We start from the raw sequence: 278,613 nt of genomic DNA, 5'->3' as shown, positions 1-278,613 counted from the left end.
ATAAACTGCAACTTCCCGAAAAGCACACTCTATTTTCCAGCCGTTTGGGGGGAGCTTCGGCAGCAGGGGAATAAACATTAAGTCCAAAACTTTCAACACGTTTTAAAACAACTACCTTGTGGCTGGAGCTGTGCCGGAGTTGGTGCCGTCCTTCCAAACAAATTGGGGGCTCGTTGGACTGAAGCAGAAAGGATTTCCCTTCCATCGCGCCGTACCGGCCAGATGCTGCACTTGCGCATCCCCGCACGGCTGCAGAAGCATCTTCATTTCAGCGCTTGACTTCATTTGGCCTGTTTACATTCATTCCTTAGAAATAAATCATCTCTTCCAGGTTAAGTGGGGACTAGAAGTTCCCGCTACATGGTGGCCCGCTGCCACCTGCCAGCAGCGCCTGCCCAGGGACCTGGGCAGAGCAGCCCTCTCGGTGCCCTCAGAAGGAACGTCACCCACTCCAACCGAGCCTTGTAGAGGGATAATTACTTCAGCTCTGCATGATAACGACTCCAGCACGCTTACGAAGAAAGCGTTTGCACAGGGAAAACTGTCCAAGACCCCTGGGTGAAAGGAACTGTGCCAGAGCTCGCTCAACAGCACGGTTTAACTTGACAAGTAACCCCTGCTAAAACTACATTACAAGAAGACAGCGTATACATAGAGCTCAGCCATGAATCACAGAAGGGATATCTGGTCTGGTTAAACAAAGCGTTATTTTAATTTCAAGATTTTATAAATACATATTTACAAAAGGAAGGTATCAATCCAAAGAGTTAAACAAATGTACAGCTCCCAAGTATTGCTACAGTACAGGGAGAGAGAGTTAATGCAATCCCACAATTTACAATACCCATTAATGCAAAAAGAAACCACATTCTTAATTTAAAATACCTCAGCCGAAGTTTACAATATCCACCGCTGCGAAAGCACAATCTGCCTTGAACAGAACAACGTGACAAGAAGGAACAGATCCCTTTCACAGACCTTTTCACACAAAACACACCACTTTCTGCCATCTAAGCGAACACTGCCAGCCGCCACGTTCACCATCCTACAAAAGGCTTTTTTCCAGCCCCCCCCACCCCGACTCCGTGGGGAGCAGCGCGGCTTGAGGACAGCACCCTGCATGGATTCAACAAACGTAAACCCCTGCCGGTTCCGTTCCCTGCGATCCTGCGCCGAGGGGCTGGTGAGGAAACCGCAGATCACACCACCCTATGCCCTCCTGGCCAGAGAAGACCCGCGGCACCAAGCACACGCTACTGTCCGGCCGACACGCCGCCGGGTGGCATCGCTTTAAGAGCTTCAGTCAGACAATGACTGCTCTCAGATTCACTCCGTCTCTGAAATTGTGCCTGCAACCTTCCTCGTAACCTGGTTTTACTCCTGCTACGCTCTCCATACACAGGCCTGCAGGTAGAAGGGGGACTTCCCATAAATCCAGGGGTTTAAGATGTTACTGAGACCTCCAAGAAAGCTTCAGATATAAAACCAAAAAGGACTGGAGCTGCTCAGAAGTCACTTTCTGCAGTTTCCACAAGACTTCAATAACCTTCCTACTAAGCCAACATTTTCTTTAGACGTCTTTCACCACAATCACCATCAAATCAGAGAATGAGAGAGACGTGGAGCCAAAAGAGCGCTACCTAAACTCCGTAACAGAAGCAGCAAGGACCTCTGAGAGCAAAACGCAGCAAAGTCCACAACTGAAACTATTTGAGGCACCGGCTGCTGGAGGAATTGGGGGAATTCTTGGATAACAGAAGGCTCGGCTTGTGCATGGTTTTTCTGAAGAAAGATGTCCGGCAATTTTCTCTTAATTCATCCAGTAGTTCTAAACCTGTACGAAAGCCACCTAGGATAACTTTTGATTTAAAGTTTAGGCAAATTAATTCTAATTAATCAAACTAAAGAAAGGACTGAAACACAAACCGCTAGTGGAAAATCGAATATAAGTCGCTAGGAGCGTTAACCTGAAGTCTTGCACAATTTATTTACTTCTTTTAATTCACACCTCACGTATGCAGCTCCCAAATCTCATGGTCAGAGCAACACTCTCTGTTGTCCACTACTGCGAATCCAGTCTGGCTTGAGGCTTCCGCCACATTCAGGATGCTGTTTGGTCCTCTTTAGCCACAGTCTGCAGAAGGCAAAAAAGGAAAAAAAAGAAAAAAAAAGACGACAATGAGTATGGGAGAATTGTGTGACTCACTGCCATGATTCTGGGGCAAGACAGACGTTTCTGCCAGAGATCGAGACTGGTCTGGGCCTTTGGTCAACCGCTGCAGCAGTAAAAGCATTCAGAAGCAAACCCAGCTAACAGAAGAGCACAATCCCGGCACAGACTGCCAAGAAGAACAGTTCAGCAATGGTTGAGTTTTCGATTGCACTAACGACAATAATTCCGGCAAATATTTGTGAACCTGTGGCAGCCAAACCACCTGTCCCCAGAGCCAGCTGCATAATCCAGCCAGCCACAGCCAGGAAACCCGGTAAAAGCAGAAGTGAAATGACAGCCTAGAAGCGGAACAGGGACGGTTGTGCCTACTGCTGCAGGAACCTATGGAAGGAAGGAAGAAAACCCAGCTCTGGGGCAGAAAAGGACTGGTTAAGAAGAGCTGTTTGGAAGTGAGAAAGAAATAAGGGGCAGCAGCAGCCCTTTCGGCTAAGAGCCACACGCTGCAGCTGCACGCTGGAGCACAGGGACCAACGCAACATCCCTCCAGATGCATGGCTTTGTGGCTAGCACAACCTGAAGAGGAAGCAGTGCAATGGAAGGAATAATTTAGCAACGCATTATCCAAGAGCAGTAGTTTATCAAAACCCCTTTCACGCTGTCAGCACGTTCACTGTGTTCCTTATTTCCAGTATAGCAGCCATATTCCAGGAACTTCTATGGCACCTGTCCATGGCACCAGCAAATAATATGAGCTCACGATGCCCTGCAAATGGAACTTGATGCCAGCAATTAGCAAGTTATTCTGTGACTTTACTAAGGGGGCTCAAATTCACAACACAGCAAGGTGCGAAGGTTCCCCCTGCAGAACTACTAATAATGTTTTCAGTCTTTCTTTTCACGGCCCGGGCAGTAAGGGAGCTGATGGAGAGAAACAAATATGGCTGGAGGGTTTCCGAACCCCCAGAAATCTTACCTGCCGCAAGAACTGCTTCCCAAGATAGTTGGTTGCCATGCTTGTCAAGTTCTTTCTGCTGCCGACTTTACATCTGATATAACCATAAAGGTTGGCTCCCTGAAGCACCACTCCCATCACAACCACTGCCTAAGACACAGGAAAACAGTCACTGATTTACACCGCCTTGCCTGTAACATACAGGCTCTCCTACTGAGTTGAGGGAGTCCACTCACCAGCCATTTCACTTTGAAAGAAAAGAGAGCGCTGAAAGCAAATATCACCCAGATCATAGGACAGGTAATTAGACCTAACCAGAAAATTCGGGACTCTGCTTCTGATGAGGTTTTACTCCCTTGTGTCGATACCTAGAAATGGAAAGGAAATGGAAATTACCAGGCTGCTCCATTGTATAGTTCACATTGCCATTACAAACAGCCCAGAATATAGAAGCCCCCTGTTTTTTGCCCCCACACACCAGAACTAGGTGCTTCCTAGATCAATTTCTACATCACGTAAAGATCTTTCTGCGCAGAAGATGTTTCCATTTAAGGGACCCTTTTGTCAGTTTTCTGTCAGAAACAGGGGAGGCAGCAGCATCAAATACTCTTGGAATGCTTGGGGCTAAAAGGCTAAGTCTGGGAAACATGATATTTACTGCATGGTTCAGTCACAATGCCTAGAAACAGCCAAACCGGTAATGTTTTCTACCTCCAAATCACTGCACAGACAACCAGAATTTCACTAATCTTAGCACTGGCAGAACTAAATACTGACACCTCTTAGGGATCAAAGTAGGGTAATTTTTTCTTTACACACAGAGGTCTGATTCACACTACACTACTGATTTTTATGAAGTCTTTACAGAGCAGGAGATCCCAAGCAAGTACTCACTTCTCACTTTAGTTAAAAAATCTGGACTGGGTTAACAACTTATGGGTAAATTTCCAGCACCAACAGCAGTTCAGCTACCTTTCCCCCCGTCCCCAGCATGTTCTAGTTTTTCTAAACTAGCAGAGTTTTGAGAAAGAATGTGCCTGTAGTGTGAGGGCACAAACTCAAACAGAGAAAGGTTCAGGTTCAAGCCCCTGCACCACTGCAGACTTCCGTCCTGACCGCAGGAAATGATCTTCACCTCAGTCCAGATCTGCATCCCATTAGCTCCACACAAACAGAGATACGAGACAGGGATCAAAAGGCTAAACACGGGACACCTTGTCAAGTGCCTGACAGATGGGATAGTAAAGAGGTAGCAGGAGCCATCATGAACACAAAGGCAAAGCAATAGCCATGACGAATGCTATTATGTCTCTTCCTACTTCCAATAAGTTTTCTATAGGAGATAAAAGCTATGTCACCTGTTCCAAGTTCACACCAGAAAACTTGCAGGTCACTGATGGTACATGGGAACATTTATTGCATTTTACGTGCAACTTTATTACTTACATTAAGCCAGATCAATACATCATGAGAATTTTTAAATAATTCAACAATCGCAAAGCTCATTCAGCAGCCTACGTGGAACAAGCCCGTGGTTACAGATCTGGAAGTGGCTAGAAGTAAACCAGCAATCTACCATCACAAGCATAACCACCGATTAATAGGGGTTTCATAAAACAGAAACAATTAAAAGAAGGAAAAAAAATACAAAGAAAGAAACTTACCTTCCTGGCTTCAAATACCCAGTGACTTCTGCCATCATCATCCACCTGGTTCCACCAGCGAAGGCCAACCATCAGTCGCCCGGTGACATTCTGAAATAGAAAAGCCATGAGCTTTATATCTTCTGCTAAAAGAAACCATTTGCCAAAGTCCAGCTCTTTGGGTTGCTATTTTAAATGCTTCACATTTGGGAAAACAAGATTACATGGCTCTTACATCCACAGCAATCTATTTTCTGGTATGTCCAGTGCAGTAAAAAATTACTGTAATAATATAAAGTAAGGCATATTTCTGGTGATTCGAGAGTGATCTAACTAAGCCTGCACTACTTTAAAAGAAAGGCTAATAATAGATGTCCTGTATTTGATTTTCAATAAGAAGTCAAGTAAACAGCGATTTAAGAGTTATTATTTCAATTATTGTATTATTGCAATACATCACAGTACTTGGGTATCATTTTGTTGGAAAGGCACAAAGAAGTTACTTTTTTTTTGTGACGTGAATTCTTCATTCAATTATTCTTATATAGTAAGACAAAAATAACAGAAAGCGGATTAGGAACTTACCTTTACAGCCCAAAAGTCACACGACAAGAGGAGGATAATTGTCACCATGCAGGCAATAAAGCTGCTAGTTAAGAGCTCACAGAGCAGATAGACAACTATCGCACTGACTCGGAAGAATAAGTGGAAAAATGACGCCACTGGATGCCTGGAATGAAGGACAGTGCAGTCACAGCTCTTTCAGACAAGACTGAAGCAATTTCAGAGAAACGACATTGCCAAGGCAATCTCCTGCCAACTTACAAGATGAGGGTCAGCATTGTAACATGAACCCAGCGTGCAACAACTACTGAAAATATGGGAAATAAACTGACTAGAAGCTCATCATAAGGAAGACACATTCTATGTGCAGCCACACCTGACGCGCAAACAGAATTTGGGGTGGAAGGGGAAAGGGAGTTTTACCCGCTGTCCAATGTAAGGCAATTTTAATGGTGTAAATTCAAAAAAAGTTCTGACAGAGGAAATACCTCTGATGGAAAGATCCCGTTTCTCAACACAGCAGACTCGCCCTTCTTTCTGATTTCTGCAGTTTCCAGGTCAGAAACATGCAGTACAGAGCCAGGGGCACCACAGCACCTGTGTGTGAATGCTGCTCTGTGGCAGGAGTTTGGGCAGAACGAGGAAGGAGGCGGCTGGACCAACTACGCCAGGACGTGGCAGACAGCAGGGCAGCACCAGACATACTGGAGAACAAAGACTGGGGAAGAGATAATGGACTAGCCCAGAACCAGCACTCGATGTGGTGAGAACCTCCAGTTACAGAGTGTCACTGTATCAGTGTAGATTCCTCACGCACAGAAAGACAAACATGTATTAAATGTGAGGGCACTCAGAGGCATGATGGCACAGATCTACAAATTCAAGCTGAGCTTCCGGAACTGCCTCTCTCAGTTATGTAAAAGTCACTTTCCATTACCTCTATCCAAATAGGGAAAGTATTTGCCATTACGTATTTCAATGTAATACGGCAGTCCTGCCTTCCTCAGGCTCCCGCACAGACCTCATCTGGAAACTCTCTCTACTGCCACTGACCTTATTTTTGACTTTTTTGATCTCCTGGATACATCATCATCTGCATCAAAGAGAGACACATCCTCAATGTCATCATTGCTGTCCTAAAGCGGGGAACAGGTGCAAAGAGTTATGTGAGAAAAAAGAATGAGTTTTCAAGTAGTGAGAATTTTGGTTACCCAGAAGTATTACAGTGTCACCTTAAGACCAAAATGACTTTGGGAAGCATCTGAAGATTTAACCATATACAAAAGAAAAAGAGCAGTATTAAACGTTTTGATTTGTGCTTTGTGAAATCGACATAATCTCACAATCTGAGTCCAAGAATCCTTTTTGCACCCAGGCAGTTGACTTCACAGCCTAGAGTAGGGTCTTTTATTCTTCATCCTTCTTAGAGAGCAAAAGCTATTTCTACATCAGGCAAAGGTTCACAACCTCCTGCGTTTTAGCAGACAGACTGGTGATGGAACCAGAATTGGTTATTTTTACAGACAGGGCGCATCTCCATCACAGCCCCTCCAGAAAGGTGATGCCAGCAGCGAGCGTTCTCATCCAGAAACCCTCTCCCTGAGCCCAGTCCTGCCTCAGCGGCTTCCAGCCTCGGGCAGCACCGCAGAATATCAGCCTGCCCCGTCCTCCCGCGCTCCCCCCGACTGTGAATCGCTGCACGATCGCTTCCCAGCGACCCCTGCCGCGTTCCGGGCCCCCAGCGCTGGCAGCGCAGCCCGCGGGGCTGCAGGCCTAGGACAGCAGAAAACGCCTATCCATGCACCCATCGATCCGTCTCACACTCCCGGGGCCCGGACGATGCCGCCCCGCTCCCGCCTGCCCGCCTCAGGCCTCGGCCCAGGCCCCGCCGTGGTCTCGGGCCCGGGCCCGGGCCCAGGCCTTAGGTCCGACCCAGGCCCCCACGGCCTCGGGCCCGGGCCCAGGCCTTAGGTCCGACCCAGGCCCCCACGGCCTCGGGCCCGGGCCCAGGCCTTAGGTCCGACCCAGGCCCCCACGGCCTCGGGCCTGGGCCCAGGCCTTAGGTCCGACCCAGGCCCCCACGGCCTCGGGCCTGGGCCCAGGCCTTAGGTCCGACCCAGGCCCCCACGGCCTCGGGCCTGGGCCCAGGCCTTAGGTCCGACCCAGGCCCCCACGGCCTCGGGCCTGGGCCCAGGCCTTAGGTCCGACCCAGGCCCCCACGGCCTCGGGCCCGGTCTCAACCCCGGGCCCAGGGCCCCACGGTCCCGGTCCCGGTCCCCCCTCACCTGCCGTAGCATGGTGGGAGCCCCCTCACTTCCGCCTGCCGCCGCCACGTCACCGCTGCCGGCCAATCCCGGCACGCCCCACCCCAGGCCACCTCCCACGCGTGCGCGCTGGCGGGACGGGGCGCGAGCCGCGGTGATGTCAGGGGGCGGTGCGAGGCCCGGCGCGGGGGAATCAGTCCCAACGGTCGCCGGGCCTGAGGGAGCGCGGCGGCACCCGCACCCCTAGAACCCGCACCGCGGGGCCCGGCCCTGCCCTGCCCGCAGCGCCTGCGGCGGGAAGGGAGCTCCTCCCAGGGAAGAGGCTCCCGCAGCGCCAGGGAGCCGGGCCGAGCCCCGCCGGTGTTCCGTCAGGAGGCACGGCTGCAGCTCCGTGAAGGGCGAACGCGTAGTACCCAGAGTCGATGTCAGGTGGAGATAGTGAGAGGGAGAGCTTGAAGAGGAAAAGTGGCTTTTCATAGGATCATAGGACGGTTCGGGTTGGAAGGGACCTTGAAGCCCACCCAGTGCCACCCCCTGCCCTGGGCAGGGACACCTCCCACCAGCCCAGGTTGCTCCAAGCCCCGTCCAACCTGGCCTTGAACCCCTCCAGGGATGGGGCAGCCACAGCTTCTCTGGGCAACCTGGGCCAGGGGCTCACCACCCTCACAGTGATAAATTTCTTTCCGATATCTCATCTAAATCTCCCCTCTTTCAGTTTAAAAACCTTCCCCCTCATCCCATGGCTCCCCTCCCTGCTCCAGAGTCCCTCCCCAGCTTTCCTGGAGCCCCTTTAGGGACTGGAAGGGGCTCTAAGGTCTCCCCGGAGCCTTCTCTTCTCCAGGCTGAACCCCCCCAGCTCTCTCAGCCTGTCCTCACAGCAGAGGGGCTCCAGCCCTCCCAGCATCTCCAGGGCCCTACCTTTTCTGAAGCCTCACCTTTCCTAATCTCTAACATATCTGAAAAACATCCACTGAGGAGTGTGCACCGTTACGAAGCCAGGTTTGGGGGTTTTAGCCACCCTCTTCGCTCCCGCAGGGCAACTGAGTGTCTGTGCCGACTGGCAGGGGCTGGTACCTCTGCAAGAGCTGCCCGTGCCCAGCACTCGCTTCACTGCGCCTCTTCCCAAGCAGCTTGATAAAAGTCTGCGCCAGGCACAGGTCAAAAAAATACCAAACAACTGGATGGGTAGATGTGGTGTGGATGTGGTAGAAAAAGCTCAAAATAGAATAACACCCTCAGATCACTATTTTTAGAACATAAGGAAAGGCCGAGCAGCCTAGCTAAAAAGAAAGGGGAAGCTTTAAGCTTCAGTTTTTACGCAGTCTACAGAAAGGCACCGAGCTTGCAGGAAAGAAAGCGCAAGGTGACAGGGATTTTAAAATTGCTCTTTGGAGCAACGGGTGTGAGCATAGGGCAGGCAGAAACCTGAGGATCCCTCAGCAGTTGCGAGTTCACTCACATTCTGTAAAAGCTCATCTGAAACACGCTGCCCAGCGTTTTTTGTACACTAACAATTTAGAAAGCATTCTTTAGGGAAGAAACAAGTACATTCCCGCTTCATTTATAAAGGAAGACGGGAGAGTTAACTATATGGTTATTCCTTCTGGTTGTTCTTCCATCTGTTTTTGGCGAGTGTAAAGGAACAAAGAGGTTGCCTTGCAACGAGGCACAACGTTGTTTTATTACTTGCTGCCTATTTGAAGGATCATGACGATCCTGTTTGAAGCAGAAAGGATCTCGCGCTCTCTGGGTCACTCTTACCAGAGCTGGTTCCAGCCATAACGGCTTACCAAGTGGATCTGGGAGCTGATATACTCTTGAAGGACTATGTGTTTAGTTCAGATTTTGTTATTTTTGGGGTCTAGCTCATCCTTTGCTGTGTTCATATGCTGTAAAAGAGATTTCAGACCTATAAGAACGTGACCTCTCTAGCAAGTCATAGATCGAAGCAAAGATGTAGAAATCCAGAGCTTCTTAAGGACAAAAAAAGTCTGTAATTGGGCTGACCCAGGGGAGAACAAGCAAGGGGGGCCCGTGTGACTAGCATACGTCGCTACCGATAGTCCCTAGTTTTTAGTTAAAAATACCATCTTCTAAAGCAATAATGTGGAAGCGTGTGAAGCGCTGGTACAAGCGATGCATTCTCGTTGGACAATCTTCCCTGCGGTGTCTCTGCAAAAACCTCAAACCTGCTTGCGGTGCGGCATAAGAGATATTACAGCAATTAATACTGTTATCGTTGAAGAAACAATATTAATTGCAACGCAATTAATCCTGTTATTGTTGAAGAAACAAAAATTTATTGGGACCTCTAAAGACACGCAGCACCGCTGCCTAACCTTTACATTAAACTACCAAAAAGTAAAATAAACTAAAAAAAGTAAACCAAAAATTCTACTGGAAAAACCTCTGAATGAAACAGACACTCGTTTGGGTATTTTTCCTTTTTTTTTTTTCTTCTCTTTTTTTTGCCCCTTTTTTAAAGCACATCTCCAAATATTTGCTTTGAGGACTAAGCAAAACAAATATTAATAGTACTTTAGGCTTTATTATTTTGTGATCAATACAGCCTTTTCACACACAGCAATCCCTCCCAGATGACCCCAAGGTGCTGTTTGGTACCGGGGCTGGGACACGCTCCGAGCTGGGGAGTGGGTGTCTGCGCTTTCCCCTTGTCCCGGCGTTGGGGGACGACAGAGTCCCCTTCATCCCTCTTTTCCACCCACCACACAACTGCCTGCTTGGGGGGCAGCGGAGCAGCAGTCTCTTGTGTACGATGTCCCCAAAACGCAGATGGGGACGCCACGGTTAGAGCCGTCCGGGAGGAAGAGCGAGGCGTGGAGCTGCGGATATAGGGAAAACCCCCGGCCACGCAGACTGTCACCCCGGAGCTCAGATTCCCCCATGCTCCAGGGGTAACGTCCCCGCTCGCTTATAAAGAGCTCTGGCATCCGTTAGTGCTGTAAGTGACACAGCCCTCCCTCGTATGACTTACTCAAAACCAGTACTGCATTCAAATTAACACTTTATTTCTACAAAACGCCTGAAAAACCACGACAGAGAAGCACTGTAGAAATAAGCGTACCATGCAGAAGACAAAACGTTCATCGTAAAAGACCTGGCTGTTTAATGGTCTTTCTCATATCTCTCTAGGTTTTTTTATTTTTTTTTTTTTTCCAATTTAGAAAGGGCAGATGTCATTATTAGCATCACCACGATTTTAAGCCTGATACGATCTAATCTCATGGTGCACGATCCAGCCGCAAACAAGCGAAACATCCTTTCGCTTCAGTACTGCCTGCACACAGTTTTGTTTTCATTTCGATGGAAGACAACATTAAAAAGTCCATTTTGCTTGCCTAACTAGCCAAGTGCGTTTTCTACGCTCGCTGAATTCAGTACGCCGCTTCACAGGCAATGCAAAGCTGTTACTGGTAAATACAATACTATATAAAAAACTTAATTTGCTTTTTATATCTTTGCTGTTGCCTCTTTTTATTACTCTTGTGCTCCTTCTCAGTTCACCGTGTGAAGCGTCGAGCACCATTCCTCTTCTAGCTGTAACCAACACTGGTGTAAAACTGTTTTGTTCGGAAGCACCCGTTGAGCTACACAGACGAAATGGCTGTGGCACCAATATCGTCGTCTCGGGATAACATTATCGACGCTTTGTGGATGACACAAGTACAACGCTAGTGGCACCTGGTTACAAAAAAACTCTTATCGAAACGGTCTTGCCACCGCTTTGCCTGGCTTTGGCTCTGCTGGCGGTGCCTCGTGTCCTGCACGACCCCAGTGCTACCCACAGCACCCCCGGGTTGTCACCCCTGCGCCCCCAAAGGCCAGGCGCACCGAGAGGTCGATTTAATTCCAAAGGGAATTGGCAAAGATAGTAAACCCGCCTCCTCAGAGTTACCTTCAGCTACCGTGTACGACGTTTTCCCATACGTTAATTCCCTTCTGATGCATCTCAGACGCCCAGCTCCTAAAGCCGATGGCAGGATGCGCTCCAGCTCTGCCTTTGTAGGTAATGTCCCACCATCTCCCTTGGCTGTAGCATCTTGCAAGCGCCTGAGCACCCACACCTGCAGGGAGATGCTGATTTATTAGCTCCAAAGAGGAAGGCAACACTCCAATCCTCCTCACTTCAGCGCGACTAAAAAGCCCTCGGCCTTTCCGGGTGGTTTTTCCATCAGCCTCCCTCTATGAGATGCTTTTTTCCAGGGGGGTTGTGCCAAAGGGCCTCTGGCTGCAGCTGTGCTGAGCTTACGCCTGATTTCTTGTGAGAAAGTGCCATCCCGTGGCTAAGCGTGAAATCCTTGCTGCTTCGGGTCTGAGAAAATTGCATCAGGCAAAGCTCCCCCAGACAGCTACAATCCCTGTCCCATAGCACAGACCTGCTGCAGCAAGGACAGTCACCAACCTCCCGCCCCCAACCCCATCCCCTTTCGGCAGCAAATCTCAGCTACGACAGCCCAGCTCCCACGGCCTCGTTATTTGCTGGCTTCCTCATAGTTTTACACGGGCACTTAGTTTTTATTACCTCTTCATTATCATTCTTTGGAGGACAACTATTGTTATTTTTCCACTGTTAGCAAGGTCTGGCTTAATCACAGGATTTGGAAGTTGAAGATGACGTTAAAATAAACCAAAACTAATCACCACCCTAGTGTATGGAGAGTTTCAGACTTTCATCTCAAACCAGAACTGCTGCTGAGAGGACCCTTGATGTGAGCGTGGGCAGGAAATGTCCTGCCTCAAGTCTCTAATGCAAGAAAATAACGGAGATGTATCTGCTACACTGGCCCAGCTACTCAAAGTTGGACAACTAGACAGGTTTTTGTCTTCCCAACTCAAGGCAATGTAGGTCCTGAGCGTTAATTTAGGCATTTTATCCACAAAAACAGGAATAGAAACCACTACCTTTATTTTTTATTTAATACAAATTAGATTTGAAGCTGCTTTCCAGCTGGGTGGCCCCCAGCATGTCCTGGTGCCTGGGGCTGCTCCACCCCAGGGGCAGCACTTCAGGAGGTCCCTCAGCCAAACTTCAGGAGGTCCCTCAGCCCATTTCTCCAGCCTGCCCAGGTCCCTCTGGGTGGCAGCACCACCCCCTGCTGCATCAGCCACCTCCTCCTGTTGTGGTGTCATCTGCCAACTTGCCAGGGGTAGGCCCTGCCCCATCGCTCACATCATTAATTAATGACAATGTTAAACAAGATCAGACCCAATGTTGACCCGTGGGCTACACCATTAGTTACTGGCCTCCAATTAACTCCGTGCAACTGAGCACCACCCTCTGGGCTCAGCCAGTTTTCAGTCCGCACTTCTTCCATTTATAAACTAATCAATCCACATGAACTCCCGTAAGATTTTTTTATTATTCTTCACACACAGTTGGGCCATATTAGTGTCAAACCGTGCTGTGTCTGTAGTAAACAGCAGGTCTAGAAAGATAGTCCTCTCCTGGAATTCAATCCATTCACTGCCTTGAGAAACAGCTGAAGATACCAATAGTATCACTTAGAAGAACTTACAGAGGAGACGTCTTGTGTACTTAGAAGCCACAAGGATCTTGACATGGCAGACTCAGCTGGACACCAGAATCCTCAGGTGCTGGTTGTTTGTTGGACTGAGGGATTACCTCAGATAAATGTGTTAAACCCAAGTTCAGGAGCCGCTATTTTCCCCTCCCCAGTAAAAGAGTCTACAGGGAGGCCTTTAACCTTCCTTAACCAGGCTTTCTTGCGTGCTCTTTGCTGATCTTCTGTGAGCTTTGTCTGCTGTTCCTCATCCTGAGCTACAGCCGCTGCCTCGTACGCTGCCTTCTGTTTTCCTGTCAGAAGCCTGAACCCGCTGCTGCTCGGGGAAGGGTCTGCAGCATATGGACAAAAAGGCTTTATTCTCCGGGAAGCCACATCCTTTTTCATCTGTGCAATCATCACATGCGTTGAATTGATCAGGTCAGAAGAAGCTGTAAAGGGATCGATAAGTGGAACCCCATCTTCAGGGAGAGGAATGACTTTACCATGACCACCGTGAGCTTTCTTTTCCCGTGAGAAACCACAAGTCTTGGGCCGCACGACAGAAGGAGCAGGGATGGAGGAATTCACAGTGGGTCCATGCAAAGAGTTTTTCAGCTTGAGCTGCAGCATTTTGGTTTCAAAGGGTGTAGAAATGCTTTTCATAGTCAGAGAATCGCTGTGCAGCCTCACACGTTGGAGCTGGACTGCCTGATCCTTTTTGTGTTGCAGAGGGGTTTTGTGGAGTTGTACCTTTTCAAGGCGGCGTTGCCGATGTTCCCGTGGAGGTTCCCATGCTTCCCTGACTTTCACAGTGTCCTTAACGCTGGAGCAGATGTGGGCTGCCTTCCAGGCTTTCTGCAGCATGCTGACCACTAAGAAGAACTTGTCAGGGGACATTGGAAAATTTAGGTCTCTTCCCTTTTCGTGCTGCAAAGCGGCTTCTGCCCCGTCAGGATGTGCAGGCGCATAGAGAGAAGGGCCATATTCACATTTGCCATCTGTTTCCAAAAAACAAAACACCACATTTGGAGTTGAGGATAGCTTTTGTGATCACTGTTGGCAGGGTAGTACCAGAGTAAGACCAGGGATGGGTGCTGGGTTGACAGGCATATAGACAGCCCAAGTTTATCTACAGAACAGGCGGCGTAGGAAGCTACAAACCAACGGTGCCCATTGCAGTTTGGCCACGTTAATGATGCTGCCAACATCAGAGCTAACGCTGTCTTCGTTAACCGAGAGGTGTTCCTTGCCGTAGCCTGTACGGATCAAACTGAAGTCAGGTTCTGTAACGCGCGTTGTATTTGTGGGTGGATAAGTCGGCACCCACCTTGTTTGACACCGTGGTTTCTAATAAGGAAGGAGGTTCCCCACCACCTCTTCCCATGCACCCCCTCCTTGTCCTACAGCATTGGGAAAAGGCTTCAAGACAAGGCAGTTCCTGGTAGAAATCTGTGAAGGACCCAACACCTGAGAACCAGTTTGAACCGTTACTACTCGGAGCCACACTGGGATTGGAAATCACAAGACGTGCTTCACAGCCTGGCTTTGCTGTCCCAAGGGATGGAGAGAGGGACCTGTGCTGTGTGACGGACATGGACTGGGTGATTACACCCTTGGCTAAGAACTGGATGGGGATTATGACACAGACGGCGTAAGATGCTCAGTCCCATGGCCTTGCCGTAGCGATTAATTTGTCACTTCGCTTTGCAACGCCACGCTGTTCGCGTATCATTGCTTTGCAATACGGTTCTGTTTTTCCAGGCTAGTTAACTGCAACTTCCACCCTCTGGAAACGTATTTCAGAGAACATCAAGTGACAGCGCAGAAAAGCGGAATACGGCAAAGCAAACTAATGAAAATTACTGCTTGTTCCCCATTCACGGGGTTTAGAACTGTTTAATCTACACATCTGCACATGATCCTGCATCTCGGTTACAAACACCAGGACTCTGGGGTTCAGGACTTTTGACTGGTACAGCTCTTCAGTAAGATTTCAAAGTGTGCCTCAACCTTTAAGGTACCAACAGATTCCGAATATAAAACCTGAGAAAAATTAACTCGAGACAAATGCCATATGGCCACAGACCGTATTTTTCTGATCTCGGTACTATCTCATTGTCAAGTTTCGGGTTGCCACGCTGTTGCTGGCTGAGAGGATCTACATATAATTTTTTTTTTTAAACAGTTTTTTGAGTTACTGCTGTTGATTAAACACCAACTACTTGAATACACTTTGCACACAGTTCTCCTACACCTGTTGAAGAAATCAAAAAATAGAATAAGGATACAGTAGATATTTCTCTATATCTATAGATAGATAGTTCTCTCTATCTATCTACAGATAGATACAGAGAACTAGGCTTTATAGCTAGAACTGATCGATTCTCCTATTTTTTGATAGGTCTAAAGCAGCTTCTGTAGCCATCACAGGCTCTTGCAAGTGCTCTGTTTTACCACTGCAAACCTTTCGTCTAGAATGGGGCTGTCTTCTAGAGACCCTCACCTTTTCTTTAAGCCATTCACTTATCTTAGGCGCACTTGGTTTGAAGAATTCCCATCCTACCTGGCTGTGAAGAGCCCTTACCGGTGGTATCTGCTCGGATTCTTGCAGACAGCGCTCTCGCTGGCTTTCCCAAGGCGAAGGCGTGGAGCTCTGGGCTGCCAGGGATGAAAAGCTTTTTCTGCTGCTCTGCCGGAAGACGAAAAGTCTTTTCCATCTCAAGAAAAAGCTGCTGGCAAGCTGCTGATTCCATCAGTTCATAGCAGAGTGCTAGAAAGCAGAACGTAAAGCCATCTCTCAACTTCACTGGTGTTAAACTTGATTTTTATTGAATGAAATCTTCGTAACTGATTGGATTTCAAGTCTTTGGTTACTGTTTTGCCTCCTATCACAGCTTCTAAAGGTCTAGGTATTAGAAATAATCCAAAGATTAGCAGAAAACCTCACAGAATTCAAACATGACAGCAAATGTTGATTTTTTTTTTTGAGTATTAAGCATGTATACACAACCTATGCCTTTTTTTTGCCATTAAAATTAAAATATAGCGCATTTCCTATTTGTTTCTCATTTCTACGAACTGTAGATCTGTTACCAAGTAGAGCTGCATCAAGGAGGTTAAGTTCACGCCTCAAAAGCACGAAAACTTTCTTAGCCCATGAGTTTACCTGCGACGTACAGTTTGATTGCAGAGCTGGAAGATCTGCGATACATACCGCGTTAAATAACTGCTGATTTAAAAAAAAAATGAATAACACCACAATGTTACAATTTAAAAGGTGGCTGCTTATGTGCCATTGCACTTCCTGGTGATGGCAGATCCTGAGTGCAGGTGTCCTGTGACTTTCCAGAGTCTTTTCTGATAAATAATTCAAGCACTGAATCAGCAGCGTGTTTCCGTGCGCGCCAGCTGTAAGAATATGAATAATACCACTGATTCCTCTATTACCCAGAAAGTGACAGCGCCTGTCTCGACAAACGTGTCGAATTTCTACCAACCCTTTCTAAAAAGGTACAAAGGTTTTACAAAAGCCTGGAAGTGACAGAACTATTGAAATGCAACAGCGCGTCTACCGAAAAGAAAAAAAAAAAAAAGCGGAGAGTCTGCATATTGATTGGGATGAAGGCAGCGGCTACGTGAAACTATTTCTAACTCATTTCCGAAAATGATGCCGGAGTGCGACAAGGGCTGTATGCGATACTTCGAGATGCTCCGGAGTTGGTGACCGGCGGCGGATCCAGCAAGATGGCATTGAACTGGTGGGTACCTGGTGTCTGCAGAGCAAGTGGGTGCATCTGGCCGAGGCTGGGGCGTTCGGGTGGCTGGAGGGGGAGCGGTGCTCTGGCTGAAGTCCCGTTGTGTTGGTTTTTCTTCCTCACCATCTCCCGGTCAGCGTCTAAGGTATAGTCCCACCTGACCTCCTCAAACTGGAACAGCAACAGACCGGTTGGTGAATTGATCACCAGCCTGGAGAAGGGAAGGAAAAGCCGTGAAAATTATCATTCACGCAGCAATTACTACCTAACAGGGCCATTTGCTTCTGTGCAATACAAAACCTGAGGGCACTTAAACAGCTCTGAGATAACCATCGCCTCTTTACGGAAGCGACAGCAATTAGTCTCATCAGTCAGACACTGTACATTTTAACTCATACTCTGTAGGAGCTCTCGGGGGCTCTTTTCATCCAGCTCTATGGCAAAAATAGTTTTAAAATAGTTAGGATGAAAATCGCCAACGGTGGACTGAGCTAGATCAGTGCAATGCCAGAAGAAACTGGAGATACCATATCACTAGGGACACTTAAACCCAAATTGGAGGGGTGTACTGGGTCTGGGTGGGACGGAGTTTTCTTCCTAACAGCCCATATTGTTGCGGTTTAGAGTTGTGACCAAAACAGCCCTGATAACACACCAGTGTTGTAGCTACTGCTTACACAGAAGCTGGGAACTACCTTCAGTTGAGAAGTGCAGATGTGAAGGAATCTGGAGGAATTTTCCTTGGGTGGCTGTTACAAAAGAGGCAGTAGGTCAGGGAAGGGGTGAAGGCTTTGTCAGGCCTTGGCTCGATTCCCCAGCCTCTTAAAAAAATTTGGGTTTTCAACTCAGCTTTACAGTTGCTTCATAGAATCGTTTAGGCTGGAAAAGACCTTCGAGATCTTCAATTCCAACTGTAAACCTAACACCACCAAGTCCACCACTAAACCATGTCCCCAAGTGCTACGTCTACCCATCTTTTAAATACCTCTGGGGATGGCGACTCCAGCACTTCCCTGGGCGACCTGCTCCAGTGCTGTATTTTAAGTTGTTTAGAAACCGGCTATTGTAGATTGCTGAGTGGACCAAGCAAATCTATTTTCAGCCATTGCTTACAAAACCGAGTGATTGAAGCAGTCAATAAGCAGTAGAGCCCTTTAAAGCTTACTTGTGAGAAGGACAGTAAAAAAATACCTAATCCCTTAAATCGCAATGTTATCTACCTAGTTTGGTTCAGAGACTATCTGCAGCCGTCGTCACCAACCTGTTTTCTGCAACACAGAAAGAAGATATGGGGTCCCCTCTGCTGTTGGCCATCAGCACTTTCAGGCAGGTCCCAGTCAGGAAATTAAATACCCGAATCTTGCCATCGGCACAGCCGCTGATGACTCGCAGATAGAGGAACTCCAGAGACAGAACTTCCCTGAAAACACAACGTGTCCGTGTTGGTACCTTCATCATGCTTTCCCAAGGAGACACAATCAACTACCTCTTGCGCCTTGGAGAAGATGCAAAGGTCCGTCTCCAGCAACAGGCTAAATAAAACAGCTCATTGAGATATTTAAGTAGTGAAGTCCTTCATAATCACTCCATGTCCAAACCACAGAATCACAGACTGGTGGGGCTCGGAAGGGACCTCTGGAAATCATCTAGTCCAACGCCCTACCAGAGCAGGGTCACCCAGAGCAGGTGGCACAGGAACGCGGCCAGGCGGGTTTGGAATGTCTCCAGAGACGGAGATCAACCAACCCAGCACATCCTCAGAGCAACCAGTGTGGTTATGGCCATCTGCTGCCTTTTAAATTCCATTTTTATGTCTAGGAAAGTAAATGAAAACAATATGCTACAGTTTTCACAGATCTAATAAGCTATTGAAGTATTAGAAAGTGACATAATATACGGTTGGTAGGGTTCAGCGTGTAACTCAGCCACCTCTGACAGAGACAGTACCTTCTCTTGACCAGGCAGCGCGTACCCTTTTGCATACGGGTTGGGATCCTTGAAATACTGGACTTTGCCCTGTCAGCCTTAAGTCATCCCTGTTTGTGAACAAGGGGTTGGGTGTTTGCGTTTCGGGTTGTTACAGGTCTTAACTGGGAAACACTGGTTGCGACCACATGGGACCTGACACTGTTTTAAAGAGGAAGATTGTTGAAAGTGAGGATATTTCAAAGCCTAAGACTGATAATGAAGGCATTTTCCGTTCCAACAAGGGAGACGTTTTCTGTACGGGTTCAGAGGACTGCTGAACACAACTGGAAACACATCTGGTTCCTACTTAGGGTGGCGGAAAGCTATCAGGCATCTCTTCAGGTTTCCCAACATGCTCCATCCCAGGGCGTATCCGTCGGTGCTTCCTGTGACGAGGTGCCACTGATCAAAGGACAAGCACTTCACCGGGCCTTGGTGCCCCTCCAAGGTCTGCAAAGTAAAAGAAAGAGGTGAAACACTGTCAGCAATCTGGGCGTCACCGCGCCGCGATATCTTACGGCGTTCACAATACCAGCCTCAGATCCTGCGCTGCGGTTTTACTGGGTGTTGTTATGACATACCAATACACCCTATATGGTGTGTATACCAATAATACCGTATAATACCACGTATTATACCAATAGACTCCTCTCAGATGTGGACTAATACCAATTTTGGGCGCCTGTTAAAGGTAATTCTCAGACTCCGGCCTCAATCTTTAACATTGCAGAGCAGTTATCCAGCTCCTTCAGCTTCATAAACTGGTTCTGGGAGCAAGTTTCTTAGTTTTGGGGCTTGCCCATGACACCTCCGACCCCGAGAGCTGTTAGTCAAGCCCTCTCGCCCTCTTCCCAGCTTCCGAATGTTTCCACAGGAGAGAAATTAATGTCTCTGCAGAGACCGTGTAATGATGGGCGTTAGGAAGGGAAATCAAACCCTGGGGTAAAACTGGCAATTGTTTGCAAATTGGTTTTTGCGCTGTTTGCTCACCAATAACTCTGCAGTTTCTTTTATCAGTTTAAACAGTGTTTGGGTTTGGTTTTTTGGATTATTTTTTTTTTTTTTAAATAAAGTCTTCGGCATAACCAAAAAGCTCCGAAATTAGCACGGGAGATTTTGGAAAATTTAGCACGAAATTCTCCACCTATGAAGAAACTCACTTTGATGAGAGTGCCGGTCTCGGCACACCAGACCTTCGCCAGCCCTCGGTCGCACCCGCTGACGACACGGGCACCGTCCGTTTTAACCACCCAAACACCCCCGCCGTGCTTCAGAGTCTTGAGGCATTTCCCACTCTCCAGGCTCCACACTGTCAGCGGCAAAAGGGAGAAATATTAACTATTTATGCCCCCACGACAGGTTGTTGGTTTTTTTTTTCTAACTTAGTTACAAGATACTATTGGAATTACAGTTGCACCTTGTACCTGGAGCTCTGCGTGGAGCCAGGTGTTGGCTTATAGAGTGTAATCGCATGGCAAAATTTTCAAGTGCGAAGTGCAGAAAATGGCACATCCTTTTCTATAAGCCAAAACCAAGGAAATCTCTGGGCAAGCTGAAAGCTGATACCGCTCTCCCGAGATTCGGTCTGGCCCTATGGCCACGAAGCCATTGAAACGGCGTAAAAGCAGAAATAATGAGAATTTATTCGGTGACGCAGGGCTCTTGTGTGTGCGTGCGTGTCAGCTGAGGCTCTTCTGGTAGCAAAAATATGAGACACTAAAATTCACCGTCCAATTCGTCACACATCTCCCAGGCACGTTGCCCATCGCTCACCACTGCTTGCCTTTGGCCGGGAAGCTGCCGGTCTTGGCTCTCACCTTTTACCATCCCGTCTCTGGCTCCTGACACAAACTGCTCCTCGTGGAAATCCAAGCAGGTGATCGTCCCGCAGTGCCCATTAAAGACTTTCATACAAGCACCACTGCGTATATTCCAGCACCTACAGAGGGCCGGCCAAAAAGGGAATACAGTGATTAACTCAATTGATGGCTTAGTCATTATTCCCTGCTTAACAGGCCCAGCTTTTCTCCCACACACACTGGGTTAAAATCAGGAGTCGTTCCACTAAGGTGTCGGAGGATTTGGAATGATCAAGTCAGGCTCAGCATTAAATTTTTACCAATATACGTTGTTCTTTTGCCTCCAAACTGCCTGGAAACGCGCGGCTAGATTTCACGCATTTCACCTTTGGCACGGTCACCTTCAGTTAACCTTAAAATGTAGAGCATTACAGATAAAGTTGTTTTGTTACCGGCCGGTGCCAAGAGGCTTTCTGTTGACTTTATCTAGACAACTCAAGCCTGCGCTTAAACAAACAGCCCTTTTGGAGTGGGAAGAGCAGGGAGGGCAGAGCCTGAGCTGGTATAAACTCCCTTTTTGTTAAATGCCGCCTTCGATGAAGTTGTGCAATCGCCACACCAGAGCCAGACAGCCGGCTGTTTAACTTTTCACCCTTCATCGTGATGTTTCTGAGATTTAGTGATAAAGAAGAGGTAAGAGCTGACCATCTCCACCCACCCCTTGTTTCAGGGGGCAGTGCCGGGAGAGGAGCAGCCGTACAACCGTGTTGAACCTGCTTAGCCAAAATGGCATGGGCAAACCCAGCCTCCCCGGACCTGATGCTGCGCTTGGCAAGGCCAGAATCTCACTGCAAGTCCCTAAAGCATCTTAAAACGCCAGATGTGTTTCCCATAGGAAAACCTGCACGTCACTTATCTTCCTACTTCATCATTCAGTACTGGGTGACACTGGGAAACAGCAGCTGTCCCGCGTGAGTGGGGAATGCGTTTCCGTATCTACTCTCCTTTAATGAAAAGGATAGGAAGGAGGATTCCTAAAGGTCGGGGTGGAAGGGTTAAAGTCTCGTTTTTCCCAGGTTTGCCGAGGGGCTGGTGTCCTGGGGCACAGTCCCCGTGCTGCTCACCTGATGCTGAGATCAAAGCTTGCGCTGAGAACGAACCCTTTCTTCTCATGGAGGAAGAGTGCTTTGATGCTCCCAGCATGGCCGGAAAGAAGAGGTGGCACTTCTTTCATTCCTGACATGTCCAGAAGCCTCACTTTTCGGTCTGCAGAGCCAACGGCTACCAAGTTTCCACCACTGTAATGGATTATTCTGCTTCGGTCTGGGCTGGATAAGAAATAGTGAGATGAGCTTTAGCGGGTTAACAACCTTGATATCTTTATACATAACTGGATGTGACACCGAGGATTTCTTTGCACTGATGCTGAGGGACCCTTCTCCAGCCATAGATTCCCACAGAAGGATTGCAAGGAACAGGAGGGGTTTTCAGAAGCCACCGTTTGGCCCTACAGCCAGGCAGTCTACTCACCGGTCTGTCAGGACACGAATATTGTAGGAGCCACAAAAGACATTTCTCTCTTCCAACTGAATCGTGTCGGTTTGCAGGTCACGATAGACGGCCTGCAGATTGTCTTCCTCCTCCCGATGGAAAGAGAAATAGGGAAATATAAGTCAGGGCGGGGGGACTGCAGCATTATTCTGTAGCATTAAATGTATCCGCTTGGTCCCCACTATAGCGATGAGACCAACAGAGTCAGAGAGTGCTGGTAAGGGACGCCCACAGTGAGAGAACGTCCTGGTTGTTCCCATGCCGTGTTCCGTGGCAAAAATGGAAGACCTGACAGCTGCAGCCTTTATTCTTTGGGAAAAAGGCCATGTGCTCCTGACGCCGCCTTCCCTTGCCAGCACCTCACAGCTATTCATGCAACTGGGATCCTGGAGGTGCTTAAAAGATGGGTAGGCGTAGTGCTTAGCGATATGGTTTAGTGGTGGAGTTGGCAGCGTTAGGTTGATGGTTGGACTCAATGATCTGCAAGGTCCCTTCCAACCTGGGCAATTCTATTATCCTACGATGAAGGCAGGAGTTCAGGGAGGCAGGCTCCCACGCAAGAAGGTCCTTACGAATTGCTCACGATGGTGCAAACCAGAAGCAGGAGGGGGAGAAGAGCACAGCAACCCTCAATTCAGTCCTGTCCGCCAAGACCACCATTCCCTCCTTCCTCCCCAAACACCGAGATGCGGGATCCAGCGAAAGCAAACAACTTCCAACGCACCTTCGTTATACTTTCCCGATCATGGCCTTGCTCTTTGATGACATCACCCTCTTCGTTTAACTGTGGAATTGTCACGTTGACTGTTTTAGCATAGTTTGAAACCGCTCCTCTTGGGGACGACCCCTGGAATGAACCAATAGAGGCAACACAGTCGCTGCAGAGCCCACGCACACAGGGGGTGCTGCTGCTTGTGTCTTGGTGCTTCGGCATCTCCGTGAGATGCTGAATTACGTGCAAAGCCGAGCTGCACACACTGGCTTGCTCTCACAGTTTAAGAGACCTGGCTTGCATTTACCAATTTGTTGGTATAAAATTTAACTTCTTGTAAAAAATAATTTCTTCCCCACCCCACCCTCCCCCCAAACTTTAGTCTTAAGCTTTTAATAAGCTGCAAAACTTTTCCATTTCACCAGGAAAAAGAGACTTCAAAGCGCACCTCATCTTTGGTGAGCGCTCAGTTGATTCAGAATCCAGACCCAGTGAGATGAGAGGCTCTCCAAACATCTTTATCAATATCAAAGATTCATTTTTAATGTGCAGAACCTTCCATTAAGCCTCCTTGGAATGCTAGCACCGAGCTGAGATTTCCATGCTCTCTTCACAACTCAAAGCGTGAAAAGACTTTGTCTCTCCAGGGATTTTCCTTTACACTTAGCTTGGTCTGTGGCAGGTCTGTACTAAAGGACAAGCCTTTCCTAGACGTACTGCTGTACTGCGTCCCGACCACCAGCTCTGACTCCTCACAGGGAACCCTAGCATTCCCGCCTTCCTTGCGGAGCAAATAAAGCTCATTTTTGAGGTGCCTCAGGGAGCTGTTGTAGCTCTGCCCCATTTCCACTAGCTCCTGGAAGTCCAGTATTGGCACTGGCCGAGGTTGCCCAGAGAAGCTGTGGCTGCCCCATCCCTGGAGGGGTTCAAGGCCAGGTTGGACGGGGCTTGGAGCAACCTGGGCTGGTGGGAGGTGTCCCTGCCCAGGGCAGGGGGTGCCACTGGGTGGGCTTTAAGGTCCCTTCCAACCCAAACCATTCTATGATTCTAAAATTTGTGACCAAACTCTGTTTTCTTGATTACAAGAATGTTTTGATCCATTTTTAGAGTCCCAGGCTCTGCAAAGGTCAGTAAAGGCTACTCTGCTGTGCTTACTTGTGACTGCGTCAACATCTAACCTGGCTTAGCTCTGTGGATGCAAGGAGGAGGAACAGGGGGAAGTTGGGAGGGAATCTCTAGTAAAAGCATCTCCGTCTAATGGCTTGGGCAGTAGCAGAAAAACAGACCCTTTTTGAAAGGCATAATAATTGCAGAAGCCCAGACATCATACCTGCAAATACAAGATCTTCTCCTGTGTCATCCTTTTACACACACGTTCCCTCTTGACTTCTTCAGCCATAAAAGCCCAGCATCTACTCACGGCAGCACATGCATGGAGGGATTTTTGATCCAAAAACCCTGCGGAATTAAAAGGACAGAATGACTGACCCCTGTCCACGTTAAACCCCATCCATGACCCTTAGGGGAAACCACCTTTGGAAAAATCAGAGCAGCTTTACCCAGGATGTACATGGACAGTTGAAGTGGCAGGCAGCGAATGAAGTCCTTGGATGGGCCGACATTAGAGGATGACTGGAGAGATGCAGGAACCACGGCATCACCTTGATGGGCTGAGGACATCATAGGTGAGTTGTCCTCTGCATCAGGACCCTCCTGGATGAGGCACTCGGTGTTTTGGGGCCAGAAGTGCATTGCTGGTGGCTGACCGCCTAGAAGACAGAAGAATTGACAGTCTTGTGAGCGCTTGAGCTTTGGTGGCTATTAATGGTATTAATGGTTAGTAACGGCCCTGCAAGAGTTGGTTGGAAAAGTCAGGAGACCCAAGGGGCCACAGGAGACCCTGGGTGAGCTTGATGGGGACGTGGTGTGACAGTTTTCCCTTTACAAACACAAGATACTTTACCTCTTCCACCTCTATCTACAGCAACCACCAGCGTGGGAGGGCGTCTGCCCCAGCCTCCAAGGGGGAATATCAAAACAACCTCATGCCAAGGACACAGCACTTCTTTCCTGAAAAGAGTGGAAAACCTTCTCTTCCTTTAGCCATTAGGTTTTCTTCAGTAAAAATTTGACTTGGGTTTATGACATTGCAGGAGGAAAGAACGGGGGACAGATTTCTCTGTTGTCCCCGAGATAACGGAAGGGTAAATGCAGCTAATGCCCTCCTCACATCGGGAGTTCCTGCAGATGAAGGTGTCTGGGCATCTTTGACAAACTGCAACGCTCCCATAGCGTAACTGGTCCTTCCTTCCAGGTGCAACAGCAGCCACAGTGCTACCTTTTGAAATTCAAGTTGTGCTGGTGGAAGCCCTTGAACCTGAGAGAAGATCTCAGTCCATGCCGTGAGCAACAAGGGAGACGCTCTCTTTTCCCTATTCTTTACGAGCGCACCGGCAGCACCTCAGCAAACTGGGGGAGCGACTCAGAGCAAAGACAAGCATCTGTTGAATGGCATCACCTCCTCTTGCATGGCACTTCCCAGCTAATTACTGCCATGGTGGTTCCCCCCCCCCCCCCCAAAGTGACCCAGAACAGAATTGTTCCTAAGCGGTGCCCGTTGTTAATATTCTGGTATGAAACACCATAGATTTTCTCCAGTATTAAACACTCAGGCAGCGGCACCCCATCTTACCAAGCCGGCCAGTTCTCGCAGATGAGGATTTATTTTTAAGGGCTGCAGAAGAAGTGCTGGCAGACCACAGCGGAAATCGAATCTGGGCACCGGGCTGAGGACAGCTGTCTTCCTTGGAGCTGCTTTGGGATTCAGCCGGCGATCCGTCCATCATCTTCCTCTGGAAGAATTCAGCAAAGGGTCAAACCTTACAATCCCAGTAGGCTTCTTAGAGCTGAATTCAGGGATTGCAGAAGTTAGAGTAGTATGGCCTCAAGTTGCACCAGGGAAGGTTCAGATTCATTATTAGGAATAGTTTCTTGACCGTAAGGGGTATCAAAGATTGGAGCAGGCTGCCCAGGGAAGTGGCTGAGTCACCACCCCTGGAGGTATTTAAAAGATGTGGCATTAGGGACATGGTTTAGCGATGGACTTGGCAGTGCTAAATTAACGGTTGGACTTGATGATCTTAAAGGTCTTTTCCAACCTAAACAATTCCATGATTCTATTAAGTATCTCATAAGGAAATCGTACTGTATTATTTAGTCTAGCTATGCAGGATTGGTCCCTTCAGCGCTTTCTTTCGCGTGGTTTTCATTACCTAAAACATTCCGTTCACAACCTGAGACACATTACCCAGAAGAATTCAGGAGAAAGTTCTTATTATGCTGTTGTCAACAATAATTCATTATAGGCTATATTTATCACCCCTTTAATGACGCCCTCATCTGCAGGGTTACTTGCACACATACAGCTGGCTCCGAGGTGGAGCCGGCTCCGGGAGGCTGATGCTGGGTCAGGACAAAGCTGCCAGGTCTGAGCCCCATCCGGCCCCGTCTCCTGCTGCCAAGAACACCCCGTTCCCCCCGCGACCTGTGCCCCCGGCTTTGCCCACTCATTTCCTGCAGCCGAAGGGATCGGAGACCTAAATGATCCCAGATTTGCGGTATTAACCAGGAGCTTAACAGCACAAGGCAAATCGAGCTACAATTAATGGTTATGCTGGTTGGGTCGCTTCTTTTCGGCACTTACCCTTTGTACTGCCCGCACAGGGAATTTTGACAAATGTGATAAAATGCTTGCTAGAGGAGGGGGAACAGCCAGAGCAGCAGCATTTGGAGGTGCCAAACTCCTGCAGATGTCAGAAGGGAACGTTACCTCCATCTTAGCACCTCTGCTGGTTTCAGCTGGGAAAGAGTTAATTTCCTATCTAGTGATTGCTGTGAAAGGAAGGTGAAGAATACCTGGTGGTTTTGGTTGTTGCTAAGTGATATTTACCCTGTTCAAGGACTTTTTTTTCAGCTTCCCCTAGAAAAATCGACAGAAGGATGGAATGGCCGATGAAGTACTCCGTACCATGGATGTCATGCTCGGTGTAGGAATGGGGGTTGGCTGGGAATCCGCAATCACTGCTCCAGACAGTGCCAATTCACTGGGTGGTGAGAGTCACCTGTGTCGTCATTGTTAATTTTTCCTTTTCTGTTATTATTTCTATTAAACTGTATTTATCTCAACGCATGAGGGGTTGTTTTTTTTTTTCCTCCCTTTCCCCTCTTTTTTTTTTTTTCTTCTTCCCCCACCCTTCTTGGGAGGAAAAAAGTGGGGGGTGAGGGAGCCGCTGCATGGTTCTAGTTGCCGACTTGGGGTTAAACCACAACAGTATCACCCCTGGACCACAGCGCTTGTCCCCCGGGGATGCACAGCCTGGGCATCTCCTCCGACTGCAGGCTGGCCCACAGCACGCCCCGAGAACGCCGAGAGGCAGATCTTCACCTCTGGGACAAACAGCTAAGGGTGGCTGCAGCACCCCGCGTTCCCCAGGGGACAGGAGATACGCTCACACGCAGCTCATAATCCCAGCCCCACCACTCTGCGAAGTGCAGCTCGTTCCCCAGCAAGGAGGAGCACCGGCACAGGCTGTGTGCTGTTTCTCTCCACCAAAACTGCGCTCAGTAGTTGCTGACCCTGCAGGGAAGGGTCTGCTAAAAGCCACCCGCGCTGTGAGACATCATCACAGAATGGTTTGGGTTGGAAGGGACCTTAAAAGATCACCTCGTTCCAACCCCCCTGCCCTGGGCAGGGACACCTCCCACCAGCCCAGGTTGCTCCAAGCCCCGTCCAACCTGGCCTTGAACCCCTCCAGGGATGGGGCAGCCACAGCTTCTCTGGGCAACCTGGGCCAGGGGCTCACCGCCCTCACAGCCAAGAATTTCTTCCTAATATCCAACCTAAATCTCCCCTACATCAGTTTGAGGCTGTTACCCTGTGTCCTATCATTACACTCCCCGATCCAGAGTCCCTCCCCACTTTTCCTGGAGCCCCTTTAGGGACTGGAAGGGGCTGGAAGGTCTCCCCGGAGCCTTCTCTTCTCCAGGCTGAACCCCCCCAGCTCTCTCAGCCTGTCCCCACAGCAGAGGGGCTCCAGCCCTCCCAGCATCTCCGGGGCCTCCTCCGGCCCCGCTCCAACAGCTCCGTGCCCTCCTTGTGCTCAGGGCTCCACAGCCGGACACCTCCCGACCTGCGCCCAGAGGAGTTCCTTCCAGTTCCTGCGAAGTTCAGGCTTTGCGAGCCTGAGCTGGGAGAAACCCAAGAGGAATTTCGCAGCCCGGGGGGACCCGGCACGGCCCCAGCAGGGCGGCATCTGCCTCGGCTCCACCGAGAACTTCTAAAAAGCACCAGAGGCGAAACCACCGCGGCGTCAGCACCCCCAAAAAAATCAAGCCCCGCGGGCCCGACCGCCTTCGGGACTGGTTGGTTGGGGTTTGGTTTTTCGGTCCACTCTTTTCTGCCCGATACGCAGCAAATGACGCGTCACCTGAAGCTCGGCGCCGGGTGTCCCGCTGTCCCCACGCCCGGGCGCAGACAGGCCCCGGCGATGCTGCCGGGGATCCCCGGCGGTTCGGTGCCCCCTTACCTGCCCTCGGGGGGGGGGGGGGGGGGGGGGGGGGAGGGGGGGGGGCGGCAGGACTCGTATGTGTCGCGTCGTGTCCCCCCCCCCCACCACGCCGCCCGTCCCCGTCGCGTCGCGGCTGCTAGGAGACACCCGCTACCGCAAACCTCCGCCCGCCGGGCCGTAGCGCTGCTAATAGCCGCCCCCACCGCAAAGAGCCGCTCAACGGCACCCGCTTTCGGGGTCCCGCCAGCAAGGATGGGAGCCCGCAGGTGGGACGGGGGCACTGCAGTTCCCCCCCCCTCCCCCCCACCCAAAGAGCAGAAATCAGCTGGAAAATAAAGGAAATAGGCATAAAACCAAAAAAAAGTCCTCGGGGAAGCAGGAGCACCGCCAGCCTTGGGACGCCCCAGCGTCTGGTTTTCAGGCACGGAAACCCAGGGGCAATAAGTGCCGATCCAGGGGGATGTTGGAAAGAGGTTGGGCAAAAATGCTTTAAATCAGGTTGTTTTGGTCGAATGCATGTTTGGTTTTGTTTTTTTTTTTTTTTTTACTTAGTTTCCTGAGTCCCAAGCTTCCCCAGCTTGAAAAAAAGATTCTATTTAGTCATCTAATGAGTCAAAAAACGCGCGTAGAATAAGAGTACAGGCTGGTTCATCCATCATTTAGGAGAAGGCAGGAGGATTAGGTAAGTCATTAAAAAAAACAAACCACACAACAAAACAACAACACGACTTTTTGACAAGAAGACGGAGCCTTGCAGAGCAGCCCAGAGGGGAAAGCCGCAATAAACTCATACCCCCTCATCCCTTGCGGAGATGGGCACAAACGCGTTCGGAGAGCGGGGCTGCGTACCTGTGCACGGCAGTTTCGGGGCTCTCACGTGCCCACTGGGCTCTCGCTTTGGCAGAGGCGGGAGTGGAAAAGGCAGCGTTGGATGAGAACATGACGCTCTCTCCATCCTCCGGAGATTCCGGCACCGCTGATGCTGTGCTTTCAAGTTTGGCGCTTGCAAAACAAACGCGCTGCACAAAGCTGGCAGGGCGACGGGCTCGGGCACCCAAGTCGTCATCCCACACACGTCCCCACGCAGGATTTTAAGGTAACTCCTAAGCAGAGAAGAGCAGGGCTCTGGCCTCAGCCATTCTTCTCCAGTGCAGGGTTGTTTTCCTGCCACTAAGAGCTACCTGACAGCAAATCCACCCCTTTTCACCGGCTCCAAACCCAGCTACAGGCTGCCTCAAATTAATCGATTAATCAAAGCCTGGAGCTCCCCCCCTGAAGAGACCACAAGCCCTCCCAGTGATGCATTTCACTCCCTACACACAGAAACGCCCCTCTCGCGGTGGTATCTAGGAAATAATCTTTACCAGCAAAATGGGCTATTTGGGATGGCAGCACCCACCATCGAGGAACCGCTGGCCCAGGGTGAGAGAAGTCCCCAACAGCCCCGGTCTCACCTACCTCCGGGAGGGCACAGGCACCTCTCCCCGAGGCACGCTCCCTGCTCTCCCCTTTCCGTGCTTGCAGGGAGGTGCAAGGCAACACCCACCAAAACCAGCCTGGAGACCCCCACAAAACCCCAACAGCCCCCCTGCCCTCCAGTCCCAGGCTTCATAGAGACCCCCAGCCCCACTGCAACAAGCCTAAGCCCCTGGGCAGGGAGAAGGGGACAGCTGGGAGCACATCCCACGCTGCCAGCTCCTCTCAAACAAGCCCCAGAGTGACTTCCCCAGCTGCACAGGAGCTCACGGAGCAGAGCCAGCACCCAAGAGTATTTGCTAGAGGTAAATATTGACATGAAGGACCTCAGAGAGGCACAGCCCCACAGCTGAGACAGCAAGCTGCATGTTGCTTTTATCCCTTCTCTCCCACAGCATTCTAGAATCACCGAATGCGTTGGGTTGGAAGGGACCTCTCAAGGCCATCTAGTCCAACCCCCTGCAGTCAGCAGGGACATCTTCAACTGGATCAGGTTGCTCAGAGCCTCATCCAGCCTGGCCTTGAATGTCTCCAGGGATGGGGCCTCCCCCACCTCTCTGGGCAACCTGGGCCAGGGTCTCACCACCCTCAGTGGAAAGAACTTCCTGATGTCTGATCTAAACCCGCCCTGCTCTAGTTTAAACCATTGCCCCTCGTCCTGTCGCTACATGCCCTTGCAAACAGCCCCTCCCCAGCTTTCCTGGAGCCCCTTTAGGGACTGGAAGGTCTCCCCGGAGCCTTCTCTTCTCCAGGCTGAACCCCCCCAACTCTCTCAGCCTATCCTCACAGCAGAGGGGCTCCAGCCCTCAGATCATCTTCGTGGCCTCCTCTGGACCCATTCCAACAGGTCCATGTCCTTCCTGTGCTGAGGGCTCCGGAGCTGGACACAGGACTCCAGGTGGGGTCTCACCAGAGCGGAGCAGAATCCCCTCTCTGGATCTGCTGGCCACGCTTCTTTTGATGTGGCCCAGGATGCAACTGGCCTTCTGGGCTACAAGCGCACATTGTTCGTTCACGTTGAGCTTCTCATCCACCAGCACCCCTAAGCCCTTTTCCACAACTTCTCCTGAGCTACAGCTCTTGTGTGCTGCAGCTCAGGCCTTTTATTGGAAACCTTCTCCAGCTGAAAGCATTTTGCTGCTGGAAGAGCTCAGGTGTCTCTGCCTGTCCCGGGGAGCCCTCCCTGCCTCAGAGCTACGGGGATTAGCGATACATTCCTGAGATGTGTAAGATTCATTTGAAGATTAAAAGCCGCGGAGGCAAATCAGCTAAAGCAAATCGAATGTTTCCCTGGCTCCGTCTGTCCTGGGACACACAAAAACCTGGGAAAGATGAAGACACCCTGGGAACAGACATGGAGCTGAAGTCCTGTATCTGGGAGAACTGGAAGCAATGGGAAACTTACTGGTTTTCCAAAGCCTGAAGACACATTCAGCTGGCAGAAGGAGGAGCCCAGGCCATCGCTGAGGCTGGGCAGAGTGCGTCTGGGTTATTTTGCCCTTGCACGAGTATTTAAAGAAAAAAACCCTTTTTCTTTAAAGTCCCAATGTTTTGGAATAAAGGCTGGAGCGTGCCTGGGGGCTGGCAAGTGCATCCCTCTTCCTGCAGGGGTGGTTCAGGCAGCGTGAGCACCCTGAGAGGGACGCGGTGACTTTGCTGGCAGAATACGTCTTGCTTGCCAAGCACGGCACCGCTGTCCTGTAGCACGTTTCCCCCTGTGCATCATTTTTTTAACATTTCGATGGCCTAAAAGGTGTTCACGAGGTGCGGGGACAGAAGTGATGGTGATTTGCAGCGTCACAGCCTCTGCGTAATGCACAGAGAGAGGGGACAAAGCAGGGAAGCAGAAGCGTTAGGTGCTTGTCACCTTGGTTTGTCCTGGCTGACGGACCGCCTGCGGAGGGCAGGGAAGCCTGAGCGTCATCGCCCTTACGTCGAGAGGCACCTCAAGCGTTCTTACAAACACCAGCATCCAGTTGCGACGGTTATTTTTATTGCAGAAGTGCCAAAACGAGGGAGCGCCCAGCCGAGCCGGGGAGCCACAAGCAGCCCTGCCCCAAGGAGCAAGAGGTTTGACCGGAGCCAATAGATACGGGGGGAGGAAAACCAGCGCTGTCTTCCTCGTGTTACAGGGACGTGGAGGGGAAGGGTTGGGAGCCAAGGATGCCCACGGAGCTGGTGGCAGAGATGCCTGGCAGATCTCCGAGGAGAAGCTCAAAGCCACCCTCCTTGGTGGCTGCTGCTGTAGCATTCATGGTGGCGTGGCTTGCTCTGATTGCAGAAGAAGTGAAGGCACCTGGAAGACATCTTCTTCCTCCCTGCTCCTCTCTGCTTAAGAGGACACCGGGCGCGGAATAGCGAAGAACATGCCTGGTATCGCCCTCCTCTCTATCTCGAGCCATAGGGAGAATAAATCGGTCTCCTTGTGCTCGATGGCGAGCTGGAAGGTGAAGTTCTGCAGCAGGGTGGTGAGGAAAAGGAAGAGCTCGATGCGGGCCAGCGCCTCTCCTGGGCACATCCTCTTCCCTGGGGACATGGGAAGCGGAGGGTGAGCACCGGGCTGAGGGCTTCACCCAGCGCTTGGGGAAAAAAGGGCGTAAAAGGATAGCGAGAAAGTTCATATCATGGGTATAACTTTGGCGCCAACTGATATTCACGCTGGCGGTGCTGGGAGTCGATGCAGGCAGGGTGACGGCCAAGGTGGCTGTGTGGGGGTTAAGCACTGACCTGCTGAGAAAGCCATGAAGGCTTCACGTTTCCTGAACTCGCCCTTCTCATCCAAGAAGTGCCCTGGGTCGACTTCCTTGGGGTTCTCCCACTGGGTTGGATCCGTATGCACGGAAGAAAATACCGGAATCACAACTGTGCCCTGTGGGAGAGGGACAGGGCAAGGAGGAACATCAGTACCGTGACGCAGGGCTCTGCCGAGGGGGATTATTAGCAAGTGAGGAGCATCTGGAGGGCATGGGGAGAGGCTGGGTGCACCCCCCGATGCCCACTCCGATGCCCGTAGGGATGCAGCCCAGAGTGATGGCTCTGTGCCAGGCAGGGACAACTGTTGTGGGGCTCCGCTGTCCCCAGGGTCCTGCCGGTCTCTGTGCACCTCATGAGACAGAAATTATTGAGTTATTCCCATTGTTTTACGTTAAAACCCCTCTCACTGCACAAGGTCCAAAGGAGGGAGGTGTTCCTTCAAGGTGGGTGCTGTACAAAACGCTTGCAGTCAAACCTGGGCCTGCGGCCATCTCCCTGGTGGAAAGAGGTGTTTTCCAGGACAGGCAAGGGACACGGGTGTGCCAGCCTTGTGGCCAAGAAGGCCAATGGTGTCCTGGGATATGTTAAAAAGAGCGTGGCCAGCAGGTGGAGGGAGGTCATCCTCCCCCTCTGCTCTGCCCTGGGGAGGGCACATCTGGAGTGCTGTGTCCAGTGCTGGGCTCCCCGGTTCAAGAGGGACAGGGAACTGCTGGAGAGGGGACAGCAAAGGGCTACCAAGAGGATGAGGGGACTGGAACACCTCTCTTGTGAAGAAAGGCTGAGGGATTTGGGGCTCTTCAGGCTGGAAAAAAGACGCCTGAGGGGGGACCTTATCAACGCTTATCAATACTGAAAGGGGGGGTGTCAGGAGGATGGGGCCAGGCTCTTTTCAGTGGTGCCCGGGGACAGGACAAGGGGTAACGGGCACAAACTTGACCATAGGGAGTTCCACCTAAACAGGAGGAGGAACTTCGTTGCTGTGAGGGTGGCAGAGCCCTGGCACAGGCTGCCCCGAGAGGTGGGGGAGTCTCCGTCTCTGGAGACATTCAAACCCGCCTGGAGGCGTTCCTGTGCCACCTGCTCTGGGTGACCCTGCTCTGGCAGGGGTTTGGACTGGGTGATCTCCAGAGGGCCCTGCCGACCCCCGCCAGTCTGTGGTTCTGTGATTCTGTGTGTGGGCAGAACTGGCAGCAGCATCAAGTTCCCTCTCTTCCTCCACTAAAAGGTTATCACTATCTCCCCCCACCAAGGACTGGGAAAGACCCAGGACCTCCAGGAGGGAGCAAACAGTCCAGGGGCCAAGGCGAATCTCATTCAAGCCCCCCTGCCACCCCTCCCCTCGGGGACACAGAGACTTCAGGGCCATGATGTCTACCTTGGGGATGGTGTGGCCCCTGAACACGATGTCCTGCGTTGTCATCCGCGGGAAGTTCTCGATACGGGTCTTGTGGAAGCGCTGCAGCTCGTGGATCACTGCGTTGGTGTACGGCATCCTCAGCTTGTCCTCCGTGCTGGGAGCACAGCCAGCACCCACCACTGCATCGATCTCCTCCTGGACCTTGGCTGGGGAAAAGGCAGACGTGGAGCTGCAGTGCTTGCTGTGCAAAACCCCCCGTAAATTCTTACTGGCCTCCCTGGACACCTATCCTAGAGTAAAAGGATGATCTAGCAGAGAGGAAGAAACCGGCATAAACCCTCGTAGAGACCAGAAATAGGGTCTCTGACCATGTACCTCCCCAGATCTGGAGGGTTCAAGGCATCTTTCATAGGCCAGTCTGGGGCCACCTGCACAAGCAGGGATGGCAAAAAGGGATCAGGTACCCGGATCCCCTGGCGTGTCTGTGGCTGTGATGGCTGTCATCCTTGGGTGACCCATGCAGGATGATTTTGGTCTCCCCCAAACAGGACCCACCAGGGCCGGGACTCTGTCTGTGTCTTTGCTGCACCGTGACCTCCTCAGGCACAGGGAGCAGATGCATTTTGCTGCCCTTACCTTGAATACGGGGATATTTTGCCAGTATTAAGAGGCAGAAGACCAGGGCGTTGCTAGTTGTCACTGTCCCGGCACCAAAGAGGTTGAATACTGACATGACCAAGTCTTCGTTGCTGTACATCCTCTCCGGGCTGCTCTTCTCCTGCAAGGACACGGTAGGGAGGGGATTCAGTGTCATCTGGGTGATTTTCCAGGCTGCAGCCAGGTCTGGAGGGCAGCCCTCGCCCCGCTTTGCACCACCTCTACCTTCTCCGCTTTCATAAGGAAACAGTCGATGTAGTCCCGGGGGCAGCTGGGGTCCAGCGTCAGCTTGTGAAGCTCGACTCTTTCTCGGATGTAGTCCTTCAGCTTCTCACATTCAGCCAGGACTTTCCTGTGTGGCCCCGGGAGGCGGTGCATGATGTTGGGGAAGGTGTTGTAGACCTGCAGATGGAGGAGGAACAGGAGGACTCAGGTGTCTGGATGGAGCCTCCCGTACCTTTCCTCAAAGCCATGCTGTCCCATCAAAGGCAAGGAGTGACCCAAAGCCAAGGAGCATCCCTCGACCACCCGAGAGCATTGGGCATGAGGGTGGATGCCTACCACGGCGATGGGGGAGAGGAAGAAGCTGATGTAGTTCCCAATCACGTTCAGTAGCTCCAGAAAGGCTGTGTCGCTGTAGCTGTAACGGCTCCCGAAGACAACGGAGCAGATCACGTTGGCGACTGCGTGTCTGAACATTGTCATCGGCTCAAAGGCATTTCCTGCAGCCACAGAAGTGGCAAGAAAGGCATCAGAAAGTCAACAGTTATTTGCTTCAACACAGAAAACACCCTTCCTCCCCCTTTGAGCCCCTGTCCTTTGAACTCTGAGCCCTGGTTGAATCTGCTGGGCCTAACAGCCAAAGCAAAGGGCCCTCCTGCGCTGTGGGCTCCTACATCGACCTCCTTGCTCCTAAACCCCTCCCCAGTGGTTGGGATTGAAGAAAGCAGAGGCATCTCCGGGTGCTTTGGGCTCCTGCTGACGTGCCCTGGGGACCTGGGGGGCTGCAGAACATCTCCCTGCCATGAGCGGCCCCTGGCCAGCACCGCACATCAGGGCAGAGGAGCCAGCTTATGACGGAGCCTCCATCTCCTCTTATATTCAGGAAGCCCCAGAAGAGGTGGTGGCACTGAGCAGTTCAGTTTTGTCAGAGAGGAGGACATCGCCCTGATAACCCCTGTGTTGCTGGAGCAATATGTTTTTCTTGCGTTCTCGATGCCATGCACTTTAATTTCCTATTTCTGTTCTTTGGGCACGAAATATTCCTCCATGGTCCCCCACCACGTGCACCCAGTTCTGGAGCAGGATCTCCCACCCCGACCCTTAAGCCATGACTGTATCACAGCCCTGCAGCTCTCTCTGGGTGGGATGCGGCCTAACCCCTCTCCCTTCAAGGGTCGTCCACGCCAGCCATTGCAAACAGCTCTGGGACCACACATGTCCCGTGAGGCTGTTGTATGTCCTCCACCTGCCACAGGAGCCAGGACGGATGGGGCTCACGTCACCTTTGAGTTCTGCCAGCAGCTCCACCAGGTGCTGGGCCTCCTGCTGCACCCGCTGCGACATGGAGCTCTTCCCCATCCCGAAGTCCCGCAGGGTGCTGAGCGTGAACCTCCGCAGCTCCCGCCACTTCTTCTCATTGTTGGAGATAAAACCTGGAGGGAGGCAGTGGAGACCACTCACCTGCCCGCCCCACCGCTCTTCCCCAGGAATGGGGGACCCTGCTCTGAGCCCAGCTGTGGAGCAATAGTAAGCCAAGGAACGACCCTGCTGCGTGCACAGCATCCCTGAAAGGCTGAGGATCTCTACAGAAACTCAGAACAAAGCTGGAACTGGTTACCTGGAATTAATACTGTCCTTGGACAAGAGGCTTAATAGTTAGAGGGACTGTCAGAGTGGGAAATGGGTGTTTGAGGTCTTGGGTGTTGAGACATGAGCATGGCCAGCTGCAGTCGGGGACTTTCTGCTCACCCAGACAGCAATCGCTTCTAGAAGAAATGCAGGCGCCTACCATAGTCTTTCGATAGCTGCACCAGAAGGGGTATTTCAGGTCTTCCTCCAAACTCCTCGGAGTGGCCCAGCAGAGCATCCTTCACCGCCTCGTACCCACAGAGCACCACCACCGGCTTCAGCCCCAGCCAGACGGTAAAGATGGGGCCGTACGTGCTGCTGAGCTGGGGGAGGACGGGAAAGCTGTGGTGAGTGAGGGTCCCAAACCCCAGCCGTTCATTTAATTTTAAATGAAGTCTCGTGGCCACAACACCGGCAAATGCACGGGCAGGGAGGGGAAGAACCTCCCTCAAAGCCGGCGTCCTCGACCCATTCCCACCCAGCCCTGGCCCGGGATGGGGGGGTTCTGATCCCGCTGCTGCTTTGGGATTTCAAAACATCATCTCTGGAAAGCGTGTCTGGATGGCAGCGGTGCCGCAGCACCACCTTAGAGGAGGAGAAAGACTTCAATAACAGTCTTGATTATGCTCCCGCTAGCAGGGATTTAGGCAACTCTGGCAGAGCAAGACAAGAGGGAGGGAAAAAGAGAAAAGAAAGGTGGGAAAAGAGTCACCTGCACAATTCCCATTTTATTTTGACACAGGACGTTCCCATTCCCATTCCCATTCCCTCCTGCTGCCCTGCTGGGGCTGGGAGTGAGTCCGGCACCACCAGCTCCTCTCTTACCTTCTCGTAGGTCTTGTAGAGGGGCAGGACATCCTTTTGCCATAGGTTGCCTAGAATGGGCCATGGGGCCGGTCCCGGAGGCAGCCGACTTCTCTTCCTGCTGGTTCTCCAGTCCAGGAACCAGAGGATGGAGAGGAGGAGGAGAATAATGAGCACCACGGCCAGTCCAGCATCCATCCTCGCCCCGTGCCGCTGAGCAGTGAAAAAAATCAAGAAATTCCCCCTCCAGGGAGAAAATCACAACCGAGCAGAGAGGAGAGAGGAGCTGAAACTTGCTGCCTCTGCCCTTCCTCACACTCTATATAGGCACAGCCCTACCCACATCCCCGAGGTGGTCTCTGGCGCGTCCCCCCGCCGCTCCCCAGGCGGTCAGTGACACGGAAATGCCGGCTTCTCCCGGTCAAGCGCATACCTGGCCCCACCGTGTTGTAACACCGATCTCAAAGAGCTGACACGGGGCGAGGGAAGCATTGCAAAACCCCACAGGCGTTTCGCCACTCCGCCCTTCCCCGCGCCGCTGACTCCTTTTTTGCTCGGATCTCCCTCTTGGTGGCATGCGACGGGAGAAGATGTCACCGTCCTGGAAAAATCTTGCGTGTTACTGCCAGGTCATTGCTTGTTTTGTCGCTGTCTTGCATACCAGTGCAGTGACCCAGGAGGGGACATTCTTGTAGACGTAAACTGGGGGAACCTGGGAGCAGGGCACAGGTGCTGGTCAGGTACTTGTTGGGTTTAGGGTAGGTCACGATTTTCCATCAAACTCCTTTCTGATGGAAAATGAGTCAGTCCCGGGAAAAACTAAAATTTTTTTTCTGAAATATTCTGCGGTTCCACTTGGGTTTGGGAGGAACGTCAGCCCAAGGTTGTTGTGGTTGTTGCAGGCGTGGGGTTAACTCTTCCTCCAACCTCCTCAGGGCTCTCTTGGTGCTTTTGAGCATCTCGCTCTAAACACCAGCACATCTGGCTGCACGCAAGCACATCTGGCACCGGCTGAGCCGCCACACCTCTGGTCGAAAGCCCTCGCAGCCCTTGATGGAGAGAGTTGTCATGAGCCACTACCCAGCAAAGGACGCGAGGAAAAGAGGGATGAGGTTTGATTTCATGCAAGCCTCTGCAGTGGAAGGAGGAAGCCCTCGACAGAGGGCATGGAGCGGTATTTCTTGAGGGGAGCCTGAATTATAACCCTCACCCAGAGAGGAGCGAGGCAGCATCCCCCGGTGTCCAGCCGCGGGATGAACGGCAGAGCCAGGACTGCGGTTGGGCAGGGCTGATGGAAACAGAGAGGATCTCTGCACTAGTAGCCTTTTTTGGCCACGTAGCAGGACGATGCGCAGGTGTCGGGCCACGGGTGCTCAGCGTCGCCAGCCGGGCTTATCCCAGACAGGCTCCAGGAGGATGCTCTCCAAAGCCACAGTGCAATTCCTTACACCAAATCTCTCTCAAATCACCAAAAAAACAACTGGGAATGACCCTTCCACAGCCCTGGGACTGCTCTGTTTCAGTATTTCAGTTCCCCCACACACACACCCCAAGCTGCCGGAGCTCGTTCTGGGCGTCATCTCAAGGCATGTGGAGCAGAAGAAAGCTATCAGAAGTACTCAACATGGATTCACCAAGGGGAAATCATGTCTGACTAATCTGATAGCCTTCTATGATGGCATGACTGGATGGACAGATGATGGGAGGGCAGTGGATGGTGTCTACCTTGACTTCAGCGAGGCTTTCGACACAGTCTCCCACAGCATCCTCATAGGGAAGCTTAGGAAGTGTGGGTTTGATGAATGGACAGTGGGGTGGACTGAAAACCGGTTGAAAGACAGAGCTCAGAGGGTGGTGATTAGGGGCACAGAGTCTAGTTGGAGGTCAGTGACGAGTGGTGTTCCCCAGGGGTCAGTACGGGGCCCAGTCCTCTTCAATATATTCATCAATGACCTGGATGAAGGGACACGGTGCACCCTCAGTGAGTTTGCTGATGACACAAAGCTGGGGGGGGTGGCTGACACAGCAGAAGGCTGTGCCACCATCCAGAGAGACCTGGACAGGCTGGAGAGCTGGGCGGAGAGAAACCTTATGAAATTCAACGAGGGCAAGCGTAGGGCGCTGCACCTGGGGAGGAATAACCCCCTGCACCAGGACAGGTTGGGGGTGACCTGCTGGAGAGCAGCTCGGTGGAAAGAGACCTGGGAGTCCTGGTGGACAACAGGGTGACCGTGAGCCAGCAATGGGCCCTTGTGGCCAAGAAGGCCAACGGCATCCTGGGGGGCATCAAGAAGAGTGTGGCCAGCAGGTGGAGGGAGGTCATCCTCCCCCTCTGCTCTGCCCTGGGGAGGCCACATCTGGAGTGCTGGGTCCAGTGCTGGGCTCCCCGGTTCCAGAAGGACAGGGAACTGCTGGAGAGGGGACAGCAAAGGGCTACCAAGAGGATGAGGGGACTGGAACACCTCTCTTGTGAAGAAAGGCTGAGGGATTTGGGTCTATTCAGGCTGGAAAAAAGACGCCTGAGGGGGGACCTTATCAACGCTTATCAATACTGAAAGGGGGGGTGTCAGGAGGATGGGGCCAGGCTCTTGTCAGTGGTGCCCGGGGACAGGACAAGGGGTAACGGGCACAAACTTGACCATAGGGAGTTCCATCTCAACACGAGGAGGAACTTCTTTGCTGTGAGGGTGGCAGAGCCCTGGCCCAGGCTGCCCCGAGAGGTGGTGGAGTCTCCGTCTGTGGAGACATCCCAAACCCGCCTGGAGGCGTTCCTGTGCCACCTGCTGTGGGTGACCCTGCTCTGGCAGGGGGTTGGACTGGGTGATCTCCAGAGGTCCCTTCCAGCCCCTACCACTCTGTGGTTCTGTGAGGGGGCTCCACCAGCACCCCAAACCTTTGGGGGCAGAGGGTCATGGTGGCTGGAGGGGCAGCCCCACAGTGATGCCAGGAGCCCCGTACCTGAGTCCCACTGGGACTGAGGCCAGGAGTTTACCATGACTCACTTGTTTACCCTGTCCCACCCTGTACCAGCTCTTCCCCAGGGATTGCTCTAAATTCTTGGCTTGGATGCCTGCAAGTGGGGAACTTTGCTCGGGGAGGTGATGTAGGGACTGGGAATTTTGGCAGGGGGGTGAACAGCCTCTCGGTGACTGACACCGTTTATTCCACGGCAGCCAAACAATACAGAGGAATCACCCGAACAACAGGAAAAGAAACAGCCGTGGGGATTAATTTGAGTTGCAAAGTGTAAATCCAATGGAAAATTCCCTCTTCTGCGGGCGAGCCCGTGGCCGCCTGCCTGGACACTGGTAGCATTTGAGTGAGACACTTGCTCATTGCTACAGCAGGTCTTTCGAAAGTTGAATGTCTCTAATGCAACAAAAAGACCCCATTATTGTATCACATTTTATTAATGAAATAGAGAACTCAAACAAATCACCCCGGGCATGAGGAGTGTGTGAGTCCAGGTAACCAGACAAGCAGTTTTATAAGAAAGAACTCCCAGGGGTGATGAAACTTCTCATTCATCTTCTTGAACTGCTTGATGAAACTCGGGTTTAAGTTTCTCTTCATAATCTGTAGAATAAATTAAACCAAAAGACATGGAATTTACTGCCCCTATGGTACCTCTTGTCAAGTGTGCAGAAAAAAAGGGGAAGGTAGAATTTGTTGACTCAACTTGTAGCAGCTGAACATCATTTTGCCTGAAGGAAGCTCAGGAGGGAAGAGCCCAGCTGGCCTTTGGCACAGCCACTTCAGCGCTTTGCGGGGCTGGGACATACAGTGAGCCCAAACCGCTTCATATGGAGCCAAAACCATTAGTACTTTGTCCGTCTTTCTACTGATTTTCTTATAAGGGCTCTTGGAGAACCCGGGGGGCAGTAGAGAAGCAGGCTGCTGCAGGGCTTTGGAATCCTTTTAGGATCAGTCAGTGAGACCTTTGTGCCTCAAAACCTCAAATAGTAGGGATGGTCCAGAAAAACCCCCACACGAACGGACCCATGTGAGGTGACCAAAAAAAAAAAAGGGAAAGAACATTTTGTCTACTAAAAAAATAAATAATCCATTTAGAGACTGCCAGGGCAATTTGGATTTTAATTCAAAGTCACGTTTTGGGTCAAAACTCGTGCAGAAATAACATGTAAAAGCACTGGAGGAGCAGAGCAGCCCACGCTGGCCCCGCATGGGCTGCATGCTCCTGGAGCAAAGGGGGATGTCTGATCCCAGCCGTGCCTGGTCCTGGAGCCGGGACGGAGCCTGGTTCCTGCCTGCCACGCTGCAGCTTCGCAAGGGGATGGGGGAAAGCGTCGCTCAATTAAATTGTCACGTGGCTGGGTCAGACCCAGAATGTATCTGAAGGATAGATTCAAGGAATTAGAAGAAATGATGCTCATGGGGTATTTTTCGGTGTAGACGTGTATTTGGAAAAGCCGCGAGGCAAACACGGCTGCGCGGAAGAGAGAGAAGATGACTCCAGTTAAATAAAGAAGTCAATAAACCGTCTGGGTTATTAGATCTAAGAAGATGTGCTGGAGGCAATTGTAATGGTTGTTCCTGTCTCTCAGCTAGTGCTTCTCTGCAGTCGGTGTCGAAACACTGGGAAGGAGTGGGACACATCTCACATCCCGGGGAAGAGGATGGGGAGCAGAGCCATGGCACGGCTCGGAGTAGGGTCTGGCTGGGGCTCACAGCTGCAGAAACACCAAGTCCCCGTGGCTGGAGGCACCTCTGGAGCTCATCTGCTCCAACGCCCAGCTCCAGCGGGAGGAGGCTGCTCCAGGCCAGGTCTAGTCGAGCTTTGAATATCTCCAAGGATGGAGACTCCACAACACCTCTGAGCAACCTCTTCTCGTGTCTGACCACCCTCACAATAAAAGAGCATTTTCTTACGTTTAAGGAGAACTTCCTATATTCCAATTTGTGCCCATTGCCTCTGGTCGCTTGGCATCTCAGAGAAGAGTCTGGCCCTGTCTCCTTTACCTCTCTCCATCAAACATTTGTCCACATGGATAAGATCTCCTTGAGCCATCTCCTCTCCAGGTTGAACCATCCCAGCTCGCTCAGCCTCTCCTCATCGCAGAGATGCTCCAGGCCCTTAGTCTTTTCCGAACTCGCTCCAGCATGTCTACACCTGTCTTCTACCGGGGAGCCCAATGTGGGACACAATACCCAGATATGTCTCACCAGTGCTGAGCAGAGGGGTGGGATCTGCATCCTGGACCCACTGGCGATGCTCTGCCCGATGCAGCTCAGGAGGCTGGTCCCCACATTTGCTGGGAGAGTGCACTGCTGGCCCATGGTCAGCTTGGTGTCTACCAGACTGCCCGGCACGGTGCCTGGAGCAGGTGGGTATTGAGGCTGATGTGGCTGGGAAAGCCCGGCGCCCCGAGGCTCGCGGGGCAATGGAAGCAGTTCCCAGAGAGTGTGAGAACAAGCCACGGTTTTCCCTCCTGGCACCTTGGCCATGGGAGCCATGCCCGGACGTTCAGGATTTTTGGCACCCAGCGCTGCAGCCAGGAAAGGGGGTGCATTTGAGGCTGCAGTCAGCAGGAAAGCCCGGCGCCCCAAGGCTTGTGGGGTGATGGAAGCAGTTCCCAGAGAGCGTAAGAACAAGCCAGGGCTTTCCCTCCTTGCACCTTTGCTCTGGGAGCAACCCCCGGACATTTGGGATTTTTTCTCACAGCGCTGTGGCCATCTCTGCAAAGCTGCTTTCCAGCTGGGTGGACCCAGCATGTCCTGGGGCTGCTCTTGGCCCTTCCCCTGGCTGAACTTCAGGAGGTCCCTCATCCCGTTTCTCCAGCCTGCCCAGGTCCCTCTGGGTGGCAGCACCACCTTCTGCTGCATCAGCCACCTCCTCCCGTTGTGGTGTCACCTGCCAACTTGCTGAGGGTGCGCCCTGCCCTATCAACCGGGTCGTTATCAGAGGTGTCAAACAACATTTCTGGAGGCTTCTGGTCCACAGGCTTTCAAACACAGCCTTTGTGGCAGCACTGCTGCATTGCCGTTACACCGTGCGTGGTTTCAGCCTGGGCTTTAGAATCATAGAATGGTTTGGGTTGGAAGGGACCTTAAAGATCATCTAGTTCCAACCCCCCTGCCCTGGGCAGGGACACCTCCCACTAGATCAGGTTGCTCAGAGCGCCGTCCAGCCTGGCCTTAAAAACTTCCAGGGATGGGGCTTCCACCACCTCTCTGGGCAACCTGTTCCAGTGTCTCACCACCCTCATGGTGAAGAACTTCTTCCTAAAGTCCAGTCTGAATCAACCCAGCTCTAGTTTTAATCCATTCCCTCTAGTCCTACCATTACCCGACATCCTGAAAAGTCCCTCCCCAGCTTTCTTGTAGGCCCCCTTAAGATACTGGTAGGCCACAATAAGGTCTCCTCGGAGCCTTCTTTTCTCCGGACTGAACAAACCCAACTCTCTCAGTCTGTCTCCATAGGAGAGGTGCTCCAGCCCTCTGATCACCCTCGGGGCCCTTCTCTGGACACGTTCCAGCACGTCCATACCTCTCTTGCAGTAGGAGCTCCAGAACTGGTCGCAGGGCTCCAGGTGGGGTCTCACAAGAGTGGAGTAGAGGGGGGGGAACAACCTCCCTCGACCTGCTGGAGCCTCCATAACCTCCTTCTCGCACCCTTCACGTTGAAGCCAATTTTCAAGGCTGACGCCCAGATCCCACCTTGGGCACAAAGCAAATCTACACCCGTGGGTTCCCCTGACCTCGTGCATTGCTTCAGCTCTGCTGGCTTAGACTAAGCTGTTGCACTACACTAAGGCAATTAATATTATCCTAATGCAGTTTTCCCCAGAGCCGGGGCATTCTGGAGATGCTCCACTCACCCCAGGGCCTCGGCCACGCAAAAGGAAGGATGCGTAAAAAGAGCTGCAAACCATTTTAATCTCCCCCCCACCTTTCAGCTCTGCAAACGCAGGGGTGAGACAGCCCCGGGGGCCGCTTGCTGCGTAACCCGGGCCGGCTAATGACTAATCTGGGAGTATTTTTGGTTGCTCTTAATAATGCAGCAGTACTCGCTGCATTGGAGTCTGGCTGTAATTATAGGGCAAGTGTCGTTTGTCATCGCCGTCATCTCCTCTCGCCGGGGTGTAGCTCCACGGCAGCGTGACGCTGGAGCCCCTTTCACACTCCGGGGGGTTTGTTTCTGGGGTTTGCTGTGGGATCCCTCAAGAAAATCCACTTTTACACCAGTGACCAACCCAGACCCGCTCTGGTGTGTAGGAGAGGCACGGTTTGATTTGTCTCGGTGATAAAAATGTGGTTTGTTTGGTGTGGAATTTGGATAATGAGGTGAAGTATGTGTGCTCAAAGAGCAATTAAGACTGGCTTTGCTCTCTCTTGTGCAACCCAGGGGGGCGAAGGCTTGTCTGGCCATCGCAGGGTACATAAATAACAGGGGAGCCTTGGGGAGCCGGGACAGCCCTGCTTTTCGTCAGCAGAGACAGTAAAATCAAGATAACAGAGACTTTGCGTAGCTCTTTGTTTCCTCGAGAGGCTGCCATGCCCGGTAATCCACCTTTGCCTCGTTACCTGTGACATGCATATTAAAGTTGACACCGCTGTGTACGCTAATGAAGATTTTAGAGATCATGCTAAACAGATATGACTATAGCACTCCGTCTCTCCACCCAAATCATACTACACGTCACCTAGGGGAAGGACACCTCGTAATTTTGGGGCTAAAAGGATGGAAAAAATGACTGTTAAATTGGGAGAGAAGAAACTCGATACCTGCCGGAGCAGCCGACGGGCCGCATTGTCTTCCTCCACCCCGGGCAGGGACGCTGTGCTGGGAATGTTACCCCGGGTTGTTGTACTATCGTTATTTTTTGCTAGCAACATCAACCTTAAGTAATTCGCGCTATCGTAGTTAGTGAACTTATCAACGGCAATCTCGACTCTGCGGCTGTCGCTCTCAATAAAATAACTGATTTCGATTATTTGTGAAGTTGGTTCAGCGAAAGTCCTTTGCTGGGACTCTGATAGTAAATCAGCGAAAGTCCTGGGACTCTGACAGGCAAATATGGAAACTACAGTCCTTTTAGCGCGACGTTTGGTCCCAGCGTGAGGCAGGCAAAGCCGCGGGGCCGGTCCCCCTCGCCCGCTCGCCATCCTCCTGCTGTCGGTCCTCGCCTGCGTATCTCAGCTGAGGTCCTGGTGGCTGCTCGTTGGAGACAGATGGCAGCAGCACATCGTGGTCTTAGCTCCTGGGGATAGCCCTGGCAGCGTGGGCACTGAGCAGGGCTTTGGGCTTGTAAAAGACCTACGGGCCAAACCCTGCGCCCTTTGAGGGTTCGGCACTGGAGGACCGCCGGGCTCTTCCTACATCCATCTACAACCATTTAACATCGCAGTTAAATCAAGCAGACGGCTTGGTCTGCTTTCCTCCCATGAGGAGGACGAGGCTTCCTCCGGTGCCAGCACATTTCTCCTGCTCCTAAAGTCCGTGAAACTTCTCCGAGGTCTCTGGGAACCCCATGGGACACTGGGGACAAGTGCGAGGGGCGGGCAGGGGCTCCTGTGTCCCATCTTGCCAAGTAGTAAGCCATAATTCAAGCAGAAAGATGAAGCAATTCCCATTTTCCTTCAATAAATACCATCGCCTTGCTTCTAGTCTACCGCGGTTTTGATTTTAATACGGCGGCGACAGCGGGCGATCGGCACAGCAGCGGCAAAGGAGAGCAGGGCACGGCGACAGCGTTGGGAAGAGCCGTGGAAAGGGTGCTGGTTAATCAGGGACTGCCAGCCTTCGTTTGGATTCCTTCAGTGGTCACAGCAAAAAGAGAGACAGGCGTTTTGCCCGTTAATCAGAGTTCGCACTGAAGGCAAGCGAAGGCAGCCTGTGTTTGAAGTGCCTGCAGGATCAATCCCGCTCCGAAGCGATGCACATCAAAGGCGAGCTTGCCCTGAAGGTCACTCGGCCCGGGAGAGCCGGGCGTGAAGACAGCCCAAATATCTATTAATATTTGGCCGGAGACACGCGCTGGTAGAGCGCGGTCCTGGTCCGCGGGTGCACGTACCCCGCCCCCCCCCGCCTGTAAATCAAAGTAGCTGGGTGAATCACCAACGGGGGGAGAACCGAAAGACGCGATTAAACTTTCCTATAATGTTTTAATTTTTAATCTTGACACTTCCCCGTGCCGCCTGTGCGGTGCGTGCCGGCCGCAGCCGGGCGCGAGGAGCGAGGGGCGGTTCGGGGGGATTCGCAGCCGCACCAGGCGCTTCCCGTACGGCCTCCGCTTGCTTAATTACACAGCGTTAATCTCTCCCTGCAGTTCCCTGGAGAGCAAGGCAGGCTGCGACGGGGAGGCTCAGTTTGCGCTGCTGGTAGTGGGTCTGGATTGGGGACAAAAGGTGCAACGCTGTGCTCCGAATCACGCCAGAAAAGCATCCCGCCGCTCTCCCTGCACCCTTGCTCCTAATGGGACCAGTTGCACTGGTCCCTCTCCCAGTTCTCGGCTCTATTTTTAAAGAAGAGGATGCAGCTTTCCAGGGGGAATTGCCTTGTGGGTTGCCAATGGGAACGTGCCAGGAGCCCAAGCACCATCCAAAACCGTCTGGAGAGAGCAAATCTTGCACCGTACGCGTGGAAAATGAGCTGAGCCTTGCCGTGCTCCCATTTTCCTGGTTAGGGAGACGGGCATCCCAGCGGGGACGTGAGCGAGCTGTTCTGAGAGTCATTTAAAGGCTGTAAAATACATGGGATTTCTTCGAACGGCTGTGGAGGTGCGGGCTGCGCTGCCCTGAAACCTCCCCGTCCTGCTCTTCACCGGTCTCGCAGTAATTACGGAGAGGAGAAAAAATCTGCCTCCCCCCACCCCGCTTCTCTCCTGCCACCTTGCAAACGCGCCGCGTCCTTATCCAGGGCACGCCGTGCCTTTGCTCCCCGCGCCTGTGTATTTACCGCATCTATGAACCTCATTAAAATACGGTAATGCCAAGAAAGGGGAGAAAATAGCACTTGCGCCAGAGGCGGCTGAGCGGGATGCTTGCACCCTCCCCGGCACGACCGGGAGAGAGCCGGGCTGGTGACCTGGCACCGGCACCGTGTCCCTGCAGATTGGGATGGCACGCTCCCTGGGGACAGGGAGCACCTCCGCCGGGAACTTTCTGCCTGGAAAAACCCTTCCTTTGCATTTCTGTAATAGATACCAGCTCCTGGGAATTGGGCTAAGGGTTCCCCGCCCTGTCCCTCCGGCTGGGGAGGGCAGAGCGATGCTCGGAGTGCCCTGCGCACCCCTACCTTGGGGCTTTGGCTTGGGGACAAGGGGCTTGTGTCAACCAGGTCCACTCTCCCAAGGGATTTAACCCCCGGCATGTGTGTCACTGCAGGTGAGGCAGGGGGGATCCCTGCAGAGCGGGAGCTGGAGGGAACCGGCAGCCGGACCCTCCGCGGGAGCCCCTCGGCGTGGCCCCCGCCAGCGGCATCACTTGTCACCCGTCCGAAAAGGGGCAGCTCCGGTGCCATACGGGACGCGGCGGGAGAGGGGCGGCAGAGCCAGGCGAGCAGATGGCAGGTGGAGCATGGCTCCCCTTCCCCGGGCCCTGGCTTGGAGGGCACGGCGGCGTGCCAGGCGGCGGCGTGCCAGGTGGCGGCGTGCCAGGCGTGCCAGGCCAGATCCCGGCGGGCACGGGGAGGAGAGGGCTGCGGCACCGTCGGCGTTGCAGCGGTGCCCGGCTGCTGGGAATTCGCTCCTTTGTTGCTTCTTAGTGCCCAGACGATTATTTACGCTTGCACGGGAATAAACCAGAGAGTCTGGTGGCTCCAGGTTTTTGGGGAACGGTGTCGCAGGGAGGATGAAGGCTTGGACACAGGGATTTGGTGGCATTTGTGGGATGGTGGGTGCCACCCAGACTGGGCTTGCCCGTGGCAGGGAGCTGCCTGCTCACCAAATGACAAGGATGGGACCTTACTGCGAGCTCTCCGGCGGCTTCCCCCGCTCCCCGCCTCCCTTTCCTCCTGTTTTCCTGCTGCGGGGATTGTACAGGCCCCACTTCCATCGCGCCCTTCGTTATCTCTGCCTCCTGGAACAGAAAAATAGGGAAATATGATTACAGCCCTTTCGCTGGGGAACTTATCAGCCTGCGGAAAGGACATGAGCTTCATCGCTGCTGGGGGAGAGCATCCTTGGTGCTCGCAGGGCTGTCGTCAACACAGTAGGGGCTGGTGCTCTTCCTACGTTCACACCATGGAGCCCACCAGAGCCCGCAAAGAGTCACAGTGGGATGTGACGTTTGCTGGCGCTGTGTTTTGGGAGCAGGTCGGGTGACGGAGGGACGGATGTGGGTCAGGAGGAGCCTGCGCTGCACCTGCGGGTAGGGGCAACTGGGCTGGCGCCTGGCTCGTCTCAGGGCTCTTCACTTATCATATGGTTTTCCACCGAAACGGGTTGCTTTGACGCTAATTTGCTTTGACCCATCTGGGCCGACGCTCTCTGGTCTTGGAGGTTCAACAGCGCCGAGAGGATGGGGTGGGGGGGATGGGAGGGACAGCTCGGTCACCACGTGTACAAGGCAAGAGGGTTAAAGCCAGAAGCAGGCTGGGGTGGTCAGATTGACCGTATTGGCACCACCGCGTTGCTGAAGAGAAGAAGAATCCACCCTGACACGGTGTTTTGCAGCTGCCTTTGGGCCAGGAGAAGGTGGACGCCATTACTGTGTCCTACAGGTGTTTTCCCAGGGTTGCGTCCACGAGTTTTACCCTCCCTGCTCCAGTGAAAGGCTGTAAGCCATCTCTCCAGCAATGGCTCAAAACATCACACGGTGGGAACCACAGCTCTGAACCGTGCAGCTCTCTGTACCTCTTCAAAGGAGCCAAAATTTCCTGTATCCACGCCATAAATTGTCCCTTTTTGCCATTCCGCGGTCACAGTGCAATTAAGAGTGGAAGAATAGAGAGAGGAAGCGCTGAGCCTGCACCAGCTGATGCCAGGGGAGATGCCAGGAGCTCCCTGAGAGCACGACATTCCTGGATCCGAAGGCAGGTTGTGCCCTGTGATGCACCAAAAGGAGGAAAGGCACCCCTGGGTGCAGCCCCCCTGCCCCGACCCAGGAGGGGACCCCACGATGGGGCGCCATCAGAGACGTTGGGTGGCTGCAGCGGGAGCCCCGGTCCCTCACCCCCATCCCGCAGGATGGAGAAGCTCCGGAGCGGCCGAGCGGAGCTGGAGCCGCCGCTGGGATTGCTCCCGGTGCGTCCCAGCCCGGCTGGGGAGCTCGGCCACCTTCCCCCGCCATCGCAGCGAGCCCGCGGTACCCGATGTCAGCCCTCGCGTGACGACGGTTAAATGAAGCGGCAGATCCCTCGCCAGCAGCCCACGAGCCCCGAAATGGGGATGTTCCCGCCTCGGTCCGTGCCCTGCTGCCCAGGCACAGGGGTTGAGAGACCCAAACCTCATCGCTGGGCTGCTGCCAGCTCCCCTGGAGTGGGAGACGCTGGGCTGGGGCTTCACCTCCTGGGGGCAGCCCGGGCAGCCCCCCAGGGACGCAGCGCAGCGCAGGGAGCTGGGTTGTGGGACCAGGGAAAGCATCGGCACGGCGTCAGGCTGGATTTGAGCTCAAGCCCAGGGCTACTGTGAGCACTGCTGTTCCCACCCTTGTCACTCCTGCTTTGTCACCTCCCGGCAGTCTTGGAGAGGGGCGGGGGGGTTCAGTCACTTAAGATGCCCATGATTGCTCCTCGGGGCTTAATATTAAGTGAGAGCGTCCTCGGGGAGGCGTGGTGCGAAGCTGCCTGCCGGCGCGGGGAGCAGGGACGGGTTTTGCAAGAAAATGGTCACAGGGAGGAAGGGCCATTGTTTTACAAATAACAGCAAGCCCCCAAAATCTTGGGAATGTCCTCAGATGGCACTGGGCAGAGGGGGAGGAGAGGGGCTGCCGCACGGCCCAGCACAACCTGGGGAGCAAACGAGCGCTCCCTCCAGCACCATCCACCCAGGGCAGCTTTTGCTCTCCATTAATGCAAAATTTCTTGGCTTTTTCCGTTAGATGAGCACGGATTTATTTTTTTCCCCTGGGTTTTCAGAGAGCTGGAAGGAGCACGGCTGAGGCTTGTTCATTTTTTTTAAGGAATTGTGCTGCTGTGCATCCCTCAATGCGCCCTGCCTGCACTGAGCATCATCCTGGAGCCGGCAGGGAAAACGCTGTTTTGGGGGTTGTTTGGACTGACGGAAACAGCAGCTGCAGCATCCCATCGTCTTATTTTGGGGGATGATTGACAGTACGCCTAGAAGCTCATAGGACTACCAAAAAATCCCATCGATCCTAAAAGAGGATGTAAAAATCCTGGGAGCACCTTTCTAGGCCCATTTCGCAGATGGGAAGACTGAGGCTGAGGGCTGCGGGGCTGCGGTGAAGCAGATCCTTTGCAGGGCCCAAGAGCGAGCGTGGGTTTCCTGAGCCCGTTTTAGCGGAGTGAGCCATGGACACATGGAAAAGGTCTGGGGATAACGGGGTTTCAAAGCGGAGCTCGCAGCCCGGTGCAGGGGCTGCCCGAGCCCGGCTGCTGTGGTGGGAGAGAACGGCCACTGGCACAGCCCTGCCGGTGCGGGGACGCGTCTGCGGGCAGCTCTACCCTCCCAGCACGTCTCCGACGGTCGGATCCAGACACAGGACGGGGAGACTGGGATGAGGAGGATGCGGGTGCCTTCAGAGAGCGTCACCGGGGCTTTTCCCAAGCAGGTTTCACGTCGTCACAGGGATCGGGGCGTTAGAGGTTTTTTATTCCACGTGAAGAAGCTACAGAGCAGTTAAATCAATCGAATGTCCTTCAAACCGGCAGCGTGGGCAGAGCAGCCCTGTCGGGGCTCAGCGCCGTGCAGGGCCTGGGCAGGCAGCCGGGGTGATGGTACGGGGGGAGCATCACCCCACCTTCTCCCCGGGGGCTGCAGAGCAGCCAGGCAGCGAGGTCCCGCGGCCGGTACCGGCTCCTGCCTCCCTGCCCCGAGGCTGCAGGCAGGACCCCGCTCCGGCTCCTCCGGCGCTGCCCGGGGATGCTGTTTAAACCTGCTGCCACCCCCAGCATCCCAAATCCCTGTGGCCCTGGAGAGCAGAGATGGGGGATCCTGTGGGCACGATGCTGGGGGGATGCTGGGGGATGGTAAGGAATGCCAGGGGGTGCCAGAGGGATGCTGGGGCCATGCCGAGGGATGCCGGGGGGATGTTGGGGGGATGTGGGGGGATGCTGGGGCCATGCCAAGGGATGCTGGAATGATGTCGGGGGATGCCAAGGGATGCTGGAGGGGTGCTGAGGCCATGTCAAGGGATGCTGAGGGATGCCAGGTGACGCTGGGCCATGCCAAGGGATGCTGGGGGGATGTTGGGGGGATGTGGGGGCATGCTGGGGCCATGCCAAGGGATGCCGAAATGATGTCGGGGGGATGCCAAGGGATGCCGGGGATGCTGAGGGATGCTGAGGCCATGTCAAGGGATGCTGAGGGATGCTAAAGGATGCCAGGTGATGCTGGGCCATGCCAAGGGATGGTGAGGGGGGAATGCCAGGAGGATGCCGGGGGGGGGGATGCTGAGGGATGCCAGATGATGCCGGCAGATGCCAGGGGGATGCTGGAAGGATGCCGGGGGACGCCGGGGCCACGTCAAAGGACGCCGGGGGGACGCTTGCTGGGGGCCAGGCCCGCTCCAAGGCCCCCGGACTACATTTCCCATCGCCGCCGCGGCCGGGGGCGGTGCGGGGCGGCGCGGGCGCGGAGCGGGGGGCGCGGAGCGGCGGCGGAGGCGCGGAGCCGCGCAGGGGCGGCGGGCCCGCTCGGCCCGGCTCGGTTCGGTTCGGCTCGGCTCGGCTCGGCTCGGCCCGGCCCGGCTGCGTGCCGGGCGAGGATGCGGGAGGGGCGGCCGGCGGCCCCCCGCTGCCCCCCGCCGCCCGCCTGAGGGGCGGCCGCCCCGCCGCCACCATGAAGAAGCAATTCAACCGCATGCGCCAGCTCGCCAACCAGACCGTGGGCAGGTAGGGAGCGATGGCCACGGGCCCTGCCTGCGCCCTGCCCGCCCCACTGCCTCCATCCCGCGCCCTGCCCGCCCCACTGCCTCCATCCCGCACCTTGCCTGCTCCCTGCCCGCTCCCTGCCCGCCCCACTGCCCCCATCCCGCACCCTGCCTGCGCCCTGCCCGCCCCACTGCCTCCATCCCGCACCTTGCCTGCTCCCTGCCCGCTCCCTGCCCGCCCCACTGCCTCCATCCCGCACCCTGCCTGCACCCTGCCTGCACCCTGCCCGCCCCACTGCCCCCATCCCGCGCCCTGCCCGCACCCTGCCCGCACCCTGCCCGCCCCACTGCCCCCATCCCGCGCCCTGCCCGCACCCTGCCTGCGGCTTGCCTGCCCCACTGCCCCCATCCCGCATCCTGCCTGCGCCCTGCCTGCACCCTGCCCGCCCCACTGCCCCCATCCCGCACCCTGCCTGCGCCCTGCCCACCCCACAACCCCCATCCCGCACCCTGCCTGTGTCCTGCCTGCTCCCCTGCCTACCCCCAGCCCCCATCGCACACTCCACCTGCTCCCTGCCTGCGCCCTGCCTGCCCCAGTCCCGCACCCTGCCTGCGGCCTGCCTGCCCCACTGCCCCTGCTCCCTAACTGCCCCACAGCCCTGATCCTGCACCCTCCTAGGGTCCTGCCTGCCCCGCTGCCCCTGCTTGCTCTCTGCCTGCCCCACTGCCCCGATCCTGCACCCCTGCCCATGTCCTGCCTGCCCCGCTGCCCCTGCATCCTGCCCCCTCCCTGCCTGCCCCGCTGCCCCTGCTCCCTGCCCGCTCTCTGCCTGCCCCGCTGCCCCGATCCTGCACCCCACCTGCATCTTGCCTGCCCCACTGCCACTCCGCAATGCCCACCCCGCCCCCAGCCCCTGCTCCCTGCCTGCTCCCTTGCCTGAGCCCTTCCTGCCCCACTGCCCCTAATCCCACACCTTGCCCGTGCCCCTGCCTGCTCCCTGCCTGCCCCACTGCCCCCCATCCCACACTCCGCCTGCATCCTGCCCACCCCACAGCCCCCATCCCACACCCTGCCTGTGTCCTGCCTGCTCCCTGCCCGCCCCACAGCCCCCATCCCACACCTTGCCTGCTCCCCTGCCTACTCCCTGCCCGTGCCTTGCCGCCCCACAGCCCCTGCCTGCTGCCTGCTCCCCTGCCTGCCCCACTGCCCCGATCCTGCACCTTGCCTGTGCCGTGCCTGCCCCACTGCCCCTGCCTGTCCCCTGCCTGCCTCCTTGGCTGCTTCCTGCCAGCCCCACTGCTCCAGCTCCCTTCCTCCTCCCTGCCCTCTTCCTGCCTGCCCCACTGCCCCTGCCCCCCAGCCTGCAGCCTGCCTGCCCCACTGCCTGCCCCAGTGCCCACACTCGCCTCCTCCCTGCCCATTCCCTGCCTCCTCCCCTGCCTGCAGCCCCTGCCTGCACCCTGCCTGCCTGTTAACCCCTGCTTGTCCCCCTGCACGCACCCAGCCCCGCTGCCCCCCTTCCCCCTGCCCCACACCTGCCCCCTTTACCCACTGCTTCCCTGCCAGCCCCTGCCCTCACCCTGCCTGCCCCACGGCCCCCGCCCGTCCCCTCTGTCCCCGGGCTGGGCTGCAGGGACGCAGCGCCGCGGGGTGCCCCGCTGGCTGCTCCCCCCAGCGCCCGCGGGTGTCCCCGGCTGGCTGTGGGGCAGGCAGGGCGCAGGGGGGCACATCGGGGTGCGGGTGGCCCTCGGGGGTGCCCGTGTGCCGATGCGCGGCCGGGCCTGGAGCTGGGTGCTGGCTGTTGTGTAATTCCTGTGTAATTCCTGGAGATTTTGCAGCTGGGGGGGGAGAGGGGGGGGGCAGGGAGGGGGATTTATTTCTTTTTCCCAGCGCAGCGCGTCGGGCTCAGCATCCCCTCCCGGAGCCGAGGGCTGGGAGCGTCACCTGCTCCTCCGTGTGTGTCCCCCCCCCGACACCCCGCCAGCTCTGGGTCCCCAGCCGGGATGGAGGGGGTCGGTGACGGCGGCTCCTGCCTCGGCCGCGGTGCTGCCACACGGCCCTGGCACACGGGCACGGGGCTGGGGCGGCCGCAGGGCACCCTCCCGGGGCTGCGACGGCGCCACGGGAATGCGGTGCGGGATCATGGTGCGGGAGCGCAGCGCAGGAAGGCGGTAGCAGGAGCACGGTTCAGGAATGCGGTACGGGAGCGCGGGTAGGGAGCGTGCCGCAGGAATCCGGTGCGGGCGCACGGTGCAGGAAAATAAATGGTGGGGGACAGTGGTTTGGGAGCGCGGCGCAGGAATGCGGTGCGGGAACACGGTGCGCGGATGTGGTTTCAGGAGCGCGGTGCAGGAAAACGGTGGGGGACGGTGGTTTGGGAGCGCGGTGCGCGAACGTGATTTCGGGAGCACGGTGCAGGAAAACGGTGTGGGATGCTGGTTTGGGAGCGCGGTGCAGGAATCCCGTGCGGGAACACGGTGCGCGAATGTGGTTTCAGGAGCGCGGTGCAGGGACACGGTGTGAGACGGCGGTTTGGGAACGCGGTGCAGGAACGTGGTAGCAGGAACGTGGCACAAGGATGCGATGTGGGAAGGCAGTTCGGGAGCGTGCTGCAGGAATCCGGTGTGGGAACATGGTACGTCAACACGATTTCAGGAGCACGGTGCAGGAACACGGTGTGAGATGGCGGTTTGGGAGCGCGGTGCAGGAACGTGGTAGCAGGAACGTGGCACAAGGATGCGGTGTGGGAACGCAGTTTGGGAATGTGCTGCAGGAATCCGGTGCGGGAGCACGGTGCGCGAATGTGATTTCGGGAGCACGGTGCAGGAAAACGGTGTGGGACCGTGGTTTGGGAGCGCGGTGCAGGAATCCCGTGCAGGAGCGCGGTGCGCGAACGTGATTTGGGAGCACGGTGCAGGAACACGGTGTGGGACCGTGGTTTGGGAACGCGGTGCGGGAACGTGGTAGCAAGAATAGGGTGCAAGGATGCAATGTGGGAACGTGGTTAGGGAGGGTGCTGCTGGAATTCGGTGCGGGAGTACGGCGCGGGAACATGGCGCAGGAACGCGGTAGCAGGAACACAGTGTAAAGATGTGATGTGGGAACATGGTTTGGGATCACGCAGCAGGAATCTGGTGTGGGAGCACGGTGCAGGAATGTGGTTTGGGAGGACGATGCAGGAACACGGCGTGGGAGCACGGTGTAGGGCCGCGGTAGCTGGGACGCGGTGCAAGGATGCGATGTGGGAATGCGGTTTGGGAGCGTGTTGCAGGAATCCGGTGCGGGAGGACGGTGTGGGACCGTGGTTTGGGAGCGCAGTGCAGGAATGCGGTGCAAGGATGTGATGTGGGAACGCAGTTTGGGATCATGCTGCAGGATTCTGGTGCAGGAGCACGGTGTGGGACCATGGTTTGGGAGCACGGTGCAGGAACGCGGTAGCAGGAATGCCGTGCAAGAATGGGATCTGGGAATGTGGTTTGGGAACATGCTGCAGGAATCCGGGGCGGGACGACGGGGCGGGGGTGAGCATCGTGTGGGAACACAGTGCAGGAAGAGCGTGGAGCAGCACGGTGCGGGAGCACGGTGGCAGGAACGCGGTGCAAGAATGCGGTGTGGGAACGCGGTTTGGGAGCGTGCTGCTGGAACACGGGGAGGGAATCCGGTACACGGGTATAGTGTGGGAATGCGGCGCGGGAATGCGGTGCAGGAGCACCTGCCAGAACGTAGTGCGGGAGCAGGGTGCAGAAACATGGCGCAGGAACGTGGTGCAGGAGCACAGCGTGGGAATGTGGTGCGGGAGCGTGGCACAGGAATATGGTACAGGAGTGTGGTGTGGGAATGCAGTACGGGAATGCGGTGCAAGGACATGGTGTGGGAGAGCGGTGTGGGAGTGCGGTACAGGAGCATGGTGCGGGAGTGCGGTGCCGGAGTGCGGTGTGGGAATGCGGTACAGGAGCATGGTGCAGGAGCGCGGTGCCGGAGTGCGGTGTGGGAATGCGGTGCCGGAGTGCGGTGTGGGAATGCGGTGCCCGAGCGTGGTGCAGGAGCGCGGTGCCGGAATGCGGTGTGGGAATGCGGTACCCGAGCGTGGTGTGGGAACGCGGTGCCGGAGTGCGGTGTGGGAATGCGGTGCCCGAGCGTGGTGCGGGAGCACGGTGCCGGAGTGCAGTGTGGGAATGCGGTGCCCGAGCGTGGTGCGGGAGTGCGGTGCCGGGGTGCGGTGTGGGAATGCGCTAGAGGAGCATGGTGCGGGAGTGCGGTGCCGGAGTGCGGTGTGGGAATGCAGTACCCGAGCGTGGTGTGGGAGCGCGGTGCCGGAGTGCAGTGTGGGAATGCGGTGCCCGAGCGTGGTGCGGGAGCGCGGTGCCGGAGTGCAGTGTGGGAATGCGGTACAGGAATGCGGTGCAAGGACATGGCGCGGGAGCGTGCTGTGGGAAAGTGGTGCAGGAGCAGGATGGGGGAACATGGTGTGGGAGCACGGGGAGATGGGCACTTGCCTCCCTCGGGGGACCGTCAGGAGGATGTTTTGAGGACGGGGCGTTTGATTTTCTGCTTGCGTCTGCGCCGGCCGGCTTTGCTCTCTGGATGCTCCGGGCAGGTTCGACACGTCTCTCACCCGGGGGAGCTGCAGGGGAGGGATGTCCCCAGGTCCCGCCACCGAGATGTGAGCTGGGCAGGGCGCACGCACACACCCCTGGCTTCAAAATGGTGCCGCCGACAGGGCGAGCATCCTCCTTCCCGCATCCCCCGGGAGCACGGGACCATGGCGGGCTCCGTGCCGATGGCGGCCGCGGGGCCCGGAGCTGCTAAACCCCTAATCCTCTTAGGGGCTCGCTGCCACGCCGGCTTGCGACGGGGCCCCGGCACGTCTGCTGCCCGCGCTGCCGGGCTCTGGGTTTAACAGGGGGGGACAGGTCCTGGCCCCCGCTCTGCTCAGCACCGGGATGGGGCAGCTGGAGCCTCGGCGGGAGCTCGGGGACCATCCTCTTCCTCGGCTCCGTTGGTCCCCGTCTGGAGCGCGGGCTGATGTTTTGTCCTTCTTCCCCACTGCAGAGCCCTGGGCAGCCCTCTCCGGCCGGCTGGAAATAGGGAATAATGGATGGAAATAGGGGATAATGAATGGAAATAGGGGATAATAAAAGCAAGTAGAGAAAAAGAAGTGGAAATGAGGAATAATTAATGGAAGTGAAGAATAATTAATGGAAGTGAGGAATAATAAATGGGAATCATAGAATCATAGGAAATGAGGAATAATATCTGGAAATAAGGAATAATAAATGGAAATAAGGAATAATAAGTGGAAATAAGGAATAACAATAGGAACCTGGTGTTTTGTCTCCCCCGGGAGAGGCTCATGGGGGTACGTGCGCCGTAACCCTCCAGGGTCTGCGGGGTGTCCCCTCCTGCTTGTCACCAAAGCCCAGCGGGCCACCATCACCCTGCAGAGCCAGCGCCCCCAAGTCCAGGGCTGGGGACACGAGGCTGGATGCTGCCCCAGGGCTGGGATCCGCTCTGCGCGTGGAGGTTGTTGTCCCCCGGGGGGAGACAGGGGCGTCGGGGGGACAGTTTGCATGTGGCGGTGGCAGTGGTGGTGGCATCCAGCTGGTGTCACTCCTCCCAGCAGCCCCTGGCCAGAAGGTCCCGCTGCTGCGGGGGTGGCTGCGGTCCCCCACCAACACGGTGGGCTGGGATGGGGCTGTGTCCTGTGGGACCGAGGGGACAACGGTGACATCTCCCCAGCCACCCTGCGGGGCGTGCGGGGAGAAGTGGGGGGGGGGGGGTTGTCCTAGCCCCCGGTGGCTTTTCCTGCTTCTGGTGGTGCGCTTTCCTTAAAAAAAAAAAAAAAAAAAAAAGGAAGAAAAAAGGCAGCCGAAGGGAAGAACCCTGTCCGTGGGGCTGCCAGCAGCTGTGTCCCGGCAGGGGACAGGCAGGAGCAGCCCTTTGTCCCCGCGAGGTGGCCGCAGCTGGCAATATGGTGGGGGGGGTGAGTGGCCGTTGCAGCTGAGGGACGGGGCTGACCTGCACCGGGAGCAGACGGGGATGGAGATGGGAATGGGGATAGGGATGGGGATAGGGATGGGGATGGGGATGGGGATGGGAATGGGGATGGGGATAGGAATGGGGATGGGAATGGGGATGGGGATGGGGATGGGAATGGGGATGGGAATGGGGATGGGAATGGGGATGGGGATGGGGATGGGTCAGGATCAGCGTCAGGGTCAGGACTAGGGTTAAGGTTAGTGTGAAGGTCAGGATAAGGGTTAGGGTCAAGGTTTGGGTCAGGATCAGCATCAGGGTTAGAGTTAGGGTTAAAGTAGTGTCAAGGTCAGGGTCAGGATTAGGGTTAAGGTCAAGACCAGGGTCAGGATTAGGGTTAGGGTCAGGATCAGGGTCAGGATCGGCGTTAGGGTCAGGATCAGCATCAGGGTTAGAGTTAGGGTTATAGTGTCAAGGTCAGGATCAGGGTTAAGGTCAAGGTCAGGGTCAGGATCGGCGTCAGGGTCAGGGTTAGAGTTAGGGTTAAGGTTAGTGTCACGGTCAGGATAAGGGGCAGGGTCAAGGTGAGGGTTAAGGTCAAGGTTAGGGTCACGATCAGGGTTAGGGTCAGGTCTGTGAGTGTGACAGGGCCACCCGGAGCAGACCACACTCTGCTGTGCCCTGAACACATCATTTGTTTTGAATTATGTATTTTAGTTACTTTATTTGTTTTACTTAGGTCATTTCAATAGATGCAAAGAACCGGGGATGCTCGTCCCAGCCCAGACCCGCACTTGGTACCCAACCTTCGGGAGAATTACTGCGCCCGGTCTGTAAGGGGCCACGATATTTATCTCCACGGGGTGGAAAAAGGGAAGAGAAATCACTGAGTGGCTGTAAAACGTTTTGAAGAGCTTCTCTGCAAAGCGCTTTCGGTTTTTATTTTTAGTGATGGACCCGTTTCACGGGCAGCCGAGCCAGCCTCGAGGCTGCGGGGCGATGGGCACACGCGTGCCACGGCGCTCGCTCCGGCGGCTCCGACAGCCCCCTGAATTTTCCAATATTGGCTCAATATGGGGATTTTTTTTTTTATTTTTTTTTTTTGGCCATCAGGAATAAAACAGGCGCTTGCAGCCGCACGCAGAATGGCACGGCTGGGTTCCCGAAGGGCACGGCAGGCGATGGGGGGACACCGGGGAGGACAGTGGCGGGTTAGGTTTTTCCTCCTGGTCCTTTCCGAGCATCCCGTGGTGTATCCCCCATCCCGGGGGACAGCGGTGGCATTTTGGGCTGGACATTGCTTTGGTGGCTCTCGGGGCAGATGCTTTTCCAAGCGCCAGGACGTCTGCGGGTAAACGTAAAGCCTTTAAACACCGAGGTTTTATTCTCTGAGCAGCAAGAGCGTTCCGCAAGAAATAAGGACGTTTTATTCTGCCCCTAGGAAATAAGGACAGAGGGAATAAAAGCATCGCCAGGGATTTTTCTGATGGGATTTGCAGGGGGGGAAAAAAAACACGCTTTAAATAGCTGGGTTCCACGTCCGCACTTCGGGGTGCCGGCGGCTCACCATCGGCAGACCCCCCCCCGCTGGGATTTTGGCTTTGCCGAGTGACGCCGCGCCCCTGGGCTGGTGCCGGCAGCATCCCCGCAACCCCGGGGATATTTTTATCCTCCTCGCAAGGCGGCAGCGCTGACGAACTGAAATATTCATGGAGCGGGCTGAAGGTTTCGTCCCCGCGGCCAGCAGCCTCGGGGCCCTGCGCTTGGCGGGGGCTTCACCATGATTACGAAATCAGGACCGCGGCGTGGTCAGGATGCGAGCCCGGCGTGGGTTGGCCTCTGCCGGGGAAGCGCCAGCAGCGAGGAGCAAAGGGCACCGGAGCATCCTGTGCCGAAGGGCTGCCAACGCAGAGAGCTCGCAGCCGGGAAAAAGGGCAGGAGATGAGGAAAAGAGGCTTTTTCTGCCCTTAAAACTCCGTCCCCCGTTTTTCTTTGCTCCCTTTGGTTTTCCCAGCGGCGGGCAGAAAGATGGAGGTACGCTGGACCAGCCTTCCCCACTAGTTTCGTCCCGCTTTTCCAGCTGGAAAAGCTGCCAGGGGCTGAGCCCTGGCACCCCTTGGTGGGCATCGCTGCCCTTAGCTGTAGGTTTGGGACATGGGGACTGTCACTCCGGGTTGCCCACCGGGGCAGGACGAGCCCGGGATGCGCTGGAGGAGGCGCCGGTGGGGCTGTGTCACCGCGTCTCGCTGGATGCTGCAGCTCGGAGTCGTCTCCCCGGGGGGATTTGAGCAGCAATTTGAGGATATAAATATTAGATGTTTCGTTTCTCGTCTGCTAAAAAGGCACCGGGAAAAATCCACGGCTGCGTTTGGCCTCGGACAGATCCTGGTTACGAGCTGCCGAGCTGCGTGTCCCCGGGGACAGCGGCAGAAGCTGGGGATGGCGCCATCCTTGCCCCAGCATCCAGCCCGGACCACGATGCCCGGCCCTTCCAGGGCTTGCCTGGATGAGACCCGAGGAACTTTTTCCTCCCTCCAGCACACGCCATGGATGCTCGGCGCCTTATCCGAGTTGCGCGGTTGAACCTCACCTTGCCAACCTCACCTCTGGGCTTTGGGGGCTCGAGGACCTAGAATTTTCCCACGGGTACCAGCCCCCCTAGGCTGGTGCGGCGGCACGGGACGGAGATGCGGGCAGGACCGGGATGGAGCCGGGCACCGTCTTCGAGCCCGCGCGGGGGTGGCAGAGCAGCCCTGTCCGTGGGAATTAATGCTCCCGGCATGGGATGGCCTTGGACAGGTTCTTTCCTCCCTCTGCCCGCAGAGGCTATTTTTAGGCAAAAGCAAACAGAAATCACGGGAACCGGCCGGAGTCAGCGATTAAATAGCAATTAAATATTTATGGATGCACTGTAGCGAGGGGGTGGCCAGGGGTGGGGGAGAACGGGGTGTTTGGTGGGCAAGGGAGTCCCTGGGGCATCGTGGACACACTGTCTCCGGAGACGCGTCCTCGCTCCTGCCCGTCCCCGTGCTGGGTGAAGAGCTCGCCCGCGAGCCGGGTGCGATGGATGTTCCCCTTCGGAGAGAATATCGCCGCAAAATCCCCATCGTGCTTTGAGTTTTGCTGGCTCAGGGTCAAATCCAAGACCGGGAGCTCCTTGTCGTGGGCGGTTTGGGCGGCAGAGGGGGACAGTGGTGGGGACACTGCGGGTGCGGGTGATGGATGGTCCAGCCCGAGGGAGACGTCTGGCATCGGGAGACGCTCCAGGGAAGCGCCGGCTTTGCTGTAGCTCCCTAGGTCAAGACGCTGGCAGCTCATGTAGTGTTTATTTGGAAATCAACTTAATTTGCTTGATTGGTGTTGATTTCTGCTGGCAGCAATTAGTTTTCGCAGAAGCGAACGCCCGACCAAATTGTAGCCGCGTCCCCTGCTCGTTGGTTTTGAACTCTCCGTATTAATTGTCCCTTTTCTCCCAGGGACACACACGAGTGTCTGGGTGCTGGCTGAGGTGAGGGATTGCCTGGATTTGTGCTGAGAAAACCTGGTCCAGGGTGGAAATCTGGAGGGGAAGGGGAAGGGGAAGAGCGGGCTTTTATTTGCCTAAAGGAAAGATGTTAGGAAGGGCTAAAGCCAGGGTTCCTGGCTGCCTCTCCAAGGGATGCTCCCGCAGGATGCATGGAACTTGTAAGGCATGAAGTTTTGGGGGATTAGGGACCAGCCATGGAAATTGGGGGGCCCTGCACCCTTCCTTTGGGTGCTCTTGGTTGCTGAAGCCACCTCACCTGAGCAAAAGCCCCCGTCTCCGCTTCCCCGGGGGGAGGTCGTGTCCCAGCGCGGGAGCCCTGGCTGCATCCACCACCTTGCGAGACACGGGGATGGAAATACCCGCGGCAGAATGAACGGGTGGAAAGACTTGCCCGAAGCTGATACTGGTTTAAACTGGCGCACGGAGGAGATGCTTCACTGGTGCCACCAGCCGCCTGCCTTGACGGCTGGGCCGTGGGATGCCCCGGCCGATGGAGAGCACCTTCCCGGGGCTCCGCTCCACGCGTCGGACCCTTGAGCGTCGCTTGTGGGTTCGGGGTTGTGGGGTAAGCACAGATGGGAGCTGAACCCCACAAGGAGAGGGGTCCGATGTAGCCCCCCAGCTGACCCAGGACGTGGGAGCCTGTGTGTGTCCGTCCACCCCCCACCGTAGGGGCTCTGGCACCCCCCAGGAATTCCTTCGGGTGCGATAATGGGAAGGAGGTGGGTTTGTGCAGGCAGGAGCTCTCGGCTGCCTCCCGCACGGGCAGGGAGTGGGTCCCGGGGTCCCCTGGGCTCGGGGCGGCCGTCACCGCTCCGGCGGAGCCTGAGGTCAGGGGTCCGGGCGACCCCCCTCGGCTCTGCCTGCTGGTACGGAGCTGGGGCAAGGAGCAGGGCTGGGGGGGCCAGGAGGGACTGGGGGGGGCTGGGGTGGACTGGGGGAGGGTGCTGGGGAGGAACTGGGATGTACCAGGAGGGGCTGGGGGATGCCAGAAGGGGCTGGAGGATGGTGGGGATGGACTGGGAGGGTTCTGGGGATGGACTGGGGTGTACCAGGAGGGACTGGAGATTCTGGGATGGACTGGGGTGTACCAGGAGGGGCTGGGCATGCTGGGATGGACTGGGACATGCCAGGAGGGGCTGGGGGATGCCAGAAGGGGCTGGAGGATGGTGGGGATGGACTGAGGGGTTGCTGGGGATGGACTGGGATGTACCAGGAGGGACTGGAGATTCTGGGATGGACTGGGGCATGGCAGGAGGGGCTGGGGGATGCCAGAAGGGGCTGGAGGATGGGGGGTTGCTGGGGATGGACTGGGGTGCACCAGGAGGGATTTGGGATGCTGGGAGGGACTGGGGCATGCCAGGAGGGGCTGGGGGATGCTGGGGATGGGCTGAGATGTGTCTGGAGGGACTGGGAAGACTGGGGTGGACTGGGGGGGGAAGGGGGGGGCTGGGTATGGACTGGGGCATGGCAGGAGGGTCTGGGGGATGCCAGAAGGGACTGGAGAATGGTGGGGATGGACTGGGGGATTGCTGGGGATGGAGTGGGGTGCATCAGGAGGGATTTGGGATGCTGGGATGGCCTGGAGCATGCCAGGAAGGTCTGGGGGGTGCTGGGGATGGGCTGAGGTGTGTCTGGAGGGACTGGGGAGACTGGGGTGGACTGGGGGGGCTGGGGAGGAACTGGGGGTACCAGAAGGGGCTGGGGGATGCTGGGAATGGACTGGGAAATGCTGGCAATGGACTGGTGATGTGCTGGGGAAGAACAGGGAGGTGCTGGGGATAGATAGACTGGGGCATGTCAGGAAGGGCTGGGAGATGCTGGGGATGGAGGAACTTGCGGGTGCTGGGGATGGGCAGGGGTGTACCTGGAGGGACTGGGGGTGCTGGAATGGACTGGGGATGCTGGGGAGGAACCGGAGGGTGCCGGGGATGGGCAGAGGTGTGCCTGGAGGGGCTGGGGGATGCCAGGAGGAGTTAGGGGATTTCTTGGACGGCGGGAAGATGCCAGGCTGGAACAGGGAGAGCGTCTGCTGGAGCCAGACACGTTTCCCAGCACTGGTCACATCCAAACTGGTTCCTCTTGACGCTGTTAATGGTTCTCCCTGGGGCTGGGAAGCCAAGGCAGGAGGCTCAGGTGAGACGCGGGGACCCACAGCCGTCCTCAAGGGGCTGCTGTTCGGAGCACGATATGGGGAAGGAGAAGCAAGCACCAAGGTGAAGAGGAGGGGCTCAGGGAGATGCTCCGGGCTGAGCCTGGTGACAGTGCTTTGCCAAAACCCTCGGAGAGGTGCTGCCATCCCGCCCCTAGAAAAGGCAGTGGGATAATACTTCTCCATCCCCACTGGAGGCCCTGGGGAAAGTCCTGGGTACTGGCGAGGTGGCACCGGGGTCTTCTTGAGCATCTCTGAGTGCCAGCCAGAGCTCAGCACCCAAAAAACACCCCCCAGGCAGGACGGCGCCCGGGGCACGCAGGAGAGTCTCTGTCTCCCCGGCTGCTGCCTGGCAGGACATTCCTTGCCGGCATTTTGCCGCCGAGCGTCACTTGTTGCAGGTTCTCAGGATGGCTCGTAAAACCGTATAAGCTCCTGTAAAACCGTATTAACTTTAGGCTGAGACTTTCGGAACATAATGGATATAATGGATTTTTCCCAGTGGCATTAGCAGCACGGAGCTGTAACACAATGTGATGTCAGCGGAGTCGGGTGATGTTTTTTAGTCTTTACGCATAAAATGGCCATGGGGAGCGGCTTGGGCTGGGCCTGCTGTGGGTTTGGAGCCGCCGCTCGGTTCTTGCACTCCTGCATATAATTTGCGGGTTCTGGAATGCTGCCGGCGGGAGCAAGTCCGGAGAGAAGGGGAATTATTTGTATTTTTTTTTGGTGCGTTCTGGAAAATTAATAAGCGGCTTTCGGTGGGATGGCGGGACCTCAGCAGAGCTGCGTTGTCAGCAAGACCGTGCGTATGTGCAGGAGCAGGATCTGTCCTGCTTGCAGCTCTACAGCGCCTTCCATGGAGCTGCATCCGGATCGCTGCCCCGGTACATCCGTGGGGCCGGGCTCTTTGTACCCGGCTGCCGGCGGCATCACCCCGAGGGTCCAGGTGCCCCAAGGCAGAGTTGTCCCTGGCTTTGGCTTTGGAAAAAAAAAAACCCCGTGGTGGCTTTTGGGGGTGGGTTTTACCCCGTTCTGCACAACAAGGGGCGGGAGCAGGGCGATGCCTGGGTCCAGATGCTGGCGCTGGGCGCTGGCAGGATGCGGTACCCGGAGAGCGATGCCGTTCCACCGCAGCCCTGCCCTGTGCCATCACCAGTGGCTGCAACCTGTCCCCAAGGCCACACAGAGACCCCCATCCCCGTCGCAAGCCGGAGGGGAGGAGAAAGCATCCCGGCTCCCGGAGATGCCGAAACCAGGCAGGGAAATCCATGCTCCTGCGGCGTGCCCATCGCTCTGCCACGTCGCCAGGCAGCTGTGTTGAGCGGCTCCGACAACCTCTTTGCTTATTCCTACCCATAAAATGCTTCAGCCTTTTTTTCCCCCACCCCCCCCAGCTTTTTAAAGCCAAAAGAATCGCTGGCAGGCTCCCCAACCTGCTTCAGCATCCCGGGATGTGGCGGGGCTGGGGCGGGTGGCTGTGCCGGGGCTGTGGTTGAGGGATGCTCTCCGTGAGAGCCGCGGAGGTTTCTCATGCTGAGGATGTGCTGGAAAGCAGAACAAGGCCAGATTTTTGTTATCCTGTTTGAAACGTTGTTTTCTGCTTCCCCAACGCGCCTCAGAGCGTAGCACGTGTTGGTTCGTGGCTGCTGGGACCATGGGGTGTGCAAAACCCATCCATCAGCCCGGCTGGAAGAGGGGAAAAAGCACTAAAACCATCACGTTTCAGGGACCATTTTCCCAACAGCGCAGGGACAGGAGGGATTTCTTTCTCTCCTGGCCTTTTTGAAGATCGGAAATGGTTTCCGGGGTGCAGAGCGAGCGGCAGGGACGTGCGCCGCCCGCGCGTGGGTGCGCGATGCTCGCCTGCATCCCTGCCACCTCCTTCTCCTTCGGGATGCTAAATATATCGCAAGGCGGGGCGGGGAAGGGGGGGACGGCCATTGTGTCTGTGCCGGTGGAGATTCGCTGCCGCCTTCCCCGTTCGTGCTAATCCTGCGGCATCGCCAGCCCTGTCCGTAAGCGATAGCGAAGGTGGTTTGCAGAAGAGGAGGAGAACCCGAGCAGCCCTTGCTCCCGGGTGGCCAGCGCATCGCTTGCGTTTCAGAGAGGCGCTATTATAACGCGTTCATTTAAATCCCTTTTTTTTTTTTTTTTTTTTAATTAAAATAAGTAAGGGTGGGGTTTTTTTTTTAAATTTTGAAACCCACTTAAATCAGACACTGGGACAACTTTCATAGGCGAGCCAGATTTAATGAAGTCAGTTTACACTTTTTAAAAGTCTTTGGACGTGGCGTGGTTGCGGATGAGCCCGTGGACCGAGCCCTGCCCTGGCTGACACAGAACCTTGCTCTGCTGGTGCTTATTCCTTATTTCCACTTTTCCGATAACTCCCTCGGTCTCTCAAAGCTGGCAAACCAGCTCGGAGAGCAGAAAGCAACCAGGGCTCGGGCAAGTAAGATATTTTTTTAAGAAGGATGAGAGCACCGAGCTTTCGTTGTTTGTCAAGAGCCTTTAGGGACTAATTGGCTAAATCACAGCTCTGCCCAAGCACATCTTGACAGAGGTGATTTTTCAAAGAGAGATGATGCCCTGAAGTTGTAAAAAAAAAAAAAAAGGAAAACCCCTAAGAAAATGAATAAATGATCCAGAGTGGGATGGTTTAACTAAGCCCGAGCAGATGTGGGGAGGAGCAGCCGCGGGGCCCCGGCCGGCAGGGATGCTGCGGGGCTGGGGAGGGTCTGCAGCGGGTTTGTGTCTCCTCCTGCATCCCTGGCGTGAAGGGGATGGCAAAGACAGAGGATGACCCGAGCTCTGGAGCGGTAAATCCGTCTCCGACGTGCAGCGGAGAGGGTTACGGAGAAGCCCCGGGCGGCAGCTGCCGCCGCAGATTCCGTGGGCCGCGTCGGACCGAAGAGGCTCAGTCGTGCGGAGGGGTTGTGTCCTTGAAATCCGCGGCGCTGAGGATGTGCCAGGGCCTGGCGTGGCCCATGGAGCTGCTCTCGTGCGTAGAGACGTCACCTCCCTCTGCAGCACTGCCCGCATCCTCCCGGGAATTTAGCATCCCTGTTTTGCTGAGGGCAATGGAAAAATAAGGGGGAGATGAGGGGAGGACCCTAAATTGGCGTGGGACGTGGCACGCTCGCAGTGGGCAGTGAAGATGCTCCATCCTTTGCTTATTTAGGAGACGAGGCGATGGCTGGTGGGACCGGAGCGCCTGAAATCACCGGCTGCATCCCGATGGAAAAGCGCGTTCAGCCGTGCCCGGTACCGCGTGTGCCGGACCCTTCGCCAGCGCTTCATGTTTTTTCTTCTCTTGCAGGGCTGAGAAGACGGAGGTTTTGAGCGAAGATCTCCTGCAGGTGAGGTCCTCTGCGGCTGGTCCAACCTGTGCCCAGGGTGCCCCGGCACCCAGCCAGGGGTGCTGGATGCTGCCACAGCTCCGTCCGGCCGGTGCCGCGGTGTCCTGCGGGGATGAGACAGGCTGGGAGGAGGAGGAGGAGCGGGTTGGGAGCGTGGGAGGCGGCATCTTCTCCCTCCCAGCCCTTTCCCAGCCTGGTTTTCAGGTCAGCTGGAATCGGATCCAGTCTCGCCTCCGCCAGGATGGCAACCTGATAGCGGCTGGATTGTGGTCTCCCCTCTCTGGGGACGTGTGACAGCAGGGGACGCTCCCCAGGGCTGATGGGTTGGGCGAATTCAGCAAAACAGCCGGAGCCAAAACCCTCCCGTGGTGCCTCGGAGCGTGGGCTGCGACGCTGGGGTGACGCTCCCTTGGGGACATCTCGTCTTGGGTGCTTTCTGCTGCAGGAGCGGGGCTTCCTGCGCTTGCCGGGGGAGGGAGGTGGTGGAGGAGATTTGGCTGAGGGATTTGGCTCCCCGGTTCCAGAAGGACAGGGATCTGCTGGAGAGGAGACAGCAAAGGGCTACCAAGAGGATGAGGGGACTGGAACACCTCTCTTGTGAAGAAAGGCTGAGGGATTTGGGTCTCTTTAGGCTGGAAAAAAGACGCCTGAGGGGGGACCTTATCAACGCTTATCAATACTGAAAGGGGGGGTGTCAGGAGGATGGGGCCAGGCTCTTTTCAGTGGTGCCCGGGGACAGGACAAGGGGTAACGGGCACAAACTTGACCATAGGGAGTTCCACCTAAACACGAGGAGGAACTTCTTTGCTGTGAGGGTGGCAGAGCCCTGGCACAGGCTGCCCCGAGAGGTGGTGGAGTCTCCGTCTCTGGAGACATCCCAAACCCGCCTGGAGGCGTTCCTGTGCCACCTGCTCTGGGTGACCCTGCTCTGGCAGGGGGTTGGACTGGGTGATCTCCAGAGGGCCCTTCCGACCCTGTGATCCTATGATTCCAAGTGCCAGCAAAGCGACATGAATTCACAAATCCATCGCTGAATTCATGAGGTTTCCAACTCCATCCCTGGTAACTCGGGTGCTGGTGGGCAAAGCCCAGCCATCGGTGAGGGGGCTCAGCCCCCCTCCTCCATCACGGCGTGGGCACCCCCGGAATCAGCCTGGCTGCTGGCGGAGCCGCTTTCAAAACCTCTTTTGGGGGTAAACTGACGTATTTTACACCTTCCAGCTTGGGAATGGGGTCTGTGCCGTCGCTGGCGGGTGGCAGGTTCTGCAGAAGCAGCCAGAGAACCTCTGGGCAAGGATTGCCGGTGGCGGGAGGCAGTGACCTGCAGGCGACAGGGTGACCTTCAGCTCTTGCGGGCCACCGTGTCCTGCCGAGGTGTTGCCCTTGCCGGGACCTAACGATGCTGCTCAGGCTTTAGCGAGAGCCATGTATTAGCCAAAAATGTGAGGAGGGCTGGAGGGAGCTGTCGCTACAGGGGTAAGGCGAAACTGTTTGCAAATGTCCCAGCTGGGCGCATCGCTTCATCCCTCCCACGGGATCCCTCTGCTGGGGATTTCGCAACCGTTTCCATCGTGGCTGGGACCAGCCCGACCCGTGCAGGGAGGGAGGGAGGTTTGTCTCTGGTTCCACCGGCACCAGATGAGAAATCACTGGTGGAAGCGGCCGGCTGGGCTCCCGGGGCGTTGGGGGCTTGGTTGGCTGTTGGGCAGCGCCGTCCTGATGGTACGCACCCCTGTCAGTCAGTCTCCAGCCTTCGGGATTTGGGTCTTTTTTTCCCCTTTCTTCGCCACCAGTGCTGGTGGCCGGGCTGGGCAGGGTGCGGCGATGCCGTGTCCCCTCTGTCCCCAGGGGTGGGCAGCCCCGGTAGGACGGCGCAGAGGGGAGCTGAGCGCTCCCCACCACCGGCAGCCGAAGGGGACATCAATAACGAACCTTTTTTATTTGTTCTATTTTAATTTTTGGCGTTTCTCCTTGCCGGCGCCGAGGTGTCCGTGGCTCCTTGGCACCCAGAGCCGGCACCCTGCTCTTACAGCTGTGCGGTGGCATCCCGGCGCTAGCTGGCATCTGCGCTGGCACCGGCGAGGCCGGGCTTGGCTTCGGCAACGCTGCACGGGAGATTTTTACGCCTTTTGGAGAGGCGGATGGTTTTGCAGGGGGGGTGGTGCCTTGTCTGGGTGTCGGGGGTGTCGGCAGGGGTTTGTCTCCGGGGATGGTGGGGAACCCGAACCCTTGGGGGTGTCATATCGAATTGCCTCCGGTTTGGCTCATCCGTACGGGGACGCGCCCATACACGTGCCCTTCTGACCGTCCTACTCCTTCCTTGCAACGTATACGCCGACATATATTATTAAAATAATATTTATATATAAAAATTATAGATCTCTGTGATGCCTGGCTGAGGCAGAGCATCCTCTGCCATCCCTACGGTGGCTCCCACGAGGTACCTCCTGCCTCGAGGACTCGCATGCTGGAGCAGCTCCGCTCTTCTCCTCCTTCCCCAGGGCAGGGAGCCGGTCTTTTTTTCCCCCAGATTGTTTCTTTTTTTTTCCAGATTATTTCCCGAGATTTTGAGCTTTAGGGAATATTTCTTTTTTTCCCAGATTGTTTCCCAAGATGTTGAGATTCCTGTGTTTTCCCCGAGCCTCTCAGCTCTGCTTTTCGGCAGATCGTGTTTGCTTACATTCAGTGACTCATCTCGCCGGGGTTTGGGATGAAAATTCTTCATTTAATCAATGCGGAGGCAAATAAGGCCATTTGCAGCCCTGGGTTGGAGCTGCGACCGGTTTGTGGCTGGGGACAGACACCTCCTGCCCTGGCCCTGGGATACAAGGGCTTTGGAGGCTGCTCTGGATGCGGCCCCCAGCCTTGCTCGGGGTGTGGGGGGGGTTGAGATGGGGCAGCATCAGCCTGGTGACACCTTCTCCTGCTGAAAGCATCCCTGCCCTGGGAAGGGGTCGGGCTCCGGGGCTGTTGCATCCGATACAGCAGCAATTAAAATGGCTTTGAGTGAAAAGTAAGAAGACCCTTACGTCCCTGGGCCGGGGAGGGGCGGGGGGATTGGGTGCGGGACCAGGCGGGGTGCCCCGGTGACGGCCGCCGCTGCATCGGCAGGTGGAGAAGCGCCTGGAGCTGGTGAAGCAGGTCTCCCACAGCACCCACAAGAAGCTGACGGCATGTCTGCAGGGCCAGCAAGGCGTGGACGCCGACAAGCGCTCGGTGAGGCTGTGGCGGGGCTCTGAGGATGCCGGAGAGTGGGGGGGGTGGCAGGGGGTGGGGGGCTGCCGGTGCTGGCGGGGTGGGAAACGCAGCCCTCTCTTTGCAGAAGAAGCTGCCGCTGACGACGCTGGCGCAGTGCTTGATGGAGGGATCGGCCGTGCTGGGTGACGACTCCCTGCTGGGGTAAGGGGTGTGTCATGTCCCCCCCCCCCACACTCCCCGGCATTGACACTGCCGGGATAATGCCGGGATGCTGCTGCCGGGAATTGCTGCAGTTCCTTATCGGGGATGCTGGATAACGGGGGGGGGGTTCACGGCGGCGTGGGAGGGGCTGGGATGCTGGGGTGATCTCGGCAGCCCGCGGTTTTCCTTTATTCTTCTCCTCCTTGTGATGAGCTGGGGTCCTTTAGTGATGCGGTATACAATGTGAAATGTATATATATCTATATAAAAAAATAAAGAAAGTCCATACAATTTCAGACTATAATTGGTACAGTAGTTAGGGAATGTGATTTTCCGGACACCCACGGTCCCCATGCTGCCACCCTCCCTCCAGCCCTCAGCCAAGGGAGGGCTGTCCCACGCCGCTGCCGAGACCCCCCCCCCAGGGGTTTTGGGTGCCCGTCTCCCACCCCAGTGGGCGCAGGGTGGCTGCCCGTGACCCCCCCCCGGCCCCCGCGGCGCCCAGCCCTGCCGCTGCCCTTGCAGGAAGATGCTGCGGCTGTGCGGGGAGGCGGAGGACAAGCTGGCTCAGGAGCTCATCCACTTCGAGCTGCAGGTGGAGAGGGACGTCATCGAGCCCCTCTTCGTGCTGGCCGAGGTGAGCGGCTGGTGGGGACGGCCTCGGGGCGGGGGGTCACCGCGCCAGGGACTGGCATCCCGAACGAGCCTGGGGTTCGCTGTTTCGGTGGCATATTATTTAGCTCCTGGCCCCTGTGAAGGACCTTCCCCCTGCGAGCTGTTTGCTAATTGCTTTAATTGGCAGGCGCTATCTGCACGTTCAGCGGGGCTGGCTGCTGGGGCAGGTCCCTGCTCTCGCTCTTCTCTGCCTCTCCTGAAGGCAGAGGCACTGACGCTCCTATTTCTGACCCACTTTTCCAAGCTCCAAACACATACCGTTGGCGTTTGAGCTATTTTTTTCCCCCCCTTCCTTTTCCCCCCTGCTGCCAACTTTCTTTTTCAATTTTACCCAATAATATTTTTTTTTTTATCCCCTTTTACAATCTTGCAAAGTGTCCCGGCCTTGGTTCTGGTTTTATCTTCCCCGGCAGAGCTTTACCACACTGCCGGTGTTACTGGGGTGGGCGAGCAGGGCTGCACCACGGCTTTATTTTGCCAAATCCCTCGGCAAACGCTGCCCGTGCGTGGGAAGCTTTGCGTTGCCATCCCTGAAAGCCCCTCTCCTGCCTTCAGCCAGGAGGCCGGGATCCCCCAGGGATGCTCCTCTCATGGGATGCGGGTTCTGCCCTCGGGGCTGGCGGGGGGCGGCGCGGCCCGGGGAGGGACACGGAGGAGGGACGAGCTGTGCCATCTCCCTAGTGATGTTTAAATAGGAAGCTGCATCCTTACCCGCCCGGCTTGCACCAGCCCGAAGTCCCAGCGTCGCAGTCCCGACGCCTCTCCGGGGATGTTTATCTCCTCCCGTCCCTGTGTGTTGCTGCAGGTGGAAATCCCGAACATCCAAAAACAGAGGAAGCACTTGGCGAAGCTCGTGCTGGACATGGACTCCTCCAGGACACGGTAGGAAGCGGCTTCGAAGCTGCTTTGTAAAAAAATAAAAATTCCCAAGCGACGGGTGGCACCGGGGAGGACACGTCCCAGAGCCCTGGTGCCGCAGCTCCCTTGGGACAATACGTCTGGGCCGTGTCACCATGTGTCATGAAGTCAAACTCTGCAACGAGCCAAGATTTCTGCCCTTATCTGCAGAATCCATAAATCCCTTTTCCTTGCCTGTCCTCTGCAGAAAAGAGGGTTTTTTTCTGGCGCAAACCTTTATTTTTTTCCTCTTTTCTCTACCTTGGTGAGTTGTTACATGATGGCAAAGAGCCGGGTGCTCCTGCCTCTATAGAGTGGCGCTGGGGTGGATGTGGGATGTCCTTTGGGATCATCCCGTGTCCCAGACGCTGCGGCGAGACCCAGCCTTGGGTTTTGCCTGGGGCCATTTGCAACCATTTAAAAAATAACCGGAGTTGGCCAAACCCCGCGCAACGTCACGGTGTGTCCCGGGGAGAGGTCTGGGAGGTGGCTGTATTCCCAACACCACGTCCAGGCTCTCCCATCTCCTTCCTCTCTCCTCCCACCTGGATGAAGCTCGTTCTCCTGCTGAAAGTAATTGCTTAATTAGAGCCGAGTGTGCACAGCCAGTTACGGGGACTGGGGATGGTTGGGGTTGGGAGTGGACGCTGCATCCCAGCCTGGGTTGGGACCGTCTCCGTGGTGCCCAGCCCTGGGGACCGCGGTGGCTTTGGCCGAGGGGGTGCCCTGGGCTGCCCTCCAAGTCCGCTGGGAACCGGCCCCCGCTCCCGTGTGGGTCCCCGTCCCCCCCCCCCAGGCCAGCTCTGCCCTCTCTCCGCAGGTGGCAGCAGTCGGTGAAGTCCTCGGGTTTGGCCAGCAACCTGCAGCCCTCGGGTGCCAAAGCCGACGCGCTCAGGGAGGAGATGGAGGAGGCGGCCAACAGAGTGGAGATTTGCAGGGTACCCGGGGGGGGGGGGTCGCTCCTTGCTGGGCTGGGGGGAGCTCGGCATCCCGGGTACCGCGGAAAACCTTCAGCCTCTCCTCTTACCCCTTTCTTCACCCTCTTCTTACCCCATTGCCTGGGATAAACCCTCCTGGGCTGGTCCCCATGCCCAAAGACAGCCTGGTGGCAGTGGGTGATGCTCAGCAGCCAAGCAGGACGTTGCCGGTTCCTCTGTCCCCATCCTCCGTATCCCACCGGAGCTGGGGAGCATCCCCTTTCCCAGGGGACCTGTCCCAGCAGGAGCCGGCGAGCTCAGCACCGAGTGCGCCCAGCCCCGGCACAGAGACCTACGGGAAACGCCGGCGTGTGCCGAGGCCACAGGTGCCACCCCGGCCACGTCACCCCCCGCCACCCCGCGGGAGCACGACCCACCCAGCTGGTCACGTTGGGTGGGAAAAGCATCCCAGCGAAGGGGGACACGGGTGCCGGCGCTTTCGGCACGGGCCGAGGGATTCAGCAATAAACCCCACAGGCAATTTTGTGCGGTTTTAAATTCCCCCGGGGCAGAAAACGCAAAGGGCCGGGCAAACCCGGTGCTCCAGGGCTCGGGGGGGGAGATGGGGCTGGGAGTGGGTCTCAAATCCCGGCTCTTTTCTCCTGGGGCACAACCAGCCTTTCAGATCCGATCCCAAACACGCTCTGTCTTACAGCGTCACAGCCCCACGCAATTCCCAGCAAACCAGCTGGGCCAGGAGCTGCCCCCCCAGCGCCTTCACCGTGCTGGCGGTGGGTGTTGCAACCCGGAGGTTCTCGCAGCGTTTTAAAGCCCCGATGGTTTTCCTCCAGTTGAGTTATCCAAGGGGATCCTCAGAAAGGAGCGACTGGGGAAGGGGCAAAGTCTATTTTGGGAGTGTGCGGGCAGAGGGATGCGTGTCCCGGTGCCGAGGGGCTCGTTCCCATTCGGAGCAAGAAGCAGCCGATGCTCCGGCGGTCTGGTCCGCGCCCCGCAGTTGGGATGTCCCTGCAGCGGGGTTGGGATATCCCTGCAGCGGGGTTGGGATGTCCCCGCAGCGGCTGAGCTTTGCTGCGCAGCAATTAGCCCCGTGGCTAATGAGCCGCTCGCAGTGCGGTGTGGGGCAGGGATGAGGAAATTTGGGGTTTAATTTGGGGCAGATTTGCGCCGTTCAGCCCGCCGGGATGCGCAGCCTTTGGCTGGCAGGTTGTTTCCAAGTAGCTCCTGCTCCCAGCGAGCGCGTTGCAAGGCACGGGCCAATTGTGGGCTCTGGAAGTGGGGGGGGGTGGCGAGGACGGAGCCGTTTGCACGGCAGCAGAAAGCAAACCCCCGCGGCGCTGCCGTACCGTCAGCAGCCCGAGCGCATCCCGAGCGGGTGTTGCAACGTGCCAGGCTGCGCGTTGGCTCCTGGTGTCACCGAGCCAGCCCCTCCCGGTGCTCTCCGAAAGGGCCGTCATGGTGGCATCAGGGCGGCAGGAGCGGGACGCCAACTAATTCTCTGCTCTCCGCAGGACCAGCTCTCAGCTGACATGTACAATTTTGTGGCCAAAGAAGTAGACTATGCAAACTATTTTCAAACCGTAAGTGCCACCCGTCCCCATGGGCCTCCTCCGCCCCCCGTCCCTGGCCGTGGGGGTGACAGGCGGTGCCGTCTCTCCCTCCCCCCCCCCGCCCCCCGCAGCTGATCGAGGTGCAGGCAGAGTACCATCGGAAATCCTTAGCGCTTTTGCAGAACGTCCTGCCTCAAATCAAAGCCCAGCAGGGTAAGTGCCCGTGGGGTCCGTCCCTCTCCTGCACGCGATGCTGGGGGCTCCGTGTCACGCCGGAGACGTTGGGGGGCTTCGCCGCGGCGATGAGCCGGCTCCGGCGTCACCCCGTGGCATGGCGTGATGCCGGGCTTGCGGCTGAGCATCCTCCTTGTGCTCGCCCCGGCTGCATCCCACCTGTCCTGGTGCTGGGGGGGCGGCATCCCGTCCCCATCCCACTTGCTGACGGAGTGGGGCAGGATCCGGCCACCTTCACAGAGGAGGGAGGGAAACCTGCCCGAATATCCCTATCGAGTGCAGCGCCGGCGGGGGGAACCCAGCGCCGAGCTGGGGATGGGGGGGTGTCTTGGGGCTTCGCACCCTCCTTAGGAGCTGGGCTGGGAGACGGAGGTCAGGGAAAGCCCCCCGGCATGGTCCCGAGAGCAGCGCCTTCCCCACGGCAGGGCTCGGGGTGCTGCCGGCGTCGCAGCGAGCGGGGCAGGGAGTGATTCGTATTTTATTTTTTTCTCTCGATCCCACGAAATATTCCTGCCTCAAACTGTGATGGAAGAAGGGGGAATATATTGCAAAGGTTTGCCCGTGATTGCTCTCCCCCGGAAAACGTTATCCAGCCCCTTTGAAATGTCCCGTGTGATGATTGGAAAACCTTTTGTTTGGATTTCATCTTTAAAAGCACTTCCCCAGCTGCCCGGGACAGACGTGCAGGGTCCTGTTGTTTTAGCAACACCCAAACGGAATATTTTGCTGCCGAAACGCTGCGATCCAAGGGCCTTTTGGGGAGGGGATGCCGGATCCGCCACCGTCCCGGCCATGTCCTCCCCCTCCTCTCACCCCCTCTGCCCATCACAGAGGCGTGGATGGAGAAGCCCTCCTTCGGGAAGCCCTTGGAGGAGCACCTGGCCGTCAGTGGGCGGGAGATTGCCTTCCCCGTGGAGGCGTGCGTGACCATGCTGCTGGAGTGCGGCATGCAGGAGGAGGTGGGTCCCGTGTCCTGCCACCCTTGGTTGGGCATGATGGAAGGGGACATGGGTGCCTCCAAGGTGGGGACGAGGAACCAGGGGGCTTTGGGGACATCGCCGGCCCCAAAGCTTGTCCCACACTCTCCTGTGTCCTCTGTGAAGGGTCTCTTCCGAGTGGCTCCATCGGCCTCCAAGCTGAAGAAGCTCAAAGCCGCCCTGGACTGCTGCGTGGTGGACGTGCAGGAGTACTCGGCCGACCCACACGCCATCGCAGGTAGAGGCTGCCCCGGGGCGGGGGGTTGGTGGTGTGCGGGATGGCCCATCTGACCCCCAAGTGCCAACCGTGGGCATCCAGAGGGTGGTCATCAGTGGCATAAAGTCTGGTTGGAGGCCAGTAACTAGGAGCGTACTCCAGGGATTGATACTGGGTCCGATCCTGATTAACATCTTCATTAATGACGTGGGTGATGGGGCAGGGCGCACCCTCAGCAAGTTGGCAGGTGACACCACAGCGGGAGGAGGTGGCTGATGCAGCAGAGGGTGGTGCTGCCACCCAGAGGGACCTGGGCAGGCTGGAGAAATGGGCTGAGGGACCTCCTGAAGTTCAGCTGAGAGACCTCCTGAAGTTCAGCGAGGGGAAGGGCCAAGTGCTGCCCCTGGGGACAAGCAGCCCCAGGACATGCTGGGGTCACCCAGCTGGAAAGCAGCTTGGCAGAGATGGCCCTGGAGGTCCTGGTGGACACCAAGCTGACCATGGGCCAGCAACGCGAAGGCGAATGGTGTCGTGGGCTGCACTACGAGGAGTGATGCCAGCAGGTCGAGGAAGGTGATCCTTTCCGTCTGCTCAGCACTGGTGAGGCCACACCTGGAGTGCTGGGCACTACAAGGGAGACATGGACGTACATGGAGAGAGTCCAGTGAAGGACCATGAAGATGATGAAGGGCCTGGAGCATCTCTCCTAGGAGCTGGGACTCTTCAGCCTGGAGCAGAGAAGGCTTAGGGGGATCTCATTGATGGATGTAAATACCTGTGGGGAGGGTGCAAAGAAGACAGAGCTCTTTCCCGTGGTGGATAGTGCCAGGACCAGAGGCAGTGGGCACCAGCTGGAACACGGGAGGTTCTCTCTGAACATCAGGAGACACTTAGTCACTATACACGTGGCCAAGCACTGGCAGAGGTTGCCCAGGGAGGTGGTGGCGTCTCCATCCATGGAGATACCCAAAAGCCATCAGGACACAGTCATGGGCAACCTGCTCTGGGTGGTCTTGCTGGAGCAGGTTGCACCAAATGACTTCCAGAGGTCCCTTCCCACCTCAACCCTTCTGTGATTTGTCCCAGCACCTTTGAACAGCAAAGACAGAATATACAGGGGGACAAATTCATGTGCAGAAATACGGCTCTTGGTGGAAGTGGAGGCGTTCAGGAGTTGCCATCCACTGAGGGGCACCAACCCCAACCTGCATGTCCCCTCCCTGGCCAAGGGCTTGAGCAACACTTTTGGTCGCAGGCAAGGAAGAAAACATGGATGCAATCGTAACCTGAGGTGGCATCGGTGACACTGATGAGGGTGATGCTGATCAGGAGGGACTCCGCAGGAGCAGTGGGTGTTGGGAAGATTCACGCGTGTTATTATCAAGCTTGCCATCTTCTCTGTACCTCTTCTGTGGCTAAGCCCCTCTCCAAGCACAGATCCAAGTGGTGGGGAGGTTGGGAAGGATGCAAGCCAAAATGCCATGGAGGGAAACCGCTTGGTGCCTGTTGGCCGGTGCCACACGCAGTGCCGAGCCCCGTGTTCCTTGTGTGCCGCAGGAGCCCTCAAGTCCTACCTGCGAGAGCTGCCGGAGCCCCTCATGACGTTCGAGCTGTACGAGGAGTGGATCCAGGCCTCCAAGTGAGTCTGGGGCCACTCCCCTGTTCCTCCATGACATGGGTGGTGGCATCTTGGGTCCCCATGCATGGTTTGGGGGCCATGAGTTATTTCTGACGTGGCTCACACCATTTGGGATGTTTCTTTTGGGGTCTGAGAGTCGGGAGGGTTCCTGTGATGCTCCTTGAGCATCATGGGTCCCGGCAGTGAGGGTGGCCCTGATGTCCTGTGCCCCTGATGTCCCCATCGTGGTCCAGGACACCCTGCCCAAGGTGGCTGAGCTCTCCCAACACCTTTCAGCAAGCGCTTGGGTGCCGGGCGCGGGTGCCATTTCTGGACGGGTGTGCAAACCCCGGGGGACAGCTGGCCACGGGAGCTCCCAGCGGCTTTGCTGGCGTGCTCTGCGCCGTGGAGCCCCCAAAGCCAGCAGGACGGGGCCAGCTGAGGTGGCACCAGCGTGCCCACTCCACCACGGGAGGGGGTCGGGGCTGAGGGGCAGGGGGAGCTGGGAGGAGGAGGAGCGTCTCCTTTTAGAGTGGGACCCACCTCACTGGTGCCTGAATAAAGGTCTGACCACATCCCCCCCCTGCCCTGGGAGCGCCGGAGCAGGGCAGGGATGCGGCAGCGGTGGCTCGATGGAGGGGACGGTCCCCAAGGGTGGCACATGGAGGAGCAGGCTGTTGTTCTGGGGGGCTGTTTGCAGTAATTTCCCCTTCCAAGGCAAACACATCCCCAAAAGGCAAACCCTGGGAGGGGGCGCTGCACAGAGGCGAGGAGAGGACCAGCATCCAACCTGCAGCCGAAAGGTTTCCTTCTCATTTTGGCCGGGATTTGGGGGTTCATTTACATATATAATGCTGACGGCAGCCCGAGGGTCTGGCAGGGTCCCCGAGGGCAGGGCAGGCAGAAAGCCCCAGGGTGGAGATGGGGGGTGATGAACCTCTCGCCCACCTCCCCGCAGCATCCCGGAGCAGGAGAAGCGGCTGCAGGCTCTCTGGAGCGCCTGCGAGAAGCTGCCCAAAGCCAACTACAACAACATCAGGTGAGCCTGGGGCCAGCGGGAGCCGGGGAGGGGCCGGAGAGGGTGAGATCCTGATGCCGCGACGCGGCTTGGCTCCGCTTTCCAGGTACCTGATTAAATTCCTAGCCAAGCTAACCGAGTACCAGGACACGAATAAAATGACGCCGAGCAACGTGGCCATCGTGCTGGGGCCCAACCTCCTCTGGCCGCAGGCGGACGGGTACGGTATCCCGGTGGAAAGCGAGCGTGCCAGAGGGATACTGGGAAGTGGGTGAAGGCGGGGAGGGGGGATCTGGGGCCAAAATCCCACCGGGAATAAGGCTGGGGTTGCTGAGCCGCTGCCCGCCGCCTTGCAGGAACATGACGGAGATGATGACGACCGTCTCGCTGCAGATTGTGGGCATCATCGAGCCCCTCATCCAGCACGCCGACTGGTTCTTCCCTGGAGGTAGGCTGTGCCCCGCGGCCATGGTGGGGTGGGATGGGTTTTGTGGGACCCCCCAGCCTTCCCTGGGGAGGGGGCGATGAGCTCCCATTTTTACCTGTGTCGGTTCCTTCTGCTTGCCTTGGCTCGGGGAGGGCTCAGGCAGAGATCTGGCAAGGGGTCGGTACTGGGACCGGAGCTGTTTAACATCTTTGTTGGAGACATGGACAGTGGGATGTAGTGCACCCTCAGCAAGTTTGCCGATGACACCAAGCTGTGTGGCGCGGTCGACACGCTGGAGGGAAGGGATGCCATCCAGAGGGACCTGGACAGGCTGGAGAGGTGGGCCCATGCGAACCTCAGGAAGTTCAACCAGGCCAAGTGCAAGGTCCTGCACCTGGGGCATGGCAATCCCAGGCACAAATAGAGGCTGGCCGGAGAATGGATGGAGAGCAGCCCTGAGGAGAAGGACTTGGGGGTGCTGGTGGACGAGAAGCTCAACACGAGCAGGCAATGCACGCTGGCAGCCCAGAAAGCCAACCGCATCCTGGGCTGCAGCAAAAGCAGCGTGGCCAGCAGGGCGAGGGAGGGGATTCTGCCCCTCTGCTCTGCTCTGGGGAGACCCCACCTGGAGCACTGTGTCCAGCTCTGGAGCCCTCAGCACAAGAAGGACATGGACCTGTTGGAGGGGGGCCAGAGGAGGCCACGAAGATGATCCGAGGGCTGGAGGACAGGCTGAGAGAGCTGGGGGGGTTCAGCCTGGAGAAGAGAAGGCTCCGGGGAGACCTTCCAGCCCCTTCCAGTCCCTGAAGGGGCTCCAGGAAAGCTGGGGAGGGACTCTGGATCAGGGAGGGGACCCATAGGACGAGGGGTCAGTTTCAAATGGAAAGAGGGGACATTTCGATGAAATATTGGTAAGAAATGTATCACTCTGAGGGTGGTGAGCCCCTGGCCCAGGTTGCCCAGAGAAGCTGTGGCTGCCCCATCCCTGGAGGGGTTCAAGGCCAGGCTGGCCGGGGCTTGGAGCAACCTGTTCTGGTGGGAGGTGTCCCTGCCCAGGGCAGGGGGGTGGAACTAGGCCTTTAAGACCCCTTCTAACCTGAACCATTCTATGCTTCTAAGACTCATCACAGCAGTGAGCTCAGCCCAGCTGCTCTGGGACCCCCCCGAGCGTTCCTGCAGCGCCGATCCCCCCCATCCCACTCCTCACTGAGGAGACAAAACCCAACGTCCCCCTCTGTTCTTTTTCCACCCCTTCCCCAGACATCGAGTTCAACGTGACGGGCAACTACGGCAGCCCTATGCACGTCAACCACAACGCCAACTACAGCTCCATGCCCTCCCCGGACATGGACCACACCGACCGCCGGCAGCACGAACAGGCACGGCGGCCCCTCAGCGTGGCCACGGACAACATGATGCTGGAGTTTTACAAGAAGGATGGGTAGGGTCTTTGCGGTGCCAGGATTTGGGGAGAGGGAGGTGGTGGTGTCCCCCTTGGGGGAGAGGTGGCGCTGAGCTTGTTTGGGGGGGGTGGTCCTGGGGTGGGAGGACCCCCTGCTCTCCATGCTGGGCTCTTGGGGATGCTCACGTGAGCCCGGGGCTTGAAGCCTGCCCCCAGTCTGCTGGAGATGGGAGCGGGGTGGCCTGTGGCGTGGCACCGGGGCTGTGCCGTGATGGGGTCGGGTGCCCTGGTGTCCCCAAGGTCTGTGGGCTCTGCTCCTGGGGAAACCTCCCCCTCCCAGCCTATATGTGCCCCCCCCATGCCACCTCACAGGGAGCACAGCCGGTCAGGTTGGCTCCAGAAAACACCTCCAGGGGTCTCCCCATCTCCAAAAAAATGTCCCCAGGGCTCTCCCCATCTCCAAAACCCATCCCCAGGACTCTCCTCATCTCCAAAACCCACCCCAAGGGCTCTCCCTGTCTCCAAAAATATGTCCCCAGGGCTCTCCCCATCTTGGAAGAACGTCCCCAGGGCTCTTCCCACCTCCAAAACATGTCCCCAGCTCTCCCCATCACCAGTGTTGCCCAGTCCCCACTGTGTCCCTCCTGCCCCCTCTCCCGAAGCCCCATGATGTCGCAGCTCCTTCTCCGAGCAGTGGGCTCCCACCCTGCGCACTGTCGACTTTTAGGGGTTTTTTTATACTAATAATGGTGTGTTTCTGCCCATGCAGCCTTAGGAAAATCCAAAGGTACCGTATCCTCTGCAGCGGTGCTGGGAGGATACTGGGAGGGCGCTGGGAGGGTGCTGGGTGGTTGCTGGGAACGTGTTGGGAGGATGCTGGGAGGATGCTGGTGCCTGGGGAAGGGAGAGGTGGCCGGTGGGTGACACAAGCGTGTCCCGCACTGCCACCCCTGCCCTATTGCCATGGAGGCTCATCCCCAGCAGCTTTCCACTGGAAGAGGCATTTTTAGGGACCAGGCACCCCAAAGGAGCTGGGATACGGTGCCGGCGGTCCCCTCCCGTGGGATGGGTGCTGATATCCTGTCCCTGTGTCCCCCAGCATGGGCGTCAGGGTGATGGACACCTCGTGGGTGGCTCGCCGAGGCACCTCGGGGGTGCGCAAGGCGTCCTCCACCCCGCCAGCCACGCAGCCCCCCGCGCCGCCCGCCGATCTCCCCACCACGCCCCACTCGCCCATTCCCGAGCAATCGCCGGATATTTCAGCTACCCCTTCCCCGCTTCTCACCAGCTTCGGCTTCCCCCCAGGAGCCGAGCGAACAAGGTAAGCCACCGGCATCCCCGTGTCCCCAACCCGGGCATCTTCCCCCTGTGTGAATCCAGCAGCAGAACAACCCCACGGGTGCGACAGAGACAGAGGGACTAGAGGATGCTCAGCATCCCTGGGAGAGGAGCAGCATCCCGAGGATAGCGGGACGAGAGGATGCTCAGCATCCCTGGGAGAGGAGCAGCATCCTGAGGATAGCGGGATGAGAGGATGCTCAGCATCCCTGGGAGAGGAGCAGCATCCCGAGGATAGCGGGATGAGAGGATGCTCAGCATCACTGGGACAGCGGGAGAGGATGCTCAGCATCCCCGGGAGAGGAGCAGCATTCCAGAGACGGCGGGAGGAGAGGATGCTCCGCATCCCTGCAGCCACTGCCATGTCCCCATCCCGCTGGCCCTGCAGGAACCGTGCTGCCTTCGGGGATCTCCTGCCGGTCCCGCGTCCGGCTGGCAGCAAGTGCAGGGAAATTTAGGCTGGAGGTGGAAGGCAAGTGCATGGAAAAGCCTAAAGGAGCCCAGCGTCCCTTGAGCCTAAATTGCACTTTTCTGCCCCAAAATGGGGAGCCGAACTTTGCAGCCGCCCGCGCTCTGCCCCGGGGTGCACCCCGGTGTGGGGGTGGCAGCCCCGGGTGGGTGGTGGTGTGGTGGGGTAGGGCGAGGTGGGGGGTGGTTTGGCACTGCGAGGGCTCCGCCGCTGCTCTCCCCTCTCCCTTCCCCCCCCCCCCCGCCCCCGCCCAACGCTTCTGCTCTTTTATTTATTTTTTTCTTTCATTTTATATTTTTCTTTTTGGCTTTTCTATGGTGGTTCTGGACATTTTGCAGCAGGGGTGACCTGGCGGCTGCCTGGCTGGATGGCGGCTCCAGCCCCCCCCGCCCCCGGGGGGAGCGGGTCCCCCTGTCCCCCGTCTCCTGGCCCCGTCCCCATCCCTGGGCGCAGCCCCTCTGGCCGGGCTGCAGCTGGAGCCTTCCTCCCCCCGCCTCCTCCTCCTTGCTGCTCGCCCCTCACCCTGGCGCCAAGCCTTGCTCTTTTCGCCGCTGCCTCCCCCCGTGGCACTGCCCCCCCTGTGTCCCCCCCGGTGTCCCCCTCCTCCCCGCAGCCCTGTCGCTCCCCCGGGGCAGCCGCCCGCCCGCAGGACCCGGCCCGGCGAGGTAACGGCGACGGGGGTGGGGGGGACACCCAAACGGGGCGGGGAGGGGGGGTGTCACTGTTGTCCCGCGGGGGGTGTCGTGGGTCCCTCAAGGGGGCTGGGGGCTGAGAAACACCTGCCCAGGGTGGACATAAACCCCCCGGGACCCCCAGCCCTGCCCGGGGGCTGCCTGCGCCTGCCTGGGTGTGCGGGGGGGGGGGCGGGCAGCGGGAGGAGCGGGGGGGTGCGGGAAGGACCTCACGGCTCTCCCTTCTTCTTCCTTCTCTTTTTTTTTTTTCGGTTTTATTTTCTTTTATACTTAATAATATTTTAAAATTTATTTTATTGTTATTTATTTTTCTTTAATTTTTAATTTTTGTTTCATTTTTAATTTTCTTTTTTGGTTTTAAAAAATGCTTTCCATTCTCATTTTATATTAATATAATTTTATTTTTTATTTACTTTCGAATTTAATTTTAATTTTTATTTAATTTCTATTTCAATTTTCCGTTCCTCTTTACTATTTCATTCTGTTCTGTTCGGGGGGGCTTTTGATTTTGTTTTTGCAAATTACTTTTATTTTCATTGTTTGCATTTTTAATTTTTATTTTACTTTTTTTTTTTTTGAATTTTAACTTTATTTCCTTTTTCATTTTTTTTTTTTTTCTTCCGGATTCCTTTTTTTTTTTTTTTTCCTCCCCTCTCATTTTCTTCTTCTTTCTTTTCTTTTTTATTTCGTTTCTTCTCCTATCTATCTCTCCCCTCCCACCTCCCCCCCCCCCGCCCCCGCTCCCCTCCCCAGCACTTTAAAACCCAAGGAGCCCCCCCTGGGGGCCGGGCAGCACCGCGGCAGCCCCGGGCCGCCCAGCGGGCAGCAGCCGCCCCCCGCGCCGGCCGAGCAGAGCCCGCACGCCCTGCGCAAAGGTAGGAGCGGGGCCGGGGATGGGGGGGGGGGTGGGGGGGGTGGGTGTCCCGTCTCTGTGTGACACCCCCCCCCCCCAGCACCCTGACCCCCCCCTTCCCCTTGTCTCTGTCCCGCAGTGGCCAAGAAGCTGGCGCCCATCCCGCCGCGGGGGGCCGCGGGGGAGCAAGGGGGGGGGCAGCCCTCCCCCGCCAGCCTCTCCCCCACCCCCCCCAGCACCCCCTCTCCCTACGGCCCCCCCCCCGCGCCCCCGGGGCCCTGCCTGTCCCCCAGACAGCCTTCTCCCCCGCCGCCGCCTCCTCCTCCTCCTCCTCCTCCTCCTCCTCCTCCGCCCCCCTCGCTCCTGGCCGCCCCCAAATCCCGGCCCACCCCTAAGCCGCGGCCTCGTCCCACGCTGCCTCCCCCGCCCCAGCCCCCCCCGGCCACCCCCGGGCCCCCCCCGCCCCCGGAGCTGCCCCGCATGGACGCTACGGGCCCCGGGGACGGCGCGCTGACAGGTAACCCCGGCGGTGGGGGCTCGGCGGGGGACAGTGACACAACGGGGGGGTGGGGGGGTGGGAGGGACAGGTGGTTGTGGCCCAGGGTTCGGTGCTGGTGGCCCTGGGAAGGTGGCAACATCCCTGGGAAGTGTCACTGGGAAGGTGGCAGCATCCTCAGGAAGCAGGTGGTGCCCCCAGGAAGGTGGCAATGTCCCTGGGAAGGTGGCAGTGTCCCTGGAAGGTGATGATGTACTTGGGAAGGTGGCAACATCCCTGGGAAGATAGTGATGTCCCCAGGAAGGTGACAGTGTCCCTGGCAAAGTGGAACCGTCCCCAGCAATGTGGTGGTGCCCCCCGGAAGGTGACAATGTCCCCGGGAAAGGTGACAATGTCCCTGGGAAAGTGATGGTGTCCCCAGGAAGGTGGTGATGTACTCAAGAAGGTGGCAATGTCCCTGGGAAGGTGGCAGCGTCCTTGGAAGGTGATGATGTACTTGGGAAGGTGGCAACATCCCTGGGAAGATAGTGATGTCCCCAGGAAGGTGACAATGTCCCTGGCAATGTGGAACTGTCCCTAGGAAGGTGTCAATGTCCCTGGGAAGCTGGTGGTGTCCCCAGGAAGGTGATGATGTACTCAAGAAGGTGGCAATGTCCCTGGGAAGGTGGCAGCATCACAGGGAAGGTGGTGGTGTCCCCAGGAAGGTGACAAAGTCCCTAGAAAGTTAGAAGTGTCACTGGGAAGGTGGCGGCATCCTCAGGAAGGTGGTGATGTCCCTGGAAATGTGGCAATGTACTCAAGAAGGTGGCAACATTATATGGAAGGTGGTGATGTACCCAGGAAGGTGGCAGAGTCCCCAGGAAGGTGACAATGTCCTCAGAAAAGTGTAACTGTCCCTGCGAAGGTCCCATCACGAGGAGGGTGGTGATGTCCCCGGGATGGTGTCAGTGTCCCCAGGAAGGTGGCAATGTTTCTGGCAAGGCAGAACTGTCCCCAGGAAGGTGGCATCATCCCTGGGAAGCACCACAAGCCTGTGCCACTGTTCCTGCTGTCCTGACCTCCCTGTCCCTGGGTCTTGTTGGTGTCCCCCCTGCCGTGTCCCTGCAGCAGTGGGGGCTGCGGTGATTGAGGGGGGCGCTCAGGGTGATGCTTTGGAAGTGCCAGGTGGCATCGGGGACACCAGGGGACACAGAGGCTGGGGGAGTGTGGGGCCGGGCACAGCTGGGAGCCCCCCCGGCTCTGGCCCATGGGGGCTCTGCTCCTACGTGTGCCCGTCCTGCCTGCGGGGAGGGTGGGACAGTGCGGGTGGCAGCGAGCCCCCGGGCACCTCGCAGAGCTGGGGCTAGCTGTTCCCCAGGAAGGCAGCCTGTCTTTGGTGCAGCACTGGCATTGATGCGGCCCTGCCATCGCCCCCTGGCATCGCCCCCAGGCACCAGTGCAGCCCCAGTATTGCTCCCCAGCATTGCTGTGGCCCTGGCACCGCACCCTGGTATCAGCGCAGCCCAGCACTGCACCCTGGCATCGCCCCCAGGCACCAGTGCCGCCCTGACATCACACCCAGCATGGCACCCTGGCGTGGGTGCAGCCCTGGCATTGCGCACTGGCATCGCACCTGGGCATGGGTGCAGCCCGGGGATCACACCCCGGCATCGCACCCAGGCACCAGTGCAGCCCCAGTATTGCACCCCAGCATTGCTGTGGCCCTGGCACTGCACCCTGGCATCGCCCCCAGGCACCAGTGCCGCCCTGACATCACACTCAGTATGGCACCCTGGCGTGGGTGCAGCCCTGGCATCGCACTCTGGCGTTGGTGCAGCCCTGGCATCACACCCAGCATTGCACACTGGCATCAGTGCAGCTCTGGCATCGCACCTGGGCATCGGTGCAGCCCCGGCATCACACCCTGGCATCAGTGCAGCCTTGGCATCACACCCTGGCATCGCCCCCAGGCACCAGTGCAGCCCCAGTATTGCACCCCAGCATTGCTGTGGCCCTGGCACTGCACCCTGGTATCAGTGCGGTCCAGCACTGCACCCTGGCATTGCACCCAGCACCGCACCCTGGCATTGGTGCAGCCCTGGCATTGCACACTGGCATCGCACCTGGGTATCAGTGCAGCCCTGGCATCACACCCGGCCCTCGCACCCTGGCACCAGTGCCACCCTGGCATTGCACACTGGCGTGTTGCACCCTGGCATTGCACCTGGGCATGGGTGCAGCCCTGGCATCGTACCCGGCATGGGTGCAGCCCAGCACTGCACCCTGGCATCACGCCCAGGCACCAGTGCTGCCCTGACATCACACCCAGCATGGCACCCTGGCATGGGTGCAGCCCTGGTATTACACACTGGCATCGCACCTGGGCATCGGTGCAGCCCCAGCATCACACCCGGCATGGCAGGGTGCACCCCTGGCATCGCACCGGTGGAGCTCTGGTGTTGCACGCAGGCATCGGTGCAGCCCTGGCATCACACCCTGGCATGGGTGCAGCCCAGCACTGCACCCTGGCATCGCACCCAGGCACCAGTGCTGCCCTGACATCACACCCAGCATGGCACCCTGCCATGGGTGCAGCCCTGGCATCGCACCCTGGCACCAGTGTCACCCTGGCATCGCGCACTGGCGTGTTGCACCCTGGCATCGCACCTGGCCACGGGGGGACTGCTGCCTGCTGCAGGGTGCCCGGGCTGGCAGCAGAGCCTGGCAGGCGCAGGCAGAAGAGCTTTTCCTACCTGGGGGTGGGTTGTTCCGCTTTCGGCAAGCGACAGCGGTGACACCACCTGCCGCGGGCTGTGGGTCACCTCTGTCACTTCGCACGTGCGGCCTCACCCCGTGAGTCCCTTGGGAGAAGGGACAGCAGTGTCACCCCCGCTGCGGTGTCACCCACGGAGCGGTGCCACCTGCTCGGTCAGCATCCTGGGGGACACGCAGCATGCAGGGACAGTGGGGACATCGGGGCTGGTGTCACAGGCTCCGGCTAGGGTGCGGTGGCACAGAGCAGGGACCCGTGGTGACATCCCTGGTAGCGGCACTAACATGGCACCAACCCCGGCAGGGTGTCCTGCCACCGCCGCGTCCCCCTGACCCTGCCTTCCCGCAGGTCTGCTCCGTTTTGAGGTCCCCTCCCTCCACGTCCCCCCGGATGCCACCCTGTGCCGGGACCCGCCGGAGGCACCGCAGAGACTCTCGGGGCCGGGCCCGGCCACCCGGCAGGAGGAGGAGGAGGAGTCGGAGAGCACAGCCCTATGACAGCGTCCCTGTCCCCAAGCTCATCCTTGCGGCACCCCGGGGGGCCAGCACCGGCCACCGGCACCGAGGGCCACCGGCACGCCAATTTTGGGTGGCAAAGCGCCCGGTTTGGGGGCAGTCGCTGTTCTTTATTTCATTTTTTTTTCGCCTTATCCAGACTTTGCCTTTCGACCGGGTGCCTGCGCCCCCCCCCCACCTCCGCCCCCGCCCTTCCTCCACCCCGCAGCACCCACGGTCCTGGGGCGATGCCACCATCTCCGTGGCCCGATGGCAGGTGCCACCGGGTACCGGCCAGGTGACAACGAGCTCGCCGGCGCTTTGCAGCGGGATTTCATTTCTTCGGCTTCTTCTTCCCCCTCTGCTTGTTCGCCGGAGCAGGACGGGACCTGACCAGCAATAACCTGGGGACGCAGGATGTGGCCCCCCCGGGCTCTCGGGGTGCCGGCGGGCGAGGGCGCACGTCCCTGGGCACCCGCTGTCCCCGTGGGTTGGTGGCTTTGGTCGTGCATGCGAAGACAAATTAACCTTTTATCCTTTCCAGAGAGATAAGACAGAGAGAGAGCTATATATATATATATCAGCAGAGATATATATATATTATATATTTGTATATATATATAGAAAAAAAATTATATAGAGATTTGTTTTATTTGGAGCCATTCCTGCCCACCCGGTGCACAGAGGGAGGATGGAAATGGCAGCGCTTCGCCCCCCCCCACCCCGGCCCCGCTTGCGCCGTGCCCCTCGCCCCCGGCGGGCACCCGGGGGCCCCCCGCACCCCGAAGCAATCAATAAATCCGTGTGCCACTCGCTGTGAACTGCCCGGCGGCGCTGGCGGCTGGTTAATGGGAGAATGGGGGGGTTGGATGAGGGTTGGGTGGGGGGAGTAAAATGGTGGTGGGGGGGGGGTCTGCGTGGGATGGTGGGGGCCTGGTCCAGTGGGATGGGGCAGAGCCAGGCATGGGGTGGGCCCAGCGTGGATTTGGGGTCATCCTGGCCCACATTTGGGGTGGGCCCGGTATGGATTTGGGGTCATCCTAGCCCAGATTTGGGATGGTCCCAGCTTGGGTTTGGAGCCTGAATTTGGGGTGATCTGAGCTCGAATTTGGGGAGGTCCCAGCCTGGATTTGGGGTCATCCTAGCCCAGATTTAGGGTGGTCCCAGAATGGATTTTGGGGTCATCCTAGCCCGGATTTGGGATGGTCCCAGCTTGAATTTGGGGTGATCTGAGCCCAGATTTGGGGAGGTCCCAGCCTGGATTTGGGGTGGTTCCAGGCTGCATTTGGGGTGGTCTGAGCCTGGATTTGGGATGGTCCCTGCCCGAATTTGGGGTGATCCCAGCCCAGATTTGTGCCCACTGATGGATTTAGGACACGGGCTCTGGGAAGGTGCTTTGCTGGAAGAAATGGGCCTTAATGAGGGTTTGGGTGATAAAATGATGGGGTTTGCTCTATATGGGCTGCCGTGGTCCCAAGGGATGGGGGAGCATCAAGCCTGGGGTGGGGTCAGCCTGGATTTGGGGGTCGTCCCAAAAAGGACTGCGTGGCTGGCAAGTGTCACGCATCCCAGGCAGCTGCCGGGCTCAGCACCACTCCCCCAGCACCCCAAAGGTGGTGTAATGCACCTGAGCTGAGGCTGGGTGCAGGGGGAGTACTCATGGGACACAGGGGGTTCATGGAGTGCAGGAGGTGCTGAGGCTCTGCGGCGTGTGACGTGCCACCAGGAGCCCCAGGGCCACCTCTGACAGCAGCTCTGGGACCTGCTCCAAGAGGGTGTCAGGGACACTTGGGTGCTCTGGATGTTGCAGGGAGCCAGAAGGTCTCAGATGTTCAGGTTGGGTCATAAAGGTGGTGTCAGCCCTCCCTGCCCAACAGCGTCTCTCAGAGCAGCAACCACCCTCCAAATCCAGCAGTCTTTGGCGATGGTGGCAAAGCACTGGGCAGCACGGCCATCCCTCCCAGCTGACCCCCATCCCCACGGCACGGCACCCCCTGGACACTGGCATCCATGGGACTGCATGGCTCGTGACATCCCATAGTCAGGGAGATCCCATGGCGGATCACACCCCATGACCAGTGGCATCCCATGGTCAGTGCCCTGGGGAACCTGTTGTGCCCAGGGGTGCTGCTTGCCTGGGGTGACACACGTGCGCCAGACCCACATTTGTCCCCTGCTGCAAAGCAGGGTCACAGCCATGGCATCAGCAGTGGCCTTAGCCTGGAGCAGCCCTCCAGCAAGGGATGGTCTTCTCCACCTTCATCTCCTCCTCGACCTCAACTCAATCCTAGTTCCTCCATCTCTACTTCCATCTCCACCTCCATCTCCTCCAGTTCTACCTCCGTTTCTGTCCCCATGTCCATCACGTCCACCTCTATCCCACCTCACCCAGCCTTACTTCCTCCACACCCACCTCCAGCTCCTCCACCCCAATCCTCCCTCCTCCACACCCACCTCCAGCTCCTCCACCCTGATGCCACCTTCATGTCCGCCTCCATCCCCCTCTTCCTCTCTTCCACCTCTGCCTCCATCCCCTCCATCTCCACGTTGATCCTACCGCCTCCACCGCTGCCTCCTGCTGTGGCTGCGCCCCTTTTCTCCAGACACCCCCTTCCTCAGCCCCATGGCGCCACGACTCTGGTGCTCCTCATGCTGCCACCACCCCCTAGACCTCCAACCAGGCACAGAGCCACCACTGACCCCAACACAGCACGCACCGGGCCCACCGCCGATGGGACATGAAACCCTTCCCGCCCCTGGATGCGTCCCCCTGGGATGGATGTTGTCCCCAGGCACCGCACCGGGCTCCTTTCACGTGTCTTTAATAGAAACGGCGGGCAGTGGGGCCGCAGCCCCCTGTCCCCCCGGCCGCGTACAAAAGCTGGCTGGAGGAATCGCGTATTGCATAGACCTTGGTGTGGGGGGGCCCGCCTGCCCCCCCCGGGCATAGTCGCTTTTTAGAAAACAAAAAGCGTCTCGGAATAAAAGTCTCCTGGTACAATAAATACTCTCGCGTCCCAGAGCTGGCCCAGCCAGGGAGCCCATGCCTGCCCACCCGCCTGCTTGCCCGCCCGCTCCCTGGGACGGGCCACGGGGAGGCGAGCGGGCGATGCCCCCAGTTCAGGATGCCCCTGGGTTGGGATGCCCCTGGTTTCAGAGCCACCGGTTCGGGATGAGCCCAGTTTGGAATGCCGCAGGGTTGGAACGGCCCCGGGTCGGGATGCCCTGATTTAGGAGCTTTTGGGTTGGGATGCTCCCAGGGAGCCCCTGGTTTGGGATGCCCCCGGTTTGGGATGCCCCTGGTTTGGGATCCCCTGGTTGGGGAGCCTCCAATTTGGGATGCCCCCAGTTTGGGATGCTCCTGGTTTAGGAAGTGCCCAGTTTGGGAGCCTCTGGTTTGGGATGCCCCCAGTTTAAGGATGCCCCTGGTTTGGGATGCCCTGGTTGGGGAGCCTCCAATTTGGGATGCCCCCAGTTTGGGATGCTCCTGGTTTGGGATGCCCCCGGGTTGGGATGCCCCTGGTTTAGGAAGTGCCCAGTTTTGAAGCCTCCGGTTTGGGATGCCCCAGTTTCGGGATACCTGAATACCTCCAGTTTGGGGATGCCCCAGTTTGGGAGCCCCGGGTTCAGGACCCCCCCAGCTTGGGACCCCCCCCCAGGTTGGGACGTTCCCAGTTCAGGCTGACCCTGCTTTGGGATGTCCTTGTTTGGGATCTCCTGGGTCAGGAGCCCTTGGGTTGAGACACCCCCAGTTTGGGACAGCCCCCGCTTTGGGAGCCCCCAGTTCAGTTCAGGAGCCCGGCAGGGGGGGCAGATGCCCACTGGCCGTGGCTCAGAAGCTGGACTCAGGCACGGCCGGGCGGCACAGGGACCCCAGGGGCTGCCGTCCCCGCTGCAGCGTGGCCCCGGGGGGACCCCGGGCGGCCATGGGGGTTCCCCCCGCGCCCCTGCCCAGCGAGGCCGAGCGTCGCAGACCCCCCTCGGGGCGCGGGGGGAGGCTGGCCGAGCTCTGCGAGCGCGCTATGGCCACCGAAGCGGGGGACAGCCGTGCCGGGGGGACACCCGCATCCCCCTCCGGCCGCGGCAGCCCGCTGCTCTGGCTTTTGGGGGGCAGGCGCAGGGTCCCCTCGGCGCCGGCGCTGGCGGCTCGCCGCAGCAGGGGCAGGCGGAGGGGCCGGCGGGGGGCTCGGGGGGTGCCTGCTTCTTCCTGCCCCTTGCTGGGCTGTTTCGGGGGGCCGGCTGGCGGGGGGCTGGTGGCCGGAGGGGTGTCGGGGTGGCTGTCCCCACCCGTGGCGAGCGGCAGGAGGGAACGGCGTGTGCAGCGTGGCCGGCGCCCCGACTCCAGATAGGCCACCAGCTCCCCCGGTGCTCCCCGCTCCTTGCCGGAGAAGGACCAGCGCGGGGGCACGGTCCTGGGGGGGCCACCGGCGGGTGACAGCTTGACGCTGAGGCTGCGGCCCTGGACACCCCGCACCAAGGGTCTGGCCTCGAAACCACCTGCAATTAAAAAAAAATAAATAAATGATGAGTTGGGAGGATGTGGGGGGCACCCCGGGGGCGCTGGGGTGGGGAGGGGGGGATGTTCGGCGTCACCTTTCTCCAGGGCGGTGGTGCCATCGGGCCGGGTGGCCGCGGTGTCCCGCGCGCTGCCCCCCAGGCGGGCCAGCCAGTGTCCCGAGGGCCAGGGGGCAGCAGGGCCTGCGGGCAGCGGGAGGGTGAGACGGGCGGCGGGGTCCCGCCGTGCCCCCCACCCCGACCCTGCACCTGCAGGTGCACGCGTGTCGTGCTGCGCGGGCGCGTGTGCCACCGCACGCCAGCGGTGCCCCGCTGCTGCTGCCCACCCCCCCGTCCTCCCGCACACACACGTATGCGCAGGCGTGTGCGCCCCGCTGGGCTGTGCGACTCTGCGCACGCGTGTCTGTGTGTGCAACGCTGCACGCCGGGGTGCATGGCATGCCTGTGCGCACCTGGCTGTGCTGTGTGTGTGTGTGTGTGTGTGTGTGCGCGGTACTGACCATGCACACATGTGCACGCGTGTCCGTGTGTGTGCAGCTGCCCTGTGTGCACGCACCATGCTGTCCGTGTACGTGCCGAATGCACGCACTACATATGTGTGTATCGTTCTGTGGGCACACGTGTGCACTCAGCGGTGCTGAGTGTGACTCGTGTGTCACGCATGGGACTGCACGCATGCACACATACACCTACCACACGTGGCTGCAGGCGTGCGCACTGGGCTGTGCTGTGTGTGCACATCACCGTGCGTCCCGGTGTGCATGGCACAGCTATGCTGTGTGTGCGCGTGTGTGTGTGTGCGCGTGCGCACGCCTGATGGGCTGTCCACGTGTGTGCATACATGCGTGTCCATGTGTGCATGCAGTTCTGCCCTGTGTGGGTACACGCCTGCTGTACTGTCCATGCACACGTGTGCGTGCGTGTCCCTTTATGCGTGCAGCTCTGCCCTCTGTGTGCATGTGCCTGCCATACGATCCATGCATGCGTGTGCATGCGTGTCCATGTGTGCACGCAGCTCTGCTCTGTGGGGGGGTGTGTACACATGCTTGCCATACTGTCCATGCACACGTGTGCATGCGTGTCTGTGTGTGCGTGCAGCTCTGCCCTCTGTGTGTGTGTACATGCCTGCTGTACTATCCATGCATGCGTGTGCATGTGTGTCCATGTGTGCGTGCAGCTCTGCCATGTGCATGTGTGTGCATGTGCCTCCCTGCCAGACTGTCCATACATGCATGTGCATGCGTGTCCGTGTGTGCATGCAGCTCTGCTCTGTGGGGGGGTGTGCACGTGCTTGCCATACTGTCCATGCACACATGTGCATGCATGTCCACGTGTGCATGCAGCTCTGCCCTGAGTCTGTGTGTACCTGACTGCCTGCCATACTGTCCATGCACACGTGTGCATGCGTGTCCCTTTATGCATGCAGCTCTGCCCTCTGTGTGCATGTGTCTGCCATACAATCCATGCATCCGTGTGCATGTGTGTCCACGTGTGCACGCAGCTCTGCTCTGTGGGGGTGTGTGTACATGCTTGCCATACTGTCCATGCACACGTGTGCATGCGTGTCTGTGTGTGCGTGCAGCTCTGCCCTGTGCATGCGCCTCCCTGCCAGACTGTCCATGCACGCATGTGCATGTGTGTCCGTGCGTGCACACGGCTCTGCCCTGAGTCTGCGTGTACCTGACTGCCTGCCATACTGTCCATGCACACGTGTGCATGCATGTCCATGTGTGCGTGCAGCTCTGCCCTCTGTATGTATGTGCCTGCCATACGATCCATACATGCATGTACATGCGTGTCCATGTGTGCGTGCAGCTCTGCCCTGGGTCTGTGTGTACCTGACTGCCTGCCGTACTGTCCATGCACACACGTGCATGCGTGTCCGTGTGCGCGTGCAGCTCTGCCCTGTGCACGTGTGTACATGCCTGCCCTACTGTCTATGCGCGGCTGTGCACGCCTGCCCATGTGCATGCACGTGCCTGCAGCCGTGCTGCGCGCACACCCCACGCTTGTGCACGTGCCTCTGTGCGTGCACCCCCCACCCCATGCACGCACACAGCTGCGCCCCCCCCTTTTCCACGCACACGCCTGGGGCCCTGCGGCACACGCGTGTTCCCCCCGCCTCTGTGTGCCCACGTGTGCCCTGGGCCGTGCCCCGCCGCGTGCCCGGGGGCGGTGGGCTGGGGGTGCCCGGGTGCCGTGGGGGTGCGGGGAGATGGGGGTGCTCACCCCTGCCGGAGCTGCCGGCCGCCCCCGCGGGCACGGCGTTGCGGCGCTGGTAGAAGAGGATGTAGGCGCTGCGGGTGCTCACCTCGGCCTCCTGCACCCCCTCCACCCTGCTGTCGTCGTAGCTGTACCACCGCCCGTCCAGGGCGTTGCAGCAGTAGGCTGGGGGGGCAAGGGGTGGGGGGGACACTTAGGGTGCCCCCAGGCCGCCCCCGGCCCCAGGGTGCTGACAGGGGACAGGTCCGTGTGTCACGCCTGCCCTGGCGAGGCTGCGACATCGTCCTGGGTGTCGCCTGCGCCCCGGCTCCCCTCTGCTGTGCCCCATAGCACCCATCCCTGAGGTGCCCCCCAACTCCACGCCGTGCCCCCACAGCAGATCCCCGAGGTCCGTCGCCCCCCCAACCCCACAGCATATCCCCCCGAGGTGCCCCCCTAGCCCCACGTTACGCCCCAAATTGCAACCCCTGCTGTGCCCCCTGAAGTGCCCCCTACTCTGCTGCCGTGCCCCACGGCACAACCCTGCAGTGCCCCCCCCCAAGCCCCATACCCTGCCCCATGGCACAACCCTGCAGTGCCCCCCCAAACCCCAAAAATTGCCCCACTGCACACCCCCTGCCACGGTCCCCAACCCCACACTGTGCCCCCCAGCACACCCCCGGCAGTGCCCCCAAGCTCCATGGCACACCCCCTCCAGTGCCCCCCCCAAATCCCATATCATGCCCCCCTGTGCACCCCTTGCACTGCCCCCCAACTCCACACCCTGCCCCATGGCACAACCCTGCAGTGCCCCCCCCAACCCCCATATTATGACCCCCCCCACACTCCCCTTGCAGTGCCCCCCAACTCCACACCCTGCCCCATGGCACAACCCTGCAGCGCCCCCCCCTAAACCCCATAACGTGCCACCCCTTGCAGTGCCCCCCAACCCCACACCCTACCCCACAGCACACCCCCTGCCATGGCCCCCAACCCCAACACTGTGCCCCTCCGTGCGCCTCTTGTAGTGCCTGCCCCCGCCACCCCCACCCCGTGACCCACGGCACAACCCTGCAGTACGCCCTAAACCCCACACCCTGCCCCACGGCACACCCCCTGCAGTGCCCCCCACCCTGCTCAACCACCCCCCAGGCACCCCCCGCGCTCACCGGTGTAGTGGCCGCCCTGCATGCTGCCGTGGTGGTTGCAGACGGCGTACAGGTCGTAGAGGTAGTCGCGGGGGCAGCTCGGGGGCAGGCAGAGGGGGGGCTGCCAGGGCGCCCAGCGCCCCAAGAGCTGCCCGCCGGCCTGGCCCCGCTGCGCCACGTGGGGGGCCATGTCGAGACCCCGCAGGGGGAACCTCACCAGCGTGGTGAGTTTGTGCCGGTGCTCAGCCACCTGGCGGAAGCGCTTGAGGTGGATGATGAGGATGTCGGGCAGCGTCCAGAGGCTCAGCTTCACCGTGCCCTGCTGGGGCACCTTGCAGTGCGGGCAGCGCCAGGCGTCGTCCGGGGCCAGCTGGGGACACCACATGCCGCGGCCACCTCCCACCCCAACACCCCCACTGCCACCACCCTCCAAACCACCCCCGGCACCGCAAACGCCGCCAGCCGCCGTGCCGCAGGCAGGGCTTGCCCTCGCCAGGGGCTCTGCTGGGTGCAGGCAGGGCACGGGCAGGGCGCGGGCAGGGCGGCCGGTACCTGCTCCTCCTTGGTGTAGAGCTGGAAGCACTCGTCCAGCGTGCAGCTGTGCTGCTGCCGGTGCGCTTGCTGCTGCAGCCGCACGCTCTCCGCGTCCTGCACCACCTCCTCCTGGATGTTCCCGAAAAGGCTGCGCGGGACAGGGCCGGGGGCGGGGGGACACGCCAGCGGGTGGGGGTCAGGGAGGGTGAGCTGGGTGCTGGGGTGTCTCCCCACCCTAGGTGCAAGGGCCTCACCGCTCTTTGGTGCTCACGTCCCACTCCACCGTCAGCTTCACGTGGGGAGGGCCGCCCGCCTCGCTCAGCTGCAGCGCTCTGGGGGCGAGGACGAGGTGAGATGCTCCCCAAAATCCCTGTCCCCATGGGGTCACCTCCTTGCCAGCTTCCGGTGGCAGGCAGGGACGGCCACCGCCTCCCCAAGCAGCACTCATGGTGGGGACATGGTGGGGACCCAGACTCTAGTGAGCAGGGGGGCCTGTGGCCACCCATGGTGACATCACTGGCCACCCACGGTGACGCTGCGGCCAGCCACAGGGATGCCTTTGGGCAACCACGGCACCAACACAACCACCCACAGGGACACTGTGGCCACCCATGGTGACACCACTGGCCACCCAGGCCAGCCACAGAGACGCCTTTGGGCAACCACAGCACCAACACAACCACCCACAGGGACACCACGGCCAGCCACGGGGACACTGTGGCCAGCCACGGTGACACCACCAGTCACCCCCAGGGAACGAGGGGACATGCTGGGGACAATCCCGTTCCCGCGGGCACCCTTACCTGTCGACGGCAGGGTGGCAGAGCGGGCGGGGGTCCTGCGGGGACAGGTAGGCACAGGGGGCCGAGCCCCCCGCCAGGCGGATGCGGAAGAGGGCTCCCGCGCCCTGCAAGGGGAGAGGGGGCTGTGGGGCTGGGGGGGGGCAGAGCCCCCCCTGCCCTCTGGCATCACCCGGGGGGAGCTGTGCTTTGTGACACGGGACAAAAAACCAGCCCAAAAATCAGGTTTCTTTGGTCCCTGTGGCCAGGCTGGCAGGAGACACCCGTGGGGATGGGGATGTGGGGCTGGGGGATGACCTGTCCTGCTGGCTGCGGTGTGGCTGGGGGACAACGGGGCGCCTTGGGGACACCAGTGCCCCTGGGATGGTGGCACCTGGGCGCTGGGGAGGGTGGTTGGGCCGGGAGCTGGGCGCCACCATTGGCCACCCATAGTGACAATGCAACTGCCCACGGGGACACCATGGCCACTCACAAGGACACCACTGGCCACCCATGGTGACACCACTGGCCAGTCACAGGACAACATGACCACCCACTGTCCACCTGCAGTGAAAACATGACTATCCACAGGGAGACCACTGCCACCCACGGTGACACTGTGGCCACCCACGGTGACACCACTGGTTGCCTGCAGTGCGAATATGACCACCCCCCAGGACAGCGTGGCCACCCACAGTGATCATCAGCTGCCAGCATCAACAACACAACCACCCCAGGGCCACCACAATCACCCACAGTGATACCGTTGGTCACCCATCGTGACCTTGCAACCAAGCACAGCTCCACCATGGTCACCCACAGTGACACCAGTCAGTGATGGTGCCACCGTGGCCACTCACGGCTGCACCGTGGCCAGCCATGCAGACACTATGGCAACGCACAGCTCCACCACAGCCACTCATGGAGACACCACAACCACCCATGGCTCCACCATGGTCACCCACTGAGACACCATGGCCGCCCACAGCTCCACCAGAGCCACTCCTGGAGACACCATGGCCACTCCTGGAGACACCATAGTCACCCACATCTCCACCAGAGCCACTCATGGAGACACCATGGCCACTCCTGGAGACACCATGGCCACCCACATCTTCACCAGAGCCACTCATGGAGACACCATGGCCACTCCTGGAGACACCATAGTCACCCACATCTCCACCAGAGCCACTCATGGAGACACCATGGCCGCCCCTGGTTCCACCATGGTCACCCACGGAGACACCATGGCCGCACATGCAGATACCACAGCCACCCTCGGAGACACCATGGCCACCCGTGGAGACACCATGGCCATCCATGAGGACACCATGGCCACCCACAGCTCCACCATGGCCACCCCTGGTTGCACCACGGTCACCCATGGAGACATCATGGCCACACATGGAGATACCACGGCCACCCACGGAGACACCATGGCCACCCACGGCTCCACCATGGCTACCCATGGAGACAACGCAGCTCCATCCTCCCCACAGCTGTGGTGCCAGCAGCCCTGGCCGAGTGTGTCCCCAGGAGGGGACAACGGTGTCCCCCCCTCCAGCTCACCTGCGCCCGCACCTCTCCCCGCAGCAGAGCCCGCAGCTGGGCCAGGATGCTCTGCTGGAGCTGCTCCCAGGAGATGCCCCGCTCCTCCCGCAGCACCAGCGGCGGCCCGAACCTGGGGACAGCGGGGGACAGCGGGCTGAGGGGGGCCCCCACGCCCCCTCCCTTGGGGGGCAGGCGGGGGGTGGGGGCGGGCGCAGGCCTGTACCTGGCGAGGCGAGGGCCGTCGCCCGCCGTGTTGCAGAGCAGCAGCAGGATGCGGCCGCCCGCCCCGGGGTGCAGGCAGTCGGAGGAGCGAGCGGCGGGCGGTGGGCGCTGGGCCGCCCCGGGGGAGGCGGGCAGGCTGCGGGGACACCCTGCGGCAGGGCAGGGGCAATTAAGGGGATCTCATTAACAGACGTTAATTAGAGCCGGGGGGGGGGGCCTGTGAGCCCCTGCCTGCAGCACGGCTGCCCTTTGCCCCCAGGCTCCCCACCAATCATAGCCCAGGGGGCAAGGCTGCCGCCAATGGCAGCAGAGCACACCTGCCTCCCGCCAATCACAGCCAAGTACACTTGCCTCCAACCAATCGCGGGGCGAGGGGAAGGGGAGAAAAAGGCTCCCACCAATCATAGCAGAGAGGACACAGCTCCCAGCAATCATAGCAAGGCACACCTGCCTCCAACCAATCACAGCAAGGCATGCCTGCCCCCTGCCAATCACGGGGCAGGGGGAGAGAGGGGAAAACAAGACTCCCACCAATCAGAGCGGAGCACACTTGCCTCCAACCAATCACAGCAGAGCACACCTGCCTCCCACCAACCACAGCATGAACGCCAATGCTCCCACCAATCACAGCAAGAGGACACAGTTCCCACCAATCACGGCAGAGCACACCTCCCTCCCACCAATCATGAGGCTGGAGGAAGGGGAGAAAAAGGCTCCCACCAACCACAGCAGAGCACACCTGCCTCCCACCAATCACAGGGCAGGGGGAGAGAGGGGAAAACAAGATTCCCACCAATCACAGCCGAGCACACCTGCCTGCAACCAATCATAGCAGAGCACACCTGCCTCCCACCAATCACAGGGCAGAGGGAGAGAGGGAAAACAAGACGCCAACCAATCAGAGCCGAGCCCGCCTGCCTTGCACCAATCACAGCTAAAGCCATCACCCTCCCCCCAATCCCAGTGGAGCGCAGCTGCCGCTGCCCAATCACAGCAGCCAGGACACCCCCCACCCCCCACCCCCCACCAATCACATCGCACCTCCCAGCCACCAATCGCAGCGAGGAGACCCACCACCTCCCACCAATCCTGGCGACGCTCCCGCCTCCCCCCCCCCCCCCCCGAGCTCCCAGCCAATCCGAGCGGGGCGGGCGGGCAGCCGCCAGCCAATGGCGGGGCGGGGGCGGGGCAGTACCTGCGCGGCGGGCGGGGGGCGGCTGGAAGGCGTAGAGGGGAGCCCCCTCCCCGGCAGCACCCAGCTCCTCCGCGTCGCCCAGGGAGCGCAGGAAGCCCCGCGGGGACACCTCGGCCAGGATCACCTGCGGGACGGCACCCCGCGCCCTCAGTGTCCCTCCTGGGGGTGTCCCCCGGCACGTCTCCTCCCCTCCGCCCCGTTACCTGCTCCGGGGGGATGCGTCCCTCCCGCGCCACCATCTCCCGCAGCTCGGCCACGGTGCCCAGCAGGGGCACGGCCAGCCCCACCCGCACGAACCGCCGGCGCTCGCACTGCAGCACCAAGGTGACGTTGAGAGCCCTGGGGACACCAAGGGACAGGACACACGCACAGGCGTCAGCGGGGAAGGCCGCGGCGCTGAGACCCAACAGCTGCTCGTGGCCACACAGGAGGTATCCGTGTCCTGGCTCCGACTCCAGAGCGACAAACACCCATCGGACACACAGGGCAAGAGCAGGGCAAACACCCTGCGGCGCTGGCCGTCACCCGTCCCAATGCTGCCACCACCTCCCGAATTAATAATTTACCCCAAAACATGCAAATTACTCTCATTGGAGCCAAAGCCCCGCTGGCCGGCAGCTGTGCCTCTCACCACGGAGGTGCGGGGCCGGGCTCACCTGGTCTGGCGCAGCGGGATGGGCAGGGAGATGCACAGGAAGGGGTCGAAGGTGTTGCTCTGCTTCAGGCAGTGAGGGCACGTCAGGGAGGACCTGCAAAACATGGCCGGGGCGCGTCACCGGCACGGGGACGGCACCCTCAGATTCCCCACCCTGGGGCTGGAGCACCCTGCCATGGGTACCGCATCCCAGGTAACCGCATCCCGGGTAACCACATCCTTGGTACCACACCCTGGGTACCACATCCCAGGTACCACACCCTGGGTACCATATCCCAGGTACTGCATCCTGGGAGCTGCATCCCAGCTAATCCGCATCCCAGTACCACACCCTGGGTACCATATCCCAGGTACTGCATCCCGGGAACTGCATCCCAGGTAACCTGCATCCCAGTACCACATCCTGGGTACCGCATCCTGGGTACCGCACCCTGGGCACCTCATTTGGGTACTGCATCCCAGGTAACCACATCCCAGTACCACACCCCGGGTACCACACCCTGGGTACCGCATCCTGGGTGCCGCATCCGGGATACTGCACCCTGGGCACCTCATTTGGGTACTGCATCCCAGGTAACCACATCCCGGTACCACACCCTGGGTACCACATCCGGGTACTGCATCTCAGGTAACTGCATCCTTGGTACCACATCTCGGGTACCACAGCCCAGGTACCGCACCCCGGGTACCACATCCCGGGTACCACATCCCACGGGGCTCAGATGGCCCCAGCATCACGCAGGATTTGCACAACCTCCTGCCAGGGTGACACACCACAGCCTGTACCCACCTGCCCAGCCCAACGGTCTGTTCACTCTGAAACCTAACAAGGGCACCCACGGTAACTGGTGCTACAGAAGGCAGAGTGAAATCCCAGGGTTGGGGGGTCTCTCATCCCATGCATGGCCTTGAACGCCCCCCCAAATCCTGCTCCCCCTCCCAGGGCTTGCAGAACCCAGGGCAGCTTCTGCCTCCTGGAGGCTTTGGGGTGACCCCAGCCCACCTGGGTGGGGGGTTAAGCGGGGACACCTGCACCCGCCAGGGTGGTATCTCCATCAGCATGGCAGGGACAGATCCTGCACCCGCCGGGGTTGCACTCCCAGCACGGGGCCGGGGGCAGTATCCAGTCCCACCACTCCCCACCACGGCACAGCCGCCAGCTGCTGGGGAGCCCCGGGGACAGTGAGGGGGGACCCGGCCACTCTGCCAGGGGACATGGAGCCATCGGGGAGGACCAGGTGCCCCCACAGCATCTCACAGGAGATGCTCCACCAAAGCCTGGTTTAACCGAACCTTTAAACGCCAACAACCACTTTACCCCCTGTTTCTTTTTAATTCTGTCTTTTTAATTCGGGTTTGTTTTTTTTTTTTTTACCCTCCTTTTTGTTCAACAAAAAGGGGAAAAATAAATTAAAAACCAAATCAAAATCCTGAGCCCTTGTTATCTGTCACCTTGAAGAGCCACTGAGCTCCCCGGGATGCAGCAGCACCAATTAATAAATTCTTTTGCACACAGACGGGCGCTGGCACGCGGAAGGGGGTGGATAATTAAAGCGCCTTTTTTCATACAGGACAAGGGATTAATTGAGCGAGGAAGAAGGACTTGTGGTGCCAGATGTGTCTCCTCCCGCCTGCAATGCCATGGCACGGGGACGGGGTGGCCAGACGCTGGCCCACCCGAGCATCCCGCGAGTCTCAGCTGGATGAACATGTGGGGTGTCCCGTCACCCACGTGGGGGGCACACATGTGGACGGATGGATGGATGGGATGGATAGGATGGATGGATGGCGGGGACGGACAGATGGATGGGATGGATGAATGTCTGGGACAGATGGACAGATGGATGGATGTCTGGGATGGATGGACGGATGGGATGGATGGGACGGATGGATGTCTGGGGTGGATGGATGGATGGGATGGATGGATGGATGGATGGATGGATGGATGGATGTCTGGATGGATGGATGTCTGGAATGGATGGATGGATGGGAGGGATGGATGGATGGATGGATGGATGGATGTCTGGGAGGGAGGGATGGATGTCTGGGTGGGATGGATAGGGGGGATGGATTGGGGGGATGGATGGATGTCTGGGATGGATGGGATGGATGGATGGGATGGATGGATGGATAGGATGGATGTCTGAAAGGGATGTCTGGGATGAATGGATGTCTGGGATGGATGGATGGATGGATGGATGGATGGATGGATGGATGGATGGATGTCTGGGAGGGAGGGAGGGAGGGAGGGAGGGATAGATGGATGGATGGGTGGGATGGATAGGGGGGATGGATTGGGGGGATGGATGGATGTCTGGGATGGATGTCTGGATGGATGGGATGGATTGATGTCTGGGATGGATGGATGTCTGGGAGGGATGGATGGATGGATGGATGTCTGGGAGGGATGGATGGATGGGATGGATGGATGGATGGATGGATGGATGGATGGGATGGATGGATGGGTGGGATGGATGGATGGATGTCTGAAAGGGATGTCTGGGATGGATGGATGGATGGATGGATGGGAGGGCTGAAGCCTCTCTGCAGGGCTGAGGGCTCCCCAGCTGATCCCTTCCTTGGGCTCGCAGAGTCCAGCCTCCCACCAGCAAAGCCCCCCCAGCGCTGCCCGGGGCTGGCAGGAGGACAAAGCCCCCGTCTGGGCAGGATTGGGTCCTCCCCGCTCACCTGTACTGCGCCTGGAAGTGGCTCTGCACGAAGCTCTGCCCGCGGGGGTGCTGGGCGGGCGGCGGGGAGCCACCAGTGCTGCCATTCCCGTCCTCGCCGGGCTGTGGGGACAAGAGACAAGGGCAGTGAGCGAGGCGCCGAGGTGACCCCCCACCTTTATAGAATCGCAGAGCCATTTAGGTTGGAAAAGACCTTTAAGGTCATCAAGTCCATTAACCCAACACCGCCAACTCCACCACTAAACCATGTCCCTAAAGGGGTTGGGGGCACATCCCAGTGAACCAAGCCCAGCTTCGGTGTCCCCATGGCATGAGGACAGGCTGAAGGTGACGCCGAGGTGACCCCTGTCAGGCACCCACCGGCCTGGCACTGCCATGCCCTCCAGGCTCCCCACGTGCCTTCGCCGGGGGAAATGTGGCGGTATGTTCCATCCGACCAACCACAGCCCCGGCGCCCGGAGCCTGGGGAGGGAAGCTGGTTCCCCAGCAATGTCCCCCCCCAGGGAGCCCCAGCGCCCACAGACACACACCTGCAGGGTCGGCAGCCCCGGCAGGGAGACGCCCGCGGCACGCGCTGTGCCGGCAAACGCACCCACGGGTGCTGGGAGCGGCCGCGCTGCGGGGCGCTGTGCCGTGGGCGGGCGAGACGGTGGGATGCTGCCACGAGCAGGTGTCCGTGTGCCTGCGCGTCCGTGTGCCTGCGCGTCCGTGTGCCTGCAGGACGAGCTCCTGGAGCGGGTGCGCAAATTCCTGTGCACGCGCCCGCCGGAGGCAAATGCGGCCGGGTGCGAATCAACCACGTGGAACTCCCCAGAACTAAAATGAGCCCCGGCTGGCGCCATGCCCTCTCAGGCAGGTGTGCCAGCGCCAGGCTGCCACCGCCACGTGTGTCCCCGGCGCGGCACCTCGCATGTCAAGCCCAGGCATGTCCCCCTGGCACGGCACCCTGATCCCCGGCACGTCCCCAGGCACAGCACCCAGCACACCAAGCCCAGGCACAGCACCCTGGCACGGGCACCCCGAGCCCAGGCATGGCACCAGGCATGCTGAACCCAGGCATGGCACACCAGCATGGCACCCTGATCCCAGGCACGGCACCCAGCACCCCGACCCACTGCCCCAGAGCTGGGCTTTCTGGGGCCGGGTGTCCGGGGCAGGCGGTGGGAGCAGTGCCATTCCACCAGCGCCCCTCCGGCTGGCAGGGCAGGCGGCCCTGTGAGCGCTTGCTCCACTCTTGAACCAGCCCTCGGCCACCTCCCCATGTCACCGTCCCCCTGGGCCCGCCCCGGACCCCTGACCTCTCTCCGGGTCTGATCCAGCAGCTCCCAGCACCCCGAGCCACTGCAGCCAGCCGTGCTCCCGGCTGGACGCCCGCACCCATTCCCTGTGGCAAAACCCACGGCACGTCCCTGAGCAACAGCAGGAGCAACGCTGGGCCCCCATCCCTGAGAGAAACCAGCTTTTCCATGGGCTGGATGCAGCAGCGGGTGGGGCGAGGAGCCCTGCAGGAGGAGCCCTCTCTCCATCCCCCCGCTTGGTGCATGGGGAAACTGAGGCATGGCAGGGACCGACACCGAGGACAGGGCTGGCAGGCTGCCTGCGCCCCTGCCGCTCGCTCCCAGAGCCAGCACAGGATCCATTCCTCCATCCCGAGGAAAGGCTGGATGCCCGGCCAGGGAAACAGCCCTCTTTGCCAAATTCGGGGGATGCCAGCACCGTCTGCGGGAGGTAAGATGTGCTCCGCACCCAGGACATCTCAGGTCCTCTGCTCCGCTCCGTAGGGAGCGGGGATGTTGGGATGTGACCATGTCACACAGCCAAACCCGCCTGGTTAGGGTGTCTCCTGCCCCCCCTGCCTGCCACCCCCCTGGGAACCGCAGGGACCCCCCCATCCCCGCACACACAGGACAGGAGCCACCGGCTTCACCCCTGCTACGGGCACGCAGAGCCCGATGGCAGAAGAGATGCTGCAGGAAGGAGCCTCAGTAGCTTGGGAAAGGACTGGGCTGTTTCGGGGTAAGAAAAGGAGGTTTCGGTGTCGTGATGAGCAAGACTGAAAATCAATGAGGTATTTGGCCGGGAGGCGGATTTTCCTCATGCCATCTGCTGGCACCGGCTCCCGCTGAGCCTGACGTGTCCTTACGGTCTGCCCGGGTCCATCTGCTGTGGCAGAGAGGGGACCTCCAGCCTTCCTGGCCACCAAAGCCTCGGTCCCCCCCCCGGGGTGGCCCCAGAGCCGCTGGGCACCCATCAAACAGCCGGGGGGGTATTTCCACCCCTCCAGCCCGCCTGGTTCTGTGCCCTGGACCACCGACCTCCTCCCCTTCTGCTTTCCAGCAGCTGAGCTCCCCGGTCCCCGAGCCTCGGCACAGGCCTGTCCCGGGCCAAACTGTCCCCCCGTCCCCACCTGCACAAGCCCTCCCGCCCCCAGCCCGTGTGACCCACAATGGGGACGGGCACGTGTGTGCCCAGCTCCATCCACACTTCAGAGCCGTTACTCAGGCTCACAACCCGCATGGAACACCCCCGCCCCAGGGACGCGGGCACAGGGGTGCCACTCGGGTGGCACCCCCCCAAAAGGGGCTGAGAGAACGGAGAGGGGCCGGGGGAGGCTGAGCCAAAGGGAGGATGCTGGGGGGACACAAAGGGTCCCGTCCCCAGATCCAGGTGGGTGCCCCGGGCATTGCCACGGCACTGCTTCCAGCGTGGGCAGCCGCAGGCACCGCCGGTGTCACACCACGGCCCGCGGCAGGCATTGGCACCTCGCATTTACCAGGCGAGCAAGGGGAGCTGCCTGATGCCAGGCTCTCCCAAACAGCCTGGGGGATCCATATGCCTCTGGGGAAAGGCGGGCAGGGCTGAGGACGGCTCAGCTCGGTGCAGGGATGGCTGGACAAGAAGGGCTGGAAGCCCCGAGGCTTTGGAGATGGGCACTGCAGCTGAACTCTCTCAGGTGGGACAGAGCTGTGCCCGTGCAAGGGGCTGCCCGAGGGCTCCCCGACCCCCAGCCCTCGGCCCCAAACTCCCCTGCCCCAGGCTGGGGACAGGGAGGAGGAAGCTGCTCCCAGGACCCCCGTGCCCAAGGCGGGCACCACCCCCGAAGCGGGGACAGCACAAACCCATCGGGCTGCAACGGGCAGCACCGCGGCAGGGCCAGGGCGATGCCACGAGCGCAGATGGATGGAAGGGACTTAATTACTCGTTTTGCCAGCAGCAAAGCCGCCGAGCGCTGTAATTACAGCGGGCTTAGCTGCAGGCGGGGCAGGGGGGGACGGGGGGGGCTGGATCTCCTCCTGACCGAGCAACCCCAAGAACCAGAGTGCTCAGCTGGACGGGCTCCTGCCGACACCCCCACGCTCTCCCAGCACCCCGACCACCCTGCCCAGCCCCACAGCACCCAGACCCCGCCATCCTCCCCGCCCCCCCCACCATCAACCGCACCACCCGCGTCCCCATCCCGTACTGGGGATGGGGGGAAAACTCCAGCCCACCCCCTGCCAGCACATCTCGGCTTCCCCGGTGCCAGACCTGGTGTGGACACCCCCCAAGCCTGAGCCAGGGTGTGCGGCCACCCCGGCGGGGGACACCCACCTCCTCCTCGGGGTGGCGGGTCTGCTGGGCGGGGGACGCGGCGCCCAGGTCCTCGTGCATGCGGTCCAGCAGCCAGAGCAGGAACTCGAGGGCGTCGTGCTGCGCGTTGCCCCGGAACTGGGCGCTGTGCTTGGAGACGATGTTCTGCAAGAGAAGGGCAGGGAGGGAGCTCAGCCTCCGGCCTCGGCCGCCCGGCACTAACGAACGGCCGGTTCGTTAGCACCCATCACAAACACCCAGCCCTGCTTCCCGCCACCAACCGCGTCTGCCCTCTTCCTGCCTCTGCAGGGACACCGCCGCCACCCCGGGGACAGCCGAGCCGTGGGGACGCCGGCACATGGGGCCAAGGCAGCAGCTCTGTGGCCCATCACCGTGGTGTCCTGGCTGTCAGGATAGGGTTGGGAGGGGACAGCCTGCCACAGGCGAAGGGACACAGCACACCACAACACAGCCCACAGGGGCGAGCCTGGCCCATGGGGGACCCACCGGTGTCCCCTGCCCTGCGCGCTCCGACGGCACCAACTCGGTGTAACAGCCAGGGGAAGGAATTCCCAGTGCTGGGAATAGCCAGCAGGCAGCAGCTCTCCCCCAGGCCCTGCCTGCCCCTGCCTGCCCCTGCCGCCCCATCACCAGCAGCCAGCCCAGTGCCTCCCCGTGCCTCAGTTTCCCCAGCCAGGCGACGCTGGCGGTGCCAGGCCCTAGAAGAGACGAGGGCTGTCATGGAGTCAAACCAACGTGTGGCCCATGGGCAGGGGGGCTGCCCCCGCCTTGCCCGCACAGGCAGGCGGCAAGCCCCCCCGCAAACCTCCTGCATCCCAAAACTGGCGACGCTCGGCCCATCGGAGCCCGGCACTCAGCACCCCCCAACAGAAGTGGGTGAGCGCAGGGAGGGGGCACCAGAGTTGTTCCTGGTGGAGCCACGTGCCAGGGGGTTCCCGCCAGCCCCCCCACGCCGGGACCAGTGCTGGGGAGGGGGTGCTGTCCGTCCCTCCCCCCAAAGCCCTGCCAGCTCCCTCCGCTCACCCCCTCTCCTCCTTCCCCCCGGCCCCGCAGTGGGTCCCCGAGAGGTGCTGATGGGGTTCCCCAGTGCTTTCCCCCCATCTCCCCCGCCCCTCGTCTCTCCCCCCGGGACAGGCAGCTCTGTGCATGGCACAGGGGTGATGAAACCACCGTGATGCTCCCTCTTGGGCGACCTGGTGGCAGGTCCTCGTGCCACCAACCGGAGCATCCCCCTGCCCGCGCCTGGATCAGGCCCGAATCTCTGCGCCTGCCCCCCACCAGCCATCGGCCACACCACAGTATTTTGGCTAATTAGCATTAATTTCACTGTGAGGCGAGCAGCGCCATGCCCTTAAGGGGGGGTTCCCCCTCCACGTGGGCTGTGGTGGGAAGAACGTGGCTGGGAACGCCGTGGGGCTGAGGCGAGGGGCTGTGAGCCAGGATGGGACCCGGGGACAGGCAGGGGACCTGTGGGGTGGCCGACGAGGCAGCGCTGCCGGCTCAGAGGGGCTCCCTCCTCCGAGACCCACCTGGGTGGCACCCGCGGGGGGCCCATCGCCAGCTCCCAGCCCAGCTGTCCCAGGCTGGGGTCACCTCTCTCAGCACAGGGAGCACCCCTAAGGGCAGAGCTGGGGGTCCCCAAGGACCCATCCCTGAGCCTGGGCTGGGGGTGGCTGCTCAGAGCTGAACAGAAAAAGGACAATTTGGGGATCTCCGCCCCAAAACCAGCACGGCGAGGGAGAAACCCTGACCATCCCTGTCTATTTTAACCAGCTGAGGCAGTTAAACCCCAACCATCCGCGGTGATTCTAACCAGCACGCCGGGACCTGCCGGGACAAGGATCAGACCTCGAGCATCAGCGGGAAACACCCTGCGCCAAGACCCCTCCAGCCCCCGGCCCCGCTCTCAGCGGTACCAGCATCCCGGTACAAGCAGAGGGAGCAAGGCCACCGCGGATGGGCTTCAAGCAAAACGAGTCGCAGACTCAGCTCTTATTTAAAAATCTTATTTAGGCAGATTTAAAAAAAAAAAAAAAAAAGTGGAAACGTATGGAAGATGCAGATAACCACCCGGAGGGAGGAAATTCAAAGCAAAGGCTGGAAGTTTGGGGTTTCGGTTTTTTTTTCGCTCTGTGCCCAAGGAAAGTGCGCGTTTGGGAGCAGAGGGCATGGAAATATTGTGCCCAGCGCTGCAAGAGCTGGTTACTTTGCTACAAGGAAATTAAAGGCAATGAGCACCCAGGAGCACCCCCTGCACCCCGGCAGTCCCTGCGGGGTGGGTGCTGCCACCCTCCAGGCAGGGAAGGGACGCAGCAGGGAAAGGGGGGGCAGAGCAGTGGGTACCCCAGCCCCTGCCCGTGCAGGATCAGCCTGGCCGATGCCGCAGGAGCCGGCAGCGCTGCTGGAAACCCTGACCTGGGATGGGGTGTCCGGCTTCCCAGCAGCTTCTCCCAGCAAAGTTCAAGTGCAGCACCGGGTCCCTGCTGAAATGTCACCCGCAGGCACGTGTGTCTGAGCGCGGGGAGGGGGGATGCGATGCGATGCCAGGCTAAAAGCATCGCCCAGCACCCAACACCCTGTCCCCATGCTGGGCACGGGCCTGCAGCACGCTGGCATGTGCCCAGCAGGGATGTGACACGCACTCAGTGAGGGGGCCTGAGGACACCGAGGTGGCACCATCCCGCCTTACCCCACCACCACGGCCAGCATCGTGCCCACCCTTACGGCTCCGTGGGGTGGCTGGGAGCTCAGCTGGCCAAGGGGGGGTCAGAGCTGGGGTGAAGAGGTTGGGGGGGGGCGGGGAAGAGGGACGGATGGACACCGTCGGGCTGGGGGGACAGTGGGGCTGGAGGGCGTCAGCAGGGAAGGGCAAGGTCCGTGGGGAGGATGAGGTGGGGGAGCGGGTGCTGAAGGCAAAGAGTGCGGGTGGGAACTGGGAGGGTGCCCGTGGGTGCTGGAGGGTGCTGACAGCTGGGAGGGGGCAATGGATGCTGGGGGCAGCGGATGCTGGGAGGTACTGGGAGGTACTGGTGGGTGTCGGGAGTGGGAGATGCTGGTGAGCGCTGGGAGCAGCAGGTGTCGGCAGCTGCTGGGGGCAGCGGGAGGTGGGGGGCGGGGGGCAGGGGCAGCAGGAGGGTGCCCATGGGTACTGGCAGTTGCCACTGGGTGCTGAGAACTGGACGGTGGGAGCAGCGGAAGCTGGTGGGTGCCGATAGTGGGGGGATGCTGGCAGGTACTGGGAGAGGCTGGTGGGTCCTGTGAGCCAGGGGGTGCTGGTGAGTGTTGGGAGTGGGAGATGCCGGCGGGTTCTTGAGAGCAGGAGGGTGCCCGTGGGTGCTGGAGGTTGCTGGTGGGTGCTGAGAGCTGGGAGGGGGCCAGTGGATGCTGGTGGCAGTGGATGCTGGGGGGTGCTGAGAGTGGGGAGGTGCTGGTGGGTCCTGTGAGCTCGCGGGTGCTGGTGAGTGTTGGGAGCAGGAGATGCCGGCGGGTGCTTGAGAGCAGGAGGGTGCCCGTGGGTGCCGGTGGGAGCTGAGAGCTGGGAGGGGGCAGCGGACGCTGGCAGGTGCCAAGAGTGGGGCGATGCTGGCACGTACTGGGAGATGCTGGGGGGGTCCTGTGAGCCGGGGGGTGCTGGTGAGTGTTGGGAGTGGGAGATGCCGGCGGGTGCTTGAGAGCAGGAGGGTGCCCGTGGGTGCCGGTGGGAGCTGAGAGCTGGGAGGGGGCCAGCGGATGCTGGGGGGTGCCGAGAGTGGGGCGATGCTGGCAGGTACTGGGAGATGCTGGGGGGGTCCTGTGAGCTGAGGAGTGCTGGTGAGTGTAGGGAGCAGGAGACGCCAGTGGGTGCTTGAGAGGAGGAGGGGGCAGCGGATGCTGGCAGGTACTGGGAGATGCTGGGGGGGTCCTGTGAGCCGAGAGGTGCTGGTGAGTGTTGAGAGATGCCGGCGGGTGCTTGAGAGCAGAAGGGTGCCTGTGGGTGCTGGGGATTGCTGGAGGGTGCTGAGAGCTGGGAGGGGGCAGCGGACGCTGGGGGGTGCCGAGAGCGGGGCGGTGCTGCCAGGTACTGGGAGATGCTGGGGGGGTCCTGTGAGCCGGGGGGTGCTGGTGAGTGTTGGGAGTGGGAGATGCCGGCGGGTGCTTGAGAGCAGGAGGGTGCCCGTGGGTGCCGGTGGGAGCTGAGAGCTGGGAGGGGGCAGCGGACGCTGGGGGGTGCCGAGAGCGGGGCGATGGCGGCAGGTACTGGGCGCCGGGGGATGCTGGCGGGTGCCGGGGGGCAGCGAGAGGTGCCGGGGGGGGCGGCGGGAGGTGCCGGTACCTTGAACTCGGCGGAGAGCTGCGGCGTGTAGTCGCGGGTCCAGAGGGCGCGGACCAGGGCCGCCAGCCGGTGGGTGACCTCGGCGCGGCCGCCGCGGGCGCGGTAACGGCCCAGGGCCAGGACCTCCGCCAGCGGGGCGGTGTTGCTCAGGCACTGCACCACCGCGTTCATGAAGCAGGTGTTCCCGTGGTTCCGCAGCCCCTGCGCGCCCGGCGGCCGCTCCCCCCCGCTCCCCGACGGGCACAACGCCGCCCCCCCGGGGAGCCGCCGCCGCCGCCGCTCCCCGCTGGGGCCGCCGCCGCCGCCGCCCCCGCCTCGGAACCCACCCTCGTCGTCCTCCGAGGCGGCCCGGCGTCGGCCGCGGCCCCCGGCCAGGCGCGCCCAGGTGCGGAGCAGCCGCCCGGCCAGGCTGCCCAGGGAGCGCAGGGCTCGCCGCCGCCGCCCGCCCGCCGCCCGCCGCCCCGACGGGCTCCCCCCGGCCCCCCCCGCCGCCGCCGCCGCGCTCATGGCCCCCGGCGGCCACCGCCCTCCCCCGGCCCCGCCGGCCCCGGCCCCGCCGCGGCGCGCATGGCCCCGGGCGGGCGCTGGGCACCCCCCGCCGCCGGTGCCGGTGCCGGTGCGGGGGCCGGAGGGGCCGGGCGGGCGGTTTTGTGCGCGGCCGGCTCCTCCCCCGGCCGGGCTGGCGCTGGGAGAAGGGAGCGGGAAGGGAGCCGGGAGGAGGAGGAGGAGGAGGAGGCGGGAGCGGGGAGATGCTGCTGCCGCCGCTGGCGGCGGGCGGCGGAGGCGGCCGGGCCCCCGGCTGAACCCGGCGTCCCCAGCATCACCCCGGGGTACCCCAGTTCCCCGTCCTCAGCATCACCCCGGGGTACCCCAACCCACTGCCCCCAGCATCACCCCGGGGTACCCCAGCTCCCTGTCCCCAGCATCACCCCGGGGTACCCCAACACACTGCCCCCAGCATCACCCCGGGGTACCCCAGACCACTGCTCCCCAGCATCACCCCGGGGTAACCCAGCTCCCTGTCCCCAGCATCACCCCGGGGTACCCCAGACCACTGCTCCCCAGCATCACCCCGGGGCCTTTCCCATGAGTCCCAGCCATGTCACCCACCACCCCCAGCATTACCCCCAGTATAACCACACAACGGGGTACTCCGGCCCCCTGTCCCCTCTGTGGCCCCAGGGCTTTCCCACAGGTCCTAGCCATGTTCCCCCGGCATCTGCCACGGCCCCCAACATCACTTCAGGGCTTTCCCGGGAGTCCCAGCTATATCTCCCCAGTGTCCCCCACCACCCCCAGCATCACCCCCAGCTACCCCAGACCACTGCTCCCCAGCATCACCCCAGGGGCTTTCCCACAAGTCCCAGCCATGTACCCCCGACATCCCCCACAGTCCCCAGCATCACCCCAGGGCTTTCCTGGGAGACCCAGCCATGTCCCCCACCACCCCAGCATCACCCCCAACATCACCCCAGGGTACCCCAAGGGGCCCCCTGCCCCCTCTGTGGCCCCAGGGTTTTACCAAGAGTCCCAGCCATGTGTTGTGTCATCCTGTTCCCGTGTCATCCCCCCCCGCCCCGGCATCCACCACCACACCCAGCATCACCCCGAGGGCTCTCCCAGGAGTCCCAGCCATGTCCCCCCGGTGCTGCCCCACTGCCCCCAGCATCACTCCGGGGTGATGCCCCACAGCATCACTGTGAGGTGCCCCAATCCTGCCACCTCTGGGTGCTCTTTGCTGGGACGGTGAGACAGTGGTCACCCCTGCGCCCACCACACTGAGATTTTGGGACCTGAAGGGGCTCTGTCCACACAGAGCCACAAAACCAGGGTCACCAGCCCAGCTCTGGCAGAGCCCCGAGGCTTTGGCTGCATCCTGCCCACCTCACACTGGCTCACACCACGTAGGGGTGCTCGTTTGGGGTCTGGCAGAGCATGGCTGGGGAGGGACGGTGCCACCCTTCACCCCTGAGCCCTCCCTGCACGGCCAGGTGGGGACACACAGGATGACCGAGGCCACCAGGTCAGCTCCCTGCTCGGCACCTGCAGCCAGCAGAGGAAACCCACTTGGTGGTTTTGACAGGCGGTTTTCAGCTGGATGAGTCCCCTGGTCCGGCTGGATCCATCCCACAGCACCAACCGGCACAAGGAGGGCGACTGCAGCGGGACCGGCTGTTTCCGCAACAACTCGCCCTCCGCTCGGCCGCAGCCCGGCGGCACCGCGTTGCTCTTCCCCCAGCTGCAGGAGACTCAAACCCCCCAGCCCCGTCTGGCCACGTGGGGCTGAGACCCTGAGATGAGCTGTGGCCCGGGACTGCTGTGGTGGCTCCCAAAGCGCCGGGATTACAGCCCCGAGCGCAGACGGGGCACGGCAAGGCTGCCCAGGTGCCGCCGAGCCCGGGCATGGCTCGGACAGCTGCTGCCCTTACCCAGGGCCGAGGGGCTGGGGAGGGAGGGAGAGGGAAGCAGGTCCCTCCGCCAGGCAGGGGTGCCACTAAGTGTCACCTTGCTGCAGGGTGGGGGGGTAGCAGTGGCCCTATTGTGGCCGCCTGGCTCTTCTCTCCTTGGGGAGCTGCGGAGGCTGATGCGGAGCCGGGGAGGGGGTCTCTGGGGGCCTGAGTGTGGCTGTGGGCGCTGCTGGCTCTCTTCCATCCCTGCGGGTCTCGGCAGCATCCAGCAGCATCTCCCCTTCCTACAGAGAAGGGTCTGCTGTGCCAGGCAGCCCCCCCGCTGCCTTCCCTGCCCCACGGGCACACCGGGCGTGGGGATGTGCCACAAGCCCTGCCCTGCGCGCAGCCGGAGGTGATGTGGGTTCAGAAGAGATGGGGCAAAATGATGGAGGAAGGGCCAGGAGGTGCTGTTGGATGTCGTGGTCCCTCCTCTCCGTGGGGCAGAGCAGCCCTGCGCCCTGGGGGTGAGTGGCAGGGAGAGGATGACCTTCCCAGGGGACACCAGACCGGCGGCCGTCAGCGTGGTGGGCATGGAGAGGGCAGAGAGGCAGCGGGAGGCGCGGGCAGAGGGCTGTGGCTGCCGCCGGGGCCAGACGTGATCTCAGACAAAATCCATCACAGCCCGGCAGTGCCGAGCAGACGGAGGGGGATCTGCTGCCCGCGGACCCTCCAGGGACGGCTCTACGGCCTCAGGGTGCCGGCAGGCTCAGGAGCTGCTTATCCACGGAGGGGAGAGGACTGAGCCCTGCTGAAGTTTTCCTCCCCGCTGCAGCCAGCCCTGATGGGTACGGGATGTTCCCCAAGAGCCTGGCATTCCCAAGGGAGCAGCCCCCTTCTAGGAGCCGTCCAGGTCTCCATCCCGGGGTGCTGCTGCCCTGGGGCCAGCCTGGGCACCGGCTCTTGTCTCTGCTCCCAGTGAGATGGGAATGAAGGCGGGAAGCAGCCCCGCCTGGTGGGATGGAGACGACCCTCCTGTGACCTGGGGGACCGGCTCCTGGCCTTGGCAGCGCTTGAATTCGGCAAGCTGGTGGCGTGCAGCACAGCAGCATCCATCATGATCTGGCCCCGGGAAACCCCCTTGCACCGCGTTGGCTCCGTGCTCCCAGCCTGGCTGAGGAAAGCCGCAGGAGGGTCTCGCTGGCCCCGGGCGGCTGGGGACCAGCAGAGCCAAAACTCCGGCTACAAACACCACCAAGCTCCGAGCTCTGACGCTCAATCTGGCTCTGCACCCGTGGTTGAAGTTCATTTCTCAGCATCCTCCTGGCCAGAGAGCTGCGAAATCCATCTTTCTAAACCAAGATATAACATGCTCGTTTTGGAAATGCATCCTTAAAATTCAGTTCCTTTTTCCTATACAAAGGTCGCAATCCAGAAAGCAAAGCCCCCAGCGCTCCCCGGGCAGCTTCACGGCACCGTCCTGCTCCAAAACCCTAGGAGATGGAGACGGGCATCCACCGGAGCGTTTGCATGAGGATTCGGGGATTTTTGCGACCTGAATTATTTAACAAAGGCGGGTTGTGCTTCACGCAGTGGGGGAAGAATGGAGTTTATCGAATCTAGAAAGCTCCTGGCTCGTTGGAAGTAACAGCAGTTGTTGTTACTCTCCAGTTGGTTTTGGCTGGACGCTCAAGCCCGGCAGCATCCCAAACCAGCAGCGGTGGGAACGAGAGAGGGAACCCGAGCAGAGCTTCACGCCGAACTACGTGGAACCAGAAATCCAGGGCAATTTGATAACGAAAGCAAGGAAAAGCCTAAAGAAAAAGCGAGAGGAGGCAGACAGGGAAAGAGCCAGACTGAGAGTCGGATCAGAAACCGGCGGTGGTTGGGAGGGGATGGGTAGAAAGCGAGACCTGATGAGCACGTGAAAGGGAAATAGTCTAAAATGCGACAGTGAAACAGAGTCAAGTAAAAAAAAAAAACAAACCCAAATCTGCCAGAATTAGAAAGTGATAGATAATAAAAGTGACTCCCCGGCAGCCTGTGACAAAGTGCAGCAGTGAAATAGCACTGAGAGTCTCTCTGGCTCCCACCTGCCCCGGCGATGCTAACGTGGGGAATATTAACAGCACACATCACTTAACGACTTAAAACTCTGCTGGGATTTTTCTTTAGCAGCATCTTTCCCAGCCCCGGAGCGGGCAGACGGCAGGCAGGAGGCGGCGGTACCTTTCCAGCAGGTAACGTCACTTTATCCCAACCCAAAGCCATCCAGGACCGCTCGCCATGCTCATCTTCCTCTCCCGAAGAGCCTATTTGCCATCTTCCCTCTTCTTCAAATCCTTCTGAACACGCCGCCTTCCGATTCAGGCGAAATCAAATATTTATCGGCGCTGCAGCACGCCGGCAGCGCCGGGTTGCGTCAGCGCTTTCTCGCTAAAAATGCCTTTTTTTTTTTTTTTTTCGGGAGCTCCTAGCTGTCTCCAGCTCCTGCCTTTCAAACTGACGTTTTCCACGTTCCAGGCTTAGACTTTGGAGGGAATTTGGGGTGGGGAAAAATCTAAATGTCAAATGCAGAGAGAGAGGAGAGGAGGGGGGGAATGCCTGCTTGTTATTATGGAAAATTCCGTGTTGTTAGAGCATGAACTGTCCCGGTGCCTCGGCCACTGGGCTGCTGGGCTGGATAAAACAACCCGGATGGCTGGGGTTTGAGCAGGGAGACGCGGGGACAGGACGGCGTTAGGAACGGCTCCTCCGGCTGGGCAAGAGTCTCTGCGCCAGGGAGGCACTTGGGTATTCGGATGAGCACAGGAAAAAGATCCCGAATAGACCTGAGCTGAGCTGATTCAGGCCCCGTGGAAACCCGTTTTCACGCTGCCAAATCACAATAATAATTAAAAAAAAAAAAAAAAAAGATAGATCTTTGTACAGGCTCACTGGGCTTTGCCATAGGACAATGTTTTCTTTATTTAAGCCTCTCCCGCTCTCTTGGCACGGGCTGGGAACATCTGTGCGGCGGAGTGGAAATGGGCTTTCAACACTCCCGTCCCGCTGCCGGGGCTCGTGCCCCACGGGCAGGGGAGCCTGGGCCGGGGAGACCAGGTGGGGCTGGGACAACCAGCACGGTCCAGCCGCTGCCGTCTCCCTGCCTGCACCCTGCCCTCACCCCTGCCTGCACCCTGCCTGCACCCTGCCCATCTCCCTGCCTGCACCACTGCCCATTTTCCTGCCTGCACCGCTGCCCATCTTGCTACCCGCACCCTGCCCATCTCCCTGCCTGTACCCTGCCTACACCCTGCCCACACCCTGCCCACCTCCCTGCCCGCACCCTCCCCATCTCCCTGCCTGCACCCCTGCCCGTCTTGCTACCTGCATCCTGCCTTCTCCCTGCCTGCACCCCTGCCTACACCTCGCCCATCTCCCTGCCTGCACCCTGCCCATGTTCCTGCCTGCACCCCTGCCCGTCTTGCTGCCCGCATCCTGCCTTCTCCCTGCCTGCACCCCTGCCTGCACCCTGCCCATCTCACTGCCCACACCCTGCCCATTTTCCTGCCTGCACCCTGCCCATGTTCCTGCCTGCACCCCTGCCCGTCTTGCTGCCCGCATCCTGCCTTCTCCCTGCCTGCACCCCTGCCTGCACCCTGCCCGTCTCACTGCCTGCACCCTGCCCATTTTCCTGCCTGCACCCTGCCTGTCTCGCTGCCTGCACCCCTGCCCGGGCAGCGGGCGATGTCGGCGCAGGGCCTGGCAGAGCTGGGTAACGGCAAGCCCTTTCCGGGTGCAAACCAGGGCGATGGAAGCCTGCGACGGTTTTCAAGAGATTCCTTCAGTCGCAGGGGAATTCGCAACGCTGCTCTGCTGGCAAAGCAGGGCTGGCCACCTGCTGGCATCGCTGTCGGGGTAGTGATTACAGAGCCACCAGCAACCCCCCACCTGACGGTGACATCTGCTCTTATGGCTCAAGGCAGAAGGAGAAAGCTTCCCCCTGCAGAAGACACCTCCTTATTCACCCTCGGCAACTATAACTCTATTATAGATAGCAAACTAAGTTATTTCGCACGCCTATTAAAGATGCATGGGTCCTGCCTTTTTTTGGAGGGTGTATGAGGAGGAACAGCACGAGGCAGGTAAATGCTGCTTTCCGGGGATCTCGCCTTGTGCTGATGGACCGCGATGAACATGCTCCGTCGGTTTTGAACACGGAAGAGCCGGCGGATCACCCTGAGCTGCAGGAACTGCTGCACTTTGTTTGCAGCGATTACACTTTGTTTTTAATGCATATGTCTGGTGCCTCCCGCTTCACTGAGCGGGTATCTCCAGGCTGTTTTCACCCATTATCCCCTCGGAACCGAGACGATGCGAAATCTGCAGCAGGAGCTGAAAGCGGGGGTGGGAAGGGGGGCCCAGCCCCGATCCAACAGCCACAAGCAGGGTTTGCGCTGCAGAAATCGCCTGAGGCTCTGTCGGGTGCCACGGCCAGGCTGGGGGAACGCAGGGGACACGGGTGGGAACCGGCCTCACACTGCAGGTATCTCCAGGGTGAACAAAACCAGCTCGCAGAGGACACTCACAGAATCATCACGGAATCATCACAGAACCACAGAATGGTGGGGGTTGGCAGGGCCCTCTGGAGATCACCCAGTCCAACCCCCTGCCAGAGCAGGTCACCCAGAGCAGGTGGCACAGGAACGCCTCCAGGCGGGTTTGGGATGTCTCCAGAGATGGAGACTCCACCACCTCTCGGGGCAGCCTGTGCCAGGGCTCTGCCACCCTCACAGCAAAGAAGTTCCTCCTCGTGTTTAGGTGGAACTCCCTATGGTCAAGTTTGTGCCCGTTACCCCTTGTCCTGTCCCCGGGCACCACTGACAAGAGCCTGGCCCCATCCTCCTGACACCCCCCCTTTCAGTATTGATAAGTGTTGATAAGATCCCCCCTCAGGCGTCTTTTTTCCAGCCTGAAGAGCCCCAAATCCCTCAGCCTTTCTTCACAAGAGAGGTGTTCCAGTCCCCCCATTCAACTCCATGTTTGCTCAAGTAGGAGCCTCAGGGGACTGGGAAAACAGCGGGTTGGTGCTGGGAGGCAGGACCCCCTGCTCATCTCGCCCCTCGAGCTGGCAGCACGGCCCCGGGGGAGCACCAGGGAAACCCAGCTTGATGGAAGGGGAGGTATGTTGGTGAGGAAGGACGGGGAGCTGGTTCAGGTCTGATGTTAAATGGGTCTCCAGGAGCTCCGCTAAGGGCCAGCGTCCAGAGATGGTACGTCCAAGTGGATGAGGAAGCCGAAGGTGCTGGAGGTTGTAACAGGCTGCGGCGGTTTGCCCCGTTCCCAGGGGAGCTCACACAACCTGAGACCCCACGGGGCAGGGCACGGACCCAGCGCCTGGCCAGGGTCTCCATAAAGCCATTGCCACTGGTATTCCCCACAGCCTGGACAGCTGGAGAGGCTGAGGTGTGCCAGAGAAGGAATGTCCTCTCTGGAGGTCTGGCAAACACCACTCTGTTCCAGGTTCTGCCAACCTTCAGCTCCTGAGCCAACTGCTCCGGGAGCTGCTGGAAATGGGAACCGAACCCGGGAACACCGCACTGCCCCACTGTCTGGCAGAGAGAAAAGCCTGGCTAACGTGGGGAAGCAGTCGAGATGCACACTAACAAGTCCTTAAAGGACCTGCAAAGTCCAGACTGATTGGAAATAGCACAGGGCAGCGGCCAAAGCCCCCAACGGTGAGCAGAGATGCCTTCTCATGGCCAACAGATCGAGGGGATGTCTCCCCTTAACCTTTGCCCAAAATCCCATTGTTCAGAGCTGTGGCACTACGCTGACCTTGCCCTGCAATCTCCAGCAAGGAGATTGTACTGTCACCTTTCTTGGCAAGGTCCGGGCAAGCTAATTACCCGGGGGGCTTGTTGCCCACGTTGAGCTTGGAGTTGGGCTCCCCTTCTCTCGGCGTGGCAGCCAGCCCAGCAGTGCACTCAGGGTATTCATTTCCACACAAGCAGATGCCCTGAAGTGCTGAGGGATTTGCAAATCAATCACCAAAAAATGTAACTTCAGACGCTAGCATGTTAAAAAACCTTACCACAAAGCTTTTGTGCTGGGACAGGAAAGCGAGAAGGGTGACGCAAGCCTTTCCGCAGGGCTGGACATCAGCAGGGCCCGTGGCCCAAGCCCAGGAGAAAGCAGCTCACAGAGGGGGGGATGCAGGCAGGGGGTTGGAAGCCAAAGTCTTGGTGGGAAGAGGCTCCGATCCCAGCATTGTCCTGTGAATTGATGGTACAGCTGGAAACCTGCGTCTCCCACCTCTCGGCCCTTTGCTGTAAAGCCGCTGATTGCTTTCACCACGAGGCAGACATCACTGAAGTCTGTTTAATATAACTTTCTTTTCTTTCCCCTAACAGGATTATAAAGCCATTTCCAAAACCCAGGACATGCCTGATTTTCCCTGGCATTCCCTTCGTGCCTCCTCCCCCCGGGACCAGAATTTAACTCCACTTTAACATCACTGGAGTCGATCAAGAGAGCATCAGGGAGCCTGGTGCCACCGGGGTGCCCGTGCCCCTGGCTGCTCCTCCTCCTGGCGAGAATTCAGCCAGATATAGGGGCAGAGACGGCGGGAGCAGACGCCAGGGGTATGCAAACCCGCCTCCTGCCAGCAGCACCGCTTTGCTTTTGCTGGTACGACTGGAGCAACGTCCGCTCCCTTTGCCTTGGTGAAGAGGGGGGCACTGACGCTCCCCAGCGCTTTATGGTAACAGCGCATTTGTTCGGGCTGATTCCCTGCACCAGTGTTCTAGATCTCCATTATTAAGTGTTCTTCATGACTAATGAGAGCATAATGAATACATTCACGCTGCAAAATACAATGTGCCTGCCGTCAGGCACATGCATAATGGGGAAATTTGTGACTGCAGTTCATGTTTCCCAAACACAACCTGACTTCTGGCGGAAGTGCAGCGCAGGTTGCTCGGCACGTCTGCTTCTCGGCGATGTTCATGTAGGTCACATCCATTTGTAAAGCTCCAGGGGCTCCCTGGGGACCCCGGCCGCGCTGGTGAGGAGCGTGTACGGCTGTGAGCGCTGGTGGGAGATGTGCCGGGAGGGGTAAGGCTGTGCTGGGGGAGTGAGCGCTGCCGAGCCACTGCGTAGGAGAGCAGCGCTTGGGAAGAACGTGAGCTTGTGAGCAGCCGGCTCTGCCACGGGACCCATCTTCTCCAAATACAGCAACGGCCGGAAAGGTCCCACAGCTGCTCGCAGTCACAGCCCATGTGGTTATCGCCTCTATTTCCTACAGAGTATGTGCGGCAGAGCCCCACATCCTCTACTGCTGCAGGACATGATGGCACAGCTCTGCGCGGGGACAGCGGGGGGGGGGGGGGTCTGACGGAGCGCAGTGGGCACCCTCTGCCACGGCAGGGGAGACGCCGTGCTGCTGCTACAGCGTACCAGCCACCACCACGGGCTGTCACCTACATCGGCTGGCTATGCTGGAGCAAGCCAGTTCAGCCAGTGCCCATGTTTTAAATTCAGGCTGGTTTTGATAAAGCGATGCCGCTTCGCACTGAAAAGAACGATGTGCAGGAGAGGACTTCTCCGAAGACTCTCTGCTCCCAGATTTCAAATCTGTAAGGTGACAGACACAGGGCCTGAGCCTCCTGGCTGGCTGTCACTGACCGACAGTGTGGGTTACCAGCCTTTACTCTTTACTCCTGGCCTCCACAGAGCCAGCGGGTGACCGTGGCCAGGTGAGTCAGGACAGCCTGGCTCGCTTCGCTGCCTCCGAGCCATGAAGAACCTGCTGGTGCAGGAGGAACACGCAGGCCTTTGGTCCTTATACCACACCGAAACAGGACTTCGGCTCCCCAATGGGTACGTGGATTCTCCTCCCATCTGTAATGACAGGTTTGGTGCCATCTGATGGGAATTGCTTTGCTGACGCGGGACTCTGACGGAGAGTTATCTGCATCTTAACATCCCACACCTCGGAGCGCACGGGGAGGTGGTGGTGAGACGGGTTGTCGGGATGGCCTGGTTCGCTCTCACAGGCTCCACTTCTGTTTTGGTTCCCCTAGCACAAGCACAAATGTTTTGCCTCTCCATCCCACATTCCAGCGGTTTGATCCTGCCTTCCAAACCACAGCGAGCATTGCTGCAGAGCTTGTAAAACCTGCTGGGGTGTTTATCGCTGCATAGCATCAAGTCTTGACTCCAGAGAAAAAGAGCAAGGAATGACTTAATTCCTTCGCTCAAGACTTCATTAGTAAGAGCAGAGATATTTCAACCAGAAGGAACAGGACTTGCACGGTGTTTGATGGACAACGTTACGTGCACAGATACCCTCCGAGCCAGTCCAAAAGGATCCACCCTTACTGCGCTAGGAGCAGTAAACATTTTAGTGGCATATAAAGCATAATAAGCAATCATACCTTTAAATTGCCATCCCCCATTGCCTACCAGAGCAGCTAATGCCATCAATACAGGTGTGACAGTATCTAGCCGAAAGGGCCTTTAAATCATCGTCTTAGTTAACTAAAACATCTGTAAGCCTTAACATTAAGGAATGTGACATTTTGCTACCGTTTTAATTTCATGACAGAATTCTCCCAGGCCTTCAATGCCTGCAAAAGAAATATTGACTTGCCTTGCATCACTTCACAAGCTGGCTGCCTACACTGATCTTTAAACAAACAGCATCTTGAGAGCTGTTGGTTTTAATAGCAGATATGATACTGGCTCCTCATTCTCAGACGAAATACATATTTCATGCAAATTTGGAGCCTGTTTGAAAAATTAGGCCAAGGACCGGGAATCTGAGTGTGTCTAGCTGGAAACATGCAGGCATTTTTAGAAATGACTGCACTCTCACTCTTGAAAACCAGGCCCCTGCAGAGAGTTTTAAATTGGACACCGCAAATGAAGAAGCCCTGACATCCTTGTATTCCTTTGAGAACAGTGATTTAAAAGCTTCACTCTGAAGAGCTTCCCAGTCAAACGCCCGAGTTGGAGCTGAGGGCTTTTTCCTTAATCAGGACCAGACAAATGAAAATGAACACAGAAGACTGAATTTACACAACAAGTTATTCATTAAAGGAAGGGACAGAAGGGGGTAGGGAAGAGAAAGAGAGACCACGTGAAAGCAAGAGAGAGCCCACAAATGAGCAGACAGACGAGTAAGACTACGCTAGGAGACTACCAGGAAAGGTGGCAGTAACAACACCCAAGTGTCATAACAACAGCTAAGATGATTTTCACAAGTGACGAATCCTTTCACACCAATCTAAAAGCAACAGAAAATTCTTAGCCCCCCTGAAAAAAAAAAATCAAACCTATTTATTCACTGGGAGAAAGGATATATCTGAAGGATGTGGTAAATGCATACCAGAGAGAATAAAAATAGTATCTCCTCTAATAGTACAAATGCTTTAAAACAACTTGAGTGGCAAGAGAAAAGGATGGCCGAGGAAGTAGCAGCTTAGCAGCTCCTGTGCCAGCTCTCAGCGCAAGTCCGGGTATTTCCAGAGCAGGATGGCACCGTCTGCACTCACGCTCACGATGTACTTCTTCTCAGGGCAGATCTTGAGACGGGTGATGTTGCCACTGTGGCCCACTCCAACATGAGTCACTGCGCCCTCATCGTAGTTCCACAGTTTCACCAGATGGTCATCACCACCTGCATTGGGCGCAAGGGAAGAGCAAATGATTACACAGAGTCCTGCTGCTTTGTGTTCCCAGAGCACGGGCAGGGGAATTCTTAGGCAGCTTTTTGATTCAGGATGAGTGGGATACACTGTCTTGGGCACTACGGCAAAAACGACTTCTTCTCAACCGAATTAGAGAGCCAGTGTCCAGCAGAGTGCTCAGGACCTGCACCAGCAGATCACCGTGCGCTACGGTGAGCAACTGGTACCAATAATATGGAGGGCCTTCAAAAGGCTCTTGACCAACATCCGTTTAAGAGGTTAATCTAAAAGAACTGGTGCTGGCATCAAACCCATGGGTTTTAACTCTAGTTGTTACACACGATACAGTGGCTCGTCTCTGTGAGCGCTAGGTTCCCAGAAGAGATGTCACGGTGGTGGGGAACATGAGAGCCCGAGGCTGGGTGGAGCCTGGAGTCACTCCCACGTGCAAACCAACAGAGCCTGCCAGGCTTCTGCAGTACGGCACCTCAACAAATTATTCAAGTGCACAGTGAACGCCACTGAACTACACGAGGAGCAGGGCAAGGTGAAACCCTGCACTCTTCCCTTGGAGACATTTGAACCTCGTCTTCACCTTTACATTACACTTCACAAGACTATCTTCCAAAGCTGAACCTCAGCCTTTTTCTAAGTATTTTTCCTCAGCGAATCATTTTATTTTCCCCTTTAACTGACCCCTCCTTTGTCCTTTTTTTTTTTCTTTCTTTACTGACATCCTTGGTTCATCGCCTTCCTTTTCCTGCTCTTAATGTGACCTCTTCTTCTCTAGTTTCATCCACCCACTCACCTGTGACAAAATGCACCCCATCTGATGTGATGTCCATCCCATTGATGGTACCCGAAACAGACCCTTCCACTTCTCTGATGGGAGAGCCATCAAACACTTCCCAGTAGGCAACCTGGAGAGCAGAGCAGAGAGGAGAGCTCAGTTACGCATGAACAGCACACGGTTTCAGCACTGCCCTGTAACACGCGCTTCTGTGGAGCTACAGGAGAGTTTCATCACGTCACAAGGCCCACATTTTGTGTTTTGGAATTACGGCAAACGGAATTCCTGCAGTTTTGCTTACCTTTCTGTCTGTTCCACTGGTGATTATCTGGTACTCTTCGGGGTGGTAACACACACATTTAAACAATGTGTTGGCTAGAAACATTTGCTTTCTTACAAAACGCCTGCAAAAGAGCATAGAGCAACAGGGTAAAAAACCAAACTGACTGCCTGAACTATCTCTGCCTGTGCTATCCATCAGATCTCTCTTTCTACTCGGTATTTTCAGGTATTGGTCTGAGTTCAGGGTTTCATGAAGCCTATTGGGGTCATCACTTCTCTTCCCCATCGCAGCTCCCTCATAAGACTTTTGATCTGCTGTCATAAGAAATGCAAATTTTTTAATCCAGAATGCTTTCTAGGTGCTATTCACTATGCAAACATTTCCTTATCCTTACCACAACGCAGAAAGTCTGCAGATATGCAACAGCTCGACAGGAAAATGAGCCAGTTGGAAACTTAGGAAACCAGCTGCTCCACCCCCTTGGCCAAGCAGGATCCAATACAAGAAAACAACTTGAGACAAATGTTTGTTGAAACCTTTCTGAAAAGTTTCCAGCATTGTAGGTTCTACATTCCCTGACTTGATTGTTCTTTCTAGTAATTTTTATTTCCTAATGCTCTTTTCCCCCTCTTCCTTGCTATGTCGTGTCCCAAATAGGGCACAGTGACCCAACAGAGACATTACTGGCACTTTTGAGTGCTTTGCAATACTTATCTGGCTCCTTACACAATATCCCAGATGATGCACGTTCTATCGAGGCTGGTTGTGACACACTCTTGGTCGTTCTTCTTAATCTTAATGCAGGACACAGCACACACGTGCTCCTTCAGAACTTCCACCAGCTTGTGAGTCCTCTCACCAATCTCCCAGATCCTCACCTGAAAATCAGCAACAAACATCTGCTCTAGTACCACCCCGGTGCTGCCTGAGCTCAGGAGGTTGCCTACGGCTTCCCTGAACTCTTCTTTTTTTTGATAACACAGACAGGAACTGAATGCCAACAGACATGTTTTCCCGTGGGTGATTCCTGCAGCTGACTCGTAAAACTGAACTGGGTTCTTGAGAGTGTAATCCCCTTGGTTCAGGAACTCATGACCATTAACCCAGACCTTGTTTTTGCCAAGTGCCCACCCTCCCATGCTTCAGTTCACTCATCTCTCAATCAGGAAAAAGCATCTAGTCCATGAGATATTTCCAGTGGTGCTTTAAAGATCAAAGAGCACGGCTCCTGCAGTGGAATATAAAAAAGCTACCTGCTATTTGTGTTACATATAGTGCCAGCAAGTAAATACAAAACAGATCTTTAACTCTTTGATGTGAAATATGTGCCTGAAAGCACCTCTTTTCCCAGTGGTGGTAACAGCAAAAATCTTTCTGTTTTGCGGACTTGATCCTTCACACCTTACATTTACCATCCCACTAGTGCCAAACATCACGGTATCTTTTCGCTTTTACATTCCACTAAGGTCAAAGTGAAGACTTAGAACTTCAGACACTGACATCAAAAGCAGAGCGAGTGACCACCTTCCACGTTTTCAAGCCTGACGCTGTTACCTGTGGGATCTGGATGTCCAATTCCCGCTTGCGAAATGATCAGAGCATCCAGGTCCCTGAAAGTCACAGCTTTCAGGTGACTGATTCTGACAGAACTATTAGCATTTCAGAACCCCTTTTTTGTGTTCCGAATGAATACAGCAAGTGCTCCCCTGCAGTTCTCGTTTCTACTTAACCAACCTTTAGCTTTAATTCTGTCTCAGCCGGCTTTTTCCATTCAGAGATCAACTAACCAGAGCCTGTGCTGTTCTGTGTGTGCTGACACAGAATGTAGGTCCTCCCTCTTCCGCATCCTCCAGCGCTAATCATCCAAGGCACTTCACTGTCCTTTTATTAGCGAAGGGTTGAAGTGGCTCATTGTCTCTAATGTCTCTGTGCAGGGAGACTGCCCTTACTGCTCTACAGGAGAGCTGAGGCGCGGAATGATGCGGAAAGATGGTTCAATGATTAGGGCATTAGCCTGAAATTTGGCATACCCAACTTCAATTCCTCACTCTTCAAGGCTTCCCGTGCAATCTCCCGCACGGCACACTGAGCACTTGAGATCAGGGTAACACAAACAAAGCACAGAGCCGTTAACTCACAGCCAGGAATCCACGCACAATTAAATGTCCGGTTCTGAGCGTTTACCAGACTGCAGAGAGAAAGCCCAAAGCAAGGCAAGAAGCTGAACGTGAGCCTTCCAAGCCTGATTATTTATTTTTAATATAGATAAGCCCCCTGTGTTTAAATTATTTAAACATTAGGAGAGGACTGTCACTTTTACAGATGGAAAAGTGCCCCAAAGTGTATGGAGTAGCCCAGGTACACAGTACTTGTTTTGTACTGCCAGAAAAAAAATGGTGAACTGCACAGGTATGATGCCTACAGCATATCTTGTGATTTTTCTTGTTATTTGTATTGGAATGTTTCCATAATTGTATTAGAAACCGAGTGATTATTAGAGTCTTTTATTGGCACGATCACCTCAACCAGATAGTACCGTCCCAGAAAATTAGGAAGTCACCCCATAGACACCACGGCGATATCAAGGGAACTTTGTGCTATTAAACGTATTCATACAGGTCAATTTGGACAGGACTAAGACTTCCAAAGCAATGACAGACAGAAAATCTGTGCTAGAGCACCGTTAGACGGAGGCTTGCAAACAACGACTAATGCAGAAAAGCCAAATATAAGGGAGAGACAAATGAACACAAAGGATTAAGAGCATATTCGGCATTAGAAGGATTTCCAAGACTGCCACGCCAGAAGAAATCGGGGCATTGTTTTACATTATGCCCCCCTGAGAGCAAGAGATTTGCATCTAGCAAAAGCTAATACTTTCAAACTCAGTCCTTTGCTCAAGTGAAAGCTAAGAATAGCTCACTTTCTGACTAAGCAGTTCCAGACAATCGCAGGGCCTGTGATGAGACCACAGAGCCGCTCCGGGTTTTTAAGCAAAAATTACCTGCCCTTCACCTCCTCCACTAATGATCCGTTTCGAGTCACTTGTAGCAGCAATTGCCGTCACTCCCAAGCTATGGGCATGGTTAATCATATACATTAGCCGGCCAGTCTCTGGTGTGAAGGCACGGATTTTACCGTCATTCCAAGCTGATGAATAAAAAGTAACAGATTACCCAGGCGCACAGACTTTCCTCCTGTTCGCGTGTCTCTTTCCTTTACAAACGAACCCGTTTTTTATTAAGTTCCTTTATAAGGCCCACCCTTTTGGATCCCCGGTATGTATGTCAAAACCACTGTACTGTAGATCAGTTCGCAGAGTTATAGCGCCAAAGAAACTACTGAAATTTAATTAAATATGGGCAAATTGGTTTGGTCACAATGGGGGGACTGCGTTGCTGCTCCAGGACTGGAAGAGTTCCTGTGTAAGCAATTTGCAGGTGGCGATGGGCAGCAGGGTTTATGCAAAAGGTGGTCTACACACACCACAGGTTAATCTGTCGCACACAACAAGCTTAATATTTTAGAATTAGGTCTTTGGAATAAGACTGAACTGAGTTCTGAATTGCTGCAATTCACAGCCCAAGTGAGGTCTCAAAACCTTGCCTTCCACAGGGAGGCACCAACCGTGGGTCCGGACCGATCCTTACCTGAAATGATGCTCCTGCCATCCCTCATAATCTCTATGGCATGGCAGGTCACGTTGGGGACGATGATGCGCAGGAGCTCCCTGTTTTCGGGGGTGTGCCACACTCGAATATCATTTTTGGAGCAGGTAGCGAACACTTTGGAAGATCCACTGGAGAATTCAGAGAGGAGGGATCATGAGGAGGGGCGTAGAGAAAAGGCTTCTTTCTTTGTCAGATCTTAAATTGTCCTTCAAAGCTCAGCTGTTCCTAACGTGCAACTGTCTTCTGCCCTACCCTCCCTTAATCAGGGATCACCGTGGTTAAGACAAAGGCCTTTTTCGTAGGATCACCATGCTCCCATAAAATGCCCCTGGTTTGCTTTCTATTCAGAGATTCATTTTAAGAAACGGTTAAATTACAGTGAAACTAGAAGAATTCTTTCTATTTCAGGTGAAGTTGTGGCATTTATTTCCCATATTCAATCTCTAAACAACTTCACGTGTTGTATATAATAGACACAAAAATGGGTGGAGAGGTGCTGACTGCCCGGATTTAACATCAGGGACTAACAGCAGCCTCACATTGTAAAGATGTCATTTTTTATCTTGCTTACTGGATGATTCCTATTCAACATCGCTGAAGGCAATAGAAACGATGGCAAAAGCCTGTTCGTAATATACTTGTTATACACGTTTGAATAAAGAAAGACCCGCAGCGTTTCAAAAGCTATGGGACTGAATGCTTTGAACTGAGCTCTAAACCATCCATCCTAGGGACGTGACAGAAAGGGAAATCTAGAAAGGTACCACAAGCTTTTGTTCAACATCACCATCAACGCCCGGAAAGATGAACCAGGACAGAAAAAAGTGTGGTCCCTTCAAGCCCAGCTTGCGCGGGTGCTTTATAAAGCAGGGTAACATCAGCAACTGAAGTATTCTGAAATGCGCCAGAACACTTAAATCACGCCTGTATTTCCCAATCAGTGATCCGCTCTGTTCAAAAGCAGTTAACAGATAAAAATTTTAAACATATATGCAAGGATGTAGTCCTGTAGTCCTTACAATCATCCCTAAATCCAAATACCTGTGACGCAGATGTGTCACTCAGGTATATTAGCAGCGGATTACCCTAAAGCTCCAAATGATTTTCTCCTTAAATTAGGAGGAGGTGGATTTTTCAGGCTGGCGACAAGCAGGGAGGAGGGCTTCTTGTATTGTGTGCTTTGCTGTACCTTGGGAAGATTTGATCCTTTGTGTCAGGAAGCGATGCAATAACAACATGCCAAAAATAAAAACTTTCATTGGTCAAACTTGCATGGATCAAACTCCTCTCGTCTAGTTGGAAACAACTGATCCATTGTGGGTTGGTTGGGTTTTTTTTTAAATAAAGTGTCACAATCCTACTACACAGGAAGAGGGAACGTTTGCTGTCTGTACCCAGCACCTCTCGTCACAAGCCTAGAATTTAATATAACATGCCATATTGTCAAACATGAAATCCTAAGTGAGGCCAAGACCCCCAAATCCCCTTTGAACAGCTCTGTTCATCAGGTTCCAGCGGCTGTTACAGGTGGGTAGAAAAGCAGACGCCTTCACGAGCTCTAGCTGCAAGAGGGTACCCAAAAGCAGCCTTTCAGGATCCACGCTGCTGGCAGACGAAGAGGCCCCAGACTCATAGCACCAACCCGAGAAGAAAAGGGGGAGGTGGCCATCGCTGCCATTACCCAAACATAAATAAGTCTAGTCTTTATATTTAGAATTCTTTCTGTAGAGCGATGATTTTTCCAGTTCTCAAACTGAACTGCTGCCTTCTGCTTTCAAGCAGCTGCTCAGCGTCACCCTGCCTTTCACTGGTAGTTGAAATCGTCCCATAAAAATGTTAATAGTCTTTGGGTTCCTGTACGTTAAAAGGTATTTACAGAGGTACCCTGACCTCACCTGCAGCTTCCTCACACTTCTTCACAGCCAAAAGCATGCCAGCCAGTTATACTCACAAAGGAAAAACAATGTCGTGGACGGCTTCGTTATGACAGGCAGCAATCAGCTCCTCTTTAAACTCAGTGTAGTTAATTCGATAGATCTGGCACTCATTTGTCCCTACGAAGACCTGGTGACCCTGACCTCTACGTGTCAGGGAAGTGACAGCACCATGAACTTGAATTTGCCTGTTAAGAGAAAGCAGACGTTGGGTCTGATGTTGACCTCGAGGTACTTATTCCCCTGACTTTATAAAGTCTTGACTTTTCCCACTTCCCCAGAAAGCTCCATACTGGGCTGTGATATCAATCCGCAAGAAGGCGGTCAGGACTAACATTTCATTCCCAGTCCCACGTTAATACTTCATACGATCTTGCCTGTCCCACCTGCTATTCTGCCGAGGGCTTGCAAAGGCAGCGCTTTGCAGACTTTGTTTTCTGGACCAGGGCCCAAGGTAACAGCATCTTTGTCGATGTTCTTGCTCCAGAGCACTTCAATATCCCCTACTCAAGAATTATTTCCCGACAGTTTAGATCTCCTGAGAATAGCTTCGATTGGACAAAGCTAAGCTTGCAGAACTGGACGCTTAAGTTGGCTACTCAAACAAGGTAAAATGAATAGCTGCAAGCCCAATTTTCTAATCGCATACGGGGAAATGATGCCTGCAGCTTTCTGGCTTGTAATGCAGAAAAAAGCACTTCCGGACACGCGCTTATAAAATTAGCGGTACTCTCCTTTACAATCCCATGTCCTCCAACAAACCCTTTTTTAGATGTCTAACACTATTCTTTCTCAGCTGGGGTAAATAAGCATAATTTTACTGACTTCAACAGACCTGTCTGACTTTGCATCAATTTAGGGTCTGACTCCTAACGCCTAAAAGGAGACAATGGCCATTTAAAATGAACGATGAGTAGGGCAAGTCACTTCTGTGCAAACGCATGCGGTAATCTCCAGTCTGCTTCAACTTTGTTACGCTGGAACCATACTGTCTATTTTGTCAGCAAGACTGAAAAACTGAGATTTATTTGGATTATGCCTTTCCATAGAAATGACAGGTTCTTATAATGTGACCCTTTGGGGGAAGTGTCACCCCTACCCTCCTGATTCTCCCATCTACAAACTCACTTCATTATTTTGTAGTTTGAGCCTTTACAGAGAGCTACAACCCCTCCTCCGGTGCCGACTATTAAATCTCCTGTCTTCAGCACAAGCAAAGCTGTGACTCCCTAAGAGAAAACAGGATTAGAACACAATTGGATGGGAGCAGAGTCTCTCTGTTGCTGCAGCCACGCTGAATAGCACCACGGAATCTCTCCCGTGCTCCTGACGGCGGTGCTTATGTCACTCAAATATGGCTTTACCCGTATTCTGTGACTGACCCAGGCTAAAGAGGGACACTCTAGAAGGAGAAAAGAGTTATTAATTACAGGTGTATAAGAACTACTACAGTAGGAGTCTTTAAGGAGCAAGCAAACAGCACCATCACAGATCCTTCAGAGCAGCTGGGATCACATAAGAGCCTACACGTCCTTACCTCATTCCAGCAAGCAACACACACACATTGCATTAATGCTTCCATTTTTCCATCCACCGATTCTTCATCTATCAGACATGAAAACAGCGGCAGAGAAAACTCAGCCTAAGCGTCCTTTCCTACAGCGCCTTCCAGGACAGATCCTCTGTGTCCCAGGCCTCCCTCCCTGCCTGGAAGATGCAATCCCACCTCCCACCTAGTAGTAATAAAAGACATTCATCGCAGAAATGCATTGGAAACTAGTCAGCCCATCATCAACGTAGGTTTCTGCTATCTACTCAGAGGAGCAGATCGACAGGAGGTCAGCCATTAGCAAAAAGGAGAAATGTTTTTTGGTGGATAAATATCAGACTGCAGTAAAAAAAACAAAACAAACAAACAACAAACTAAACCAACAAAGAAGCAAAACCAGTCCTTAGCCTTGGCACAAAATTTCAAGTATAAGAAAAGTCAGTCTCTGCTTCAGTTCTGCTCCCGGTGAAGTAATAGTACTCTCCTGTATGAGACATAACAGATTAATTCTTGAAAAACCTGAGACCCCAAAATGGGTTGCAAGAGGGGTGAAACTACTACTATAGGGTTAAATCTTTGTATTTTTACTCAAAAAAATATCCCTACTAGCTTGGGGGAAAGTACGCATGACTGAAATGGAAAGTAAAAAAAAAAAAAGGAAATAAAGGAGCTTTATGCCATGAAACCTTGGACTGAAAGCTGAGCTCTGCCATGCAGGGAGCGTGCAGGAGACGCGTTTCCACTCCCACCACGAGGGCAGAGACTCCTCGCCGTCCCTTCTTCCAAACCAGCCGGGAGCAGCTCCGGGCTCCCCGGGACTGGCGAGGAGTCTGCTGGGCTTGAGAGTTCTAGTATCGACTCCAGCAACATTTGCCACTACCGAGGCGTATAAGCAGTATTGTCAACCGCTGGGATAATACCATCGGTTTCACAACATTAAGATTTTTTTTTTTCCCTTAAGCCCAATCTCATAGAGCCCTTATATGAAAACAACAGTTTCTGCTTGGTGGAGTTCTTTCTGGAAACAAAAAAAAAAGCCTCACATCTAGCACTTAGTGCTGTGAAAGCATGAAGTGAATTCTCAAAGAATAACTAAGAGGCAAACCAGAATAATTCTGTATTTATTCTTTAGGAAGAAATCACTGTCATGTGCTTGCCTTGTGATTTTTGAACAAATACAGGTGTCAGCACTTTATGTTAAAGTTTGACATCTAAGCAGCACCACCCAGCATTCCTCTTCCTTTCAAGCATTAATCTGGCCTAACCCCAGTAAATTTTCAGGATTAAACACTTTCAGAGTGTTTAAAAGAATGCAAGCCAGAAAGTGGTGATTTTTTTCTGCGTGGAAAGGACTGAAGCCGTAAGGAAGGAGAGAGAGGAAATGAAGAAAGAAGAGAAAACCAAATGGACATTAGAGCTACCTGGACGGGGAAAGGGTGTTGCAAAAGCCACAGACAAGGTCTGATGAATTTGGAGAAATTATTTTGGTTCAGTTATCCAACCACATAGAAGCTACTGGTTGTTTTCGAAGTCTTGCTCATACTTTCTGAAGAAAAAAATAATAATCACCGTATACGTAACGACGTATTCCAGACAGCCTTGCACCTACCTACGCATCAGCTTAAGGACTATTTAACTTCAGGAGGAAACAAACATGGATTGCGGGGAAAAAAAAATTGAAAAAATTTTTCCTGATTCGTAATTTATTCGCACTGGATTTCTTCATTAGTCTGTCTCCACCAGCAGCATATCCACAACCCTCTGTAATATCAGGACTGATCACTGTGAAAAACACAACCTCCAGAGAGGATTTTACGCCACGCTATCACAACACCACCAGGCAGGAAGCCAGGGTTCATGCAAATATTCTTAGCAAAAGCACGAGAACAAAGGGATTCTTTTTAATTAGAAATATGATCCACAAGCAGAACTGTTTCTGAACAATGTTTTTAAAAATTTCCTATGAGGTGTTGGCAGCATTTCGTGAGTCCCCTGTTATCACAGGCCCATCAACCGTCTTTTGATCTGCTGTTTCGCAGTTTTTCCTGCAAAAGACTTCCACCTCAAATGCTCTTTGGGGTTAGCATTTTGGCAGGTGGCGGCATTAGAAATCAAACCCATGACTGTGTACTTTATCTGATTACAGCTCCCTGCTACTTGCTAATAAATTGAAGTTTTTGCAGCACTGCCAAGATTGCTTTGATTTTACCAAGGTATTCTCTTCGGTTCTTCAATTTGAGAGGGAAGGGGGTATTATTAAGACAGAAAAAGAACCACCTTAAAGTGGCCAGGATTCATTGCCAGGCTCTCGAAATCATCAGTTTGATTTCGACCTTAACCTGACAGTTGGGCTTCTTTCTTGTCCAGTCTGTTCTCTGAATCACCAGGAGTAAACAGAGAGCTTTATGAGTCGCAGTTGTTACTCGTGGAGTTGGGCAGTTCACGTTAACGATGAGATGAATACTCTGTTTTATATACTGCCAGTCCTCTTGTATATGAAATGCAGAATCTAATGTAGGAGGTTAAAAATAGCACCATTCATTGTTTACTTCTTCCAAAAAGAAACCACTGCTTTCAAGTATGATTATAAATAAAAATAGCAGCAAAAAACCAGCCTGCCCATGGCCTTCCCTGCAGGGATGCTTGCTCTTTGTCCCATTCTGATCTCTCACAAAGCTCTCGAGCGCTCTATGAACTCTTCCAGTGCACCTCCTTTAAATTTTATTTCTTTTTCCACAATGCAAATCACTCCCACTATTTCTGAAAATGCATTTGCAATAGTGCATCCTGCTTTACATCTGAACGGGCGCCTTACAGCTCCTCAAGCCTGCGATGGGGATAAAAATTAATTACGCTGTTTATTCCAGTATTTATAGACGTTACAGAAATGAACTTAAACTAAATTCCACGTAGATGGAAAACAAGTTGCTTCACCATAGCAGTGAGGTATTTGCCACTCCTCTTCAAAACAGAAACAAAGAAATCTTCAGATCTTGTCTATGTAATAAACACATTCTTATATATCTAAAGGCAAAGTTCCTTTAAGATTGACCAAACTTGTTTTCAATAAACATCGTCTCCTCACCCAAGCAGTATCTAAACTCTTTCTTTAAAGATATGCTCGTCGTGGGGTGGCTGTGGATTCCGGGTTTAGTTTCACAGTATGCCGCTGGCTCACAATTCCCGGGGTGACTGGTGAGCAAGGGTTTCAGAGACCCAGGATAACGTTCCTCCGCGAACATGCATCTTTTCCCAGCGAGCTGCAATGAAGTGATGAAAACGGTTCCACGGGGAGGGAGGCCGGGACGAACCCCTGGAGGCTGTACAGCCAACCTCCCTGCCCGGGAGTGTGGTAAACGCCTGGTGAGGAAAGGCAGTGCATGTCCCAAAAGCCACGCTTCGGAGCGGTCGTGCCTACCTTGAATCAGCACGGCTCACTTCTGAAACAAGCTACATGGCAGCTTTGCTTTGCAGGGCTAGAGAGGGGAGGTTTTGTTACAAGTACTGATGTATGGTACCTTTTCATGAAAGATACAAAGGATGCCTTGTGAAATACACAGAGCTCCGCAGAGGGAAAAGAAAATAAATCAACACTTCTCCTAGCATTAGCAATATGATGTACTAACTCGTGTAGAAACAAGGATGCAAATACTTCTGTTTTGATAAATGCTGTGGTTTTGACTTGAAAAAACATGTGCAAAATACCTCTTTTGGCATTGAAGCCGATGCTACAATCGGAAATTTCTGCCATAAAACATTAGATCCTATGTGCATTAAGCGAGGACTTGTTGACAGTCTAGTGACAAGGTATTATTTGTATGCAGAGATGTGCAACGGGTGGGTGGAAAGGGAATCACAGCACAGAGCTAGGAAGGGAGAACTGGAAAGTATGAAAGTGGATCTGACAGTAGAAAGTGGATCTGACGTGTGGACTAGAAGAGGGGACAGTGAGGTGGATTGAGAGCTGGCTGTGTGACAGGACTCAGAGGGTTGTGATTAATGGAGCAGGGTCGAGTTGGAGGCCTGTAACCAGTGGTGTCCCCCAGGGGTCAATCCTTGGACCAGTACTGTTTGACGTATTCATCAATGACCTGGACGAGGGGACAGAGTGTCTGCTCAGCAAGGTCGCTGATACCAAACTGGGAGGGGTGGCTGACACCCCAGAGGGCCGTGCTGCCATCCAGCGTGAGCTAGACAGGCTGGAGAGCTGGGCATCCTGCTAACTAACCTATTTGATCGCTTCTTTCTCTATGGCCTCAGAAGTATATTTTGTGTGAAGTTTTGATTCAAACGCATTTGGCACCCTCCCCTCACCCCTGAAGCCAAGGGAGTTCAGGACCTTGGGTGGCTTCAATCAGGTACTCCAGGCAAGGGACACAGACTGCTAGGTGTAGGAGGACTCAAAGCATGGAAGCATTTAAAAGGGGAGGTGACATTCAATCTTCAAGACCTTGGCATAAGAGACAGCAGAGATCAGCCAGGACATGGGTCCTGTGTGGATGCAAAACCCTGCCGGATGACTGTTGGAAGACTAGCTAACAAAATACGTACTTTCTTGTCACTTAATACGTACACATTCCTACAATGCAAGTGGGAAAAGTAAGTAATAACTTCTCCAATCTTCTGGAATAGATAAACATTGAAATATACTTCAAAGAATTCAGTGGCTCCAAGTTATCCCAGAAATATGGGCCTGCATTTGTCACGCAAGAAACACTACATTTTGAATGGGCATGTATATGGTCTGTTTGTACACGTGTTGGTACGAGCAAAGTTCAGGAGGTTTAGAGAAACAAGCCACGAGCAGCTTTTAATTTGGGGTTGACTGCTGAATTTTTCTTACAGTTCTAGTCAGGTGTTTGCTCTCAAACAAGATCTGCTTCTTTGTGGGACAGCTTCCCCATGGCATCCCTAACACTGCATTCGGTACTTCCATCTGCATTGCATCCCCTGCTGCTCGCTGATTTTCATGGTTCCTAACAGAATCACAAAATACATTCAACCTTATGCTGGCAAGTTTTTCAGGGAAGTGTTTAAATTCCTTAGGTATCACTCCCTCCACTGGCTATAAACCGAGAAGCCACACGAAGTCTTTTATAGCAACAAATAAAGAGAAATCAAGAACAAGAGTACTAAATTACAGCTCTCTGCACGCAGAATTCTTATACAATGGAAGGCCAGAAGCTCCCTATTCAGAAGATACTCAACAAGACCCACGAGTCCCAATTATAGACCAAAAAAAAGCTATGTTAAAAGAACTTTGGGGTTATGAAGTCAAGCACTCCGAAGTTAAAAAGCAATAGAATCAAGGTACCCTGTGCAACCTTGTTTTGTCCCAATTGTGCACGTGCATTATAATAAACTCTTTTGCATTATAATAAACTCTTTAATTATATTATCTAGCCTATCTTTTGTCAGTAAAACTGCTGCCTCATCAGTGGCAGAATCAGAATGTCAAAAAGATGACCTCCTGAAGGGAAGGGTGAGGAATGACACGGGGAACAATCACAACAATCTAGGGAGGTTGGGTATTTTTAAGAGCAATTGTAGTGTTTTGAAGTTTTTCCAAAATAGTCTTCCTGTGGCAAACAAATGGCTTGGAAAATTTCAGCCCAGGCAACTTAACAAATCTGTACAAACCAAATATAGGACCTCATAGCAAGTGTGGGAGAGCCTCTTAAATAAGTACTTCTACCAGTCTTCCCAGGACTGTCCTCTGCCTCAGTCCAGCTTGTATCTTCCTAAAAAAAAAAAGAACTCGGGAACCACTCCATTTTTACGATTGTTTTTCACTTTTTATGACTTTTCCCAGATTTATTATAAAAGAAAGTCTGTGGGATGATACATGAGATTCAGGTAAAGGCCAAATTCTGAGCCAACTGAAACTGAACAAAGCTGGGCTATAACGGTCTCAGACTTCGGGATCATGACCGAGAGACAGAGAAATAATAGCACAGCAAAAGGGTTAGTCTGCGAGTCAACTTTGTAACGGTTCTCCTGGAGGTTGCCCTACTTCCAGTTAGCAACAAAGAGGGAGGATAAGGAAAAAATTCAAGTCACAGAGCTGTTACTCACCGAGCTAAACTTCTTCTTCTGGGGCCCATATTCAGTCATCACCTTGTTGTGTGTATTCACTTGCAGGATATCACCACTTGATGTGCCAACATAAAAAACATTATCATCATCTGCCATCTATAGCAAAGCATAAAAAAAAGAGAGATCGTGGTCCAGATAGAGACATATGTGTCCTGAGCCTAGCACCGGGCAGCATAAATAGCTTTGTTTCAGTGCATTGCCAAGATTTCATCTGAGGGGGTACAGCCAACGTTTTCATCCTGTCACACTCAAAGACATTTGAGAGCAATGCAGGACGTTTTCTAACCAAAGCTAGGTAATATTTTGAAGCAAAAGTGAGATCTTCTGGGTGCTAGAGCCTGTGACTAAAATACATGCTGCTGCTCTTCAGGAGCGTTCAAAACACTCTTTCCCAGGATAAAGAAACTGTGGGAGACCATCTGCCACGAGCCAACACATAGTAACTTCACTGCCACCGTGCAGTTGTAATTGGCATTTCTAGCATTACTATACAAGCTCGTGGTTTTTCTCTAGTCTGTAGAGAGCTTCTCAGTCTAGCCAAATCATTTCAGCTGAAACTTACCCTAACGCACATCATCAGTCTTTTCACTTTCCCTATCTGGCATTCAGTTGGTCGGATTTTCCTATTTGCTAGATCCAGTTCCCATACTCGAATGGTTCCACTATAAGAAAAAATATAGTGGGATCAAATCCATGTATACAGAAACATCCAACTTCTTTCGCTACTAGGTGAATTAAAAAGCCCTTACAAGGCTACGGTATTCTGAAATTTTAATAAGGAGGAAAAAGAACAATATCAGAGAGGCCAGAAGTAAATCTCTGTCTTTGCTGCTGTCTCTTACAGTTAACTTTTTCCAGGTAAATCAAAAATCTTTTAAGGTTCAGCAAAAACATATACAAGGATTACAGAGGAGTATGTAACAACCTTGACACTTTATTTCCCAGAGAGACACGGTCTGTGGAAATCTTACTTCCTACACTAGGAAATGAGCGGTACAGGACACTTTCAACTGTTTTCTAACACAATCTAATTGCCAACGTAGGAGCCAATCCAAAAATCTTTACACAGTTGCCCTTACATTTAACAACGTACTAAAGTTGCCAAGATCAGCACTCCTAAGTGCAACTGCAGCCAAGAGCATCCAAAGCCTTCCCTGATTTAAAGGGAGGTGCAGGTCCTCCACACGTTTAAATGTCAGGCTAGATACATGGGGGCTGTCTCAAATCCATGCAAAATGTGACTTTTTGTACAAACTTTTGTAACAAGCCAGTGACCAATTGTACGTCACATCTGGTGAGGATAGGAGATGATCCAACCACCTGCAAGATATCATTGTTTCTACATTAATTAACCATTGTTCAGAGCCACTCATGGACTGCTTTTCTTGTGTAAACACTGGCAACTAAATATTTTAAACTCTGCATGGGGAATGCTGAGTACAAAATCCTGCTATCAGGAACAGAAGAGACGCATGCGGGTCCCTGCGTGCTGCTTTGAAAACATATTGTTATGTGTAGAACAAGCAGAAATGCCTTAAAGGGACACGCTCATGAATATTTCTTGGTTCATTCACAGCAAAAAGAAAAAACACGAGCACACGCAGTTACTTAAGTTTCCTTGTACTTAAACAAAGACCTTTTGTAAAGGGAAATGGGTCCATGGGTTCTTTCCCTCATTTCTATCACCTAAATAAAAACCTTACTTTCCAGCAGTAACAAACATCTCGTCTCTGCAGCTGGAGCACACCACGACGGTCGCATTCCCCGCGCTGCGTGGCGAGGCAGGGCTCCCGCAGACGCCCTCTCTCTTAGCAACGTCCCACACAACCACGCTGCAGGAGAAGGGGGGGACTTCAAATAGTTTTGGGTTTGACATTACTTAAAAAGAAACTACTAAAAAAACAAAAGCAAGACAAAAACCTATTTCTCTGCAGCTTGTTCCCGCCAGGATATGCAATAAAAGTAACTTTGCAGAGATTTTACCCAAGAAAAGCCTTATCACAAATGTGTGGAGCTGCAGTTTACATCCCCTGCTCCTGAAGCAAGGGTATGTGTATTTGTCAGATTACTTCTGCTGAGCATGACTCAAATAAAATCTTAGGCCACTTGTAAAATACAACTTAAAATAACTTTTTATTCCGCTCCTACTTGTCTGTGCGTCTAAGCAAGCCCCCAGTGAAATGTATACTTCTTCAGGGCAGGGCATTAAGCCAGCTAACTGAGCAGGCTTCATAAGGTTGCTGGGTGATGTCACCAGCTGAAGAATTTGTTGCTCCCCTCGTCTTCTCCCTCAGCTGGTTCCCCATGCCCTGCGCTCTGCCCACGGCGCCCGCCCAGCTTCCCATCGGACAGAGCTGGGTCAGGGAGCAGAGGCATCAAACAGCAGAGAGAGTCAGACTGCCAGGAGAGGGAGGAGCGGGTACTCCCTAAGGGCATTCTTCCATGCCCTACATCTTGTTGGAAATCTCGTGCCAAGAAACCGAAATCATTACCTGCCGTCGTCCTGGCCTCCCAGCGATATGAGGTAACGGCTGTTGGGAGAAAATGCTAGGTCTTCAACATTCCCCTTATGCAGCGACAGCCGAGCAAGTAACTCCTCCTTCTGGAAGTCCCAGAGAATGATGTCTGCCTGAGGCGCAAAGCAGAAGGGATCAAAGCCAGAGCATCAGATATAACACGCAGGGTTAGATAGAACAATTTTCTCTGGCAGGAAAGTTGTTAGAAGCAGCCCCGCTTAAGGTTAGCTTCCATCCAGCCCAGGGTTCCGCTGACGTGAATACATTTCACATTAGGTGCTGTAAGAAGCATTATTCCAGCTTACCGGTTGAGTAGCTGTACTCCATTTCAGAATCAAAATTTACCCTGAGACACTGGGTATTTGACTTAGATTTTAAAATACTGAAAACGCTAATACTTGATTCCTTCCAGGCATCTCAGGGTTTTTTCAAACAGGCAAAAATTAAGCCATGAAGAACTTCAGAGGTCTAAAAATGCAGGTAGGTGCCTGTCAAGAGCTTTTGAAAGTCCTAAGCAGCTCTGGAACTCAGGTCTCAGTTTAAATATAACACGATTTATTAATTAATGTCTAATGAGATTTAGGCTGCCACATGCCCACAACACTTTGGATAAAAAGGACCAGAACTAAGAAATCCCTCAATCTAGTTAACTCAATCCTAGGGAGACTGCTTAATACTTTACAAAAACATGAAGGCGCATCCAGATATGGACTAGAGACAATTTCCCATTCTCTGCAACGTCCTCCTGCTGTAGGCATTTGTTTTCCAATAAAAGAAAAAATAAACAAAAAGTGTTCCCATCACTGGCTAACAAATTCCAATTTCATTATCACACAGTTAAAATTACAGTATTATCCACCTTGAAGCCCATGAATGTGACTTGTCCAGAAGCAACGTACACCCCGTCCTTGGACACGACGATGCAGGAGACGTTATCGGTGTGGCCACGCAAGAAGGTCTGTTTCTTACTGTCCAGCTCTTGAATAACGACGGTACAGCCCAGGGGATAGAGAATGTGCTCCTTATCAGGGTGGCAGACGAGGCCACAGATTATATGCCCTGCGAGAGAAAGGAGTGAAAGAGCCGGCTGTTAAGGGTTCTGGGGACTGCAGGAAAATTCTCATCCCCCATCTGAAGCAGGCAGCCCCAAGAGCGGGCTGACCCGTCCCCAACACCTCTGCACCTCTGGCCTTGCTTATCGCGCTCCTGGAGGGAAAATCATTTGTTCCCCAAGGTTTATCTCACAAGGAGAGCAGACCCGCGAGCTTTCCAGTTCCCCCCAAAGCTGTTCAGCAAAACAACCCCATGTAAAACTCAACGGTCACCTTTACACATTTTGGATCGCGTGATGCTTCACACAGCTGCCAGGAGATTGAATTGCCCCAGGCGTCTGAGCCCTCTGGCACAGAGGGTTCTCCAGGAGCACCTGCTGATTTCCCGAGCCACATCCCCAGCCCACATTGCCATTAACTGCCTCCAAAGAGCTGCAAAGCCACCAATTTCCCGAGAAGGCAGTCGGCCGGAGAAGCCCCAGCACCTTGCCCCCATCCCCGGGTCACAGGAGTGTTTAAGGCAGTATTTTGTGCAACTGGAGTTGGTTTTATTTTGAAATGAAACTCTTCATGTTCTAGTAAGCTGGGTAATTAGGAAAAAAAAAATATACTAAAATCCTGCAATTCCATCAGACTTTTCCTGTCCTTAACTTTGCATCTGTCTCTTGGGATGCCAGGCACAAGGAGGCGACAAGGGGGGCAGAAGGGATCCCCTGCACCCCGCTGCTCCTGGCTCACCCCACAGCACCGCGGCCCCAGCCGAGACCCACAGCTGCCCCACACCCGCCCCCCGTAGTGTCCTGCCCTCCCCTCAACCTGTCCACTGGCTATCCCTGCCCCAGGGCTGCCCCCACCGGGCCCCATACCCCACTCTTTCCCCCCCACAGTGCCCCATACGTCTCCAGCTGCCCCTATGGTGCCCCACACCCCCTCAGTTGCCCCCTATGGTGCCCTAATGCTCCTCATTTGCCCCTATGGTGCCCCACACCCCCCCAGTTGCCCCCATGATGTCCCATACACGCCCTGTTGCCCCCTGCGGTGCCCCACACCCCCCAGTTGGCCCCTATGGTCCCCAGCCCCCCCCCAGTTGCCCACTATGGTGCCCCATACCACCTCAGTTGCCCCCTATGACGCCCCATACCCCCCATTTGCCCCCTATGATGCCCCATATACCCCTAGTTGTCCCCTATGGTGCCCCATACCCTCTCAGTTGGCCCCTATGGTGTCCCATACCCCCTCAGTTGCCCCCTATGACACCCCAAACCCCCCCAGTTGCCACCTATGGTGCCCGCACCCCCTCAGTTGCCCCCTATAATGCCCCATACCCCCTCAGATGCCCTCTATGGTGCCCCATACCCCCTCATTGCCCTCCCCAGTGACCCCCCAGCCGTGCCTCCCAGTGGCCGTGCCTCACGTTGCCCCCCCCCCGCACTACCGTTGAAGCCGATGGCCGCCCGCAGCTCCAGCTCGCCCACCGCCCCCGCCGCCGCCGCCGCCGCCGCCATCGCCCCCCCCCGCCTCCTCCCCCGCGCTGGGCACGCGCCGCCATGGCAACCGCGCCTGCGCCCCGGCCGTTCCGCGCGCCCCGGCCGACAGGGGGCGCTGTGGACGCGGGCGGGCTGAGGCGGTGAGGGACGAGAAGGGCCGAGCCCAGCGGCGTCATGGCGGCACCGTCCTGCAGCCCCCTCCCGGCCCCGCTCTCGCAGGGTTTGGTCTGTGCCGCCGCGCTGCCGTCGGGTGGCCCTTATGGCCAAGAAGGCCAGCGGCATCCTGGGGGGCATCAAGAAGAGTGTGGCCAGCAGGTGGAGGGAGGTCATCCTCCCCCTCTGCTCTGCCCTGGGGAGGGCACATCTGAAGCACTGGGTCCAGTTCTGGGCTCCCCGGTTCAAGAGGGACAGGGAACTGCTGGAGAGGGGACACCAAAGGGCTACCAAGATGCTGAGGGGACTGGAACACCTCTCTTGTGAAGAAAGGCTGAGGGATTTGGGTCTCTTCAGGCTGGAAGAAAGACGCCTGAGGGGGGACCTTCTCAACGCTTATCAATACTGAAAGGGGGGGTGTCAGGAGGATGGGGCCAGGCTCTTTTCAGTGGTGCCCGGGGACAGGACAAGGGGTAACGGGCACAAACTTGACCATAGGGAGTTCCACCTAAACAGGAGGAGGAACTTCTTTGCTGTGAGGGTGGCAGAGCCCTGGCACAGGCTGCCCCGAGAGGTGGGGGAGTCTCCGTCTCTGGAGACATCCCAAACCCGCCTGGAGGCGTTCCTGTGCCACCTGCTCTGGGTGACCCTGCTCTGGCAGGGGGTTGGACTTGGGTGATCTCCAGAGGTCCCTTCCAAGCCCTGCCAGTCTGGGGTTCTGTGGTTCTCAGGGCACAGCCTGCAGCTGGGAGCAGGCAGCCACTTGCTCACTGTCCCCCCAGTGGGGTAGGGAGGGTCGGAAGAGTGAGAGAAAACTCATGGGTTGAGGCAAAGGCAGTTTAATAAGTAGCGCAAAAGCCGCGCACGTAAGCAAAGCCAAACAAGGAATTCATTCCCTGCTCCCCATCGCAGACGGGTGTTCAGCCATCCCCAGGAAAGCCAGGCTCCATCACATGGAACAATGACTTGGGAAGACAAACGCCATCACTCCAAATGTCCCCTCATTCCTTCTTCTTCCCCAAGATTTATACGCTGACGCCATATGGCATGGAATATCCCTTTGGTCAGTTGGGGTCAGCTGTCCCAGCTGTGTCTTCTCCCAGCTCCTTGTGCCCCCCAGCCCATCGATGGTTGGGAGGGGGAGAGGAGCAGAGCAGCCCTTGAGAGCTTATCAACAACCCAAACCACCAGTGTGCCGGCAACACCATTCCCATCCCAAACCAAAACAGCCCCGCACCAACTGCCAGCAAGAAAGTCAGCCCCATCCCAGCCGAAACCGTGACAGGCACGGGTGAAAGATCTCTATATCCCATTACTCATCCCCTCAGCCTCCCGGCCCCTCTGCTCCCCCTGTGTGGTTTTGGGTTTCTTTTCATTCTCCAAGAGTTTTGAACTTTATGCAGTAATACAATAAAGCGTAAGAAGAAAGGACTGTAGCATCGCTTTCAGAAATGGCAGAGGCGCTCATCAGATTACAGGCAGCGAATGCAACGAGGGCACCGACATCCATATTGCGATTTACGGCTCTAATTGGCGGGCACACAGCACCTACAGCCTTGAAGGGACACCCAGGCTCTGCCACCGCATCGGAGACATCCCCGGCCTGCACGATACAGCCCCAGCGTCTGGGATTTCAACACGTTAGACGTGCCCTGCTTCCCCTTTACAAGGAAACACTCGGAAGGCTGCAGAGAGGAGGACAAGCTGGGTGCTAATGAAGGGCTTGGCATTTCCTGGCATCTCGTGCATCCTGTGCATCTCCGGGTGGGGAGAAACAGCCTCTTGGGAAGGGAGTGGGACCCCCATGGGACAGAGAGTCATCCGCACTCATCCATGTCTCCGGACAGAGAGTTCATCTGGACAGAGAGTCCAGTACATGGTCATGGAAAGAAAGAAGGACACCCTAGCAGAGCTTTTTAATTGCAGGGGAAGAGTAATTCTGCGGTGTTCTTTCATCTGAGCTCTGTGGTGAAGGCCAGGGTGCGCAGAGGGCTGTGCCTCACCTCATCTCCCCTGGCTACCCTCAGAAGACTACAAGTGATTCCTCGGTCTGCCGCATGACTGGCACGGTGTGAGCTTGCTGCCAAGCGTGCTCCTGCGTCCTCCTGCCATGGCTGGGAGCAGGTACCGAGGCTGCGATAGCTCCTGCTCTGAACAGCTCAAGAAGTGGAATAGATCAAAGAGAGAACTACAAGTGGAAAGTAGATTTGGACATAGGAGACATTCTCATCCTGCAGCCAGAATGGTATCTCTTCGGTCTGCAGCCCTCCTGTGAGGGTTGCCTTGTCTCACCGAGCTACACGTGCACGTTCACATTTCATGTTTTAAAATGGCACGTCTCCTGTTGTCCTGACCCCCGGGCGGTCGGGGCACGTTGGTTAAGGCTCATATGTATTCACTGCTGGCAGTCTCACACCAGCCCTTTGCGGCGAGTATCGATCTTCAGTTTAATACAAAAATGACAAGGCAGGTACGCAGCTGGGGGGGTTCTCGTTGGCTGCCGGTGTGTGAACACCAGGTAGGACTTTGCTAATCACCCATCAGCAGTTTCAACCACAGACAAAAAGAGTCTCTGGCACTGTGTTGGATGATGATCAGTGCGGGATCCCGGGGGAATCCTGGCAACCCACAGAAGCTACAACATTCTGCATATGGCTTGAAGGGTGATGCTGGGCTTGGGACCACAGGGAAGCGGGGTCTGAGAGCGTTCCTGGTGAGCTTTGTACCTCGGTGTTGGGTTTTGCCTGGGCTCCAAATTCCTATAAAATGTGCCTGTGCTGCGGTACCACTGGCTCGCTGTTGAGCCCCAAGCCACAAACAGGCCAGGGAGGTGTGACAACCGCCGGACTGGCTCACCTCCCCTCCAGCATCCTAAACTGGGACAGACTGGGTGAAGTGGGCTGGGTCTAAACTGCAGGAGAGGACCTCAAATGTCCCCAAATGCAGCGCCCACAGTTCCATTCCCGGCACCGCACTGTGCTCTCTGCACACCACCGCGACGGCTGGCCGTGGAGGGGAGGATGGTGAGTGGAGGTGCCCGTGGCGCTGCCGGCGGGGACTGCAGCAGCCAGGCCAGGGTGGCGGCCAGCGCGGCGAGGGGTCCCCGTCTCTGTGGGCGGCACGGTGTCCCCCACGGGATCTAAGCATTTTGAAAGCCCCACACTTCCAAGAGCTGCACCTTGAAGTTCTCCTGGCAGAGCGGAGGGTTGTCGAAGGTCTCGCAGTGCTCTGTGTGCCCCCAGAGCAGGTTGGCGTCGAGAGACAGAGCTTGGCCTCCCCCTCCACCTGCAAAAACAAGCAAGATGGTCGGGATCTGCTCTCCCCCCATCGCTGCCCGAGCCGGCGCACTGGCCCAGCCGATGAGGTCTCTCAGGACTGCACCCATCTCTCAGCTTTCTGTCCTTTGGCCACAGCGCAGAGCCGGGCTGGGGCTGCCCTGAGCTGCCTTCTCTGCTATGGGGATGTCAGCGTGGAGGCAGAGCTCCCGGAGAGCGATCTGCAGGGCAGCCAGTGCGAGAGGTTGCCCTGGCAGCACAAGCTGAATTATTAAACTGCTTGGAGAGCTGGAGACAAAGGAAAGCTCCTCGCATCCCTGCAGCCAGGTGCACCCTGGTCCCACTCCCGAGGGCTGGAAGGGAGGCACAGGCTGTGCTGCAGGTGTTTCTGACTCACTGCCATCCTGGGGCACAAAGATTCAACCCCTGTGCCCGAGCCTGACCCAGCAGACAGCAGCGCAGGCAGGCAGCTGGCGTGTCTGCTCCAGATGACCCTGCCTGCCCCTTCCTCAGGCTGATCCTCACCTTCATCTCCTCTCCATCCCACACAAAATGGAGGGAAGGGCTAGGAAGGGACACAGCAGCCCCACGGGTGCAAACCTCACCAGGAGGTGTGGGCTCTGGTGCTCCCCCTCAGCTGGCAGAGCCCCTCTGGGCCTCTCAGAAGGAGCATCCTTGCCCTTGTGCAGGTTTGCAGTCTCCAGCTAATTTGAGGAAGGGGGGGATGACTTCATCTCCCCTGACATTACATTCATATCCTAAACCGGGAGGTCTTTGCCTCTGCAGGCTGTTCAGATTTTGATCTGGAGTAGAGCCCTTTTCAGCCAAAGCAGCGGTGTTTTGGTGGGTGGGTGCCCACTGTTTGGTATTTACCGATAATGATCCCTTCCCGTGACCCGGACATGAACATGGAGGCTGTTTTGGAAGGCAGAAGGAAATGCCTGATGGCCAGAAACGGGGAGAGACGGCCTTTCCTCTGTGGTGTGGGCACGGTGAGACGGTTCGAGCTGGTGCCGCGGCCACCCGGGGAGGAGCTGAGGAGGGATGCGGGAGAGGGGGAAGGTGACCGCTGGCGTGAGCGTGGCACAGCTTTGGCCAGCTCTGGCTTCTTGATGAACACCCACTCGTACCTCTCCGTCTCGGGGCGCACCTGGAAAGGATGAGAAAGATGGTTAGCCCTATCCTTTGTAACATCTCTCCATTGCTGGGAGAAGATGGTGCTGCCTGGCCGGGTGGGTTGGGGGCCAAATACTGTGTGCCAGGTCTGGACCTGAGGCAGGGAAGGGACGGGGTGTCCTGGCGGTGCCAGGGCTGCTCTAGAGGCGTCTGTGACTGAGAAATTGGTTTTGTCTTCACCAGTCACTGCCCGAGATGGGCAAACCTGCGTGCCCACATTGCTGGGGGGATGCTGGATGGATGCCGGTGGGATATGGGATGGATGTTGGACTTTGCCCCCAGGATCTCTTGGACCACCTCAGCCTGGTCTCTCTGCAGGGACCCTGGGGCTGATTTGGGAGGGCTCCACCCAGGAGCTGCCCTGAGCAAACAGGGCAGGAACCCACCCTGCCATGCATGCTGCCCTGCTGTCATCCTGGGAGGATGCTCCAAGATCCACCCAGGGTTATTGTATGTTTCTTCCAGGGCTTGGGGCAAACTGGCTCAGCCACGGCAGGAGTTCGTTCTCCATTCGCTCTGATCCAGCACAGTAACTTCTGTGCTCCTGCCTCCTGCCACAGCTAAGGAGCAGCGGTGGGACCATGGCAGGGAAGCAGCTCAGTACCACCATGCCCTGAGTGAGGGGTAAAGGAAAAAGTAATCAACAAACAAACCCATAAGCATAAACCCAGAAATAAAATGTGACTTACAGTGAATACAAAGCACTCCCCTGTCCCAAAAAAGCCCGATGTTGCCCCGCTCTTTTTCCTTTCACTCCAGTCGGAGGAGAGAAACGCCCCGCACACCTGCGGGAGAGAGCACAGGGAGCCGTCAGTGGGCACAAACTTGAAGATAGGAAGTTCCATCTCAACATGAGGAGGAACTTCTTTCCTGTGGGGGTGGCAGAGCCCTGGCACAGGCTGCCCCGAGAGGTGGTGGAGTCTCCGTCTCTGGAGACATCCCAAACCCGCCTGGAGGCGTTCCTGTGCAACCTGCTTTGGCAGGGGGGTTGGACTGAGTGATCTCCAGAGGTGCTTCCAATCGCTATCATTCTGTGATTCTGTGATTGAGATGGCGGGGACGAGAGCAAGCCCCAGAAACACCAGCCATCGTGTGTGCGTTCAGGAAAGTGAGGGCTCTGCAATGTTCCCCGGGGAAATCAGAGACTGAAATGCTGCCATGGCAGCTAAATCCTGCACTGATGAATCACTGGTGCTCTGGACGTGAGTCCACTTAGCTTCACTGCCTACAGGGGGGCTCTGGGAGATTTGGGGGGGTTGCTCTTTTGGCAGCAGAGGTGATTGCAGTGAGCTGCGTGCTGGTAGATTTAGCAGTGATGGTTCAGCTCTGCTGGTGTGTTCCCTGGCCTGGGCTTGGGAGTAGGAGCTGTGCCTCCCACCCCCGAGCCCCATCCAGCTCCCGGCAACGGAGAGGAATAACTGGAGACATCAAAGGCTTGTATGAACATGGGAGTCTGGGAGTCCCTTGTCCTCAGCTGGCCCACATTTTTGTTACCTACGAGACTTTTAACCAGTCCCAGGGGTTCTTCCACCCACAGACAGGTTGACTCTGCTGTGGACGTGTTTGAGTTGACCACACCTGGAGGGGACCTACTGAGAGACAGGAAATTGTGCCTGTCCGTGGTATACTAGCGAAGGAATAAAACGAACTAAAACATGTAGGAAACAAGGTTTTATAAGTCATATTCTCTTGCCTGCACAAGGCCCTAGGGGGTGGCAGGGTGTTTATCTCCATGCCACGCTGAAGTGTCAGGCTTGGGAAATCAGGACTGGTAGGTCAATAAATCTTTGGGATACCTGAACAATTTACAGAACTTGCCTCTGCTGTTTGATGAAGAGTGGGGAGATAAAATACGGATTTGCAAGCCGCTCTCAGAGTCCTGGGAAGAGGGTTTTTTTGCAGTTATTTCCCGACTTTCAATTGTAAAAGCTGTCCTTATTTCTCCTCCATTTCCCTTGTGTGGCTGCTTTTGAAATCAGGGAGAGATCCTTGCATTTAATGCACTGAAAGCAAGTCCTGGCTCAGGCAAAGCATCTGCTGATTTCAGGAAAGTCTGCTTAGCAAGGACTTCATGATTTAGTCCGCAATAAAAGAGTATCACCCATGGCCTCTCTCCATCTCAGTGAGTCCCCCTGTGTTTCCCCCCAGCAGCACCCTTTAGGCCACCTTTGGTGGCTCTTGGTGCCGGAGGTGGAGTTTGTTCTCTCCTGGGAGCTGGGACAGACCTCGGGACAGGGCAGGGAGGGACCATGAAGCTCCGTGGCTGCTCCAAGAAGTGCTGATGGGGTCAACCCCCCTGTCCCCTTCCCCAACCACCCTGTCCCCTTCCCCACATCGGCACCAGCGCAGACCGCTGCTCTGCTTGGGCAATACTTACCTCCCCCTCTGTTGTTTTTATGAGCAGCACCGTCGGTTCATAGCCTTCACAGCACGCGTAAAACCTGCAGAGATGAAGAAGGAGGCTGGGTCGGTGGGGGACTGAGACCCAGGCGCAGCATGTCACGCAGAGAGCACGAGGCCGTAAGGGACAGTGGAGAGCAGTGGCGGCTCTCCTCAGCCTATTGCCGAGCTGGCCCCAGGGAGCTCGTGGCAGGACGGCAGCAGAAACTCATAATCATGTAGCTCAAGCAGCTTCAGCGCTTGTGCAGGAACAGGGGGAGTTGGCTTATGGGACTTCTCAAGTCATCATTTTTTCTTGGTGAAGCAGGTAATAGCTCACATAAATCCAAACACTAAATCCTCCCACCTTACCCTCAGGCACCAGGCTAGTGGGGGAGGCATCATGGACTGAGTTTACCAAACGAACTTGTTTTTAGTCTGGATGTGTTTCATAATCTGGGCTCTGCACCCCTTTGCTGCCTTGGAAAAGCACAGGGCTGTGCTTCCCAGGATGGGGCTGCACCACTCTGCTGCGGGGCATCCGCTCGCCTCTCATGGGCTGGGGGGACACGCTCGTGGTGCTAACGGAGGTACTACAGTCACAGACCCACCTTTAAACACCACCCTGAGAACTGGGGTGGCATGGGCAGCACCCAGTCCTGGGACAACCCGGCATCCCTTCCCGGTCGGCGGTGACCTGCGTCTCAGTAGAGAAATGCCCCGGCACTGAGCACTGCAGGGATGTCCCTGCTTCCCACCCACCCTTTGCTTCATGGCCAGGGGATATTACTGGGCCCCAGGTTGTCTCCAGTGCTCACACTGGTCTTTTAATAGCAATGTGGGGCATTGGCCATGACACTTGGGCTCTCTTAGCTTGCGTTTAGAGGATTTGATGTCCTCCCCATCGCAGGAGGTACCCACACCCTGTCTGCTCCTGCCCCGAGCTCTGCCTGCTCTGCCATTGCAACCTCTCAGCTCAATGTGCTCCTACAGAGGAGCAGGTTTGGGTTTCCTGCCTGAAAACACTCATGCAGAGACAGCCTCAGCCCACTGGAAGGTTTTTGCTGCTTCATGGCTTGGGAAGTCAATGGCAAACTCGTTTTCCAGCTCAATTTTGAGCTGCAGCGCTGACTGCAGCGCCCAGCAGCCGCCCTGTGCTCCGTGCCACTGGGAGGGAGCTGGAGCCCTGGGGTTGGCGTGCTGGCTGGACCTGGCCGATCGTAGCATGCCTGGCACAGCATGGCGCATGGGGACGTCCCCTGCACAGCACACCCACAGGGCTCAGTGTTCCCCGTGCAGTGCCGAGTTGCTGATTGCCATCTGACCGAGCCTCAGCCCTCTCCCCTACAGCCAGCGCTGGCCCAGACCACACTCAAGATCTTGAAGCGGGCCCTAAAGAGTCCCCAGGAGACCTCAGGTGTACCTCATGGACACTACCTGTTGCTCCTTTCTACACCACCAACCTCTACCCAGTTTTACGCCTGGCCCATCCGACCTGACCTGACCCGACGGGCAGATGACGCTTTACCTCTGCAGGCTGCACCCATCTTCTGAGGTGGAGAAGAGCAGCAGTGGGGGGAAGAGAGAGAAGCGCTCAGGGATCCAGGACCAGACGATGCGCATCTCCTGAGCCGTTACAATGCTGGAGCTGAAGTTCTGCATGTCCACGGCCAGGTGGAAGGACTGCCTGCATGAGGGAGGACACCCATTACTGCCCGTCTGCTTTTAGGGGTGCAGTCCCTGTGGATCAGGTTTTGTCATGCTTTTTGCATCGTGATCTTTCTGTGAACATCGCTAGCTCTAGCTGTACAGTCCGTCCTAACAGGGTCCCCCACGAGGGGCTGAGGCACCCAGCATAGCCAAAGCTACGGGAGGTACCTGAAGCTCCCCCCATGTTGTATCTCTGCTGTAACTCATATTTTGTCTGCTTAGCCCCAAGAGCTGGCAAAGAGAGGACTCCTTACCTGCTCTGCACCATGGTTATGCCCCTCTCCATTAACGCCTTCCTGTTGGCCATCTGGAGGAGCCAGATTTCCTTGCGGGAGAACAGCCGGATGCCAAAGGCTCTCTCTAGGAGTTTGTCCACAGTCACGTGCTCAGCAATGTTCTGCACGAAAGCCTGCAGGTCTGCTTTGATATCGGTCCCCTCCAGCTCGGTGGAGGTCACAGAGAGCCTGTACTGCTTCAGCAAGGCCAGGGCAATGCGGTAGAGGACCTTCTGCCCCTCCAGCAGGTAGACATCAAAGATGCGGATGGCGTAATTGAAGGGGAGGTCATGAAAGAGCCATGATAACCACTCGGAGTAGACCTCAAAGACATTCTCAGAGGTGCTGGCTATGAGTTTGTGAGCTGCTGGGCAGTGCTTGTTGGCCAGATCCCCAAAAGTCATGCAGGAGGCCTGGTGAGCCAGGAAGGACTGGTCAATGTAGCTGGTGTGGGGAGCGTTGCTGGCGATGAGGCGAGAGATGTTCTCGAAGCACTGAGCTTCGTCTTCGCTGTAGTGCAGCAGCAGAGCCACCAGAGAGGGGAGGATCGGGCTGTAGGTTATGTCGGGGAAGAGGTTGCCAACGCAGATGAGGATCTTCTTCAAGGCGGTGACCCCTTCCAGGTTGAGGCAATATGTGGGCATGGAGCATCCTTCCAGGAATTCGGGCAAAGGGTGGGAGCTCACACTCAGCTTCCCAAAGAGCCGACTTGCCACGTCCCTGTAGACGAGAGCGTCTGGGGTGACGAGCCGGCAGGCGACCTGCTGGATGAGCTGGTGGTAGACCTGAGCTCTCAGAGAGCGGCTCGCTGCCCAGTAACCTTCTCTTGCCAGCCTCTTCAGCTCCTTTGGGGGCTTGCTGAGGATGTCTCGGGGGATATGTGCCTGTTGCTCCGGGTCTGGCATCCTGTCCCAATCCACGAACTGTCCACAGCCCAGACAAGAGGAGGCGTCGATGTCCCAGGTGTCAGCCTCCGACGTGATCACGATGGTGACTGGAGATGAGCCAAACATCTCTGTAGGACAAAGACCTTTTATTCAACACGCTTCACTGCCCCAGCTGACAGCGTTTCACCCTGGCTGACGCTTTGAAGTCTTACAGCACCTTCTTGTATTTCAATAGTTATTCACCACCCTGCAAAGGGAAGGTTTTCAGGGGGGTTTGCCTGGTGGGAGCTGCGCACTTTGCCCTCTCCTGCTCTCCTTGGCTCAGTCCCCTGGAGAAACTGTTGTCCAGGGGCTCAGGGAAGCATGGGGCCAGTTACCGGCTGGGTGTCAGGGCTGCATCTCCACACCCTGAGGGGCTTTGCACCCCTCAAAAAGCTCCTGATTTCCCTTCCTAGCCTGTGAGCTGCCAAGAGGGGGGTGCAGAGGGGACACAGTCCGTGTCCTCTGGGGATGACTGTGTGGCAGCAGCGTTACACCACTGCAGATAACAAGCAGCTTGGTCCCAGCTCAGCGCTGCAGGGGCGAGGGAGGACCTGATGGGCAGTGGAGGGCCAAGTGATGCCGAGGTTTGTATCGTGTCCCCTCCCAAGGACAGAGCCGGGCAGGAGGCAACGTCCTGTCTGGGTCTGGCAGCCCAGGACAGAGTGGGCAAAGCCGACCTCAGGTGTTTGCTCACTCTCGTACTGCCTCGGGTGCCAGAGAGAAGGTGCAAGGAGAAGGTGCTGCAGCTAGAGGGGCTCACCAAGGGTGTCTGTGGGATGCAAAAGCGTCCCTGTATCCCGCATCCCCCCATGCACCTGGAGAAAACCCAGTGCAGGGGACCACACGCAGGGGCTGGTGAGCACCTGGGAGCCCCTTGGAGAGAGAAGGTCACCAGGGGACCCTTGGGGGAGGCTCCTGCACACAGGACCATGGCGGGGCTGTGGCAGCCGCCAGCCCTGTGCTGGGAAGAGCAGAGTTTGAGCTCCTCCTAGAGAGAAGTGAGCGGCATTTTCCTTGGAGTTGCAAGAGAGCTCAGCTCTGAACCCTGTAGGAGACGGGAGTTGTCTCTGCAGGGGTGACTTCTGCTGGGCAGTGATTAATTGTCAAGGATAAAGTCGATTAGCATGCACATTCATTCTCTGATCTATTGATCTTGGATGTGCTTGGGATGGGGAGTCTAGCATGGATTTGCGCCAAGCCAAACCTCTCTGCTCTGGCCCCAATGGGACAGGGAGGGGACAGCACGGTCCTGGCCCCGTGTGCTGCGTGCGTGGCAGCGCATGGTGGCACGGTGAGGGGGACCGGGAGCCCGGGCTGCTCCCAGGCCGGCTCCGACTCCTGCTCTCCGGTCCAGTTTGGCCCCTGCTCAAATTCAGCAAAACCAGCAGATGAGGTTCAGTTCTGGTTCAGGGCAAGCGCAGCCATTGTAACCGGTGGCTGCTCAGCCTGACTTCAAAGCCTGACTCCCCGCTTTGAAGACGGACAGCCCCTGAGTCCAGTCCCGCAGGCTTCTAGCCATAGGGACCAGGCTAATATGAACATGGAGGTTGAAGCGGGGCTGTTTGCACTGCTGTGGTCCCCAAATTCACCCTCTCCTCACAGAAGGTGCTGCCCTGCCCGAAGTACTGAGGAGCATCAACCTGAGCCCACCCGACCACCGGTGCCCCAGCACAGGGCTCTGGCTGGTGGCTCCGGCTCTGCCTGCTACGGGATGTGCCGGGGGTGTTGGGGAAGGAAATGTGGGTCTTCTCAGCCCCTCTCCTGTGCTGGATGCCACCCTGGCACAAGCAAGGGCCTGCTGCCATCTTCCCTGGGGCAAGATGTGCGTCTGTGCCTGGTTGCAGCTCACTCACCTTGCCCGTTGCCCGTGTTATCATCTGGCTTGGCCACGGGGAAGCCACCGGCCGCCCCCCCGGGGGAGCGGGGCAGGCTGAGCCCCACCTGCAGCATGTGTCCAGGCTCCGGTGCACGCTGCTGCCGGGTTCCCTCTGTCCCCGTCACCTGCCCTGACTTTTAAGGTGAGTGCCAGCCCGCCGGCAGAGGAGGTTTATTTGGTGTAAATAGGGCGAGGGGTGGAGCAGCTCCAGTGCCCGCGTTCTCCCTTCCTGCCCCAATTCTGTGCCGAGGCTGGTGCGGTGGGGATGTAAACACCCCGTGGGATGAGATAGCCATCAAACCAACAACACGACCATTAAACTTAATCATTTATTTTTCCCAAGGATAACCTTCATTATCCCACTCTGGGGTTCACTCCCTTCGCCAGCGTCACGGGGCAGGGAGGGTGCCGGGGGAAGGGGGGGTGGTGAGGGAACTGCCGCAGCAATCGCCCGTCCTTGAACGAAGGAAACATCAACACAGCCCGTGGGTTTGCAACCGCTTCTCGCTGGATGGTCCCGGGGAAGTCGGAAAGAGAAGCACGTGAGCAGCAAGTGCCAGGGACCGGGTGACAAGGGGCCACGAGGACTAAGTGACGCCCTCCTGCAACCGCCCTGTGCACCCTTAGGGATGCTTTTTGGGGACAGGAGCTCCGGGGCTGTGCCAACCGTGTTCGCGGCACTTGTTTAGCACCGGCCAGCAAAAGCAGCAGGGGAAATTTGGGGCGACGCAGACGCGCACCCCGCAGCACCCCGTGCCTCCTTTGTGCGCAGTTGCTCAGCGGGGAGCACAAAATGGGATTGTTGCAGGCACGGTTGTGGTGCTTCAGCGTTTCCAGTTTGTCCTGCTTTGAAATGGTGGTTCCTGATAGACTTTTAGCCTCAAAATGCCTTGCAGAATTACAAGCCGTATGTTGTATTCACAGACAGAAGAGCTGAGCTGAAGGAAGAGTGCCCTCCCAACAGCTGAGAGATGCTCCCAGCAGCATCGCACCGATCCGGCATTCCTGACTGGAGAACTCGCAGTTCAGGCTGTACTTAAAAGTGGGCATTATTTATAGGCATCTCAATATTTTTTTTGAGGTTTTTTTCCTTACAAAATCTGATTTTTTCCCCTGTGATGACAGTTCCTGCCTTGCCTCCCTGCCTGCAGGCTCTGCCTGCACCGGCAGTGCAACTCTAAGCATCCGCCGGCACCGGTGGGCTCAGGGCAGGCAGGAGCGGTCCCTCTGCAGACCCTCTCCTTTCTGCATGAAGTGTCTCCTCCGTGAGGTGCCACGCTCCGACGGGAATGGCACAACGGTCCTGTCACCCCTCTCCTCCCCTAGCTCCTGGCAAGCTGGGAGCCCGAGGAGCTCTCTCCAGCTCAAACCCCTTTGCCCAGGCCCTTACAGCAGCGGGTCCTGCTGCCTTTCCCCAGGACCTTGCTGGCTGCCTTCTCCTCCTTTGCTTTTCCTAGGACAGCGGATGGATGCCTCTCCCTGCCAGACCCGAGCAGCTCTGAACCCCCCCGCTGCCCCCCTGTCTGCTCCCCGGCAGACGCCCTGCTCCGAGACAGGAGATGGAAGTGAATTAGGGATGGTGCGAAATGGATCATGGCTTCATGCGTTTTTAATGGTGAAAAAATTAAATATGTAGGGGCCGCGCCAGCTCCAGATGAGCCGCGCCGCTGAAGGCCATGAATGTTTCATGCGAACTGCCCGCGAGAGGAGCCTGATTCGGGATGTGCAAAGGGGGCTGGTGAGACGAGCCGTCACACTGGGGACAGAGCCCGCATCGGGGGGCTGCCAGGGCCAGGGGCTCCCCGAGACACCCCACGCTGCCACACTCCGTGCCCAGGACGCTTCTGGTACAGGGTCCTCCTTGTCCACGGCTTCACAGGAAGGAAGGACAGGGAGGACATCACGGCACGGGAAGGACCTATTGGAGCGGGGCCAGAGGAGGCCCCGGAGATGCTGGGAGGGCTGGAGCCCCTCTGCTGTGAGGACAGGCTGAGAGAGCTGGGGGGGTTCAGCCTGGAGAAGAGAAGGCTCCAGGGAGACCTTCCAGCCCCTTCCAGTCCCTAAAGGGGCTCCAGGAAAGCTGGGGAGGGACTCTGGAGCAGGGAGGGGAGCCATGGGACAAGGGGGAAGGGTTTCAAACTGGAAGAGGGGAGATTTAGATGAGATCTGAGGAAGAAATTCTTTGCTGTGAGGGCGGTGAGCCCCTGGCCCAGGTTGCCCAGAGAAGCTGTGGCTGCCCCATCCCTGGAGGGGTTCAAGGCCAGGCTGGATGGGGCTTGGAGCAACCTGGGCTGGTGGGAGGTGTCCCTGCCCAGGGCAGGGGGGTTGGAATGAGATGATCTTTAAGGTCTCTTCCAACCCAAGCCATTCTGTGATTCTATGATTCATAGTCCTGAGTGCCTGTCTTGAGGGCATTGGCCTCAGCCCCTCCATCCTCTTGCTCCCCACTCTGTCACTGCCCCAGCCCCAGCCAAATGGGCTTTGCTGACGGGCCTGAGCACTCACCAAGAGCACCGCGGGTATTGCAGGCGCCCGTAAATACGCTGATGAGGATCTGCTCATTATCCTGGCAGTGCTGTATCAGTCCCATGTTATGAGGGCAATAAAACATTGCTATCAGTGCCTCGCCGCTGCTTTTCAGGCACCCCTACCTACCGATGTTCGTATCTGCGTTGATCTGCGTCATCAATCGCGCCCAAAAAAACCAGGAGAGGCCAAATCCTGGGTGTGGGAAAGACTCTTTGGGCTGGGATGGAGCAAAATGGGGTGCCCACGCCCGCTGGCTGGTTACTGCAGAGCCCTTCGCAGCCTCCACAGCCAAAATATTGACAGTGTCAACACCGTCCAGCGTCACACTGGCTTCCTGGCAGCCCAGCCCTGCCCGCTGCTGCTGGCAGGGGACAGGGACGAGGGCGACAGGGATACAGGGGAGGGCAGGGGGAAGCAGCAGCTGTCATTTGGGGATGGGCAGGGACTGGGGATGGGGCTGAGGATTTGGGAAGGGAAATGGCAGCTGCCTTAAGGAAGGGAAGGCAGGAGCCAGGGGGAAAAGGCCATGGGGAGCCCATGGGGCTGGAGCAGCCCTGCCCGAGGGGGACAGCCAGTGTGTCGGGATGCTGTGGGTGGCACCGCGGAGCAGGGTTAAAGCGACCCTTGAACATCAGGAGCTGCAGCCCAGGATGGGAAAGGGACAGGGTGGGCCACTGCTTGGTCCTGGGTTCATGTGGTGGAGGGGAGGAGAGGAGGAGGAAGGAGGGGTAAAAGGAAGGAAGGAGAGAGGAAAGAGGAAGGATGGAGGGAGGAACAAGGGAGGAAGGAGAAAGGAAGGATGAAGGAGGGAGGAAGGATGAAAGGAGGGAGGAAGAAGGAAGGAAAGGAGGAGGGAGGAAGGATGGAGAGAGGAAACAGTAAGGATGGAGGGAGGAACAAGGGAGGAAGGAGAGAGCAAGGACAGATGAAGAAGAAAGGAAGGATGAGGGAGGGAGGGAGGAAGGAGGAAGGATGGAAAGGAGAAGGAAAGAAGGAAAGGAGGAAAGAAGAGAGGAAGGGAGAGAGGAAGGGAGGGAGGGAGGGAGGGAGGGAGGGAGGAAGGAAGGAAGGAAGGAAGGAAGGAAGGAAGGAAGGAAGGAAGGAAGGGAGGAAGGAAGGAAGGAAGGAAGGAAGGAAGGAAGGAAGGAAGGAAGGAAGGAAGGAAGGAAGGAAGGAAGGAAGGAAGGAAGGAAGGAAGGAAGGAAGGAAGGAAGGTGGGAAGGAGAGAGAAAGAAGGGAGGAAGGAGGGTGGGTGTGAAGATGCAGCACCAGGACACATCCCACGCGGTGCTGGCTGGTGCCTCTCAGGGCTCGGTCCCAGCAGTGACCCCGCTGGGGCATCAGGCACGCCGGCTCCTTGTCCTCTTCTGTTGCGCTGGTATTTAACGCTGGTGCAAAAACCCTGAAAAAACAAAAAAGCAACTTTTTCCGTGAAAGACTCCACTCTCCGGGAAAGACTCCACTCCTTTCTCAACTTGTGAATCACTGTAGCGGATCCTGACGTGTGATAACACGGGGGTAGCGCTGTTGGGATGCAGGGTATTGATTCCCGCTTCCCAGCACTTGTCTGGTCCCTCCAGACTTCACCGCTCAGAAACAAACTGCTCTGACACTCAGCGCTGTTATTTCACAGAATTACAGAGGCCGGGAAAATCGCCTAAGCCCTGAGCTGCTGGCCCTTCCCTTGGTCTGGATCTTTGCATCTTCCAGTGTATTTTGTGCTTCTCTGGAAGATGAAAAAAGGCTCCGGGAAAATCCAGAAGAAGCAACAGGCTTGGATGCCGTTTTGCTCCTGACCCAAGCATCTTTCTGCCATTCCCGGTCCCTGAGGGCACGGGGATATCCAAGCCTAGGGACACCGGTTGTGTCCCCATGCTTTCTCTGCCTCCTGGTTTTCTCTGTCCCAGTTATTCTTCAACCCGCTATACCAAAGTTTGGGTCGAAGGTTCCCCCGCTGCTGTGCTTATAGCTGTATATTTTAATTCAGACCATACTATTACTACAGCGATAGCGATATACAGGGGCCCCGATGGCATCAAGGCACCCGAATCGGGTGCAAGCTGTGTGCAGGAGACCCTCGGTGCCCCGAGGAGCTGCCACCAAGTTCAAAGCTTGCCGGCGACACGCAAAATTGAAAATATAAAAGATTTCCTTCTTTCTTAGCAGCAAAGGCTGGAGGTGTGTGAGACCTCGGGCCAAGCCTGACGCACGAGCCTTCGTCCATGCAGCAGCAGCCCAGTGCACGCTGCGAAAATCCCCAATCCCCCTGGGCTTTAGGAACAGCATCGGATACTTTGGGGGTGCCAGTAGTGCCCCAAGAGATTCCAAAAGGTTTCCGAGGGGGCACTAGCTGCAAATGAAATGCCATGGCTGTGGACAGACAGCCGATGGAGGAGATGGCTGGGGAGGAGGGCAGTCAGTTGCTTGTGAGGGCTCTCCCCCCACTCCCTGGGCAGTGCTGCACACCCTGCACCTCTGCACCCTACACTTCTGCACCTTGCGTGGTACAACCAGCGCCTCTGCACCCATGGACCGTCGCAGTCTGCACCCTGCACCCTGCATCCTACACCGCTGTGTTGGGCACCTCTGCACCCATGCATCTCTGCGCCCTGTATCTCTGCACCTCTGCACCCATGGACCCTGAAACTCTGCCCCCACGCACCAGGCACCTCTGCCCCCATGCACTGCTGCACCATGCACTGTGCACCCTGCATCCAGTACTGCACAGCCTGCACCTCTGCACCCTACACTTCTCCACCTGGTACGGCACAACCAGCGCCTCTGCACCCATGGACGGCTGCACCCTGCATCCTGCACCCTGCACCTCTGCACCCTACACCGCTGTGTTGGGCACTTCACCCATGCATCTCTGCACCCTAGATCTCTGCACTGTGCACCTCTGCACCCATGCATCCTGCACCCCTTCATCTCTGCACCCCTGAACCCTGCACCTCTGCACCATGCCCCCCTGCCCGCTGCATCCCATGCACCTTGCATCTCTGCACCTCTGCAGCCTGCACCCCTGCACCCTGCAGACTATGCACCCCTGCATCCCTTGCAATCCTGCACCCCTTGCACCCCTGCATCCTGCACCCCTGCAGACCATGCACCCCTGCAGACCATGCACCCCTGCACCTCTGCATCCTGCACCCCTGCACCCTGCAGACTATGCACCCCTGCACCCCTTGCAACCCTGCACCCCTGCATCCTGCACCCCTGCATCCCATGCACCCCTGCACCTCTGCACCCTGCCCCGCTGCGCCCGCGCCTGCGCACGGCGGGGTTTGGCCCTCGGCGGCCGCCGTCGTCAGTTGACCCGAGCCGGAAGCGCGGGGCTCTTCCGGGCGGCGGCGGCGCGATGGCTCCGGACCCCTGGTGAGCACCGGGCAGGGACGGCTTCGCCCGCGGTGCCAGCGGCCCCCAACCCCGCCGCGGGGCTCCTGGGACCCGTTCACCAGCGCTGGGCCGCCCGCGGGCGCTGCCGGCTGGCCCCGAGCCCCCCCGTGGCCGGTAGCCCGCGGGCCCGCCGCTGACAGGGCCCGGGGCCGGGGCTGGGGCTGGGGCTGGGCCTGGGCCAGCCGCGCTCCGCGGTGGCCTGTGCAGGGCCAGGCCTGGCTGTGCGCGCTGCCGGCCCTTCCTCCGCCCCGCTTGGCTTGGGGGGGGTCCCCTTCTCTACACAGCGCTTTTTCCCCCCTAAAAAAAGCTAATTTTCGGTAAATGTCAAAAGCGCTGCTGGGTTTTGGGCGCGCTGTGATGAGACAGTGGGGGTGTCCCGGCAGAGCCAGGCCCCAGGGGCGGGAGGGCGATGCGGGGGGCTCAGCTGCACCCTCTCCTCCCCAGGCTCCCGCTCTACGACGCCGCTTGCCAGGTGGCCCAGGAGGTGGCTGAGAAGATCCAGGAGCGCAACCGGTACCAGAGGAACGGGGAGAGTTCAGCCAAGGTACGGCTCCGCCAGCGGCGCTGCGGGCTGTCAACGCGGGTATTTTTAGCCACATGTCGCTTTTAACCGACCTAAATGCTGGTTAGGCATTAAATTTGCAGGAGTCAGATGTGTCTCGGAAGCTCTAAGTCCTGAATTTCCTGCCTTTCTGGGAGCGCTCGCCAAGTGACACGGTCCAGAGCCCTGCGGGGAAGGGGGTGACGCTCCCGCGTCTGCCTGAGCCCGGGGACCCGGCCGTGCCACTGCATCGCAGCTGCCAGCCAGGAGCCTGCACGTTAAAAGCTACGTTTAATGGCAGGAACCTAATATTAGTAGTATATTCGTTAAGATTTCTGTGGAAAAAAACAAGAATACAATTTCTAAATTAACAGTAGCTTTTCAGTGTCACAAAAATAATCTTAAATTTAACTGTAATGAATCTTTCATGCATGCAATAACGCTGGCTTTACAAAAAGAGGAAAGGAGAAGCCGTGGGAGTGCTGGGTGCGCCCTGGTGACTGCTCAGGGCTGTCGCTGCCAGGAACGGAACTGCGTTGAGAGATCCTCGGTCTGAGAGATGTTGGGCGGCGCGTCAGGCTCTGTGTCCTCCACTCTGTGTAAATATTGAATAGATATTTTTTCCCCGCGAGACTGGCATGCTTCCTTTCTCTAGTGGCTGTAGATCAGATGAAATATGAATTTTGCGGCCTCTTTTAGCTACGTTTCTAACAAAATGTAAAACCAGACTTAAATATGGATGAGAAGCAGAAGTTAGAAGTTACCCAGGAATATTACGTTCTCTGCCTTTTCGCACTTCCTGGTTAAAAAATAAAATAAAATAAAAAGGTTCTCAGGAGGCTGCTTTCTTTAGAACTAAAAGCCTTGCCCTTTCCTTCAAGAAGCGGAGGAGCCTGTTTGATTGCACACCCTGGGGATCGCGCCATTAACGTCTTCCTTGACTGCGTTAAGATGAAAATGTGTGCAAGCCCTTGAGTTAGTCTTTTATAATAATTTGCATAATTAAAACCCCGCCGATTTATTTTGCAGACTCTGCCCCTCTTTTATAGCAGGGTTGTAAGGTGATGTGGGATCACAGAATCTTCTTTGCCGGTCCCTTTGCTGATAGCTTTTAAAATCCAATGTCATTTTTGAAATGTTTCCTTTGAAGAAGTGTCGAAGAAAACTGTGTAGGCTTTGTACAATAATCGGTGCTTTTTAATGAGTGACTCCGATTTGGCATGAATTGAAAAGAGGTTTCAGAAGGCCCAAGTAAGTGGGATTCGAGAGAAATCTGCTCTCTAGCTGGAGAATTGAGAGGAGTGTTCAGAAGTGGTGATTAAACTCCCTGTTTTCAAGACGATGAAGTATTAGAAACTGTGCAGATACATACTTAAGCAATAGAAGACTAATAAAAAGATTGCTGCTTAATCCATCTGTGTTTATAGAGGACAAAGGTCTCTATTGGCATCGTTGCGATCTGTGACGTGTTCCAAAAAACCCCAACAAAACGTTGTGTTGGGGTTGTTTGAAGCCTTTCTTGTACAGTAACTCTCCTAGGTTGTGTTTTGTGGAAACATTCCATGGTTGACTTATTTGTTCATAAAATCATTTGTTCCATGCCCTGAGTTTTCCAAGCGCAGTTTCCCTTTAATCCATTAACAGTTAAAGACGAATATTTGGCAGTATTTGATTCTACTATAAACAAGTTTCCAACAATGAGAGAGTTGTTTTCATAACAGAAACGCATGTTGAGAAATCCGCGGCTGAGCAGTCATACATTCTGTGACTCCTCAACGTTTTAACAGAGGAAAAGTCTTTGTACAATATTTGCCTGGTAGGGAGAATGTAAACAAGTTTTTGTTTTTATAGCGTTTTGCCATTAGTGTGGCTAAAAAAACTTACTGCTTATTGCTGAGCAAAAAATAGAGCATAACATTTAAAACGGGGGAAAAACCAAAACAACCCAACGCTGTAGGGAAAGATTTCAAGGCAGCACTTACCATCTGTGAGCTCTGCGCTATTGAGCTGATCTTCAGACTTCATGGGTTTCTTTTTTTCTTTAATAGAAGTGAAACCTTTTGTTAGAGCCTTGCAATTTGTGGCCAGAGTAGCAGAGGGGAAGGCTGTATGGTAGATGACTTTTTTGGACATGTGGACCTTTACGTTACTTCGCTGTTCTGGGCCGATTGAACAGAGCGTTCTCCACCTGGATATCAGCGCAGGAAATGTCCATGTGAAATGAAAAGACCTTTTATTGCCTAAGTGCAGATCTAGAGGGTATGCAGTGGGTTGACCTTTCCTAAAAACATTTATACCCCATCGTGGCTTTGGAAATACCGCCTTAGTTTTGGCAGCTTTGGGTCCGAAGGTGGATTTTGCAGCTCTCCACTCTGGCTGCATACCCTCAAGACTGCCTCAGCGTGGCTGCACCCGCTTTCTGTCCTCTTTGGTAGTGCTGGAGAACAAGTCTCGCTGAGTCAGAGAGATTTAAACTTCTGATGCTGTCAGGTGGTATTTTGGGGAGCTCCCGCTCCATCCCCGTGCAGATCCCAAGTGCAGTTGAGCTCCAGGCAGGATCCTTGCAGCACGGCGACCGTTCAGTGAGAATTCGGTGTCTGGCTGCTGCCTCTGTGCCTTCAGGAACGAGAGTCAAAGGAAATCCTTCTTCCCCGTTACCGGTTCATCACTCAGTCACATAAAGTCTTAATTAGGATGACTTGCATAGGTAATTGCAGTTACAGTGTTTTTTCCTGCCATGTTCTACGTAACTGGAATTAAAAGAAATAACATTTAAGGAGGAAAAACGCAGAGGATAATGTCAGCGGAACTTGGGAAGGGGTGGGGGAGAGTGGAAGAGGATTCCCGCAAACCTCGGGCTTGTGTGCAGCGGGGGAGGACGTGAGCGACTTAACTATGTTTTTAGTAAGAACAGACATGTCTGAACTTTGGGCAGGTCAGTTGTGAGAAAGGGTGGGGAGTCGTAGGTGCTGCTGAGAAGGGAAATGCAGGAAATCGGAGTTTCTTTGGGATCTTTAGTTTAAAGCCTGGAGGAGTTCAGTGGAGGCGATGTCTGAACCTGTAGCAAGCTTTCCTCTAATCCCGGGAGCTGGGAAAGGAACCCGGTGGCAGAAGAAGCTGAGGCCTCTGTTTGTATTAAAGATCAGAGGAAAGAACTGGAAAACTAACTGGAAAATCTTAAAATGTGCTGGAATATTTTGCCCATATAAAGGAGCGTGTTTATAGTGACTTGAAAGAAAGCTGTCCATATTAAACAGCGTTAATGCATTAAAATTGTGTTTGCGAAACTAGCACTATTTATCTCCTTATTTTGTAAGCAGTCCAGACCAGTTAACTGTATGGTTCCCGTGGTGGCTCTTGAGTCACGCTTTCTTGGTTTAGAATGGAGCCCTTCAAACCAGTCCAGCTGAAGTTAAGTATCTTGTCACCTGCATGTAATTGTGTTACATTTTTTGCAAATAGAACTCAGACTGAGGGGGGGTGTGTGGAAAAATAAAAAAAATATCTCTCTTCCCTTTCAGCTCAATGTGATTATCAGATCGTCGTTGCAGAATCTCAGCGAGAAGATCGATCAGCTGAGGGACTTACTGCTTCGGGCTGTATCAACACACCAGATGTATCTGTGTAAACATCAGCTCACCCACCTTTCTGTACTGGGGGAGAGAGTGGAAAAATACGCTATCATTGCAACGCTACGCATTAAGGTTTTTCCATCATTCTATTTTTAGAAGACTTTGTCGTTACAACTTTGTCTGTGCTGCTGTTTAATATTTTCATTGCAGCCAGAGTACAGGAAGAGTTGGGAGCCTTGGGTATAGTGGGCATGAGATTGGCTTTGGTTACGTTTGTGTCGCAGAAAAGCTTAATGAGATGGTCTGAATAATCTCAGAGCTGCCATCGTCTTGCCTGCGTGCTGTTTTGCGAGCTAAGATCATTCATTGAGCAGAAAAGTCGTTAATCTGCGATTTTCTCTCGGCTCAGTCGCTGGCTGCAGGAGTGCCGGTGCTTGCAGAAGGGAAGGGTGAAGGGTTCAGGATGTGGGCAGGGATGTGGCAGCCCTGACTTGGACTGACCTATGGAGCGCTGGAACTGCATCTTCAGAACGATGTCAAAACACTTGAAAATACGCCTTAGAAAGAAATCACAAGTTTTCTTCTGGGAGCATAACCCTGTGGTCTGGCTTGGATTTGCTGCTCTTTCCGTATGCTGGGATAGTCACGCTTAAGGAGTCAAGTGTGTCTGTCTCCTGAAGATATCCATCAGCAATTTAATGAATCAATGTTTAATTTCAAGCTTAGTATAGCAGAAGTCCCTTTTAAGCACGGGCCCCCTGAGTGCCGTGCGGATGGCCAGGGGTAAAACTTTCCTGTCCAGTGAGTGCTTGAGAGAGATGAATCCCATCCCTGGAGGGGTTCAAGGCCAGGCTGGACGGGGCTTGGAGCAACCTGGGCTGGTGGGAGGTGTCCCTGCCCAGGGCAGGGGGTGGCACTGGGTGGGCTTTAAGGTCCCTTCCAAGCCAAACCGCTCTATGATTCTATGAATGCTACTGCTGTGGCAGAAAACACACAAATAACTTCAGCTGTTGCATAACCTACTGAACAGTACTCGGGAGAGAGTTAGTAGTCCTTCAAATTGTCACTAAGATTAATTAAAAAAAGGCAAGCACATGTTCCCTGCCGAAGCCGCAGCACTTCGGGGCATCTTGTCTTTCAGAGATAACGATGGGAATTGTTGTCCTGCTGCATCGGTGGCTGTTGGGGTGTTCTGCTGATGAATTGCAAATGGAAACAGATGCTCCAAGTAAATTTTTGGTTGTTCGCTGACGCTTGTCTGGGAGTGACTCACCTTGTCGGTGTTACGAGCCTCCAGTGAAATAAGCTGTGAACGACCCTGCTGATTTCAAAAGCTTGATTCTGTTTGGGCCTGCCCCGTTTATATCATAACAGGATAAATTGGAGCTCTTTTAAGAAAAGTCATCCTTCCCTGAACTTAACCCCTGCAGTACTGTTAGGTATTGTCAGTGTCGCAGAAGAGATCAACTGCGTCGGACTTCTGAGCAATACATGAAAGAAGAATGACTTTGGAGGGGGAAATACTATTCTTAATAGTTATGCTAATTTGGCAGCAAATAGCCTTCCGGTTCTCTTATTACTTTGAGATGATGACCTGAAGATTGCCCTGTGGTCACTGTATGAAGCTTTTTCTTTGAGCTACGTAAACTTCAGAAGCGCATTTAGAATAACTGTAGATTTCATTCAGAAAAACGTGACCTATCCTTCTCTTAGATGTTACAGAGTGAAAACAGTTCCTCTAATTAATTTTGATGATCAGGAGGTCTGATTCGTTTTAAGAATGCATAGCAGGTATAATTTTATATAATAAAATTAAAGTTTTGCAGTGCTTTTAAGTTTGGTCCTTAACCAAGTATCATCAGCACACAGCTGGAGGGAGACAGGAGGCAGAATCTGGTGGACGACCTTCTCACACGGCAGAAACAACTTCAGGCGTCTTACAAGAATGAAGGCCCAGAACCAGACGTGATAAGGTACGGCATTGTCACCTCAAATGAACAGTGTGATTTGTGCTCTGAATGTGCCTGAAGATAACGTTGAATGCATCCATTGAACTCATTTACCTCTATGTGTAGCAAACTGTGGTTTCCTCTGCTTAGAAATCATGTGGGTTTTTTCGTGACAGTGTCATATACGCCTACAAAGCTGGGGGGGACGAGGGAAGGGGGAGCTGCTTGCAAGAAGTAATACCAAGTGATCTAGCAGGGTCAGCCACGACGTCGGGCTGATGGCTGCCACCGTGCGAGCTCTACGTGACTTGGTGGAAAGAGAGCTGTCAGGATGAGGCTTACGCTTCAAACAGTCCCCAGCGATCACGTTGTGCAGCAGTCAGCGGGGGGCCTTCACACGGAATACGTTTTCATTTCCATTTTGGGGTGTCCCTCACAGCTGGAAATACAATTATGGTTAATAGCCTTCAAGTTGCACTCTCCTTTTGCAGTACTCCTGCAGCCCCTTCCTAGTGGAAGGAGTTGTATTTGTCGTCTCGAACAGGTTCTTAGAATCCATCCCTGGTGGGCTCTGATCAGGAAGAGAGGCAGAGCCTTTTCCCGAAGTGTGGTGTCCCAGCCCATCGCCGGGGGGTGCAACTAGGTGATCTTTAAGGTCCCTTCCAACCCGAACCATTCTGTGAGTTAATGAATTATTAGCAGCGTATAAGCTGGGTTTGGTGGGAGTCACCCAGGGGCTGTGTCCGTAACATAGAAACCACCTTAGGCATGGACTTGGTATGTAATTATGTGAAAAGATAATTTTTACTGCGGGTGTTGCAGTCTTGCAAACTCAGTGTGCGGTGGAATAAGGGAGGATGGGTTATTTCTAGTGCTTTGTTAACGGCCGTTTGAATTTTATCCATTTCCAGTCAGGTCAGCTTTTGCCTATGGAATTCCACTCAGGAGTATTTGCTCCCCTTGGCTGCACTTCGGAGTTTTGGGTAGCTTCGGTTTCTGCGTGAGCACGTGTGCGTCTTGCTGAGGAGCTCCTTGCAGCTGCTTCACATCCAGGAGCTTTTATGTCTCGCCAAAACACCAAGTTAAAAATGCTTGCTGAGCAGCAGAATTGAGAGATGCCCCTGAATGTTACGCTTCTTTTTCCTTTCCAATTCAAGTAGCATAACCTGGTCTCTCTGTGCTCCTTGTTCCTTCTCTTTCCCCCTCTGTCTTCAGTGACGTCCCCGCTGCTCAAGAGGGAGTATCCTGGGTTCCGTCTGGAGCTCTACACGTGCTACAGATGGTCTAAAGGCTCTGCTAAGGGGGCTCTGTCTCTTCTGCCTCTTCATCTGGCTTGTAAAAGTTGATTATCTTCAAAACTCCTTTTTCTTTCAATGTGTTTAAAGCGCCCAATGAATTAATTGCTGGAGGGGAGAGAGGAGAAAAGGGGCAGCAAGAAATAAGCCTTGTTCCTAAGCTGGTAGCCAGGCTACAGGTAACCAAATGAAGCTGCCATTTCCTCCTCCCTCTGCAAGCAAGGGGGTAGTAGATCTACCACCTCGGCGCAGGTTTAGGGCTGTGGTAGGTCAGATGGAAGTGGCGTGTGTTGAGGGACAATGTCAGAAGCATCGTCGTGGTTCATTGGGTGATGCCCTTCCATCTCTGTTAGCCCTGAGCCAACATTCCTGCAAAAAGTGAACAAGGGTATGACTTACCTGTCTCCTGACCCCGTGCGGGTCACTGCTCTGTGTGAGAGGTACTGTTCTGGCTAAATTCCAGGTCAGGTAACTGCATTTGCTCTTCCTAATTTTTCTTTTGCAGGTTCGGGTAATCTTCTGTCCTGCAAAACGGTGCAGAAGAGAAGTGGAGCTGCGGTCTCTGAGTTTGCGGAGCTTGCTCTGTTTCCGTGGTCGGTGAAATGACTCTCGAGTGTAGGCTGTAATTGGTGAAACTTTGTTTTAAGGCCTCACGTTTTTTGAAAAAAGTGAACATACGGTCTCAGAAGTTTTACATAAATCCCAGCCGTTGGGCCCAGGAGCCTGGTTTGTTGATGTGGGGGAAGCTTTAATGCAGCAGGCACGGACGTGGTGGGCTGGCTGTGGGTCAGGCTGGGGCTGTGGGTCAGGCTGGGGCTGTGCGTCAGACGGGGGCTGTGCTCTGCCCCGTAACCCCACACAATGCTGCGTTCGTGGGGGGCACGAGCTTCCTCACCTCTGCCTACCCGTGGTGTGCTGAGATCTGCCTCTGAGGAGTACAGCTGTGCTCCTCCAATATGGACACGTGCTAGAAATACGTATTTTTTTAAAAGTTTTTAGCTTTTGCTTCTAAGTGGCAGGGGTTTTCTAATGCACTGTATTGACTGGACCTTTTCTGTAGCGAATGCACAGCGTTGTAGTTTATACGCGCGCATGTGAGGTTACCTGTGGGGAGGGAGAGCGTTAGAGCCCTCCTGAGAAAGCTTCTCGCCTTTTTGCAACGTGTCAGCCCTCAGTCTTAGAGCAGAACAAAACTTCATACGCTTTTAACTCCTCAGGCTTTTGGAGAAGGACGTGAGCCTTTTTGCCGATGTGCTTTGAGAACCAGCCCCTTTCCAGCGCTCTCGAAAAAGGCAGAGGCAGTTTTGAAGCTACCGTATAGTAAAAAAATTGGGTACCAATGTGAGCGTTGTGTCCTACCATAACTGTTGAAAATAAGATATTTTTTTTTTAATTCTTTTTTTTCTAGCTTGTTTACTTGGTGTATTTTGGAGCACGTCTAAGAGATGCTCAGAGCTGAACTGATCGTTCTCTGTATTCATGTGTGTATTTGTGTTTTGTGAGGCTCTGCTCAGTAACGCGGCGTAGAGGCTGGGTTCTGCTTGCTCTTGTTCCCCGGTGCGGTGTTTGGCCCGGCCAAAGCACACGTTTCACTTTGTGGTTTGTCGTCTTTGCGTAACTAGCCACTGTCAGTGCGACATCTGCTGCCGCCGGTAAAACTGTGGACTTTGATCTCATCCGTTAATTGTTCTAGGTTTGGCGTTCTCCAGAGCGCAGTGCAAATCCCGTTGATGCGTCGGTGCTGGCTTTTACATCTACGGCCGAGTCAACCCAAACATGTAAAATCGCAAGTAGCCCCTGGGGACTGATGGTGTGAGAAAGCTCTTGCGTGTCGCCTGCTCGGAGGAGCCCATGAACTGATCCGGCCTTTGAAGCGTGGCCGTCCCTGCTGTGTCAGGCCAGCGTTGGCGTGTTACTGCTGTGGAGCAGACCCAGGGCGAGGGTTCAGCCTAGAGCTGCCCTGGCGTGAAGGTGTCAAGGCAGATGGGAGGAAAATATCAAAATCCCATGACAATTTCAAGCTCTGTTAGAAATAATCAGGGAAACCAGTATTTTCCAGCACAAGATAGCATCAGAGACGGTATTTATTTGCTGGTGTTGCAAGGCTTGAAGTTTTATAGTTCTCTTTTAACTTCTTTAATTAAAAATGGTTAAAACTATGCCAGCTATTCCCTGCCTGGTGAATTCACACCCCTTCCATATTCTTCCTTGTAGGTCTTGTTTTCGGTGGTGCGGGCAGAGTCGTAGCCAGGGCCTGAATCTCGTGGCAGCGAGTCGGACCTTGCTCTCTTCCCGAGCCTGGCCCCGCGCGTAGGTCGGTGGGGAAGGAGCTTGTCTCCCCTGCCTGCCACCCTGCCGGTAGGGACAGAAGATGACAGTTTTTGGTAGGGTTAAGCCACTGCTTGCAGCACTGGCTTTCTCTACAATTGTTGCAGACTTCTGGACCAGCCTGTTTGGGATTTCAGTAGGTGGCAAAAGGCCACTCTTCAGCGCGTCTGAAGTCTGAAAGTCAGCTTTTCCCACTGCATTAGAAAAATCAGCACATGTTGTTTGATTAAGGTCTAGCGGTGACACTTTTCTCTGGTTTTGTATTGGTTTTCCGTATCTAATCCATCTCTGATGTGACAGCACACATTTTCAGAAGTCTTTTTCTTTCCAGCAGTCATTCCTTTCATTAACCTTCTTGCACCACTGATCACATATTTATTGTCCCCGTGGCCCGTAACTGTGAAGGTTTTACTAGAATTAATCTTCGTTTATATTTGGTCACCATTCAGTGAGTTTTACATCCTTTGAAAACTGCTGTAAAGCTATTTCTGATTGGGAAGTACAGTGGCCTTAATGCTCTTAGCATTTATCCTAACTGACAACTTGGGCCGGAGCACGGGGCAGGACGCTACATTACTTTGGTATAGCATTAGTTTACCTTCCGGCTTTGTCGGCCTTAATTAAGATGCGACTGGAATTTTCCAGGGGAAAGGTGGTGCTGTTTATGTGCAGGGTCAGTCAAATTTTCTTTAATTGGTTTTTCAATTGGCAATTTCAGGATCTTCTCCCCTCTTTCCTCCTCGGAAAGGGATCCGTGCAGGTTAGTCTAACAGGGACTTTAATGGAGTAGAAATCCCCCATGGTTGCGTGCTATTTGAAAGCGAGAAGTGGGAAAAAAAAACCAAAAAACAATGAGAAATGTTGACTTTCTGGAAGTCACCATGTGAAAATTTTGTGAGTGCTTAAACTTTTGTGGAGGCGAAGGAACCAAGAATATTCCTTCTCCTGCCTGGCCAGGTAGTCGGTGTGTAGGAGTATACATCGATCACCAGCGAAGCAATAAGTTGTGTGTACTTTAGCATGCCTTTCTTGGTTTCTCTTTGAATTTCTCAAAAATATGGAAAACGTTTGGTAGCTGTGGGACACAAACCATCTCGGTAATAGCTACCCTGGATAACTTCTATAAGAGTCCGTGTTCTTTTTTTTTTTTTTTCCTTGTTGTTTTAATGGGGGTTACTGTTTTTCTGCGTAAATACTTCTCTGCCAGATGTAGGGCATTTAGGTCTTATTCCAAACGGGCATTTTGCCTAATGCCAAATAGGCATCGAGTGCCTTTAATCAATAAGCCATTAGGTACGTACACGCTTTTGTGAATCTGGACGTTGTTAACGGAGGAGCAAATGCTCTTTGGAAAAATTAGATTAAAAGTAGCTGTTTAGGTGCCTTTAGAACTCCTTCCTGCTTTCCTTCCTCCCTACCAGTTACTGTTGGAAGCCCTCCCGGCTGCAGCGTTCTGACGGCGGATGCGATCAGCCGTGTGTCTAGGAGATGGATGGAAAGGGTGGAAGGAGAGGTGAATTGTCCATCCAGAAACCCATGCTTGAGAACATCTGGGGCAGGGTTTTTCCAGCATTAATATTCCTTTGGCCATGTGGTCATGAGCCAACAGGGTTGTAATTGTCTCAACCTCATCCACTAAACTGTGTCTCTGGACTTGGGTCCTCTCTCCCGACCTACCTTGGAGCACCTGGAAGCACTCTGGAGGTTACAAGCGTGTGCAGATGTGAGTGTGTCCTCATGGAAGCAGGAGGTTCGGTGCCTGTAAAAACCGAAGGGTTGGTGTGCCCCCTCCAAATTTAAGGAAGATTCCGGTAAGACAGTGAAGCCTCCTTGGTTTGGTCTGAGTTCAAGGTACAGTTTATATCTCTTTTCCTTCAGAGCATACCAGAGGTTCCTTAAGGACCTCGCTGAAGTCAGGAATGTGGATATGGGAAAACCACGTATATGTGCATTTATCAGGAGTAGCAAAGCAAGGATACTTAAACACAACAGAAAAGTAAGTCAAACACCATAATTTTAGGCGTTGTGCTTCAGGTTGAGCCTGCATGCCTGTTATTAATGTTTAACGCTCATTAGCCTCGGGAAGAAATGTCAGTAGGGCAGCTTTCAAGGCTGAGCTCCGTGCTTTACGTTATGCCTCCTAAATATGCTCAAAACTACCAGAAGTTTCCTGCCCAAGGTTGTTTCTGTACCAGCGGTGCCACTGGGTTGTTCTGGCTCTGTAGCGAGAACAGATGCCAAGCTGGGACCTGCTTGGAGGCTGATGTTCCTGTCGCTTGTGCTCGGACGGACTTCGGCTGCCGGTTCAGGTGTGAACTTCGTGCTGCGTCTTGTCCCGACAGGGACCGAGGGTGGAGAGGTGCGAGTTGCAGGTGATGGAGTCGTTGATCACTTTGTGAACAGGACAGATGATAGTCTCACAGGAGTAGGTTGGTCCCTATACCTTTTCTCTGGATGGAATTGCACAAGTTACAGCTTTTTTCTGGAAAGAATTCTCCTTTCTTATAATTCTCTCATTCCCAAAGACTGCATGTGGGCTGTAGAGGTGAGACTGTTTCGATGAGGACTATACAAGCTGGTTTAGAATATATTTAGTATTGTGCTGTGTGCAGTCTTGCGTAGACAGTGAGGGATGGTGGAGAAAGAAGATGATAATATTTGATAGCAAGATTAATCTCTGATGGTTTATCATGGTGTCTATTTTGAGGGTTCGTGTAGGAAGGTGAGGCTGCTATGAAATAAAGATCAAGGCCAGGTTGGACGGGGCTTTGAGCAACGTGCTCGAGTGGTTGGTGTCCCTGCCCAGGGCCGGGGGGTGGAACTAGATGAGCTTTAAGGTCGCTTCCAACCTGAACCATTCTATGAAAATGTGAGTGTAAATGTTGTAACAGAGGTAACCTTCCCTGGGGACGCTTCCCTGGTGGAAGGCGTATTTCCTCTGTGGGGTTTCTTGCCTGTTTCTGTGTTCTGCAAAGCGTGGGATGTCTGGCAGCCCGTGTGCAGCTGGCTCGTGCAGCTTCCACTCAGTGAAGCCAGTGGGACACCAGTTAACCAAACTGCAGGTAGGTCATGTCAAGAGCAACATGGCATTTCCTTGAACATGAGATATGCTGCTCTTGGCTCTTGCGCTGGTGGGGCTGGGGAGGTTCTGTGCCAGCTGCAGGGAATGCTGCCCCTTCTGTGGGCTTCCATCACGAGCGGTTCTGGTGGGGAAGTCTGCACTGGGAAGGGACCAGGAGGGGATTTGGAAGTGCTTGTGTGGCTTCTCCCAGGATTTTTGGAGAGGGAGAGAGCTTTTGTTTTATATGTTCCTCAAAAGAAGCATCAAAAGTGTAGCCAGCAGGTCAAGGGAGGTGATTCTCCCCCTCTACTCTGCTCTGGTGAGACCTCACCTGTGTCCAGCTCTGCAGTCCTCAGCACAAGGAGGACATGGGCCTGTTGGAGCAGGGCCAGAGGAGGCCATGAAGATGCTGGGAGGGCTGGAGCCCCTCTGCTGTGAGGACAGGCTGAGAGAGCTGGGGGGGTTCAGCCTGGAGAAGAGAAGGCTCCGGGGAGACCTTCCAGCCCCTCCCAGTCCCTAAAGGGGCTCCAGGAAAGCTGGGGAGGGACTCTGGATGAGGGAGGGGAGCCATGGGACGAGGGGGAAGGGTTTCAAACTGGAAGAGGGGAGATTTAGATGAGATCTGTGGAAGAAATTCTTGGCTGTGAGGGTGGTGAGCCCCTGGCCCAGGTTGCCCAGAGAAGCTGTGGCTGCCCCATCCCTGGAGGGGTTCAAGGCCAGGTTGGACGGGGCTTGGAGCAACCTGGGCTGGTGGGAGGTGTCCCTGCCCAGGGCAGGGGGTGGCACTGGGTGGGCTTTAAGGTCCCTTCCAACCCGAACCATTCTGTGATTCTATATTAAAATTATACTTGTCTTATTTACTAGCTTGGAGCTTCCTAAGATACGCTGCCTGCCAGTGTGAGCAATTAAATCGTAAGTGAGAGAATGCCCCCGCTCCTTCGCCAGCCCCTCCGAGAGTGACCTGTGCAGCCCAGCAGAGGTGCCCTGGGCACTTCAAAGAGCCCCACTGTACCACTGGGTCGTTAAGGGAATGTTCAAGTGATCATGCAACCAATTGTCATATGACCCAGGTTTTGTTTAAGATTCAGTCTTGCTGATCAGCCTTCTAAAGCCGTAAGCCTTGATGTGTGGCCTTGGTCTAAAGTAAGTGCTGGTTGACTAATCTAAGTAACTTGGGAAGTTTTATAAGAATTATCAGTGAAACAATGGCTTCTGGAAGATAAGCCCTCCCTTGTTAAGCAGTGACATAGCTCCCTGATTTTAAACCCCATCATCTTTTATACTTGGGCGCGTTGCTAAGCCTCGTAATTAGTTAAATCTGCTCCTATAATCAAAAGCTATCCGCACACTCCACTGCTCTGTGACGGTTTCAAAGATTTACGTGATTAACTTGGCGGAGGCAGTGGGTGGCTAATTGGATAAGCTTTAATCTTCACACCACCAAAGCGAAACATGGTAAGATCAGAGGAAGTAGGAAGTTATGCTGTGTTGTGTGGGAAGGTAGTTACCAAACATGTCAAAAAGATTATTGTAACGAGCAGACCCGTTGTCATGACCCAACCGACAAGAACAGGGCAGATTATTAGGGGGGAGGGAGAGAGCGAGCAGTGCAAATTATTTCAAATTTGCTTGCCTTGGCCTTTTTCTAACAGGCAGAAATAGTTGTGCTCTTTGCAGCAAGCGAAGAGCTTTATGTCCCGTTTGCTTTATTTAAGTAATTTTGCCTGATGGTGTTAACCCTGGATTTTGGGCGCTCGCTAATTGAACTGCTGAGCTGGGTGGACTGTCACGATCTTCGCGTCTTCAGAAATGCGCTGCTGCCGTGGTGTCCAGGTTTGTGAACCTGGTAGTTGTTGTTGTTGAGCTAGAAAATACCAGAGGGTGTTGTATTTTCTAGCACCGAAGCACCCAAAGCACCGATGAGGGCTAGGTAACGTGTGAAACTGTATTTCAGGGGTGCGTATCTTTGTCTAATCAAGCCCGATTCCCTGCCTTGATGAGCTGTAAGTTTTAATGTTGGTGCAAAGGACTGGAATACAGAAGAATCCCAGCTCCTCCGGTTCAGATGTCGCTCGTGTTGGCCAGCGGGTGGTTGGCACAGGATGGGGGGGGCGCCGTCTGGGTTCTGCTCTGCACCGGTTCTCCGGCATCAACGGGATGGTTAAGTGAGATGCTGTGATTTACAAGAAGCACTTCCTAGTCCTGTCGCAAAAAGAAAAAAAAAAATATATCTTTTTTATTTATTTTTTCATTCTGACAAATTCATTACCTTGAGATGAAGTCGAAAGAATACGTTAAAATCTTAAGGGAGAAGAAATCAAATGTTCTTGAATTCAGCTCGCTGGGATATGGAGTGTGTCGTGCGCTGCACACAGACGGGGGCGTATGTGCCTGCACTTTATGGATGCCCCAAAACTCAGGTGGTGATGAATTATTTTTTCAGCAGCGTTGATTCATCTCACGGCCAGGAGATGTCTCTAGCTCACCGTAATTCCTCAAAGAGCTCCTGGGCACCAGTTCTGGGTTTTGTTGAATACCCTTGCTGTAGGATCCAGCCGTCCCTCGGCAGGGTGCGTTAACTCCTCCGAGCTCCGCTGGTGCTTGTGCAGAGTTAACTTCTTTTGATGCAGGGTTTTGACCACAAAATTTGCTTTGATTTCAAGCATATGCCTGTATTTCAGTATATCTCAAAGAGAAGGTGCCTGGACTCAATTTAAAAAAAAAAAAAAAAATTAAAAAAAAAATCAGTCTTAGCGTAATTAAAAAATTCTAAAATTTGCAAGATCCTAAAAACGCGCTCTATTCTTGTTTTGTTTGTGGAAGCGCGTTGGGAAAGAACTGGGCAAAGGTAAAATGAGAATAAAATATGGAGTTTTAAAAAAGCGAAGCAGAAAGGAAAAGCTCTTACTTCTGTCCCGCTGCTGAGGACCCGATTTCGTAACGACTCTTACCCCAAATCCGAGTTGCAGTTCTGGGTTCGAGTCGCTCGCAGTCTGTCCTATAATGTTTTTCTTGTAGGAGAAACCGATGAAAAGCTGAAAGGCGGAAACCAGAAATCTGGTATTGAGAAAAATATTTAAGTGGCATTTCATTTTACTACTTGAATTTATGTGCCTTGGACACGAAAAGCTTGTTTTCCATTGTAACTGGGGAAGGGTCTGCAAAGCGAACAACCTCAAGTCATAATTCTCTTAAAAGAAAACCCGTAACTTGATTACTCTTTCGTTTAGGAGCGTGTGCGCCTGGCTTCTGGTTGGCGTTGATGCCGGACTAGGAAATGCAGGAGAGTAACTGTGTCACTTCCATCTACGCTTGTTGAAACGCAGAAGCGTTCCCTATTAGGTTTGGTCAGGATTGCAGAAAATTAGTAGTCTCAGCTGATTTGCATCTGTATTAACGTGTTGATCCTTTCGCTGTTGGAAGCTTTCAGGCTGTACCTCTCTGCTTCCGTACGTTTCTTTTGCTCACAATAGCAAATACATGAAAAAGATGTGTATTCCCAGGAACTCGGTTCTTTTTGTAGCAGTTTTGAATGCTGCGTGTCCTACGTGTGAACAATATTTAATAAGAATATATATAACAATGTATGGTACACGTTTCACTCTGTAGCTTAATCATTCACCCCAAAAATTATTTCCTGTTCTTGCCTTACTACTTCTAGGCAGCGTTACGGAGCCTGCGAGGTGTATTTGTTATTCGGGATCGTCGGATGCTTTTTGGCTAATGCCCTCTCCGGTTGCAGAGTGTCACACGGAGTGCGACAAATACGTACGCTTCCACCTCTGTCAGCCGGTCTTGCGAGCACAGATTATGCGATGAGTGGCTTTTGTCTTGAAAATTATTTACCCGAGTTATTTTCAGATCTAGCCTAATGACGGGAGGGGTCAAACGAGGCGTAACCAACCCGTGGCTCTTGGAAGAATCTGAGGAAACCAGAGGGCTTGGCTTTGGCGATCTCAGGCAGCAGCAGCGAAGGATCATAGAAGGTACGAGAGTCTTTCTCGTTTTTATGAGCATCGCTAGGACCCTTGAGGAGCCCTTACTACAACGTCAATACAATAACTCTGCTGAAGTTTTATTATCTGGAAGCTGTCAAACGTCATAGTTCCAGGTGGTTGTTTTCTGTACGTGCAGGAGCAGCATTGTGCTCGCAGTATTCTTAACTGGAAGTTTCTTAAATCAAATTTTCAAAGACCTTACAGGGCATCCCTGATTTTTTGACCATACTCGTGGGTTTGGTTTGCAGTGGAGATCTCATTGATTGCACCGAGTGTAGTGGCATTACTGCTGCGCTTCAGGCTGGGGAACGTTAGGTGTATTGTTGAATGAGAATGACGTAAGAATTAACTAACCTAAAACGGGTCTTTAGATTTTGGCCCTCAGCGTCTGACTTTGGAAGTGTTGGAAAACCTCAGCCTGAGGGCATCAGGTAATTAATGAGGTAACTTCTACGCCATTAAAGTATTGGAAGTGATCAAATAAAAATCAATCTCCAGCTAAAACCCACTTCAGTCTGCATGTGAAACAACAGTTATAGCTACAGTTCAGGAGAATGGCATGAACTCTGTTTCGGATGGTCCAGGAGAAACCTCAAGCTCCAGTTTGATTACTGGAAGAGGTACTGGGGGCCAGACCTTCGTCCTGGGGAAGGGGGTTCTGGCCACCCTGTACGATTTCTGGCTCCGGACTGCAGCCGGCCGCAGTTCCCACTCCGTGCACCGTCGCTGCTTTGAGGTTTGTCGGAGCACTGGCAGCCCAGCCTCCAGCATCTCCTCTTCTTCCCCTTCTTGAGGACTTTGGGCAAGGAGAACCCTGTGTTTTGGTGAAGGCGCTTAGCAAGGCCTGCGTGGTGCCCGCAGACTGGGATAGCAGCGGTGGTGTGGATGAAGGAGCGTCTGCAGAGCTGGTGGGAGCGCATCAAATCAGAGCTGCCCCCCCGTGTCCCCTCTGTCTCAGGCTCTCTTCCAGGCACTCCGTATCCTCTTGCAGCTCAAAATCTATTTGAATTCTTTGGTGTTTGCATCACCTGTTTGTCTTTTATTCATGTTAAAAGTTTCTTGGAAAATTTAAAAAGGCTAATCAGGGCTTTCTATGTCTGTGCCAGAAAATCTCCTGCATTTATGATTGAGTAACAGCTGAATGTTGAATTCTTGGATTTTTATTTTTTTTTTTTCGAGACCCTCAACTAAATGTCCCAGCCAGAGCAGACAAATTAATTACCCATCATTCACATTATTTTAAGAGTGCTGTTGCCCTAAGGATTCATTTTCATGTTCTGCTGATGTATTTTTCTTCATATGTTTTAACTCTTTAAGCACAGAGTAGGTCTTTTTCTTCACTTCTGCATCTTTCATGGTACACAGCCTGGCATATCAGCAATTTTTTTCATGTAATTTTATCTATGTTTTTTCTGGTGCAGAGCAAGATGCTGGACTCGATGCGCTTTCTTCAATCATATCCCGGCAGAAGCAAATGGGGCAGGAAATTGGGAATGAGCTGGATGAACAGAATGGTAAGAACAAGACTCGGAGACTCCTTTTGCCTCATTTTTATGTAAGATTGTGATTTATTCTTTTTTTTTCGCTCGTACAACCGCGCTGCTTTTAGCCCACAAAATAACAAGACAATACTGTAAAGGTTTACAAACAACCGCTGCCGATTCTATCCGTTCATGACCTGATTGTTTTCTCGTGTTTCACCGCATACCCCGTTGTGCGCGTACAATGTGTGACGCTTGGGATATTTTTAGCGAGCCTGCCTTTTGAAAGAAAAGATCGGCGATTACTTGTACGAAGTACAAAATTAATTTTGCGCTCGATCTTTTGCGTTTGTCAGTTTTATGGCAGCTTTTGTGTGTTGCTGGGTTTCGCTTGAGTACTCTTATTCTGCGTCTTTCCTTATTAACTAAACGGAAGTCTTGAGGCAGCGGTTAAAGGAGGAGCGTTGTGTTGTTTGCCATAAGCGCTTTGGATTTTGAAGGTTTCACGGCATGGAAAGTAGGATCACATTAAGTGTGATATTGAACTAGAAGGCTACCTATTTTCTTTTAAAATGAGCCAGTATCCAAATGGTGGAACTGCTCTCCCGTTAAATACGCTTTGTTACTCACTTGATTGTTGGCATGACATAAACCGTCCCTAGGAGAGCAGATCCTCCAGTCTTTCTGACTTTTTCATTTCTTACGATATGGTAATAGTTCAATTAGAGCCGTGGAACCCTGCCAGCTTTCTCCCTTGCACAAAGACTCGAGCCATATGCTTTATCCTTGGGTTGTGTTGTACTTAACCACTGAGAAGGTAAATGTCTTTTTACTTGCTAATAAATGATATGCTTAAATCGGCTTCTTCCTGGACCTGCCTTCCCCCCCCCTCCCTTGTCTTTCTCTGCATGTTTGCTCAGAGTGAGGGGGTTCCCTATTAACGATCCCGTAACGTGAAGCACTACTCGGGAGCTCTGTTCCAGCTGAGAGTGAAGTTAAGAGGACGCTTTTCTCGTGTTTGCCTTGCGTACACGGCTAAATCCAGGAGGGATATGAAATGTCTAGAATATGTCTTTGTTTATTAATTTTGAGGTTGTTAAGAAATGGTTTGCGCAGCTGGGGGAAACTGCGCTTAGTGGTCTTGTCATATTTTGATCCTCTGCCTCGTGTGAGTAAAGACATTTTCAATTAGAAATCTCGGTTTCATAAGTTTCTTCTATTAACCGTTGTTGAAAAAGTCATATTAATTGCTTTTTTTTTTTTGTGCTCTAAATAGAAAACAGGTGGGAAGCATGAGCGTGTTTACTAATTCTCCGTGAAACCTTGGTTTCTCATCAGGAAAATACACTGTCTGTGTCCCATTTCCCTCTGTTGGGGGTAGGGGAAGGTTCCTCAAATCCTTATGTTTTTGGGACCCTGAAGGTAATGTGTGTTTTACCATCGCGTTCCTGCGTGACCACGCCAGGCTTTTTCTAGCGGCGATGCCTTGAAACATCTGTGAAATTGGGAATACGTTTAACCCTCCTTTTTACAAATAATGCGAATAGTGCCAGGCTTTTTTGTTTGTCTTACAGACACTTACCAAGCCTAGAGCGGAATTCTTAACGTTTTCATGCGAGCTCTTTTTTTTTGAGCTACAGGCAACTTTCCCAAAAGATGGAAACTTTTGGGAATGCTGGGAGTAAAAAGCGGTGAGGATTGCCTCTCACCGACCGCAGGCCAGATCCTGGGGGAAGAGGAAACGCGGAGTTGCCTCTGCTCCTCACCGTCCTCGAACCTCGAGGATAAAGAATAGAGCCTAGAGCGTGTCGCTTGTCGATGTCGAAGCAGTCTGAAAAAGGTGGGGAATAATCTGACTCTTATGGACAGGGGACCAGATTACTCACCACTTGGCTTCAGCGCTGCCGAGCAAGCGGCTCCCGTGTTTTCCCTGACTTCATACAATCTCTTTTTTTTTTTTTTAAGTGTGGATACAGGGAAATTATATTATTTATTTATTTTTTTGTGGATACGGTGGGGGGGGGGGGGGGTATGGTTGGGTGTTTCATTGCCACTGGCACACTGGAAAAGCTGAAATCCCTAGCAATATTTTCCAGGGGCTACTTTCCTTTGACGCAGCTTATTTTATGCCCTGGGTTTAACTATCTGCAGCCTTCTCGGGCGCTCTGCCAACCTCCTGTCGCTGTTACCCGCTCAGGTTGATGAGGATAACTGCCCTGGAATTTCCCCTCGCTCAGAATCTCTTTCCTTCCTAGTGCTGAGTGATAATGGCATTGTCTGTGTTGGGGGGAGGCAGGGGAAGTTCATCTTCGTTAAGTGCTGCATCAGTGTTTCTTTTTATTCCAGTCAAATTTTCCAGCAAATTGCCCGTTTCTGCGAGAAGCTTCATTTCCACTTCCCGGATCTGCTTTGGACGTTCCCACCTTCTGCAACTAATTAGTGCCTTTAAGCTTGTGCTGGCGTTACGATAAAATATGGCTTAATTCAGAAGTAGCTGGTGATGTCTGATAGTTAATGAAACGGGCTTTAGGGAGAGCTGGGTAACGTTATTTTCCAGATAACCCGTTATTCAGGCCTGATTTTTCCTTCCCTGGCAGTTCAGGCTCTGTTCAGCGGAGATATTTGCTCTTCCCAGCTCTTGGAGGTGGCCCGAGGCGCTTTCCCGTGAGTGCCAGTTGGTGTAGCTGTGCGTTTGCAGATGCACAAGTATTGGAGGCATCCCCATTAATTATGCAAAGTTTACTTCTCCAGTAGAGTTGGTACGTGTAAATTCTTTTGTGTTTGTTAAATGACTGAAAAATGATTAAACTTTTGCTTTTCCTCGGCGGTATCTATTTTTAAGCCACTGGTGGGCTGCCAGGCGGCGCCGAGGAGTGATGTTTGAGGCTCGTAAGAGGGCATCCCGCAAACGAGCCCGGCTGCGGTGGTCGCGGGGCTCTCCAGAAGAGTGGGTCCCTCTCCTCGGGTGGGCTGGGGGTTGTCGCCCTCGTTGAGCTCCACTTCCCTGCGACGCCGCGTCTTCCAGCCCATCCCTCCCAGCCTCCTCGGTGTCACCAGGAGGGTTGCTCAGGTGCCACCCCTCCAGCCTGGCACCTCCACCTCGGGGCAGGGCACAGTGTGTCCCAGAAAAGCCCCTCTGTCCCCACTGAGACCGGGCTGGGCCGGAGGTGGCTGCTCGGCAGACATCTACCCTCAGCAGATGAGTCCCATCCTTTGATTTCCTTGCGCCGCCTCCAAGTTTTAATTGGAGTCTCATGTTGTTCTTTACTCTGATTTTCAGTATAGCTCTGTCCTTGAGATTTTACGGCTCTGCGCAAAGCCGAGGGTCCTTTCCAAACCTCCCGAGCGTAGGATTTTGCGTTGATGAGCAAAGTAGAAGCAGGGTACCAGGAGACATTGGTTTTTTCCAGCCTCGGGAGTCTGCTAGCAGTGGGAGAGATGGGGGATTAGCAAAAGAATTTTCCCATCATTAATTCCAAATTTGGCCCCAGAAAACTTTCTGTAATCCTTTCATCTGTTAAGTAAAAAAAAAAAAATAAATAAAAAAAAAAAGAAGAAGAAAGAAAATAGTGTAAATGGCCTCTGGCCCCGTTGGTGAGGCAATCTAATCTAGTGCAATAATTTTGGAAGAATGCTTGCAGAAATTCTGAATGCTGTTTGTTTTACCCTTATAGAGATGTTGTTTTCTCGTCGTGGCGTGTTTGCGTGAGACTGTAGTACTCTGGGACGGATGGTAAATAGTGGTAGCTCGCAAAATGTGTAGCGTTTGGCATTTTCACCGTGTTGCTCTCCGTTTGGTGTACGCTGTCGAGGATGGAATCTTTTGCTTCTGGCTCGTCTAAAATCTGTGTCAGAGCATAAATGTGTTCATAAACGGATAAGCCACAAAGCCAGACCGCTGTTTACGTCCTTGTACTGGTCAAGTGAATGCTGTATACAGAGGGAATATTCAGGATGTTCTTAACCAAAACCGGCTCATTTTAAGTGAACGATCTGTCATAATGATGCTTGAATTATGTGGTTATGTAACATTTTTTACATTTCTTGTCAAAGTCAAATTTCTAAAACCAACCAAAAATTGAAGCATTATCTATTTTTGTATATTTATTTCTTATTTTTTTTAATAGCTTTGCAAAATGAAGGTTGCTGTCTCAACTCCGGTCGTACTGGATGGCGCACAAGGCTCCGAGGTGGACTCAGCTCTTGGGTGCCCGGTTGGGTGGTCAAAGCCTGTGACTTGCCTGGGATAGAATTTTTGTTAACCTGACGTGTTTCCATCGAAACGCAGTTTAGAGACTCCACCTGAGGCCGGAGCCCTGGGTATAGACAGCAGCAGCTGGAACGCAGAGAATTATTCTTGTAAAACCAGAGAGAGGGGCTAAAAGTATTCTTGGTGATGCAGAGACTTGCTGAAAACAGCATCGGGCGTAGTGCAGGAGGGATGGGATTCATCTCTCCTAGGGCAGCGTTCGACCACAGGCTTCTGCTACAGATAGCCCCGGACAATCAATGCTTCTCCTAAAGATTATTTTACACGGCTATCGCATAATCAAAAAAGGAACCCTGAAGTCGTTTCACGTTTCTGTTTATTAAGACCATTTTTGCTATAAGACAAACTAATTAGCATTGTGTATGGAATATGTATGAGTTATGAGACAGAAACCAACGCGGCTGCGGATATGTTACCTCATTGTTAGGATCAGTTTGTAAATAAGAAATGATTAAAGATTAAATTTCAAATTTAAAAAAAACCCAAAAAACGCTCATCATCTTGTCTAAACAATATACGTTTTCATCGTATAGAGTTACAATCCTGCACTGCGTCGATCCCCTTCCGAGATGGCTGGAGTCCTCTGCTCGCTGGGATTTGAAGGTGCTCAGCATTCCCGGAGAAAGGCTGAGCACCAGCAGGTTCAGGTTTGCTAAAAACCCTACGGAGACGCATGTGTTTTCAATATGCAGATGTAAAATAACCATCCGTAGCCTGACTGACCTCATACTATGCAGATAGATTTTTTTTATTTTGCTCCTCGAGCTTATTTTACAGAATAGAAACGACTTCAGTTTTATTGGGGAAATGTTCTGTCTTTATTGCATGCTGTAGGGTTGGGGTTAACCCTTCTTAGGGGAAAAATTAACACCCGTGGTTAAAACATTGCTTTTTGTCGTGAGCGATCTAAATAGTGGAATACTTAGTCTCAATAGGAACCCTCAGAAGTTGGGGAATGCCAAAATTGAAGTTCGATGGCACTTCTTGCGTGGTATTTCTAGGCTTAAAACAATCGCACGCTGTTTTCAGCGGGTCCTGCTGCGTTTTGTGCATAGGACTCAATCTCTTCTGGGCTCGGGTTTAGCGTACGTGGTGACAAAAACTATTTGTAAGACGCCTGCCTCATTTCTTCCAGGTGTGGGGAAATGTTTAGTGAGTAAGGCAGGGGTTATAAGCGGTTTTTGTGGCAGGAGCAGCAGATAAATGTTGCCTTAGAGCATAAAACTCTCTCTGCTCTGGCCCAGGAGCTCTGTGTGATGGTGCTTAACCATCTTAACCGAGCTTTTTCAGGAGCGATTCCCTTCTGCGTCTCTGACCTGGCGTCGTGGGGTCTGGTTTGCAGAGGTTTTGAGCGTTGGCCCTTAACAGAAATGGGTGCGGGCTGCGCTCCGGGTGTAAGGAATCGTGGAACGGTTTGGCTTGGAAGGGACCTTTAAGGGTCATCCAGTCCATCCTCCATGAAGTACTGGGGAATGTAGAATCATTTGGGTTGGAAAAGACGTTTAAGATCGAGTCCGACCGTAAACCTAACACTGCCAAATCCACCACTAAACCATATACGTGAAAAAAAATACAAACTACCATTTGGAAGGATAAATAAGGTTTGGTTTATATGCGGCTTTTTAAACAGAGGTTCAAACCCTCTTTAGTGAACATCCAAAATACACCTTAATTGTTAATTTTCTTATTTTTCCTTCTGACTTGGGGATGATAGTGTTTCATCTGCCAAGGGAGCTGTCAAAAGACGCTCGTACTTACTGTCAGGAGGGGCATCGTTGGAAGGTCTGGGAGGAAGCTTTTAACGCTTCAGAGCGGAGTTGGAGTTGTATGCGGTCCGTAAGGAATGCTGCCCTGTGCTGGAAGATGAGGGTAAGTACTGGTCTCTGTTGGGGAAGTAAAGCCCTGCCCGCGCGGCCTGCTGGAGGAGCTGGGTAATGAAAACCAAGGTTGCACTGAGGTTGCATTGGATTGAAAAAAATGTATTTACGCAAAGTAGTATTATTTATAGCATTATTTCCTAACCTTTTAATTATGAGTTTGCTGCTATAGCATTTTCAGTGTTTATTTATCTATAAAATTTCCGGGTATTCTTAAAAAAAAAAAAAAAAGGCAAAAAAAAAACCAAAAAAAAAAAAAACCAAAAAAACCAAAAAACCTGAAGAAGCCAGGGAAGCCACTGCCATACAGATCTGTCTCCAAGCCTGGGTTGGCAGCCAGATGAGAACACCTACACAGGGACCCCTGCAGCGTACGCTGACAGGGTAATTTTACCGGTGTTGGATGATGTGGAGCAGCGTGAGAGAGGTGAGATGTCTGGCCTGCGGGCTTCGCGGATGGTTGCTGACAGCAGGGGTAAGAATAAGGCGTAAGCGTCTTTGTGCTCCCTCTCGGGCTCTGGTGGGATGGGTTTCTAGCAGTCAAACCCTGCTGGGAGAGCTCTGGGACAACAAAGCAAACTATTTGTAAGTATTGATGAGATGAGTTTCCAGTGGCTCTCACATAAGTCCTTGTTAAGAGTCAGTTGTGTCAAATGAGTTTGGCCTTACTCTGTGGAAGAGCCTTATGAGTAGGGGAAAAGAATTAGGTGTCATTTCGACTTGAGAATGGCTTGGATGCTGTCTTGTAAGTAGTCTATGGGAGCATGGGTTCAAATGAATAATCTTCAACAGATGCGGCATGGATTGGTTAATTATACTCAGAAATTAGTTGGAATGGAAGTATGTCTTGAGTTGGGCTGTGTGGGTCTGTCTGGTTCTGTTCAGCTTTGTTGTTAAGGAGATGGATGAGGAAGTACACAGTGTGCTTCCTCAACTCCTGTACGATACGCAGGTGGAAAGGCTGCAGCTGCGTTGGGAGCAATGCTAGAACTCCTCCAAACGCTCTTTAGAAACTAGAGTGAAATTCAGTCGGGCTACCAAAGGATGACTCCTCTGTGAGGTTCAATCAAATTAAAGATGAGTATAGTGTATAGGGCCAACTCTTAAACATACACAAATAGTATAATATTGTGGAAAAGGCTCTGTACAAGCCAGTGTTGTTTGGAGAATTATGTGATCCTTCATTACGCTTGGCTCCGAGGAGGGGACAGCATGCAGGTGGGGCCAGAACTCCTCCAAGGTAACGTGGACCTGGGGAGACGCCTGGAGGGCAGGCTAAAGGGTGGTTTGAAACGGTGAGGTGTGACCCACCTGGAAAGATGAACTGCTGGGGGAGCTGAGAAGGTTCTTGAAGAATGAAACAAGCTGGTTTGAGAGGGGAGAGAGAAGGCTTTGGGCAATGGGATTGAGTTGAGGTCAAAAGGAGCAGGAAAATCCTCCCAACAGCAGTGAAGGGGCCTGCGTCAGGAGGTTGGGAAGTCCCTCTCCTGGGCTGTCTTTGAGAACGTGTATTCTTCCTGGCAGCTTGAGCTGGGTTAGAGCAGGAGATGGACAACTCCTTGCTTTCTGTTGTGACCTTCTCTAGCTCTTTCTTTCCTATCTCTTCTACAACTTGGCTTCCCTCAGACTTCTCATTCTGCCGCTTTTATTATTGAGTTGATCTTTAATCTCTCCTTCTGGATGTCTCGTCCTCACTTTTGAAACCACCCGTCAGTATTCCAGAGTTCTTGCTCAACTAGTTCCCCTTCTGGGTCCTTTTCCATTTCCCTCTAACTTGTGTGTGTCTTCAGGCAAAAGCGTTGGGGTCCTGTAGCTCCTGGGGCCACTGGAGAGTCCTAACATGGCCAAACCCGCATTGTTCTGAAAAGGCTGAGGTATTTTGGCTGAAACTAGAATTCTCTTTTTTTTTTTTTTTTTTTTTTTTTAAATTCATCTGGAAGCAGACATCCAAGTTGGGGATCCTGAGCCTGAGTCGTTAAAGTTTTTCATCGTTTTAAGCGACTGAAAATAAGGCCTTCTCATGGGAAGCAACAAATGGCCTTAATAGCGGGTCATGCTACTGCGCCTGTGTGTGTAGTTTTGTTGTTCCGCTCTATGTACACATAATACCGGGAGATGATACTTGTTCTTTTGGTATTTTTTTTTTACAGCTTGACACAGCGCTTACAGAAAGCGATAAAGCAGCAAGGCCCAACCTGGATGAGGATAAAAGCCTTGCCCTTCTGAAATGTGCCTGGGCTCCTCCATGCTCGCACTTGTACACAATGAGCCTGTCTGGCCTCTTGGCACGGTTCGCGTTTTTCCTTGAATAGTTCAAGCCGTAAAATAACCGTTCAACATTTGTCTTCTCAATTATGTGGATTTTTCCACAGTTAGTCAATCCCTACCTCACCCACACCGCGCTGGGGAGGGGGGAAGCTGTCTTCCCTCATCTGTCTTCACGGGGAGCAGAAAGAAATGCTGGAGAAATTACTGCTGAGGAAAAAGGAGTTTCTAACTTCTTTTTTTTTTTTTTTTTAAGTCTTTCAGGATTTCTCGATAAGAATTATGACCTTAAACATCTTTTTTGCTAAGTCCTGTCTTTCGTTTTCTAGCAGGGCTTGCGGAGAGCTCTAGGAGGGATATAAGCCTCAACTTTCAGCAAAGGAGAGTTTCCCATCTGCTTCTTCAGGCATTTGATTTAAACTGTTTAAAAAGAAAACAAAACCTAGCTGTAATTGTAGATATTTCAACACTCTGATGATTTTTTTCCGAGTTAATTTAGCTTTTCCCCCCCTGTTCAAAAAAAAAAAAAAAAAAAAAAAAAAAAATCTCAAATTGAGACCATGGAGAAGGGATTTATTTTCCTAAGCCTGCTTTCCTACTTTCTTGGGGTGGCTGTCTGTCATGCGTCGTAAAGAAGCCGAGAGGCACAAACACGGTCTGTTCTCCTTTACAGCCCCTTTTTGGTAAAGCCCATACTCGTCTGTGAGCGGCTGAAATTATACATCCTGACCTTCCGGTCGCTGCTTGCAAAAAAGAAAGGCAGGAAATAAATTGTCCCGTGCAGAACAACCTTTGCTAGAAGATCTAGGAAACTGTTATGGGAGGTTCTGGATAATTTTATTTATTTTACCCTCCTAGATAATACCAAAGTATTTGGCTCCTTCTCCTTGAGTCCCGTCCCTCGGGTTTTTGGCTGGATCAGGGAAGGTTTTAATTGCGTGTTAGGGACAGGCTCCCAAAGGCTTTCTCGCCCGCTCCCCGGGAGCTGGGGTTCGGCGTGAAGGGGACTCGGCTGCTCCGGTGCTTTCAACCGCTGACACATCGCTGTCTCTGGGCAGCGCTTCGTTCTCGAATCGTTAAGCACCACTTGGGCTAAAAATAAAACATTATTTTTAAATGTTTGCTATTTGTGGCGATGAACATGCAGCTTGAGAGTTTATACTTCAGTTTATACTTTCAAGGACTCTAACTTTAGTGCTTCCTCTGTCCCTTCCCCTTCGCAGAGGATTTTTTGAGGATTTATGGGGGGGGGGGGGAAAGTAGGCGACTGCTCTGTCCCGCATCACTTGATAACTTGCTTGCCCAGGCGTTATTGGAAAGAAGGTGATGTTCAGGCTTAGGAGGAAGTCATGCTCGGTAGGAACCATATGCTCTTGCGTCATGGTGATTTCGGTGAGTGGGCTCTCGGCTGCTTAATAGGCTTTTAATAGATTTCCCAGAAAACGTGTAGGGTCAAAACCTGAACGGTTACAACACAAGAGAGAATAAGAAACCCGTGTTTCTGGGTATGGTGTTATCGTGAGGTATTGCTGGAATCCGAAGAGTGCTTTGAACTGGAGTTACTCACCGCGAGCGGGTTGGTGAGCACTCTCCAGCAGATTCTCCTGCTTTTCCCATTACCTCCGAGTGTGCTCCCAGCTCATCTCGCCTCCTGTCTTTGCACAGAGAAACCATCCTTTCTCTCCTGTTCTCCTAGACATGAAGTAGAATATATTGCTTCTCCGGTGCTTGTGTCGTAGAGTCCTCTGGTGATTATGGCTAATTGTGCCTGAAATCACTGGTGCTGACTTGTTGGACACCAGTCTGACATCGAACACAATGCAAAAAAAGACACTGAGGGGCTGGAGCGTGTCCAGAGAAGGGTGACGGAGCTGGTGAGGGCTCTGGAGCACAAGTCTGGTGAGGAGCAGCTGAGGGAGCTGGGGGTGTTCAGCCTGGAGAGAGGAGGCTGAGGGGAGACCTTCTCGCTCTCTGCAGCTCCCTGAAAGGAGGGTGTAGCTGTGGGGGGTCAGTCTCTTCTCCCAAGGAACAGGGGATGGGACAAGAGGAAATGGCCTTAAGTTGCGCCAGGGGAGGTTTAGGATGGAAATTAGGAGAAGTTTCTTCACTGAAAGGGTTATGAAGCATTGGAACAGGCTGCCCAGGGCAGTGGTGGAGTCGCCATCCCTGGAGGTATTGCAAAGCTGGGTAGATGTGGTGCTGAGGGATGTGGGTTGGTGGGGGTTTTGTCGGTGTCGGGTTGATGGTTGGACTTGATGATCTGAAAGGTCCCTTCCAACCTGGACAATTCTATGATTCTGCGAAATTATCCAGCAGCAGTCATTGCTCCCAAAGAAGTTGGGTTTGGAGTGAGACAACAATTCCTAGGTGCGGCTCTGTGGGTGGATTTGTCATGCAATTTTTAACTGATGGATATTGGGTTTTAAAGAAAATCTAAGTGCCAGAGTTTTGCCTGTAGGGATTGTGGGAGCTGTTGTGTTTGGTTTTTTTTAATGGGGGGATTTTAGCCTCTTCTGTGTTAGACCTTCTACTTTGGTGCCAGGTGGAGAAGAGTATCCCCTGTCTGGGGACAGGACAAGGGGTAACGGGCACAAACTTGACCATAGGGAGTTCCACCTAAACACGAGGAGGAACTTCTTTGCTGTGAGGGTGGCAGAGCCCTGGCACAGGCTGCCCCGAGAGGTGGTGGAGTCTCCGTCTCTGGAGACATCCCAAACCCGCCTGGAGGCGTTCCTGTGCCACCTGCTGTGGGTGACCCTGCTCTGGCAGGGGGTTGGACTGGGTGATCTCCAGAGGTCCCCACCAACCCTATGATTCTAAGAAAAGGAGTTTGGATGCGGTGGCATGGAGTTGAGGTGAGGTGGTAGAGTATGATACACTGTTAGTTATCAGAGCTCAGGTTTTGGGTTGAGATCAGGGCAACCCTTCCTGTAGCCTGGACAGTTGGCACTTGATGTGCGGTGAAACGTTCAAAATATGTGCGGCAGCCGGTGAGAGCCTGGATGGATGCAGTGATACCACCTTCTCCCAGCAGTGCTGGGGAAAATCCCTTCCAGACTGGTGCTGGGGCCGCTCCAGCACCGCTGTCTTACCGGGCAGCCTGAAACACGGATCCGCTTGTCGCGTCTCTATTGAAAATTGATAGCCCCTATCGCGTTTATCAGTCGCCAGGCGGTTTCAGTTCTTTGCTGATCTGTTCTGCAATAAATAAACGTAACATATGGAATCGCTTTGGTAATCAGCACCGCTCAGAACCAGGAAACGAAATGCGGTGTCTCGCAATGCTCTGACCGTAGGGAGAGCAGAAAGCAGGATAAAAGCTGGTTGCTGGGAGCGCTCGCGTGCAGACGGATCTCTGTTGTGCAGGATTCGAATGGGAGACGTGGCTTTCTTGCTTGTTTAAATACTGCTTAAATATTTTGTCAAACCTGGAAATGGCAGGTAATCCTTGGCTGCGCTCAGCCATTGAAATCGGCCCCACGGCTGCCCGTTTGTGGGACGCGTGTTCATCCCAACTAGATGGAAGCGGGAATGAGAGCGCTGGGAACAGTCGCTTGCTCAAAGCCACGTTTCAGTCATAAACGTAATTAATGTGACGTAAAGGTGAGATGCTTTTAAAATGGTGAGGTTGAGATCTTAAAGCATCCTGAGATCACTTAAAAATGGATAAAATAATTGTACTATTATTGTTATTGTTAATAAAACAATAAAGTAACTTTCTTGCAAGCTTGGATGGAATAAATACTATGAGCGTAACCTTTTTTTTTTTTTTTCACTTGCTGATGTATTTAACTGTGTTTTATCCCTATACAACCCAAAACAAATAAGATGATACAGGTATTATCCTGTTGGCGCCGTGCATTGCGAAAAATATTCTGCCTCCCTGCCCGAGCCTGTTGCCCCCCTGATCTCTAGGTACGGGTGCGATGGGCGTGTTGCCCCCCCGTGAGCTGCTTTTGTTGTCGGACGTCGAGGACTGGAATAATCCTCCAGTGTGACAGCAGTGCAGGTCTTGGGCATGGAAGCAGACAAGATTCCTCTTTACTCTCTCCCAAGAATTTTGTAAGAAACACTTTAGGATGAAGAGAGTAAATCATCTACGTGGAAAAAAATATACCATAATATGAACCGGCTGGCGTCGGAGCGCAGGGGCACTGTCGAATATGTCTTCTGGCTACGTAGATCCCGTTGCTCTGAAATAACTCCAGCGGTGTTTGATCTCAAAATTTTGTCGGGAATTTTCTCGTAGACCCAGGTTTTGCTGAAAAATGCTGGTTTGAGTCCAGAGTCTTTAGTCTGAAACATCTGGGCCTGACAGCTTTTTTTCCCCGCTCAGGGTAGGAATTCAAGGGATACCTTTGTCTGGGATAAAGTGATGAGTTTGGCCCTGGTGGGATGGGGAGGCCGCGGGACTCCCAGTTCCGAAGGAGGGCGCCCGATGGATTCACCTGGGGACCAGAGACTCCAGGGTTCCCCACGGCATCCCCTCGGTGCTCGCAGAACTGGAATATTGGTTTCGAGTACAGCCAGAGATTTCAGGAGGTTGTTTTTGGTCTGATTTGGGCAGGCCTCATGTAAAAATAAGATAACGCTTGGCATAAACTCTCTCAAAATGTTTTTTTTTTTTTTTCTGGATAACTCTGGCTTTTGTGTTTAGAGCGCCGTGTTGAAACTAGAGAGACCGTTGACACGAGACAACCAGCTACCGTTGACGAAGCCAAAGCCTTGTGTTAGTACCCGGCTGCGAACGCCCACGGCCGTGGCCCTGCAGCAGCGCTGGGGAGGTGATCCGTGTCCGCTTCCCGTCACAAAGGCTGCGGAGCAAAGCCTCACTTTTTGGGGGGGGAGAGAAGATTCTTGTTTCTTACTGGTTGGTTGTCGTGGGCTTATTTTTTTCACGCGAGAGAATTATAGTGGGGAAAAAGGTGACTTTTGGGGAGGAAACTTGGGAATGATTTATTTTTCTGTGTTGAAACTCTTCTAACTGCTTTTACGTTGCAGAGGTGTAGTATCTCTGCTGTAGCATAGATGTGGAATGCTGGAGGGGACCGATGGCCTCTGAGATGGTCCTTAGTCTAAGGAAAAATCCATCACGACTTGGCTGAGCTGTGAAATCTCCTTGAAGACGCTCTGATAGAGACCTGTTAATTTGTCCGCTTCGTTTTCTCCAGCTAACGTTTCCCTGGGCCAGATTTGCCTTGGGCTCGCGGGTGTAAGTAGAACTTTACCCTTTTCCTGTGCTCAGAGGCTGGAGTAGGGCTCACCAGGCGCAGAGAAAGCAGGAGATGCCCGTCAGCACGACGGCGTTTGGCAGGAATGAGCTGTGAGCCAGGACAGTGTCACAGGGAGGGATCATTCCAGGCTGGGGGAGTCTGGGACAGTGTCCCAAGGAAGGTGGGGGGACTGGGGGGGGAGACCTCTGCATTTTCATAGAATCATGGAATGTGTTGGGTAGGAAGGGACTTCTCAAGGCCATCTAGTCCAACCCCCTGCAGTCAGCAGGGACATCTTCAACTGGATCAGGTTGCTCAGAGCCTCATCCAGCCTGGCCTTGAATGTCTCCAGGGATGGGGCCTCCACCCCCTCTCTGGGCAACCTGGGCCAGTGTCTCACCACCCTCAGTGTAAAGAACTTCTTCCTGATGTCTCATCTAAACCCGCCCTGCTCTAGTTTAAACCATTGCCCCTTGTCCTGTCGCTACATGCCCTTGCAAACAGCCCCTGCCCAGCTTTCCTGTAGGCCCCCTTCAGGGACTGGAAGGGGCTCGAAGGTCTCCCCGGAGCCTTCTCCTCTCCAGGCTTCTCTTCTTTTGGCGTTCCTTGCCTCTTGAACTCCTGTATCCCACCTCAGCATCCTACTGATGTAGCCCTGCTTGCCGTTAGGACGGAGCAATGTTACCTGCTGTTATTTTGGAATATCAACATTTTCCGTATCCCCGTGTTATCCAGTTGCTATGCAACGGGGTGTGGGTATCGCATTACTGTAATTGGGTTTTCAACCAATGTTTGTAGATAACGTGGGTTTTTGCCAAAGAAAATTAGCAGTGTGAATTGAACTCTAAAGTGGCCTTCCGAAACATGATATTTTAAATGAATAGAAAATCAGATAAGCTGGGAGGAAAGCTTCCTCCTGGTTGAGCTTAGGACATAGACTGCTTTTTATGTAATAGTTCCCGTTATAAATAAGTGTTTTCACTTGGAAATTCTTATTGGGACCAAGCTGCCTGAGAGCACCAGCCTGTGGCTGGAGAGAGAAGGCTGTAGCGTGGTACGCGTCCGTGTGGTAATGATCAAAGAGCTTGCGAGAACTGGGGCTGGATGGTGCCTTTGCTGGTACTGGTGCATCTGCGTGGCAGCTGGGGTCAGAGTCGATCGTTGGGTTTTTCCCCACTGTTCTATGGTACTTCCCTGACCGTAGGTAATTGTAGTGGTGCTTAGACTTGAATTGAGCCTATTTAGCTTAAGTGTAGTACTTTCCAGTCTGCTGTGACTTCACTTCTTACCGAAAACCTCCAGTTGATGCTTTGTCACAATAGGAACTATCATAGTTTTGCTTATGGGTAATGTGGGCAGTGTGTTTTCAATGAACGGAAAATTACTTTCATAGTTGGAGACCACAAGACTTTTGTAAGGGAAGGTCTGAAGGTTTGGATGTAAAAATCAATGTATTCCTCCTTTTCGTTACACGGCTTTCACCCCCAGTGGTTGGTGCTTACTCTGGAAGCAGGGAGTTGGATATTCAGTGGTGTGGAGCATGGGGGAGGTAGAAGAGCACTGGCAGGAGAGGTTCTTCACATCTGGGTGTTGTGTTGACTGAAAATTACTTTTAGTGGATGACTCTTAGTAACCTCCTGTTCTTCCTGAGTTCATTCTGATCTAGTTAAAGATGTCCCTGCTGACTGGAAGGGGGTTGGACTAGATGGCCTTGAGAGGTCCCTTCCGACCCAACACATTCTGTGATTCTATTCTATGATTGTCATTCTGGAGACTTGTCTAATTCCTCCCTTCCAGTTCTGCTCTCCGCTTTCTGAAACTTGTTTTCAAAGTTTACTCGTGCTAGACCAGAACTAGAGACGACAGATAGAACCTGCTGGTAGGTTTGCCGTACTGAGCTCTGTATTCTTCCCTCTGGGGCAGGGTGGGGCCATCGGAAGGTCTTTGCTTGGCATCCATTTGTTGAGATCTCAGTCTGCCCCATGTGCAGAGGTGGCAGGTCGAAGGTGGGGTGGGCGGCTGTCAGGTGTGTGGTGATGTCTGTTAGGGAAGGGGCTGCTTGTTGAATCTCGGCTGGTGGCAAGGAGAAGCTTGCTGGGACTTCTCCTGGCGCAGCACTTAACCCCTTTGCTGTGCCGCTGGCGTGCTGCCCACGGGAAATCAGCTCATTTTCCTCACCTTGGAGCCCCTCGTGATGGGGCACGAAGAACCCGCAGGTAAGCGGAGCTGAAGGTCTGCGGGGGATGCTCTCGTTCGCAGGTGTGGTTTTGGTCCCCTCTTCTGGCGTCTCCAGCCTCCTCGGTTACAGGGGCTATTTGATGCTGTATCTTCCTTCTTTACATTTTCCAAAACGTACGATTAGGAATGCTGGGGGGAAAGGAGGGAGAGTGATGGCAGTTTGGGCTTCTCTTACCCTTTCTCATCTCGTTTTGTGAATGTTTTTACTTACCGGTTCTGTAATGGCTTTTTAGCAGTGGCAGCAATGGTGAACGCGCGAGAGTCGCAAGCGGGGGCGTTGCTGCGTCTGGCCCTGAGCAGCGGCTGAGCTCTGAATCCTGCGAACGACAGCTTTGCTGCTTGGCAGGACCACGGACAAACAGTCTCGGAGAGTTTGGGGGGCAGTTTTTATAATGCTGCATCACCTGGTCTGTTTTAAAAACCAGAAGGCAAATGAGAGACACTAACATCTGAGTCGGGGACTGATTCCATCTTCCCTTATTGCTTGAAACAGATTATTTGTTTTTTTTCTGTTCAAGCAAGGTGCCAGAGAAAGGAAACCAGCGTGTTTAGTTGACTTTAGCACTGACCCGTGTCAGCCGTCAGGATGGAATACCTTGTGGTCTGTCTCCCCACGCTGCAGTTAGATGTGGAAGAGGCGCGTTGCTGCTTCGCTTCCTTGGCATAAGGGAACTCCGTGAGATGGAAATGACCCCCAGACCCGCTCTACGCTTCCTACCCGGCTCTATATCAAACTGCGGTCCATGCTGGAAAAGAATGGCAAGAGATGTTCTGTTAAGTGATGGAAGGTTACACACACACACACACCCCCCCAGAAGCAAACATAAATTAAAAAGCGTAATAATCAAAGCCGATTTAAAAGAAATCGTATCGTTTTATTATGAGCATAAAGCAAATTTCTCACTCTGCTTTCTGCCGAGTACTCACAGGGCAACTCTGGTGGCAGTGCAAACAAAATTTTCAAAGCTGAGGGATCTCCTTACATCAGGCTGTCCTTGCAGGCCACGTGGCGTGCCAGCTCTCTAGAAACCCCAATTAACCAGTCTCGAATCCCGTGTGTTAATTCCCCGGGTTCGGTTGGACGTATGTCGTCGCCCGGCCTCAGCTGAGGGTATCTCGACTTCCCTGTCTGCTGTGGCTCTCAGCGCGACGGCCAACAGCTGTTCTGAATATCTGGCTCTCTGTGTTTTTATTCTGAAGGTTATAACTGTTCCTCCGCCCCTGCTGAAAAGAGGAGCTTTCAGGTTTTTCTGAAGAATGGAGAAAAAACATAAATACGGGGAGGGGGTGGGGGGGTGGTAAAACCTTCTAAAGATAGCATATGCCAGACTTGCTCTACTTCTCGCTGTTTTGAGCTTGATAACAAGCTGAATTCGATCGTTTAGGATGTGTGGTGGAGTTTTGCCTGTTTGATGTTGTGTTTGTTTTTTTTTTTTAAAGGTGGTTAATGTTTATTTTTGTCATAAAACTCTGGCTGTATTCGATGCGCAACTGAACTGAAGGGTGATCAATGTTGTGACTTACAAAGGCAAAAAAGGCAGGTGTGAGCCTGACCCGAACTGTCCGACGGCTACAGGCGTCATCTCTCGAGGAAGGGAAATCGCATTTCATGCACAGAATACCCAGGGAACCGTTTTCCCGTCTACTCTGCAAGTCCCGGTGGACCTTTGCTCACATCGGCTACCTGGTGAAGAGGACCTTGGTCCGTAGATGTGAGTTAGGAAGTGTTTTCTGGCTGGCTGTTGCGCTGGCGATGCTCGGCTGCTCCGCAGGGCTCGGGGACACTTGCTCTGTCAGAGTGTGTCAGGAGATCGTGTTTGAACACAGAGGGAGGGAGGTGGCGTGGCACCTCGGGGGTGTTGTGGCCTGGCTTCTCGTCCAACTCGTTACCGTCGCCCGGGCTGTTAAACTGTGACAGCTGTGAACAGTTTATCCTCTGAAGTTAGGAGGAAGATTAAGAAAAACTCTCTCCTTTCGGAGTTGCCAGGAGCCTTTGTAAGGAACATGTTTTAAACGAGTCTCCCAAAATAACGTTTAAAGAAATCTGAAGGGGGAAAACCATCTTAACAGGGATTAAATAGAGCAGCATTAAAAGCAGCAGATACTGCCTGCCTAAAGTCATACTGACGTCGCCGAAACAGAAATGCAGCAGAAAAGCCATTCTTCAGTTGTGGGATAAAAGCATTTCATAAACCGACTGGCGCTATTGACTTCAGCGAGAGATTTGGGTTGTTTTAGAGGGAGGAAGCTTTCCAATAGTTCTTGCTAACAGTTGTTATATGAAAATAAGCTGCAGACGCTGCACAGTTGTTTTCCTGCCCAGCCGTCCCCGTTAACTCGGCCTGTTGCTCGCTGCTCCGCTGGCGTTCCCGTCACATCCTCCGGTGTTTCCGCAGCAAAGGGGTGGTGGGAACCACTGAAACGTCCAAATTTAGCTTTGCTCAGGAGATATCCCAGGTAAATCGGGAAGGTCCCGGGTAAATCATTGCTGGCAGCGTCAGGTGCTGCTTCTTTTTCTGCCCGAAGCTGAAAACCGATCGGCTGCTGCTGCAGACAGCCGGACACCGTCGCAAGTGCTGTGGCGACCGCTCGTGTGTCGGTCTGGTTTTGTGTTTCTTCCCGCAGAGGATGCTCTTGTCCTTCTGCCTCCGAACTAAACCGTTTTTTAGTGCCAGCTGAAGCAGCTGGGAGTGGAGCTGGTGATTGCCGCTCTCGGGGTACGGTAACTTCCGTACGGTGAACAGGGGCTCAGAGAGGGGGATGAATTCATGCTCGTTGATGCTATTCACGTGCAGTCTGCTTTTTTGATCTGTTTTAGGGATTGGAAGACGCCTTTCTTCTGGAAAAAAGGAGGAGTGGAGTGGGGGGGGGGGGAAGAGAAATCCAACAATTTTAATATGTTTCAATGTTCCTGTGTGCTTTTCCCCACACCCTAAAACATGACAAATATCAGCTAAGTTTCCCTTTGGCCCTGGGGGAAGAAAAAAAGGAGTCTCCAGCTGGAATTCATGAAAATTTGTTGAACAAACGAGCGGTGTCATGGGTTTGCGGCGATCTCGCTGGAGTACGAGTGGTGTGCGGAGAGCGAACAGCCGTTTCATGCACACTTAAACTGTCCTGAACCACTACCCTCCCCGATAATCCTTCATCCTTTCCATGTGGGAGAGCAAGCACAGATTAAACGGTTTAAAGAGGAGAGTTAGAAATCAAAAGGGGTATTTTATCCCTTGTAAAAAGAAGGCTCCGCTTTTCTTCTTGCTCTTAATATCGCCTGGAATAATGCGTATATGTTATTTCTGAGGTGCTTTTTAAGCGTGAGGTCAGCAAAGTGGCTACAGGTTTGATGATCCTGCAGTCCTGTGCCTGGCAGTGATGCTGTTTCAGAGGAATGTGTTTTTCCCCTCCTAGGCTTCTCCTTAAAACAATTGCCCAACTGTTTAAAAAAAAAAAAAAAAGTGCTGTCTGGAGAGGAGGAGGAGGAGGAGGAGATGAATGTTGATCCCGCCCAACCGCAGTGCTGCCTGGCAGAGAAGCCTCAGCAGGTCGAGCACATCCAGCGACTCGGTAGTGAAGAGTTTGGCCCCTCCGGTCTGCTCCTGGGAGCAGGGTACCCGTCTCCTGGGTCCCGTTCTCCATCCCAGCGATGAGATGCACTTAGTGCACCTCCGGGGTGTCTTGCAAGGCCCAGAGCCAAAGTTTTGGCATCGTTATCACGCTCGCGTCTCTCCCTAACTCTGCGGCTCAGCTCCTCCAGGAGCGCGACTCTGCTCTTCTGATTCTCTTCCTCCTGAAAATGGCCCCAAGTGGTTTATTTTTCTTCCTTAAGTTGACTTCTGACTGTCACCGATGAATTCTTCTCCAATGAGAAAATGTAATGAAGTAAATAAGGGAAGGACTGATCCGTGTCTTCTCGTTTAAACCTCTCCCAGCTCGGTGTGACTCTACCGATGGGCAATGAGGGTTGTTGACCAAGAGGCGTGCAGTCGATTCCTGCCCCCCAGGCAGGGACATTGAGCACCGGGCGCTTGTGCCTGCCTTTTCCTGGAGTACCCGTCCTGAGACCGTGTCGGTGCTTAGCGTGGCCCTTCCGTGCGGAGGTTACCAAGGACAATGTCTGACCCCTGTTTGGCTCTGCTCCCTGTGCTTACTGCCCACTTTCTCTTGAATTTATCTAATTTATTTTAGCTATCTCCCCGCTTGTACTTCCTTTGCTCAGTAAGTGAGAGGGAAGCTGGTATCTCAGTTTGCACTGGAACTTGTTTCCCTTCTTGGCATTAATCTAGTTGGTGGTGTTAATAAAATACATGCGTATGATCTCCAGATTTGGAGAATGAGAGGAAAACGTCTTGTGCGGGTTTCTGCATTTAGTAACCTTCTTAGCAAACAGCTCTGGCTCTGGGGTTGCTGTTTGCAAGCTGTTGAACGCGATACAAGAATAGCGCAGACATTGCCTCTCTCTTCTCCGCAAAAGCACAAGCTCGGGGCCGGGAACCTGCTGGGGTCGCCGGGTGCCAGGTGTGGTACCAGCATAGAATGGCCCAGGTTGGAAGGGACCTTTAAGATTGTCGAGGCCAACCATCAACCTGACACTGATAAAAACCCCCACCAACCCATGTCCCTCAGCACCACGTCTGCCCGGCTTTTCAATACCTCCAGGGATGGTGCCTCAACCACTGCCCTGGGCAGCCTGTTCCAAGGCTTCATAACCCTTTCAGTGAAGAAACTTCTCCTAATTTCCATCGTAAACCTCCCCTGGTGCAACTTGAGGCCGTTTCCTCTTGTCCCATCGCCTGTTCCTTGGGAGAAGAGACCGACCCCCCCGGCTACCCCCTCCTTTCAGGGAGCTGCAGAGAGCGAGAAGGTCTCCCCTCAGCCTCCTCTTCTCCAGGCTGAACACCCCCAGCTCCCTCAGCCGCTCCTCACCAGACTTGTGCCCCAGACCCCTCACCAGCTCCATCGCCCTTCTCTGGACACGCTCCAGCCCCTCAGTGTCTTTCTTATAGTGATGGGCCCAAAACTGGACACAGCACTCGAGGTGGGGCCTCACCAGTGCCCAGTACAGGGGGACCATCACCGCGTCAAGTGGTCCATGATGCCTTCAGGTCAGGCAGCTTCTCCTGGGGACGCTGAGCCCTGGCAGGGTGTGGAAGAGCCGTGGAGGTGAATTCTTTCCCGAGTCCTCTCTGTACACGTAGCAAAGGGTCTGCGTGTGCCGAGCAGGCGGGAACCTGGAAGCAAGGCCAATGGATCCCGGCACACTGCATTCCTCCAGCAACTCCCTGCGGGCGCTGCGCGAGATGATGGATATTTCAGCATCTTTGTTCTTTGTTTTCCTTCTAACACTGGAGGAGTTTAAATCACGGGAAGAGAGGGCTTGACGTTTCTCCAGTTACACAAACAAGCGGAGCTGCACTAGCTAAAGCTGAACGGCATGTTTTCGGGAGAGGTGAGCGGAGACCTCAAATGCCGGTCTTTGGGAAAGGTCTTTCTCGAAGTCACGGCTGTGACATGGGCGTTAAGCTTGTAGGTATTGCAAAAATTGGGATGTTACTGCGGAGCCTGGGATTCTTTCCAGTAACAGCCTAACGAGGAGCTTATCGCCATACAGTGTTTGGGCCTAGATCCTGAATAAAATATACTGCGTGTTGTCAGACGCTTAACTAAAAGAAAATATAAGATGTTGGCTTACCTTTTAACTTCTACTGGTTCTTTCTCTTAAAATAATAATTCTCAGGGAAATATTAATTTGTTCCAGCTTCCATGGAGCAACCCCTCGTCCCCCAAACCTCAACGAGGAAAAATACGACTGCGTAGGTGCAGCTTCACCAAAGCAGGAGATATCAAGTTGCACATTAATTTCTGGTTCTCAGCAGTAGCATGTGGATTTAGAGAAATCCAAGCTGTGGTATCAAAGGTGCTCTCTCCATACACCTAGGAACAACCTGGCTTGTGGCTGCTGTTGCATAGTTGTTGCCTCGTGGTTGGAACTTGGGACTTTCGTTCTTGGCTTGCCCAAGGACTCATTGTGATGTCTTTAGGCAGGGCCTTCTACCTGTCTCTCTGTTTCTTGACCCCCCAAAAAAGGTATTTCCCCTGTTACAGTGCTTGCGCACCGTAGCCGCTCTTCTCTGATGGTTAGTTTGCGAAGATTCTTTGATATGACATGAGATACATGAGCCAGCAGGGTGCCCAGGTGGCCAAGAAGGCCAACAGCATCCTGGTCTGTGTCAGGAATAGTGTGGCCAGCACGACTGGGAGGTGATCATCCCCCTGTACCGGGCACTGGTGAGGCCCCACCGCAAATGCCATGTTCTGTTTTGGGCCCCACACAGCAAGACAGACATTGAGGGGCTGGAGCGTGTCCAGAGAAGGGCGATGGAGCTGGTGAGGGGTCTGGGGCACAAGTCTGGTGAGGAGCGGCTGAGGGAGCTGGGGGTGTTCAGCCTGGAGAAGAGGAGGCTGAGGGGAGACCTTCTCACTCTCTGCAGCTCCCTGAAAGGAGGGGGTAGCCGGGGGGGTCGGTCTCTTCTCCCAAGGAACAGGCGATGGGACAAGAGGAAATGGCCTCAAGTTGCACCAGGGGAGGTTTAGGTTGGAAATTAGGAGAAATTCCTTCACCAAAAGAGTTGTCAAGCATTGGAACAGGCTGCCCAGGGCAGTGGTGGAGTCGCCGTCCCTGGAGGTATTGAAAAGCCGGGCAGACGTGGAGCTGAGGGATGTGGGTTAGTGGTGGACTTGGTAGTGTCAGGTTGATGGTTGGACTTGATGATCTGAGAAGTCCCTTCCAACCTAGACCATTCTATGATACCTCTTGCCTGATTCTCCATATTTTCTTGAACGTGGTTCAAGATAATCGTCTGCTGATTGTGGAGCTCCTAAAATGCAGCTGTGAGGATGAAGCCCTGAGTTTCTTTGGCCCGGTGAGCTGCAGCACTTGACTGATTCTGGCCTGAACTTGTCCCACATCCGACTAAATATTTGCTGGTTTGATGGGGAGAGAATGGGTGTAACGTGGAACAGGTGACAAGCGTGCTTGGTGCTACCATGGCAGTTGGAGTCGCTGCACCTGCATGCGGCTTTGTGGAGAAAAAAATTCTCTTAATCTTCAGGTTCTTTTTCCAGAAGAATGAATTTGAGGAGAAATAGGCCCAGAGGAGACGTGGAGGCTGTGGAGGGCAACAGAATAGCACGGGAGAGGCTCTGCTCTTCGGCTGTGTACTCTGGCCAGACGTGGACGGGTAGGAGATAGGGTTTGCTTTCGGTTCGTGTTTTGGCAGTGAAATATCATGGAGGGAATAAAACTATTGAAGCTGAAGAAGAATATTGGTTCAAGAAAAAATGGCAATAAATTGACCATAAATAGTACAGACAAGAAAATTACTTCTTCTTCTTCTTTTTTTTTTTAAACCGAGAGATAGGAAATTCCAGAGTAGGTTCCAGGAGAAGAAATGGGCAAAAATTTATCTGTTTTTAAGGTGGAGTTCAGTTTGCTAAAGAGTTTGTGACTCGATAGGAAGGGAACTGGCCTGCATCTGCACATATTTTTTTAGGGTTTCTATCTGAGAAGATGTGCTGCTACTTCAGAGGAATAAAACCAGCTAGACCATGTTTAAAACTTAGGTTTTTTAAATCTATAATACAATACCGCTGAAAGGCCACCTGTATTTTGAGCCTGTTGAGTGGCAAAACCAAGTATCGGTTGTTTTAATTCTTTCATTCGATCAACAAATCTATATGTTTTACAAAGGCCGCTGGATTGTGTGGTGCGTAAAGATGCATCCGGGGAAAAAACCCTGCCGTCCAGGCAGCCTTGGGGAAATCTGTTCAGTCTCCTTACACGAGCGCTGGGGGGAGCGAAGGAGATCACCATTAATAATTTTTAACCTACGTGAGCACGCATTATGCTGCTAATTTTTTCCTGCTGCTGATTTCATGTCAATGTTGAAAGTATAAACAATTCCCCTAATAAAATTTTTGTTTGGTTTGCCTTGTCCCACAGATTAACGAATCTGATTACTGCATTTAAATTTAATACCCCAAAAATTCCCTAAATGAATGATTCACTGTGAGGCCATGAGCAGATGTAATTATCTATGAAAACTAATGAATCATGTCGTTAGGATATTTTTCCTTGCAGCTGTCTCCAATTAATACGTCCGTCAATTCCGAGAGTAACGACGGCGTAATCCCCGTGTATAGGTACCGCCGTATCGCTGGGCTCCATCCGTCTCTTCGGCGGTCGCGCTGAGTAATGAGGAATTCTCCGTCGCTTTTTAATTGCACTTTTGGGAAATGCAAAGCAATGAGGGCGCGTTTTGAAAATACTCAGGTGATGGAGCGGTGTTTGGGTTTGCCTGCATCCCTTTCACGCTTCCCTAAACTGGGACGCTTTTACAGAAATCGGTTTTGGTGAGGATTTAAAGCTTTTCCGTGCTAATTTTGTCTGTCAATATTCCTAGCTGGGACCGGGGTGTTCACGCGGGAGGCTTTTGCTGAGCAGCTATTTTCCCGTGTAAATCGAGTCCTAGTTTGCTCGGGGTGGTACTTCGGTACCTACAAGAGCAGGTAAAGGAGTTTTTCCACTCTCCGGTTAAGCGGCGGAAGATGCCGAGTCTTTAACAAACAGCTCAAATATCCTGTAAACGGCTGAATGGGGAGAGCTCAGTCAGTATTAAAGGAGAATTCCAAAAGCCTGGAGAGGAGGGACTTTCTCTTGCTCAGGTTTTGCTCATTCGGTACCCAAGTGGCCCTGCATCACCTGGCCCTCCTCGTCTCTCCGACGACTCAGTCTGCTCTAGAGTTATCTTCGTGTTAATTATTTTATTTGACGATAACTTAAGTTTTCCCAGGGTGGGGGAAGGTCACAAAAGGGCACCGTGGCAAACGTGGGCGCCTGAGAGATGCGGGAGGACGTCGGTCCCGGTTGGTTTTCTTGGATGCTGCCCTGGGGAAGCGTTGCCGTCGCTGCTGGAAATGTCTTTGAACTTAAGTGTGGTCCGTGGGGAACCGAGAGCTGCTGAAAATTGCGTGCCAATAAACTCCATGGGTAGTTTACCACGTGGCGGGATAATGAATTTAAAGCCAAGGTACCTGGAAGGCGGGATGCGGTTCGGATTTCCAGGCTGTGGGTTAATGTGGACAAAGACCACGGCTTCAAGACATCTTTTCCTGGGATGTGGTCCCTGAGCAGAGTTGAGCGATGCCTGCGGGACGTGAGAAGCTGGTTAAAGGTGTTTTGGTTGAAGACCAGCGCCGGAGGAGAGGAGTTGCGTGCGCCTCGCTCTCCTGAGCTGCGGGAAGGGAACGGCAGCCATCGCACGTGAGCTTTTTCTGGCTGACCGCATTCCGGCCGGGATATTTGTTGTCGCAGGGAGTCTGGCTCGTTTGAAGTGGTTACCCCTGCTAGAGAAGAACTCGCCGGTTCCTCGTACAAATTGATCTCCTGCTGGGAATCGAGTCGTTCCACCTCAGGCTCACAATAACATTGGCTCTCTCCCGCATTGTTTGGCTGCTAGGGACGCATTGATATGATCTCCTGCGAGGAGAGGCTTGCTTAAAACCAGGATTAAGAGGGAAACCGAGCAGATTGCAGGGTATTAACAACTTGTTCGCGTTCCTGGGGGCAGCAGGAAGGAGGAGGGGGGGGGGGGAGAAAAAAAGAGAAGTCAGGCTGCTCTGATTTCAGCAGAGCGATTGCTTTGTGAGCCCGAAGCCTGCTGGGGGGACACGGAGCACGGCGGAGCGCCGGGCTGCGGGGCCGGCATCTCAGGCGCGGGGGCATCCGTCAGGCTGTCGAGTTCTGAACACCTGTAATTGCAATTAGCAGCAATAAACCAAAAAGTCACCGGGCTGGGGGAAAGGGGGAGGAGGGAAAAGTTAGAGGGAACCTAAGCGATAGAGGGAGGAGGTGAATGCGTGCGACGCGGCCTCTCCCTGACCACGAGGGTCGCTGTGAAAACACCCGAGTTGATTTTCGGTCTGTCTCCATGATCAAAGCCAGGCAATACGGGATTTTCCTGTGGACTTGGTGGGACTTCCTATAAAAGGACTGCGTAACGTTTGTTTATGGCAAGTGCAAACCTAGAGAATTACAAAGAGCAGGAGTTTACAAAGGAGCAGCAATTTTTGCTTTTCCCAGGGAGAGTGCGATGGAAGAGACACGGACGATGTGACCTCAAAACCAACCGTAGTCACCGTGTACGGAGAGTGAGATGGTTTGTTGTACCACCTGTACAGCACTGTGTTCTCTTAGCTATTTTAATAGCTAATTAATCTTGATTTGCTTGGATTTAAGAGGGGGTTTTTCTCTTTTGGCGCGTATGTGCAACCTATTATATCATAAATCCCACACATTTCAGCAAATGTCATCCTGATTGTTCCCTACAGCACGGCGTACTACTAGTAAAACATGCGAGGTCAGGAACTTGGATTCTTTAACCACTGTATTCAAGGAAGCCAATTTATTGTTCTGTCGCGGCAGAAAAGGGTAATTTCTTTTGGACCTATATCATATTGGCAGCCAATCCAGAGAGGTCAAAATCGCCTTAACGCTGGAGGTTTTGTTGGGTGCATTAACCTGCCTTAATAAATTAACTGTTGCGCCCCGCTGATGCCAGCCCAGGGCACTTCTGAGTATTTACGCTTTTTTTTTTTATATTCCTCTAGAAGCGGGAATTATTTTCTGTGCGCTCACTCTTTGACCTGTGTCTTGTATCCTAAAATCGATAAAAGTATTCCTTCTGCTTTTTGCTTCTGGCCCTGAAAGGCTTTAAAGGAGTTTGCCCGGGGCTGGAGGAAATGACCTTCATATCGAATAATCCTGACTTGGCAAATCGGGGCTTTGGGTGGCTTTCTTGCGGCTATTTGTGCTGCGAAAGCTGAAGAAAAATTTGCGATTTAAAGTCTTAAAAAGTGAATTAGGTATGTGTCGACTCCAAAGAGCCGTCAGCGTGTCCTCGGCGGGGGATGTTTCTTGTTTTTCATTGCTGCTTAATGTATAGCTGTTACACGGTGTCTGACCTCTTCCCTGGGTTGTTTTGGTGGCCTGTGAATGAGATGTCGGAATGATAATGGGAATTAAAACATCTTGCACAAGAGAATGACTTTGCTGCTCTTTTCCAAAGGGGGGGGGGAAAAAGCTTTAAAAAAAAAAAAAAAAAAAAAAAAAAGAATTAAAAGAAGAGGAAGACTCCTCTCTTAATTTGCCAACTCCCTACTACTTTTATTACCTGTTTCCTCTTGCTTTATTCTTAATATCTGAATTTTTTTCAGGCCTGTCTCTCCTAGCGGGGCTGTGTTGTGTACGTGTGCTCCTCCGTGTCGCGGCCCGTCCCTGCTCTGGGCAGGGGGGGCTGGAGGGGCCGGGACCGGGACCGCTCCGCTAGCCCCACGGAAGAGTTGGCTTCTTTTTTTGTAAGGCACCTTTAGCCCACGGTAGCTAAACGTTCCCTACGGTGGTCGTCCCCTTCCTAGCGAAAAGAGGGCTCATTTAAAAGGTTTTGTTAAGATTATTAGGTGGTAAAACAAACTGTTTGTAGATATTCCAATTCTGAAACCTCTCCTAAGCGACGAGCTCGAAAGCTTTTTATTTCCTTTTTTTTGTTTGTTTTTTTTTTTTCCCCAGACCACTTTGGGGCGTTTTTTCTTCTTCGTAGTCTGTATCATTTTTTATTTTTTTTCAAGTACTGCTGAGAAACGGGCTGGGTTTTATAATGAAGCAGGGCTATTTCCAGCCCCCCTGCCAAGCGCTGCATCCCGGGCGGTTCGGAGTCGTGGAGCGCCGTGTGGCGGAGGCTTTTTTCCAGCCGGTCCCTTTCAGACCCCGGGCGGGCTCGTGCTTGTGTCGACAGCTTGACGCCGCCGTGGCAGTGATTCGTTCAAACTTCCTAACCCGCTCCTGTGAGCGCAGCAGACAAAAGGGAGGCATGGGCAGGACCTCCCGGAACTAATTGGGGATTTGAGAGGAGGCCGGGTTGATAAAGAAGGGCCAAACGTGGTCGGTGCGGATGCTAGAAACTAGAGAGACGTATTTGGCATCAAGATCGTGGTGCTTGCGTAATAGAGATGCTTGTATAATATTGCGAAATATACTTTGGTATACTTCTTCCATGTGGTGAACTATCAGGCAAGGCTGAGGAATCTTACTGAAAGAGAGGAGAAAATACCCGGACTGTAAGGAGGAGCCTTAAAAAAAGACGGGAGCTTGTAACAGTAGATCCTCAAGTGAAAAGAAACCTCTGAAGTGTTGAAGGTAGAGCAGTATTGGGTGCTGGTGGCGCGGAAGAGGGCAAGCGATGGCTCTGCCCAGCCTGGGCAAACTGGCAGAGCATCCCGGGCAAATCGGACACCATCCCCGTTTGCAGAGGGTGCTGGAGAGGCTGGTAAATGCCTTGAGTCCTCGGTGGCTGACAGAAGTGTAACCAACGGCCATTTCAGTCTTTAATTAAAAACAAAGAAAAGGTGGTGAGGCAGTGGAACAAGGAGGGCTATGAGCCCCTGGCCCAGGTTGCCCAGAGAAGCTGTGGCTGCCCCATCCCTGGGGGGGTTCAAGGCCAGGCTGGACGGGGCTGGGAGCAACCTGGGCTGGTGGGAGGTGTCCCTGCCCAGGGCAGGGGGTGGCACTGGGTGGGCTTTAAGATCCCTTCCAACCCGAACCATTCTGTGATTCAATGAAAACCCTTGTACTGTACAGATTGTTGGCATTCTACATAGAAGAAGTACCGATGAACCAGACTGGGAGATGGGCTTCTCTTTGTTGAGACTTGCAAGGGCTCTGGTAATAACGATAGCTGGGGAAGAACCTGGCGGTGTGATCTTGTTGTGAACTTAGTGTTGCTGAAAATACAAGATTAATGAATGGAACTGAAATGGCACGAGCATCGGCAGAGCGCTGGTTCTCTGCGGGGCCCTGGCAGGAGGTCTGCAACTGCTCTGGGAAACGTATTACATCATGGGTTTTATTAAAAGTGTGATAAGCATGCACAGTGTTCTGCAGAGATGTTGAAAGCCGACATGGATGCATCGGTTCTAAAAGTACGTGACCCAGTCTTACAGACCACCATCAGCGTCCTTGGCCTCAATAAGACGAGGAGTCAGAAGGTAATCCAGGCAAGGAAACCCCTTTAATCTGGAGTGGGTCTGCGCTGGGGTCAGCGGGTAAAGTGCTGTCGAGTGTTTTCCTGGGCTGGACGAGCGCTAAATCCTGTTAGTATCCTAAAATTCGTGGGGCCTGACTCCCACTAGTGCTGGGAGATCTGAGCCAAAGGAATATATAGTAGGTACAGGTGGATTGAAGGAGAAAGTATACCAAAGTACTCCATTTTTCAAAAATAAAAAAGAAAAAAAAAAAGGCTTTTGAAGAAAGGAAAAAAGATTTATCAGTTTGGAATGATGGGCTCAGTTTCACTCTGCTGAACCCCAGGATTGGCTGAGCCCCGGGGAATAGGCTCCCCAGTTCCAGAAGGACAGGGAACTGCTGGAGAGGGGACAGCAAAGGGCTGCCCAGAGGATGAGGGGACTGGAACACCTCTCTTGTGAAGAAAGGCTGAGGGATTTGGGTCCCTTCAGGCTGGAAAAAAGACGCCTGAGGGGGGACCTTCTCAACGCTTATCAATACTGAAAGGGGGGGTGTCAGGAGGATGGGGCCAGGAACTTTCCAGTGGTGCCCAGGGACAGGACAAGGGGTAACGGGCACAAACTTGACCATAGGGAGTTCCACCTAAACAGGAGGAGGAACTTCTTTGCTGTGAGGGTGGCAGAGCCCTGGCCCAGGCTGCCCCGAGAGGTGGTGGAGTCTCCGTCTCTGGAGACATCCCAAACCCGCCTGGAGGCGTTCCTGTGCCACCTGCTGTGGGTGACCCTGCTCTGGCAGGGGGTTGGACTGGGTGATCTCCAGAGGTCCCTGCCAACCCCCGCCAGTCTGGGATTCGGGTGGCAGACTGGCTGGGGCTGTGTCCCCGCAGTGCCAGGGCTGAGGTTGGTGCCTCCGGAGGCAGCAGGGAGGGACCCGAACCGGGGCGAAGCTGGGGCTGTGCCACGCTGCAGCACGCCCTGGCTCTGCTCTCCTGGGTTTCTTCTGCTCTCAAGGTCTTTTAAGCGGTTCTCCTATTTTTTTTATCATGCTCTAGACACCACCCTCTAAAAGCAAGGTGCTGTGCAGCATGTCTTGTATTTGGTAGGCGGTTACCATCAAGAAAAGACGGAAAGTGGGCTCTGCTCGCTTCCTCTGAACCTGTCTCAGGGGAGCTGTGGTGGGGTGGAAGCTGCCGGCTTTTGATGCCATCTCAGCGCGATGGAGCTCATCCCTGCGGCTCGTGGCTCCTTGCTGTCTTCCAGCCGCTGCCCAGAATTCCCTCTTAGCTGTAACTCCCCTGCTGTTGCGTACCTGGATACCAACGCTTTGCATTAGAACACTGTCAGCTTTGAAAATTCCCTCTTGTTTTGCCTTGCAGACGGGCGCCAGGGATGCGTCTTTGGAGGCAGAGCTCCTCTTTCCCCCCCCACCCTCCCGGGGCAGCTCTGGACGGTGGGGACCAGCCGCCTGGCCCCGAACAAGCTGCGGCTGCTGAACTCAGCACCTTGGTCTTCCTTCTGCGGGGGCCAGTTGGTGGGTAACCTCCCCCCCCGCCCCCGAGCTGAAGTCCGTTAATGCTGCTCTGACAGCGGGGGCCAGGCTCGCAGCGAGGGGCTCTTGAGAAACTATTTATCATCCTGGGGCTGGAGGTCCGGTCCCTGTGCTGTCCGAGCTGCGTGCTTTCCCCGGCATTCCTCTGACGGACCTCTGGAGTCAGCCCCGTCGCCAACGCTGGAAAGCATCGGTTGGATTTCGCCGTATCACGCCCGTGGGAGTTGGTGCTGTTGCCTGCTCTTCCCTGATTAATTAATCTAAATAACTAAGTCACTTCACCTGGCTGCTGTTTATCCGTGCTGTACTGGTGGAGAGGGGAGGGTAGCTGGTGGCTGGGATGCTGGGAATTGGTGCTTCTGGTCACGTAAGTCGGCACAACGGGCACGTGCGGACCAGACGCCTCGAGTGAATCGCTCGGTGTTGCTGTGGTGCTGTTTTAACACACTTTTTTTTGGTGTTTGAGTGCATAAATGACAAAACACAGCAGGAGGAGAACCGCGCAGAACGAATCGCGGCCAATGCCAGCTCTTCCCGAGCGGGGTGTTCCCCTGCCTTCCCTTCCCATGCCCTGCGGCGGGTACGCCTGGGGGGGACACGTCTCGTAAGCTTCTGGTCGCGCCCGTAGCTTGCTTAAGGATAGAACTTTCTTTAACAGCTTGCACGTGGTGAATATTGATTTATGTGAACACTCTGGATTTATTACTCATCGTCCTAAAAGTAAAGAATCTGGTAATGGAATTTGGGGGTGTTCCCTTAGCTTTTGATGTATAGGCAGAATATAAAGGTGCATTGCTGGTGGTCTCCAAATAATACTTTATCATATCGTGGCCAAGCAAATACCATCCCTGTGGTAACACCGTGTCTGCAAATGAGAGATTTTACGCTTATTTCTGTGCCCCAGTGAAGGGTTTCTCCAGAGAACGGCGGATTTGGGCTCAGAATTGATGCGACCAGGGCAGGCGCTGCCCGTCCTGCCCCTTCCTCTGGGCAACGCAGATTCTCCCAGAACCGGTGACCACAAAAATGAATTAGCCCCCGCTGGCGTTGTATTGTGATGGTTGCCAGCGACTCGTGTATATTTTTCTCCCAGTCCCGGGTCGGGGAAGCCGTTGTGGGCTCCGTTGGTGTCCCGTGCTCCGTGTGCTCTCCCTCGCTGGCCCAGCCGGGCCCTGCGTGTCCCCGGGATGCCCCGTCCCTTTGGGGACACAGCTAGAACAGCCTGCCTTCCCATGAGAAACTGTCCCCCCCCGCTCCCGCCACCCCGTGTTCTCCGCTGGTGACATCCGCAGCGAGCACACGAAGATCTCTCCTAGCCCTGTTTTCAATCAGGACGTGAGGCAGAGACCGGCTAAAGAATAAATACTACCTCAGATGGAACCTCATCTGTTTTTAAAGAACTCCCTCCCACTGAAATGAAGGGTTTTTTTTTCCTTTTTTTAACAGTCCTACCCTGAAAAGTCGCTCCTGGAGTGTGTCTCGTCCTCACTTAACTATGTTGAGTTGTTTTGGGGTTTTTTTTTATTCTGATTTTCTGGAAGTTCCATGGTTTTCCCCGTTACGTGTTTTTAATTCAAAATGCCCTAGCGAGCCTTTCCTTTTCCGAATCTCCAGAGTACTCCGTGGGGAGAAATTTAAAAAATAACATGTAAGCTTTAAATAATTTACTATGAGAGTAATTGGGTTTATACAGCAGTTCATAAACCTTTAGCTGGTAAAAATCAAAGTACCTTAATCTGAAAAGCAGATGGGAGGGGGTTGTCAGGGTGAAGGCTTATAGAGTTTTCAAAGACAAATTGTTTAATTCCATCACTGGCTAGGAAAATAAACACTTCTGCTGCTCGAATGAAAACAGAAACATCTTAGAAATGAGACTTCCTTAGCTTTCGAGCATCGTCCGTTCCGCAACAAAGCAGTCAAAAGAAACTTGGTGGAAAGACGTGGTGGAGTTCCAGTTTATGAGAAATGAAAGGCGAGAGCTTCGAAACCACGTTTTACTATCCTTGCTGAATTTTCAAGGGCTTTTCCTCCCCTCCTTTCAGGGGCTGCCGCTGTACAAGGCGCCCGTTTGGCGTGGAGCAGCGAGGCGTGTGATGGCTGGGGGTCCTTTCCTTCGACCCGGAGAGAGGTGGGAAGAGCGGCCGCGGGCTCTGCCTAAATGCCGTCGCGGCAAGTGGGAGACGCTACTCTCAAATCCCGCTTTCCAATGCGGCCCAAACTGTGGTGTTTGGGGCGGATTGAAAGCTGGGAGCCATGCCTTGCCTGTGGAATGAAGGCCGCGTTTGTGCCCCCAGATTGATGCTGCTCCCAGGCCAATCAGGAGCATCTGGCCGGCGCATCCCCTCCCAAGTGATGGGCTTGCTTTAGTTGGGCTAATGGACTGATGAGATCACCTCTAATTTGTGTATCGAGCTGGTTTGTATCGCATCCTTCAAAAAAAAAAAAAAAAAAAAAAAAAGAAAAGGCCGGGGCAGGCGGGGGGGAAACCTCACACGCAAACCAACAAAACCCTCTTTATTTTATTTTTAGTTTTTTCCTTCTTGCTGGACTTCAAAAGCGTGCATTATAAACGGGGTGCTCTGCCCTGTGAAAGCGACGTGGTTTGGGGTTTTTTGTTGGGTTTTTTTGTTGGTTCCCCCCCCCCCCCCCCCCCCCCGCTCGGAGCCATTACCTCAGCCAATGAACATCAGAAAATGAAGGCTCCTTTTGGCGTTTGGTTTTCATTTACTGCGGAATTATGACAGGGCGGGAGGAGCAGCGCTGTGGGTCCGGACAGGAGGAGATGCCCTGGGAGATGCCTCGTGGCCTGACCTACGTCCGTCGCTGATTCGGGGCTTCCGTCTGCTCTCTGCGCCCGCAGGTGTGCGCGTCGCTCTCCTTTGGCCGGCAGGATGAAGAGAACTTGAAACAAGAAGGGTGCTGAGAGCGTAGATGATATTTTGCAAATCGTTGAAACGCCTGCAGCTCCACACCTATAAGAATTAAGGTTTTGAAGACCTCTGAGGGCATATATCTGTTTTTTCAGGGCTGGATGGAGTGGAGGTGCCCGAGCTTGTGCTTCGTGAGCTTGAAACAGGGAAACTTGCTGCATCTGGCTTCATCAGCGCTGCCTGGGCTGGATGCAGCTGCGTGCGGGGATGTGATGGATGCTCCAGGGCTGAGCTCTGGGCGGTGGTGCCCAGCTGTTTTCAGTGATGGTGACCCTTCCGGTGGGGTGTGACAACGATTTGAGCTGCAGATCTCATCCTGCCGTAGCGCTAACCTGGGACCGGGCAGGTTTGGTTTGGCTCTAGGAGCTTCTGCGGGAGGAGCTCCAGGATTGTTACATGGCCTTGTGCTGCCTTCCTCTTCTGCAAGGATGTTAAGGACTAAGTTCCCCTGGGTTACATGAGATTATATGCGCTGTTCCTCCCAGCGTCTTAACGTTTCAGCTGCAGTAGAGGGTGAGGAACTTGCTGGAAATGAGAACAACCAACTTTAAAAGGCATTTAGAGTAGCTGAACCCCACATGTGACGGTGAAAATGGCATTTAAGAAGCCAGACTGGACTTCTTACTAGTGTGCTGAGGACAAGAAAAGAAATAAGCGAAATTCCTGTGCTTCTGTGAAGTTATTCTCAAAGAAGTCATCTCTTGGAGGCTGCTGAAGTACCCTGAGAAAAGCAGCATCTTCTGTCTGGCTTGGGCTGCGCTTTCTTGGGTTTTCGTGTTGCACATCATTACACTGTTTATATTATATACGTCAGCTCAGCAGATGGTGTGTTTTCTGTGTGTCTTCTCTTGAAAGCAGCATCTCCAGGACATTCAGACTTTAGAAATGATACCAAGTAGAAGGCAGTAGTAGGAGAAGAAAGGGAAACTGGGGAGCTGAAGGGTTTGTTCAGCCAAGATTTCAAAACGTGTTGGGTATTGCCTGGGAGGAACGCGTTTCAGGCTGGCCGTGTCTTCAGATGCTGGTAGGAGAAGAATGTCAGGCTTTGACAGGTGGGTTTTCAGTGCTCTGTTTGAGCCTCCTTGAGAAGGAACTGATGCCTGGTGATCACAGCTTGAGGTAGAACATCAAAACGTCTGAGCCAATCTGGGTGGTCAGGTTTGAGGTCAGGGAACATGCCAGCTTGCCAGGGCCGTCCCTGTGCTTTCTGCCGGCATGTTTGCTCTCCTCAACTCCCTCTTCTCTGGTTTTCCTCCATGTTTCTATTGATGTTTCCTGTCCCTTTCACAGGATCACAGACTGGCAGGGGTTGGCAGGGCCCTCTGGAGATCACCCAGTCCAACCCCCTGCCAGAGCAGGGTCACCCAGAGCAGGTGGCACAGGAACGCCTCCAGGCGGGTTTGGGATGTCTCCAGAGACGGAGACTCCCCCACCTCTCGGGGCAGCCTGGGCCAGGGCTCTGCCACCCTCACAGCAAAGAAGTTCCTCCTCGTGTTTAGGTGGAACTCCCTATGGTCAAGTTTGTGCCCGTTACCCCTTGTCCTGTCCCCAGGCACCACTGACAAGAGCCTGGCCCCATCCTCCTGACACCCCCCCTTTCAGTATTTATAAGCGTTGATAAGATCCCCCCTCAGGCGCCTTTTTTCCAGCCTGAAGAGACCCAAATCCCTCAGCCTTTCTTCACAAGAGAGGTGTTCCAGTCCCCTCAGCATCTTGGTAGCCCTTTGCTGTCCCCTCTCCAGCAGTTCCCTGTCCTTCTGGAACCGGGGAGCCCAGCACTGGACCCAGCACTCCAGATGTGCCCTCCCCAGGGCTGAGCAGAGGGGGAGGATGACCTCCCTCCACCTGCTGGCCACACTCTTCTCGATGCCCCCTCCGAGGATGCCATTGGCCTTCTTGGCCACAAGGGCACGTTGCTGGCTCAGTTGGCACTTTGCTGTCTGTCGTGTGACACGGTATATGCACCTACCAGGTGGCACCTGGGGGCTCACCTGTACAGTACAGTAAGTGTTAAACCTTGGGAATTATGTTTTTTGAAGCTGGGCTCTGAATAGCCCCATGAAGGTGGTCATTGCTGGTGTAAATGTCCTCCCCTGCCTGAAGCTCCTGTCCTGGAGGGCTCCCCTGAAGCTGCTGTGGCTCTGGGTTGCAGTAGTGCAGTGCTCTGTAGCGGATACGGGAACGGAACCCCGTGGTGATATTTGCACCGTTTGGTTAAATTCTTGTCTGTTGTTTATTGTCCTTTGCTTGTTGTAACGCTTTTTTGCCCCGTTTCAAGCTTGTTTGAACATTTGGATAGCTACTTCTGGGCTGTAGACTGAAGCGGACACTCTTCTAGTGGCTTATCCGGCTTTTTTTTTTTTTCCATTTTGAGACCCATGCCAGGAATAAGCCGCGGCTCCCCTGTGTCGTGAGTAGTGAATGGGGTATCCGTGCGCTGGATGGCAGAGGCGTTGCCTTAACCGGTTTAATTATGCCGAGCGCTTGATATTAAATGATGAAGGAGAAACGCGTTACTCTAAGGAAAATATCTGTCACGGAACGTGGCGGTGTGTCTTGTTTCAGCGTGACAAAAACCAGGTGAGCAGAAATAGTCGGCCGCAGCTGGAATAGCTATTAACAAACACGCCTGGCTGCCAGAGCCTGCTCTCTGAGCCGTGAAACCTGATAAGACTCCATCCACAGCCCTAATAAGAGGAATTTCCATGCACAATTACTTCAACTCGGTTTTAATCTTATAATAGTGTCTTTTGTTGAAAGCTCTGCAGATAGAAGGCGCTGGGTAATCCTCCAGCACCTCCCAGAGAAGGGATGCAGGCGGCCTTGTCGTGGCAGGAGCACCTCGGGGGGAGGCGAGGGTCAGGTGCGGCGTGGGGTGTCGCTTCCCCCGACCTCTCCCTTCTGATGCCCTCGGGAGCAATCGGACATGGATACGCATGTAGGGTTGGCCTGGAGCTCAGCGAGTCAATGCGCGGGAGGCGGAGAGTACTGGGGGGGGAGCGGAGTGGGACAAGGCAGTAGGTAATAGCGCAGAAATAGCAGGGGAAGCCATTCTGGTGGCCCGGGATGCTGGTAGCAGTAGTGTGGGTCGCTAACAACAGAATCACAGGATGGTTTGGGTTGGAAGGGATCTTCCAAGGCCATCTAGTCCAACCCCCTGCCATGAGCAGGGACATCTCCAACTGGACCAGGTTGCTCAAAGCCCCGTCCAACCTGAGCTGGAATATTTCCAGGGATGGGGCGTCTCCCACCTGTCTGGGCAACCTGGGCCAGGGTTTCACCACCCTCAGCTTAAAAAGTTTCTCCCTAAATGTGCTCCTACACAATGGTTTTCCTTCAGGTATCAAGGTACGGTATCATAGTACTTCTCTTAATTTGGAGGAAAACTGCCGTGTGTTTTCTTGTTCATTTAGGAACCAGGCAGGAAAGACTCAATGTGGTTCTAGTAACCATATACGTTAGCAGGCTGGCTTCGTTACAGTTATGGTCGTTATAGGATAAAGGTATTTTTTGGCAGACTTCATGTGGCAGCAGAGCGCTGTGGTAACGCTCTGAATTCAACAAGAGAACTGGTTTGAGCTGATCATGGAGAGCGTTTGTCCGGTTTTTGGAAAAAGTAAGAGGACTTGGCCGTGGTGTTCGGCAGGGAAGGTGGAGAGATGAACTCATCCTTGGTGGGGCTTAGATCAGCAGAGACACGGTCGGGAAACTAGAGCTGAAAGAATGAAATTAAGAGCCCGACACACAAAGCTCTGCGTTGTACGTTTGGTAGGAAGAGAGATTTAATAAAGTACTTTAGGAGAAAGTCTTAAGAAGTAATTGAGTTAGACTGTAGAGTGTTTTGTGAAACGAGCGCTGACAGAAGAGTTAACCAGCCGGACCACTGTTGCTTCGATGTCTTCCGTGCATCGGCCGATCCGTCCTTCCAACCTTCTCTAGAGTTGAATTAAGCTTGACGTTGATTTTTTCCAAAACTGCTTTCCCTCTAAAGGAAAAAAAAAAAAAAATTAATAGCAAAAATGGAATTCTTTTTAGCAGCTAACTTATAAATCTAAAAATCTGAATAAATAAATGGTGCAACGATCAAAAAATGTTACATTAACACTTTTTTTATTACATGAGCTGAGGCACTTCAGTAACATGCCGTTATCCTGGGGCGCTGGGGAGATTATGATTTTCCTATTTTTATCAGCTTTACCGTTCTACACCCTTTTGCCGCTGGGTCCACTGTGCCTCTGCATTGCTGGTGTTTGGATTTCCGTTGAAATCTGGCAGGAAGAATTTAATTCTCTGGATCTTAGTGCTTTCTATCTTAGTGCTTGGGTAGTTCCGAGCCAGAAGGGACCCATTAGAGGTTGCCGTCCAAAGGAATGAGGACCTCGGCTCTCTTGGAGGTCAGGGGGGTTGAACATTCAACTCTCACAAGGCGTATGTGAAAACTGCAGTCTTCTCCTCAAATTGGTGGTGGAAAACGATCTGTAAAATTCAGCTACGTAACTGGCGGTTGCTCACGGCGGGCTCTTATGCGACTCTTTCAGATTAAAGCTGGGTACCGAGATGCTGCTACAAGTCAGGGTTGGGTAGGTTAGGTGAACTTGCTCGCCATCAGAGAGAAGGATTCATTTGCAGAGTTGTCTTGGGGCTGCCCGCGTTGTTTGGGCTCTTCATGTCGGCGTTCTTGCTGAACTGGGCGCATAGTTAATGCTGAGTTGCGATTTCCATGACAAGTCCTCTTCTTGGAGATTTACAGCTCAGCTGCTTTAATTTGCCAGGCTAATGCTTTGGAATGCAGGTTGACAGTCCAGATGTGAAACCTTTCTCCTCAGAAAGAAAACAAAGGATTAAATGTGTTTTAAGAGGGTTTGAAAAAATAATTTAAAGCTGAGGCCCAGAACCTAACATCTGAAGTCTTGAAATACTGCTGTTAGCTGGCGATGGGAAACTTCAAAATCTGGAGACTTGAAAGCGTGTCATCTTTGGCCAGGCTGCAGGTACCGTTTGGCTTTCGGTGCACCTGTTACTGCCCGTATCGAATGCTTCGTGAGGTTTTACAAAATGTCAAATAATCAAGTTACGCATCTTCAGGCAATTAGTGCGGGTTGAAGAACGGTCGGGGGCGTTGCTTCCGCTCAGAGCTGTGGCGATGGGGGAATGACTGTGGGTGCTCGCTGGGAAATGAGAGTGTTTCCCCGATATTCATTGGCAAAGATGGTAGTTCGGGCTTTCTGATTTGACAAACTGACACCCCCACCCCCACCCCAAGTTTCATGAGGGGGCCTATAAATAGGATTGCCCTTGTTTTTAGGGTGCGTGGAGGACGGCCCCGGTGGTGTGGGTCAGCTGCAGCGGCTCTTCCCCATCATCCCCATTGCAGGGCGAAGGCTCTGACCAGAGTATGGGGATTCTCTAAAGCACGACTGAATTGGAAAGGGGTCTAGTAGTGGTGTTTAATGTCCAAAACATTTATTATTAGTTTTTAGGAAGAAACACAATGGCCTCGGCCAAGCCATGGAATCTGGTCCTTTGTGCTCGTGAAGATTCACACAATGCATCTATCAGTTAATACCCGTTTGGGTTTCAGCGTTGTTTGGGTTGGAAGTGACGCAGCCAGGAGTTCATTGTCCTCTCAAAGAAAAGACGAAAACGTCTACAACTTTCTCCCATATGGAAAGAGCAGACATCAGGAGCCTGGACCTGGACCAATTTCAAGGCCAGATGTCATAAAATTGAACTCCCAGGTTAAAAAGGGCAGGTCTTCCCCAAGGTACCTCGAGGAATATAACGGGGTAGAGATGGCAGAGCTTTTCCATTGTGATTCAGTAAAACCGGAGTGGTAAAGTAAAAACCTTGTGGTTTTTTATTTGGGACTAATAATCCGATTGGTGTTCTCTTCACATCAGATTTAGGAAGCCACCGTAGACCAGCGATTTTGCGAGCAGAAGAGGCACGTTTTGTATGTTCGGTTGATATTTGTTCCTGTCAGAAAGATCTCTGCCTTTTTACCACGTTGTAGAACAACAGATTAGTCCAAGTTGGGACTAAGTTAAACCCAAGAAATGGGTTTAACAAGTGACAAAAACGGCTTACATTGTTCCTGTATTAAAAATCAGGAAAAAAATAAAACCCATAGGCTAAAAGTGCCTTTTGTAGCATCGGTGTATTTTTTTTTTTAAATGCGATGTTTCAAGTTGAGTAATTAGAAATAACAGCCTTGAGAATGCCCACACCAAGCTGGGAGTTGATTTTTTTTTTTTGCCCCGTATGCGTTCACGTTCTTTCCCCCCAGCTTTTTTTTCGGTGGTGGGTTTTGATTTTGGTTTTGGGGGACTTTTTGGAATGTTGTTGGATGGAAGAACTCTTCCCGCGGCAGCGGTACGGTGGGGTGCTGCCTTGTTCCCGCCCACGTGAGAGCCATCAGACCGTCCGCTTCCGCCCGCAGTTGCGGGAGGAGCACAGTAAGCGCTAGTAATCTCTGCAGTCTGATAAACCCTGTATTTGTGTAGCGTGATAAAGTGGAGGCTTAAGGTTTCCTTCCTGCGCTGGAGTTCGTCACCCTGGAATTCAGAACCCGTGCGTCGAGATCAAACCGGTATTTAGCCCCGGTTTTCTCAAGTGTCTTACAGACACGTCGCTTAGTGGCACTAAACCCTCAGCTTTGTGCAGCTTTTGCCAATTAATCACTTTTGGTCCTTCCAACAAATGAACTGTAGAAAGGAGAAAATCATAGAGGAGCGGAGCAGCTGTATAAGGGCTCCCTCCGTATAACAGCCTTTCCTTGCGCTGCAAAAATCCGCGGGCACAGAGCCACGCTAAACAGTAAGTGTTCAGCCACATCTGCAGAAAATCCATGGGAGGGCATGTGGAAAGTTGGCACAACTTTTGGTGGAAGGAAGTGGGAAGAAAGAAAATCATTAGCTAAGGCTGACCAGGATCCGTAGACTTGAGGTCGCTTATCTGTGGAAGTTCTTCTTCCACCCCTGCTGTTGTTTTAACCGTTGCTCTGAGTAATCGGAACTTTTTTCCGTGACTGCAGACTTGGAGTGGAAGATTTCTGGGCCATCAACTCAAGAGATGTTTTTTCTCTGCTTTTGGCTTGTTTCAGACCTCGGGGCAGGTGACTGGGCAGGTAGGACACGAGTAATTCCAGCCATGTCAGAGGAGCGCCTTCACTGTGGTGCCTCTGATTCCTGGTATTTGCTCAGCTCTGAACGTGTCGTTAGATGATGTATTTCTCTTGCTAATTTAGTCAATTTACCATTGATTCCCGTAGAGCTTGATGAAGTATGTCAGCTGGAGATTAGTCCCAGGTGCCTGGGTTGACCTTAGCTTTATCAGCTGCTTTCAATACTGTAACCATGAAGCACTTGCAAGTTTTCTGGTTCCTCCCGTGATTGATAGACCAATTCTAAAGTGGCTTTCCTCCTCGTTTGTGATCCAAGAGGATAATGCCATGCAGCTGTCCACAGCATGATGCTCTTGTGGTGAATACTGTGATGCTCTGTTGGCTTCTTACCAACCTGGATGTTTATTAAAATGGCAGTTGTGTTTTGCAGGCTTGAAAACTCACTAATGCATGGTTCTGCGTTTCCCTCTTCTCTAAATACCTTGAGCAGAACTGAACAAGTCTCTTAAGGCTCAAGTGAGACGGAGTTGTTTTAGAAGAGGGTTAACTGCGGATGTGTAGAGCAGAGGAGACTGGCACTACCTGTTGGCTGGTAGAAATAAGCTTTTAGCAGTTGGCAGAGATGGTTGGTTGTGTCGAGTGTGGTTTCGGTGAACTTTCCTGAAGTTCTTGTCAGCTCCTATGGGTATAAGGGACGGGCTGGTGAAGAACATCTTTCCGCTGGACCTCATGACCCCTTCTGGTGTGTTCCCAGTGTGTTGTCGCTGATGGTCACCACCCGGGTGTGGGCATGCTGAAGGGTGTCTTCCTTAGGGCTGTGCATTAAGGTTGTTCAAAAGATGGTGCGAGCTCCTAGCCCCACCTGGGGCTGATGGAAGCCTTCCCATGTTTAGGGGCCAGGACTTGACCAGTGGCATTGTTTTTAAACTAAATTTTGTATCTGCCGCTGCCTGACGGTGGGGTTCCGCAGAGGTTATTGCTGAGGGGGAGCTCACGGCGTTTGAGCCGCTCGTTCAGAGACCGAAGATGGGGTTCGGTTGGCCTGTCGGGGGGAAGGCGTTGTCATTTAAAAAAAGAAACAACAAAACCCATTTCCTTTGAAGGGTGAGGGCTAATGGCAGGGGATGAGCTCCATACTGTGTCGGTCACCCTGAGAAACCCTCTGGAGTGTGGGAGGGCACTGGTCCGTGTGTCTGTGCCACCTGCAAGGCATGGCCCCTTCTAGCAGCCTTCCAGTCCCTAAAGGGGGCTACAGGAAGGGTGGGGAGGGGCTCTGGATCAGGGACTGTAATGATAGGACACGGGGTAACGGTTTCAAACTGAAAGAGGGGAGATTTAGATGCGATATTGGGCAGAGATTCTTGGCTGTGAGGGTGGTGAGCCCCTGGCCCAGGTTGCCCAGAGAAGCTGTGGCTGCCCCATCCCTGGAGGGGTTCAAGGCCAGGTTGGCCGGGGCTTGGAGCAACCTGGGCTGGTGGGAGGTGTCCCTGCCCAGGGCAGGGGGGTTGGAACTAGATGATCTTTAAGTTCCCTTCCAACCCAAGCCATTCTGTGATAAAAGGAATGAAACTGGAAGGAAGGGAGCGCACCACTTAAGCTGGAATCACTAAAGCCAGCATCGCATCTGCACGTTGAGCTATATTCCCTTTTTGCTCCTCAAACTGCAGCCCATGTAATATATTTTTGGTCTTCAGCTATGCACGAACACTGCTGGTCATTTTTTCCAATCTTCCTTAATCTGCTTCGAAACCGAGAGCACTTAATCTCCAGTTCTTGAATAATTCTCAATTGTAGGGACTGTGGCAGCAATGAAGTGTTTCACTAACTTTTAAAGCTTTTTAATGTGAAAAATGTGGGACGTTCTCGTGAGTTGGAAATAGCGTTACGGTTAACATTTCGGGGATAGTTCACTCCTGCTTTTTGGATTGAGTTTTCTTTAATTTGTGTCGGAATGAGTTTATACATCCTGCACAGCCTGCTAGACATCTCAGGAATTTCTGCCCTTTCTTTGAAGGCGCTCGCTGCGGCGCGGGGCGATTCTGCTCGGCCGCGCTCCCAGCAAAGCCCAACAATTTGGTGATTTTTCTCCTGGGGCCAAAATGACATTAGCCATTAATAAATGTCGCTTTAAATCGCCTTGAGAGCTGGGGCTGTCTTGTAGGCAGGTTTTGAGAAATGAGGGTGGTTTTTTTTTTTTTCTTTGGAAGGTGCTTGGGAAACTTCTGCCGGGATTCCCAAGTGACGGGGCCTTTGTCCGGGAGGAAGGAGCCGGGCTGGGCGGGTTATCCATCAGCGTGCTGCAGCGTCCTTCACAGCGCCAGCTCATCAAAGAGCCTTGGCCGGCCCGGGGTCGGGCAGGCGGGATGCATTGTTGGGCTGAAGGGGGATTTACGGGGAATATCTCTTGTGAGTCAACCCTGAGCAAGCAACGTGCCGGCTTTTGAGAGAGTCCTCCCATAGATGCATTAACTAGGGTTATTTCTAAGGTTGAAAAAATGGATGAGAATGGATTTTTTTTTTTTTATCTCATGGCAGAACGGGGTAGATTTGGGTCAAGGTGGCTGTGACCCAAGTGGATGAGATGCTCTGTCTCGCTATTTAATTTTATTTTTTTTCAATGGGACTAAGGCCTGGTTCTTGGGTACCCACAAGGATTTCCTCTCTTCTGAAGACAGGCTGAGAGAGCTGGGGGGGTTCAGCCTGGAGAAGAGAAGGCTCCGGGGAGACCTTCCAGCCCCTTCCAGTCCCTAAAGGGGCTCCAGGAAAGCTGGGGAGGGACTCTGGATCAGGGAGGGGAGCCATGGGACGAGGGGGAAGGGTTTTAAACTGGAAGAGGGGAGATTTAGATGGGATATTGGGAAGAAATTTATCACTGTGAGGGTGGTGAGCCCCTGGCCCAGGTTGCCCAGAGAAGCTGTGGCTGCCCCATCCCTGGAGGGGTTCAAGGCCAGGTTGGACGGGGCTTGGAGCAACCTGGGCTGGTGGGAGGTGTCCCTGCCCAGGGCAGGGGGTGGCACTGGGTGGGCTTTAAGGTCCCTTCCAAGCCAAACCATTCAGTGATTACATGACATCGTTGTGATGAGTCCACAGTTCAAGAAGTGTAGAAATAGTAATTGTCAAGGAGATCTTAAAATGACAACAGCTGCATGGACTATAACTTAAGTGAATTTTTTTTTTTTTTTGAGAAATGGACTGGAAACCTAAACTTGCAGGGTTTAGTAGCCAAGTGGTGTTTTATAGGGAATTAATATACTTTCTGCCCTAGTGTAATTATGGCAACTGATATGTATTTGTAATTTAAGCTATTCATATCTATGGAAAAGTATTGCAATGGTATAAAGACTTGGGAAAAATTAGAGTTACTAAAAGAAAGCAGGGGTGAATATTATGAAGAATTTCTGAAGGCAGTATTTTAAAAACCCTGCTTCGATTTTGGCTAAAGGGAATAGAAACAGATATGGAGTCTGAATTAGCTTCTGTCCTTTCATTTTCTGATACAAGTTTGCAGAAAACAAACATATCGTAATAGGAAAAGTGTTTTGATTGGCAGGGTTTTGGTATACGAATGTAAGTAGGCTTCCAGTGGCATAGTGCTCCGGGCTTTCCTAGAGATGCAGAATTTACGATTATTTTCTCTATTAGCAGTATTTCCTTGCTTTCTCTCAAAGTCAGGTCTGTAGCACAATAGTTTGTCCCTATAGCACAACAGACATTGTCCCTATAACTTGAAGATTTTGCTGGAAGTTTTGATAGTCTGGCCTAAAAATCTCTGCGTTTGTGTTGCTAGAGCACTCAGATTTTGGATTTGAATAAAAATAAGCAACGATTACAAATAGGAGGAGCAGTGCCTGCCCGGGGTTTGGTGTGCCACCGTAGTGAAGAGAGCGCGCTGGATGTACCGTTTCCAGCTCCGGAGCCCTCAGCACAAGGACATGGAGCTGTTGGAGGGGGGCCAGAGGAGGCCCCGGAGATGCTGGGAGGGCTGGAGCCCCTCTGCTGTGAGGACAGGCTGAGAGAGCTGGGGGGGTTCAGCCTGGAGAAGAGAAGGCTCCGGGGAGACCTTCCAGCCCCTTCCAGTCCCTGAAGGGGCTCCAGGAAAGCTGGGGAGGGGCTGTTTGCGAGGGCATGTAGCGACAGGACGAGGGGCAGTGGTTTAAACTAGAGCAGGGCGGGTTTAGATGAGACATTAGGCAGAAGTTCTTTGCACTGAGGGTGGTGAGACCCTGGCCCAGGTTGCCCAGAGAGGTGGTGGAGGCCCCATCCCTGGAGACATTCAAGGCCAGGCTGGATGAGGCTCTGAGCAACCTGATCCAGTTGAAGATGTCCCTGCTGACTGCAGGGGGTTGGACTAGATGGCCTTGAGAGGTCCCTTCCAACCCAACGCATCCTATGACTACAATGTACAGCAACGTTGACTTCAGTGAGGGTTGTGACTTGGAGGCAAGCTTTATGTAATTCTTACAAGAGGGTTTGGATTTGTTTTTTTTTTTTTATATTTGATAACTAGGTAACTGTGCTGGTTTGCTTTAAACACGGTAAATAAAAGGATAGGTCACTTGTTGGGAGTAAAGGGGAGGAACAAATGACCTGGCTTTACACTCGAATACTGCTAGGGAAGGAGACTGTTATCTCCTTCCAGACAACTGGGGAAGGATACTCAAAACCCTCTATCGTGTGAGCGTAGTTATTGCCTGCCTTATATCACTGCGAGTTCTCAACACATCTGGACTGAGAATAGTTCCAGTAACATTAAAGCGTACTATTTTGGTTGGCACACTGACGCTGTGGTATATGCCAATTAGTAATGGCTCTTGGAAACAGGCTGCTTTAAAACTCTCCCTGAACTATTCCCCGGAGAAATTATTCAATTAAGTACAGCTAAAATTAATGTCCATGGGTTTTGTTCGAATAAAACAAAATAAGCAGCTGGAAAAGGGAAAACTTCTCAGTGTGTGCTTTTAAAATAACAACTCTAACTAATAACTGTGTTTGCTGGAATCGATACCGCTGTTTGTTTTCTCAGCGTTGCTCCTTAGCTGTGAAGGATCCGATGAGGGCTACCACAGCGCGTGGCCTGGGACGCTTCTTTGTCACCACCGTGTATTTTCAAATCACCTTCTGCTGCCTCCAGACCTGCTTTTGAGAGGGTCAAGTGTCCTGTGTTGCTTGGGGGTATCGAAGTTTGACCCAGATATAATCTTCCGTATTTTGGGATGGAGCGAGGCTGCTTCGCTGTGGTGAGCGGTGGAAACGGTGGTCTTGGACATGTCCTTCTGGTCCTTGGAGCAGATGTCAGGGTTTTCTGTAGCAGAACAAATAGTTTTCTCTTATTTCAGCATTATCCTTAAAGATGCGGAAGGTTTGGTGAACCAGTGGGAAAGGGTTACGCTGAAGGCATGGGCTGGTCCTTGGCCTTGTGAGCTGGGTGCTCGAGCTGCCCTTCACTTCACTTCCCAAAGGCCGGGCAGAGGTCCTAGGACTCCGAGCAGTTTGTTCTTTCCAGTCTGTTGTCAGGAACTCGGGGAACCAGGAGTGATCCTCGTCCTGAAGGAGTTGTTCCTCTGCAAGGATTCCTTGGGGCGGAGAGCTGGCATGGATGTCCCCATGGGTGTGTTGGGAGGGGGAGGACCCACTGCCGTGGCTGATGCATCACCCAGTGCTTCAGACTGCTAACCTGAGCTGGGAGGGCAGGCTGGGGCTGCTCACCAGCATGGTGGGGAGAAGACATGTCACAGAATCCCAGACTGGCGGGGGTTGGAAGGGCCCTCTGGAGATCACCCAGTCCAACCCCCTGCCAGAGCAGGGTCACCCACAGCAGGTGGCACAGGAACGCCTCCAGGTGGGTTTGGGATGTCTCCAGAGACGGAGACTCCCCCACCTCTCGGGGCAGCCTGTGCCAGGGCTCTGCCACCCTCACAGCAAAGAAGTTCCTCCTCGTGTTTAGGTGGAACTCCCTATGGTCAAGTTTGTGCCCGTTACCCCTTGTCCTGTCCCCGGGCACCACTGAAAAGAGCCTGGCCCCATCCTCCTGACACCCCCCCTTTCAGTATTGATAAGTGTTGATAAGGTCCCCCCTCAGGCGTCTTTTTTCCAGACTGTCCTTCCCTGCCTGCTCCCCTGGGCACAAACCAAGTCTGCCAGCTCCTGCCCTACGCTGCCTGCAGCCCCTGCAGCCCAGTGCCCTCCTCTTTGTCAGCAGAGCCATCTCTGCGGGAATGGGGAAGGGTGAGCGATGTCTTCGTGCCGCCCAGACCAGAGCACCGGGACTGCTACGTACACATGGCACGTCGTAAAACACCTTCCCAGCAGGAGGCCAGGAGATCTCCTGAACCCGACTGTCTCCAAGGACCACCAAGCCCCCCGTAAATTAGAAGAGCTAAAGAGTGAGACAGCTCAAACACGGGAACAAATTGGTTTGCTCCCTTGGAGAAGTCAGTATTTTGGGGAGTTTTAGTACTTATATGAAGTTCCGCTAAAGAAGAGATGAAATGTTATCAGTTAAATTTGGGACGGTGGAGGGAGTGTCCTGGTTTGAGGTAGAACAGGACCAACTTTCTGTTCAGTCCTTTTATTTCTGAGCTAGGCCTCTTCTAACTCTCTGAAATTAACAGCCTGTTGCGTCTAAAGCGGTTCGTTCGGAGTGATGAGACAGTTTGTGCCAAGGAATGGTACGCAGAGAGGCTCCTGCTTCTACTTATTGCTATAACAGCCAAGGGCAGCTAATTCCGTTATTTGCCCCAATGGAGGGTGGGAAGCGGAAAAGCGCAGCGGGGTCCCACCTGCGGGGAGGAGCGGACAGGACAGGGGACCCACAATTGACCGCCAGGGGTATTCCATCCCATCTGCCCCATGCGCAGTATAAAAGCTGAGGGATCAAAGGGTCAGCTCTTTCCCTTCGATGGCCGACGTCTGAGGAGGACCCTGTCTGTTCATCTGCCTTTGATCCCGATCCGTGTGTTCCTGGCTCCATCTGTGGAACCCGGTTCCCACCCGTCACTGAGTCCAGTCACCATCACTGACAGTGACGTCACCCTGGGAGCTTAATACGGTTTTGTATATACTGTGTCTGTTTCATTATTTCCTTTTTATTTTGTAATTAATATTCCATTAAAGTAGGTTAGTTTCTTCTAAACTCGTAAATCTCTTTATCTCTCCTCCGCCTCTCCGTATACGAGAGGTTGTGGGGGAGCATCTGTCACTGGCCGTTGGCCGATTTGGTCAAAACCGCGACAGGGAGGAATCTTGGTCTTTGCTCGAAACGCAAAACTCATCGCGGCAGAAGGTGCCGCTATCCCGGTGTCCTGAGCAGCGCAGAGCTGGGGGGGGGTGAGTATTACCTTGGAGTTAACAGCGAGGAGGAGCCCGTGGCTGCAGTAACGCATCGCCTGTGGCACGGAGAGCTGCGCACGTCGGAGAGGCTGCAAAAAAAACGGGCCCGGCTCGCAGCCGGGGAGAGAAATTAAGATTCTTGGCTTTGTATTTTTTACCGTGTTTTTCTCTTTTCGCTCTGCCTTGACATTACAGCTGGCACATCGTGCGAAGGTTCTTTGGGTTTCTGATGTACTTACGTTAGTTGCAATCTTCATTTCTGGCGTTTTGAACAATCCTCGCTTTCTTATTAACGCGTAATTACGGGGTTTGGACATATAGAGGTCGGCATTCAATATATGATTCATTTCTTTGGTATCTAGCTCTTCTCCTGAGGCACCGGAGACCTGAAGGAGGGAGGGAAAGCCTGCTTGGCTGCTCCACTGAATTCCAGCCGCATTGTAATTTTTTTTGTGTAGCGTAAAACGTTCTGGATTTTAGTCGTCTGTATGTTTTTCTTAAGGCTGACTGCAGTCTTCCGTGACTCACGGTGGGGTATACCGGGGAGATGCATTACTCATCGATAAATGCTATCGAGTGATCTGTAAATTTAAATCCACGGAAAAGCCAAAAAATTCCAAGGGAATGTTTGGTCAGCAATGGCATTCTGCTAAACTGCAGTCAAACCCCGGGTTTGTTTCTCTCTGCCTGTGCTGTATTTCACGTGGCCGCTTTCACGTGGCTTTTGGGTTTCTTGCTCCACAGACAGAATGAGTGTGACTCAAAGACGGAACTGCTGAAACCAAACGAGGCTTTTTACGTGTTTTAAATAACACAAACAAAAAAATCAATTAGTGTAAAGTCATGTATGAAAGCGGAACTCTGGCTCCGCAAGAGCCTGTTCCACTTCATGGGAAGAGGCGTTTGTCTTTCGTAGGGACTCCATGAGTTAGGGAGAATGATTTAAAAAAAATAATAAAATAAATCCCGGGCCTTCAGAACGATGGTGCAGCTGTGTGGGCATGGGTAGAAACGGGGAGACGTAGGATGGAAAGGCAACCAGATCTTTTTCCTGTTCTTGGGTGGAGAATGGGTAGGAAAAAACCCACATGGTTTCCTGCAAAATAAACCATAGCGTTCCTCGAAATGGCCCGGCTCTCCGGCTCTGCCACTGCCTGGTTTTCGTTTCCTTAATGCACCGCTTCACGTTTCTCCATAACAAGTTTCCCTCCCAGGAGCTCCTTAACGGGAGAAACAGGAGGGCTCGGGGCTTGGTCCGTGATGGTGATGAGAGCAAGAGCATCCATAGCTGTTGGATTGGCTCATCTCCTCCGCGTCCGTGTGCTGCACTCATGTTGGGACTTGTAATCTCATAAGTTACGCCTTTTTGGATTAAAATGTGCAGCGTTGATGCCTGCGCCATAACTCGGGCGTCGCTTGCTGCTGTTTAGTCCCTGCAGAGAAAGACGCAATGTTCATTTTGTGTCTTTAGTGGGATCTCAGGGCCTAGCAGTTGACTTGCTCCTCAGTCTCCAGCATTGCTGGAGCTGGGCGGGCACTGGTGGGGTCTTGGCACTGGGGTCGGAAAGGGAGGAAAGATGGAGCGGCTGAATGGGCTGGAAAAGGGGCTTTTGCTCTCTGGAACTTTTGGTCTTCTCGTTTTGTTGTCAAAACTGAGAATTTCAGTTGCAAGCTGAAAGCTGGTTATTCGCATCGAGCTGATCAGGGTTGTGTTTCGGCATAAAGGGCATCATCAAGAAGGTGAAACACTGAAGGTCCAGGCATGTGGAGCGCTCTGGGATGTGCTGGTTTTATCATCTGTCAAATGGTTTTCCAGTGGAAACTTTTCCCGTGGAAAACTTCTGACCAGCTGTAGAAAGACTTGACGGCTGAGTTGCCACAGAAGGTGGGTCTGCCAGAGGAGTCCGATTTCAAACCCATCGGAAGCGTTGTTAGAAATGTCAACGGAGAAGTTGGGAATATGGGAAAGGCAGATGGGGGTCGCGATGGAGGACCTGTGCTCTCTGTGGTGTGATGTTCAACGGGACCATGGGCAAATCCAGTGCCTGAAGATTATAGAATCATAGAATGGTCCAGGTTGGAAGGGACCTTTCAGATCATCAAGTCCAACCATCCACCTAACTCTGACGAACCGCCACTAACCCATGTCCCTCAGCACCACATCTGCCCGGCTTTTAGATACCTCCAGGGATTGCAGTCTTTTTGAGGAGGAACGGAGGAGAAAAGCTCCGTTAGGCCACAGCAGACTGTTCCGGCACCTGGCTTGGGTTCAGCTGGGGATTTGCCTTCCCGTCCCGCGCCAGCCTTCGGCACAGGAGACGCGCTGTAGGTGATGGATGGCCATGTCCCGCAGAGGTGATTTACAGCTCTAACGGGTGGGATTCCCGTCTCACGGGACGGGCTGAAATTATCCATGCCGTGGCTGGAGAGAAGCAGAACCAGCTTTTTAGGGAAGGCATCGGTGGTTTTAGGCATTAAACCAGAACGTTTCTGATTTTCATTGCAGCGGCAAAGTCTTTGAAAGAAAAAAGTTATGAAGAATGAGCTTTTTTCTGAGAGATTCCTAGGATTACATATAATTTCTTCCGCTCGGTTTTTTATCGTTGGTCTTCTATTGGTGTCCTTTGCATAAATATTTCTTTTTTTTAGCTATTAGCGGAAGTGATTTTTAAAGATGTATGTAAATACACCCTTACCGCTCCCACCAGGTGGTTGTTCCACTGCAATTTCAGGAAAGGTTTTTACGTTCCGGTAGTCTCTTTGGGCGTAGTCCCTCTGAACACGCACACACACCTGCACGTGGATGGACCCCAGAAATCAGTAGCCACAAAACGTGATGCCAGTGTGATTTATAATCCAACCGTTTCATTCGGAGGTATTATAAAGATCATTTTTCTCAACCTTTAATGTATCGTTTGAGAGGGCGAAGCCAGGTGCCGTGGAGCCGAGCGGGAGGGTGCTGACCATCCGGGTTCAGACCTGGTGCTTCACTTTTTCCTTTCCCATTTCAATAAAACTTTGGAAAGGAATATTTAACGCTTACGTGCTCGCTTCTCTGAGTAGTCCTGTGTTGATCTGGGTCCATCGATGGATTCTCGAGTCTTTGAAAGTTGGCTGCAGGCACTGATAGCGCTTCAGCTTGCTGGGACCAGTGAAGCGATTCAAAGAGCAATTATTTTTTTTCAGTGCTTTGGGTTGAGCTGCAGCTCAGCAGCTTTAATTTTGCGGCTGTGACAGCTGATGCAGCGACAAGTTCCGATCCGGTGAAACAATTTCTGCATGTGTTTTTGTGGGCGACGGTGTATTTGGAGTTTAACGCAAATTATTAAACAAACCCAAAATGTGTTTGGTGTTTGTTTTGTAACAAAATAAACACAAGGGATTTTTCCTCTCCCTGCTTGTGCTTTCTCCAGGAGCAGGAGGTGGAATTAAGGCTGGAAGCGGCGAGGGCTGACTGATGGTACGGCTGCTGTTCCCAGCCTCTCCCACCGCTTCCGTAGGGATGTTTCTTCCACCTCTTCCCACCTGGAGCTGTGGCGGCTCTGCAGTGCTCCAAAACACGTGTTGCCTAAGATCAAAACCCACTGCTGTAGGTTTTTTAGCAGGAAAAAAAAAAAAAAAAGTCAAATATTTCAGAATAGATCTACCTACTGTCATTTGCTTGCTTTGCTGTTTCCTCAGTGCACGTTTTCTTCGCTTGTAAATCCCCTTGTGTGGGGAATTCGTCCCAGTCCCCTGCAGGGCTGCTGGGCTCTCTCCATTGCTGCTCCCGCGGCTGGAGGAGCGAGGGCAGGACTGCAGACAGGCTCGTGGCCACCAAACTGTGACCTTCTGTGACTTTTGTCCTGGTTCAAGGTACGCGGGTATTGATCTCCAATCTGTAAACCCCACTGCTATTTTTGCCGTGTGATATTTTGTCAGAGTTAGGCTGAGGGTTGGACTCGACGATCCGAAAGGTCCCTTCCAACCTAGACCATTCTAAAATTCTCTGTATACCAGGCTTCTGAAGAAATCCTGCCCTTCTGAGGGCTCCGGGCCAAATTTTATAGCCTTGATGACCAGGAAAAGCATCCAGGTTTGTAGAGATGGGGTTGCATTTCCCTGCCACAGCCTTGCAGGGACGAGGTGAGGAGAAATGGTAATGCCCACACCTTCTTGTAGAAACCTGCTGCTTTCGCGCTTGGCGTGTTTGTCCCCCTTGTCTGCTGGTGAGCTCGAAAGCTGATGTACCTGCCTGGCTGTGACCCTAGCAAAGGGACATGTGTGCAAGGATGAGCAAGGCTGTTCCACCGCTTTTCAAGCCAAAGTCCCTGCTGAAACTGGAGTACCAGGTCCAGCTCTGGAGCCCTCAGCACAAGAAGGACACGGAGCTGTTGGAGTGGGGCCAGAGGAGGCCCTGGAGATGCTGGGAGGGCTGGAGCCCCTCTGCTGTGAGGACAGGCTGAGAGAGCTGGGGGGGTTCAGCCTGGAGAAGAGAAGGCTCCGGGGAGACCTTCCAGCCCCTTCCAGTCCCTAAAGGGGCTCCAGGAAAGCTGGGGAGGGACTCTGGATCAGGGAGGGGAGCCATGGGACGAGGGGGAAGGGTTTCAAACTGGAAGAGGGGAGATTTAGGTTGGATATTGGGCAGAAATTGTTTACTGTGAGGGTGGTGAGCCTCTGGCCCAGGTTGCCCAGAGAAGCTGTGGCTGCCCCATCCCTGGAGGGTTCAAGGCCAGGTTGGCCGGGGCTTGGAGCAACCTGGGCTGGTGGGAGGTGTCCCTGCCCAGGGCAGGGGGCTTGGAACTAGAAGATCTTTAAGGTCCCTTCCAATCCGAACTGTTCTATGATTCTGTGAAACAGGAGGTCCTGTCTGAGCTCATCTCCAAGGGATGAGCAACCTTCAAACTTCTCCCACTTCAGCTGGGCTTTAATTACTGAGATTTTAATACTAGGGTTGCACAGTAGGTTTTATCTTCTGCTTCAAGATGCTGCTTCACTGAAAGAAGACCTTGGCTAAATTTGCGTTACCGGTTTAAACGTGGTTTGCAGTGCAGTGTTACAGAAACGTCCTTTGTAAGGTCACTGGCAGCCCTTCAGCAGTCAGCCTGCTCTTCCCGTCTGCTCCCTCGCGATGGGGAACCTCGAGTCCTTCACCTTTTCCAGGTTTCTCTCTTTTTTGGTTTTTTTTTTTAACTTTTAACTCATTGCATAGTCAGGTAAATGAGAGGTGATTGATAGAAAAATTTTCATCCTGAATATAACTGGCAGCTTGAAGGGGAGAGGTGGTTGCAGGTGGGTCATCTGCCAGAAGAGTGGCCCTCAGGAGCCTACTGAGAGCTAACGTGGGATTGTTGGGGCTCTGAAGACCTTCTTAGCCATGGAGTTAGTTTTTTCTGGCAGCAGCTCTGCCTGCCTTAGGCATTCATTACTTGTTTTCAACCCTGCCTGATACAGCACAGACTTCCATTGTGTTTCCTTTGCTTTAGAGCAGGGAGAAATTCTTTCATTTACACCAAGGTCGAGAGCTGCTCTGAACCTGTCACCACAACGGCGTGGTGATGGGGGTGGAGGGGTGGGTGTTTCTGTGCAGGGGGCTGGTGGGGTTGGTGGGTGTAGAGGGTGGATGGATGGATGTTTCTGTGGTAGGTGTTGATGGTGTTGGTGGGTGTAGATGGGTGGATGGATGTTTCTGTGCAGGATGTTGGTGGTATTGGTGGGTGTAGGGGGGTGTTTGGATGTTTCTGTGGTGGGTGTTGATGGTGTTCGTGGGTGTAGAGGGTGGATGGATGTTTCTGTGCAGGATGTTGGTGGATGGATGTGTCTGTGCAGGGGGTTGATGGTGTTGGTGGGTGTAGGGGGGTGGTTGGATGTTTCTGTGGTGTTGGTGGGTGTAGGGGGGTGTTTGGATGTTTCTGTGGTGGGTGTTGATGGTGTTGGTGGGTGTAGATGGGTGGATGGATGTTTCTGTGGTGGGTGTTGGTGGGTGTAGATGGGTGGATGGATGTTTCTGTGCTGGGTGTTGGTGGACATAGAGGGGTGGTGGATGGATGTTTCTGTGGTGAGTGTTGGTGGTGTTGGTGGGTGTAGATGAGTGGATGGATGTTTCTGTACAGGGTGTTGGTGGTTGCAAGGGCACCCTGGCCTGGGGAACCTGATGGTCTGGGCTTCTGATTCAAGCGGTGATGAGGTAAGAACCTCCTTGTGCTTTCACCCCACATCAACCCCACTGTGGTGGAGGGGAAGACCCTGCTTGGACCTCCTGGTTGCGCCATGTGTGTCCTGATACTTCTCCTGGTCGTAACTGCACGTTGCATCAAAGGACTTGTTGCTCGTTGATCCGTGGGCTACGTGCTTGGCCTACTCCCCTAAAACCTGACCGTATCAAGAGACATGTAGATATGGAGAAACGCTTCTCCCAAGCTGTGCAGGCCAATTCTCTGGTTCAGAAACGGTTCCTGCTGGTTTGTCTGACAGGGACTGGCTTGTGCAAGGGGATGGGAAAGGAGAGGCTGGAGACGTAATCCCAATTGCAATGCCTTGGGCTTTGAAATGATGACAGCAAATTTTCCTGCTCACATTTGTTCTCATTTAGCTACAGCTTGTTCACCAGGATGTTTTTCAAGGAGGGTCTGGTCAGTGTTGGCAGAGGAAAGTCTCCTATTTCCCAAGCATGCTTATCACTTTGTCCTTGACAACGATGGGAACTTTCGTCGCTTTTTTTTTTTTTTTTTTTTTCATTTAGAGGCAAACATGAGAAAGCCTGCCTTTGCCGGCAGCATTGTACTGGTTTTCCTGTGTGCTGAATCACGCAAGACAGATAAAGTTTCTCCAAAATATTGTTGGCTTTGCAGATGTTGGACCTGGGAAAGTTGGGTGGGAGAGGGAGGAGGATTAATATCTGAACCGAACAAATCTTGCAGGTCAAATAAAGTACCTGCCGACACTTGGGAAAATGTGTTCTGGTGTAGGATGAACAATAAAATCTTGAGTATTACAAACAACTTCCCAAATACGTGAGTTTGCGTCTGGCATAGAGCAGCCTCGGTGGGTGATGCTGGTTAACCACGGGAGGGGTGGATGGTTTAGGTCCACAGGGTAAAATGGAGGCTGCACAGGTAGAAGCAGTTGATGTTTCATGTGAATGCTGAGATGGTTTAGGCTGAGGAACAGGAATCAGGAGGAGCTCATCTTTTAAGAGAGATGTAAATTTTCGAAGTACAAGTTTTTTTTAGATGCTGGTATCACTTTACATAGGGATTCGCTGGAGATGATGGGGTGCTTGTAGGGCAGACTTGAAAAAGCACGCCTTAGAAGGATGGTGCTTAAATCTTCCAGCTCTCCAGGAGAGTAAAACCCCCATGCTACGTATGCCTTTGAAAATGTCCTCTGTGTCTTCAGAACCCCGCTTATTTTATATCTGTGTTTTTCTTATCCATACGTACGATCAAACCGGTTTTATCTCTGTATCTAGAGCGGTGCTTGTTACTTGGCAAGATTTGAGGACATGAGCGCCCTGCACATCTTCTGCTGCGGGAAGGTGAATTTTGGAGGAAACTGTTCCCTTTCAAGCACCGGTCCAAAGCTGATGCCCACAGAGGCGTACGGATGTTCTTGAGAAGCTGCAAGAACTGATGTCACATATTGGCACCACCTTTTAAAGCCTTCTAGTGCCACAGCGAAGTGTTGGAAATACAAGGAGTGCCTGCTTTAGTGCCATCCCCTTGTTCCTTGTAGAACTATTTGGGAAATCTTATTTGAAGGAATACAGTCAAACCAATAAAAGCTAATTAATAAGAGCCCTGTCCTGTTGATGGGACTTACTTTTTTCCCCTCTGCTCTGCTCTGGTGAGACCCCACCTGGAGCACTGCGTCCAGCTCTGGAGCCCTCAGCACAAGGAGGACACGGAGCTGTTGGAGTGGGGCCAGAGGAGGCCACAAAGATGATGCGAGGGCTGGAGCCCCTCTGCTGTGGGGACAGGCTGAGAGAGCTGGGGGGGTTCAGCCTGGAGAAGAGAAGGCTCCGGGGAGACCTTCCAGCCCCTTCCAGTCCCTAAAGGGGCTCCAGGAAAGCTGGGGAGGGACTCTGGATCAGGGAGGGGAGCCATAGGACGAGGGGGAAGGGTTTCAAACTGAAAGAGGGGAGATTGAGATGAGATATCGGAAAGAAATTCTTTGCTGTGAGGGTGGTGAGCCCCTGGCCCAGGTTGCCCAGAGAAGCTGTGGCTGCCCCATCCCTGGAGGGGTTCAAGGCCAGGTTGGCCAGGGCTTGGAGCAACCTGGGCTGGTGGGAGGTGTCCCTGCCCAGGGCAGGGGGTGGCACTGGGTGGGCTTTAAGGTCCCTTCTAACCTGAACCATTCTATGATTCTGTTTAACACTCAACCAACATACATACGGGCTTATGAGGCATAAAAATGAACAGAAAATGAGTCTGTCTCGCTCACGGAAAGCTACGCGCTCCAACTTTTGCTTTACGGTGCGTTAAAGCTGGAGGTTTCAGCAGTGCAGAGAGTGACAGTCTGGGAGGGTACCAAGGACCCGAGAGCACAGCCCCTGCCAGCTGGCACGGCTGCCGCCCCCGACCTGGTCCCGAAAGGCAGACTGGATTTATAAAGACAGTGATCAATAGCGAGGAAAGTGCTGGAAGTGCAACCAGAGCAGGCTGCTTTGCAGTAGCGTTCGGGTTTTGGCTGCTGTCCTCCTCCCTGATTTATCATGCACAAAAAAAGCCATTCCTACCTGCAGAGTAGGAAGCAACTCAAAGGCGGTGTGTTCATACACCCAGCCAGAAGCACCGGCTGCGTATTTGAAGAAAATTAGAGCGGAACAGTCAGCAAGAAGGAAATTTGGTGCCTGAATGTGGCTTTTGATTTTCAGTGTTAAAAAATCCCAACCCAACAACCGACCGCTCTCGGTGTAAGCCTCGTGCCGGGTCTGATTTCCCTGACAAAAAGAAAGGCGTCAGTTGTATGAGGTTGAGGATGAGTTGGCTTGAAATTTTCCTTTCCCCTCTATTAAAAATAAACGTAGGAGAAATTTTGCTCACGTTCCTTTGGATCCTTTGGGCTGCAGGCAGAACTGCCATCCGGGCATCTCCATAACTCACCAAGGTGGGACTTTGACTGTCTCCTCCGTGGTCTCTTGGTTGGGACCACACCAAACGCTCTCAAAAGCGGTTATAAAGATGGGGATTCTGGATGTGGTTTAATGACTGTGTAATGGCCAAGTGTTGAGGTGCCCTGTTCCAGGGATTGAAATTTCAGATTTCTTATAGCATATGCACTAATTCTCTTACTTTGGCTGGTGTTTTCTGGCTGCCGTCACCTTATAGTCGGTGCCTGCTGAGACTCCTCCTGCTGTTTCAGGCTGTATTTCTTTTCCTCTGCCCTTACGGCGGAGAAATGCACTGGATCTGAAGTTGAATCTCTTGTGTAGCGTTTCCCAGGATTTGGACGTTTCCGTGCATGTGGAGCACCGGTGTGTCTTTCTGGAAGACAGGAGGATGCAGCCGGTTTCCCTTTCGGAACCTCCAGCAGGCGTGTGCTTGTTGAGCCGTGATGCCGTGGGGCGCAGAGATTAATGCTCGTCTTTCTCTTTCCCCAGAGATCATCGACGACCTCACGAACCTGGTTGAAAACACAGACGACAAGCTCCGCAACCAGACGCGGCACGTGAAGATGGTGGACAAGAAATCAACGTCCTGCGGTAGGAAAGGGCTTGAGCACAAATCCTGCGCCGTTATTAAATGATGAGAAAGTAGCTCAGCGCTCAGAGGCTGTGTGCAATGCGCTCCCCCCCGATGACAGATTCTCTTAAAAGTTGAAAAAAAATACCTTTCCAGACTTGTTCAGCTGCTGTTGCGGGTTTGACTCGCTGTGCGTGTTGATACAGTTAATTTCCTTGAGCCATTTGGCTCCAGCGTTGCACAATATTCTGATTGGAAATTGTAGAACTGTGTGAAATTAGAGCAGTGCGTGTTAATTAGCTTTAAAAAACTTGCTAGCTACCAGCCTCTCACAAAACCGGTCACAGCGGGGAGTGATGCCGCCGGGACGTTTCTGGTGGTGTCCTGCAGGAACGTGTTCTCAGCCAGCTGGTGTCCGCAGCCTGCCAGCCCTGAAATCCTTGCTGGTGACTCTTCCAGCTCCGGGCAAGCTGGTAAAGCTCCCTTGGTCTCCTTTTCCATACAGCCAAGGAGAGGTTGTACGTCTCGGGCACGTAGGTTTTCCTCGATGGGGTGAAGAGCTGGGGGTGTTTGATAGCAGTAACCGCGGGAGGGTGCTGTGGGTGATGGCAGAAAACGCCTTTATTTGGGAGGATGAGTGACTGGGGGATGAGGTCCGTGGGGTCCATTTAAACGGGGGTGAAGTGCTCAGCCTTCCCCCTTGCCCACCCTGTCCTTCCCCGGGATGCAGACCTTGGCTTGGACCCGGCTTCCGTGTTATTCCAGCATGTGCCTGTTCCCGCGGTTTTGGAGTTTCATCTGGGCTTTTCTGTCTCCCTGTTCCCTTCTCGCTTGTTGCCAGCCTGCCGGGGAATACCAGGCATCCCCCAGGTCTCCCTGCAGGATTCAGGTGGTGGTGAGGCCCTTGCGGCGGCGGCGGCACGGCCGGTTCTGGTGCGCGGCGTTCGTTTTTGCCACACTAGAAGTCTCAAAATCCTAACAAGAATAATTTATGCTCTGTAGGAATTTGACTTATAGGCAGAAGTTGATGAAATTGAGCTTACGTAGTTTCGTAAAGAGCGAGGTGAGAGCTGGCTTGGTCTCGCTGTTTCTGGCGGGTGGGGAACTTTTACTCTGTTGAATCCGTCAGTAAAAGCAACCGAGCTCAGACGGCAATGAGACATTTGCAAGCACCGGGAATGTATTTCAAGGATTTTTTTAGTTCTCCGTCAGCGATAACTTTTTGAAAGCTTAGTTGATATAGGCTGATGGGATTCCGTGGCTTCTTCCGGAGGTTTAAGTTGACTTGTTTGTCTCCGATTTCTCTTGTACCAACTACAGGTAGAATTAAAGGTGTGACTGCAGAGTTCGTGACTGACTTTTTATTCTAGGTCTTTAATGTTGATGCAAGATGGATTTAATCTGAAAAAAAAAAAAAAAAACAACTTAAATGATGCCAAGTGCCCCTGTGTGCCTTTGGAGTCTCCCCTCAGCTTCTGAGGTTTGATTTTCTGCAGGAGTACAGGGAAGCGCGATGCCGAACGCCTGCGCGGGGTGAGGAATCCCCCTCCCGCAGCACACCTTCCCCCTCCTTAGGTATTTTTCCCCCCTTTTTAGGCTCCTCCCGCAGCCCCCAGACGATGCTGCTGGGTAAGGAGCCTGTCTCTTTAACTCAAAGCCCGTACTCGCTGCGCTGGGGAATTTGAGAGGAGGAGGAGGAGGATGGGAGAGGCGAAGGCTGAGAGCATCCTGGGCCGGATTCCTTGGGGGTGACCTCTCTCACCCTTTCCGCATTGAAAAACATCTTTCTGCTGCCGCTGGGTGCCCGGTCCCCCTGCTCCAACAGGGCTTCCTGTGTTTGCATAACAATTTGGGCATACGTAAACACGGCATTGCCTCAGATAGCTGCTGTGCTCGGCCTGAGCTGGAGTTCTAGAACAATAATGCTGGGAGACACAGGCTGTCATGGCATTCTTCCCATCCCTTTTCCACCCTTTCCCCTGGCGATGAGACTTAACTAGTGTGCGAAGATCAGAAAAACCCTCCGCGTGCGTACAATTATTCCTTCAACAAAGCCAAGCAGCGGGAAAAACCGGCACCTGCTAGGTAATTTTTGCAGAGTGCTTTTTCCACCCCCCCTTCCCCTCCAATGTTTCATGTGAATTGATCAAAATCTTCAGTAACGCTTTGGTTTCGGTGCCGGCGCTTCGGATTTAAACGGGGGTGAAGTGCTCAGTCTTCCCCCTTGCCCACCCCGTCCTTCCCCGGCTTGGACCCGGCCTCCGCTTTATTCCAGCCTGTGTCCGTTCCCGTGTTTTCGCCTCATTTTTGAAATCCTAATGTCTTTTTATTTCCCCGATGAGTGCCTGCGCTGGAGCCACTGGCTGTGGATACAAGCGGAGCCGCCTGGCGTGAATAGTGGAATAATCACCCTTTTACGAGCAAGAATGTAAGGCAGTACCGGGTGTGTCTTTGTTAGCAGCCAGCGTAATAATAAAATCAAAGTATTGCTGAGGAAATCCAACTTTAATCAATATTTCAACGTCTCGCTCTCATGCAAACGTCGTTTCAAGCTTTGGAGGTGATGTACGCCGGGGGTGCCACCGGCTGGGCGCAGAGGGGTCGGGGACGCTCGTGCTCGCTCCTGGCCGAAACCTTCAGGTAGTCCGGGGTGGGTTGTTTTCATTCGCAGCTTATTTTCGATGCCATTTCTTTCGCTGACTCAAGAACCGTTGACCGTCCCACCCCTTGCTCCTGCCTGGCTTGGAGCCCCTCGCCCTTGGTGGCCGCGGGCAACCCCGCACTGGTGTGGCAGGAGGAACTCCCAGGGATTGCGGCGGAGGAATAATCCCGGGATATACCAGACTCTGCTGCATTTATGAAATTCTTGTTGAAAATCATCAGTCATCTGCAGGGAAATGTTTGCACACTGCTGGGCATTGTTTTATTTCTTTTCAGGGTACGTAGGGCATTTAGGAGGGAGATATATATATATATTTTTCTTATATTTCATAAATTCGCCCTGATCTTTCACCGTGCAAATCACAGGTTAGGCTGCCTTTACCAGATTTGCTACAGGGACGCCTGCGTGCACGATCCTGACTTTTCAGTTTTACCACTGGGTCTCTGGGTTGGTTTGTCCCCAGTCCCTCCCAGTTTCCATACTTTTATGGCTGGTTTTTTGTGCGCCGAGTAACGCCCAGTATCCCTCTCTCAGGAACCGTTTCTCGCTAACTTCTTTCTTAGAAATTTCAACCCTCGGAATGTCCTCTTAGGAACTACATTTAAAAATAAGCAAAGAAACGGAAGTATAATTAAGGTCGAGGTGCTGGGGAGGGGGGGGACGACACACGAATTTGGCCCGAACAAAGCCTTGAGCTGGAACAAGCTGATGATATGGCAAACGCCACAAGACCTTAATGATGCACTAGTTGGGATTCCGGCAGTATTTTTGGTTTTCCTATAGAAAACCCAAACTAGGTAGAGATAGCCTAGCTGTGATCCCGTTCAATCCAATTCCAATCGGGGAAAAAAAATTCAGAAAATTTTCAAAATTTCCCATTTTGACCCCAAAAAACTTACTTAAAGGCAAATGACTGCCCTGAAACGAGAGCTGCTGTCAGACTCCTCAGCGCTCCTGTTGTTTGGATTCATGGCGCGGCTCCCGTGAGGTTTTTAATCCTCTCTTGCCCCGAGTGGGCTCCAGCGTCCGCTCGTCCCTTGGTGTCCCTGGCACCCGTCCTGAGAGCACCCTGCCAGCGCCAGCCCATCCCCGTCCCCTGATGTCCCCAGCCTTCGGCAGCTCGGGCACGGGCTGTGCCACCGCGGCGGGTCCCCGAGGGCTCGGGTACAGTTCCTCGCTTTGGGACGTTGCAAGTAAGTGGGTGCAGGTTTTGTGGGGGGGTTGGTCCCAATATATGGGAGTGTAATGATAGGACACGGGGTAACGGCTTCAAACTGGAAGAGGGGAGATTTAGATGAGATCTGAGGAAGAAATTGTTGGCTGTGAGGGTGGTGAGCCCCTGGCCCAGGTTGCCCAGAGAAGCTGTGGCTGCCCCATCCCTGGAGGGGTTCAAGGCCAGGTTGGACGGGGCTTGGAGCAACCTGGGCTGGTGGGAGGTGTTCCTGCCCAGGGCAGGGGGTGGCACTGGGTGGCCTTTAAGGTCCCTTCCAACCTGAACCATTCTGTGATTCTGTAATATGCAGCTCTGTGGGTTTATTTCCGTCCATCGTCAGGCTCAAGCATTTTAGTATTTGTCAGGAGCCTGTGAAGAGCCCGTGGCTCTTTCTCCCTGCCCGTGGGTTGAGTTGGCCTCATTGCAGAGGAGGAAGTCTCTCGTCGTCCTGGCTCACCTGAATGGTGCTTTTTGGTAACTTACCCCCCCCCATCGTTGAGTTTTGTAGATTTTTTTTCTTTTTTACCTAAAGACATAAGTAGGCAGCTCCCTGCAGAGGGGATGGTTAAACCAGGCTTTGTTTGTGGTAAGAGCATCCTGAAGTGTTTGCGTCTGAACGAGATAACGGGGATTTTAGTAATGCAGGACACAGCTGGGAGCCTAATTATCTGATGCGATGTATGGGGAGGCGGTTACAGCCGAGCTGTGCGATGGACGGAGTCAGAATTCTTCCTCGGATCCTGCTAAAGTAGAGCAGGAATTGGGGAGGGGATCTGGGGGATCGGGGTGGCCCTGCTCCTCATCCTACCCGAGTCACTCTTTTTGGTGGCTCTCCCGTAGGCGAGGAGAAAGGCTGGCTTCCTGGGGAAGCAACACAAAAGATTATTACTTTTTATTATTATTACTCATAGTAAAAACAAGCAAAAAAGAGGAAGTTTTTATTTCTGACAGACTTATCCATCCCCTTCCAAGCAGCGTGAGGGAAGCAGGCCACGTCTTTGCAGTTATCGCTGCGTGCATCCCTAACTTTTCAGGCAGAGGAGGAAAATGAGAAGCACCCACCGAATCACAGGATCACAGACTGGCGCGGGTCGGAAGGGACCTCTGGAGATCACCCAGTCCAACCCCCTGCCAGAGCAGGGTCACCCACAGCAGGTGGCACAGGAACGCCTCCAGGCGGGTTTGGGATGTCTCCAGAGACGGAGACTCCACCACCTCTCGGGGCAGCCTGTGCCAGGGCTCTGCCACCCTCACAGCAAAGAAGTTCCTCCTCCTGTTTAGGTGGAACTCCCTATGGTCAAGTTTGTGCCCGTTACCCCTTGTCCTGTCCCCGGGCACCACTGAAAAGAGCCTGGCCCCATCCTCCTGACACCCCCCCTTTCAGTATTGATAAGCGTTGATAAGATCCCCTGCTGGGCCAGTATCTGTGTCCCGTAAAATAATATACGATTGCAAAGTGGCGGCTGAGCAACTTTTTTCCCCCGTCTTTCGTTTTCTCCTATTCCACAAGATGGCATTGCAATCTAATGGCCTTCCTCCGGCCCCAGGTAGATGCTCTCCTCTCTCCCCTTCGCCTTCTGATGGAGGCTTTTGGAGATGCTGAGAGCAGGGCATAGACTGCTGCAAAGTTAGTGGGTACCACGTAGGGGTTTTTTTAATCTTAACAAATCGCCAAAATACCTGAATTAAAGACCTGAATTTGTCAAACCTATTAACTGGAGGTTTTGGAAGGTTTGATTTGTTTTAAAACAAAGTAGCTTGGATTATGTACGGTTTCCTCTAGAAAATAATGATTCATGCCTTTTCCTGCCAGATTGTACGATCCCTCTCTTCGAAGTTCTGCTTATTTTTTGCCGTGGATTTAATTTGTTTTTTAAATTCTGGATGGCAGTTACTCAGGTTTGTTCCTCTGACGTACGCTGTGTGTTTAGATGAGCAAGTCCCCGTCCGTGGGGTTTGGTTTTTTTCTCGGGGGAGCGGAGAAGCTGCCGTAGTGTGCCATTAAATCAACCTTTCCTGCAGTCCCACTCTCGGAGAAGTTCCCCCGATGTTCCTCCCCGGTGCTGCTCTGACAACGGCGCTGGCTCCGAGTCACCTGCCCCTGCTTCCACGGGGTGACTTCTCTTGGCCTGGCAAGTTAGATATTTTCCTGATTTTTGTTATTATTTCTTTTTTCCCCTCTTTCAGTTTCTTCCATTTGAAGCAATTGCATGTTGAAAAGTTCGTTCTGAGCTGTCACCCCGGCGAGAAAGCTTTGAAAAGAAGCTTTAGCGGGGGAGCGATGAATGTGTTGGTGGAATTGGGCTCATCGCTGCCATCTTCGCTGATCGCCGGTGTCTTACGTGCACCGACGCTTCCATCCTCCCGGGACCAGAGCAGCCCAGGGAGGTGGCCGAGGGGAGGCTGTTGGTGATTGAACAGAAGATGGAGTTTCATCTGGGTTTTTCTGGCTCCCTGTTCCCATCTCGCCTGCTGCCAGCCTGCCGGGGAATACCAGGCACCCAAGAGATCTCCCTGCAGGATTCAGCTTTCTGCTAGTCTTACTGCCTTGCGCATCGTCCTCCCTTGTGCTGTAGTTCTCATCTGAGCTCCCCGAAGTGTTTTCTTCCTCTCACAGAGCTCGTTTTCCATCACCAGCTTAGCTGCAGCCGGGGGGAGCAGGGGTCTGCCGGCGGTGAGCCCGGATTCAGGAAGGGCCGATGGCTTTGCAGCCCCGCGTGCGGCCGGGCTCTTCCTCCCACCTCGCCCCACTGGCTAATTGAAGCTGAAATGAGTTGGAGGTAGAGGCTGCAAAGATAAGAAGTTCCTACAAGCTTACTTGGCATCCATCCTCATTAGAGAGACCCAATTAAGGGCTCCGTCGACGGGGGGAAGGCAGGGTGAGCTCAAGTCTCATTAGACACCAGAGAAGTCTCAAAGCAGATTAGCTTAGGGACGGGGCGGGAAATGTGCCTTCACTAATTATATTAATAGAACAACTTTTAAATGAACTGGTCCAGTAATTTCGGCACACTGCTAATCCAAGACTCCTGGTTCATTTGTTGTCTTGCCACCTTGTTTCCCCGTAATATGAAAGACTTTTCCTCGGCTTCGTTAGCTCTGAGTCACCGGGGAGCTCCCGGCATGTCTAACGGTGTGAAGAAGCATCCCAAAGGATGCTTCCCGATTCAGCAAATACACTAAGACAGTCTGTCATGGTGCTGAGACGATGCCTTTGCTGGTGGCATGGTCCTGGCTCCCCCTGTGCCTTTGTACCCCCCCGCCAGCTCCTGGCCTCTCCGTGCCACCTCCTCCCACCTGCTGCATTCACAGCTCAAGTATTTGGCTTAACGTTGCTCATGCTGAGAAGTTCAAATGGATTCAACTGCTGAAAGAGGATGGACCTAAGCAGTCATAAATAGTTTTGGTTGTGTTTTTTTTTTAAAAAAAAAAAAAAAAAAAAAGATGTTTTGGAGTTGCTTTCTGACTTTCTTCCCAGGTGAGGAGCACGGCGCGTAGCGGTGGTGGCAGCCCTGTGTGTGTTTAGCAGGGAAGGATGGGAAGAGCCTTCTGGGTCATAGGATCCCTTCAAGATAAATTTCTGAGAACAAGCTTGTTTTTTCCCCCCCATTACTCCTATTGGAAGGCTGCAATGGTCATAAACTTATTTCCAGCCTGGACTTGTCAGGGATACTTCATTTTGCCCACGTGCAGCCCTTGTTCTGGTATCTTGAATAGTTCTTTCCCCTTTTTTATTTTACTCCCCGAAATGCGTGTGTCAGTGTTCCCTCCCAGCTTTTGTTCTGTGGGGCTGAACGAGTGTCTTTACGTTTTAATCTCCTAAATTAATTTATCTGTTTTCTGATAAACCCTTTTTTACTCTATCTCCTACTTAAACTTTTTGGTTTTTTTAACCGTGAGAACCGACCGCGCCATCCCCGGAGCCTTCTCGCGATGCTTCGCCCGCTGGCTCTAGCGCTTCTCGGGGTGCTGGAAACATTTCCCTTACAGCCTGGTGGTGCCTCACTCAGTTTTGTTTTGAGCCGTTTGCTTGGGCCTTTCTCGCCCTTGAACGTTTTCCACCTTGAGTTCATTTTCTTTCCAACTCCCAGCAAAGACTATAGTTTGTCCCAAGTGCGTGACTTCCTCTTTCATCCCGTTGAATTTCAACCTCCCTCCATTCGTCCTCGCAGTTACCCGTTTTTTCCCTACGTGCTGTCCCAGCTTTCCTCTGTGCTGATACGGCTTTCCAACTTTGTGTCATCAGCAAATTTCATTCGCACAACTCTCTTTTTGTGCCAAGGTCATTAATAAAAATATTTAATAAGATCAGCCTCCTGACCATTCCTTGAGGAGCTCCGATGGTGACCTCCGTCCATTCCGATCCTTCTTTCGACGCTGCGTCGCCTTTCACCAGTTTCCTGCCCTTACAGTTCTGCTAATCCCCATCTTTTTCATTTCGTAATTTCCCACATGGCACCGTATCACGTGCTTGGCTGAAGTCTGCATGGATGGGATCTATCATGCTTCCTTTGTCGAGAAAATTCATTATCTTAGCCAGCTAACCTGATTAGCTCTGTTTGATCTGATTTCCCTTCGGTACGCTCCCGTTGTTTTCTACCCTGTTTACCATTTAGTTTCATGTTCTAATTAGTCTTTCTTCAGCCGGCTCTAGAGCCTCCGTCCTGCTGAGGTTAATGGGACGCCCTCGTGGTTGCTCACATCGTGTTTTCCCTTCCGCGGTGCGGTTGTGTGGATGTTGCCGTTCCTCTCTGGCGCTGGACATTGGCCACCGTTTAGTCCACCTGCTTTTGGGATACATATCCCAGATAACATCCGGTTTGAAGGGAAAGACCTGGGGCTCTGTGTGCACCAGTCCTCCTGGCTTCATTAACCAGCTTGCTTCACTTAACGACAGTTCACCCTGCGGCAACGAGACCCTCCAGAACCTCCGTAGCCTTCTCCATCCTCCCACCAAGCCCTGGGTTGGCGTCTTCAACCAGTGATGGCTTGTGTGGGTCTTCTGCACCTGGGCCACCTCTTCTCACGTGCCTTTTCCAGGCTGCGGTGACCCCCGGGGCATCTCCCTGGGTAACTTTTGCAGATAGACTGAAGTGAAATGGTTGGTTTAAGGCTGCCCAGCGAGCGTGGTGTAAATAAGGGATGAAGGGCCGTCACAAACTGACGGGCGTAAAATGAGGGGGCGGGGGAATGACTTTGCTGCGATATATTGACCAGGGGGTTGCCTTCCAAGGGGCAGTGTCGATGCGGGGGCATCAAGGTTGCAAATTCATTGGCTGTTTAGGAGCTGAGCCCTAAATTTAAGGCCATCTCAAATGGTGGTAAGAGGCGGGGATGGAGAGCGGCATTTCTGGGACTCGGTTGCGAGACGTGAATCGGGCACGGATTCGAGCCTGGAGCTAGGAAATGGCAACCCTCCTTAGGAGACAGAGTAAAGGGAGGGGGAGAAGGGAGCGGGGGGGCATGGCTAGGAGAGCAAAAGGCAGTAGACATCTTCTTAATTACATTTGCATATGCAGCTGTTCAAACAGACTGAACTTCATCAATGCTTGTTCATACCTATCAGGAGATTTAGAGCAGCTGTTGTCAACCCATGTGGCGGGATTGTACAAATCTGGTGGTAAAATAAGCCCCTGGGCACCCCGCTCACCCAAGCTGTCCGTCACTCCGAAAGGGCAAGCAATTAGTTGTATTTGAATATTGAAGAAGAAAAAAAAAAAAAAAAAAAATTGGAATTGTGTGAAATATCCAAGGGCGACTGCTTACAGCTTGGTTTCCAAGGATACATGTTGCAGAATTAAATCATTAATTTATATTTCTGAAAATGGTGCTGAAATGTGTTAATTTGTACATTACCAAAGAGGCTAAAACTTGCCTCCTTCTGCCTTTTCTTTCCTAACATGCTCAATGACAAAATAATTGCTCTACCCGATCCGGAGTTGAAATACAACGGTGTTCTGGCTCGGGGATTTCGTGCCACTTTAAGACTAAATTGGGAGGGGGGGAGGGGGAATTATCTCGCTTAACTCTTTGTATTAATTCTTAAGACTTGGAAATTCTGCCTTCATCTTTGGCTCCCAAAATACCCAAGCCAGCCATTTCTAGCCTCTCTTGGTCTTGTTACCCTACATCCTGCCCCCCACCCCAGGCAAAGATGCTGTGCTGAGCCCAACGCTGCTTCGGATACATTCCCCGGACGGAGAGAGGGTCCGGCATCTGGAATCCTGCTTCGCCAGCCCCGGGCATTCCAGGGACACAACAATACACGGAGGATGTGGTCAATGGAGAAATGAGTTTGCGAGGGACCAAGTGGTTACGTTGTCTCTTCAGGGCTTTCTGGGATGCATAGAGGATGTTGATCCCACCAGAAATTGGGGATATAAATCAACAGGGGCTGTGATCTCAAATCTTTCTTGTTTTGCAAAAATACAGTAGGATTCCTGCAATTGTGCTAACGCTGGCTAGGGAAAACTGTCCCCGGGCAAATGGGAAGAGTAATACGAACCCCCCGGCCCTTGAGGGCGGGCTTGTCAGGTCTGATGGGCGATGGCCAAAGTCTCTGGTGTTACTTTAACAAAAAAAAAAAAAAAAAAATAGTTAAGGTGAAAATCAAATACATTCATGCAGTGTTTGTTTTGAAGCATTCGAATGGCAGGAGTTACGCTTCCAGCAGAAGTGTTAATTAAACCCTGTTGCATGTCTGGGGTCGGTGGTTTCGCGTTGGGAAGGCGTGTGGGGGCCGTGCGCTGGGTGATGCCAACCGGCCGCGTCTGCCAGGACGTGGGACCCGGCCAGCACCGCAGTGGGTGCCGCTGAAAGCGGCTCGGTTCTGTCCTCTGGGGGCAGTGGGGCTTGGGTGGGAACGGCCCCACGCAGGTTTTCAGGCAGAAATCCTGGGTCTGGGCTGGTGTGCGGGTGCTGGAGGGCGCTCTTACCGTGGGGTGCAGCTGCAGTGCGTGGCAGGCACTGTCCTGCTGCCTGTCCCCAGCGGGACCTCACACTCGTGTCCCCAGGAGGAGCAGCAGAGCAGATGGAGGCTTCCACTGGATGAGTCCATAGGAGCCACTTGCTGCAGGATGGCCGGACCCAGCAGTGCAGAGCAGGGCGGTGGGTTCAGTGGGACCATCCTCATTGACACCTACCTCCTAGCAGAGGGCGAGATGCAGTCTGAAGGAGCACCCGTAGCCACCAAACCTCCTGCTAGGGCTCCAGGGGAGAAGCTTCTTAACTGCCTTAAGCTCACGGAAGATTGTACAGCTACGGACAGGGCAGTTCCATGTTTGGGAATGATGAGTTGGGTTGGACTCGCAGCTGCGAGGTGGTCACAGAACCACAGAATCCCAGACTGGTGGGGGTCAGAAGGGACCTCTGGAGATCACCCAAGTCCAACCCCCTGCCAGAGCAGGGTCACCCAGAGCAGGTGGCACAGGAACGCCTCCAGGCGGGTTTGGAATGTCTCCAGAGACGGAGACTCCACCACCTCTCGGGGCAGCCTGGGCCAGGGCTCTGCCACCCTCACAGCAAAGAAGTTCCTCCTCATGTTTAGGTGGAACTCCCTATGGTCAAGTTTGTGCCCGTTACCCCTTGTCCTGTCCCCGGGCACCACTGAAAAGAGCCTGGCCCCATCCTCCTGACACCCCCCCTTTCAGTATTGATAAGCGTTGAGAAGGTGCCCCCTCAGGCGTCTTTTTTCCAGCCTGAAGAGACCCAAATCCCTCAGCCTTTCTTCACAAGAGAGGTGTTCCAATCCCAATCAAAGAGCACGTGCTGCCTCTGGAAGGGGCTTCACCACCCTCCTTGCGGTGGAACGTGCACTTTGCTTCTCCAAACTCACAACCACGTGTGGTGGGGTTTTAAGTCATGAGCTTAATAAACCAGCCCTAGTTTTAGCACTGTGCTTAAATGCAGTTTTTGCAGATTACAGTCCATGACTTCGGCATCACTCTGACGTGGCTTGGAGGTGTGAGCGCAGCCCTGGTGAACGTAGCCTTTAAGGTAGCTTCAGGGTGGGCTAGCTGTCTGCTTGCCCAAGCCTTCAGATAGGTTCTGCATCCTTTGCTCGGCGCCGTGCTGCGGGATGTCGCACCGAAGTGATACACGCAGGGCTGACGTTGATGCTGTCGTACGGATCTAGAGTTTGCAGTGACTTCTAAACCTTTGCGGTGAAAGCAGAGATGCGTCACAAGAGCATCACACGTGTCTGCAAACCAAGTCGAAGGTTGGTGGCAGGAACGCGTTCCCGTGCGCAGATCTGCAGCGGCTAAGTGGGATTCACTGTTCCGATATACAGCCTCTCTGCGTCGGAAATAGTTTTTCCCTTCGGGGTGGAAGGAGGGAAGGGGTTTGTTTCTGCTGCAGGAGGATCAGCGTGTGCTGGTGAGTTCTGGGATTTGCAGAGGAGTTGCAGGTGTGAGGTTGTGCCTCGCGTGGCCTTTGCTGTGTACCACATCCCCACTTGGACTGTACACAGTAGCTACTGTCTAAGACTTGTCTTATATATATAAAAAAAATCACAACACACCAGAACATTGCCTTTTTGGCAAGGAAAGCAGTGCCACTAGCTCTGTTTCAGTGGAAACTTCGTTTTCCAAGCCATGCTTCCTAAAACTGCCTGGTTATTATTAATCTGTAAGATGCGTTAGGAAATGTTGTAAAACTTGCCTCTAATTCGCTGCAGTAGCCTTTTGCGGGAGGTGCTGTCGGCTTGCGAATCACCCTTAATTTTCATCCCTGGGCCGTTGTCCGCCTGATAATTTAATTATGTTTATCGCAGTAGCTGGAGATGAGCTAAGAAGGGAGCGGTGCGAGGTGTCCCGTGCGCTCTCCTTCCCAGCCCTCCTCGCAAGCCTCTCTAAACATTTTCCCCTCGACGCTTTCTTTTGTCAGAAGCCTGAAAGAATACGCTTATTTTAAACTTCTTTCTGCTTCCATAGATGGACAGTTTTATGCGATACAGACAGTGCCTGCTGTGATTTTTATGGCCTATAGTTTTCTGAGCAAATGGTTTTGCTCACAAGTTGGCTAGGCTAAAATGACCTTCTCTTGTTCATTAACTGTCTGCTGAAAAAATATGCGTGTGGTGGTAGTTATAGAGCCTTGATTGGGGTTATTTTAGGTGGTGTGGGGAGGTCTGTTCCTTTCCTTCCCTCCTCATTATCGAGCAGAAGCGACTGCTTAGGGCCTGGTTTATTTACCTAATAAACTGCCTCTTGTATCGTCTAGGAAATGCTCACATTTTTCAGCCGAGAAATCCTAGTAACAGGCAAACAGAGGTCTAGCAGTCAGGTCTGGAGAAACAACAAAATGAAGGTCAGCTAATATTGCTGTTATTCTCTTTCCCGGTGGCCATGACAGCAGGGGTGGTTTATTTGAAGATCCCAGACTCGGAGTCATTGCTTGCATTGTTGGTCCCCCGAGCATTGCAGGCTGTGCCAACACTCGGGGATATTAATGTATTCTACAGATCAGTGAATGAAGAATTCCTCCGCACTCCTTTTCTTTTTTTTTAAAAAAAAAAAAAAAAAAAAAATCCTCTTTTCTCCCCTTCCCCCACCCCCGCCTTTCTCCCCGCACTTTGTTTGCCGTGGCTTTGTCTGCGGGATGTTGCTGGGCATTTCTAATGAGCAGGGGAAGAATTGGGGCGATGGAGTCGGGGGCGCTGGGCGCCGTTCCCCGCTCCCCAGCGACAAGGTGCTCAGGTGGGCTGGCAGCTCTCCCGCCGGCAGGCTTTGGGCAGGCAAATATCGAAGGAGAGGAGAAGAAAAAGGCACGTTTTGGCCACGTAAAGCTCACTGATTTGCTTCCTCCAAGGAGAAAAAAAAATCCTGCCCCGTCTCCCCCCGGTGCGGGACGCGATGCCTCGGTGCTTCTTTAGTATTCATCGGAGCGCCGGTACCGCGGCCATCGCCCAGCCCACCCCCAGCAGCTGCTCAAAGGCACAAAATTAAAGCAATTCCTGCTGTCGGTGACTTACTGCCGGGGGAATAATCGGGTTCTGTTTGGGAGGAACATGGGGCAACCCAGCCCCGACGATGGAAAAAGTTTGGGGCTTGGTGGGATGGATTCGCGGAGACTTTCGGGGGGGTTCACTGGGAATAAAAGCTGGTTTCATGAAGGGACAATTATCTAAGAATAACGCAATGGATCAGGGAAAGACGTCTGAGCAGGTTTTTTTTTTATATATATATATATATTCCCGTTCCATAGCAGGAATTGTACTTAGATATTTTTTTAATATATTCTTTGATCCCTCATGGAAATGTTAATGAGACGAAAACTGCTAAAGAGCTCTCCAGACGCTGCCCTGCCTCGGAGAAGGGTGGACTGAAACGCAGCCCCTCCGGAGGGCTCCTGACACACAAGCAGTCCCTTTGTTTCCTCCTCTGTGACCCAGAGACGCCTCTGGAACCGGAGGGAAGATGAGAGGAGGCTGAAGAGGCTGGGCTGAAGGCACGGCATTCCCCATTTACAAGAGAAAACTCGCCGGCCGGCTCTTCAGGCCGCGGTTTGACGGGCAGTGGCCCGGCCTGCGTTTGAAGTCCGGACTGAAGGTTCTCCGAGGATGTAAGTGGGATGCTTTTAGGCCGTCTTTCACTCCGACTTAATTAAGAAACTCGCGGGCTTTGTCTGGAGGGGGCCTGTTACCGTGTGAGGCTGCGGCCCCCCGCGAAGGGGCCGGCGGGGGGGGACGGGCCTGCGGGCCGCCTTTGTGCCGTGTTGCCAAACTGCAGAGGCCGGCATTGCCGGGGGGTCATCCCCTCGGTGCGCCGCAGGAAGCCTTTCCGACAGACCCAGAGCCCACCAACCTGCCCGGGCGGGGAAACAAAAATAATCCCCCGGGAGGGGGTAGGAAAGGTTTTGTACGTGTCCCGCAGCTTCCTTCGTCAGCCCGAACGGAGGGTCAGAGGTTACACCAAAAAAAGGGCAAACGCCGTTTCTTAAGTGGCCGATTCCTGCGTGTGTGTTTACACGGTGGGGGATATTGGCTTTGAAATGTCATGGGTTGGCCGGGCGATTGGCTCTTGGAGGGATGGCCTGAGCGGTGGGTGACGCTAATGGCCTTGAAAATCACTTAAAAGAATCAAAACTACCCAAAGTAACAGGCTTGTCTTCAAGTTTGTGGTATAGTGAACGTGCCTGCCCTTGCCATCAGCGCCCTGTTTGCCCAGAGTGGTTGCAAATAAACGCCCCAGTCCTTTTGTATTATTTATTGTCTCCAGAGCTCTTGGTGGTGATGGCCAACGCTGATTTGGTCTCCCTTTAGCTGGCAGCCAGAGAGAAGACTGTAATGCTGGCACAGAGCGGAGCAGCAAGCGGGCTGGAGTCGGGTCCGTCCTTCCGCACCAACGGGACCAGCGTTCAAAAATGAGGAGCCAAAATATACCCACCTGAGGCAGAAAACACAGGACTACTCAAATTAAGGTTTTTTATAGTCTTTGCACTTTTCCGAGGCTCAACAAGTGTCTAGTGAGGTGTTTCTTCCACTCCAGGTGGAGGGGTGTCTCCAAGCCCTGTGGGTGATGGGGGCTGCAGGCTCTACAGCCATCGACTCCTGAAGACGTGGCGTGGCCTTTGGTCCCAGGCCGGCGGCCAGGTACTTTTGGTGCGGCGGCTGAAGGTGGCCTTTGGTGTGCTTCTGGAGAAGCCTCGTGTCTCTTGAATCCAAACTGAAATACTTAGTCTTCATCATGTTGCTCTGTTGCTTTTTTGGAAAACTGGAAGTTAACCCAAGGAGAAGCCTTGGTACCAATTTGGGATGGGAGAGGGAGAAGATGTTCAGGCTCCCTGGAGATGTAGAGCCCGGACAGTAGTTTGTGATGGATGTTGAGACTTAAGGAACTTTTTAGACATGTTGGAGAGCACCCAACATAGGCTCAGGGCTTGGCCGAGGTAGTTGGAGATGACCACTTGCCAGCTGTAGTTTGGGGGCGATGGATGAGGCAGAGTAGAATGGGGATAGCGTTCACCTATCAGAAATCTCTGTAAACCCGTTTTAATTCCTCAGCTGAGCAATTCCAGCATCGTGGCTGTAGTTCAGATGTGATCTACGTTGTGTGAAGTGGTTTTCCCTCTGTGTAGGTAACTTCTCTTGCCCCCTTCTCTGTGCTTCAGCGTCCTTTATCCAGCTGTAGTTGGTACCTTATACTGATATTTGTACCTTTGCCACTTCTCTTTGTCACCTGCTTCTGGTTGCCCATGAGAAAAGATGAATGTTTCATACAATACAATGCAATAACATGAGGGTTAGAATTTTTAACGTAATATGCATATTTGCATAACTCTCCCAAACCTCCCAAGTTCAGGGAATTTGGAATACATAAACTCACCAGAACCAGAGGGATTCCCAGGTTTATTTCTTCTCCCTGCACTTGGTGAATTTATTTAGCGCTGTAAGATGTCCAGCTCCTGCAGGGTTGGGTGTTGTTTTACTACTGCAGTGTTTATAATGTCTTGGGGGATCCCAGCGGACACCGTTTTGTATTGAGCTCGACAACATTAGCAAGGCGACAGTACTGCTAAAAAGTTTTGGAAAAGCACCTTATTAGAGCCAAAGTGACTCATTCCTGCTAGAGAAGCAGCAAATGTTTTTCTGGCATTTAAATAAAATGCAAAAATATTAATTTCCCACCTTGATATTGAATTAAAGACTCAAAAACGAGCGGAAAAAAAAAGCCCTATGTTTAGGCCTTCTACAAAAACACTGGCAGTGCCAAATGATTCATGCTGAATATTTTACGGCATGCTTTCAGGAGGAACACAGCATTATAAACAGTAACATTTCCAGTTTCCAGAGATGAGAGGATTGGATTTCTTCTCCTGAATTTTGCCTTCTGTGCTTTCTGATTCAGAAACACTTTAACTGGGGGGGGGGGGAGCGTGTTTTGACAAGATACTCGAATGGCCTGGGAGCTGGGGAAATGTTTGTTCAAAGCTGATCTCCGGGTTTTGTTAGAGCTTGAGGTTCGAATGGCAGACTTGGTGGAGAGGTGGATTTTCAGACTTCATGTTGCACTCAGCCCCACGACACTTTTAATTAATGAAAATTCTTTCATTTCTGCAAGACTTTTCCAGTGTTGCTGCTTCTGCTTTACTGTTTACTTTGGTAATAACAACTTTATTAATATTTCCATTGGATGCATGACTACTTTGCCCTGTCCTCTGTAGTACTTCCTACATCCTGAAATGTTTTATGCTTGTTTACCGTCACTTTTGGTATTTCAAAGATGCTCTTTGCTTTGGTAGCTGAATACAATTATGTAGATGAATGCAGAATAAGTGCTGTTCTCTTGTGTACTTAACATTCATATCATATTTGTGTGTGCATATTAGCGGTTAACGGTCTAAGAGAGAAACTTTCTAGAAAAGGAATATCTTGAGTTTAGATCGGTCAGCTTTGCCCACTGATGAAAAGCTGTTCCTGTGCTGGGATCCTCTGCTGAGACTTCCCTGCCACTGGATTTCCTCCAGTCCGACCTGTATCTGCTGAGCTGCTGTAATGTGGAGCTATTCTGAAGGCTGTGATGTGGTCCATGCAGGAGGAGAATCGTACTTTAGGCCTTCAAATTCTGCTTGACATAAAGAGTTGTTGAATTTGGGGGCTCACGGGAGAGGGGTTTGCTGTGTTGCATGTTGTATGAGCCCTTTTGAGATAAGGAAAGTTGAATTCTGGTAATTGGTAAACACATGCAATGTTGATTTTTCTCTTGGGACGTCCAAGTGGCTTGCTCGTGTTGGAAAGATGCATGCTTTATTTTGGCTGACAGAGGAACCAAACGCTAGAGATCATCTTCCAAGGGAGGAAGAGTTGAGTAGAACTGGCTTTCCTTTGCTGCTCTGTAAATGAGGAGGTCAAGGAGTGCTGGTGGCTCTTTGATGGTCATCTTTTGTCCTGCTAATTCTGGCGATAAGTAGAACGTTAGGTCATCAAAGAGCTTGGAATTGGGGTGTATTTAGATGTTGAATGACTTAATAAACTGAGCTGGTTGTAACCTGACTGATGTGTTAGCGCCCAAAAGGGAGGCGTGGGGTGTCCGTAGGTGGGCATTCAGGTATTTTTATGGGTTATGACTGAACAAGTTTTACAACATACAAGCTCCAGTCGTCTGCTTCCTTGCTTAATTTGGCAAGGTTTGCAGGAGAGCCGAGCATGTGGTAAGGGGTACTTTTGGCTCCGTTCTGCTCAGTGGCTGGTTTTAGTGGTGGTCTAACTCACCTCAGACACCAAGTTGGCTCCATAACGCCGAGATAGTGGGGAGGACCCCCGTCTCCTTTTAAAGCCTTCATTCAGCATTGGTCAAGAAAGAAATGAGGCATCAGGAAGGCAGGAAATGTGTTATTCCTAGGCAGGCTTCCCATCTTTGTGGGCTCGCGTGGCTGGTTCTGCCTTCCCTGTAGGGTTTGTGCTCTTCTGCCAAGGTTCTTGGAAGGCGAGTGCTAAAAAAGACCTCGTGGCCATAAGGGATGATGGAGGAACTGGGAGTAACAGTGGAGTGACTGCGATGAGGAATTGCTCTCCTTTGCTGCCAGGCCAGTGCTCGCTCCATCCTACAGTGGTTGACATATCTTGATAGCTCCTTAATGTATATATTGTCCTTTGTGGAGCAACAACATGCTGTCGTCCCCATCTGAGTGCCTGTGGCTTGGCTGTGTCCAGGTCCTCTGTGCCTCCCTGGAGCATTGTCACTGTCAGCCTGTTCTTGGACCATCTCTGACTTGGAGGTGCTAGAGGAACTGGAGTTAAGCCATCGGATTTTGGGGATGCGATCCGGAATGGGTCACGCTTTGGTTAGATGAGCTGTGAATGGCTGCCCAGCGCCCTTCGAGATAACCTGTCTGTCCTTCCCAGGCTGCTCTGCAGAAGTGGCTGCGTGGGTGTTTCCTCCTGGTTCACTGACACAGACAAAGGCACGTTCTCTTGATGCCACCTGAGGTCAAGGCATGGATGCAGCGGGCAAGAACAGCCCCTTGTCTCTGCTGCGCTTGTCACATGCAAAGTCTGAGATCAAAAAACCCCTTTGGCCGTTGCTTGTAGTCTTCTGCGCAGAGTGGCGGCAGGTCCGGCCAAGGGATCCTGCAAGTTGGGAGCACGGGGGAGGCTGGTGGGCTGAGGATGACTGGAGAAGCTGTTCCTTGGGGACCTGGTGTATTATCAACCCTCTGCTGCTGCAGGTCGGCAGGCATCACTTTGGGGTTGGTAAGCTGATGCATTAATGGTTGAAGTTTGTCCACAGATGTGTGGACATGCCTGATGCTCAGATCAGGGCTTCCCTACTTTGTAGAACCTGCTAGTGGGCTTCTTTCCTTTCTGCTTTGCCAAGATGACTTGAACTGCCCTCTGCAGTGTTGGAGTACATCTTAGTTACTTCATCTGGTGGCTTGGTAAACCCAGCGTTTTTCAAGGTGCTTCCCAGGTGCCCCCAACACAGCTGTTAGAACCTTACACTTTCCTTCTTCCTAGCTAGCATAGAATCACAGGATGGTTTAGGTTGGAAGGGAACTTAAAGATCATCTAGTTCCACCCCCCCTGCCCTGGGCAGGGACACCTCCCACCAGCCCAGGTTGCTCCAAGCCCCGTCCAGCCTGGCCTTGAACCCCTCCAGGGATGGGGCAGCCACAGCTTCTCTGGGCAACCTGGGCCAGGGGCTCACCACCCTCACAGCAAACAATTTCTTCCTCACATCTCATCTAAATTTCCCCTCTTCCGGTTTGAAGCCATTACCCCTCGTCCTGTCACTACACGCCCTTGTAAAAAGTCCTTCTCCAGCTCTCTTGTAGGCCCCTTTAGGGACTGGAAGCTGCTATATGGTCTCATTGGAGCCTTCTCTTCTCCAGGCTGAACCCCCCCAGCTCTCTCAGCCTGTCCTCACAGCAGAGGGGCTCCAGCCCTCCCAGCATCTTTGTGGCCTCCTCTGGCCCCGCACCAACAGGTCCACGTCCCTCTTGTGCTGAGGACTCCAAAGCTGGACGCAGTACCAGAGTGGAGTAGAGGGGGAGAGTCACCTCCCTCGACCTATCTCGAGAGCTATCGTACCTCTCACGGCTTTCTGAGAAGATTCGTCCTTCTCATCAGGTTGGTCATCTGGTTTTCTGCTGTTTATTGTGGCCTCCTTTGAGATACCAGGGCATGAAGTAGTCTCTTGTTGGTGGAGTTACCTTTGATCAAACTAGACTGCGCTTCAGTAGTCCTCAACTAACTTCTTGCATAAGAGACTTTCTCTGAGAGATATTTTTAAAGACATTTCTTTGGTAAAAATACCTCAGGTAGGAGGAGAACTCTCAGCACACTCTCACCTTCTTGAGCGTTATGGGGTTACGCCCTTTACTTTATATAGATCAAGAAAATAGGGAATTTGTAATTCTTTAGATAATGGAGGGTTGCTGACTAACACTGTATAGACTCCTGTTAAGCTCGGAGTCTTTTAAAAAAACGAAAATGTTACAAAGCCGTGTCTGAAGCCTCTGTGGAACAGCCTCTCCCAGAACCTGCCGCTCCCAGCAGTGCTCCTCACAAAATGTCATTAGCGGGGGAAAAAATAACGTTTGCTGCCCATGTCCCCGGTACTCCAGGCAGTTAATTTCCCAAGCCCTGTCCGTGTGCTCTGGCGGATCACAGGGAAGTAGGTAGATAGGCATCGCCCAGCCACCACCAGGGCAAACCCACCTCAATTGGGGAGCTCCAAAGTCTTAACTCGCTCCTGCAGCTTCCTGCAGACGGCACCGGCCGTTTCCCATCGCTCACACAGCCACTGGCTTTCTCGCCACAAATCTCATCTTATTTTATTTTTTTCCCTCTTGTGGACTGCAAAAGCCACCCCGTTAGCCTGGATTTATGAAACGCCCGTGACAGATAACCGCTGCTCTCTGCCTTGTTTGCAGTCCCTGGGTGCTGCTGCTGGCAGCGCTGCGCTCCTACGCCCACAGAGCGACGGCATGAAGTCGTTTCACGCTCACGTTGATGGCGGTGCTGGTAGCATCATTGCTTCAAAAAATGCTGACGCTTCTCCGGGGGGGGGAAAAGAAAAAAAGAGTCATCTCAGTGGTAAAGTGCTGAGTTGCTAAACGCTGCTGCAACTTTTTCCCCTGTAAAATTTTAAACGTCATCTTCTTTTGGGGAGGGAGCGGGGGGGGAAGCTTAATGAAAGTTCGTTAGGAAAAGCATATTTAATGCTGCCAGAGAAGGTTCCCGATTGCGGTTGATCCTGAAGCTGGTAATGAATGTGCGCTATCAGGGCCTGGGGATTTGGCGTATGAATTTCCCAGGGTCTAATCATCTCATAAGGCTGCTGAGTGTGACTCCTTCCCCAGTAATCTACTTAACTCAGTCATTTCCCCCTCCTCTCCCCTTGCCAGGAGAATGAATCTCACAGGTTGTTTGCATGACAAGTAGCTCGGGATTGTCTGAGTTTTTGAAGAAGATGCTGGGAGTTAATTGTAGCAGCTTGAGTTAATGGTTTCCCATGTTCAGTGGCAGGCCGGGTGAGGAGCCGAGCTGGAGAAGGAAGGGTTTTTACGAGCAGTACTATTCTAGGCTGCACCATGTGTTTTGATAGCTATAGTGCTAAACGAAAAAAAAAGTTTTGCCTTCCAAAGGATGTTTTTTTCTCCACCAAAACTAATCCCGGGGGAAAATTATGTTTGGTAGTTCTAGGATTATTGGATTTGCAGATAGAAACTGCTGTGCTAATGGCAGCTACTGACTGATGACCAAAGCAGCTAACTGGGAGATGTTTCTTGGCAGTTGGATCATACTGAAAATCTCCACTCAAAGTATGTAAAACCACAGTGGACAATGTTTAAAAAAAAAAAAAGAAAAAGAAAAAGAAAAAAAAAAAAGAAGGATTCCTAGCGAGCAAAAACTAATCACTGCATCCACATCTGCGTTTCAAAAGAAACTAAGGATGCTCCATCAGAAGTGTTGACTTTTATATTATATTAGGATCCCCTCACACCAGACCTTTGTTTTGCTAAAAATAAAAGGATAAGCATCCCTTCATCTCTGGATTTAATTTTCCTCCTCCTAAAGCCAAATAAAATGCCTGCTTCGAGGTAGGCCTCATGGTACGTGGTCAGCTTGTGCTAGCTTTCACCCAGAACAGGGGAGAGAGAAAGGGAGGCTGCGCTAGGAGCAAAGGGCTGGGAAGCTCCGGATAAACTGTACGGGTTTTATTTAAATTACTGTCGTGTTCTGTGGCTTGCTCGAAATCAAATACTGCCAAGTATCTTACTGCAGTCCCAGTGGTTTGCACCTAATATGCATTATGTTAACCATTTGCAGATGACCTTATTTCTGTTATAATGCTGTGTGTGCAGTCAGAAACTTCTGGAGTGATTGAGGGAGGATTTGATGAAACCTTAAAAAAAACCAACCCAAAACAATTCTCTTACCATTATTTTAGAGGTGTTCGTGCATGGCTCTACCTGGTGACACTATGCAGGAGTCCTGGTGTAGATTTTCCCCTTGTTGGCTGAGAGGTGAGATCATCTCAGAGAGCTTCACGTGCATGCAGAGCAGCAAGCACCTTTACACCAGCATCTGTCTCCTTACGCCACACTCTAGTCTCCAACTCAGGGTTGCCGCAAAGCTCAGTGAAGGTCATAGAATCCTGGAATATCTCAAGTTGGAAGGGACCCATAAAGGTGATTGAGTCCAACTCGCAGGGCTACCCAAAACTAAACAATACGACAAAGAGCGTTGTCCAGACGCTCTTAGATGTTGAGGTTCAGCACTCTCTTCTTAACATTGAGCTATTTGGGCTTTTCTGATTCTGATTTCCAGCCTTTTTTGTTGCCTCTGTTCTTGTGCTGGACAATTCTTAGACTTGTTGAACTCAGTTGAACTCAGTTGAGCTCAGTTGAGCTCAGTTGAGCTCAGTTGAACTCAGACCCCAGTCGGAGTAGCCTCATGTGTGGCCACTGTCCTCAGGCTCCTTAGAAGCAGCCATGGACCACAGGTAGAAGAAAGTCCCAGTTGAGTTCTCCAGCGGAAGGTGGTCTAATCCTCTATGCTGCTATCTCAGGTCTTCGGGACGTTGCCTCCAATTCCCAGTGGGAATGACCGCGTCCATGCGGGGGTCCGGCTCACCGCAGATGGACGCTGCCGAGGCTGCAGGGTCAGCCGCTGCCCATCTGTTTGCAGGATCAAGGCCTGGAGAACAAGGGGCCTCTCCCTGATGTCCTGTGCCTGGATAAGTCAAGCTTTTGTGAGCGTAGCACCAAGGTGATTTGTGTTTTTAGTGGGGAGAGATAAACATGAAAAATAATTTATCTAATCTTTGTGTAAGCGGGATGAAAGTAAGAATGAAGTACATGTTGCAATTATGAAAATGCATTGAAAGGCCTATTTGTTTTCTGACTCAGAAATTTGTAGTTGGCTTGAAAGTCCAATTCTAGCAGAATTTAGCAGAGTTAATGTTTTGCAGACAGCAGAGTCCTCAAAACAATGTAAAATCTAGGGGATAAATGGGGATCTTCCCGACCATCTATACAGAGCTGGAGACCATGTGTACTCAGTTTGAAGCTTTCATACCTAACATTTTCTTCTGCGCTGCAGAGCCCCCTTTTTGTTCCTTTCAGGCCCATCTGTAGATAAGAAGGTGGGGGCTGCCCGCGCTTGAAGCCAGCAGAGCTTCAAGGAAGCCAAGACGCCACGGGAGCAGGGCAGGGTCTACGGGCTGCTCAAGCAAACTCCATCATACCGGTATGCCCAGCCTTGAAGCGGGGACCTTGTGAAGCCCAGACACAGATCTGGATTTTGGCACCGCTGCCGAATTGCCGAAGGACACCCAGATACTCTCTCGTTCTTTAGAGCCCACCTACTCTTGGACACGTTTCTCCATCCCGTGTCTGGTATTGTGTAGGGGTGAATGTTGCCGGAGCCGGGAACACGGGACGCTTTGCAAAACATCGCCTTTATTCTGTCAACCAAGTGACTGCGACTTTCTTAATTGTGGATTCTTTTAGTTAATTAGAAATGTTTGGAAACGCCTCGCACCTCAGCAGGGTTCAGTTCTGCGGGGTGCCAAGTGCTTTGTTCTTCATCCAGCAAAGCACTTAAGCGTGTCTTTAAGAACACTTTACAGGCTGAAATAAGCTCATTGATTTCAGGGCACTGAAGGATTGAGCCAATACCAAATTTCTTCCAATGATCCCGGCTCAAAGAGTAACATCCAAGAAAGTGTTTCTTGAATGTTAATGCTACCTTAAACAGCCATATCTCAGGCTCCACAACTTCAACTGGTCAGAGAAATGTTAACAAAGGCTGAAGCAGCATGTCTGGGGGGGAGTTTCTTCTGGGCAACAGAGGAAATTTCATGGTTAAAAGTGATTCCCCTCCCCCCCCCCCTCCTTTTTTTCCTTCCAGTGTTGTAGTAGCAGAGCTTAGCTTTAACTATGGTCACCTTCCGCGAGCTTTTAATAAATTAAGAGGAAACTGAAGCAGTTTGGAAAAGTATAGAATAAGCAAATACTCCGGAGAGACGTTTAGTGGCAACATGATTAATAAGGGACACTCCTGGTAATACAATCAAAACAGAGCTATGGCAAAAGCATATGGAGCGTCCCTCTTTCGGGGCAGGAGCAGGATTCAGACAAATGATCCGGGACGATTTATAGGCCTCTTTGCTATGTGGGTTTTTTTCCTCCCCTTAGAAGTGTGAGGGGACTAAAGCCCTGTAGGTATAACCGTGGGATTAGGTTTACGGGAAAAAAAAAAAAGGCAACTTCTTTTTGTCCCCAAGTATTTTTATCCTTGCTATTTGTTTGATAACAGGCTATATTGCTTAATCAGACCTTTTTTCTTAATTTTCTATATTATTTTTTTCTCTGTGTCAACCCCCGCGCGTATCTAGTAATAACCGCAAGAAGCTGAAAAAGGGGAGCGTTTCTCCAACAGGAGAATGTGATGCAAAATAGATGAAGATGGGTCTCCGAAGCATCCTGCCTTCTGCAGGCTCTCCCGGTGCCCTTCTAGCTTTGCTGCCTTTCCCCCTTGGCAACGGAGGTCTCCGCGGGCAGTGGGGTCTGTGGAGGGGTTGCTGGGGCTGGGACACGTCCTGGGCTGAGCCCTGCGCTGCTCATGTCACCCAGGGCAGTTTTTCCCCCTGCGGTCGGTCCTGAGAGCAATTCTTTCTTAATTTCCTTTGAAGACAGTTCACTGTGCAGCTGCTGCGGCAGCTTGTAGCTGTCATGTGGGGAGGCAAAGGAAGAGAGCTGGAGTTAAGAGCTTATAAACTTCTCAAGTTTTAGGAAGGTACTGAGATGAAATGATACTGTGGTTTTTCCTCCTCCTTTCTCTCTTTTCCTTTTTTTTTTTTTTTGGTTCATACAATCTGGGAGAGGACCTCTTGTACTGCACTTGCATAAATTGTGCAGGTTTGGCTCTGCTCAAGTCAGAAGTTAAAAAATAAAATAAAATAGCCGTCCTGACACATGAGACAATGCAGTCGTCCAAAACCGAAATAGTTTTGTGTAGTACACCAGCGTATAGGAGTCAGAGATCCGTGTGTGTGGGCTTTAAGAGATGCCTTGCCTTCTTTTTTTGGAGAAGAAACTTCTGTTAACATCTAAATGATTTCAAGAATTCAGCAAGGATTGAATTCCCTACTTCATCGGCATGAAACTTTCGTGTTGCTACTGAACTGTGTTATTTTATCAGCCTCCTGCTCTTCAGCCTCCATTTACCAAAAACTTTTAAAAGCGATTATGCAAGTCAGACCTAATTTCTTATCACAGGTCTGTATTTATTGGCTCGGCTGTTTGTGAGGGATTGTTTCACCCACCCTGTTTCCCTTGGCGTTTGCAGAAGGTTCTTATAGTTGTTAGCAGCTGTAAATGGTATTAATAAGAAGTATTTGGTTGCTGGTTTCTGCAGTTTTGTACGCTGATTGGGTTGGGTTGCCAAAGGTTGAGCAAGTTTCTAAAAGAAGGATTGTTCTTTGAATTGTGAAAACGCTGTTCTCAAAAAACAAACAAACAAACAAACAAAAAACAAAAAAACAAAACCCAGCTATATCTGTGTCCAGAATTTTATGTGCAGGCTGATACACTTCTGCAGAAACTCGGGTGAAACACTCTATTTGTCTAAATTGGTATCGACTTGAAAATCAATGAAGCCCCACCTACGAATCTTCTGAAATGTTAAAAGAGCCGATCTGAAGGATGTCAAGTTTTTTTTTTTTTCCTTTTTCTCAGCGTTATATTTGGGATGGTAAGCACTTACTCACTTCAGTGTTACCTCTTTGGGCTGTCCGTGCTGGGCGGTTCTTCCTGAAGTGTTTTTGGTGGGTCAGGGAATACCTTTCTCAGGGTAGTACAGCCTGTTTGTGAAAAGGAGCAGATCTTTTGGTGTGGTCTCATCTAGGGACAATCCAGTGTGTGTGCTCCCCAGACAGCGGTGCAGCCTTAAAGGTTGTCAAGACTCAGGTTGACAAAAGTCCAGAGGAACACGGTCTGAGTCTGGTCTTAGACTTGTAGAATATCTCAAGTTGGAAAGGACCCATAAGGATCATCGAGTCCAGCTCCCTAACCTGACCCTGCTTGGGGCAGCAAGTTGCACTAGAACCTGCCGTGTTCCCTTTCCACCTGCTGGTTTGATGATTTATGACTCCAGTTGCCTTCTCTTCAGCATCAGAAGAACATAGCCTTGCTGCGGTCACCACATCTTGCTACTGGGGGACTAGGTTCACCCGGATAGATCAAACTCATGGAATGAGTCAACCAAAAGTTAAGTGTGGTTTCCTTATGCAGACCCTCCGGTTTGAGACCCGCTGCAGGTGGGAAAGGGCTCAGTGCAGTGAGATTTATCCATGGAAGAGAAGGTGTTGCGAAGCAAAGCCTGTATCCTGTATCACCGGTATCCCGCGGAGCAGAGAGCTTGCCATCCGTGTGACAGCATTCGGCAGGGAATGAGACTCTCCAGCCACAAGCACGATCAAGAACTAGTTTGCTAACAAAGTTAGGTTTGCTTCCCTCTGGGACTTCAGAAGTAGAAAAATAAGCATCTCGCGCCTTAATTAGGTAGGGCGGTGTTCTAGTGAAAGCTACAGCTTGTGTTTCTTCCTATACGCAGGGCATCAACCATGGCTCAACCGTCAGTCTCAGTCGCGGCTGCTGAGCTGTAGTTTGTGGATTGACTTGAGGGCGGTGGCTGTAGCGGAGTTATGATGTGACCAGTGATTTTTTTCAGTGAGGTTGGGTTTCCCAGCAGAATCCCTTAATGTGGAAAAAAGTCATCGTGGTGGGGCCGACACCGCTGGGTTGGCTCGGGAGCCCCTTGGTCACCTTGTCCAGCCAAACCTCCTAAGAGGCAGATGGATACTTGGGAAACCCTTCTCCTCCTCCACCTCTGGGCTGCGTTTGCAGCCTGCGTTGGGGCTCTGAATTATGTCCCTTCTGGCTCTTGAAGATGTTGCTGTTTAAGGCTGAGGAAGGCTGGTTGCATCCAGCCTTCTAAGACTTTAGCTGGTCTTAGTTCTTGAGCCTGATTGCACAACCGCTTTTACTGGAGAAGCTCCTCAACTCGGCCAGGAACATTAATGATAAAATCATGGCTTATGCGGTGACCTCCTCGTCGTGTACCTGAAATTATCTCTGTTCTCCAAGGTCTGTAGCAGATGGAGAGAGACATAACGCGCGAAGCAATGGGGAGAAGAGTTCAGACGTTAAGTCTGTATAGACTGGAAAAACAAAAGTATTAGATGTGTGCAGCCAGTTCAGACGTAGTATGTAATTAATCTTCATCTGCGGCTTTTAAAATCAGCAACAGCCAGAGTATCCCAGATTTGAAACCCGTGTTTGTTCAGATGTAATGGATGTGTAGGCAATTTTTCCTGATGTTCACCCCACCAAGCATCGTCTTCCAGGTAGGTTTCTGTCAAGTCCATTGACTGGAGCAGCGCTGCATAGCGTGGCTCTAACCATCACACTGGTTTACAGGGTCATCCCAGTAGTTTCATTTTATAAGTCGCCCGTCATTTAATTCCTGACTGTTTTGTACCCATTTTTTTAATTTTTAAAAAGAAGAAAAATAATCTGCGCTGCTTTTGAGCCGGGGTTTCTCATACTTAAGTCTGTGTAAAGATGATTTATGGTGCTAGTAGGGGCTCCACTGGAAATGCAAGATCTATTATGAAGTGGATTGAACAGCCCATGCTGAAATGTTTATTGCCGTCTTCAAAATAGAATACATCAGGGTTGATGGTGCCTGTCCAGGAAAGAGAGAGAGTGGAGTGGAGTGGGGCTAGTGGGGTATTTTTAGTATTCCAATAAAAGACAAGGCTTTTAAAGGAAATCACTTATTGCCATTTTGCAATCAAGAATGCAGGAGTGTTCCAGGGACTGCAAGAAATATGCTTCAAGAATGTCGGAGCCATAAGGAACTAATCATTAAATATTCTCTCATTTCCACCCCCGTTTCTTGCTCTGAGGAAGCCATTTAGAAGCTTTGCAATTTGTATGTAAATCTCAACCCTCCTGACCACGCGGTCAAGTATCCAAGTGACTTAGGAGCCAGCATCCCATTTTCAAAAGTTCTTACAATTCCTGTGCAAGCAGGGCACTTTTTTAAATAGAAGACACATGGACCAGACTTCAAGAACACTTAATCTGACCTTAAATGACTTGGTATGAGCGCTATATAATATTTTTGTTCTGTAATAACTTTTTCCCCTTGATCGGTGTCTTGCTAGTAAAGTTCCTCTTGCAGGTTCAGATAGACCAGTAAAAGTGTAGTTTTGTTGCCGCCGCTTATGCCACTCGCTTGACTGAGCTGTGATTATTTTTCTTTCCTTTTTTTTTCCATGTGTAACTCTAGTTGTTGATGCTTTAAACATTTTCGGAAGCGTTCTGGCGCTGTAATATATCCATCTAACTGGGGAGTGAGTAATCCCAGCATTTGTTCGAGTGAAAAACAAAGGAAGAGGCAAAAGATAATACTTTCTCAAGTGATTTAAGAGCCTAATGGGACAATTTAGCGATGCATCTAAGCGGAGCTAGTGCTTACCTGCTCCCTCTCCCCATGTTCCCATCTTTTTCCTTGTACTGGCACCGGTGTCCTGGTGAGGCAGTTCAGGGAGCTATAATGGCAGAAAACTGACCCTACCAAAAACAAAGAGCGGGGTGTCGGGCTGATGGCAGATGGACGCGGGCAGATGTCCCCTTCTGCGCCAGGCCAGCAGAGACAGCCTTTCATTTTATTATTTTTTTTTTCCCCCCATTTGTTTTTACTGGAGAAAGTAGTGGAGGAACAACAGTCCCCTGCTGAGATCATCTGTCATGTCTTCTGCCTTTTCCCTGCTTGCTGCAGGTAGCGGCTCCGGGGTAAGCTGCTGCCCGCCAGCCCCTTTCTTTCAGGAAAACCATTTGGGGTTTGCCAGCTGGGCTGCAGCGTCTCCAACCCTGGCTGGGGTCGGGGCTGGTGGGTGACGCGGAGCCGGAGAAGGTGCAGGGGTGTGAGGAGGAACACCAGCCATCAGGGCGCTGCGGGAGGCGGCAGCGCTGGGATTTAACTCGCCCTAGCCCCAGGTTGGCGCCTCTCCTTGTAGCCAGTGCTGTGTCTGGCTGGTACATCTCCAACGCTGGTAATGCAATGAGAAGTCTCTTTAGTGACCTGTGGTGCTGAAGGACCATCTGATGGTAGGTGACCTTACACCCAATGGTAGGTAACCTTTGGATTTTCTTAGGTCATTTCCTTCTTGCAAGGAAAACTTCACCTGGCTCTTCTTCACACCCATTAGCTCCCGGCTGTTCTCTCCACCACGGTTCATGAAGCTGTGGTCCACGTTAAACACTTCTTCTCTTCCTCATGGCTCATCACCCTCAGTGAGGTGTGGGGGGGTTGACTTCTGGTAAGCCTAGAGATGGGGATGTCCCAGTTAAACCCGCGCGCTTATGCCAGAAGAAAAGGGTTCAGGTGATGCCTTCTGGCTTGGTTGGGCTCACTTGGGTGAACCTCATCTGAAAGACGGGGATTTGTAGAACTTCTGTGATCCTGCTTGGGCTTGTTTTGTTCCCCTTCTTCTGGGAAACCTTTAGTGCACATTGAGGTTTTTGAAACTTTCACAAGTCCGGTTCCAAGTTGTAACACAGTTGTTCAGAAATGCAGCACATTGCTTGACTGATCTTGTTTCTTGGCGTCACTTATGTAAGGGAAAGGATGCTAGAGAGTTGGGAGAAGGGAAAATTGGAAAGTGTGCATGCTTATTTAATAAAAAAAAAATCAAAAAAAAAGAAAAAAGGGAAGAAAAATAAGCCACATGCAAAAAAATCCAGTAACCATGTCTGCCGATGACCTTTTGGGTTGGAAATAGTTTGATAATAGCAGTGTGGGGACGAGCAAGGAAAGTCTGTGAAGTCACTCTAGCAAGAACAAAAGGAAAAAAACATGAGAATATTTCCAGTTTCTGGCTCACTGGGAGCTGGGTGATCTCCCGCACGACTCTGGAAGTCTGCGCCTGGTGCTGCCCCGGCAGACCCTTCAGAAAAGGGCAGCGGGCAGAGAGGAGTAGAGGCTGCCAGGTTTGACTCCAAGTAGAAGAGGTGGTATGTGGGAAAAATCAAAAGGGACTCTCGGGGAGACTTGAGGTCTTGAATCGTCAGCTTTGGCTGGGCACAGGGGGAAGGTCCTGCCGGAACTTATCCCAAAAAACAGCTCGTGCTCCAGAGAGGCTTTCTTCTAGCCTGCCCTTAGCATTGCTAACAAAATCGGAGAGAAATTGCCGCAGAGTTGTTACTGCTCGTTAAATACATCTGGTCTTTTCTTTGGTATACCAGTGAGTATAAAGGGTCCGGTTAATGTTGGGGTTTTCGGGGTGGGAAGTAACTTGGGTAAGCTGTTGCCTCTTACGTCTGCTCTTTGTGCGATGGTGAGGCCAGTAAATGATTTTATTGTGAAGTGTTTTTGCAGAAAGATATTATTCAAGGATGCGTATAAATTGCTTTAAAGCTCTTTGGTTCAGTGATCCTATCTCCGAGGCACATTGAACCATTTCTCCTAGGCTGTCCTCCGTGAACTACCTTCTGCTATTTAAAGGAGATACAAATTTAGCTCAAAGTGTTCCCTTTCCCGCAGACTTCTCTGAAAGTTAAAGCCTGTGACAGTTTAGTTCTTGCTGTGCTCTTGTCTTGTCTTCAAATCCAAACAAATGTCTTGCCTGCCTCTGAGCTTCGCTTCTGGTGGCTTGGAAGGTAAAATGTATTTATATTTTTGAATTTCCTTGGGAAATCGTCCTGCCTTTCAACTGCCCTTCTTCTAGCCTGGTTCCCAGGTCAATGCAAGAGGTTAAGCGCTGCGTAGACTTGGAGGCGTACAATCAAATTTATGTTTATGAGGCATCTTTAACTGTTGGATCGAAACCTTCCAACCGCTGCCAAAGGTAGGTGATTACCTTCACGCGGACCAGCTCCGCATCGGAGATGCTGAAACGTGAGCAGTGGTTGAAGGCTGCCCCCGAATTCCTTTGAGCTGCTCCTCTGCCTGTTGGGGGGCGCGTGGGGTTGGGTTTGCACAGCGGGCATCGCTTTGTGAAGGAATACGGGATTTCTTTGCAATTGGGCTTGGAAGGAGTTCAATATACTATCTGGCGTGCATTTGTAATTTGAAAAATAGATTAAAAAAGAAGCAAATTGAAGTATAACAATAATGGATTAAGAGAAACACTTATCTCACTTCCTTTCATTCGGCCGGGCTGCGCATGTGGTTTGGGACCCAAACGCTCGGGATTATTCCCTCGCTGAAGCCATAAACCTTTTGGATGTAAACTCACTCCATGCTGCTTCTGGGACTGAACCTGACATTTGTTTTCCGATAGTGGCGGCTTTTATCTCGCTGCCATTTCCCCACGCTTTGTTTGCCAACGGGTCTCGCTCTCAGTAACGTGAGGTATCGTCGTGCCCCGATCAAAGGCTCCTATTAACAGCAAACTCGCCCCTGTGCCCGAGAGGGAAGCGTAGCTCCAACCCGACGTGACAAAAAAAACCCACAAAAATGAATTTTTTTAATACGTGAAATAACGTTGACTGAGGAGTTAATGTGTATAAACAAAGTCTATACCTTTGACTCGGATAACTCGTTTCTTCGGCTTAACCTAGCGTTGCATGAATAGCTCCAAATGTGGAATAACTCATAAAATAGGAGTTTGTTTCATCTTACGTGGGAACGACCTAGGTTTTTTCTTTCTTCCAAATAAGGAATTAATAATGCAATAGTTGTTGTTTCCAAAGAGCTCAGCTTTTTTGAGAAGCCTCTTTTTTTTTTTCTTTTTTTTTTTCCCCTCCTCTAGACCCAGTGAAACACATGGGCGTTTGGAGCCTTTAATAACTCTTCGCAGAGCCTGTTCTTGATTTCTTTGAGAATTGCCCGTGATTTTGATGTCAGGGTTGAGAGGTACAATTGCCGTGTTACATTTCTCGAGTCAGACCAGTTGAAAAGGAAGGTCAAAAGCAATAACGTCCAGGTTCCTCTGGGCGGGCGGGGGCGGAGGGTAATGTGCGATCGCAGCGTTTTACACAGACGTATCGCCCGAGAAAAAGTTTGGCTGTCACAAAACTAATAAAGGACAAGCCTCCGGAGAGATGGTTTCAATGATGCAGGTGTAGGAATCGGGGAGTGTATTTACATACAAGCCAGCTTAATAGCGTGGGATTTATGCTAAAGTGGTTCTTAATGCAATACAAATTGAATACCCCGTCTCGCTCGAAACGAGGAAAATGTTAGAAGGAAAGGGGGGGGGTTTAATAGCTTTTGGGGGAGAAAGTGTTTGGCTTTTTTTTAAGGAACGTAAAGGACAGCAAGATGGATTTCTTCGGGCGCTTGCCATGTTAAACTAGTGCTTTAGGTATGTGCGTCGGCTTCGGAGCCAGCCTTCCAAGTTGGTTCTCCGCTGCCTTGAAAATCAGGGGTTTGAACAGATCGGGGCAGGGTTTCTGCCATATATCTGGCAACACGGACTTAAAATTAACTTCCTGAAAAAGCAGATGAAGTTTGGTTTGGTTTGGTTGTGTTTTTTAAACTGTGACGTTAAAAATAAGTTCTTAAAGAGAGCCGCCATGCCTCTACAGCCCTTGTTGATCCTCCCATCTTTTCCCTGCTTCTCTCCTACCCCATAAAACAACTATTATGTGTTTATAAGTTAGTGCTCCGTGTCACTTATAAAAGAAGACTTATTCATAAACGTCGTGGATAGACAGTTCTGTGGGAATATAACTTTCTTGGCATAAAACAAGCTGCTTTTTCCACATAATGCAGTGCTATACCAGGCTCTTTAAGGCCATAGCGTGCTATTTATTATTATTTTATAATCTATAAAAGACACCAATGCTGAACCTTCATCCTTATGGAGAATGACACCATACCAAAAGATAGGGGAAACCCCAAGCAAAACTCCTGTTCCCAGAAATAGTCGCCACCAAGGCGCTGAGGGATGCCCAGGGCTTGTCGTGGGGCTGCTTTCCCCGTCCCTCCTCTCTGCGGGCGGCGAGCGCTGGGGGGGGATCGCACATGGGCACCGCTCATTTTTGGGGTGGGATTTGCCAGCTGCAAGTTAGAAGTTCTTGAAAGGGACTTGGATGTAACATTTCGGCTTTTGAAGTCAGGGCGGATGACTTGGACACACACACACACACATGCCTTAGAAATTTTTTTTTAATGGGCCGAAATCAGTGTTCACTTCACCATCCAGAAACCAGCAAGCAGCCAACACGGGGTTGTCTTTGCGTTCTGAATATGCTCAAAATTCAGAAAGAGCACTGAGCCCACAAAACCAAAGAGCTCACCCAAAGAGCAGCCGCTTCCCAAATCTCCAGGTTTCCGGCTGACAGGGATTTGGGGGTGACAGATGGGGATCGCGTTGGTCAAGTCCGTGTCCGAAAGGCTGTTGCCCCGCTGCCAGAGCTCTCTGCTTTGGACCTGAAAGAGAAACCCCCATGAAACAGAGACATCCCCCCTCAGCATATGCTCGTATTTATTTATCCTATTTATAAGGACCATCCAATCCTCTGTGCACTAATTATAGCAGCGGGGACTGGAAGAGATTTCCTTGCTCATTGAGTCCAGACCTCAACTATCAGAGGCAAATTCCCTCCGCACTTGCTTTCCTGAGCCCCCCTGGTATGCTTTGAAAGCATTTAGGATGTTCTCCCTAGCGACTGGGTATTTCCAGTGGCAGCCCCAGCTGGGCTGATGCTCAGGGAGGCAGCAGCAGGTGAGTGTCTTCATGTGGATATCTTCTATCCATTGCTGATGGGTCTGGGGTTGAACGAGTAGTAAGTAGAGTAGACCTGGTCTTCAACTGGAAGATGCCTCCCCAAGGCAGAAGGACAGATGAGCGTTGCCGCTGGAGACCTTTAATGGGACCTGCATCAGCCACTACCTGCTCCTTTCACATCCCTGCCTTCAGCTGGATGGGGTGCTGGGGGCAGTGTAGGCATCGTTCTTGAATTTTGGGGTCGTGGCTCGAGCGTATTGGTGATGACCTACCTGCTGCGCGAGCCCGGGATGCCGGGCAGCCCTATGAAGCCACACCAGGTGCCTGCTCCTCGTGCACAGGAGCGCCTGGCTGCCAGGGGGGCTGAAAGAGAAGAGCTGAAGCATTGCTGCCATGACTCGCACCACTCAACAAAGGTATCCTCCATCCCTGGGCTACACCTTGCCAATGTGCGTTTATAAAAACGAAACCGGGATCTTGTTCCTGGAGCAGGGGATGCCAAGGTGCAACCGTCTCCTCTGCTGGGACTGCCCCGTGTGAAGTTGTGACGCGAGACACCTTGTAGAAACCTGTGTGCTCTAATTGCTAACACATTGAATCTCAGTGGCCAGCACTCCGTGGCCGCGGAGCAATTTTAATAGTAAATCAATAGTCTGATAGAAGCAGACGCGAAATCTTTTGACACTTATTCAAGAGGGACTTGTCAAAACACCATGTATTTATGACCAAGTTCCTGCCTGCCTGTTCAAAGGCACTTGAACCCCTGCCAGATCCTAAACACGCTCAGATTCCCAGGAGTTATATTCAGCACAATAAGTGGATATTTCACAGTAAATATTGCCTTGTCAGAAAGCTGGCATGAGCGCCCAGTTGACAAGCAACAATTGGCCGCTTTGTATGGGTGCTGCGAGGGCTCGTCTCTCCGGCGGCGGCAGTGCTTGAGAGCAGAAATTTCTGCCGGGCTCCAGCCGTCGTTAGCGTTAGGAATTAAAAATGCTCTAAAGAAAACTTGCAGATCGTTGCGTCTCAGCTGCCTCCATCTGAACAGTCAGCAGAAGGAATTGGAAGGTCTCGATGATTAATCACAAACACAAAAGCCGGCTGCTGGCTGACGGTAGGTATCCGCTCTTCTCCGAGGGAACCAATTCATCAGCGTTATTTGTGATTCGTGGCAGTTATTTGAGGCAAATAGGCTTATTTAGTACGCGGCACCCTGCGCTTGCATGAAGTTACAAACCAGAATTGTTCGTTATTTTTTTGTCCTCTCGCAGCTCTGCAGCACGTCCAGGATTTCGGCAGCGCAGCGTAGGCTTTAAAGCGTGGGCAGTGCCTGTAGCGTGAGCTCTGTACCGGGAGGAGCGGGATGCCTGAGAGAAGGATGCCCGGGAGGAGAGGGATGCCCGGGAGGAGAGGGATGCTGAGAGAGGGATGCCCGGGAGGAGAGGGATGCTGAGAGAAGGATGCCCGAGAGAGAGATGCCCAGGAGGAGAGAGATGCCCAGGAGGAGAGAGATGCCCTGGAGGAGAGTGATGCCCGAGAGGCAAGGGATGCCCAAGAGAAGGATGCTGGGAGGAGAGGGATGCCCAAGAGGAGCGGGATGCCTGAGAGAAGGATGCCCAGGAGGAGAGGGATGCCTGAGAGAAGGATGCCGGGAGGAGAGGGATGCCCAAGAGGAGAGGGATGCCTGAGAGAAGGATGCCGGGAGGAGAGGGATGCCCGAGAGAAGGATGCCCTGGAGGAGAGGGATGCCCCAGAGGAGCAGGATGCCCCAGAGGAGAGGGATGCCCAGGAGGCAAGGGATGCCCGAAAGAAGGATGCCCAGGAGGAGAGGGATCCCCAAGAGGAGAGGGATGCCCCAGAGAAGGATGCCCTGGAGGAGAGGGATGCCCGGGAGGAGAAGGATGCCCGGGAGGAGAAGGATGCCGGGAGGAGAGGGATGCCCGGGAGGAGAGGGATGCCCAAGAGAAGGATGCCGAGAGGAGAGGGATGCTCCCGAGGGCAGGGATGTGCTGTGCTCTGGGTTTGCAGGGTGTTCATTGTGGTGCAGCTCCAAGCCACGTCTGGGGTCTCTGCGATGGGAAAATAGCAAAGGTTAGGATGAAGAGAGGGAAATGAAATGATTTACTGGACCTGTCATCTGCGTGACTGGAGTTTGTCACTGCCGAGGACGGCTGGCAGTGCACCAGAGAGCGTGGTGGGGACTTGTCTCTCAGGAGCACTCACACCCTTGAGTTACGCAGTCCTGACCGGGCAGGGGTGGTTCTGGCTGGATGGATGGACGGACACGCGGGGATACAGTGCTCAGCCACCACCTGGATTTACACAGATCTTTAACCCCTGGAAACTGAGGTGCAAACTAGGGGTGGAAAATCATCTTCTAGTTGCCCAAACCCCTTCAGGCGGATTCAGACCTGGAGGAATTATTTGCATTTCCACGTGAACCCCGGCTGGGAAGTTGTTCGTGGAGGAGTAAATCGGTGGGAAGGGTGTCCATGACGAACCCCAAACCACTGACCCTCAAAGCTGGTAAACCCTGGGGAGAGGGAATAGCTTTGGGACTTGGAGAAGGGCTGCCCCAGGTGACCCCAGAGCGATGGGGTACGGTGTAAACCCCGGGTCCTCCGGGCTGACGGCTGGACGGCTAGCAGGTGAGACAGATGAAAGGGTGATGCTATCCTAGAGATAAATTGCATATATTGTAACCTTTTCTTTCCGTCTTATATCTGAAAATTTGATCTTAACTTTTTTTTGGAAGGCCTTGGAGCATTGAAGCCCACCTGCTGCCGGGGGGTCGGGATGGGGGTGAGGAGCAGAGGCGAGGCTGATCCCAGCAGTAAGATTAAATCCCGGCAAAGCAGCGTGAACCCCGGTGCTCCGGGAACAGCGGGGAGACCCCGCGTCCTGCCAGCACCCCGTGCCCTGAGACTCGGCCGGAGCTGGGCACGTGCCCTCCGTATTTCTGCACCGCTTCTCCGGGCTGGAACATCTCAGACTCTTTAGCAGATGGAGCTTCATGAGCATTGCAGTTTCTCCAGCCTGCCTTAATTAATCACTCCGTAATTGCACATCGCCTTCTGCTTGCGCTTCCCACCTTTCCCTGAGAAACGCATTTCAAATTTGTATTCCTGTCACTGTTTTCTTCGGCGCAGGCATCTTTTTTTCTTCTCTGACTCCTGTTTACTTTGTTGGTGGCTTTTATTCCTGAATTTCTCTTTGAGGAGTTCTTGTCGAGGGGAATATTTCTATTTTACAGGATTTGAGCGAAAAAAGGCAAAGCAGGCAGGGAATCTAGAATACATAATTACTGTCAGATCCCATGCACGGTTTTTGTTGGGAAAGCGTGTGGGCCTCGGTGAAACACCCAGGTTGAAAAGCTCCAGATCCTTCTAATCTCCTATTCTGTAGTATGAGGCGGGGGTGGGGGGGCGTGGGGGTGGGGAGTGTGCGTAACATCTGGTCTCTATCATGCGAGAGGTACTTTGAAATTTGTGTACCGTTGCCGATTTGTGTCGGCCTGTTCTTTTTGTGCGTATCGCAGGGCTCGGGTAAGCCGTTAATACTGGCGGATGGCTGATTCCTCTTGCCCCGGCACGTGCCACCTCTGCCTCTCACGTGGGGAGCGAGGACTTGACCGCTGCTTTTGGAAACAGAAAAGCGGCTCCAGGTTTTTAATACCAGGCTCTTTCCAGGAATAAAATAAAGTTTATTTCGTTTTGCTGTCCCGCTCTTGTTGCCCTGGACGTCCTCTCAAGTTCCCTGTTCATCATCCTGCTGTTGCCCGTTAGCAATACTTTATTAGTCCCCCACCTTCCCCTCTTCCTGCTGTGCAATAATTCCGGGTTTATGTGCGGTTTTTTCGTGGGAGTTGTCAAAGAATAATTACGCCCCATTAAGTCCACCTTGTATCATTATTAATTCACACCTATAGAGTATTTTCCAAGCAACTGATCTTGGTTGTCTCTTAATTGCTCAAGTCCATAAACTCTGTTACACTGCAACTGCGCGAAGGATTCGCACCCTCTAAAACTTTTCCCTCCGGTGCGAAACATAACAGAGAATCTGACCGCCGCAGCTTTATCAGATCTTTTTCTTCCCAATTTAAGCAAATTATTTGCTTCTGGCTCTGTTGAAGGCTACAGAATGTATATTAAGATGTAAAAAGCAGGAGACTAGAAAGACGGTGAAAGCCTAGATCGTGTTCCCGATGGATTAATCAAACAGTTTGTGTTGCTGGATGATGTTGAGTGATTGGATTGGGTTGAAAACTGAAGGATATGAGCAACCTGGGCTGGTGGGAGGTGTCCCTGCCCAGGGCAGGGGGGTTGGAACTAGATGATCATTAAGGTCCCTTCCAATGCGAACCATTCTATGGTGGTATATCCCTCTCTCACCCGTTCCGGTGGGTCGGAGCACGTAGCCCATGTAGGGTCTGAGATCCAGCTGGGTCAAATCTGCTGGATGGCCGCTGCCCCAGGCTGAGGATCGGAGCTAGGCTGGGCTCTGCGGGAGCCCAGCTCTGGGAGCATCCTCTGGGAGCATCCTGAGGGCGCTGGAGCGGGCACTGGTGAGCGCTGGGACCCGGCTCGGACCCTGGGTGCAGGCATGGCGGTCCTTGCCTGGGAAGGCAGCACGGAGCAGAATGGTCCTGGTGGCTTCTGGAGTCAGAGCCAAACCCTTGCCCTTGCTAGGGGTGCAAAGAGGAACAGACAGATGCATTTTTACCAGTTGACGCCACGTTTAATGTGCTTAATAAACAGTTTCATCCAGGTGTAGCCTGAAGTTTAGCATCCTCTAAACAAAACCACCCCAAAACCATCCTAGCCCAAAGGCAGCAGTAAGTGTGGACCGTTCAGGTCAAGCACTCGGCCCTGCCTGGCCAAAGAGCGTGTCCCCACATCCCCCCGGGCGGTCCCTGGGCGTCCTGGGTGGAGCCTACGGAGCTGCCGCCTTCTTTCTGCAAGGAAAAGGCTCAATAGCCGCGACCTGCAGCTGAAGCGCTGCTCAGGCTCCCTTCAGATAACACGTGGTTTCAACTCAGCATTTTAAAAAAAAAAAAAAAAAATACTGTTGGTGGCAACTCTTATTTCCCTGGAAAAAAATCCTGGACCCCTGGCAGAGAAACAGTTTCTGCACAGAAAACATGACACTATTTACAAAAAGCGATGCCTAATATCCTTTTCCAGCTTGGAAAGAGGAGTTTGTTTTAATACATCCTTTTTTAATTGCCATGAGCTGGACTTGTAAATATTGTAAGTGGTTGAGTAATAGTCATCTGTGCGCGGACCAAATGAAAGGACGTTTTTTCCGCTCTTGGAGCCCTAACGTATTCCCACAGCTCGGACAGGGGGATAGCACGGAGCAGATACTAAACCGAAACAAAGGCCTGCTAATTAAAAGATCGTTTAACCCCGGGGGATGCCTGCGTGTGCGATGCCAGCGCGTGACGGTCCAGCCGGCTGCACGAGGAGCTCTCGCGTTGGGGCTGCTTCGGGAGGTGACGGGCTGGACCACAGGGATGCAGCCCGTTCTCAGTAAAACATTTCATCCTCTCCTCTGAGACAGGGGTGGGAAAGGGGAGAGTTCTCCCAAAGAAAGGGGAAACGGAAGAGAATTAGATTCCTCTGGCAGGCATCTTACCGCTATCGTTCAGTCAAGAGAGGGGAAATCTGCTCTGCTGCTTTTCTGGATCAGTCTTCAAAATGATCCGTAACTTACATTTTTTTAACACCATCCTTCTGCAGAGCAGCGTGCTGTGGCCCAACGAAAAACTAGTTGTGAGGTTTTATAAGATCGTACTAGTCATTAATTTCTGTACGGCAACCAGCACGGATTTGGGGCAGGACGGAGCCCGGGTGCTGCCCGGTTGGGCAGAGCGCTGTTAGACTCTCCTTAATGCCGGTTGATCTTCGCTTTCCCAAGTCAGGTCCGTACCCGAAAGCCCTGCTTTTCCTCTCCAAATCACTTTGTCTGAAAGCAGGAGTAGTTTGTATTGGAAACGATTTCCTGATGCAATTTGGATTTCCTTCTGAGTAATCCTTTGCCCCAGTGGGATGGTACAGGGGGATTCTAGAAAAGCTTAACTGGCCTTGCCATGAGTTAAACGTATCCCGATCTTTGCGAGGCAGATGTTTAAGTAGGAAGATACCCTGCAGGCGCTGGTAAAAAAAAAATTAATTTGAAGGCTCAGGAAGAGAAAGAACTGCTCTACCAAGGTGGGTTGGAGTCCCCGACGCTGTCTGGGTCGTCGGCATGCAGGGATCCGGCGAGGGGCTCGCGCAGGGCGAGCAGGGGGGGAGATCAGCCTCAGCTGGGAGGAGGAGCAGGACTCGGAGGAAGAATTTAATTGCCAAAGCCCAATTGTAAAAGATGAAGGCGGCAACCTTAACGTCGTTCCATCTTTTCCAGGAATGCTGGTGGTGATCGTCTTGCTGCTGATCGCCATTGCCGTGGTTGCTGTCTGGCCGACACATTAACGCGGACCCGGCGCCCGTCGGAGCTGCTCTCGGCAGCTGAGCGCCCAGGACTCCGGCGAAGAGACCGACTTTCTGCAAAGACCTTCTGCGTTTTAAATAAACCCACCAGGACTGGAATGAAGCTGTGTCCGACCGACAGCCGGTCTTCCTTCGGTGCACAGCTGAAGAGCGCTGCGTGGTTTGAAGGGTTTGAACATGAAAAGGACTCACTTCCCACCTGCATTCGCCATTCGGGAGGCTGCGCTGGCCCTACAATACCTGTTCTTCTCGGTGCATCTGCCTCGGGGCCCGCGCTGGTGTCGGGGTGCTGCCTGCCCGGCCCCACGCCGCGTCTGCGGTCAGCCGTCCTGAGGGCTTTAAAATACTAAAATAATGATGTAGTTTGGGAGCGCAGCGATGGCGCTGCTTTCTGATCCCTTCCTTCGGAATGCAAAGGCTTAACGTTTTTCGAGGTATGGATTTGGGGGGGGGGGAATGACTGCATCTGGATGCCGGCGGGACGGGAAGCGAGAGGACACGGAGCCCTGCGAGGCGGCAGGACCCCCGTGGCGAGTCGGGGGGTGCTGCGCCCCTGGGGGAGGGCCATCGGTGTTCATCGGCACGGAGAGGAACGTCTCCAGCCAGGTGTGTAGGAGTGGAAAGCCTTGCCCAACCTGTGCTCCCGAGGAAGGCGTGCGCTCCGCGGGCTCTGCCGGGCTCTGATGGAGATGCGCCGGCATTATTCACCTACTAATCTCGGCGATCGGGGTCTGCCTCTTTCTTTTATAACTTTTCACGCGCTGTTAAAACTGAGAGGAAGGATTACCTATGTGAAAACTAACGAAAAAGAAGTACTGAATGTTCGCGTCTGGCCAAGAAAATCATTATTTTGTTATATGTGCCAGTTTGATTTCAGAGTTGATAGAGCAAGCAATAAATACTGAATAAAAGCTGATCCATTTATATACAATTTATCTGCCTGGGTTTTTATTATTTCCTCCCATCTCGTGTTGCGCGTGAATGATTTCTCCAACGCTTCCATTTCCTAAGAGCTGATTTGGAGGAGGAAAAAAGCGATTCCTGCCAGACTGCATCTGTATCATGACATACATTTCCTGACGGATCCGTAAGACTTGCCAGCCCTGGGCTGGTCCTCACCTGCGGCGGTGGCGTATCTCCTTTCACAGCTCACAACTGGCTCTTGGCACTCATTTCCCTCTCCCTGCCCTGCAGCTGGGGTGGCGGCACGTCTGGCGCTGGTCTGGGAGGTGGGAAACCAGGGTGTCCTGGTGCTTCATCCCCTCTGGAGTGACACGGAGATATTTCGCTTTTCTGGGCTCAGTTTCTCCATGTGGAGCACTGCGTCCAGCTCTGGAGCCCTCAGCACAGGAAGGACATGGAGCTGTTGGAGCGGGGCCAGAGGAGGCCAAGAAGATGCTGGGAGGGCTGGAGCCCCTCTGCTGTGAGGACAGGCTGAGAGAGCTGGGGGGGTTCAGCCTGGAGAAGAGAAGGCTCCGGGGAGACCTTCCAGCCCCTTCCAGTCCCTAAAGGGGCTCCAGGAAAGCTGGGGAGGGGCTGTTTGCGAGGGCATGTAGCGACAGGACGAGGGGCAATGGTTTAAACTAGAGCAGGGCAGGGTTAGATGAGACATCAGGAAGAAGTTCTTTGCACTGAGGGTGGTGAGACCCTGGCCCAGGTTGCCCAGAGAGGTGGGGGAGGCCCCATCCCTGGAGACATTCAAGGCCAGGCTGGATGAGGCTCTGAGCAACCTGATCCAGTTGAAGATGTCCCTGCTGACTGCAGGGGGTTGGACTAGATGGCCTTGAGAGGTCCCTTCCAACCCAACACATCTTATGAGTCTATGATCTCTCAGTTGGGACTTGGGCACTGGCCCCTTTCTTAAGTGCAAAATTGCTCTTCTCCTTGTGGTGTCCAAGTGTTGGCTGGAGCTGAGGCTTTGACCCAGTTGCTCCAAGGTCCGAGGTGGGATTGACAGAGCTGGCTATGACAGGAGAAGAT

General features: G+C 53.5%; 8 protein-coding genes across 10 annotated transcripts; 2 read left to right on the top strand and 6 right to left on the bottom strand.

The window, feature by feature from the left end:
• Positions 1 to 688: 688 nt before the first annotated feature.
• Positions 689 to 7,873, bottom strand: LOC141751242 (Golgi apparatus membrane protein TVP23 homolog B-like). Its single transcript, XM_074607687.1, has 7 exons — positions 7,618 to 7,873; positions 6,386 to 6,468; positions 5,354 to 5,498; positions 4,790 to 4,879; positions 3,362 to 3,493; positions 3,147 to 3,275; positions 689 to 2,134 (listed from the first exon to the last, which is right to left on the bottom strand). Exons 1-7 carry the CDS (start codon positions 7,627 to 7,629, stop codon positions 2,102 to 2,104), a joined length of 624 nt encoding a protein of 207 aa, XP_074463788.1. The 5' UTR covers positions 7,630 to 7,873; the 3' UTR covers positions 689 to 2,101.
• A 4,641-nt stretch (positions 7,874 to 12,514) lies between these two features.
• LOC141751240 (F-box/WD repeat-containing protein 10-like) lies at positions 12,515 to 28,578 on the bottom strand. The gene is made up of 14 exons (XM_074607686.1): positions 28,393 to 28,578; positions 25,599 to 25,758; positions 24,466 to 24,675; positions 24,237 to 24,364; positions 22,919 to 23,041; positions 22,174 to 22,283; positions 21,768 to 21,971; positions 20,662 to 20,783; positions 20,005 to 20,153; positions 19,152 to 19,294; positions 18,138 to 18,296; positions 16,888 to 17,087; positions 15,706 to 15,891; positions 12,515 to 14,119 (listed from the first exon to the last, which is right to left on the bottom strand). The coding sequence occupies exons 2-14, from the start codon at positions 25,750 to 25,752 to the stop codon at positions 13,242 to 13,244; spliced, it is 2,766 nt and encodes a 921-aa protein (XP_074463787.1). The 5' UTR covers positions 25,753 to 25,758; positions 28,393 to 28,578; the 3' UTR covers positions 12,515 to 13,241.
• A 3,475-nt stretch (positions 28,579 to 32,053) lies between these two features.
• Positions 32,054 to 37,570, bottom strand: LOC141751141 (cytochrome P450 2C5-like). The gene is made up of 9 exons (XM_074607490.1): positions 37,394 to 37,570; positions 36,729 to 36,891; positions 36,223 to 36,372; positions 35,279 to 35,439; positions 34,943 to 35,119; positions 34,697 to 34,838; positions 34,079 to 34,266; positions 32,677 to 32,818; positions 32,054 to 32,475 (listed from the first exon to the last, which is right to left on the bottom strand). The coding sequence occupies exons 1-9, from the start codon at positions 37,568 to 37,570 to the stop codon at positions 32,282 to 32,284; spliced, it is 1,494 nt and encodes a 497-aa protein (XP_074463591.1). The 3' UTR covers positions 32,054 to 32,281.
• A 14,521-nt stretch (positions 37,571 to 52,091) lies between these two features.
• On the top strand, positions 52,092 to 88,608 carry ARHGAP44 (Rho GTPase activating protein 44). Of its 2 annotated transcripts, XM_074607802.1 has the most exons (21): positions 52,092 to 52,349; positions 67,305 to 67,344; positions 70,456 to 70,560; positions 70,667 to 70,743; positions 71,269 to 71,380; positions 72,224 to 72,300; positions 73,136 to 73,253; positions 74,762 to 74,830; positions 74,932 to 75,013; positions 75,866 to 75,993; positions 76,138 to 76,249; positions 77,786 to 77,867; positions 78,805 to 78,885; positions 78,971 to 79,084; positions 79,221 to 79,312; positions 80,552 to 80,732; positions 81,463 to 81,480; positions 81,793 to 82,014; positions 83,946 to 84,067; positions 84,185 to 84,562; positions 87,642 to 88,608. In XM_074607802.1, exons 1-21 carry the CDS (start codon positions 52,297 to 52,299, stop codon positions 87,788 to 87,790), a joined length of 2,412 nt encoding a protein of 803 aa, XP_074463903.1. In that variant the 5' UTR covers positions 52,092 to 52,296; the 3' UTR covers positions 87,791 to 88,608. The 2 variants fall into 2 exon arrangements, with proteins under 2 accessions (XP_074463903.1, XP_074463904.1); XM_074607803.1 differs by lacking the exon at positions 81,463 to 81,480.
• A 1,985-nt stretch (positions 88,609 to 90,593) lies between these two features.
• Positions 90,594 to 111,685, bottom strand: USP43 (ubiquitin specific peptidase 43). The gene is made up of 15 exons (XM_074608037.1): positions 111,179 to 111,685; positions 106,867 to 107,010; positions 103,277 to 103,377; positions 100,590 to 100,682; positions 100,137 to 100,272; positions 99,934 to 100,057; positions 98,740 to 98,887; positions 98,535 to 98,646; positions 96,990 to 97,093; positions 96,441 to 96,518; positions 96,205 to 96,334; positions 95,674 to 96,022; positions 94,532 to 94,690; positions 92,381 to 92,485; positions 90,594 to 92,284 (listed from the first exon to the last, which is right to left on the bottom strand). Exons 1-15 carry the CDS (start codon positions 111,683 to 111,685, stop codon positions 91,620 to 91,622), a joined length of 2,955 nt encoding a protein of 984 aa, XP_074464138.1. The 3' UTR covers positions 90,594 to 91,619.
• Positions 111,686 to 121,930: 10,245 nt separating this feature from the next.
• On the bottom strand, positions 121,931 to 142,645 carry CFAP52 (cilia and flagella associated protein 52). Its single transcript, XM_074607543.1, has 14 exons — positions 142,566 to 142,645; positions 140,938 to 141,137; positions 140,055 to 140,191; positions 139,266 to 139,394; positions 138,125 to 138,224; positions 137,542 to 137,658; positions 131,046 to 131,146; positions 129,935 to 130,105; positions 127,963 to 128,111; positions 127,317 to 127,462; positions 125,039 to 125,190; positions 124,331 to 124,433; positions 124,048 to 124,159; positions 121,931 to 123,229 (listed from the first exon to the last, which is right to left on the bottom strand). Exons 1-14 carry the CDS (start codon positions 142,633 to 142,635, stop codon positions 123,054 to 123,056), a joined length of 1,863 nt encoding a protein of 620 aa, XP_074463644.1. The 5' UTR covers positions 142,636 to 142,645; the 3' UTR covers positions 121,931 to 123,053.
• A 3,264-nt stretch (positions 142,646 to 145,909) lies between these two features.
• Positions 145,910 to 154,464, bottom strand: LOC141751209 (TBC1 domain family member 24-like). Its single transcript, XM_074607603.1, has 7 exons — positions 154,368 to 154,464; positions 151,565 to 152,600; positions 151,129 to 151,287; positions 149,599 to 149,662; positions 147,911 to 148,006; positions 146,919 to 147,195; positions 145,910 to 146,055 (listed from the first exon to the last, which is right to left on the bottom strand). The coding sequence occupies exons 1-7, from the start codon at positions 154,462 to 154,464 to the stop codon at positions 145,910 to 145,912; spliced, it is 1,875 nt and encodes a 624-aa protein (XP_074463704.1).
• Positions 154,465 to 160,186: 5,722 nt separating this feature from the next.
• Positions 160,187 to 277,564, top strand: STX8 (syntaxin 8). Of its 2 annotated transcripts, XM_074607371.1 has the most exons (8): positions 160,187 to 160,294; positions 160,760 to 160,859; positions 164,378 to 164,472; positions 166,291 to 166,401; positions 176,923 to 177,047; positions 178,481 to 178,573; positions 235,989 to 236,090; positions 276,548 to 277,564. In XM_074607371.1, the coding sequence occupies exons 1-8, from the start codon at positions 160,278 to 160,280 to the stop codon at positions 276,613 to 276,615; spliced, it is 711 nt and encodes a 236-aa protein (XP_074463472.1). In that variant the 5' UTR covers positions 160,187 to 160,277; the 3' UTR covers positions 276,616 to 277,564. The 2 variants fall into 2 exon arrangements, with proteins under 2 accessions (XP_074463472.1, XP_074463473.1); XM_074607372.1 differs by lacking the exons at positions 235,989 to 236,090; positions 276,548 to 277,564 and adding an exon at positions 182,668 to 187,969.
• Positions 277,565 to 278,613: the final 1,049 nt, after the last annotated feature.

Source organism: Larus michahellis, chromosome 14 (assembly GCF_964199755.1).
Source record: "Larus michahellis chromosome 14, bLarMic1.1, whole genome shotgun sequence".
NCBI lineage: Eukaryota > Metazoa > Chordata > Aves > Charadriiformes > Laridae > Larus > Larus michahellis.
This window is presented reverse-complemented; position numbering and strand designations above follow the sequence as displayed.

What these genes read in the sequence shown, in the direction of transcription:
- LOC141751141 (XM_074607490.1), bottom strand. Translation starts at nt 37,570, where the DNA reads ATGGATGCTGGACTGGCCGTGGTGCTCATTATTCTCCTCCTCCTCTCC. An exon ending in GCTGCTGGCAGAACTCAAAG is followed by an intron (nt 35,440 to 36,222) that starts GTGACGTGAGCC and finishes CTGTGGCTGCAG; the next exon opens with GAAATGCCTTTGAGCCGATG. An exon ending in GGGGCCACACCATCCCCAAG is followed by an intron (nt 32,819 to 34,078) that starts GTAGACATCATG and finishes CCTCTCCCACAG; the next exon opens with GGCACAGTTGTGATTCCGGT.
- ARHGAP44 (XM_074607802.1), top strand. Translation starts at nt 52,297, where the DNA reads ATGAAGAAGCAATTCAACCGCATGCGCCAGCTCGCCAACCAGACCGTG. An exon ending in GCCAACCAGACCGTGGGCAG is followed by an intron (nt 52,350 to 67,304) that starts GTAGGGAGCGAT and finishes CTTCTCTTGCAG; the next exon opens with GGCTGAGAAGACGGAGGTTT. An exon ending in CTCTGGCCGCAGGCGGACGG is followed by an intron (nt 79,085 to 79,220) that starts GTACGGTATCCC and finishes GCCGCCTTGCAG; the next exon opens with GAACATGACGGAGATGATGA.
- STX8 (XM_074607371.1), top strand. An exon ending in CCAGAACCAGACGTGATAAG is followed by an intron (nt 166,402 to 176,922) that starts GTACGGCATTGT and finishes AGTTATTTTCAG; the next exon opens with ATCTAGCCTAATGACGGGAG. An exon ending in TGAGCTGGATGAACAGAATG is followed by an intron (nt 178,574 to 235,988) that starts GTAAGAACAAGA and finishes CTCTTTCCCCAG; the next exon opens with AGATCATCGACGACCTCACG.
- LOC141751242 (XM_074607687.1), bottom strand. An exon ending in TCAAAAAAGTCAAAAATAAG is followed by an intron (nt 5,499 to 6,385) that starts GTCAGTGGCAGT and finishes CCTTCATTCCAG; the next exon opens with GCATCCAGTGGCGTCATTTT. An exon ending in CTTTCAAAGTGAAATGGCTG is followed by an intron (nt 3,276 to 3,361) that starts GTGAGTGGACTC and finishes CCTGTGTCTTAG; the next exon opens with GCAGTGGTTGTGATGGGAGT.
- CFAP52 (XM_074607543.1), bottom strand. Translation starts at nt 142,635, where the DNA reads ATGGCGGCGGCGGCGGCGGCGGCGGGGGCGGTGGGCGAGCTGGAGCTG. An exon ending in TCACATTCATGGGCTTCAAG is followed by an intron (nt 140,192 to 140,937) that starts GTGGATAATACT and finishes TTTGCGCCTCAG; the next exon opens with GCAGACATCATTCTCTGGGA. An exon ending in TGCATCATCTGGGATATTGT is followed by an intron (nt 124,434 to 125,038) that starts GTAAGGAGCCAG and finishes GCTCTTTTGCAG; the next exon opens with GCGTTTTGTAAGAAAGCAAA.
- LOC141751240 (XM_074607686.1), bottom strand. Translation starts at nt 25,752, where the DNA reads ATGATGGACGGATCGCCGGCTGAATCCCAAAGCAGCTCCAAGGAAGAC. An exon ending in TGCGAGAACTGGCCGGCTTG is followed by an intron (nt 24,676 to 25,598) that starts GTAAGATGGGGT and finishes TCTGTCTTCTAG; the next exon opens with GCGGTCAGCCACCAGCAATG. An exon ending in TTCTGTGTTGCAGAAAACAG is followed by an intron (nt 17,088 to 18,137) that starts GTTGGTGACGAC and finishes TCCCTTCTCCAG; the next exon opens with GCTGGTGATCAATTCACCAA.
- USP43 (XM_074608037.1), bottom strand. Translation starts at nt 111,685, where the DNA reads ATGAGCGCGGCGGCGGCGGCGGGGGGGGCCGGGGGGAGCCCGTCGGGG. An exon ending in GACGCATCCCCCCGGAGCAG is followed by an intron (nt 100,058 to 100,136) that starts GTAACGGGGCGG and finishes GCCGTCCCGCAG; the next exon opens with GTGATCCTGGCCGAGGTGTC. An exon ending in GGGGAGAGGTGCGGGCGCAG is followed by an intron (nt 97,094 to 98,534) that starts GTGAGCTGGAGG and finishes CTCCCCTTGCAG; the next exon opens with GGCGCGGGAGCCCTCTTCCG.
- LOC141751209 (XM_074607603.1), bottom strand. Translation starts at nt 154,464, where the DNA reads ATGCTGCAGGTGGGGCTCAGCCTGCCCCGCTCCCCCGGGGGGGCGGCC. An exon ending in TAACACGGGCAACGGGCAAG is followed by an intron (nt 152,601 to 154,367) that starts GTGAGTGAGCTG and finishes TTTGTCCTACAG; the next exon opens with AGATGTTTGGCTCATCTCCA. An exon ending in ATAACCATGGTGCAGAGCAG is followed by an intron (nt 151,288 to 151,564) that starts GTAAGGAGTCCT and finishes TCCCTCATGCAG; the next exon opens with GCAGTCCTTCCACCTGGCCG.